The following is a 246,166-nucleotide window of genomic DNA, read 5'->3' as shown; positions in this document are numbered from 1 at the left end:
GATACTGTATGTTCTGTTTACAGAGAGGAGAGTGAAAGCTTGAGGTTAAAGCCACTTAGTGAGGAGGACCACCCTGGTGTGTGTGTAGGTGTGTGTGTAAAGAGAGAGTAAAGCTGCCTGCATAACCTCCCCCCACCTCGCAACCCAGACCCCAGGGGAGCACGTTGATACCCTGCAGGGGTCACTTGGACAAACATAACAGACACACTGACCACTAAAGTATATCTAACGAGATAGAGTTTTGTTTTGAAGCCCTGATCTGGAGTCTGTTTCTGCCCACTGGCAGTCTGTAGGCCCAAAGGTTGCTGGTTAGAATCCCCAAGCCGACGTGGTGAAAAATCTGTCAATGTGCCCTTGAGCAAGGCACTCAACCCTTATTGCTCCTAAATTGCTCTGGATAAGAGTGTCTGCTAAATGACTCAAATGTAAATGTACAGTAGACAGTAAGACTGTAGGGAGAAAAATGTTGTTGGGGATGTTATCAAAACATTTGCTTAAAGTATTGTGCCCTGTACTAACCTTACATGCCTCATATGATAGGAAGGGAAGGTGAGTTGTTAACGTGCCGTATGACCTGAGAGAACTAATGCTAAAACGGACTGTGGCAAGCCCCTGTGCTGTGAGTGAGTGCTCTTCTAGCCTAGTCTAGTGGCCTTTGAGATCTATGCTAGCCTATACTGCTCTGTGATGTCAGTGCTAACAGGCTGTTTGGACTGAGTGAGGGGAGGTGATGACTTTACCACCCAGACCAGACTGATTTATGTGGGAAAAGCCCTCAGAGCGCCTGTTGAGTGTGGAGAGGATTAGAGCCCTCTCCACACAACCCCGTCACGGCCAATCAGCAACTCTGACCCCCTACAGACAGACGTCACGGCCAATCAAAACGCAACATTCAGGTCTGCTGTCTTTATTAACTACTTATAGCTCCTCCCAGTTCCTTTATGATCTTATGATCTCTCTATCATCAGGCTTTGTAGGTTGAATCCATTTGTATGCTTTACGTGTCGGCCATGGAATTGTAATTAAGTACATATACGATAGATCCCTCTGTTGATTAAGTGTGTGTTATGTCCAGGTGGAGAAACAAAAAGCGGCTTACAGGCCCAAGGGTCAAGGGTCTTGTAAAATGGACAACTTTGACTGTTAAAATAATGTTTGGGGTTCGGAGGGGAATGTGATCTATTCCAACCATATCTATTGTTGACACATTTACTTATTATTGTGGTGTTGTGTTCTTAACATTAAGTGAAATATGTTCTACACATAGTGCAAGAACACACACTCTCACACACTCTCTCTCACACACTCTCTCACACACACTCCTTTTCTCGGGATGATAAGACATCACCTCGCTTGCTCTGCTCTGAATGGAAAGTTGGGATCATCTCTGAGGGTGGGAATGGGAACACCTCTGCTTTTCCCAGGATGATAAGTAAATGGAGAGGGAAAAAAAAGATTTTTCCTTTCTTCCTATCTGAGTGCGGTTTGTTCATTTCCTGTTACCTAATGTATCAAGAAAATCCTGCAGAGCAAACATAGCGACTAGAAGGCTACCTACCAACCACACAGGGAAACTGAGGCTTGTTACCTAAAGTAAACAATTGTGAGTGATGGATCTTTTTACGGATTGTGGGAAAAGGTGTTTGACTTTCACACAAGTCCTCTAAACGGGCTATTAAATCTTGCATGTGTGTACATCTCCCTCAGGGTGGAAGTGTGTGTGTGTGTGAGAGAGGGGAACGGTTAGATTATTTTTTTCACTCTCCACCCTCCCTTTTCTCATTGACTCTTTTCTCCTGGTTAGTGATTGTTGCCCCTGGTGTTTCTGTTGGAGTGTTAGATGCCCCGAGGGCAGAGGCACCTAAAGACAACCCCTGTAGTAGACCTGTGCTACAGTGGACCTTTTATCCTCCCAACCTCCAGTCCCATGGAGAACACAACAGAATCACTCCGCACAAAACAGACCTCGACTCTGATATTCCTGCTATGCAAGAAGTAGCCCCCCACCTATGGGGGTTGACACCCCCCACATGAGAGGAACACCCCAGAGCTCCTGTAAAAGAACCCGGTGGTCCACTCGCCCCTCAGTAGTCAGTCAGTCCATCCCCAGCAGAGCAAGGAGGCCGCAGAGTACAGCAGGGCAGAGTGGATGGTCTGTGTGAGGGAATGTGTTTCAGATCAGGGCTGGAGACGAGCCAGCTGGAGGAATCCAGAGTGCCATGGCTCTGTTTCCGTGTGAAATAGCTTCTTAAGACCACTGTGAACAGCTGCCGGACAGTGTCCCCTCCCTCCCTTCTCTCTCCCCCTTCCCCCTCTCCCCAGGGCTATAAATCTCAGCGGAGGAACGGGAGGTGCTGGCGACTTGTTGAAAGGGCTCTAGAGGGGTTCCTGGGGTTTAGTGTGTGGGGTCAGGTCTGTGTTAGCAGGGTCCCGGTGCCGAGGCTCATGGCCTGATAGCCACAGATAACCCAGCACAGTGAGCACACGCCTAAAGGCCAGGGAGCTGCTCCTCACTGCAGCCCTGGAGCACCATGATCCACCACACCTCTCCACCCGGCCCCGCCCTGCCTGCCTGCCTGCTGGGTTTATAGATGTGAGCGCCCCCCAAAACAAGATGGCTTATCTGAAGGAATGTTGAGGGTCATTTAAACCAGTCGTCAAAAACCAAGTCCTGATTCCACGTAATCTGACAAATAATCACAAAACAAATAAGTTGGGGAATGTATTATTCTCGGACACTGTTTTGAACTTTGAACCTTGGTTTAGAGAAGCATATGTTCCACAAAATATGTCAAAATAAGAAAAATGACTGAATTACAACTGCAATTGATCCTGCATTTGCCTCTGAAAAAAAGAGAGGAGAAAAGAGTTGGAGGGGACCCCGTCTGTGTTGGTCCTCTGTCCCTCCTGAGTCAATTGTTCTGGAGGCATGGTGTCAACCCTGCGCCATCAATCACCCCCTTTCAGAGGAGGGCAGACAGGCCGGGGACCCGCCCCCCAGGACAGGGGGGTGGTGGTTCTCATGCCCTCCCCGCCTCCTGCAGCCCCGCGCCCCTACAGACACAACTCTGACAGCTGGTCTGGCCATTAGGGATAGGCCGAGACCTGAGGGCCCCCTCACAGCACAGCGGCAACAGCTGCCAGCCCACTGCACTGCCCCTCCCTGCACCTCCACTCTGCTCTGCTCCTCTCTGCTGGCCCAGACCCACCCAGCCCCATAGCTCCACAGACCCACCCAGCCCCATAGCTCCACAGACCCACCCAACCCCATAGCTCCACAGACCCACCCAGCCCCATAGCTCCACAGACCCACCCAGCCCAATAGCTCCACAGACCCACCCAGCCCCATAGCTCCACAGACCCACCCAGCCCAATAGCTCCACAGACCCACCCAGCCCAATAGCTCCACAGACCCACCCAGCCCCATAGCTCCACAGACCCACCCAGCCCCATAGCTCCACAGACCCACCCAGGCCCATAGCTCCACAGACCCACCTAGCCCCATAGCTCCACAGACCCACCCAGCCCCATAGCTCCACAGACCCACCCAGCCCCATAGCTCCACAGACCCACCCAGCCCCATAGCTCCACAGACCCACCCAACCCCATAGCTCCACAGACCCACCCAGCCCCATATCTCCACAGACCCACCCAGCCCAATAGCTCCACAGACCCACCCAGCCCCATAGCTCCACAGACCCACCCAGCCCAATAGCTCCACAGACCCACCCAGCCCAATAGCTCCACAGACCCACCCAGCCCCATAGCTCCACAGACCCACCCAGCCCCATAGCTCCACAGACCCACCCAGGCCCATAGCTCCACAGACCCACCTAGCCCCATAGCTCCACAGACCCACCCAGCCCCATAGCTCCACAGACCCACCCAGCCCCATAGCTCCACAGACCCACCCAGCCCCATAGCTCCACAGACCCACCCAGCCCCATAGCTCCACAGACCCACCCAGCCCCATAGCTCCACAGACCCACCCAGGCCCATAGCTCCACAGACCCACCTAGCCCCATAGCTCCACAGACCCACCCAGCCCCATAGCTCCACAGACCCACCCAGCCCCATAGCTCCACAGACCCACCCAGCCCCATAGCTCCACAGACCCACCCAGCCCCATAGCTCCGCAGACCCACCCAGCCCCATAGCTCCACAGACCCACCCAGCCCCATAGCTCCACAGACCCACCCAGCCCCATAGCTCCACAGACCCACCCAGCCCAATAGCTCCACAGACCCACCCAGCCCCATAGCTCCACAGACCCACCCAGCCCCATAGCTCCACAGACCCACCCAGGCCCATAGCTCCACAGACCCACCCAGGCCCATAGCTCCACAGACCCACCCAGCCCCATAGCTCCACAGACCCACCCAGCCCCATAGCTCCACAGACCCACCCAACCCCATAGCTCCACAGACCCACCCAGCCCCATAGCTCCACAGACCCACCCAGCCCAATAGCTCCACAGACCCACCCAGGCCCATAGCTCCACAGACCCACCCAGGCCCATAGCTCCACAGACCCACCCAGGCCCATAGCTCCACAGACCCACCCAGCCCCATAGCTCCACAGACCCACCCAGCCCCATAGCTCCCCCCCCCCCACCCATATAACATCTGTATTACACCACCCCTCCCCACCCATGCAGAAGTCCTGATTGTTACATCTTACACGTTTAGTTATGTACACTTGGTTCTGTTTGTGCGTATGTAATTGAGGTGTGGCTGAGCGGGTGGGTGTGTGACCGTGCGTGTGTGTGGCTGAGCGGGTGGGTGTGTGACCGCGCGCGTGTGTGGCTGAGCGGGTGGGTGTGTGACCATGCGCGTGTGTGGCTGAGCGGGTGGGTGTGTGACCGTGCGTGTTTGTGGCTGAGCGGGTGGGTGTGTGACCGTGCGTGTTTGTGGCTGAGCGGGTGGGTGTGTGACCGTGCGTGTGTGTGGCTGAGCGGGTGGGTGTGTGACCGTGCGTGTGTGTGGCTGAGCGGGTGGGTGTGTGACCGTGCGTGTGTGTGGCTGAGCGGGTGGGTGTGTGACCGTGCGTGTGTGTGGCTGAGCGGGTGGGTGTGTGACCGTGCGTGTGTGTGGCTGAGCGGGTGGGTGTGTGACCGTGCGTGTGTGTGGCTGAGCGGGTGGGTGTGTGACCGTGCGTGTGTGTGGCTGAGCGGGTGGGTGTGTGACCGTGCGTGTGTGTGGCTGAGCGGGTGGGTGTGTGACCGTGCGTGTGTGTGGCTGAGCGGGTGGGTGTGTGACCGTGTGCGGGTCTGTGGAGTATAACTACAGTGTTGTCACAGAGGATGTGAGATCATCTTTTATTTCACCATCACGCAAAGCTGAACAATGTCTCTATTGATACAACAGAGAAAGTAGATATGTGTTGTGTACATGTTATTTACTGGGTAGAGCGTTCCAGTTTTGTCATAGCACTTGACTAGCAATTATCAAGTTTTACACACCGTGGGTGGTTTGACTGCAGTTGACTTATTACAATTCCCTTATTCACTAGCTTCACTAGAATGCACATGAATATAACATTACAACAGTAGACTGGGTTAGACTCTGTTGTGTTGAAGTTGATGGACGTGACTAGAAAATATTAATGACATTTTTCCTATTACACACATGTTGCATACTAAAAGCTCTGTATGGACGCTCAACCAGCCCTGTCTTGTTGTTTCATATCCAGGTGTGATGCAATTGCGCACCAGTTGATTTGGCTATTTCTTTTTGTAAATGGTTATTACTCATCTATTCACTAATTTACTTTATTGTGTTTGAGATTATATAGACCTGTATTTGCAATATCACATACTTACCATACATTGTGTTTATGTGATTATAGAGCGTGTGTATTCATTTGCAGACTAATGTTTGTGAATGTACACTGATTGAGATGAACGTGTTTGCGTGAGGTTACCTGTTTATTGGAGTGAGTGTGGATGTCTGTGTGTGTGTTCCTCTGAGAGCCGGTTGGGAGAAACAGAGAGAAAAGAAAAGCGTTGGAGGAGATTACGCCACTCTCCCTCAGGGGTCTTGTTTCTCATGCACTACTGATGGCTGAGTGGTTCCCACACCTCCACGCTGAGGTGAGAGGGAGGCCCCACAGCCCACAGCCCCACCTGTACGGGTAGACTGCCTGTCCCAGCAGAGCCCCACAGCCCACAGCCCCACCTGTACAGGTAGCCTGCCTGTCCCAGCAGAGCCCCACAGATCCCTGCTCTTCCCCAAGATAAGAAACAGGGAAAACAGGATCAATCTGACCATGCTACAATAACAACATCAGCCAGGGAGACACAATGCCACAACACCACTCAGGTATAATTATAACAAACACTACCCAATAGAAGGATAATTACCCTAGTAGTTACCACACACACACAGACATAGGCTACACACACTTACATACTGGCACAGACACACCCCCACACACAGACCTCCATGGCTCATAGCAGAGACATCACCGCAAGAGAGAGTCTTAAAGACAGGGAGTGTCATTCAGTGCACCAAGCCATCAGACTGGAAGTGGAGGGAAGTCATGCGTTGGATGCTTTCACTAGTACTTCCTGCTCTGATGTAGTCAGACTTTGATCCTTTGGTCCCATGTTGATTGAACTGACTCAAACCTTCGGGCCAGTGGCACCACACTTTCAGTTTGCTTTTTGAAGTATAGTTTTTATGGCGTTATGACTTTGTACTGTGGAGAGGCAGTGCAGTGGTTGCTGTGTCGGTGTGTCAGTAGTAACTGGTCTGGTGTGAACCCTGCCAAGGCTGGTGAATCCTCTGGCTGTCCTCCTGCTGCCAAAATCAACAGGCCTGTTTGTTCTGAGGGCCAATCCGTCTCTGATCTCTAGGATCCTTTACGGGGGCCCCTTGCCTTTTGTCCCAGCCCAGTGAAGCGGTGTCAGATGACATCTCCTGTTATTACCACAGTCTTCCTCTCGTCCTCTTCCTCAGTCAGTCAGGCCAGGGCTGTGGAGGGAGAGAGGGAGGGAGAAGCTATAGCGCCAGCCTCCGTTAAAGATGTTATCACGCACCACATTGCAGCAGCTGTTCCAGTTCATTACAAAGGATTCCATGACATGCTCTGTGTCAGGCTTAGGGAGAGAAAGTGAGGATCATCAAGTCCAGAAAATGAGGGTGAATTTGAGGAGTGGTGAGCTTTACTGTTACTGGTCTCAGATTCCACAGCGTGCTGCGCTGCACATCACATTGTTGAGACAGACTGACTAGGCATGGCAGGTCTGGAGTGGAGGGACATAGGGAGAGGGTAGTGATGGAATGAGAAGGGGGGAAATAAGGAAGAAGATGGGGGGTTGGTTGACATGGTTGGAATACTTTATGTCTGAAGGCTAACTCACTTTGACAAAGGCAACTTGGACAGGAACTTTGACCCAGCTCCTCTGTGGGTTATTCGCGCACGCACGCACACACGCACACACACATACACACACAAACGCACCCACACACACATACTTTCACCAGAGTACACATCACTCCCACATGAACACCTCTGTACAGACAGTGTGTGAAGATAAGGATTTCCTTAGCCTGCGTCATTGGCTATGGGCTGGACACAACATGACTGTTTATGTTTAGACCAAACTTCTGGCTCTGAGCTTTACTTCTAAGTCGTAGTTCAGTTGAATCAGAAGGCGTGGGAATGGTTACTCCAAGAGCTAAATATGACAAATTATTTGTCTTTCTCCATATCTGGGTCTCGTGGGTCAAAGTGTGTGATTGGAGTTGTTGAATGCTGTGCTGTGTTGTCTTCCTCTGAGGGGCTGGGGGGGGGGGGGGGGGGGGGCGACAGGAGCAGACATTCCAGGGGGGAGGGGGGAGGGGGGGGGTGAGTAATACCACTTTTATTAAAATATATTGAAGAAAAACAGCAAGCTGCGCTGTTGCAGGAGAGGTGGAAGTCAACATGACAGATCCCCCTTCTCTCTCTCTTCCTCCCTCACTGGAGGCTTGTGCCTCTGCTCTGGCGATGAACCTTCTTCTTCTGTTCAGCCCTCCCTCTCTCCCTTTCTCTTCCTTTATCTTCCTCTGTCCGGTTCCAAACAGCTGTCCGGCCATCTCTTCTCCTTTAATTAATCTCTCTTCTTCCTCCGTTCAACATGCCACGCCCTCTTTCTCGCCCCCTCCTTTTTTCAGTCCTTCACTACTCCACTTCCTCTCTCATGGCAGCCTCTCTGTATCACCATGTGAGTAGTTCCCAGTAGTAAACACATGCTCTGTGTAAGTAGCCTCGTGGTGCTCCTCCTTCCATGCTTGTCTACCCTCTGTTAGCATGGTGTCCTGTGGCTTTCAGTAGGTTGTGGTGCTGTTGGTGGGGTGGTGGGGGGGGGGGTTTGCCCTGTTGGCCTAATCTCCTGTGAATGAATACTACACTGTTATTGAGGCGGACGTTATTGTCTGGTGGATTTTACAACCATGCTCCTGGTCCCATTGACCCCGGCGACCCTGGTCACTGTTTCCCCGGTAACTAATGAAGGAACTGTGATAATGCCGCTCGGACAGAGAGGAGCTCCTCCTCTCCTCGCAGACTGGACGACCCATGGGACTCACAGTGGCTGGCTCTCTAACCTCACATAGCAACAGCAAACATGCCATGGTCACTTGTCTTAGACATTAGGCATGGCGGGAATGTCGTCTGCTATTTCCTGTTATATCAATCTCAAAATGATGCCTTTGTGTTGCATTTCACAGTTATTAGCCACTAATTCTATTCAGGCCATCTGGGCAATCCAATGTGTGTTTGGAATACGATTATTAGCCTATAGGAACATACATGACGGGCTGGATTATCCTGCATCCTGGTAGATCTTCTGCTGCAGTTGCAGCCGTCTTCCCAGGGAGCTTCTGCAGGAGAGAGAGAGAGAGGGGGCTGCTGGGACAATCCTGGCATTCCAGGGCTCTGTCGTGTTGTCTTCTGCTCTCTAATTTGGGAGCAGCTGTCGCTCTGCAAACCCTCAACCATCAAAGCTCCTGACTGGAGGAGGGTGGGGGTAGGGGGGCACACATAGAGAAGCAGGGGTCTGAGAGGTGAGGAGTTATACTCAGCACACGTTCCTTTTAACTGTGTGCCAGGGCATCTCCGGACCACAACACCTGCGAAAGGTAAGAGGGAGGATAAATGACAGGATGGAAATAGATCGTCACTGGAGGCCCCGGCAGTAAAAGCACAAAGGTCAGTTATTTTACAGATGGCCATTGATAGAAGTGCCCATCTCTGCCCTCCATCTCTGTACTGTACATTCAGAAAGTATTCAGACCTCTTGACTTTTTCCACATTTTGTTAAGTTACAGCCTTATTCTAAAGTGGATATATATTCTCAACAATCTACACACAGTACCCCATAATGACAAAATGAAAACAGTTTTAAAGAAATGTTATGCAGCATGTCTGCAGCATTGATGGTCCCCAAGAGCACAGTGACCTCCATCATTATTTTATGGAAGAAGTTTGGAACCACCAAGACTCTTCTTAGAGCTGGCTGCCAAGCCAAACTGAGTAATCGGTGGAGAAGGGCCTTGGTCAGGGAAGTGAACAAGAACCAGAGTTCCTCTATGAGTTCCAGAGTTCCTCTGTGGAGATGGGAGAACCTTCCAAAAGGGCAACCATCTCTGCAGCACTACACCAATCAGGTATTTATGGTAGAGGGGCCAGACAGAAGCCACTCCTCAGTAAAAGGCACATGACAGCCCGCTTGGAGTTTGCCAAAAGGCACCTAAAGGACTCATGCCATGAAAAACAAGATTCTCTGATCTGATGAAACCAAGACTGAACCTTTTGGCCTGAATGTCAAGCGTCACGTCTGGAGGAAACCTGCTATAGGAAGTCTTGGTGGTTCCAAACTTCTTCCATTTAAGAATAATGGTGACCACTGTGTTCTTGGGGATCTTCAATGCTGCAGATCATTTTTGGTACCCTTCCCCGGATCTGTGGCTAGATTACAATCCTGTCTCGGAGGTCTACAGACAATTCCTTCGACCTCATGGCTAGGTTTTTGTTCATACACTGTCAACTGTGGGACCTTATATAGACAGGTGTGTGCCTTTCTAAATCATGTCCAATCAATTGAATTTACCACAGGTGGACTCCAATCAAGTTGTAGAAACATCTCACGGATGATCAATGGAAACAGGATGCAGCTGAGTTAAATTTGGAGTCTCATAGCAAAGGGTCTGAATACTGATGTAAATATGGTATTTCTGCTTAATATTTTTAATACATTTTAAAATATTTTGCGCTTTGTTATTATGGAGTGTTGTGTGTAGATTGAGGAAAAGAAAGATGTAATTAATTTTAGAATAAGGCTGAAATGTAACCAAATGTGGAAAAAGTCTGAATTCTTTCTGAATGCACTGTAAGCTACGGACAACGAACAGTATTGCATTTTATCGATGGCAATTTGAATGCACAGAAATACCGTGATGAGATCCTGTGGCCCATTCCATTTCTTTTAAGGTATCTGTGACCAACAGATGCATGTCTGTATTCCCAGTCATGTGAAATCCATAGATTAAGGGCCTAATGAATGTATTTCCTCATATGAACTGTAACTCAGTCAAATCTTTGAAATTATTGCATGTTGCGTTTATATTTTTGTTCACTATTTCTCGCTCGCTCTCTCTGCACTCTCTTCTCCAAAGGGGCTGGTCTCAGTGGAACAGCACCTGAAGGCCCCTGCTGGGTTGGCACCTGCTGCTGCTGTGGGTACTGTGGGCTGTTAGCCTCTCTCTCAGTGAAGAGGGAAACAGATCTACAATCACCTGTTGCTTTATCCGTTCACCAGATCCAGCATTAGTCATTGCAGAGAGGGGAGTGATTTGAGCAGCAGCAGCACATGAGATCCTGAGTTGTGGAGGCTTCTCACAGCACACGTTCCCTTTATAGAAAAGCCCCAAACAGAATATACAGCCTGCAGGAGGAGCGAATAACACTCACAGACCAAACCAGTAATGAGAGGAAATTAAAGGTTTTCAGGAATTTCAAAAACATTTGCAGGAAACAACAACACCCGAGAGAAGTCGAAAATAAGTTGTAAATAAGCTAAACTATCACTTAAATGCTCAACACCCACCCAAACGTATACTTTCATATTCAGAGTGATTTTAATGTCATATTGTAGATGTGTGGTAGATAGATCCAATTGCCAATGGAGATAGGTGTCTCCCCAGGTCGAGGAGGCCGGTTCTCACACTCGGCTGAGCTGCATGTTGGGGCTGGGAGACCCTGGGGGATCCCAGATGTGATCTGCTTTCTGTTCCAGTGTGCTTTCTGTGCTTTCTAACCCCTAATTACCTTATTGGCTCCATTAGGAGACATAATTAGTACTGGGAATTTAAAGCTCTGGGATTCAGGCAAGTGCTGTACCATTCATTTATCTCCCTTTTTCCTCATTTCTCTTGTGCACATACATACATACATACATACATATTATATGTGCACACATACTGTCAATACACGCACATTACTCAAACACACACAGGTCAAAGAATAGCTCACTGGTGAAATGCCCTCCACAGGTGCAGAAAGTTCAAACTTTTTGGCTTACTCAGAATAAACCAATCAATATAGGCCCTTACTGAGAATACAAGACTAAATAAACTGGCATGCAGTTTTACATAAAATGTGCCTTTTCATTCTCAATTTTCTCTCCTTCCTGCTGTCTAACATTGCTCCGGCATCTCTCTCTAGCAGTTGTTTCCTTAAGCTTTACGTTGAATGTGGATTGCGCAGGCTCCTTCCTGACCCCAGAGCTCTGAGTTCGTCAACACAACACATGCATGAGAACAGACCAGGAGATCCAGGGGGTTTCTCCACGCTGCTCTCCCATGAAGGTGCTGTTTCAACAGCTTGTTCCAATTCCTCCCTCTCCCCTTAGCCCTTCTCCCGTTGGACAAACACAGGAGGAAGTCTTGAAAGCCCAACAAGTCCACAATAAGAGCAGCCTCATGCCTGGGGGCGACAGCAGGAAGAGGGTTAACACAATCACAGTGGGGCTCGGGGCAAGGGAGGGGAGGGGGTCGCAAATATGGGAATAGGATAGGGGCGTATCCCACTACCCTACTCCCTCATATTGGGGAATTTCTCTTCTTTCCAAGGGGTCCTCTGGTTTTTAGTGGTTTTACAAAGGCTGGTATAGAATAGCCTAAACCCGGCTGGCTCAGACTGTTTGAAGTCCCCATCTGAAACCCGAGTCTGTGTTAAGGATCCTATTCCTCCTCACTCTGTTTTTCCCTTAAACTTTAAAGGCCTCTCTCTGAAGGGAGAGGTGATCCCTCCACCACAGTATTTTAAGAGTGGTTGGTGGACTGGCTGGCCGAGGCAGTAAGAGTTACAGTTTAAACCCAGCTGGTGGACTGGCTGGCCGAGGCAGTAAGAGTTACAGTTTAAACCCAGCTGGTGGACTGGCTGGCCGAGGCAGTAAGAGTTACAGTTTAAACCCAGCTGGTGGACTGGCTGGCCGAGGCAGTAAGAGTTACAGTTTAAACCCAGCTGGTGGACTGGCTGGCCGAGGCAGTAAGAGTTACAGTTTAAACCCAGCTGGTGGACTGGCTGGCCGAGGCAGTAAGAGTTACAGTTTAAACCCAGCTGGTGGACTGGCTGGCCGAGGCAGTAAGAGTTACAGTTTAAACCCAGCTGGTGGACTGGCTGGCCGAGGCAGTAAGAGTTACAGTTTAAACCCAGCTGGTGGACTGGCTGGCCGAGGCAGTAAGAGTTACAGTTTAAACCCAGCTGGTGGACTGGCTGGCCGAGGCAGTAAGAGTTACAGTTTAAACCCAGCTGGTGGACTGGCTGGCCGAGGCAGTAAGAGTTACAGTTTAAACCCAGCTGGTGGACTGGCTGGCCGAGGCAGTAAGAGTTACAGTTTAAACCCAGCTGGTGGACTGGCTGGCCGAGGCAGTAAGAGTTACAGTTTAAACCCAGCTGGTGGACTGGCTGGCCGAGGCAGTAAGAGTTACAGTTTAAACCCAGCTGGTGGACTGGCTGGCCGAGGCAGTAAGAGTTACAGTTTAAACCCAGCTGGGGGGAAGGAGCTGCAGTGGAAACGGGGATCTGAGCTCCGGATCCCCTTCGGGTGAAACTTTGAAACAGAAAACACATCTCTCACACCACAAGTATGTACAGGCACTCGGACGGTCGGTGAAATCAAGGCTTAATAATCGGTGTAAATAACGATCGGTTGTGACACATTGGAATGAGAGAGAGGGAGGGGAGAGGGAAAGAACAGTATTATAGTCTCCACCAGTTGTTTATTCACCTCATATGATGAAGTGACTTTTTCAGATTGCTCTGGTTCAGGAACTATTAATATACTGACTGAATTTACCTCTCAGCCCCGTTTCCTCAGACAGCACATTTCCATCAGGTCATTTGTTGGAGAGGAGTGCAGAGTGGAAAGGTGAATGAGGGGGTGATTCTGAGTATTCAGTATATATGGGGTGATTGACATCAGACCGTCAGACCCTCAGATCTCTCAGAATTTGTCCTTCTAGATTTCTCTGTTCTGAAAAGCTATTACAATTGAGTGAAGCCATATACAAGACTGAAGAGACGATGGTAGAACTGGTATTGTCATAAAGTGAGGTAAAGTTGGTCTATTCAAGTCAAGGGCAGGGCTCTTTTGAAAAGGTGAAAGCTGAGTAGTAGGATATTGGAGTGGCTTTAGGTTGAGTGAAGCTTTAGAGCAGGTGAACTTTCGCTGCGGCCCAAAACGTGACACGATATTGAGGTATTTGTGGTGCTCTGTCTGTGTGTACCAGTCATTGGTCTGTAAACTCTCTTGGAACGTTTGGTGAACATATGAACTCTTTCCTCTCCTTTTAACCTGACTCATCGACCATCCTCGCCCTTTTCTACAACCCGATTGGCTGATGGATCCTTCAGTCTGCGCTCTCTGCCTCCTTCCAGAGGCTCCAGCTCTTAAACAGGTCCAGCCACCAACCCTGAGAGGGAGCCTCTGCCAGGGCATCTGATCCTCCTGATGACAGAAACATATGGTCTGTTGTGAACACGGCTGGCTGGCTTTACTACCCTGGCTAAACGCTAAACCCAGCCTGGCAACTAGTACATTACACCACCCTGCTCTGCCCTGGCTGGAACAATGTTGCTTCTGTCTCCCAAACTCAATAATATCCAGCTCCTCCTTTCCAAATCATCCCTGTTCTTCTCTTCTCAGGCGGCTGCATGGCCACTGATACCAGCCAGATACCAGCCCTCTCATCCTTGTCTCATCTGCTTCCCCTGCCACTCCTTCTGCCTCACCTCCATCACCAGACACTAATGCCCTTTTCAACTATTGCTTCTAGCTTGAATCATACTGTTCTTGCAAGGATATTTCCTTTTTTACGCGGGTCTTTTCCAGCATGGCTCCAGCAACCACGGTGGATGCAGAACCTTGGCCAGCGCAGCTTGGCTGGACTCAGTAGTGTAAAAAGGATACCTGAAGTGCCCTGCCACTCTGCCACCCACCCTCCTGTGACCCAGTAGAGCTGCTCCTGGTGCTGAACACAGGGCGGTGAGCACCGAGCAGTATGTCTGTCCCAGACAGGGTCTCTCCCAGGCCAGACCTTCGGTTAGGGGAGTGTGAGCCGCAGATAGCAGTCGTCTAATTGTTTACACTGCCGGGGAGTGTGTGTGGGAACCGTGTGCTCCCCAGTGGGGATCGATGTGGGACAGATAAGGGCCGGCGGAGTGGCCTTGGTCGGGCATGGACTAGAACCGTTTTGCTGTGAGAACTTCATCCGCCCCATGCTGTCATTTCAACATAACATGGAACAGCAGGAAGGTCGCCCTGAGAAATCTCTCTCTCTCTCACATTCTCTTTTTCATTTTTTCTCTGTATGTGACAGGGCAGGGATAGTTTTTGTACACACCGCAAGCATTCTGGGACTTAATAGTGTGTTTGTCCTTCTATTCTGGAATGTTCCCATCAGACCTGTTGCTTTAGCTTTAGCGTGGGAATCAAGGGCAGAGATATGATATGGGAGAATAAGAACTGTCAATCAGTCATGTGCAGTACGATGAGAAAAACAAAGCACCTCTGGGGATCTAGAACATACTAGCCCCTGTAGGCATAGCTATAGTCATAACTCTCCCATCCTCAGCCAGCTGTACTCTACATGTGTCTGCTAGGAGAGTGCTGTCAACAGAACTGGTGATGGGCACCAACCTGGAGATGGGAGGATAACAGAGACCTGTCTCTACCTGATCTCCTCCCATCAACACTTATCAGTGCCATCATCATTATAGTCCCCCCACATTTCACACTCACTCTCTCCAAACACAGATCAGAGTACACACACACACACACACACACACACACACACACACACACACACACACACACACACACACACACACACACACACACACACACACACACACACGCACGCACGCACGCACGCACGCACACGCACACACACACACATGAGCACACACGTACATGAGCACACACACACACGCACGCACACACACACACACACACACACACACACACACACACACACACACACACACACACACACACACACACGTACACGTACACACGCACATGAGCACACACACACACACATACTTGCTCAGAACTCATTGACTGCTGCTATCATGTTCAAATCAAATGTATTTAAATAGCCCTTCGTACATCAGCTGATATCTCAAAGTGCTGTACAGAAACCCAGCCTAAAACCCCAAACAGCAAGCAATGCAGGTGTAGAAGCACGGTGGCTAGGAAAAACTCCCTAGAAAGGCCAACACCTAGGAAGAAACCTAGAGAAGAACGAGGCTATGAGGGGTGGCCAGTCCTCTTCTGGCTGTGCCGGGTGGAGATTATAACAGAACATGGCCAAGATGTTCAAATGTTCATAAATGACCAGCATGGTCAAATAATAATAATCACAGTAGTTGTCGAGGGTGCAGCAAGTCAGCACCTCAGGAGTAAATGTCAGTTGGCTTTTCATAGCCGATCATTAAGAGTATCTCTACCGCTCCTGCTGTATCTAGAGAGTTGAAAACAGCAGGTCTGGGACAGGTAGCACGTCTGGTGAACAGGTCAGGGTTCCATAGCCGCAGGCAGAACAGTTGAAACTGGAGCAGCAGCACGGCCAGGTGGACTGGGGACAACAAGGAGTCATCATGTCAGGTAGTTCTGAGGCATGGTCCTAGGGCTCAGGTCCTCAGAGAGAAAGAAAGAGAGAAAGAGAGAATTAGAGAGAGCATACGTATATTCATACAGGACACCGGATAAGACAGGAGAAGTAGATCTCTCCTCTGTGTGCTGTGTGTGTGCATGCTGGGTGTGTGCTGTGTGTGCTGTGTGTGTGCCCACAGTGAAGGCCGTTGAGTAATGACTGAATGCTTTTGGGACTTCTTACTTAACTCTGTTTTCCCTGTATCTGTATCCGACTGTAATGAAGTTCTCTCCGCCTGACGATGCATATATCACCTTTAACAAGAACACATTCCTATAGCGGCACCATGGGAAAAAGACACAGGGGCAACAGAGGCCGCAGGGCATTACTGCAGCAGTAAGAGTAAGTGATGTGGAGAGAGAGAGGGGGAGAGTGTGTGTCTCTCCGTGTGTGTGTGAGTGTGTGTGTGAGAGAGAGAGAGAGAGAGAGAGAGGAAAACTAAGACCCCTATGCTAAGAGTGAAGTTGAGAGAGATACTAGAAGAAGAGAGAGAGAGAGAGAGAGAGAGGGCCAGGCAAAGGGAGAATGGGAACATATTTACTGTGTGCCTATAAGCTGAGCGACAGTCCCCCTTTGTGGTGGTGTTGAACACCCTGTGTGGTCTCTCTGGTTCCAGTCTCGCCGTGTGTGTGTGTGTGTGAGTTTGTGTGTGTGCGTGTGTGTGTGTGTGCGTGCGTGCGTGCGTGTGAGAGAGAGAGAGTGGCGCTCTCAGACACTTCAGACTGCAGTCTGATACACAGCTCCTAGATGAGAGGGGAGAAGGGCAGGAGACGTCCAATAAACAGAGTCTGTTTGATCCAGCCGCAGCCCCAGCAGCCTGCCAAATTCCCCCTTTGTCTTTGTCTCAACTAGGGCCGACAGCGCAGCCATAGCCACAGTCACAGCCGTCACGCAGCCACTCGTCTTCCCACTGCTAGCTGCTGTGAAGGGCATCATTCAGTCTGGGGTGGTCAATGGCTAAGGGGGTGGAGAGGGAGATAAAGAGAGAGGGGGCAGGGAACGAGAGTGAGAAGCAGGGACACAGGGCACGGCAAAGAGAACATGGCAATGAGCAATCATGTCAATCATAGATGGATCATTAAATCTAGAACATGACCTCACTCTGTCCTCATGTCTAAAATTAGCTTCTCTCTTTTCTTTCCCTGTTTGTTTACCCAATCATCTCCCCCCAAAACCACATCCCATAACATCGCCACAACATTCCCTAATGAAGCTGGGAGGCCTTCCCTCTGCAGGTGATTAAAAGTGATGCCTCCAGACAGCCCACATGCTACTCATCATTCCCTGGCTGACTGGTTGGGAAAGATTGGAAGATTGAGTTCACAATCACTCAAAAATGTCCAACGGGAACATGAAGCCAAACCCAGTAAAAGTGATAGAGTAGATAAGTAGGAACAGATTAAAGGTTGTTATTACGTTCACAGGCAATGATTTGCTCCCAACTGTTGAGTTGCTTGAGTGTGTCTTTACAACATACACAGTTAAGGAGAATTATATATCGCCTGCTTAAGAAGGAATGGTGTATTGGAAGGCTGTTTTTCCAAGTGCTGCTCCACTTGTCGAAAGCTTATGGGCAAAGGAAGACAGGCATATTTTAGGAGCATTGGCTTGCCTGTAAGTGTGTGGTGTGCTCCAAAAGAAAAAAATAGGATTCCACATTAAAAGATACAACTTTCATGTTGAGGTATACCATAAATCCTGTTTGAGCAGCGTATGAACTATAAAGTTATACAACTGTGTCCCAAGTACACAACCTGGCTCTTATTTCCCATTAAACACAATTTAGACCCTATATGAATCTCTAATAGATACTACCAGGTCTCCTCCAGTCTCTTCCACAGGCCGGGCTAGAGAATGTCCTATTGGTAGAGAATGGCCTGTTGGTAATAGGATTTGGCCGGTTGAGAGTGGAGGAGATCTGATCTGGGGAATGTTTTGTTCTTGGCCTCCTGGCATACAGAAGAGGGTTGGCCAAGCTCCAGCTGTCAGGGGAACTGTGATTATCCCAATCAGATGCCATTTTAGTTGAGTTTTTATTCTAAGCCAGGTTTAGTCTTCTCTCCCGGATCTCACTGTTCTTCTTCATGTGACGTGCCAGTTGAGGAGAAACTCTAAACTGAGCTCTGGATCAGGTACAACCAGCACCGCCTGTTTCCCACAGTCAGGCCCAGGTGGCACAGGCCAGATATCTGACACTAATCAGTTATTAAATGTCTAACCCTACCACTCCAGTATCCATGCCCATTGTAAATATGGTTTTGGCACAGACCCAGGAACTGACCCTGTATATAGCCTACTTACTTTATTGTTTTCTAATTATTATAATTTTTTGTGTGTTTTTATTCCACTTTACTTTAGTTTATAGTATAATAGTTTTACTACTGATATTTATTACTGCATTGTTGGGAAAGAGCTTGCAAGAAAGGCATTTCACGGTACTAGTGCATGTGACTAAAATGTGAAACAAATTCTGCTCTGCCCTTGGCCAGACCAGGCGAGACCGGGTCAGACCGGGCCAGACCGGGTCAGACCGGGTCAGACTGGGTCAGACCGGGCCAGACCGGGCCAGACTGGGCCAGACAGCTGACACTGTGACAGTGAAAACTGCTGTTATGTCTTATGGAGGGATTCCAGGAACACACAAACACTAGAGAGGAGAAACAACAGAGGATTGTAAATGTCCCTTTTTCAATTTCCAGATCTTTCTCTGTGCTTTATTGTTTCAGGAGGGGGGTAAAAGGAAATGAATAGGTAAGAGACATTTTTGAGGGGTCAGATTTGAAGATGTTGGGTGATTTGAGTGAGGTAAATGATGTAGAGCCTGACTAGGTCATGGAGAGAGGAGAGACCTGGGAAAGGTGATTGACGCTCAAATCAAAGCTATAACACCCCCAAAAAATATAGTTATTTTCTTTCTCTGTCTCTTTCTATCTCTTCCCACCTTCATCCTCTACTCTATGAACCTTATCTTTTTCCTGCTCATTCCAACCTTTCTCCCACTGCCTCTCTCTCTCTCTCTCTCTCTCTCTCTCTGTCTCTTTCGCTCTCTCCATCTTTCCTCCTCCATCCTCTTCCTTGTCTTTCCCCTGACCTATACTATTTCCTGCCTTTTCACGTCTCTCTCTCGCACTCTCATTCTCTCTCTGTCCCTCTGTCCTCTCCCCCTCTTCCTCCTCTACAGTAATCCCCTTCAGAGGTCCAGCAGTGTTGTGATGTTCCAGGCTTTAGTCTTCATTGGTCTTTGGCCTGTGGTAGAACAGCGTGCATCGTACCCAGGGTAAGAAAAGTACCGTCACCCGGGCGTCTGCATGTGGAGATCAGCTTTAATCCAGGGAGAGGGGTTCAGAGGGTCCGTCTTCAGCAGCACCTGTCATGGCTCAGCTCAGAACCTCAGGCCCATGACCCAGGAGTCTGGATCCAGTGTGGATGTAGGGATGTATGTATGCAGCTGTGCTGTTGTGGCTGAGTCATCTGAAACACAGCCGTCAGCAGCACACACAGGGCATTTGGCCTCTGATCTGACACACCATGATAACAACGAGCCTTCTCTGTGAGGGACAGAATATAGGGAGGCTTGTAAATCTTATGATCCAGAATTATGCGGGTGATCTAGTGGCTCCAGGAATGCAGTTTGCGTAACGATGGTTAATTTCAACACTGAAGCGTTGAACGTTGAGACAATCAACAGGAGACAATCAACACACACATACACACAGTCACACACACACACACACACACACACACACACACACACACACACACACACACACACACACACACACACACACACACACACACACACACACACACACACACACACACACACACACACACACACACACACAGAGAGAGAGACACGCTCACACACGCACGCACACACACGCACACGCACACGCACACGTACACACACACACACATACACATACACATACACACAGTCCCAGAGAACTTAATATTTCAGACTAACTTTCTCACAGTCTAAACTGCTATTGTAAACATTGGGGGTTAAATGTCGACCCGAAACATGGCAGTGTTTTTTCTGTCTATCTTGAATGGAAAAATGCATGGCCCCCAGCACCTCTCCCTCAGAGCTCTGGCCTCTTGAGATAGCCAGGGATATACAAGAGGCTGATCTGACTGGCTGATCGGTCCTGTGCTCTGGGGCCTGCAGGCCTCGAAGGGCTGTGAAAGTCCATTTATAAACCGATTGGTCCAAATAAGCAGAGGAAGCGGGAGGCCGGGAGCTGCACTTTCCCACAGTTCTCCAGGAGGCCGACGTGACGCTCCTCCTGCTCCTCTGAGCTCTGCTCCATGACTGCATGGAAACTTTCAGCATTCCCACCATTACAGGCAGCAGGACCACTGGACCATGTCAACCCCAGGCAGGGCAGGCATGCAGACCAACCTGACCACTCCTGTTTACCCTGCACCAAATCACCACTCACTCATATAGTACAATGGGAAAGCTATGGGGCATGGCCATGGAGAGGCTCTCACGGTGTTACATAGATCAGGATCTTATCATATGTACATATAAACATTGTAAGCATCCCGAACAGTCACAGTTCTGATTAGCTGTGGTTAAGGAAGCTATCGTCCTCTCCAGGGATAAGGAAGTAATATTACATTATTTTAGATTGGAGGTGGTGGCTCTGCAAATACATTATCATATGGTAATTCATCCCTGCTCATTGTGTGCATTTTCAATCCCACTGGACTTTGAAATCATAAGGTCTCTTCATCTCTGTCAGGTAACTCCAGCCTCCAGTCAGATCCTAGCAGGTCCACTCTGAACAACAACGCCTGCTTGACCAACATCAGTCCATTAGTCCAACCCAAAGCCCCAAAGCCCCTAGTCAACAAGAAACCTCTGAAAATGTCCTCAAAAATACACCTGCCATTTTTTCATTCGGGTTCCAGTCCATTGAGTCCATATCCAATTTCCCTGTGTAGCATCTTGAGGCTTCAGTGTGACATTCTGTGTTCTGGCTCTTTTAATGTGGGTTAGCTTTCGCTCAAAGAAAGAGCCTGACTGAACACCAATGCACTCACTCCTTGAATGAATTATTATTATTTATTTATCGTCATGTGGTTCTGGTTTCTCTGAGGGCTCTGGAGGTCGTTGACCCTGGACGTGTGAGTGACATGAAGGAACAGTCTCCCTCTAAGAGGATTTACTGTGAATTAACGCGCTGATTTGATACTCTGTTTCATCTGCCATGTTCTGGCCTGGGCCAGCAGCACACGCTGGACTCGATGGACCTAGAGCATGGTCCTGTCCTGTACAGATGGTGGATTGCAGATTGGATTTCAGTTGGCTTTCAAAAGGCTGTGCGCTTGCAGGATATATTTCAGCGACGTCATTGGTCAACAGTCACATCTGCCAAAGATGGGCTTTTGAAGAATGCAGCTGAATCGGCCCCAACGTCATCTCACGGCACCACTCTGGTTTTATACTTGACCTCTGTTCGGTTTATTAACCCATGGTTGTCATCCAACCTTCCAGGCAGCATTTACTCAACACTGTCTGGTAGACAGACATAAGATAGTTATAATAGATGTTCTTTGAGTAAAAATATCTTAAGATAAATGCACTAACTGTAGGTTGCTCTGGATAAGAGCGTCTACTAAATGACTTAACTGTATATATAAATAGAAAATATCATGAAATGTCTTGATGTTCAGACTGAGTATTAGAACATGATGGTGACCACTGCAGAGTGCCAGCAAGCTCAAATCAGTTAGCTGTGCTGCTAGGAGGCCATATCCAGCTGGCCTGGGCTCTGGGAACCAGAGACGGAGCAAGACTCAATTTCTGCACCAACACATACACACAGGCACATGCACACACATGCGGTCGCATGTACTACCTCAAGCACACACACACTTGCACGTGTATACACACACACACACACACACACACACACAAACACACTGAATTTCTCAAACTTCCAACTAACTCTTACCCCCTGGTTAAACTGTAATCTGTAGTTCTGTTCCAGGCCTTGCTCCAGCTTTTACAGCGTCATGTGGTTCTGGATTCCCACATTACAGAGCCACTGCATGTGGTGTGGCTTGCCTGTTCCGTTTCCTGGAGATTAACTCTGTGTGGCTCTTTCTTTACTCTGACAGAATGAATCAATCTAATGTAAATAAGCATTCCCTCCCAACTTTCAACAAACCTATGGCCTCCCCAAAACCATAGCAGACCCCCCCCCCCCCGCCCCTCCTCCGCTGAAAGTGAGAACATTTCACCAGGAGATCTAAACTTCCCCCTCTCTCTCTTCCAACAGATGCCCCTGGCTCAATGACTTTGACTTCCCACATAAGAGTGACTAAAAAAAGCATCTGCAAATTGCAACCATACGTGTTTCTGTTCCCCTGTCCTCCCCCTTCCCTCCCACACACACACACACACACACACACACACACACACACACACACACACACACACACACACACACACACACACACACACACACACACACACACACACTTATAAGTCTAATAGGGGCTGTAAACTCTGGGAACTGGTACAAACCCTCCACAGCCCCCTCTTTTCCCCTGGAACTCAGAGCCCTCTTGTGAAAGAGCAATTCCTACTCATTTCAGAGTTCACCTACCATTTACCTCTTATAACCATACAGTATTACTAGGAGAGTGAGCAGACATTTCTCTGTTTGAGAACGGGGACACTGCACAGAGTTGAAGTTCTCAGTAAGAAAACAAACATTTTGGGCAGAGAGGAGAGAAGACAGGGCGGGGGGGGGGGGGGGGGGGGGACAGAGAGAAAGGGGAAAGAGAGAGGAAGAGAGTTAAGAGAGAGAGCAGAACTGGTCTGATGCAGTCGACTGAGGGAGAGCAGTACAGGCAGGCAGAGAGGAGACAGAGTCCTGGCTGGCAGGGTTCAAGGGCCTCGTCCCTCAGGAAATTTGAGCTTCTCTTCAACCCCAGAATGAAATAGATCTGCTTAGTGAGATCACTTCCTGTGGAAGCTCTGAGTGGTGAGAACTCCAGGAACGATGTGGTGCAACACAGTTCAGGCAGCAGAGAATGGAGTGAAGTGGAATCCGTTTACTGTATAAAGAGCGGTTTTGTGTGTTGAGTAAAACTGGATGCTGCATTTAGTGGTAGCTGGGGGATAGACTGGCGAAATATGGGTTATTACTCTAAGTTGTGTAAGTCGTAATTGATTTGGGAGTGTGGCTGTGGTTAGGTTTTGTAATGTAACATATCACATGTAGTTTTACTATGTGCTGTTACTTGATGGATCAACAGTGCGTATCCCATCTTGCCCCTAAGAGCTTTTTTGTTGCCTCTACAAGGTTTTTTCTCATGTCTCCATCCTCTCCCTCATCAAATAGTGCTCTGGGGAACTTGATCTCTGTGAGACACTCTAACAGATTCTCCCTCATACTCATCCCAGGCCCAGAGAGGGGAACGAGGCGGGAGATGTGTTATTGTTTCACTCCCACAGAAGCCATGCAGGCAGGCAGGCCCATTCACAGAGGCCTGTGTGATAAAAGCTATAGTCCAGTGAGATGAGAGGATGCTGCTCCAGTCTAATGACTCTTATCTCTGCTAGCGTGTTCAGGACCCTCATCAGGGGCCTGGAAGGCGTGTGGGCAGCTCCCTGCTTCCTGCTCTGGACTTTCATGTACAGAGGGAAAGCAGGCGACACAGCTGCCAAAGGTTTAGTTTCAGACACTACAGATCCACTGAAAGAGCAGGGCTCCATGGTCTTTTGACAACAACAAAGAGCAGCTGTTCAGTGTGTCTGTAAAGCTATGTACCTCTGCAAACTTAGCCTAATCAACAATGTAACTCAATAGTACCCCAAATGACAAATGACTTGGGGAAGGAGTTCCTGACAACGAAACCTGCGTGATTTTAGGGCCAGTGTGTGTCTACCACTCTGCAGGCCGAGTGTGTGTGTCGGACTCACTAGAGTATTGGAAGGCTAGACCTCAGAGTGAACCACAGAGAGAGGCCATCTAGTCACCAGCATCGGCCATGATGTCTGTCACACCCCAGCGCCGCTGAAAGCCACTGTCTCGTTCGGCTGGACCTTAAAAGAACACACAATAGTTGAGCGTCGTGCTGAAACAGAAATATTTAATCATGTATGTCATGGTCCATAAGTCATTTTCGTCAGGCCATCCGTGACCCATTCATCTTTCTGCGCCCAAGTTGTCCACGCACGCAACAATAACACACGCTACATCAACATGACATCTGAGTCCGTAAGAGGAGAGAAATGATGGCCTATTCAAGTATAAAAAACGAGGTGAGTGGGGCTGTGGTGTTTTAGACGTCGAGTCCAGTCAAATAAGAATCAGAAGTATTTCTTTTTAAGAGCTTTCTGGGCATGGTTCCATTTGATTTTGAGAGGTGCAGTGAATGTGGCTGACATGTACACATGGAATTGAACCGTACTGTTTTATTGTTGTACAGTTCAGTATCTAAGAGATGAGATTAGCTAATACTCATAAGTACCTTCGGTTTCCCCACTGGAGAAGTCGGTTGACTTGTGCAATAGTCAGGACAGCCGACTAGGAAAACACTGACAGCACCATCGTGGTATAAAGACTAACTGTCTCGGGACCACAGATAAATACAACATCATGCATTGTGAAACGTGGCCTGGAAGAAATAGAAGAACATGGAAACGGGCTTTCACCCGACCAATGACAGAATGAATCACAGCTTTCATTGTATTTTCATGGGGAGAAGTATCAGCTACAGCATGTCAAACCATTGAGCTTTTTCTCCCGTCTCCCAGATCAAGGTTGTCCTCCTAGCTAATTCATGTTAACAGACATCATTTACAGTAATACATGAAGTCTGTTCTCTCACCAAATACAAGAGCCAGTGTGATGCTGTGTGTGTGTGTCTCAGTGTGTGTGTCTGTGTGTGCGTGCGTGCCCGTACTGTTCTATGTGAGGGTGCACGTATAAAGAGTCAGACCACTTCACCCTGTTGGCCCTGCTGTGCTCCAGAGGCTGGGAGAGCGCTGGCTGTCTCTCTCCCCAGGGTCTCTCCCACGCTGCCTGGCCTGGCCTCCCATTCCCCTGTCTGTTATTCCCCTGCTATTCCTCTGAGCGCATGAACAGAGACATAAATCACACAGCCAGGGTAGAAGGGTGGGCCAGCTTGAACAGGCAGGGACAGGTCATGCTCCCATCAGACACCCTGCTGTCTCACTGAGAGAGGTAGGGCCGATACCGACACACCTTCCCCTGGAACAGCCAGGCACAGGGACATAGGGATGACTGGGGTGCGGTCATACCCAGGATGGTCACATTAGCAATAGCAAAGGGCCTTGCAGTGATTGACATATGCAGTGACTGTTCAGGCTGCCGACACACACACACACACACACACACACACACACACACACACACACACACACACACACACACACACACACACACACACACACACACACACACACACACACACACACACACACACACACACACACACACACACACACACACACACACCCCTCCCTCCTATTCTCATCTGCCTAGAGGGCCAAGAACAACTCCACACGTCCCTCTGGGGCTTCATTAGACGGAAAAACATCAAAAGATAATAAATGAACTAACCCCAACATTTTGGTGCCTGCGTGGGAGAGTTCAGAATGCCTCAAAAATAACCTTTAGTAAGGCTGGAGGAATGAGAGGGGATGTCTTTGTCCTTTCACCATACAAGGTCTGTCCCTGATACCCCCATCTCCTCTACACCACACCCACCAAAGGGACCACTTCACTGTGGCTTCTGGACATTTTCTGTCTTGCTTTTGTGTTTCATCTTAGTGCCGTTCTGTCACACACACACAGTCTTGTACAGCTAACCTTGTGGGAACCCGTACTCTTCCCCTAACCCTAACATTAATCTTAACCCAAAAACCTAACCTTAACCCTAAACCTAACCTTAGTTACTAACCTTAACCTAACCCCAGCTCCTAACCTTAACCCTTAACGTAATTCTACGCTTAACACTAATTATAACCTTACTTAACCCTAAACCAACTAGAAATAGCATTTGACCTTGTGGGAACTAAAAACATGTCCCCAGTTGCTAATAAAAAAAATAAGGACTTCTGGTCCCCACATGAATAGCTAAACACGTCCACACACACACACACACACACACACACACACACACACACACACACACACACACACACACACACACACACACACACACACACACACACACTGAGAGGCAGGGAGTTGTGGTGCAGTGCATTAGGGCTGTAGCATAACAGAGACTGTGTGGTGATCATGCTTTTTTTGGGCTCTTTGTTCTGGGTCTCTGTGGATGAAGTGGCTCCTGGTAGTCTGATCATCAGATGGAGCATGGCCCTGCTTCCACATGTTCACAACGTATGACTAACACACGCTTGCATGCAGGGACACAGGCACAGACACACAGGCAGACAATCAGTGAGACAGAAGGACAGTCACAGATTATAACCAACAATTAAAACCAGTTTGTCTTAATAGTAGGTGTATAGTAGCTTTTTTATGCCCCTGGAAATAACTTGGAGGCATGAAGACAGCATTATCCTCTTAGTAAAGCAGAATGACATCTATACTCACTGGTTAATGGCCAGTGGTAAGGCAGCACCCAACATTTCCCACTGACCCCCTTCAAACAGAAGAGAGACACGGACACGGAAACACGGTCACACACAGGGACAAGCATCAGACAACCTTGCTTTCATCAGTCAGTGCATAATGTACTTCACTGTAGCCTGGTTAGCACCCCCAACAACATTAAGTAGTGTTTTTGTGCACACAGACACAACACAGAGACTAACAAGGCTGTCTGCAGCAGGCCTAGCCTAGTGTGTGTGTGTGTGTGTGTGTGTGTGTGTGTGTGTGTGTGTGTGTGTGGACAACGCCCACCCAGTCACCCGCCCTGCTCTCTGTGATTCAGTCAAGACCTAGTATGCTGTGTGTCTGACGTCAGCACTACCACAACCATTACCAGCCTCGCTTAATTCATCTGTTTGTTTGTCACTGCCAAAGCCTGCTAGATACAGGAGACGACGTGAAGAAAAGGAAAGCCAACAGAGAGAGAGTGTTGAGCACCAACTGAATGAGTTCCCTGGCTGTTGAAGAGAGTCAGGCAGGATAATCCTGTGTTGCTGGCTTTGTGGACCCCTGGACATTTGGAAGTGCTGGCACGTAGCACCAGCTGTCAATCTGCAAATCTATGGGAGATCTGTGTTGAATTTGCGTGAGGCGACTCTGCCAGACCAGAAAGAGGGAGAGAAAAATAGAGGGAAGTGAAGAAATGGAGAGAAAGGGAGGTGAAGCCGGTACTTTTGTCTGTGTGTTTGAGCAGTGAGGAGCGGGGCCTGTGTTTCTGGCCTCTGGTGTGAATGAGGAGGTTGTTTTTGATGTCATGAGATCTCCATGTCCCAGAGTATCAAAGATTCTGTGAGCCAAAACTGTGACAGTAGATAGAGAGAGTGTATCTGTCTGTCTGTATGAGTCAACACTGTGAGAGTAGAGAGAGAGAGTGTGTATCTGTCTGTCTGTGTGAGCCAACACTGTGACAGTAGAGAGAGAGAGTGTGTATCTGTCTGTCTGTGTGAGCCAACAATGTGACAGTAGAGAGAGAGAGTGTGTATCTGTCTGTCTGTGTGAGCCAACAATGTGACAGTAGAGAGAGAGAGTGTGTATCTGTCTGTCTGTGTGAGCCAACAATGTGACAGTAGAGAGAGAGAGAGTGTATCTGTTTGTCCTTCTGTCTGTCTGTCTGTCTGTCTGTCTGTCTGTCTGTCTGTCTGTCTGTCTGTCTGTCTGTCTGTCTGTCTGTCTGTCTGTCTGTCTGTCTGTCTGTCTGTCTGTCTGTCTGTCTGTCTGTCTGTCTGTCTGTCTGTCTGTCTCTGTGTGTGTGTGTGTGTGTGTGTGTGTGTGTGTGTGTGTGTGTGTGTGTGTGAATGAGCATACAGTGCATCTAGATCTAATTTTACATCACCCAGAAGCCTAGTAGATGTTACAGGGTGATGACAGTGATAGTGCATTCAGAGAGTATTCAGACCATTTTAAAATGTTGTTACGTTGCAGCCTTATTCTAAAATTGATAAAATATCCCCCCCCCCCCCCCCCCCCCCCCACATCAATCTAAACACAATACCCCATACTGACAAAGTGAAAACAGATTTTTAGAAATTTTTGCAAATGTATTAGTTTTTTACAATCACTTTGGCACTAATTTCGGAACCTTGATGTCATTTTTCAAAACTCTAGACACAAAACTCACAACCAATGATCAAAATGTACATTTTTCAAAACTTTAACACTTTTTCCAATTGCTTGGATACAATACACATAAAGCTAAGATCATTTGTTCATTGAACTAAAATCACCTGTTCAAAACGACACAATTTAACATCAAATTATTACCATTTCAAAATGCAATTCACACATTACATCTGAGATGACTGTCTATTCATTTCATTACAATGATCTAACTATCAATTGATACAACTGATCAAAATGATAAGTAACTGTTGCATTACTCTTAATGCATAGTTTTATGGAAACTGACAAACAATATTCCATGTTTTAGATCATGAAAGTTTCAGGATAAAGAGATCCATTGACACCAATTACCGTGGAACATGAACCAATTGGACTTCATTATCTATGGATGTAATATTTCATCATCATTCTTTATCAGGCACTCTCTATGGTCCCATGTACCACTTTTCCAGACCATATTTTCAGATTTGACATTACTGTACACTCACTGGCCATTTTATTAGGTACACCTATCTAGTACTGGGTAGGACCCCCTTTTGCCTCCACAACAGCCTGAATTATTCACGGTGTTGTACTTTAAGAGATGCCCTTCTGCACACCACTGTTTTAAACAGCTGTTATTTGAGCATTTGTGGCCTTTCTGTTAGCTTGAATGAGTCTGGACATTCTCCTCTGACCTCTCTCATTAACAAGGTGTTTTTGCCCACAGAACTGCCCCTCACTGAATGTGTTTTGTTTATCGCACCATTCTCTGTAAACTCTAGAGACTGTAGTGCATAAAAATCCCAGGAAGGCAGCTGTTGCTGAGATGCTGGAATCACCATGTGTGGCATCAACAATCATACCACGGTCAAAGTTGCTTAGATTACGCATCTTGCCCGTTCTAATGTTAGGTCGAACAACAACTAAAGCTCTCTACTCTATATACTCTATATATTGAGTTGCAGGCAGCCACATGATTCGCTGTTCAAATGTAACCTTCCTTGATGAGCTAAATCAGGTCTGTAGAGCTGATGGCATGACCATTGTGTGGGATAATGTCAGGTTCCACCATGCTCAAATGGTGCAAGCATAGTTTCAGGCCCATCCACAATTTACCCTCCTGTACTTACCCCCATACTCTCCTTTCCTAAAAACCCGATTGAGGAAGTTTTCTCCACATGGAGGTGGAAGGTATATGATAGGCGCCCTCACGAACAAGCCACCCTTCTCCAGGCCATGGATAACGCATGCAATGACATCACGGCAGACCAGTGTCAGGCCTGGATTCGCCCAAAGATTCTTCCCAAGATGTTTGGCTAATGAAAACATCCATTGTGATGTGGATGAGAACCTGTGGCCAAATCCACAAGACAGGGTTGAGGGATATATAGAAGTACAGTAATCAATCCTTTGTTTTGCTTTTTACAGTAAGCCAGGTGAGGAACACTGCAGTTGAGGTTGCTGTAGTTTTTTTCTTTTTTCGTAGCTAATTATTTTAGCTTTTGATTCAAAGAAACCTATGAGTGATTTTATTGTATTTCATCAATACATTTCAGATTTTGTTCAATGATTCCGCTGTGTCTGTAGTATTCTCTTTACTAGTCCTTTTACATTGATGTTGTCACGCCCTGACCTTAGAGAGCTTTTTATGTCTCTTTTTTGGTTTGGTCAGGGTGTGATTTGGGTGGGCATTCTATGTTCTTTTTTCTATGTGTTGTATTTCTTTGTTTTGGCCGGGTATGGTTCACAATCAGGGACAGCTGTCTATCGTTGTCTCTGATTGGGAACCATACTGAGGTAACTTTTTCCCCACCTATGTTTTGTGGGTAGTTGTTTTCTGTTTAGTGTTCTGCACCTGACAGGACTGTTTCGGTTTCGTTTCTCACTTTGTTATTTTGTTCAGTGTTCAGTTTTAAATCAAATCATAATCACTTACCACGCTGCGCTTTGGTTCGATCCTTCATGCAACGACGACCGTTACAGATGTATTTACGTGTAGAACCATAATCAAAAATGTATCACATATTTTGTACTACAATATTTAAACCATGCCCCAGGACTACCTGACATGATGACTCCTTGCTGTCCCCAGTCCACCTGGCCGTGCTGCTGCTCCAGTTTCAACTGTTCTGCCTTATTATTATTCGAACATGCTGGTCATTTATGAACATTTGAACATTTTGGCCATGTTCTGTTATAATCTCCACCTGGCACAGCCAGAAGAGGACTGGCCACCCCACATATGCTCTCTCTAATTCTCTCTTTTCTTTCTCTCTCTCGGAGGACCTGAGCCCTAGGACCATGCCCCAGGACTACCTGACATGATGACTCCTTGCTGTCCCCAGTCCATCTGACCGTGCTGCTGCTCCAGTTTCAACTGTTCTGCCTTATTATTATACGACCATGCTGGTCATTTATGAACATTTGAACATCTTGGCCATGTTCTGTTATGATCTCCACCCGGCACAGCCAGAAGAGGACTGGCCAACCCACATAGCCTGGTTCCTCTCTAGGTTTCTTCCTAGATTTTGGCCTTTCTAGGGAGTTTTTCCTAGCCACCGTGCTTTTACACCTGCATTGCTTGCTGTTTGGGGTTTTAGGCTCGGTTTCTGTACAGCACTTTGAGATATCAGCTGATGTACGAAGGGCTATATAAATACATTTGATTTGATTTTGAATATTTAATGATTGTACAAACAACTACACAGTGAAACTATCGGTATCTTGTGTGTGGGTGATCTAAATGAACGTTCCTATGGTATTTCATGATAAATGAGTTATTTGAACCAATGATTCTGCAAGTGCAAGGTTTCTTTAAAGATATGAATGCACAATGCTATGTTTTGAACATTGGACAGCCTGTATTACAAGTGATGACCGTTTTGAGTTGTGTGTCTAGAGTTTTGAAAAATGACCACAAGGTTCTGAAATTAGTGCCAAATGAATTGTAAAAAACTGTACAAATACAAAACATATTTATATTATCATTCAGGCCCTTTGCTATGAGACTTGAAAATGAGCTCGGGTGTATCTTGTTTCAATTTATCATACTTGAGATTTTTCCACAACTTCATTGGAGTCCACCTGTGGTAAATTCATTTGATTGTGTCAAGGCACAGATCTGGGGAAGAGTACCAAAGCAATTCTGCAGCATTGATGGTCCCCAAGAACAGGTTGGCCTCCATCATTCTTAAATGGAAGAAGTTTGAAACCACCAAGACTCTTCCAAGAGCTGGCCGCCCGGCCAAACTGAGCAATGAGGGGAGAAGGGCCTTAGTCAGGGAGGTAACCAAGAACCCGATGGTCACTCTGATAGAGCTCCACAGTTCCTCTGTGGAGATGGGAGAACCTTCCAGAAGGACAATCATCTCTGCAGCACTCTACCAATCAGGCTTTTATGGTAGAGTGGCCAGACAGAAGCCACTCCTCACTAAAAGGCACATGACAGCCTGCTTGGAGTTTGCCAAAAGGCACCTAAAGGACTCAGACCATGAGAAACAAGATTCTCTGGTCTGATAAAACCAAAATTGAACTCTTTGGCCTGAATGCCAAGCGTCATGTCTGGAGGAAGCATGGCACCATCCCTACGGTGAAGCATGGTGGTGCAGCATCATGCTGTAAGGATGTTCTTCAGTGGCAGGGACTGGGAGACTAGTCAGGATCGAGGGAAAGGTGAACAGAGCAAAGTACAGAGAGATCCTTGATGAAAACCTGCTCCAGAGCATTCAGGACCTCAGACTGGGGCGAAGGTTCACCTTCCAACAGGACAATGACCTGAAGCACACAGCCAAGACAACACAGAAGTGGCTTCGGGACATGTCTCTGAATGTCCTTGAGTGGTCCAGCCAGAGCCTGGATTTGAACCCGATTGAACATCTCTGGAGAGACCTGAAAATAGCTGTGCAGCGACGCTCCCATCCAACTTGACAGAGCTTGAGAGGATCTGCAGAGAAGAATGGGAGAAACTTCCCAAATACAGGTGTGCCAAGCTTGTAGCGTCATACCCAAGAAGACTCAAGGCTGCCAATCAACAAAGTACTGAGTAAAGGGTCTGAATACTTATGTAAATGCGATATTTGCATTTATTTATTTTTTTACATTTGCAAAAGGTTATAGCCGGTTTTTGCTTTGTCATTATAGGGTACTGTGTGTAGATTGATGAGAAAATTATTTTTTATTTAATACATTTTAGAATAAGGTTGTAACGTAACAAAATGTGTAAACAGTCAAAGGGTCTGAATACTTTCCGAATGCACTGTATGTGTTCACACGTTTGGATGTGTGTGTGCGCTGTGTGCGTCAGTGTTCGTGCATGTCTCCCGAATCATTTATGCCAGCGTGACAACAGGTTAAAGAAGTTTTTTTAAAGCATTGAGACAATTTAGACATGAATTGTGTATGTGTGTCATTCAGAGGGTGAATGAATGGGCAAGACAAAATATTTAAGTGCCTTTGAACGGGGTATTGTAGTAAATGTTTAAAAAATATATATATTTAACTAGGCAAGTCAGTTAAGAACAAATTCTTATTTACAATGGCGGCCTACACCGGCCAAACCCGGATGACGCTGGGCCAATTGTGCGCTGCCCTACGGGACTCCCAATCATGGCCAGTTGTGATGCAGCCTGGAATTGAATCAGGATGTCTGTAGTGATGCCTTGAGCACTGAGATGCAGTGCCTTAGACCACTGTGCCACTTGGGAGCCCTAGTAGGTGGTGCCAGGCAATCTCCGGTTTGAGTTTGTCAAGAACTTCAATGCTGCTGGCTTTTTCACGCTTAACAGTTTCCTGTGTGTATCAAGAATGGTTCACCACCCAAAGGACATCCAGCCAACTTGACACAACTGTGGGAAGCATTGGCGTCAACATGGGCCAGCATACCTTGTTGACTTTCGACACCTTGTAGAGTCAATGCCCCGACGAATTCAGGCTGTTCTGAGGGAAAAGGGGGATTCAACTATTAGGAAGGTGTTCCTAACGTTTGGTATAGAGGGACATTGAACGGGGGATACCTAGTCAGTTGTACAACTGAATGCATTCACCTGAAATGCGTTTTCTGCATTTAGCCCAACCCCTCTGAATCAGAGAGGTGCGGAGGGCTGCCTTACACACATACACTGAGAAGTGGATGTCGATTATGTGTACATGTATGTGGGTGTAAAAGTGTGGTTAATTGTCTGTGTTCACCTGCAGATTATTCTGGCCCAGGTCTGAGCCCACAAGCCTGGGAGAATCCAGCGCTTTCCAAGTTGGGTAACTGTGCCAGAGTGCATCCAAGCACAAACAGCTATAGTACTGACCCACAAAAGGGCGTGTTGCACAAGAAAACATAGCTACATTACACACGGCAGCAATATGACTACCTTATTAAAACTGAATGAAAGCTGTGTGTATGAATATATGACCTTATGTCTATTTGCATTTACAGCATACAACTGTACATCATAACGGGACAACGGAGTATGTGTGGGCTTGTCTTGCGTTTAGGGTGTGTGTTTGCACGTGTGTATGAATGACAGGTAACGAACGGTGTGTGCCGGCAGGTTTTTCTGGTTCTGCTGTTGTGGGATTGACTGAGTGTGTGTAGTCAGGCTAGGGCTTGCCCTGTCTCCCTGCTCTTCCCGTTCCAGAGAGAGAGCCTGGGAACCAGAACAGGAATGGGTCTTTCTCTCTCTACCTTGCTGCTGCTGCCTGACACTGGGGCTTGGAGCCTTTCCCATACCGTCCAACCTCATCTGTTTATTATTTTCCTGTGTGGGCTTGTGTTGCATGGGGAGAGGGAGAGGGAGGGAGGGGAGTGTGGAGGTCAAGATAGATGATTTCATAAACAGTACCTTGAGAGACTCAAGGTATTGTGGGGGACTGGATTGCTGTGCGTACAGTGTTTAGTCTTTGATTCCAACAGTCATGCTGTAGGTTCTCATAAAAGGAAAGTACTCTTGTCCATGTTGATTTTGAAATGGAATAAAGGCAAAAATGAGTTGTTTGATCTGCCCTGGCTGGTTCAGTGGGTTTTTGGCTTCATGCGAGGTACAAAACGCTGGACTAACAGATACTAACCTCAGGAAACAAGAGACAGAACTGTAAGACAAAAGAAAAGGACATAAAAGAGAACATACGTAACAGGACAAGACACATGATAGCTGCTTACATCACATCCTGTGGCCATACATTATCACACTATAGGCAGCGTTGTTTTGTTTACATGTTCCTACAAATAGTTTCAGGTGACAGGAAATTGCCATTATAGTCGTCAGGTGTCACACTTCCAAGCAAGATGAATGTAAACATGTCTGAACAATAAAAGTGTGATGACAGATGTCACATGGCCAGATGGACAGACAGAGGCGAGTCCTTGTCACAGCTCAGGATGGAATGCATAGGAACAGTGTTTTGGTGGGGAAGGGGCCGTGAGAGGCTTGTTTAGTAGCAGCCTGCCATGTGTAGCTTCTGTGTCCAGTAGTGGCCTGAGGCCTCTCTTTCTGCTTCCATCAGCTGTGGGTTTTGTTAGACGCAGAGAGAAATAGAGAGTGGGTACTGTTGCAGCTCTGACCCTTGACCTTTGGCAGTCTCAAGAGGAGAGCACTTTTGTTGAGAAAACCGAGGACCCCATCCCTCTCAAAGTCACATTCCGAGGGATGCTTTTCCCACCGTAGCTAAACTCCAAATACAACTCGATCTATTCTCTCCCTGGCGGATGTCAAGGGAAGTGGGCTGGTCACATGAGTGGTGAGGTCCTGCCCGGTACTTAGGGCACTGCTGACTGCTGACCTCCCTCTCAGGGCACAGCCCAGTCTTTCTACTGCAGCCCAGAGAACAAACCTGGCACAGGGGGAAAGGTCTAGGCTCTCTCATAATACAGCACACACAGAAACAAGTGACTCTGGCTCGCAGATTCCTCAGCACACATACTGTAGGGGCTATTCTCACGGGCTATCCAACACAATCTGAGTCTCTTGTATGTTTTTGTCTTTCTCTGCCATCCCCCCCCCCCCCCCCCCCCCCTCTCTCTCTCTCTCTCTCTCTCTCTCTTTCTCTCTCACACACACACTCACTCACCCTGTCCACAACACACACCCTTCCACCAAAGTCCATACATGTTCCCTGGGTATTGTGCATCTGTTGTCAGAAGTGAGGGGATTGATGAGCAGGGTGTGAACACCTCTTATTCAGAGAGAAACTCTGGTCCCACAGGGATTGGCTTTGCTTATTCCCAGCTATAGCTATTCTCTCCAGCAACTGAAATCAGCCTGCTGCCTGCCTGCCCTGTGTGCAGTACAGAGAGAGAGAAGCACAGCTAATGTATACCAGCCCTTATGTTGCTGCCCTGGGGAGAGACAGAGACATTCTAAGACTAGATGAGATAGAGAAGGACAGAGGGAAGAAAAGGAAACAGAAGAAGAAATGTGGAAAAGAGAAGAGAATAGGAAAGGATAACCAACTGTATGTTATGACATAATAGAGATGAATGGAGGACAAGGAATGCTGAGGCCGACAGAGAAGAGAAGAAAGTGATAGAAGAGAGAATAAACGAGAGGAGAGGGGGAAAGGAAAATGTGGTGACGAGAGGAGAGAAAGCTGTTCCCGTTATGTTTCACTGTGTGAGTGAGTGTGAGTGTGTGTGTGTGTGTGTGTGTCAGAGAGGGTGAGGGCTGAGAGCCAGATGACAGAGGCGTGTTTGTGTTCTGATTAGGCTGAGCCAAACGGAGGCGTTTCTCCAGTGGAGATAACCAACAAAGACATCTCTCTCTCTCTTCACAGCGGACCAAATCTGCGTGCATCTTTTCATGGTCAATAGACGTAGGCATTCTTTTTGTTTTGTGGAAAATGTCTGGGTGAATACATGAATACTACGTGTTATCTGGGGGTGGAGGGTTGCATGTGGCGATGTATGTGTTTGTCTTTGCATGTGTCTGTGTGCTTCTATTTATGTCAATGTCATGATTATACATTTATGAAATAACACTGTGAATGGTATTCCTCTTCATCCGGCCGCCAAAACGTGATTGCGCCCAAGCTGAATAAACAATGCTGTGAGCTCTGAGGTCTGAGAGTGGCTCTGCTGGCATCACCAGAGCAGCACCCCCACCCTCTCCATGGGGATAGGATCAGATGCATTGCAGCACTGAGAGACAGGAAGCCGTGTGTGTGTCCCGTCCAGAGACTCATGGCAGATCCAGTGTATTGGAGGAGCTGGGACATGGCCAGCGTTGCCAGGCAATGATGGAGCTCAATGTTCGTACTGATATACAGACTTACATGAGGTCTCTGTCTCTTACACAAGTCCAGTCTCTCTCTTTGTCTATGTATCTGTCTGTCTATCTTTCTCTTTCCCCCCTCCTTCCCTCTCCACTCCCTCTATCACCTCCCTCACCCCTCCTGCCTCTCCTTCGCTCTCCCTCTCCCCCCCCCCCCCCCCATCTCTCTCCAACGTACTTGAGTCATCCTGCCTGTGTCTGTGAGTGATGACATCATTGCGACTGGCTCATGCTGAGGTGGTGGTAAAATGGTCTTTAATGATGGCCTCGGACAGACAGCAGACGCACCACACACTGGCAGGGGATTCACAATCTGCTAACTCAATTAAAGACAAACACTGAGTAATCCTGGGAAATTAGCAAAGAGGATAATCATCACTGGGGCATTGTTTTGACTAAAATCAAACAAAAAACCAAAGCATTCCATCTAATCTGTATATTTGAAATATTATCTGTAAATTAGAAATATAATCTATAAAATATAAATATAAACACTTCCTATCTTGGAATTCTAGAAATGTAATTAAAGCATAGACTGAAAAAACTGTATTCAGGACATCCAGGAAGGATGGAGGAAGCCTGTAGATATCATAGATTTTTAGGGCGGCAGGCAGCCTAGTGTTTATAGTGTTGGACTAGTAACCGAAATGTTGCAAATTCAAATCCCCCAGTTGACAAGGTAAAAATCTGTCATTCTGCCCCTGAACAAGGCAGTTAACCCACTGTTCCTAGGTTGTCATTGAAAATAAGAATTTGTTCTTAACTGACTTGCCTAGTTAGATAAAGATAAAATAAAATAAATCAGTGAAAACCGAGTGAGGAGATGGAGAGTATGATGCTGTGTGGATTACTGTTAGACAGGGATAGGGTGGGTGTTAGGGTTGAATATTTTCAGTTATTTTACAAATGTTCCATCCCGAGAATAAATAATTTTTCTCCCGCGTAACCCGGTATTTCCCGGCAAAACCGGAAGTGTAATTCAAAAGCATTATAAAGCATATAAATAGGCCTGTGTCTGGATTTGATTAGAGCTTTGATCGAAAATTCAAGCCTGATGCTACCTGAGCCTGATGAGCCAGACATTAAATACATTTTATGAGTGCTACATGAACAACATGTAATGAGCCCAAGCACCCCAAAAAATCTAATGATTGTGTCATTATCCAATAACCTATATGATATAGGCTACTGCACATTACGCACAACAGCAAATAATAAAAGCCCATAGCTAGCTATATGCTCTCTTTGGTAAATACATTAAACTAACTCCAGTAGCTAATCTTTTTTTAAGTGTGAACTGTATTACTGTATTGTATTATACTGTATTATATGGATTGGAATTGCGCACATCATTCAAACCATGATAAAGCAGGGAGAGAACATGCAATTCCGGTGCAGCACATCTGACCTATAAAGTTACAAGTACAGGCTAGCAAATTTGAATAGGACTAGAATTTAATTAATCAAATCAATGTTTATTAGTCACATGCTAGACTAACAGCCTAGCTAGACTAACAGTGAAATGTTTACTTACTGACATTGCAGAGAGAAAAAAGAGAAATAATAAATAAAAAAATTAGCATCCATCTGTGAATGTTAACCTGCTGAAAGGTCTTATTCACATCGCCTACAGAGAGCAAGATCACTCAGTCGTCCGGAACAGCAGGTGCTCTCATACATTGTACAGTGTTGCTTGCCTCGAGCATAAAAGGAATTTAGTTCAGAAGGAATTTAGCTCAACTGGTAGGCTCGCGTCAGTGCGCAGCTCACGGCTGGGAATCCCTTTGTAATCTGTGATAGTTTGCAAATCCTGCCACATCCAACCCACATCAGAGCTGACGTAGTAAGATTCAATCTTAGTCCTGTATTGAAGTTTTGACTGTTTGATGGCTAGTTGGAGGTCATAGCAGGATTTCTTATAAGCATCCGGATTAGTGTCCTGCTCCTTGAAAGTGGCAGCTCTAGCCTTTAGCTCAGTGCAGATGTTGCCTGTAATCCCTGGCTTCTGGTTGGGATCTGTACGTATGATCACTGTGGGGACGACATCGCCTATTCACTTATTAATGAAGCCGATGAGTGATGTGGTAAACTCCTCAATGTTTTCGGATGAATGCCGGAGCATATTCCAGTCTGTGCTAGTGAAACAGTCCTGTGTCCTACCATCCGCTTCATCGAACCACTTCCTTATTGAGCACACTGGTACTTCCTGTTTGAGTTATTGCTTGTAAGCAGGATTCAGGAGGATAGAGTTATGTTCAGATTTGCCAAATGGAGGGAGAGTTTTGAATGCATCTCTGTGTGTGGAGTAAAGGTGGTCTAGACTTTTTTTGGCCTGCAGTTGCACAGGTGAAATGCTGGTAAAATTGAGGTAAGATGGATTTCAGTTTCCCTGCATTAAAATCACTGGCCACTAGGAGAGACACCTTTGGATGTGCATTTTCTTGTTTGCTTATGGCCCTATACAGCTCGCTGAGTGAGGTAAATAGTATGGTCTGCAGTTTATCATGAAGTATTCTACCTCAGGCGAGCAAAACCTTGAGACTTCCTTAAAATGAAAGATTGCACACCAGCTAACATAGAGACACACACCTTCCCCCTTAACCTTACCCGAAGCTAAAGGGGTGGGAGTTAGGGAGTGGAGAACTTCTAAAGAACTTTAGGAAATGATTAAGGAGGGTGAAACTTGGCAGGTGAAATGGGTGTGTTTTTGGCTCTCAGTCAGAGAGAGTAAGGCAGGTAGTATGTGTGTGTGTGTACCTGTTTGATTATCTACACTTGTCTCCGCTTGTTGGCGCTCTGCTTTTCACAGATATCTGAGTTTCGGTGTCTAGCAGCAAAAACCAATAGCATGGGGAATGCTTCAGTTCAGGGTAGGGGGAGGATGCAATTTAGCCCCAGTGTGTCCTTAAGAAAAACAAGTGGATCATGTGTTACCAGTAGGGCGGCGCCAACAGGTCGGGTTACCCCCTCCCAGTCTGGTACAATAAGAAATCTGCCTCTATCTCTATGAGCAGAGTGATAATTGTAGAACAGAGACTGGGCCCTCTAATCACAATCACACATTTCACAGTGACTGGTAGTGGACATGGGGCTTTGGAGAAAGGGAAGGAGCGGAACAGAGCGATATGGTGGTTGGCTCAGTTTGTCCTCTGTCTGGAAATTCCTACTAAATTGTTTATGTTCCTCGTGAGGTTAGAGAGGGGCAGAGCGGCCTACAACAACCATGTTGTCATAATGACAATACCTTTTCTGTCTCTGTTAAACAACTTTTGTTTGTCGTCACATGTTGAACAGGCTGACCATAATGGGCCAGAATTCCTTTTGTGTTTCCTGGACCCGAATAATTTGATGATTCTGGCTCTGAACAGACCTCCTGCTCAACGGTTTAGGGAATGAGGGATGACCTATTCGCCATGTCTCATTGAATGGGTGACCCTCAAGAGTTTGTATGAGATTAGAGCACAGTGGAGTGGTGTAGATGAACAGAACTGCATGTACGTGCATGTGTGTGTTTGCATATCTTGCATTACTCATCTCATGTATGTATTATCTCTTATTATCTTCTTCTTCTTATTATTATTATTATTATCGCCTTATCTCTGTTCGTTGGTCACAATAGCTGCACCCACCCGTAGCACGCGATCCAGCAGGTATATCTCACTTGTCACCCCCAAAGCCAATTCCTCCTTTGGCCGCCTCTCCTTCCAGTTCTCTGCTGCCAATGACTGGAACGAACTACAAAAAATCTCTGAAACTGGAAACACTTATCTCCCTCACTAGCTTTAAGCACCAGCTGTCAGAGCAGCTCGCAGATCACTGCACCTGTACATAGCCCATCTATAAATAGCCCAAACAACTACCTCTTCCCCATACTGTATTTATTTATTTTGCTCCTTTGCACCCCAGTATTTCTACTTTGCACACTCGTCTACTGTCAAATCTACCATTCCAGTGTTTTAATTGCTATATTGTATCTACAATATAGGCCACCATGGCCTATTTATTGCCTTTACCTCCCTTATCTCACCTTACTTGCTCACATTGTTTATAGACTTATTTTTCTACTGTATTATTGATTGTATGTTTGTTTTACTCCATGTATAACTCTGTGTTGTTATATGTGTCGAACTGCTTTGCTTTATCTTGGCCAGGTCGCAATTGTAAATGAGAACTATTTCTCAACTTGCCTACCTGGTTAAATAATGGTGAAAAAATAAATTTAAAATACATGTATATACTGTTTTCTATACTATTCTACTGTATCTTAGTCTGTTCCACTCTGACATCGCTCGTCCATATGTATATAGTCTTATATATAGTGTAGTGGGTATATGTTGTGTAATTTGTTAGACATTACTGCACTGTCGGAGCTAGAAGCACCCGCAATGACATCTGCTAATCACGTGTCTGTGACAAATAACATTTGATTTGATTTGATGTGTGTGTGTGTGTGTGTGTTTGTGTGTGATAGATAATGGGCCTCAGAGTGACTCTTTGTGTTTGTCCTCATGGCCCAGTGGCCTCTCCTGCCCTACCATGGCCAGAGGCAGCCTGGGAGAACTACAGGCCTCTCCTGCCCTACCATGGCCAGAGGCAGCCGGGGAGAACTACAGGCCTCTCCTGCCCTACCATGGCCAGAGGCAGCCGGGGAGAACTACAGGCCTCTCCTGCCCTACCATGGCCAGAGGCAGCCGGGGAGAACTACAGGCCTCTCCTGCCCTACCATGGCCAGAGGCAGCCTGGGAGAACTACAGGCCTCTCCTGCCCTACCATGGCCAGAGGCAGCCGGGGAGAACTACAGGCCTCTCCTGCCCTACCATGGCCAGAGGCAGCCGGGGAGAACTACAGGCCTCTCCTGCCCTACCATGGCCAGAGGCAGCCAGGGAGAACTACAGCCCTCTCCTGCCCTACCATGGCCAGAGGCAGCCGGGGAGAACTACAGGCCTCTCCTGCCCTACCATGGCCAGAGGCAGCCGGGGAGAACTACAGGGCTCTCCTGCCCTACCATGGCCAGAGGCAGCCGGGGAGAACTACAGGCCTCTCCTGCCCTACCATGGCCAGAGGCAGCCGGGGAGAACTACAGGCCTCTCCTGCCCTACCATGGCCAGAGGCAGCCGGGGAGAACTACAGGCCTCTCCTGCCCTACCATGGCCAGAGGCAGCCGGGGAGAACTACAGGCCTCTCCTGCCCTACCATGGCCAGAGGCAGCCGGGGAGAACTACAGGCCTCTCCTGCCCTACCATGGCCAGAGGCAGCCTGGGAGAACTACAGGCCTCTCCTGCCCTACCATGGCCAGAGGCAGCCGGGGAGAACTACAGGCCTCTCCTGCCCTACCATGGCCAGAGGCAGCCGGGGAGAACTACAGGCCTCTCCTGCCCTACCATGGCCAGAGGCAGCCGGGGAGAACTACAGGCCTCTCCTGCCCTACCATGGCCAGAGGCAGCCAGGGAGAACTACAGCCCTCTCCTGCCCTACCATGGCCAGAGGCAGCCGGGGAGAACTACAGGCCTCTCCTGCCCTACCATGGCCAGAGGCAGCCGGGGAGAACTACAGGGCTCTCCTGCCCTACCATGGCCAGAGGCAGCCGGGGAGAACTACAGGCCTCTCCTGCCCTACCATGGCCAGAGGCAGCCGGGGAGAACTACAGGCCTCTCCTGCCCTACCATGGCCAGAGGCAGCCGGGGAGAACTACAGGCCTCTCCTGCCCTACCATGGCCAGAGGCAGCCGGGGAGAACTACAGGCCTCTCCTGCCCTACCATGGCCAGAGGCAGCCGGGGAGAACTACAGGCCTCTCCTGCCCTACCATGGCCAGAGGCAGCCTGGGAGAACTACAGGCCTCTCCTGCCCTACCATGGCCAGAGGCAGCCGGGGAGAACTACAGGCCTCTCCTGCCCTACCATGGCCAGAGGCAGCCGGGGAGAACTACAGGCCTCTCCTGCCCTACCATGGCCAGAGGCAGCCGGGGAGAACTACAGGCCTCTCCTGCCCTACCATGGCCAGAGGCAGCCGGGGAGAACTACAGGCCTCTCCTGCCCTACCATGGCCAGAGGCAGCCGGGGAGAACTACAGGCCTCTCCTGCCCTACCATGGCCAGAGGCAGCCGGGGAGAACTACAGGGCTCTCCTGCCCTACCATGGCCAGAGGCAGCCGGGGAGAACTACAGGGCTCTCCAGGGCTTTATGTTGACTGTTAGGATTCCTAGTTCCCATCTGTGCCAAGAATGGATTTTTCCCACATGTGTAATATCTTTTCTGTTACAATTTTATAACATATCATGCTTGTGCTGAACTTGTGAGATGGTACTTGTGAAGGGAGAAAACCTGATCCCGTATCTATCAACCTGTTTTAATCATGGTAAATCCATGATGTCCTAAAGGAGAGGTGATCATAGCATCAGAACTGATTGATTCTAATTCTATGGAATATAACTTGTTTACAGTCTTCTGTGACTACCATGACAACTTGTTCAAAAAATCTATACAGTTACATATCGGAATATAATATTGTACCATATACGGTATCGTATCATTTTGAAGTATCGCAATGTTATTTTTGCGCTAGTTGGCTGTACCAGCAACAAAACTACATTTTTCCATCATAGGTATTTCTCCATCTTCTTTTTAAATAGGGAGCCAATTTGTTTTCAGCCCTTTTATTTCCATGACTGATCAAAACGTATTTTCTCATGACTCTGGCCCATGTTGACTCTAATGCTTCCCACAGTTGTGTCAAGTTGGCTGGATGTCCTTTGGGTGGTGGACCATTCTCGATACACACAGGAAACCGTTGAGCATGAAAAACCCAGCAGCGTTACAGTTCTTGACACAAACCGGTGCCTGGCACCTATTACCATACTCTGTTCAAAGGGACTTAAATCTTTTGTCTTTCCCATTCACCCTCTGAATGGCACATACACAATCCATGTCTCAATTGTCTCAAGGCTTAAAAATGATTCTTTAACCTGTCTCCTCCCCTTCATCTACACTGATTGAAGTGGATTTAACAAGTGACATCAATAAGGGATCATAGCTTTCTGGTCAGTCTATGTGTTACGCGGAGTGGAACAAGGGAACCCAAGAGCAGACTTAGACGAGGAGAAGTAACCAAGAAGTAACCAAGGTATTTATTGAAACACAGGGGGAGATGGAGTGCAGGTCAGGGGAAGCTCGGGCGGGTTTCTGGAAACCAGGTGCCGAGACTGAGGCTGCAGCGAGAGGGGTTGAGACAGGGTAAGCAGGTCTGGAGGGGAATCCAGGACAGATTAGCAGCATGAAGAGACGTGGGACTGGAGACAGGGACCAGAGTCAGAGCGGGGAGAATGAGCAGAGATTACAATCTGGCAGCGTGGAAGTGGCAGGGCTGACTATATGTAGAGGTCTTGATTATGGAACAGGTTGCAGCTGGTGGGGATCTGCTCTGACTCCAGCACACCTGTCTCTGCCCACACAATCACACAGAGAGAGAGAGAGAGAGGGAGAGGGAGAGAGTTCTGGGGGAGTGGCGGCAGGTCAAGGAGACACAGGATGAGCAGTAGAGGGCGTTGCAGGAGCAGATGTGACACTATGTCATGGTAAGAGTAGCTGTTCATAATGTTTTGTACACTCAGTGTATGGTGAGCAATATGTTAGGAATATCGAATCGCAATACATATAGAATCGGTACCTAAGTATAGTGATAATATCGTATCGTGAGGTTCCTGGCAATTCCCAGCTCTAATGAGAACCTAATTCCGACAATCACATCAAACATTCTGAACTTAATAACTCATCTTTCTTACTAGAGAGTGGCTGATTTTGACATTTTCTCAGAGTTTACACTGTGTATTTGCGATGACTTTGAAGTGTAGTACTGCAGGTGATCTTGTCTGGAGGAGGCTGGTTCGATGAGACTGAAGACAAAAAGCTGGAGACAGCAGGTTCTGTGATGTTGGGTCTCTTACAAACATGATAATAATAGGCCTGCATTACGATAGGCAGCTAATTGTTAAATGACATTTACGCTCCTTGCGTCTTTCTTTTCCCCAACGCAGTTAAGCCAAAACCTTTCCATCCTAAAAGTGTTAAAAAAATTCTAAAAATCATTCATTGCCTTATTTTCAAACATAAAGTTTAGGAGTCAGGATTTGGGACAGCCAGCTCACAATATAAATAGGTGTATAAACAATGACTTTGTACTACACAGAACAAAAATATAAACACAACATGTAAAGTGTTTCATTAGCTGAAATAAAAGATCGCAGAAATGTTCCATATGCACAAAAAGCTTATTTCTCTCAAATTTTGTGTACAAATTTGTTTACATCCCTGTTAGTGAGCATTTGCTGGGGACAATAAAAGGCCACTCTAAAATGTTCAGTTTTGTCACACAACACAATGCGACAGATGTCTCAAGTTTTGAGGGAGTGTGAAATTGGCATACTGACTGCAGGAATGTCCATCAGACCTGTTGCCAGAGAATTTAATGTTAATTTCTCTACCTTAAGCCGCCTCCAAAATAATTTGAGAGAACTTGGCAGTACGTCCAACCAGCCTCACAAAAACAGACCACGTGTATGGTGTAGTGTGGGCGAGTGGTTTGCTGATGTCTACGTTGTGAACAGAGTGCCCTTTGGTGGCGGTGGGGTTATGGTATGGGCAGGCATATGGACAATGTACTCAATTACATTTTATCAATGGCAATTTGAACCCACAAAAATACCATGATGAGATTCTGAGGCCCATTGTAAGGCACTTTTTTAAAAGGTATCTGTGACAAACAGATGCATATTGTAAGGGATTTCCTCCTCTTCTTCCGAAGAGGAGAGGCGAGAAGGATCGGAGGACCAATATGCGGCGTGGTAAGTGTCCACGGTTCTTTTAATAAGAAATACTTAACATGAACACAACTGAATACAAAAACAATAAACGTGGAACGAACAAAACCCAAAACAGTACCGTATGGTGAAAAACACAGACACGGAAACAAACACCCACAAACAAACAGTGAAACCCAGGCTACCTAAGTATGATTCTCTATCAGAGACAACTAATGACACCTGCCTCTGATTGAGAACCATACTAGGCCAAAACATAGAAATCCCCAAATCATAGAAAACCAAACATAGACTGCCCAACCCAACTCACGCCCTGACCATACTAACTAATGACAAAACAAAGGAAATAAAGGTCAGAACGTGACACATATCTGTATTTCCAGTCATGTGAAATCCATAGATTACGGCCTAATGAATTTATTTCCATTGACTGATTTCCTTATATGAACTGTAACTCAGTGAAATCAATGAAATTGTTGCATGTTGCGTTTATATTTTAGTTCAGTATATATGAACAATATGTTTGTTATTGCATTGGATTGAATTAGAACATATCATGATGTCAATGAATGTCCTAAGTTTGGAGACAACTGATTTTTATATTGTTTTTGGGGGGTGGGACAGAATTTACACCACTTCTGTAGAATCACCCAGGTAACAAAACATCTTTAAACAATTCACAAGTAATAACATATCACAGATGTTAAGTTGAATCAAACATGGAAGTAGAAAGGTTAAAAGGAGTCCTGCATCTCTCTCTTTAGCCAGACAGTCTAGTCAATTTTAGTCATGACTGTTTTACATTGATGACCTCAACCTCTGTGCCAAAAATAGATTTTTTCCACCTTTCTAATATCTTTGTGTTTAAGTTTAAATTATATAAAAAATCTTTGCACATCAGTTGGCAGCTAATAGATATGTCCTGTCATGCTTTCAGCTGAACTCACTATATTGATGATACTTGTGTACTGTGAATGAGAAATTATCCCACATAGACATCTAAACCAATCATCAACTTGACCATATTAGTAGGGATTTCATAAAGGAGGGTTGTATATAATTTAAATTAATTATATTCTATTGACAGAACTTGTTGGCAGTCTTCTGTGACATCATAATCCACTGTATGGCACTACCATGACAACGTAATTCCAATTCTGAACCTCATAACTCATCTTTCCTTCTAGAGAGTGGTTGATTTTGACATTTTTGCTGAGTTTACTCCTTGCACTTGCGATGGCTTTGAAGTGTAGTACTGTTGTTTTGTCGGTGACTCTTTACATGGTGGCGTTACACGCTGGACTCCCTGACAGACTCCCAGATGGCGAGGTGCTTCAAGACACCCTGTTACCCCCCATGATCCCTAAGGAGTGGGCCGCGACCCCTAAACTCCAGACCGACACTTACACCATTCTAAATATCCTGTATAAACGACACTTGGCAACTGAAGAAAACACGACCACCACCAAGACCGGACAGACCTTGACTCAGACAACCCAAAATGATGCTGTGCCTAGCTTTGAATTCCTGCGGACCCGTGTGGCTGACCTCCAGACTTTGGAGAATGCTGGAGTGAGTGAGATTGTATGGAGGAGGCCGGTTCGATTGATTAATGAGACTGAAGACCAACATTTGGAGACAGCAGGTTCTGTGATGTTGGGTCTCTCCTGTGTGTTGGGAGGACTGGGCCTGCTACTGAAGATCAGTTTGAAAGGCCTTCTACAGGTAAAGTGATGTGAAGGGACACTGGGGCTAGGAGGGGGTCTGAGAAAGGCTTTGGGAAACACCACAATGTTATACTTGTATTTTACCTGAAATATGATTCTGTTGTCCTACAGAGACTAATGGCCTAAACTCATCAAAGGTGAGTGTGCGAGTCATGTGTGATTTATTTCAGAATGCATTGTTTAGAATTATAATGACCCAACTGAAGCCGGGCGGGTGTGTGGGTTGCCCGCTTTGATGCCTCGCTTAATGAGAACTTGTCTCTATTTTTGTATCGCTGGCGCTGTAGTCACACAAAACCATACTTAAAAAATGTTCAAACTAATTTGAATTGGAAGAGGTAGCTAAGGGTTGAGGCTTTACAATACTAAATTAAACCAATTCATCCACTTATGGAAACACAACATCGCTATCAACAAAGATGATTGGAGATCTGGACTATCCTGCTAGCATTCAGTCACTGCTCTGCCTGTCCTTTCCACCCGCCTTGCTCTGCCTGTCCTCTCCACCCGCCTTGCTCTGCCTGTCCTTTCCACCCGCCTTGCTCTGCCTGTCCTTACCACCCGCCTTGCTCTGCCTGTTCTTTCCACCCGCCTTGCTCTGCCTGTCCTTTCCACCCGCCTTGCTCTGCCTGTCCTTTCACCCACCTTGCTCTGCCTGTCCTTTCCACCCACCTTGCTCTGCCTGTCCTTTCCACCCGCCTTGCTCTGCCTGTCCTTTCCACCCGCCTTGCTCTGCCTGTCCTTTCCACCCGCCTTGCTCTGCCTGTCCTTTCCACCCGCCTTGCTCTGCCTGTCCTTTCCACCCGCCTTGCTCTGCCTGTCCTTTCCACCCGCCTTGCTCTGCCTGTCCTTTCCACCCGCCTTGCTCTGCCTGTCCTTTCCACCCGCCTTGCTCTGCCTGTCCTTTCCACCCACCTTGCTCTGCCTGTCCTCTCCACCCGCCTTGCTCTGCCTGTCCTTTCCACCCACCTTGCTCTGCCTGTCCTCTCCACCCGCCTTGCTCTGCCTGTCCTTTCCACCCGCCTTGCTCTGCCTGTCCTTTCCACCCGCCTTGCTCTGCCTGTCCTTTCCACCCACCTTGCTCTGCCTGTCCTTTCCACCCACCTTGCTCTGCCTGTCCTTTCCACCCACCTTGCTCTGCCTGTCCTTTCCACCCACCTTGCTCTGCCTGTCCTTTCCACCCACCTTGCTCTGCCTGTCCTTTCCACCCACCTTGCTCTGCCTGTCCTTTCCACCCACCTTGCTCTGCCTGTCCTTTCCACCCTCCTTGCTCTGCCTGTCCTTTCCACCCGCCTTGCTCTGCCTGTCCTTTCCACCCGCCTTGCTCTGCCTGTCCTTTCCACCCGCCTTGCTCTGCCTGTCCTTTCCACCCGCCTTGCTCTGCCTGTCCTTTCCACCCACCTTGCTCTGCCTGTCCTTTCCACCCGCCTTGCTCTGCCTGTCCTTTCCACCTGCCTTGCTCTGCCTGTCCTTTCCACCCGCCTTGCTCTGCCTGTCCTTTCCACCCGCCTTGCTCTGCCTGTCCTTTCCACCCGCCTTGCTCTGCCTGTCCTTTCCACCCGCCTTGCTCTGCCTGTCCTTTCCACCCACCTTGCTCTGCCTGTCCTTTCCACCCACCTTGCTCTGCCTGTCCTTTCCACCCGCCTTGCTCTGCCTGTCCTTTCCACCCACCTTGCTCTGCCTGTCCTTTCCACCCACCTTGCTCTGCCTGTCCTTTCCACCCACCTTGCTCTGCCTGTCCTTTCCACCCACCTTGCTCTGCCTGTCCTTTCCACCCACCTTGCTCTGCCTGTCCTTTCCACCCACCTTGCTCTGCCTGTCCTTTCCACCCACCTTGCTCTGCCTGTCCTTTCCACCCACCTTGCTCTGCCTGTCCTCTCCATCCACCTTGCTCTGCCTGTCCTTTCCACCCACCTTGCTCTGCTTGCTCCGCCGCCTGCTTCTGGTTTTTCACTTAAGAGCCATGTTTCTTTTTCCTCAGGCCACGGTTGCTTTGGAGCTTGATGTTGACCAGGCCAAGATGAAGGGAGCTGGTCAGACAGACTCCTGTATTGATGCTGCAACTATTCCAGTGTTGACTTCCAAGAACAGTGGCTCTAACAAGAAGAGAGGCCGACTCTCCAAGAGGAGACACCACTGAACACCCTGCTGCAAATATGGGCCATTGTTTTTTTGGCACTTGAAAGATTTTGATAAATATTTAGCTTATTACTATACTTGCTGTTTCCGTTTCATTATTTCGCTCAATTGATATTTTTTGTAGAAGTTTCAATAGTTTTCAAAATGATCTCATTCAGCTGGGCACAAAAACAAGACAAGAGGTTGCTTTACAGTGAAGCATTAAGGAGAGTGGACCCACATATTAAAGACAGTGGTAGGTAACAAAAACTGACACTGTGTATCCGCCCAAAAGGACATCTACTTGTATAGTGCACATTTTCAAATAGACCTTGGTCAGGCATTATCTAAGTGATATTGAGAATGAGGATGCAGAGGAGGTAGCCTACACAGCAGCCTGGCTTTGTGGTTATCTGTCATCATGCCCTGAGTTCATAGTGAAGCACTCGACTAGACCTCAACTCCACTCACCCTCTCTCTCCCTCTTCCTTTAGTCTCGCTCACCTCTTTCTCCTTCTCTTTCGCTCCTTCTCTCTGAGGACATAAGGATTAGCATGACGTATTGGTCCTGATGGAACAGAGAAGGGGCCTGAACTGAACCAGAATTGACCTGGTGACAACCAAGACTAAACACTTTGGGAATGTGTCTGACGATGAGAATGCCAAAGAAAATGTTTTAGCTACTCCCTGTGTGTGTGTGTGTGTGTTTTTGTATGCGTGTGTGCCTGTGTGTGCGTGTGCATGCGGGCTTGAGTGTTCTTTCATAAGTGAAGGTTATATAAGTCTACACATTTGGAGTGTGCATGTGGAGGCTGTGTGTTTGTGCATCAGTGTGAGTTATGTGTATTTAGTGGCTTAGTAATTGCGACAGGGTCAAGACCAAGCCACATCATGTTGCCCCTGATTATATCGCAATTATGTTCTTGATTCTGAAACAAAAGTGCCCAACAATGGTTTGATAAGAATAATACCTTTTGTTTAATGAGACTTGCTGTAACTCCTGTGTTCATTCAATTAGTTAACAGGTCTTCTATTCAGCCTGGGGCACCCCATCCCTAATTTTCCTAAATCAGACACACCCCCGCCCCTCACTGCCCCCACCCCCACCCTGCAGCGTCCCACATCGGGACCTCGGCAACATTCAGAACACAGGCTCCACCCCCCTCCCCCCCGGACTGACCCCCCACCCATTTGATTGTGATTGACAGCGTCTTTGTTCCATTGTGCGTAGCTGTCGCCTCTGATGAAGACACACACACACACACACACACACACACACACACACACACACACACATACACACAGACCTATGTAGCTCCCCTTACTGCACAGTGCACAGAAAGACCTGGCTGCTACCTCTGTTGCAATACGTAGCTCTACACAGCCAGGATCCTCTGGTTACCAGCTCTACAGACAGGGACTCTACAGACAGGGACTCTACAGACAGACCTGGGCTCCCTCTCTGTAGGTTTCTCTGTCTCTCTCTCTTTCCCTTTCTCTCACTCTTTCTCCCTCTCTTGGTTTCTGTGTGTGTCACTCTTTCTCTCAGTGGACTTGGGATCCAGGGCTGAGGGTCCGAGGCTGAGGGTGTGGGTGTGGGGGAAGCAGCTGGTGAGGGAGGCTCTGGGGTGCAGTGGGGCCGTTTCTGAGGAGGAGGCCGTCATTAACAGGGCTCACCCCTCCTCAGGGATGGGAACCAGGTCATATTCTCTCACATGGCACAAAGCAGGGTGTGTGTGTGAGGGGGTGAGAGGGCTGGATGGGGAGCAGGCCATGACCTCTTTATATCCATCAACAGATCACCGGCTTGGTCCACACACACACTGCACACAAGCAGATGCAAAAGAACGCAGGCTCACACACACACACACGGATACTTAACAGCAGGACTAGACCTATTGGCTATGAGTGTAAGGAGACAGATCTCAGATTAGTTTACATTTCCATGGTCATTTGCAAACCAACTTTCTCTCACACACTATCATTCACTGGCTCTCCAGTCGAACCACACACAGAACAACTTTCAACACCAGTGGTTGGAAACATCCACTCAGACCCTAGTCTGAGTCATTATCCAGTCCCAACTCACAGAGATCAGTAACTTCAAAGAACAATAACCTTAATCAAGACTTACAACACCCCTCCCCCCACCCCCCGGAAAACAAACCAATATCATATGGCTACAATGATCTCCATCCCTAGACAACAGTATAATACTCTCAACAGGTCTCCTGCTCATTGAGCTGTGTGTGCTGTGGCGTCTGTAGTGGAATCGCCACCCCAAGCTGATGGTACAGCTAGAGAGAACACACAGTGATCTAGTGCCCCCAACTGGTTCACATAGAGTCCTGCAGGCACAATGGAAACCAGGCTCTCTGGAAACGCCACCAAAGACATTGAGCTAAATGCCTCATCATTACAGCGTCATTAAGAAAAAGGCTGTCTCTTTCAGAGTAAACCAAGAAGTTTATTTCTAAATCAATTAATTACTTTCAAAAATAAGATATTAACAATCTATCAATTCATACACTTTTAAAAACCACACATTCAGCTTATAAAAAGATGCAGAAATAATATGATTAAACAGCAAAACAACAATACTACTATAAAGACATACATCAAATCAAATGTACAATGAAGGAATCTAGTTTATTCTTCGTAACTCAGAGCTAAATACTGCATTGTACTAAGAGTTTAGCAAGGCCTGAGTCTTAAGTTCATTGGGTGCTACGTTACGCTTTCACTGTGATTGCAATGCTGTTGTTTTTTGTTATTCTTTGTAACTGGTTATGTGTGCTTTGTTTTTCAGACAGACAGACAAAGACGGACGGACAGACAGACAGACAGACGGACAGAGACGGACAGACGGATGGACAGACAGACAGACAGAGACGGACGGACAGACGGACAGACGGACAGATGGACAGACAGTGTCATTGCCCCAACAGTACCTCAAAAGACCAGGACGGAGGAGATGCCTGGCTGTGTTTGTGGGTAAGTTGTTTGTGTGTGATCATGTGTATGTATGAGGAGGGCCAGGAGTTTTTCCCGATCACATGATCTGACCAGAAAAAACTTCTAGCCCCATGCATGAGGTCACACTGTACTGTCTGTGTTTGTGCAATTGTGCGTGTTGCCTGGCCAAAGCTTATCCTGGTTCTCTCACGGCCTCTCTCGCCGAGAACTACATGCCCTCCTTCCCCCAGGTGGTCCAGGTTTGGGTGTCAATGAGCTACACCACTGTATATTTTTCACAGGGTATGTCCAAAATGGCACCCTATCCCTATATAATGCACTACTTTTCACCCTGGTAGTGCACAATATAGGGAATAGGGTTACATTTCATACCAAGACCGGTCTCTCTCAGTTCGGTGAGATGGTGCGTCGGCGCAGGCAGCTGCAGGTCAGGCACTTAAGGATGCTCATGGTGATGTGCATGAGGGGGCCGAAGTTGAACAGCAGGTTGTAGAAGGTATTGACCGACAGGCCGCCTGTCTCGTCGGCATACTTCATGGCCACGATGGGCGTGTACAGGCTGTTGGTCAGGTTCCTGAAGCGAGGGTTCCTTGACTCAATCACCTTCTTAGTACACTACATGGGAGAGGGAGAGAGAGAGAGAGAGAGAGAGAGAGAGAGAGAGAGAGAGAGAGAGAGAGAGAGAGAGAGAGAGAGAGAGAGAGAGAGAGAGAGAGAGAGAGAGGGAGAGAGGGAGAGGGAGAGAGGGAGAGAGGGAGAGGGAGAGGGAGAGGGAGAGAGGGAGAGGGAGAGGGAGAGGGAGAGGGAGAGGGAGAGAGAGAGAGAGAGAGAGAGAGAGAGAGAGAGAGAGAGAGAGAGAACGAACATCTGAGTGTTTATAGTACACCTGAGTTTCTTTCAAATACTTTGTGTTTGTTGGTCTGGAGTCCCAGATTGGATTGGATTTGTACTTTTGGGACTATTCCATTGGTTCCATTACACTAGGCAAACTCAAAATCCCATGAACCAAAGGGTGACACAGGGAGCGGAGCGTGTTCACTAACCTTGGCGATGTCCTCTGGGGTCTGACCCATGGCCTCAAAGATATCCTTGGAGGAGGGCAGGTAAACATCTTTAAAGTAGCGCACTGTGTCTGCATCAGCTCCTGGGTACTCCATCTTGGCCACGTCCTCCATCATCTTCGTCTCAAACTCAGTGTGCACCGGCCCTGGCTCAATCATAGACAAACTGACCGGAGAGAACAGAATAGATCTTTATTAATCTATTACACAGTAACGGCAATTCTTTATTTTTGCTGACACAGTAACCAGGTATTGAGTCACTGGCTGTAATTGAATGCCCACTGTGAAAGATACCAAGAGATGTAATGACAGAAACCCAATAGGAGTACAAGACTGACTGAGAGGAACTCACTGGACGTTGAACTTGAGCAGTTGGACAGCCATACTCTCACAGAAGCCCTCCATGGCGAACTTGGAGGCAGTGTAGACATCATTGAACACCACACCTACAGGCAGAGCAGACTCAGGGTCAGGAGGAATGGTAGTCAGAGAGCAGGACCGGAATCTACAGCTTTTACAGTTCGCCTGCTAGTCCAGATCTGTAAGTGCGCTAGACAACCCCTCAATCATTGTCATGCCAGTCTTACCCTGTAGACCCATTACACTGCTCATGACCACGATGTGTCCCGCCCGCCTCTTCTTCATGTCAGGCATGACCTCTTTAATCATCCTCACCACGCCAAAGAAGTTGGTCTCAAACACCCTCTTCATGTCCTCGATACTGATGCTTTCCACGGGTCCCAACAAGCCCACACCTGCATTGTTGACTGAGGGGAGACTCACAGATAGAGACAAGGGTTACAGACCTGTAGTTACACTACCGATACTATACAGATACTACACTGTAGCCTTCTGTACAGACAACTATAGTTATGGTTTAGAGCTGAGGCTCTAAAGCTTTAGTCACAACTGATGTTTTGTAGGCCGTCATTGTTTTATTTAACCGTTATTATAACTAGGCAAGTCAGTTAAGAACAAATTCTTATTTACAATGACGGCCTACCTGAAGGCAAAAAGCCTCCTGCAGGGACGGGGGCCTGGGATTAAAATGTTTAAATAAATTAAATACAAATATAGGACAAAACACACATCACGACAAGAGAGAAAACACAACACTACATAAGAGAGACCTAAGACAACAACATAGCAAGGCAGCAACATATGACAACACAGCATGGCAGCAACACAACATGACAACAACATGGTAGCAACACATCATGGCAGCAGCACAACATGGTAGCTGCACAAAACAGGGTACAAACATTGGGCACAGAAAACAGCACAGAGGGCAAGAGACAACAATACATCACACAAAGCAGCCACAACTGTCAGTAAGAGTGTCCATGATTGAGTCTTTGAATGAATACATTGAGATAAAACTGTCCAGTTTAAGTTTTTGTTGCAGCTCGTTCCAGTCGCTAGCTGCAGTGAACTGAAAAGAGGAGCGACCCAGGGATGTGTGTGCTTTGGGGACCTTTAACAGAATGTGACTGGCAGACGGGTGTTGTATATGGAGGATGAGGGCTGCAGTAGATATCTCAGGTAGGGGGGAGTGAAGTCTAAGATGGTTTTATAAATAAGCATCAACCAGTGGGTCTTGCAACGGGTATACAGAGATGACCAGTTTACAGAGGAGTATAGAGTGCAGTTTACAGAGGAGTATAGAGTGCAGTTTACAGAGGTGTATAGAGTGCAGTGATGTGTCCTATAAGGAGCATTGGTGGCAAATCTGATGTCCGAATGGTAAAGGAGTTCTAGCCGCTCGAGAGCACCTTTACCTGCTGATCTATAAATGATGTCTCCGCTCTGAATCAGGGTTAGTTTGGCAGCTGGGCTGAAAGACATTACGATAGAGGAAACCAAGTCTAGATTGAACTTTAGCCTGCAGCTTTTTTTTTTGTTTTGTTTTTTGTTGTTGAATTTTACCTCTTTTTCTCCCCAATTTCGTGGTATCCAATTGTTAGTAGCTACTATCTTGTCTCATCGCTACAACTCCCGTACGGGCTCGGGAGAGACGAAGGTTGAAAGTCACGCGTCCTCCGATACACAACCCAACCAAGCCACACTGCTTCTTAACACAGCACGCATCCAACCCGGAAGCCAGCCGCACCAATGTGTCGGAGGAAACACCGTGCACCTGGCAACCTTGGTTAGTGCGCACTGCGCCCGGCCCGCCACAGGAGTCGCTGGTGCGCGATGAGACAAGGATATCCCTACCGGCCAATCCCTCCTTAACCCGGACGACGTAGCCTGCAGATTTGATATGTGCTGAGAGAAGGACAGTGTACCGTCTAGCCGTACTCCCATGTACTTCAAGCTCTAAACCCTCAGAGGTAGTAATCACACCAGTGGGGTGAGGGGCATTCTTCTTATCAAACCACATGACCTTTGTTTTGGAGGTGTTCAGAACAAGGTTTAGGATAGAGAAAGCTTGCTGGACACTAAGAAAGCTTTGTTGTAGAGCATTTAACACAAAATCAGGTGAGGGGCCAGCTGAGTATAAGACTGTATCATCTGCATATAAATGGATGAGAGAGCTTTCTACTGCCTGAGCTATGTTGTTGATGTAAATTGAGAAGAGCGTGGGGCCTAGGATTGAGCCTTAGAGTACTCCCTTGGTGACAAGCAGTGGCTGAGACAGCAGATGTTCTGACTTTATACACTGCACTCTTTGTGAGAGGTAGTTAGAAAACCAGGCCAAAGACCCCTCAGAGACACCAATACTCCTTAGCCGGCCCACAAGAATGGAATGGTCTACCGTATCAAAATTACATAAATAAAGGTTAAAAATTTAAAAAAATAAAAAAGCTTTGGCCAAGTCAATAAAAATGCCAGCATTGCTTAGAATCAGGGGCAATGGTGACATCATTGAGGACTTTTAAGGTTGCAGTGACACATTCATAACCTAAGTGGAAACCAGATTTCATACCAGAGAGAATACTATAGACATCAAGAAAGCCCGAATTTGTTCTTAATTGACTTGCCTAGTTATATAAAGGTTTGAATTGTATGAACACTAGTTTTGTGTCTTGAAATACTTTTGGGAAGAATGTATGATTTTTTTCTCTGTGGGCTCCCGAGTGGCACAGCGGTATAAGGCACTGCATCTCAGTGCAAGAGGTGTCACTACAGTCCCTGATTTGAATCCAGGCTGTATCACATCCGGCTGTGATTGGGAGTCCCATAGGGCGGTGCACAATTGGCCCAGCATCGTCCGGGTTTGGCCGGGGTAGGCCGTCATTGGGAGTCCCATAGGGCGGTGCACAATTGGCCCAGCATCGTCCGGGTTTGGCCGGGGTAGGTCGTCATTGTAAATAAGAATTTGTTCTTAACTGACTTGCCTAGTTAAATTTAAAAACTAAAAAACATTAACTCCATTGGTCAGACAGTTGCACAATTCACTGTCACCACTAGGTGTCAGCACATGAATGAAATAAATAGAGAGGTGTGATGTAACAGTCTGCTGGGCTGTTTTTGTTGTATTAAGGGTAGAGGGGGTAGTGTCGGGGAGTGGAGGGTCAGGAGTGAACCTATGAATAGAAACAGTTTTCCTGGAAAAGTCCAGCAGTTGAAACAGAGGTTATAGTTTTAAGGCGTACATATACACATAGGCCTAGACCCTTCAAATTGAACTCTGGACATCGAAGCCAATTCCACTGCAGTTTTTCATTGTTCCTCCAGGGACTGATTTAGACCTGGGACACCAATTATTAAACAAGTAGAAAATAAAACCAACAGGCTTTGAACCTCGTAGGGTAAGAGTTGAATATCCCTGGCCTATACGAATGCAGGATGAACGCATGCCCTGGAACACACACATTCACAAACCCACACACACGAAAAAGGCGAGGCTATTTGTCCCAGGGCTAGAGATCAGGTCATTGCCACACAAAAGGCCAGGGCAGGAGGTTTAGCTCGTTAGTTCCAGCCCTGTTAACTCACTGAGGATATCAATATGGCGGTCCTTGACACTGTTGATGCACTGCTTGACTGACTCATCACTGCACACGTCCAGAGGCAGCAGCATGAGGGTCTTCCCATACGCATCACCTGCTGCCTCCACCAGCTTATCCTTCTTCTTCAGGTCCCGCATGGTGGCAATGACTGGGAGAGAGAGAAAGAGAGGGGATGGAGAGAGAGAGAGGCAGAGAGAGAGACACTGTTGATGAACTGCTTGACTGACTCATCACTGCACACGTCCAGAGGAAGCAGCATGAGGGTCTTCCCATACGTGTGACCTGTTGCCACAAGAAAAGGGCAACCACTGAAGAACAAACACCATTGTAAATGAAACCCATATTACTTTAACTATTTGTACATCCTTACAACACTGTACATAGCCATAGTCTCTAATGCTTTAAAACTTGTGATTTAATGTTTACTGTTCATTTTTGATAGTTTATTTCACTTTTGTTTATTGTCTATTTCACTTGCTTTGGCAATGTAAACATACACTACATGGACAAAAGTGTGTGGATTTGGCTATTTCAGCCACACCCGTTGATGACAGGTGTTTAAAATCAAGCACGCCGCCATGCAATCTCCATAGACAAACATTGGCAGTAGAATGGCCTTACTGAAGAGCTCAGTGAATTTCAAAGTGATACCGTCATAGGATGCCACCTTTCCAACAAATCAGTTCATCAAATGTCTGCCATGCTAGAGGTGCCCCAGTCAACTGTAAGTGCTGTTATTGTGAAGTGGAAACGTCTAGGAGCAAAAAAGTCTCAGCCACAAAATAATAGGCCAAACAAGCTTGCAGAACAGGACAGACGAGTGCTGAAGCGCATAGCGAGTAAAGATTGACTGTCCTCAGTTGCACTCACGGCCGAGTTCCAAACTGACTCTGGAAGCAATGTCAGCACAAGAATTGTTCATGGGGAGCTTCATGAAATGGGTTTCCATGACCAAGCAGCCGCAGACAAGCCTAAGATCACCATGCACAATGCCAAGCGTCAGCTGGAGAGGTGTAAAGCTCGCCGCCATTCGACTCTGGAAATGCGTTCTCTGGAGTGATGAATAACTCTGCACCATCTGGCAGTCCAACGGACTAATCTGGTTTTGGCAAATGCTAAAAGAACGCTCCCTGCCCGAATGCACAGTGCAAACTGGAAAGTTTGGTGGAGGAGGAATAATGGTCTGGGCTGTTTTTCATGGTTCAGGCTAGGCCCCTTAGTTCCAGTGAAGGGAAATCTTAACGCTACACCATACAATGATATTCTAGATGATTCTGTGCTTCCAACTTTGTGGCAACAGTTTGGAGAAGGCCCTTTCCTGCACAAAGCACAAAGCGAGGACCATACAGACTGTGAGCCAGGCCTAATCGCCCAACATCAGTGCCCGACCTCACTAATGCTCTTGTGGCTGAATGGAAGCCCCCGTAGCAATGTTCCAACATCTAGTGGAAAGCCTTCCCAGAAGAGTGGATGATGTTATAGCAGGGACCAACTCCATATTAATGCCCATGATGTTGGAATGAGATGTTTGACGAGCAGGTGTCCACATACTTTTAGCCATGCAGTGTATGTTTCCCATGCCAATAAAGCCCTTTGAATTGAATTGAATTGAGAGAAAGAGAGAGAGAGAGAGAGAGAGAAAGAGAGAGAGAGAGACATTTAGAGAGAGAGAGAGAGAGAGAGAGAGAGAGAGAGACATTTAGAGAGAGAGAGAGAGAGAGAGAGAGAGAGAGAGAGAGAGAGAGAGAGAGAGAGAGAGAGAGAGAGAGAGAGAGAGAGAGAGAGAGAGAGAAACTTCTGTATGTGTAATGTGTAAAACTCTAGGGAGTTTTTCCTAGCCACCGTGCTTCTACACCTGCATTGCTTGCTGTTTGGGGTTTTAGGCTGGGTTTCTGTACAGCACTTTGAGATATCAGCTGATGTACGAAGGGCTATATAAATACATTTGATTTGATTTGATTTAATGTTTACTGTTAATTTTTGTTGTTTTTCACTTTATATATTCACTTTGTATGTTGTCTACCTCACTTGCTTTGGCAATGTTAACACATGTTTCCCATGCCAATAAAGCCCTTGAATTGAATTGAATTGAATTGAATTGAATTGAATTGAGAGAGAGAGAGAGTAATATATCTGAGATATATGAGACTACATGGAACAGACTGATGACTGACCCACTGACACATAGATAAGCATATATAGTAGACTTGCACACAGGTTTATATGTAGACAGACAGACAGACAGACAGACAGACAGACAGACAGACAGACAGACAGACAGACAGACAGACAGACAGACAGACAGACAGACAGACAGACAGACAGACAGACAGACAGACAGACAGACAGACAGACAGACAGACAGACAGACAGACAGACAGACACAGACAGACAACAGCCATGCAGGTCAGTGGGTCTATTCCACGTCCATCCGCTTGTGTAACACCACTATTGATTCCCTTTGAACTCTGGACCTGGGAGACATGAACCTACATAGAGTAACAAACAGTATCTACCATCTACAGTATGTACAGAAAGGTTTTCCACATGTTTGCATCTTGCGACTTGACATTCTCCATTCCAAGTTTACAGTGAGGTCAACCACGTCTGTGTTTATTGATGAGCTCTAACACGGAAATAGAGAGACAACAGTATTACACAATAGAGATCAATGGTGGAAATCAACAGCTCGAATCAGGCACTGATCTGAAGACCTGCTGTCCTTGACAAATTAAAACATCCTCTTATCTCATCTGGTTCTGTAACCTCTGACCCAAAACCCCCAATGACAATCCAGTATCTATGGAGTGAGTGGAAGATCATGGAATAATGGTGTGTGACTAGAATAAGCACTGCTCATATCTGCTTTACTAGTGAGGGTGTGGAAGTGCTAGTGGAGAACTATGACAGACAGTGCCAGCTTCGACTGCATACTGTCTGTCGAAGGGCACGTGTTGTACACCTATGAGTAAGATCTTCATGATGAGAGAATTGGGTGTCTGTCAAGCAACAGAGAGATGTATGAGTTTCAACAGAACAACAGTTGCATTGTTCTTTCAGTTGTTGTTGGAATTATTCTTGGGCAACAGCTTAGTAAACATTCTTGAATGGAACCACACTGCCCTGAACTGGGATTGTTGAGGTTTATCTGTAGTTGGCAAATGTCACTGCTACCAATTAATACTCAGAATAACAGCGCAATATTTAATCTGGATTTTCATGATCCTTCAGAGAGAACAGATCATGTTATTTTCTGCAATGTGGTCTCTCTCTTTCTTGGAAGCAGGTCACAGTTCAACGAGAATGATTCAACCCTGAGTACTGTTGAGGGAGCTGTTAATCGCTTCTGTTGCGCTCCTCTATTTCACGGCAATAAATCCCAAGACCCCACTACCCTCAAAGAAAGAACAATTCTACGTAACCCTAGACTGACATTAATGATGGGATGTCTGTGGCTGGAAAGTGGATGACAAACGTACAAGGTCCGCGACCTTCCCCGAGCTCCGCTGAGCCTCGGTGAAGACTTCAAACAAGCCTTGCTAGTGAACCTTCGCTTGTACAGGTCTCAAACTTTGTCCCTCTTTCAACACTCGCTCCAGAGAAGGGACTATAGGCGCATTAGACACGGCACTAAACCGGGGCAGCGGTCTACAATTCAGTGCGATAAAGAGGGCTTTGTACGAGAGAAGTCACTTGAAAGAGAACTGGCAGTCTCTTTTATGATCCCCGCCTGGCAAGCGGCATCCTCGCGGAGCCGTACCCCGGAAACTTAGCTTTCAGATGATAATAGATGAATCAAGGGGGATAGAGAACCAGAGGGCTCACGATAGGAAATATATATATATATATTTTTTTTACACTAGCAATAGGAGATTACACTCGCAACACTAGCAATCGGAGATTTAGTCTAAAAGTAAAACACGTAGGCTACAAGTTATGGGCGCAAAGGTCAAACCTGCGCGTAAAAGTTGTTTTGGATAGATAGACTAATGATGACCCTATTTGTACACATAACATATTCCACAAGGGTTCAAACAGAGATCAGATGGATTTTAGTAGCATGTCGGATCAAGCTTCTGACGTTAAAGGCAGATAAACAATGTAAAGAAAGCGCATTTACCATGGTAACGCTTCTTTTCATCTTTGGCCAGCAGGACGGCGATTCGTAACCCGATGCCGGAGGAGCAACCGGTGATCAGAACTACTTTTTGTCCACTGCTCGCCATGGCTTGTCCGGTTAGGTCGTGCGTTTTAGTGGTCTTCGGCTCCGGATGGTTGTTGCAGAGCGAGCTCGAGCACTGGACTTTAAAAACTAAAGCGGATCATGCAAACACAGCGGCCATGTGAGCGGGTAATTTAGTCACATGTCCTATAAAATCGTTTACTAAAAAAGACGAGGCACCTCGCAAACTCGACTGCCAGCAGAATTTTAAATCTGATAAATGCTGCTTGCCCTGAATTGATTTAAAAAAAAGAACCTAAATGAATGCCTGTTTTACTGTGTATGGCAGCCCAACATATGGGTAGGGGTTACATTGATAAGCATTTTTCATGCAATTTTGAACAATAGCCTCAATAAATATTTATTTCCCAGTAGTGCCTATGTTTAATATTGCTGTGTTTGGATGCATTCACATCTGTCAGACATCTGTCAGGCCTACCTATTGCTGCAACCTGGTCTCAGAGTATTTCGTATTATTCTGTACGCTACATAAACCTGAGTTACTTCATTTAGTACATACTATGTTTTGTATGGTATTAATTTGTGGATGTCTATCATCCATTTCGTATGATAAGCTATGTTACGAATTACAATTCATATTATATGTTACAAATTGAATTCATACAATATGTTACGAATTAGAATAATGTACACTATTCTACGGATTTTCTAAATGTATGATATGTAACAAATTCCAATTTGTTGTGGCTAACGTTAGCTAGGTGTCAAGGTGGCTAAAGCTAACGTTATGTAACCATACCAAATTTAACATAGCATACTAATTTGACCACCCGGATTGACATTTACTATGTTATGTCTAGTCTATGAGACCTGGCTGATTTATGCCTAGTCATAAAACCCCGAAATGTAAGCCTACTTTTGGTTTATGTAAACAAATATTTGATAGAGTATTATTCTTACTAAAATAAATAAATATTAATGAAGAAACGTTTAAGATTGTAGAAACCTATATCAGAATTGTGTGCTGCTATTAGACCATTCAAATTAAATTTGACCACACAATGTTAAAATAATGAGAACCCTATAGATTAAAGTGTGAAAACAATTGAAGGTCAAGCGCAAAGTTCAATATTGTGGCGTTTAGTCCTACGTCACGTCACTATATTCAAATTTCACACTGGCGTGGTTTAAGCTCTCCTTCAGTAACGTTGTGTAATCTAGATGCGCTACAAGCGCTGGAGCTCTCCTGCCATCTCCTGGCAGAATGAACAATTACACAAATACAGAATGAATGGGTTTGGAACAGACAAGGCTTATCCCATGTAGTCCCAAATGCAGTTATTATTCCTATTCCTGTGTCGCATCCAATGCTGAAGAAAAGTAATTGATGGTAATTCTGTCATGCTGTTTTAAGGGCAGTATTTTAAGTCTATATAGGTAGAAGAAGCAGAATGTGTTTGTAGTCAGTGCAATAGTGGTCTGTCAGTTTGGAGTTATAGTTATGTGTTGCTTTGGCTTGGAGACAGAGAGACGTTGCCTTGTTTGAACATGGGAATTCTGCTCAAGGTGGGCGTAGCAAGGTGTAAAGGTGCATATGATAAGATTGTAAAACCAGGCTGGTTTCCGTAGCGATGGTGATTGGGTCAGAGTACAAAGGTCACACCCATGCTAGGGCTTGTTGGACACTCAATATCTCAATATGTTATTGCCACAGCTGCATGGCCAGAGAGCTGAGCTGAAACCATCTCTCTTCCTGTCTCTTCCTGTCTCTCTCTCAGCATATCCATCCATCTCCTGTGCTTTGCATTTAACCTCAAACAAACCTGTGATGTACGGTATTCATGAACCCCCCTCCATCTTTACAGTCCACACAACATAACATAGGCTACAGAGATCACTATTCTTACCACAGGATAGGTATAGAGGACACACACACACACACACACACACACACACACACACACACACACACACACACACACACACACAACAAGCCTTGTTGTGAAAAATGTGACTGCAAGCACATGACATACACGACATGGGAGAAAATAGACAGCAGTAAAGCAGTGCAGAGAAACAGAATGGGAAGATTTTTTCTACTACTGTCGACACAGAGCATTACGTAATGTAATCCCTACCCCCCAAAAAGCCAATGTTCCAACTTTTAATCTCTGAAAAATCGGGGGGGGTAAACCAGAGAACAACTTTTATTAGATGTTGACTGATAATGGTTAAGGTAAAATAGTTTTAAAGGGTTTATATGATAATAATGAACTGTTTACAAACTATCGATACACTCTTTATAATATCCACATGGTGCTCCCCATCTTCACAATGGATCAAAGAACAAACATTTCTAAGAATTGTACCGGTACTGTAGATCTACTTTTCAGACTCAAGATGAGAAAACACAAACCGTCAATGACACTTTACAGCCATCCTGTAACATTTGGGTGTGTGAATGTTTGATTTGTGTTTGTGTTGCTCCAGAGACTCTGTCCATGGTGGTGGGCTGAGGCTGGGGAGCCAGTTGAGGTGAGAAGGGAAGGGACGCAGGAGCAGGCGGGAGTTCTTGACATGCCTTTCCCCCTGCCTGGGGAGACTGTGGAAAGGTGTGTGTGGTGGTAGACACATTAGAAGAGCTGAAGGGGAGGGAATGTTGTCAGCAGCCTTCTAGCTATCACTCTGGTATTTGAAGACAGAGAGAGAGAGAGAAAGACAGAGAGAGAGACAGAGAGAGGGAGGGAGGGAGGTAGAAAAGGACAGAGAGAGAGGAGGAGAGGGAATGGTGCAGGCTCGTACACGTTGTTTTCCCCTGCCACGCGTACTCCTCCCTCAGAACCATATATAAATTCTCCTCTTTTATGGCTCTCCACTTTCTCCAACTACACCTCGTTCATCCTCCAAGTTGCCTCCATCTTTTAGTCCTCCTTTACCTTCCTACCACTTCTCCCCTGTAACTTTCTTCTCTTCAGATGCAGACAGCTGAGATAAAGCACCATAAGGAAACGTGTTGCCAAAAGATCGCTCCCCAATCGTCTCTCTGACCTCTGACCTTTTCTCTCTGACATCTCATTGTACCCCAGGTGGGACCTGCGCCACATAAGACCCTCATCCTATTCATGGGAGTTCAGTCACAGTTCTGACAGGAGACTAGAGAGAGGCAACACATGTTCTCTCTTTTCCATAAGAGGCTAATAGTCCATTTCCTGTTTGCTGAGTTGAAGGATACTTGAACGTATGCCTTTTGGATGGAACCATCAGTTCTATCCCTCAGTTCAGATTTATCTCTGACTCACTGTCAATGCTGTTTCTACTCATTTCAGTGAAAATGAGAGATGATTTGGTCTTTGAAGTGGAATCAATATATGATTGAGTTACTTTTAGTTTTTCTTGGTTATAATGATTTAGTTCAGGGAATAAATCCAAACATCAAGTTTCAATGTTTGACTGAATACTCACACTATTTTAGTGCACAAATTGTGATAATGCACGTGAGAAAAATACTTCTCCGTGTAACCTTAACTTTGCAATGAAACATAGGATTGCTTGTCCATGTCTAAATGTGTTAGTCCAGCCTGCTCTATCCCCCTTGCCTGTAACAGTGGCCTGGCCACCAGACTGGCTGAGCTGAATGAGTTTGGAGGGGACAAATGGGACTGGCTCTGAAAGCACAAACAGTGGCTGTGTGAAAGAGCCCAGTGGACTGGAATGTTTGCTACAGGTCAGGAGTGGTGCTTTCTGCTCTTTTGTGTGCAGTCTGCTGAGGAGGTGTGGAATGCAAACTTCCCAGAGGAGAACAGAGGAGGGGAAAAGTAAATGAAAGGAAAAAAGGGAAAGAGAGTGGTAGGGGGAGAGGGCGAGAGAACAAAAGCTTTTTAAGTAACAGAGTGGATCCAGAGAGTGAGAAGGGAGTGAGAGACAGGGATGAGACATTTGAGAGGGTTCTGAGGCTGACAGAACCAAAGAGAAGGAGAGAGAGAAGGGACAGAGAGAGGAGGAGGAACAGAGTGAAAGATAGAGAGTAGGGACATAGAGAGTGAGAGAGCGGTGAATGAGAGTGGTGGCGATTGTTTGAGCAGATTATTAATGAGACTTAATCCTTAATGTTAATTAGCTGAATCATCCCCCATCAGTAATTATTTTCATTAACACCCCCTACAAACCCCAATCTGACCTGGTGTTTTATATGAGCTATCAGAATGGGTTTAATAGTCCAGTAACTCTTCTCTTTCTCTCATTTCTCTCCTGCTCATGTGCACTGTGTCATTTCCTGTTGAACTAAGAAAAATAAACGAATTCTTATTTACAATGACAGCCTAAGAACAGTGGGTTAACTGCCTTGTTCAGAGGCAGAACAACATATTTATACCTTGTCAGCTCAGGGATTCAATCTAGCAACCTTTCGGTTACTGGCCCAACGCTCTAACCACTAGGCTACCTGCCGCTGTTTACCTTGGTTTCACAGTGACTTTATGCAGTTACTGCTAACATGACCCCCATTTTATCCAAAACACAATACAATAGAGGCAGGATAATTGTCCACACGATTAAGCATATATTTAATGTAGCAAAAATTACATTAACTTATTTTCGACCTAATGGGCAGTTACTGCCTTTTTGCTTGTTAGGGCAGCCTAGCTCTATTACAATGGACCTAAAGTGAACTAGGAAAAAGTCACAATTAGTCACTCCCCTGTTGAGACAGTATGTGAGTCACATCCTGACCTGATCTCATTTAGGGAGGCACAGAAGTCTTGTGTTTTTTCCCATGATATAAATACAGTATCCAGTCACTGGTCCCACTAACCCCTGTAAACATTTAGTCCTTAGTAACACAGACCTCCATCCTCCACAGTGTGGTTTACGCAGTCATGAGTTCACTAGGCGGGGACTTTCTAATGACATGTTATATGGATGTGAACAGGATGGATGCAAAGGCTAAAACTGCCAACAGATCTGATCTATAGTCTCAGATGACAAGGGTTTTATAGAGGATTCTTGTTGGTAGGGAATTGGTCAGTGAAATATCCCCATTGACCACATGACCAAGAGTACACACTTTGACCAACTTCGAACATGACAGAACCATCCAGATGTGTGTAGGTGCCTAAGATGGAACGAGGCAATGATATATTATGATATAAGTGGTGGAACGTGATGAGTTCATTCACTGTGCCCCCGGCCAGCTACTTTAGATATGAGGTGCTTTGATTTATTTCAGCAGGTGTGGTGTGAAGATTGTGTAGCACTGTGATCATATATAAACCTCAGCTTCCACTGTGACATATGGAACTAAATGTAGAAATATACCTACTTAATCTGGTCTGTATATCCAGCAGTCAGAGAGCTCTGTACCAAGATGGAGACATACAGTGCCTTCGGAAAGTATTTCAGACCTCTTGACTTTTTCCACATTTTGTTACGTTACAGCCTTATTCTAATCTACACACAATTCCCCACAATGACAAAGCAAAAACAGGTTTTTAGAAATGTTTGCAAATGTATGAACATGTAAAACTGAAATATTATATTGAAATAAGTATTCAGACACTTTACTCAGTACTTTGGTACTTTCACCTTTAGCAGAGTTTACAGCGTCAATTCTTCTTGGGCATGACACTGCAAACTTGGCAGAGTTTCTCCCATTCTTCTCTGCAGATCCTCTCAAGCTCTGTCAGATTGGATGGGGAGTGTTGCTGCACAGCAAAAGTTGAAGTCGGAAGTTTACATACACTTTAGCCGAATACATTTAAACTCAGTTTTTCACAATTCCTGACATTATAGGTCAGTTAGGATCACCACTTAATTTTAAGAATGTGAAATGTCAGAATAACAGTAGAGAGAATGATTTATTTAAGCTTTTATTTCTTTCATCACATTACCAATGGGTCAGAAGTTTACATACACTTAATTACTATTTGGTAGCATTGCCCTTAAATTGTTTAACTTGGGTCAAACGTTTCGGATAGCCTTCCACAAGCTTCCCACAATAAGTTAATTTTGTCCCATTCCTCCTGACAGAGCTGGTGTAATTGAGTCAGGTTTGTAGGCCTCCTTGCTCGCACACGCTTTTTCAGTTCTGCCCACAAATTTTCTATGGGATTGAGGTCAGGGCTTTGTGATGGTCACTCCAATACCTTGACTTTGTTGTCCTTATGTTGCTTCAATATATCCACCTAATTTCCCTGCCTCATGATGCCATCTGTTTTGTGAAGTGCACCAGTCCCTCCTGCAGCAAAGCACCCCCACAACATGATGCTGCCACCCCTGTGCTTTACGGTTGGGATGGTGTTCTTCGGCTTGCAAGCCTCCCCTTTTTCCTCCAAACATAACGATGGTCATTATGGCCAAACAGTTCTATTTTCGTTTCATCAGACCAGAGGATATTTCTCCAAAAAGTATGATCTTTGTCCCCACTGTCATGACTGTCCTGATCAGGTCAGGTTACAGGAGACCTCAGAACATTAAACATTAAATAAAGGGACTTTCGAACAATGGTTTCCGTCAGCCACAATGGTGGTCATGACAATAGATGGAATATGAAAATGTATTCTTGTTTTGTTATTAAAGGTTAATAGATGACGTTATTACGAAAACATTGTAACGTCAACAGTTTACCTAGTATATGTTTGATGTTTATACATTGTACGTTGAATGGAAAATGTCAAAATCAAAGAGAAAGTTTTGGTAAAGATGAGATGTGAAGTTAGTTGTCTAAAATTGGATTTGAATCAAATCTAGACCTTGCCCATAACTTGGTACGCCCAGAGAAGGGCCCACTTTTGACACGAGGCTATAAAACCTGTGAGTAAAGAATTTACAGAGGAGACTACGTGACCCAAGCTGCAGCCGAAGTCTAAAAAGTCAACAAACTCAAAACGCAACACAAGTTTGAAGACAAAGAAATATTTTTCTACCCAAACTACGGATGAGTAGCTGTGTCTAAGGGGGTGAATTCAAGCCGGACCACCTAGCATCCAATCCCAGCGAATCGTGGTATCTAAACGGTTTCATTCCTATGCTGTGAGCTCTGAGCTGCAGAGCTGTCTGTCCTCAGAAGACACCTTCCAGAGCAATGGTGAGGGAACAGACTCCTAAGCGAAAAGGACACTGACATCGTGAGGACGACCAGAAAGGTGCGCCGGAGAAGTGCGTCATGGAGCAGCCTGAACGGTCCCCTGAACGGTCCACGTAGAGAATCCTCGGAGACCTTCCCCACGTAATTACAACATTATATTCTGACCCATAAGAGCGGCAGTTTGGGGCAAGGCTAGAGTTAGAATAGCATAGCTGACAAGTTCACTCAAATGTATATTTCTCTTGTGTACTTTTTTTGGGTAACATGCGCCATAGTGTGTTGGCCTGTTATACTAAGTTCTAATCAATAGCCTATAAAATGTTTTGTCTATGTGTACCTTTTATCAACATTTTAGCTTTCTAGTAAATAAATATTCAACTAAGATTGGTGTGATACGAACTCATTGGTGAGACCCGGGTCCGTACAGATTCACGGACTACACGACGTTCAGAACAAGATTGTAGAGGTAACTGGTCAATTGGCGGCTGTTGTAAAATCGATATTCTGATATTCTTTGAGTTAATTTGGGAAATAGAAACTCAATAAAAACTAGTTTTCCCATGGTGCCCCAGGTTAATGAGTTAATAATTGCTTGATTCAGTTAATCACGCAATTAGAAACATTTAATCATTCGATGAGCAACAGTCTAATTAATTACAGTCTAATTAATAACAGTCTAATTAATTAACTAATACAACATCACGACACCACGTTTAGTTGCAAACCATAGTCTGGCATTTTTATGGCAGTTTTGGAGCAGTGGCTTCTTCCTTGCTGAGTGGCATTTCAGGTTATGTCGATATAGGACTTGTTTTACTGTGGATATAGATACTTTTGTACCTGTTTCCTTCAGCATCTTCACAAGGTCCTTTGCTGTTGTTCTGGGATTGATTTGCAATTTTCGCACCAAAGCACGTTTATCTCTCGGAGACAGAAAGTGTCTCCTTCCTGAGCGGAATGACGGCTGCGTGGTCCCATGGTGTTTATACTTGCGTACTATTGTTTGTACAGATGAACGTGGTACCTTCAGGCGTTTGGAAATTTCTCCCAAGGATGAACCAGACTTGTGGAGGTCTACAATTGTTTTCTGAGGTCTTGGCTGATATCTTTTGATTTTCCCATGATGTCAAGCAAAGAGGCACTGAGTTTGAAGGTAGGCCTTGAAATACATCCACAGGTACACCTCCAATTGACTCAAATGATGTCAATTAGCCTATCAGAAGCTTCTAAAGCCATGACATCATTTTCTGGAATTTTCCAAGCTGTTTAAAGGCACAGTCAACTTAGTGTATGTAAACTTCTGACCCACTGGAATTGTGATACAGTGAATTATAAGTGATACAGTGATACAGTGAATCTGTCTGTAAACAATTGCTGGAAAAATGTCTTGTGTCATGCACAAAGTAGATGTCCTAACTGACATGCCAAAACTACAGTTTGTTTACAAGTAATTTGTGGAGTGGTTGAAAAATGAGTTTTAATGACTCCAACCTAAGTGTATGTAAACTTCCGACTCCAACTGTATTTTCAGGTCTCTCCAGAGATGTTTGATTGGGTTGTTGTCCTGTTGGAAGGTGAACATTCGCCCCAGTCTGAGGTCCTGTGCACCCTGGAGTAGGTTTTCATCAAGGATCTCTCTGTACCTTTCTCCGTTCACCTCGATCCTGACTCCCAGTCCATGCTGCTGAAAAACATTCTCACAGCATGATGCTGCCACCACCATGCTTCACTGTAGGGATGTTGCTCGGTTTCTTCCAGACGTGCTTGGCATTCAGGCCAAAGAGTTCAATCTTGGTTTCATCAGACAAGAGAATCTTGTTTCTCATGGTCTGAGAGTCTTTAAGTGCCATTTGGCAAACTCCAAGCGGGCTGTCATGTGCCTTTTACTGAGGAGTGACTTCCCCCTGGCCATTCTACCATAAAAGTCTGATTGGTGGAGTGCTGCAGAGATTGTTGTCCTTCTGGAAGGTTCTCCCATCTCCACAGAGGAACTGTGGAGCTCTGTCAGAGTGACCATCGGGTTATTGGTTACCTCCCTGACCAAGGCCCTTCTCCCCCAATTGCTCAGTTTGGCCGGGCGGACAGTTCTAGGAAGACACTTGGTGGTTCCAAACTTCTTCCATTAAATAATGATGGAGGCCACTGTGTTCTTGGGGACCTTCAATGCTGCAGAAATATTTTGGTACCTTTCCCCAGATTTGTGTCTCAACCCAATGCTATCTCAGAGCTCTACGGACAATTCCTTCGACCTCATGGCTTGGTTTTTGCTCTGACATACACTGTCAACTGTGGGACCTTATATACACAGGTGTGTGACTTTCCAAATCATGTCCAATCAATTGAATATACCACAAGTGGACTCCAATCAAGTTGTAGAAACATCTCAAGGGCTCCCGGGTGGCGCAGCTGTCTAAGGCACTGCATCTCAGTGCTTGAGGTGTCACTACAGACACCCTAGTTTGATTCCAGGCTGTATCACAATCGGCTGTGATTAGGAGTCCCATAGGGCGACGCACAATTGGCCCAGCATCATCGGGGTTTGGCCGGTGTAGGCACGTCATTGTAAACAAAAATTTGTTCTTAACTGACTTGCCATTTAAATTAAGGGTAACACAATTGTTTTAAGGATGATCAATGGATGCAGGATGCACAGGAGCTCAATTTCAATCACCATGCAAGGGTCTGAATACTTATGTAAGTAAGGTTTTATATTTTATACATTTGCAAAAAATTCTAAAAACCTGTTTTCGCTTTGTCATTATGGTGTATTGTGTGTAGATTGCTAAGGATTTGTTTTTGTAATCAATTTTAGAATAAGGCTGTAACTTAGCAAAATGTGGAAAAGGTCAAGGGATCTGAATACTTTCTGAGTGTAGAAGCAATGTTGAGTGTTTGGTAGTGGGGGGGTTCACATATATAGTAGTAGATCGCTGTGTGTGGGGGGGGCTTGACATATGTAGGATGGTGTGTGTGGACATGTGTGTGAGGGGCTTGACATGTAGGACGGTGTGTGTATATGTGTGTGGGCAGTTACCTTCATACATCCATCAGGCCAAGGGTACCAGAGTCTGACAGATGAAACTACATTTTCTCTCCAGAGCCAAACAATCTGATCTCACTCCGAACCTTTCTTTGTTTTCTCAAATACCTTTCGCTCAGTTAGTTATGAACGTCAGTTTTCTCTCTGTTCTGTACTGACTAAAGGCATTTTTAGAACTGTACGTTTTGGGGAATTTGATATTTGAGGTTGGACCACATATTAGCTTTGGTCTCATCCGTCTCATGTATTGTCTACAGATGTTAGTAATGCTCTCCTCATGGGGGGAAGGTTCTCTTAGCTGTTCCTGACATCTCCATGTATAACCCACTTTAAATGGACCATCATATAGCAACCAATTTTCAAATATCAACCAATCTGTCACACTTTCAACATTTTTCAAATATACAATAATAACCATCATCATGAACCACGTAATCTTCGTCATCATCATTACTACACATCTTCCACATTACTGTACCTCTCAATGGGCCTTCAGTGTAAGCAGATGATAACAGGGTCTGGATCCCTTAGCTTTAGTGTATCATACTGTCGAAGTATCTAATGATGAAATGCAAACCGATGACATCATAGGTGTATCACTGGTGAGATAATATAAGTGTTATATAAGAAGACAAAATGTCAAATAAATCATTCAAAATGCAAATTCCCTTTCAAATGTCAATAAATCAAGAGTCTGGCAAGCAGAGACTCAGTTGCATCCTAACTCTGAGATTTCACATGCATAATTCCTTCAACCGGATGGCTGTCCTGTCCTGGCATGTTCTGCTACTGAATGGAGAGAAAGGAAATGGAGGCAGTCAGTTTAAAAGCCCTTTCTAGGGTTTATACAGATGTAGGATCTTAATTTGATCTGGTTTGCTACAGCAGGAAAATAATCCTGCAGCAACAGGAAATGTGAATTATTATGTAGATTATAATTAATGGACATTTCTGTAGGGTTTGATACATTTTTCATTCAGGGCAAATCAAGTCTGAAATTTCAAAGTGGAAATGAATAACTTTAGAATACTTTTTAAAACTCAAATACACAACACGTTCGCATTTCCTCCTCTGCTGGAAAATTCTCAGCAACAAAAGAGTGATCAAATTAAGATCCTACATCTGTAGTTCCAAACTCCAAAAACTCAGACTTTACGATGAATGTAAAGGTAAACTGTCACCACGTTGCTGTTATCTCTGCTATGGGATGATGACAGAATAAAGCTCTTCTCACATTCTCCTCTTACACCTTCCACCGCCTCAATGATTAAATGACAAGATGCCTCCATCATCACTGACTTACAGGAGTGAGAGGGAGGGAGCAAGAGAGATGATTCATACCAATTAGCTTATATACCACTTAAGTACCGCTTTCATATTGTATCAACGAAAAACTTCCAAATGATATGAGTTACAGCAACAACAAAAAATCTCAAAGTACAGTATATATATCCTGTTAGATTTATGATAGAGAAAAAGGCCAGGTAGATCCATTACCCATCTCTCTGTACGTGGGACAGATATTTTGTTTCCTTTAATATTCAGTAAAGTCTGGGATAGATTCATCCCATGCCAGGCTTGATCTCTGGTGGTTCTTTTCTCATCTCACCAAACAATAAATACTGTGTCAAAACACACACATATATATATATATATATATATACAGTATATATAAGCTTTAATGTAGTGTCTTGGTGCTCCACTTGTTTAGTAAAGGCTGCCAGAGTGTTGAGAACAGAAAGGTTACGCTGTCACATTCTGGTGATTTGCTAACAGTTCAACCAGAAAAATGTATATTTGCAATAATTAAGGTTTGTTGTTGAACAATGTTCTTACGCTAGAGTTTGTGTTCTCTTTACAATTACAATCTTTAGAATTTTCATTATTAAATCATGATCCGCCTATTTTTGTAGCACTATTGAATGAATGACTGTTGTCACACCACTGGCCTACGGTAACAGGGTAGACGCTCCTCTTAATACATAATACATTTTCCCACCATATACAGTATACAGTATGTGGCATGAACTAGAACTTTAAGTATGTGTTATAGTCCCTTTGCGAGTTGGTATGTAGAAGTGTATTCCCACTGGGCGCAAACTGGTTGAATCAACATTGTTTGAACGTCATTTTGACGTGAAATTTATGTGGAAAATACATTGGATTTGAAAAAAATCGAAAGTAAACTGTTGTTTTGAGGCTGAAATTTCAACCACAGGATTATTTCATCATGTTAACAGATTGCAATACAGACCAACCTTGTAAAAAACACAGCACTTTGTGACTTCAGCTGATGTAAGAAGGGCTTCATAAATACATTTGATTGAAATTTGATTGATCAGAGCCACTGGCTTAATCCCATTTTTTCCACATCTCCATCTCAATCAAAAATCCAGGTTATAGAATAGGACTAAGTCAAATCAAACTTTATTTAAATTGCATTTAAAATTGGATTTGATTTAGTCCTATTCTTTTACTTAGATTTTTGGTTGAGATGGAGATGTGGAAAAAATGGGATTAAGCCAGTGGCTCTGATCAATCAAATTTCAATCAAATTTATTTATGAAGCCCTTCTTACATCAGCTGAAGTCACAAAGTGCTGTACAGAAACCCAGCCTAAAACCCCAAACAGCAAGCAATGCAGGTGTAGAAGCACGGTGGCTAGGAAAAACTCCCTAATAAGGCCAGAACCTAGGAAGAAACCTAGAGAGGAACCAGGGTATAAGGGGTGGCCAGTCCTCTTCTGGCTGTGCCGGGTGGAGATTATAACAGAACATGGCCAGGAAGTTCAAATGTTCATAAATGACCAGCAGGGTCAAATAATAATAATCACAGTGGTTGTAGAGAGTGCAACAGGTCAGCACCTCAGGAGTAAATGTCAGTTGGCTTTTCATAGCCAATCATTGAGAGTATCTCTACCGCTCCTGCTGTCTCTAGAGAGTTGAACACAGCAGGTCTGGGACAGGTAGCATGTCCGGTGAACAGGTCAGGGTTCCATAGCCGCAGGCACAACAGTTGAAACTGGAGCAGCAGCACGACCAGGTGGACTGGGGACAGCAAGGAGTCATCAGGCCAGGTAGTCCTGAGGCATGGACCTAGGGCTCAGGTCCTCAGAAAGAAAGAAAGAAAGAAATAGAGAGAGCATACTGAACTTCCAAGCAGTAGATACATCTCCTTTAAATGTTGATATTTGGTTGCATTGTCAACTCATCACAATTCAATATTACTTTTTTAATACAGTAAATAGACTGTAAGTTCAGCCTGTCTTAAAAACTAATGTAACATTCAACCTTAAAATGAGTAACACATACATGGCCACACTTTGAGGTTTCTGTAACTATACATTTCTTCTGATGTAATCATGTAAATGTTCAATATAGCATGCATAGGTCTTTGCAGGTCAGTGGAGATCTTCACAATTTCTGCACAGAATACTGAATGGTTTTGATCACTTGCACCATATACTTTTACTGTAATCTCAACTGTCATCCGGGTCATTTGGTTTTGCTATTAGATGCTATTAGATGAACATGTGAAACACATGAATCTGTTGTATGTCAACTGTGCTCCCTCTCCGGCCTCTAGGTCACCAGACTGCTCGTTAGGGCGCACAGCTGACACAGACCTGAACTCCATCACCTCCTTGATTAAATTGGGTACCAAGAGCGAGCCTTAGTTAGGACTCTGGGTAGAGTCAGCCTTAGCACATCACAGAGAAGTGAGCTGTAATGTACAGTAGACAGAAGGTCAAAGAAACGCTTATCCCTAAGTATCCATTTCCTGTCATCCATGCTATTTTGGGGTTCAGAAATATAACTAGGCTGTTCAAGAGTTCAAGAGGGGTTCAAGGGATTTGAAGAGAAGTCTTCTTCAATTGGACCTTATCTTCTTGCAAATACAATAAATAAAACCCATGTAATCTGTACATTTTTGGTCTTTTTGGGGTTTTACCCCAGTGCTTTGAGGAATCACCAGTACTCTGAATCACTAGTCATCCGTGAAGCTTTTCTCCCGCAGACTCCTGTAACAGAGATTTCCTTTCTATATTCATATTGATTTCCCCATGAATGAAGTTATACAGGAAGTATTTGATAGAAGTGTAGTTACAGTAAGTCACACTGGGGGAATGCAGCCATGTGTTGATTCCTTCCTCTTAATGGTCAATACCACAGTGGGCTGAGAAAGAAGGAGAGAAAGACAAAGAGAGGAACCATTCAACTACTTGGTGTTTATTGATGTGTGGTGTTGGACTTTAGAGAGGGACTGAGCTAGTCTGGACTCTAGTGGACTGAGGAGAGGTCAGGACTTGGTCTGATCTGTTTTGGTCTCTAGCAGTGCAGAGTGCAGTACAGTCCTAGGAGGACTGTTGGTACACAGCACATGGCTCTCGAAGTATTTCTCACAGTGCTCAGACTAACCACTGCACTCTTAGTAACTATCTGCTAAAACCTGCCAGGAATGTGGTTCTGACTCAGGGGAGCTAAGCCTTGTGCTAGGGCATGATGTGCAGGAGGTATCTGCATGTTTCTGGGCCTCATTATTCCACCCTTCACTACCAGGCCCCGTTCTGTAGTACATCTAGATATCACTCTCCCTCATGTGTTTTTGCCATTCTTCATGGCTTTACAAGATATTATCACTGAAATGCACTGTCATGCCCTCATTGACTGGATACCCAATTTTTTATCATTTTATAGGCAAGTCAGTTAAGAACAAATTCTTATTTACAATGACAGCCGCTGAACAGTGGGTTAACTGCCTTGTTCAGGGTCAGAACAACAGGTTTTTACCTTGGCAGTTTGGGGATTCAATCTAGCAACCTTTCGGTTACTGGCCCAACGCTCTAACCACTAGGCTACCTGCCTATTGTCTGGCATGCAAACCTTATGGAGTGTTAACAAATGTTGCTAAAAGTTTACTTGTGTTTTATAAATGGAACAACAAGGATGCAACAGGTTGCTTGTTTTCACCAAGCTATTTCCTCTAAAGCGAGGCTGTAGCATTTGAAACAGTTTCATATTTAGCTAGGGTCCTAAATGAAAAGCAGCATTACTGAATAAAATGGGGGATTGTGAAATTGGATGGGGTATCCCCCCTTTCCCTCTCATTGTGGTTAGAGACTTGTCTTCTCTCGGCTCCCCTTTGAAGGGAAGCAGGGTTGCGCTCGGCTCATCCACATTCTCTCTGGTTTTAAATATGAAGAGCTGGAACTGTCTTCTTTACTCCTGGCCCCCATACAGAGGGCCTGTTGTGGCCTGGGCCTGTGGTGCTGTCAATTCTGTTCATTCTCCAATTAGACAAGCTCTTCATAAGGCTTATTCTGAAGAGCAGCATGTCTAAGCCAAACCCTCAAGACATGGGTTTCTGGGCATTTGGCATGACGCTTTGCACTGTATAAATGCTCACAACAGGTTCCCCATTGTTAGCATACCACGGTCTGTGAGGACAAAGCATATAGGGATATCCCTGTAAAAACATGTTCCTTTGAAAATGGTGGCACCATAAAAATAAGTATCTTCAATATTCCACGAAGAGTTGACAAGTCGTATATAAGACTGCTTTTTTCCTGCTTTGTGGAATCTGAATCTTTTCACAAATAGGGATACCTTCTCTTTCAAGGTGACGAGACCAACATGATCAAACACATGGAGACCACAATTAGAGGACCATGCCATGATCAATCGTCAGACCTTAAATTGGGGTTGAGGAGTCGGCAGGGTATCTGGGTATGAACAAGTAGCACTGGGCCCAGACATTTCTGACAAGTCAGCCTCCATGGCCTCTCACCTCTTAGAGCTGGAGCATATAGGTGAGATGGCCCCCATGGCCCCCAGACGTAGCACAGTCAGGCTGCTGCTTGAAGGAGCGTTGGAGAGATTGCAACAATGCGGGAATGAGATTGCTGATGGGAGAGATGACCTCCCCTGTTCTAGAGTCTACCTGGGATCGTACTCCTTGAACTGGCCAGGGGTGTCGAGACGTGACTCCCTCCCCTTCTTTGATTAATTTCTGTGAAGTTCAAAGCTTGGACGGATGCGTCCTCTGGCTGTGTTGTGTGAGCCAAGGCTCTAACCTGCTTAAAGAAACACTTTCTGGTGTATGAGGACGTTTATGGCTATACAGTGCCTTCGGAAAGTATTCAGACCCCTTGACTTTTTCCACATTTCGTTACGTTACAGACTTATTCTAAAATGTATTAAATAAATCAGCAATCTACAAACAATACCCCATAATGACAAACCCGAAAACAGGTTTTTACACATTTTTGCAAATGTGTTAAAAATAAAAAACTGAAATACTTTACTTACATAGGTATTGAGACCCTTTGATATGAGGCTCGAAATTGTTTCCATTAAGCATCATTGGGATGTTTCTACAACTTGATTGGAGTTCACCTGTGGTAAATTCAATTGATTGGACATGATTGGGAAAGGCACACACCTGTTTATATAAGGTCCCACAGTTGACAGTGAATGTCAGAGCAAAAACCAAGCCATGAGGTCAAAGGAATTGTCCGTAGAGCTCCGAGACAGGGTTGTACCGAGGCACAGATCTGGGGAAGAGTATCAAAACATTTCTGCAGCATTGAAGGTCCCCAAGAACAAAGTGGCCTCCATCATTCTTAAATGGAAGAGGTTTGAACCACCAAGACTCTTCCTAGAGCTGGCCGCCCAGCCAAACTGAGCAATTGGCGGAGAAGGGCCTCTGACAGAGCTCTAGAGTTCCTCTGTGGAGATGGAAGAACTTTCCAGAAGGACAACCATCTCATGAGAATCATGAGAAACAAGATTATCTGGTTTGATGAAACCAAGATTGAGCTCTTTGGCCTGAATGCCAAGCATCACGTCTGGAGGAAACCTGGCACCGTCTCTACGGTGAAGCATGGTGGTGGCAAAATCATGCTGTGGGGATGTTTTTCAGCGGCAAGGACTTGGAGACTAGTCAGGATCGAGGGAAAGATGAACGGAGCAAAGTACAGAGAGATCCTTGATGAAAACCTATTCCAGAGCGCTCAGGACCTCAGACTGTTATCCAATAGGATAACGACCCTAAGCACACAGCCAAGACAACACAAGAGTGGCTTCGGGACAAGTCTCTGAATGTACTTGAGTGGCCCAGCCAGAGCCCAGACATGAATCCAATTGAACATCTCTGAAGAGATAGCCGTTCAGCGACGCTCCCCATTCAACTTGACAGAGCTTGAGTAGATCTGCAGAGAAGAATGGGAGAAACTCCCCAAATACAGGTGAGCCAAGCTTGCAGCGTTATACCCAAGAAGACTCGAGGCTGTAATCGCTGCCAAAGGTGCTTCAACAAAGTACTAAGTAAAGGGTCGGAAAACTTATGTAAATGTGTGTCTCTGATTGGGAACCAATTCAGGCCACCATAGACCTACATTACCTAGACATACACCAACCCCATAGATATACAAGGTTGGGGACACGCACCTCAGGGCGAGTGCGAGGACAGGGAACAGGGCGTACTGGACTGCCGAGGCACACTGTAGGCCTGCTGCATGGTGCCGGAACTGGTGGTACTGGGCTGGGGACCGTCGCTGGAGACCCCGGGCTGGGGACCGTCGCTGGAGGCCCCAGGCTGCGGACCGTCGCTGGAGGCCCCGTGCTACAGACCGTCGCTGGAGACCCCGGGCTGGGGACCGTTGCTGGAGACCCCAGGCTGCGGACCGTCGCTGGAGACCCTGGGTTGGGGACCGTCGTTTGAGGCTCCGGACTGTGGCCCGTCGTTGGATGTTCCGGACTGTGGCCCGTTGCCGGAGGTTCCGGACTGTGGCCCGTCGCCGGAGGTTCCGGACTGTGGCCCGTCGCCGGACGCTCCGGACGGGGTACTGTCGCCGGACGCTCCGGACTGGGTACTGTCGCCGGACGCTCCGGACTGGGTACTGTCGCCGGACGCTCCGGACTGGGTACTGTCGCCGGACGCTCCGGACTGGGTACTGTCGCCGGACGCTCCGGACTGGGTACTGTCGCCGGACGCGCTGGACTGGGTACTGTCGCCGGGTGCTCTGGACTGCCGAGGCGCACTGTAGGCCTGGTGCATGGTGCCGGAACTGGTGGTACAGGGCTGGGGACCGTCGCTGGAGACCCCGGGCTGGGGACCGTCGCTGGAGGCCCCAGGCTGCGGACCGTCGCTGGAGACCCTGGGTTGGGGACTGTCGTTTGAGGCTCCGGACTGTGGCCCGTCGTTGGATGTTCCGGACTGTGGCCCGTCGCCGGAGGTTCCGGACTGTGGCCCGTCGCCGGAGGTTCCGGACTGTGGCCCGTCGCCGGAGGTTCCGGACTGTGGCCCGTCGCCGGAGGTTCCGGACTGTGGCCCGTAGCCGGAGGTTCCGGACTGTGGCCCGTCACCGGACGCTCCGGACGGGGTACTGTCGCCGGGCGCTCCGGACTGGGTACTGTCGCCGGACGCTCCGGACGGGGTACTGTCGCCGGACGCTCCGGACTGGGTACTGTCGCCGGACGCGCTGGACTGGGTACTGTCGCCGGACGCTCTGGACTGCCGAGGCACACTGTAGGCCTGGTGCGTGGTGCCGGCACTGGTGCTACCGGGCTGGGGACAACGGACCTCAGGGCGAGTGCGAGGACAGGGAACAGGGCGTACTGGACTGCCGAGGCACACTGTAGGCCTGCTGCATGGTGACGGAACTGGTGGTACCGGGCTGGGGACCGTCGCTGGAGACCCCGGGCTGGGGACCGTCGCTGGAGACCCCAGGCTGGGGACCGTCGCTGGAGGCCCCGGGCTGGGGACTGTCGCTGGAGACCCCAGGCTGCGGACCGTCGCTGGAGACCCTGGGTTGGGGACTGTCGTTTGAGGCTCCGGACTGTGGCCCGTCGTTGGATGTTCCGGACTGTGGCCCGTCACCGGAGGTTCCGGACTGTGGCCCGTCGCCGGAGGTTCCGGACTGTGGCCCGTCACCGGACGCTCCGGACGGGGTACTGTCGCCGGGCGCTCCGGACTGGGTACTGTCGCCGAACGCTCCGGACTGGGTACTGTCGCCGGACGCTCCGGACTGGGTACTGTCGCCGGACGCTCCGGACTGAGTACTGTCGCCGGACGCTCCGGACTGGGCACTGTCGCCGGACGCTCCGGACTGGGTACTGTCGCCGGACGCTCTGGACTGCCGAGGCGCACTGTAGGCCTGCTGCATGGTGCCGGAACTGGTGGTACCGGGCTGGTGACACGCACCTCAGGGCATGTGCGGGGAGCAGGCACAGGACGTACTGGCTGGATGTTTATTTTCACCCTGCAAATTTGTAGGGCGCTGGCACAGGACACACTGGGCTGTGCAGACTCACTGGAGACACAGTACGCAGAGCCGGAGCAGAATATCCTGGTTCAAAAGAGGTATACTGGAGACCAGGAGCGCTGAGCCGGCATCCTCCTTCCTGGCTGGATGCCCATTCTAGCCCGGCCAATGCGAGGAGCTGGAATAGAGCGCACGGGGCTAGAATAGCACACTGGAGACACCGTGCGCTCCACCACATAACATGGTGCCTGACCAGTAACACACTCCCCACAGTAAGCACGAGGAGTTGGCTCAGGTCTCCAACCTGACTCATGCAATCTCCTTGTGTACCCCCCCACAAAAAAATGATTGGGGCTGCCTCTCGGGCTTCCGTGCTAGCCGTGTACCTTCATATCGTCGCCGTTCCTCTATTCTCCGGTATTTCTCCTCGTAGTATCGCTGTTCGGCTTTCGCTACCTCTATCTCCTCCTTAGGACGGCGATGCTCCCCCGGCTGTGTCCAGGGCCCTGCTCCATCTAATATCTCCTCCCAAGTCCATTTCCTCATTAAGCGCTGTTCCTCCTTTTCACGCTACTTGGTCCTGGTTTGGTGGGTTATTCTGTCACGGTTGTCGCATAGAGGAGACCAAGGCGCAGCGTGATATGAATACATTCCTCTTTTAATAAAGAAAGAACACTAAACAAACTAACAAAACGACCGTGACGCTATATAGAATGAGTGCTGACATGCAACTACACATAGGCAATAACCCACAAAACCAAAATGGAAAATGGCAACCTAAATAGGATCCCCAATCAGAGACAACGATAAACAGCTGCCTCTGATTGGGAACCAATTCAGGCCACCATAGACCTAGATATACAAAAACCCTAGAAAGGACGAAAACACACATACCCACCCTAGTCACACCCTGACCTGACCAAAATAATACATAAAACATAGATCACTAATATCAGGGCGTGACAATGTGATATTTCTGATGTTTTTTATATTTTAATACATTTGCTAACATTTGTGGTATTGTGTGTAGATTGATGAGGAAAAAAACAATTGAATCAATTTTAGAATATGGCTGTGACTTAATTAACATAATGTGGAAAAAGTCAAGGAGTCTGAATACTTTCCGAATGCACTGTACATTGTGTAGAGTGTACAATTGTACACATTTAGAATGTTCATTTCAACATCATAATCAAAGTGGATTTGTCTCTTTTTCTGACGAACATCAAAATGAATCACAATCATCATCAAATTACAACAGTTTTGTTATAGGCCTACACTAAAACCTGGCTTCAGCCTGCTCAAAGATCCGCAGGTTTGACAATTGAGCAAATCGATACCCAGTAACACAGGGATCTTCAAACTTTTCTTGCCCAGGGACTGCCGCCCTGGCAAACCGGCGACCCAGGGACCCCTGGCGACCCAGGGACCCCAGAGACTGCCGCCCAGGCAAACCGGCGACCCAGGGACCCCTGGCGACCCAGGGACCCCAGGGACTGCCGCCCAGGCAAACCAGCGACCCAGGGACCCCTGGCGACCCAGGGACCCCAGGGACTGCCGCCCAGGCAAACCGGCAACCCAGGGACCCCTATCATGATTTTTTTTAAATCATCAGGTGAATGATAATGGCAAGGAGAAATCTACATTTAAAATGAATAGTACAGTGGAAGTTGGAAGTTTACATACACTTAGGTTGGGGTCATTAATACTCGTTTTTCTACCACTCAACAACTTTCTTGTTAACAAACTATAGTTTTGGCAAGTTGATTAGGACATTTACTTTGTGCATGACTCAAGTAATTTTTCAAACAATTGTTTACAGACAGATTATTTCACTTATAATTCACTGTATCACAATCCCAGTTGGTCAGAAGTTTACATACACTAAGTTGACTGTGCCTTTAAACAGCTTGGAAAGTTCCAGAAAATTATGTCATGGCTTTAGAAGCTTCTGATAGGCTAATTGACATCATTTGAGTCAATTGATGGTGTACCTGTAAATGTATTTCAAGGCCTATCTTCAAACTCACTGCCTCTTTACTTGACATCATGGTAAAATCCAAATAAATCAGCCAAGACCTCAGAAAACAATTGTAGACCTCCTCAATGCCTGAAGATACCATGTTCCTCTGTACAAACAATAGTTTGCAAGTATAAACACCATGGGACCACGCAGCCGTCATACCACTCAGGAAGGAGATACCTTCTGTCTCCTAGAGATGAACGTACTTTGGTGCGAAAATTACAAATCAATCTCAGAACAACAGCAAAGGACCTTGTGAAGATCCTGGAGGAAACAGGTACAAATGTATCTATATCCACTGTAAAACAAGTTCTATTTCGACATAACTGGAAAGGCCACTCAGCAAGGAAGAAGCAACTGCTCCAAAACTGCCATAAAAAAGCCAGACTACATTTTGCAACTGCACATGGGAACAAAGATCATACTTTTTGGAGAAATGTCCTCTGGTCTGATGAAACGAAAATAGAACTGTTTGGCCATAATGACCATCGTTATGTTTGGAGGAAAAAGGGAAGCCTTGCAAGCCGAAGAACACCATCCCAACCGTGAAGCACGGGGGTGACAGCATCATGTTGTAGGGGTGTTTTGCTGCAGTAGGGAGTGGTGCACTTCACAAAATAGATGGCATCATGAGGCAGGGAAATTAGGTGGATATATTGAAGCAACATCTCAAAACATCAGTCAGGAAGTTAAAGCTTGGTTGAAAATGGGTCTTCCAAATGGACAATGACCCCAAGCATACTTCCAAAGTTGTGGCGAAATGGCTTAAGGACAACAAAGTCAAGGTATTGGAGTGACCATCACAAAGCCCTGACCTCAATCCCATAGAAAATTTGTGGGCAGAACTGAAAAAGCGTGTGCGAGCAAGGAGGCCTACAAACCTGACTCAGTTACACCAGTTCTGTCAGGAGGAATGGGACAAAATTCACTTATTGTGGGAAGCTTGTGGAAGGCTACCCAGAACGTTTGACGCAAGTTAAACAATTTAAGGGCAATGCTACCAAATAGTAATTGAGTGTATGTAAACTTCTGACCCGCTGGGAATGTGATGAAAGAAATAAAAGCTGAAATAAATCATTCTCTCTGCTATTATTCTGACATTTCACATTCTTAAAATAAAGTGGTGATCCTAACTGACCTAAAACAGGGAATTTTTACTAGGATTAAATGTCAGGAATTGTGAAAAACTGAGTTTAAAATGATTTGGCTAAGGTGTATTTAAACTTCCCGACTTCAACTGTAGATAGCAGCTGTTTAGTTGGTTAAACAAAGGTTATCTATGTGTTGGCAAAAATGAATGACCAAGTCAAGAAAGTTTATCAGCAGCCAGTGGTACTTGCCGCAACTGGTACTTGCGGGTGGTTTATAAAAAATAAAATAAATGTTTATTTTACCACTTTTAGAAAATATATCTACTGTATATTACCGCAGACACCCTGCAGTAACTCTGCGGACCCTTTGAATACCCTGCAGTAACAGACAGAACGTTTTTAACATCTTGCAGCATGACAAGTAACACAGAGCATTAGTGGTGAAAGGAAGTGCTGAGTCTGACTGGATCACTGATCATCAGTAATACAGTCGCGACATGGCAAATTACCAGCAGTAGCCTCATAAACGTGCGTCCACCAGACCTTTGAAAGCATAATTTTTCATCCTTTCCCGTTAGAGTCGCGAGACACTGTCCTATGTGGGGAAAGGAGGAGAAGGGGGGGGGGGCGAGAAAGAGGGAGGATGAGAGGGAGAAATTGAATGAGGGACAGAGAGTGAAGAGAGGAGAGGATCCTCCAAAAAAACAAAGCAAGCGAAACTGCAGAGCGAATGTGCACTGTTCGAGCGCCGCACTGGTTTCTTTCCATTCACTACGCATGGCTGCGTAGCTCCTTTCTCATCTAGTTTTGTTTCATAAAGTTCTGTGGCGGAGGCAAGGGGGTCTCTGCTGTGAAAGATGGACCATTTAAAGAGGACGGCGGCGTGCAGGAGAATACAGCTATTTCTTATAATAATGTTCCACGCAACTACGGCACAAGCTGGTAAAGTATATGTTGGAATGCACCTGCTAATAAACAAAGTGATCGTTTCATTGTATGGATTGACATGGGTAGTGGACCCTTTTATTCATTTTCTTTGTTGATAATAGGCTACAAAATGTCATGTTCGGTTAACTTGCTACCGCATTTCTTTATAGAAAGTTCTGGACACTTCAACAGAAACCAAACAAAAGTATATAAGGTGTGAATTTGGTCGCAACTGTTAGCCGCATAATAATGTAATTGTAAAAGGCTCCGTCTGATCCCATTGGATATTTGACGATTCTGGATTGAACTTGTCCACTGGGTTGCTCGGGCTCGGGATTAATTTCGAAAGCAGTATTTAATGATTTGTTAAACCCCTTAAAATAATACAAATGGTAACTCTTCCCCTCGCTGTAATTTTGGCATTTTAAAGTTTAAAAAAAATGTAAAGCAAAAAATGTATAAATCAAGAAGTCTAAGTTTTATAAATCAAGCATGATTCATAATGTATTGCCTATTCTGTGCGTCACTGAGCATTGGCGGTGTGTGATGGATGGTTACCTCAGTTTGTCAAATTCCTCTCATTGCAAGTTAATCATAATAATTTAGCATCGTTTTGTTTTTGCATATTAATGTGTCCTCTAACCCATGTCCATTCTTGTATGCTTCATCCATTTGGATGTTGGGCTCAGTTTTCTCTGTGAGTGAGGAGGGAAGCGATTACCCCTGGAACACTGTCATGTTTGCGTTTGCTCGTGACTGGTGTCGGTTTACTGTGAAACGGTTTAATGTTGGTTTTAGAAGGAGGTGAATGACAGAACACTGACCGACCTGAGTAGATTAAAATTCTTGTCATGGAGCTGTTTTAAAAGGTGCTCACATAGGCTTCACGAAAAGGAGCTTGGTGTGACTATTCATCGTAAAAAAAAAACTGTCTTCGAGCCATTTGCTAAACATGTATTAATTCATAACACATTTTGTTGTTTGTCACAGTGTTGTTCTTGTGTAATTGGTATGGTATGATGGAGATGGAGCATTTCAGTTTCCTTATGAACCTTTATGCCTAACTTTATTCCTTTGATATTCTAGATCCAGCTCATTAATATAACATATTTTAATAGGATTAGATACTATGGAGGAAATAAGGTATTATCGAGAATTTGGGTTTTGGGTTTAGACCAGCTGCGAAATTAGTGTACGGAAGGAGCTGATTTCTGTTGCTTTTAGTTCTGGAGCCATGACAACATGCCTCCATGTTCTACCTACATAACAAAGATATGGTGAGGCCTGTCTATGTTTGTGGCCTGATTACAGGCTTATGGGCATGCTCAGCTGCCACTGCAGGTATGAAGCCATTATACATTGCCTTCGGAAAGTATTCAGACCCCTAGACTTTTTCCACATTTTAATAAGTTACAGCCTTATTCTAATATTGGAGAAAATAAAATCCACAACAATCTACACACCATACCCCATAATGACAAACCCGAAAACAGGTTTTTAGAAATGTTTGCTAATTTATTAAAAATAAAAAACAGAAATACCTTATTTAAATAAGTATTCAGACCCTTTGCTATAAGACTCGAAATTGAGCTCAGGTGCAACCTGTTTCCATTGATCATCCTTGAGATGTTTCTACAACTTGATTGGAGTCCACCTGTGGTAAATTCAATTGTATAGACATGATTTGAAAAGGCACACACTTGTGTATACAAGGTCCCACAGTTGACAGTGCATGTCAGAGTAAAAACCAAGCCATGAAGTTGGAGGAATTGTCCGTAGAGCTCAGCGACAGGGTTGTGTCAAGGCACAGATCTGGGGAAGGGTACCAAAACATTTCTGCAGCATTGAAGGTCCCCAAGAACACAGTGGCCTCCATCATTCTTAAATGGAAGAAGTTTGGAACCACCAAGACTCTTCCTAGAGCTGGCCGCCCAGCCAAACTGAGCAATCGGGGGAGAAGGGCCTTGGTCAGAGAGGTAACCAGGAACCCGATGGTCACTCTAACAGAGCTCCAGAGTTCCTCTGTGGAGATGGGAGAACCTTCCAGAAGGACAACCATCTCTGCAGCACTCCACCAATCAGGGCTTTATGGTAGAGTGGCCAGACGGAAGCCACTCCTCAGTAAAAGGCACATGACAGCCCACTTGGAGTTTGCCAAAAGTTACCGAAAGACTCTCAGACCATGAGAAACAAGATTCTCTGGTCTGATGAAACCAAGATTGAAATCTTTGGCCTAAATGCCAAGCATTACATCTGGAGGAAATATGCTGGTGGCGGAATCATGCTGTGGGTATGTTTTTCAGCAGCTGGGACTGGGAGACTAGTCAGGATCGAGGGAAAGATGAACGGAGCAAAGTACAGGGAGATCCTTGATGAAAACCTGCTCCAGAGCGCTCAGCACCTCAGAATGGGGAGAAGGTTCAGCTTCCAACAGGACAACGACCCTAAGCACACAGCCAAGACAACACAGGAGTGGCTTCGGGACAAGTGTCTGAAGGTCCTTGAGTGGCCCAGCCAGAACCCGGATTTAAACCTGATTGAACATCTCTGGAGAGACCTGAAAATAGCTGTGAAGCAACTCTCCCCGTCCAACCTTACAGAGCTTGAGAGGATCTGCAGAGGAGAATGGGAGAAATTCCCCAAATACAGGTTTGCCAAGCTTGTAGCGTCATACCCAAGAAGACTCGAGACTGTAATCGCTGCCAAAGGTGCTTCAACAAAGTACTGAGTAAAGGGTCTGAATACTTATGTAAATTTAATATTTCAGTTTTTTATTTTTAACAAATTTGCCAACATTTCTAAAAACCTGTTTTTGCTTTGTCATTATGAGGTATTGTGTGTAGATTGATGAGGGGAAAAAAAACGATTTAATAAATTTTAGAATAAGGCTGTAACGTAACAAAATGTGAAAAAGTCAAGGGATCTGAATACTTTCTGAAGGCACTGTATAATACTACCAATAAAAACTTCAGATGACAGTTTGAACTGAGAGTCTGAACTCAACTAGACGTCTGACACACTTGGGCTATTAGGCCTGCCATGAGCAGCAATAAAGCTACGCCCTCTGGTAGTGTTTTTTTCAGTGTCTTAGACCCGCAGCATTTGACTGTTTCCTTGCAGGTGCTCCATTATAGAGGCTAGACTTTACCGCCAAATGCTTACTTATTTGAGACCCTGTTGTTTGTGTTGGTGTGGTTGGGTTGTCTGTAATGAGGGGTGATATTGTGAGTCAGAGAATAGTCTGATGGCTTGAACGTGTTGGAGCTGTGGGGAATTGTATGGTCTTGCTCTACTGTGCTGATATGACAGTACAGGATAAGTGATGGTGTTTGATAATGTGTGGACTGGGCCAGTGTGAGTGGGAGAATGTTTTCACATGTGCCTGGGAGCGCATCAAGACTGTGCTTTGTAGTCATGTTTGACGACAGGAAGAGAGACATTCTTGCACACGTCCACAGTTTGTGACTCCTCTGTTCCTCGGCCCCTTCACATTTTTTCAATCTCTCCTTTCTTTTCTCTTCTTTTTCTTTTGCTGTTAAAAGACACAGGAAAGAGGGGGTTTGTTTAGATTTCATATGCTGCATCTCCTCCTCATCTACATTCTCCTCCCTCCCTGTGTCCCCCCCTGCCTCCCCCCACCTTCCCCATCCTGGCAGTATGACAGAGGGGAATTCACGCGTGCAGTCCCCTCTCTGAATCCCATTTGATCCTGCCGCCTTGCTGTTCCTGCACCAGACTCCCAGAGGAGAGGACAAGTCATGTTCCTCTTTGATCACGCTACAAATGAGCCTGGGAAATAGAAACCAATGAAAAAAAAGAGGACCATTTTAGAAAGGAACTAAAAAGAGGAGAGGAAAGTTTGATGCCTGTTAGTGCTATCAGCATCCGCTGTCACAGGAATCGTGTTCCTAATGGAAAGATGTGAAACATGAAAAGATGCTGAAGTGCTTGTTATTATCTCCACCTGAAACAAAGACATGTGTCCCCTGTTCTGTTGGTGTGGATCTTGGCTGGCATTTAGCCTTTTTTCTGCAAAACTGTTAGAAATAGGAATCCCCTGTCATCCAATATGTGTAAATAATATCAAACGTCTCTGTCAAAAATCTATGCTAAGCAATAAACATCTGGCTCCCAGAAACAGAACAAGAAGAAGCACTCCTCCCCCAGCCCAGCTACGGGTCTCTATGTTTCAGAGCTGTAGACGGCTCATTCCTCTCTTAGAAGAATGGGGATTGAGGCCCTTTCTGCACAAAGAGACCCATACGGAACAGTCCCCTCTCTCTGTGGTGTCCTCCAGCCTGTCATACAGGCCTTTATTCCAGGTCGAGCCTTATCAGAGCCATACATCATATCTTAACCTCCTAGGGAATCTTGACAGTTAGTTAGCTATCTGACCAGAACCATCTGCAGTCTTATCTTAACAATATACAAGTCAAATTATACGGATGGCCTGGCTGTTTTAACTTGGATACAACGTCCTCTTCATACGGCCCAGTCAGTGTCCATTACTGTAAGCACTGACACCAGGTAGTAAACTTTAACAGGGTATAGTGCAACGTGAACCACAGTAAATCAGCTTTACAATAGCAAGAAATGCATCAAGTTATCGTCAACAACTGAGTGGAGTGAACAAAGAGAAACTGCCTGTACAACAGTGGAGGCTGCTGATTGGAGGACGGCTCATAATAAAGGTTGGAACGGAGTAAAAGGAATGGTATCAAACACATGGACACCATGCATTTGATGTATTTGATACTTTCCACCTACTCCCCTGCAGCCATTACCACGAGCCCATCCTCCCTAATTAAGTTGCCACCAACCTCCTGTGCTGTACAAGTACACATGTGCAATGCATGTAGCATGTTTGTGAAGGGTGGGAGTGGCATGTTTTGGTTGCGGGAGCTCTGGTATTGCACACCATGCTAACTCAATGTTAGGATGTTTGAGAGAGTGATTGATTGTAAGAATTGACTGGAATTTGTTGTATTTGTGTGTGTGTGTGGTGTGTGTGTGTGCGTGCAAGTGTCTCTGTGTGTGTCCCCGTGCATGCGTGCAAGTGTCTCTCTCTCTCTCTGTGTGTGTGTCCGTGTGTGTGTGTATGTATGTCCGTGTGTGTGTGCGGTGAGTGTATAGTGGACAGAGAGCCCCGGGGCAGGTGTTTCCTCTATGGGGCCAGCAGCAGTAGGCCAGTCTGGCCCTCATCTCATGCAGTGAGTAAACATCAGCAGAACAAACTGTGGAGCTAGAAGAATGTCAGGGTGACGTGCGAGGAAGGGAGATGTGGAACCAAACTCAAATCTGTCCAGACAACACACACTCTCCACTCACACACTCCTCCACGCACATACTGACCCTTAGCCTTGCCACTGAGATTAGCTATTGACCCACATTCACAACTCACAGAGTAATCACTGTTACAAATATGCAAAGAGGTGGCAATGTAGAGACAAAATCGACCTGAATGAGACTGTTATTATGAGTGAGCTTGTACTCTACAGAACAGAATGGACTGATAGCATATCAGTGAAAGAACCCACATGCTCAGATCCGTCAGGCTCACACATGTTCTGTCCGTGTTCCTGAGCTGTTGGAGCGTGGAGGAGTGTGTGTGTGTATTTTGTGTGTGTGTTGGAGCATGTAGGAGAGAGGAGAGCTAGGATTCAGCAGCATAGCAGCAGGCGGAGGATTCCACGTCGGTCTCCCACACAACCAACGGTTTGAATGGCTCCCAAGCTCCCCAGTGATAACTCAAAGCAGACCCAGTGCTAGCCCCTGTCCCACAGTTGTGTTGGAAGAATTCTTCGAACACAACACATTCCTCTGTCTCTCTATGTAAATCTTTTAACAAACCCCGTTTGCTTGATAGTGGACATATCATATTCTCCGTTCCTCCGTTCCTCTAGCCTATCTCTCCTTCTCTGTTTGAAAGTGAGTGAAGAGTGGGTTTCCCAGACAGGCCGATGATAGACAGACAAACGGACAGACAAGGATGGAGCAGCAGATTGAGTAGTCGACACAGACTGAGAGGCAGAAAACAAACCACAATGTTTAATGACCTGATTTTATAGCGTGGGTTGTTTGCTATTATGTTTTTGTATTGTTACGAAGTGTGTTTTTGTGTGTACTGTGTGTGTATGTGTGTGAGTAGGACTATGTGTGTGAGTAGGCATGTGTGTGTGAGTAGGACTATGTGTGTGAGTAGACATGTGTGTGTGAGTAGGACTATGTGTGTGTGAGTAGGACTATGTGTGTGAGTAGGCATGTGTGTGTGAGTAGGACTATGTGTGTGAGTAGGCATGTGTGTGTGAGTAGGACTATGTGTGTGTGAGTAGGACTATGTGTGTGAGTAGGCTTGTGTGTGTGAGTAGGACTATGTGTGTGAGTAGAACTACAGTATGTATGTGAGTAGGACTATGTGTGTGAGTAGGACTATGTGTGTGAGTAGGCATGTGTGTGTGAGTAGGACTATGTGTGTGAGTAGAACTACAGTATGTATGTGAGAAGGACCTTGTGTGTGAGGACTATGTGTGTGAGTAGGACTATGTGTGTGAGTAGGACTATGTGTGTGAGAAGGACTATGTGTGTGAGAAGGACTATGTGTGTGAGTAGGACTATGTGTGTGAGTAGGACTATGTCTGTGAGAAGGACTATGTGTGTGAGGACTATGTGTGTGAGAAGGACTATGTGTGTGAGGACTATGTGTGTGAGTAGGACTATGTGTGTGAGTAGATGCGCGTGGACAGCAGTGGACCCAATTCAGGCTACAAGTTCATCCCTAATGACAATCTCAGTCATCTCAGATGCAATAAATCCAACTACTAACAGATTAGATTTGTTTAGAAAAATGTATGCTATTTATGTTTGTGTAGCATAATATTAATCAACAAATCAATGTACATGCAAAAACAGGTATTGAAACAAACAATTCTGAAAATCAACCAACAAATATGATAATAATAGTTAGTAATAACAGTAATTTTACTCAACAAGATTGTTTAAGTTCAGCTCACTTCAAGCAGAATTTGTTGAGTAAACAAACTTTAACACATGAGCTCAAATCCGTGACCTTTTGAAGTCCACTCAACTCACAGAGTAACGCTGATAACACAATTGGTTAAATGGGCTTTTAAACAGTACGGCCCTGATGCTCAGATGGAGAAATCCCTCGTTCATAGGCGTGATTGTGTTTAAACTATGTTAGAATTGTTGCCTTTTTTTTTCAGGAGTGGAAATGGTGTGTGACTCATATCAGAGGGAAAGGAATGTCTTCAGAGAAGAGGTTGAATAGAGACCACTCTGATTACATGTATGTTCATGCATGATGCATGGTAGAGGTTGTGGTGCTCAGTTGTATGCAGAGAAAGAGAGGGAGGTTTAGTAGCACACTATGAAGCTGCTGGGAGTGTCTACAGAAAAGCCGTCAAGGACAGAGAACAAATGATGCCAATGTGTGATAGATACAGTGCCTTGCGAAAGTATTCGGCCCCCTTGAACTTTGCGACCTTTTGCCACATTTCAGTGAGGATCTCTGAATGATCCAATGTTGACCTAAATGACTAATGATGATAAATACAATCCACCTGTGTGTTATCCAGTCTCCGTATAAATGCACCTGCACTGTGATAGTCTCAGAGGTCCGTTAAAAGCGCAGAGAGCATCATGAAGAACAAGGAACACACCAGGCAGGTCCGAGATACTGTTGTGAAGAAGTTTAAAGCCGGATTTGGATACAAAAAGATTTCCCAAGCTTTAAACATCCCAAGGAGCACTGTGCAAGCGATAATATTGAAATGGAAGGAGTATCAGGCCACTGCAAATCTACCAAGACCTGGCCGTCCCTCTAAACTTTCAGCTCATACAAGGAGAAGACTGATCAGAGATGCAGCCAAGAGGCCCATGATCACTCTGGATGAACTGCAGAGATCTACAGCTGAGGTGGGAGACTCTGTCCATAGGACAACAATCAGTCGTATATTGCACAAATCTGGCCTTTATGGAAGAGTGGCAAGAAGAAAGCCATTTCTTAAAGATATCCATAAAAAGTGTTGTTTAAAGTTTGCCACATGCCACCTGGGAGACACACCAAACATGTGGAAGAAGGCAACAATGCAAAACGTTATGTTTGGCGTAAAAGCAACACAGCTCATCACCCTGAACACACATCCCCACTGTCAAACATGGTGGTGGCAGCATCATGGTTTGGGCCTGCTTTTCTTCAGCAGGGACAGGGAAGATGGTTAAAATTGATGGGAAGATGGATGGAGCCAAATACAGGACCATTCTGGAAGAAAACCTGATGGAGTCTGCAAAAGACCTGAGACTGGGACGGAGATTTGTCTTCCAACAAGACAATGATCCAAAACATAAAGCAAAATCTACAATGGAATGGTTCAAAAATAAACATATCCAGGTGTTAGAATGGCCAAGTCAAAGTCCAGACCTGAATCCAATCGAGAATCTGTGGAAAGAACTGAAAACTGCTGTTCACAAATGCTCTCCATCCAACCTCACTGAGCTTGAGCTGTTTTGCAAGGAGGAATGGGAAAAAATTTCAGTCTCTCGATGTGCAAAACTGATAGAGACATACCCCAAGCGACTTACAGCTGTAATCGCAGCAAAAGATGGCGCTACAAAGTATTAACTTAAGGGGGCTGAATAATTTTGCACGCCCAATTTTTCAGGTTTTGATTTGTTAAAAAAGTTTGAAATATCCAATAAATGTCGTTCCACTTCATGATTGTGTCCCACTTGTTGTTGATTCTTCACAAAAAAATACAGTTTTATATCTTTAGGTCTGAAGCCTGAAATGTGGCAAAAGGTCGCAAAGTTCAAGGGGGCCGAATACTTTCGCAAGGCACTGTATGTGGCCAATCTTCCTGCCTGCAGGACATATATGAAGGGTGTTCAGTACATGTAGCATCGCGCTATCACACTATTGTTGTGTAACATTAGCAGTGGACAGAGGGAGCTCTGTGAGCGAGGCTGTGTTAAGTGGGGCCTACCGAGGCCTGTTCTGTCTGTCAGCCAGGGCCGAGGAGAGGAGGACTAGAGAGGACAGTACTGACTGCCGTAGGGGAGACATGTTGTCCTCAGACACACACTGGCTGAGTGATTCATGGTCTTTGAGAGGAGGGGAACAGCAGGGAGGACCAGAAGAGGAGACACACAGACGGGAGATGGAAGACCCAAATGTCACACGTGGGATGTGTGCTGTACACTCAGTGCCATGCTCGCTAGATGAGTGCTGGAATTTGGTGAGAGTGGAAAATATGTACAGTATGGCTGAACTCTGACCTTATGCGGCACTGGAAAACATATTGTTCTAACAAAGCACTCCTTTATCTCTATTTCTGCATGGCCACAACCACACATACAGTAGAATTCACGTCACTCCAGTGTAATGTAGGCAGATGTGGTATGTATATCACTGACTCAGTCCAAGCTAGGGAGATCAAACACACTCTACATACACGTAATGACTCCAACAGGTAAAGTGAGGTAAGGATTATTAGGAGGTCTAAGGAGATTCAGACAGGTGATGCTGGCGAAGCAAGCATCGCTGCAGGACAGACAGGTAGATGACAGACAGGCCCAGTCCTGAGGAGTCAATCACTGTTGATGTTGGGGCGGCTCCAGACCTCACATGGCCTCCTGCCAACAGCTCTGCTCGCCCAGGGATGCTTTACGACACCAGGCCAGGGGAAAGGAGAGGAGGAGAAGGAACATTCCCCAGGTCTGTGTAAATTCCCCCATGGAGCAACTGTAGCTGCTGTACTGTGGGAACAATGGTGGCTCTGGGACAGTAGGGTAGGAGGTAGGGAGGGGTAGGGTAGTGGGGGTGAGAGGTTAGCACTCAGCCGTCCAGCAGTGTCACTGCTGTGTTTGATTAGCCTCTGTCTGTTTGTGGTCGTTGGGATGAAATATCCCTTTTATCCCCTCACTGGTGAATTCCTTCCTTCTTGTTCCCAGAATGCTAGAGATTATCTGGTCTAAAAGATTCCATCTCTTGCATTTGTATTGATTGCCGTCCAAAATAGTTGGATGTTTCATATTCATTTGAATATTTCTGAGTCTTTGGCTATAGTTTGTCCGGTGTAGGCCGTCATTGTAAATAATAATTTGTTATTAACTGACTTGCCTAGTTAAATAAAGGTTCAATAAAAAAAAATATATATATATAGTATTGTTCTTTGTGTAACAAAGTTCTGTGGAGTATCTTTGTGTGTGTGTGTGTGTGTGTGTGTGTGTGTGTGTGTGTGTGTGTGTGTGTGTGTGTGTGTGTGTGTGTGTGTGTCTGGCACCTCATTGTGAAGATTGTTTCTTTCAGAATAGGAATTTCTCCTGCTCTTCTCATTGTTTTCCCACATGGCATTGCACATTTGGACTACTGTCTGAGGTCAAAGGTCAGATAGAAGGCTCTCTGTACATTAGTCATGTGGATGTTATGTTTGGTTATGTATGCTGTGTTGTGTTATACATTAGTTATACTTTACATAATATTTTTATGCCAAACAACTCTATGCACAAGGACTGCATTTAACAATTCCCAGCAAAAAAGACCCATTTAGTGGAAGAACTGTACAGATCTATTACAATGTGACCACGTTTTCCAAAAAGATCTGCTCCAAATGAAGATTCAAAGATGTTTGCAGAAAGAATGGGATGTCAACTATGACATGGCACCTTAAGTTTGAAAACATCTATTTTGGTTATTGAACTATAGTTCGTGAAGTGGATGCAAATACGGTAACATCATGGGTCCCTGATCTATACTACACAGAAATGGAGAATTATGAATATGAATGTCATTCTCCTTACATTCTCCTGGACATCACAGCGCAGCACAGCACAGCACAGTCGAATAGAGTTCAGTACAGTGCAGTAGAGTAGAGTACAGTAGAGTAGCATACAGTACAATATACTGTACTCTACTGTACTATACTCTACTTTTCTTTACTGTACTGTATTGTACTATACTACTGTATTGTATTGTAGTGTACTCTACTGTGCTCTACTCACTGTACTGTAATGTACTGTACTGTGCTATCTTAAAGATATGTGGGTTCTTGGTAATGGAACCAAGACAAAATATTGATATTAGTTGGAAGTGGTCTTTACTGACTATTGCATTTGAATGTATTTCTAATACATTTTAAGACTTTTTCCCTAGATGTTTCCGAAGACATCTTTTCCATCTGTTTGACAAGAAATCAAAGTCTTTACTTATGCCTCATTTTTAGGATGAAAACGATTGAAAAATGTATATATGCCTTAATTTCCCCAAAATATAGACTCTTAGCTTTCATTTGACACCCAATTTGATATGCTCCTATGAACTTCATGTTGATGCTCATGGGTCCTTTTACATGGAAATGCTCCTTTTGGACAAGAGCCTTGAGGATTGGATAGTTTGGACAAGAGAGACCATGCGATTGAAGAATTTGATCTAGAGAGCCTTTGGGATTGGATAGTTTGGACAAGAGAGCCCAGGGGATTGAAGAATTTGGACTAGAGAGCCTTTGGGATTGGATAGTTTGGACAAGACAGCCCATAGGATTGAAGAATTTGGACTAAAGAGCCTTTGGGATTGGATAGTTTAGACAAGACTGAGTGATTGAGTTATTGTTGTTTTGAGTCCAGTTGTCAGGTGTTTTGAGTCTGTCTGTAACACAGCACTCCAAAGGCCTGTCATAATTAGACCCTTTAGACCATGCTGCTGCAGATTAAAATGCTGTTTTGGCTGTTCCAAACATCATTGCCTTATGACCTGTGTGTGTGTGTGTGTGTGTGTGTGTGTGTGTGTGTGTGTGTGTGTGTGTGTGTGTGTGTGTGTGTGTGTGTGTGTGTGTGTGTGTGTGTGTGTGTGTGTGTGTGTGTGTGTGTGTTTGTGTGTGTGTGTGTGTGTGCGCACCGTATGTGTGTGACCAGCTTGACCTGATAAATTATTCACTGGTATTTACTTCTTGGTTCATGGCAGGGCAATTAGGCTGGATTTGAAAAGACATCATAAATGTCTATGTGGGGGCGAGGGCAGGCGAGGACTGTGGGAATGAGCATCAGCATGAGTAAGGCTGTAAGGCTGTCACTGTGTGCGTACGCTCAGACAGTTGTGTTTGTTAGGACCAAGCAGCAACTCCTGTAATTAAATCATTTATAGGGATTGTTTATGACTCCCATATCAAAGTAGAATTTAAGCTGCTCTGTCTTATGGACCTTTAAATCAGTACCTGATGTTTTCCATTGTGTTTCAGACTCAGTCTGGATTTAATTCACAGCTTAACCTATTTACAGTGCAGCTTGTTACCATTCTATGGGTGCTCTGTGGGTGAGATCTGAGCTGCTGTGAATAAAAGGTCTCTGAAATGGAAATAAATAATGCCATAAAAGCTAACAGGGTGTTTTTCTGCAAGCAGCGAGTGGGCACTGGTTAAATTCTCACCACATGTTTAATTAACAGAGAGAAGAAAAGTAGAAAGTGTAGCATGGAGAGAGGAGGGGAGAGAAAGAGCTGCAGGGGGCAACTTCAATTTAGGATCCTCCTTTTAAATGGCTGGAATGCTCAATTCTGCGTTGGCAGCGTTGCCAGTCTCCCCATAAGCTGTGTGTGTGTGTCTGTGTTAGGGCTGGAAATGGCCAGGGACCTCACAAGACGATATTATAACAATACTTAGGTATCGATTCAAATTATTTGCGATTTTCACAACTCTATATGTATTGCGATTCGATACTGCGATTTTATTGCGATTCGATGTTCCAACATATTGCTTTTTATATGTCTGCTGCAGAGGAACGAGAGAGAGCATGAGAAAATGCGTTTTGATCAGTTAGGAAAGTAAAGTGTTGAAAACATGTTGGCTCACTGTTTAAAAAGAACAAGCTGTAGGAAGAAAAATAGTGGAGTTTTGGCACAGGTACAGCCAGCTGACAAGAGGCTAAGGCTACCTAGCAAAACCTAAATAAATGACTAATTGACTGCCAACTGTAAATAAACTACAGGCATGTTTTAATTATCACCGAAGGGGTGAACACACAGCAGTGTGAACTAGTACATACTCCTACATCTTTTATTCCCATGTTACTTCTGAAAGAGTTATCTGTGTGTTTATTCCTGATAAACACATTGTAACTGGAGAAATGTGTATTGCACATGCCAGTGAAACGTTGTGAATGGGAGAGATGGTGAGAGAGGTGTCTTGCTGTGGGATGCTGGCTCTAGGCAGGTGTCAGCTGTCAGGTGTGTTCCAGTGTGTAGTGTACAGCAGGATTATACAGTAGGCGGAGTCATGGCTGGATTCCATAAAAATAGCTCCAGAGCAGAAGGCCACCTGCAGGACTGCTGCTTTCAGCACTGAGTGGGCCTGTCTCTGTCTCCTCACACACACACACACACACACACACACACACACACACACACACACACACACACACACACACACACACACACACACACACACACACACACACACACACACACACACACACACACAGGTTCCCACCAGCTCCCCCGAACTGGCAGTTCTCTCTGCTGTAAAGAACACAGCCTTCTACCACTAAGTGTAGCCAGACAGCCAAATATCATATCGGTGACTGTACTGGTTGAAAACAACATGCTTACAGCTGCTGTGAGAATCCTAAGGTCCAAAATTATGATGATTTAGTTTTCCCCTCAAATGTCTGAATATCATTAGCGGAACTGAAATTTGGACAGATAGCTTATAAAAATCTGTTCGCTTGGCTTTAGTTTCAGTACAAGGTGTGAAGACATCATATTTCTCATGTGAAGTATGTGTTATTGTATCACTGTGTACTGACGTGTCTCCTTCTCTCTCGTGTGCAGCTGATCCCATCGATGTGCTGCAGGTGCTGGAGCTGTCGGACCACATGGAGGGGGTGTCCATGGAGGCTGGCCTCTGCACCAGCAGGAAGGACATGGAGGAGACAGACATGGCCTATAGAATAGACAAGAAGATCCAGCTCAGTGCACCCACCAAACAGCTCTTCCCAGGTAACAACAATCTGTAGAGATGTAGTACACATCCAATGAGTCTGAGTCATGGTGTATGTGTGGTAATTGCAGTGAATCCTAAACAACGGACCTGACTTTGTTCTCCCTCTTCTCCATGGGCGTAGTTCTTAGGGTGTAGTAGCACAGGCCATTATTATTATTCATTGAAGTTCAGATGTGTGATATTGTTATTTTGGGAGGGGCAGTGGGTCTTGCCAGTGTGGGAGTCCCCAGGGTGGTGTGTCAGCCATACAGTCAGTCAACACCTACTGTGTTCTCCACTGTATGACTGACTGTATGACTGACTGTATGACTAAGTGTATGACTGGCTAATTTACTGACTGTATGACTGACTGTATGACTAACTGTATGACTGTCTGTATGACTTACTGTATGACTAACTGTGTGAATGGCTGTATGGCTGACTGTATGGCTAACTGTATGACTGACTAAATGACTATATGACTAACTGTATGACTGACTGTATGACTGACTGTATGACTGACTAAATTACTGACTGTATGACTGGCTGTATGACTAACTGTATGACTGAGTGTATGACTGACTAAATGACTATATGACTAACTGTATAAATAGCTGTATGGCTGTCTATATGGCTGGCTGTATGACTGACTAAATGACTGTATGACTGGCTGTATGACTGACTGTATGACTGACTGTATGGCTGGCTGTATGACTGACTAAATTACTAACTGTATGACTGACTGTATGGCTGACTGTATGACTGACTGTATGACTGACTGTATGACTAACTGTATGACTGACTGTATGACTGACTGTATGACTATATGACTAACTGTACAAATGGCTGTATGGCTGACTGTATGGCTGGCTGTATGACTGACTAAACGACTGTATGACTAACTGTATGCCTGACTGTATGGCTGACTGTATGACTGACTAAATCACTGTATGACTGGCTGTATGACTGACTGTATGACTGTATGGCTGACTGTATGGCTGACTGTATGACTGACTAAATGACTGTATGACTGACTGTATGACTGTATGGCTGACTGTATGGCTGACTGTATGGCTGACTGTATGACTGACTAAATGACTGTATGACTGACTGTATGACTGTATGGCTGTTCGACTGTATTACTGACTTTATGGCTGACAATTTGACTGACTGTATGACTGATTGTATGGCTGACTGTATGACTGACTGTATCACTGACTGTATGACTGACTGTATGACTGTATGACTGACTTGAATATTATTTAATTGGATACAGAAATTGCATCCTGCCAGCAGGACACCTGTCGACAACTTCCAGTGAAATTGGAGGACGCGCAATTCAAATAAATAATCATAACAATTATGGATATTAAACATTTAGGTACATACAAGTGTCTTATATCGGTTAAAAGCTTAAAGTCTTGTTCATCTAACTGCATTGTCCGATTTACAATAGGCTTTACAGCGAAAGCATGCCATGCGATTGTTTGAGGACGGCTCCCCACATCAACATATTTTTCCACCGGCACAGGCTTCATAAAATCGCAAATAGCGATTAAATTATCACTTACTTTTTGAAAATCTACCTCTGATTTGCAATCCAAAGGGTCCCAGCTACAACATGTATGGTAATTTTGTTAGATAAAACCCTTCTTTATATTCCAAGTTGGCGCCGAGTAATCTACTCGTTTAACATGCAGAGAAAGGAATACAAAAAGCTACCGCTAAACTTTGTTAAAACAAGTCAAGATACGTTTCTATTTAATCCTCAGGTACCCTAAAAGGTAATTAAACTATAATATTTCATACGGAAAGAAGTATGTTCACTAGGAAAGCAAAATTATCAGGTGCGCATCCTCTTCATCGCACGCGTACAGACTGATTTCCAACTCTGGCTCCTAGTACTAAAACTCAAAGTTCTTCCTCGATTTGGGAAGAAACAAGCCTGAGACCTTGAACAAAGACTTTTGAAATCTAGTGGAAGCCATAGGAATTGCAATCTGGGAACTGGAATTGCATATGCCCCTATGCTTTCCATTGTAAGAGCATGGGCTCTCCCCAAAAAAATTCTGGTTGGTTTTTCTTTGTATTTTTTCCTACCATATCAATTGTGTTATAGTCTCATACAATATTTTAAAGTTTCTAAAAACTTCAAAGTGTTTTCCATCCAATGGTACCAATTATATGCATTTCCTGGCTTCTGGGCCTGAGTAACAGGCAGTTTACTTTGGACACATCAGTCAGACGGGAAGTGGAGAAAAATAGACCCTAGCCTGAAGAAGTTATGTATTTTTACAAAAATAAACTGTGTCGGGGGCAACATTATTTTAACACATCAGAGAACAACAGAGTAGAAAAGGTCAACCATATCATCCACAACAATTGTTCCTCCTTCCCCCCCAGACTCGTTGTTCCCTGTGGACTTCTCCCTGATGACAACAGTGAGGGCAAAGAAGGACACCCAGTTCTTCCTGCTGTCTGTGTATGATGAGCAGGGTGTACAGCAGCTGGGGCTAGAGGTGGGCCGCTCGCCTGTCTTCCTGTATGAAGACCACCAGGGACAGCCCTCCCCGGAGCTCTACCCCATCTTCAAGAAGATCAACTTGGCTGATGGAAAGTGGGTACTACCCCTGGCCTGATGTCCTTGGCTCTTGACTGGGACTTCTTCTCAAAACCCAAACTCTGTAGCCCCTGATTTATGATTGACACATATTGTCATGATTGGGTGAGATTCACCTGCATCGTGTCATTTGGTTGGCCATTGGGTATCACCGTTACCTGACCCAAAATATGCAGTTTCCTCAGTATGTGATTTCACTTGGCCATACTTGAACGTGGCACACATATCTCACACAATGTGCTTGACCCTAAGTGTTCTGGAGCCATAGAGGACACACATAGATCACGCTAGTACCATAGAGTTCTTGGCTCACAATACAAGGTCAATAGCTTGACTTGACCCTGTAAAATACTACAATGTGATTCAATGCATTTGACCTTAGAAAACCCTTCCTCAGAATACTGCATACAGGTGGTGCCTCCTTCTAACTGAACCCAAGTGACCTACATTCAACCTGACACTTTATATTGCTACTTCTGCGTTATAAAGATATCACTACACTGTACTAATCCATCTCTACCTCTCTGTCTGTCCAGGTGGCACAGAATAGCCTACAGTGTGGAGGGCAAGTCAGTCACCCTGTACCTGGACTGTGAGAAGGTGCAGACTCTGGAGTTGCTGAGAGGGGACAATCCCCTGGTCAGCACGGAGGGGGTGATCGTGTTTGGAACACGACTACTGGACGAGGAGGTGTTTGAGGTAGGACACCAGGGCGATGGAGTCAGGGTTGGGTGTGAATGAAGTAGTGTCATGGACTGTATGTAGGATTTGGTATGTATGTACTGTAGTCCCATCAGTAGCAGAACACAAGCTGGTTCATTCTGGCATTGGATCTGAGAAACATCAATATTATTTGTTGCAACTTGTTTTAACTGGATTCTTGGCATAATGTAATATTCACTCACTCCTCGGAGCATAGCGCCTCGACAAATGGATCTCCACACCTTCTTATTCTAGGCCAGGTCCCAGGCTGATGTGGTGTTGAGTCCCAGGTTGTGTATGTCGTTGTCCAACTGGTTGGACGACCTGGTTCTCGGTCTTCCTCTTGGGCCTGGCCAGTTGGGGGATGATTCTTTCAGGATAAGGGCAAGCTCCAGATGTGGGATTGTTCTGACCAGGTGGCCGAACAGTCGGAGTCACGAGACTCTGACCAGGGAGGAGACGGGGTTGGTCCATCTTTTGACGTATTGTGGAGTTCTTGATTTTTTTAATATATATTTTTTATTTCACCTTTATTTAACCAGGTAAGCCAGTTGAAAACAAGTTCTCATTTACAACTGCGACCTGGCCAAGATAAAGCAAAGCAGTGCGACACAAACAACTACACAGAGTTGCACATGGGATAATCAAACGTACAGTCAATAACACAACAGAAAAATCCATATACAGTGTGTGCAAATGTAGTAAGATTAGGGAGGTAAGGGAATAAATAGGCCATAGTGGCAAAATAATACAAATGTAGCATTAACCCCCTGAGTGATTGATGTACAGATGATGAATTGCAAGTAGAGATACTGGGGTGCAAAAGAGCAAAAACAATAATAATATGGGGATGAGCTAGTTGGATGGGCTATTTACAGATGGACTGTGTACAGTTACAGTGATCGGTAAGCTGCTCTGACAGCTGATGCTTAAAGTTAGTGAGGGAGATATAAGTCTCCAGCTTCAGTGATTTTTGCAATTCGTTCCAGTCATTTGGCAGCAGAGAACTGGAAGGAAAAGCAGCCAAATGAGATGTTGCCTTTCGGGGTGACCAGTGAAACATACCTGCTGGAGCGTGTGCTACGGATGGGTGTTGCTATGGCAACCAGTGAGCTGAGATAAGGCGGGGCTTTACCTAGCAAAGACTTATAGATGGAGCCAGTGGGTTTGGCGACGAATATGTAGCGAGGGCCAGCCAACGAGAGCATACAGGACGCAGTGGTGGGTAGTATATGAGGCTTTGGTGACAAAACGGATGGCACTGTGATAGACTACATCCAATTTGCCGAGTAGAGTGTTTAAGGAGGCTATTTCGCCCAAGTCAACGATCGGTAGGATAGTCAGTTTTACGAGGGTATGTTTGGCAGCATGAGTGAAGGATGCTTTGTTGCCAAATAGGAAGACGATTCTAGATTTAATTTTGGATTGGAGATGCTTAATGTGAGTCTGGACGGAGAGTTTACAGTCTAACCAGACACATAGGTATTTGTAGTTGACCACATATTCTAAGTCCCGAGAACCGTCCAGAGTAGTGATGCTAGTCGGACGGGCAGGTGCGGGCAGCGATCGGTTGAAGAGCATGCATGTAGTTTTACTAGCATTTAAGAGCAGTTGGAGGCCATGGAAGAAGTGCGGATGTGGTCCCGCCATGCGATGCCTAGTATGCGGCAGAGGCACTCAGAGTCAAAGGTGTCCAGGCAACATGTGAGGTCCAGGGTGAGTGTCCATGATGTGCGAGGTCCAGGATGAGGGTCCTCACGCTGTGGGGGGGTGTAGTCTTCCCCAGTGATAGTCCACCTTAGAGGTTGCCTACCTTAGAGGCAGCCTTGGCTTCATTAGCAAGGGTGTCATGCCACTTCTGTTTGTCCCTTATTCTTATCTCGTAGTTTTCAAGATGGTCCAGGGTCAAGTCAACCTGGTCCGTCTGAGTAGAATATAATTTTTGTTGAGGTTTCGCGGCAGTAGTTCTCCGGTAGCTTGCTCTGGTGTGGTATCAAATACTGGGATCATCTACACTGAGTGTACAAAACATTAGGAACACATGCTCTTTTCATGACATAGACTGACCAGGTGAATCCAGGTGAATGCTATGATCCCTTATTGATGTCACTTGTTAAATTCACTTCAATCAGTGTAGATGAAAGGGAGGAGACAGGTTATGTGTATGTGTGCCATTCAGAGGGTGAATAGGCAATACAAAATATTTAAGCACGCTTTTGAACTCGGGATGTGGTAGTAGGTGCCAGGCACACCGGTGTCAGTGTGTCAAGAACTTCAACGCTGCTGGGTTTTTCACTCTCAACAGTTTCCTGTGTGTATCAAGAATGGTCTATCACCCAATGGACATCCAGCCAACTTGACACAACTGTGGGAAACATTGGCGTCAACATGGGCCAACATCCCTGTGGAACGCTTTTGACACCTTGTAGAGTCCATGGCCCGACGAATTGAGGCTGTTCTGAGGGCAAAGGGGGGTGCAACTCAATATTAGGGAGGTCTTCCTTATGTTTTGTACACTCAGCGTATATGAGCCGTTGCCTGGACAATACCGGGAGTAGGTTAGCACTCTGACTTAAACCCTAATGCAATATCCCTACTATAAATTCTACTTGTCGCCCTGAAGAAATTATTTTATTGAGGCATGAATGAGATCCTCTAAAGCCACAACGGACAAGATTAAAATAACCATTATTTCCATGTGAGCTTAATTCATCAAATATGCCTGTTATACCAGTGGAGATATTTACTCGCTTCATATATTAGCTGAATATTCTGACATGAACCCGCAGGGGATCCCGATCCCACGAACCTTGTTTTAACTCGGATGACTTTCTCTTCTCATAACCTCATTTCTGTCCCGGCCCATGCAAATGAAAGAGATGGCACATTCCATCACATACTCCACTAATTGTGTTCAGTTTTGAACATGCAGGCTAGAGCAGTATGTATTGTTGCTGTAAGCTTTAATGGGGTGTGAAGGGGAGGGGCGGAGAACGGTTGAGAGTGGAGCAGCAGGTAGGGGAGGACTAGGTTGTTTGCGGAAGGCAGTGGGGGGTGGGGGGGGGGGGGGGCAGGTACTGTTCAGACATGATCTGCTCTGCCCACATCTTTTCTACTGTGATCAAATACCTGGAAATGAAACTCAACATTTGTATTTGTATGAGTTAGTTTGGATGTTTTGGGGAGTGTGTGGTGCTAGATGTGTTGACATTTGAACAGACAGCTCTATATTTTGACGTTTCAGAGTGTGTGTGAGAGTGAACATGTGTCAATGAATGTATGAGTGTTGTTCATGCCTGCTGATTGGGAGGATTGATCTTGTGGGAAGAGGAATTTCCCAGTCGTCAGTGTTTATCCCTACAGCGACACTCGTCAGGGCTGCTGTCCTCATCATTATCCCTGAGTAGCTGTGGAGGGCAAAGGTCACATATTTAATGATGGCTTGGGTTGTTTGAGCTAGGTGAAAGTGTTTGGGGAAATGACCACGTCATTATGGAACCTTAAAATTGAAATGGACACTGAACAGTGAGTTATGCTGTGTAGTTAAATATGTGAATCATATAATATGTGTGTGTGTGTGTGTGTGTGTGTGTGTGTGTGTGTGTGTGCCGTACATATGTGCTTTCAAATCAAACAATAAAAAGATAAATGAATTCCAAGTGAAGCTCATATTCTTTTATTTTCATTTCCCTAACCCTGTTCTATAAGTCATTCCCAATGTCTCTCCCAGGATAGTGTGCAGGCCTAGTCCATTGTAATTCCAATGCAGCTCCGCTCTTAATTCAGTAGCCTCCAGCATAAAGAGAGCCGAGTAGAGCAGCAGTCCTATCTCTGCTCATGTCCGCAGACCCTGAGACACAGAGGGGGAGAGTAGGAGGGGGTCACAGAGCACACACCCTCCCATCTCTCAGGCCCCTCAGGGTACCATCCCAACACAGACTTTGCATACTTGAGACATTGGAAAAGTACAGAGGAAGGGTTATTATCTGGTCCTAATGGGTTAATGTATACAAACTTCAGTCTTCTTCAGTCTTCCACCCTCTCAGAACCAGGTGTCCCCTGATGTTCTCACGTAGACAATAACTATACAATCTCCCTCCAGCCACGCCCCCAAACAATAACCTCCCCTTCCACTGATGGCTTAACTTTACCTCAACTGCTTCTCCTACTCCATAAGTAAAACTTAATAGCCTCCAATGCAATTAGGTTCCTCCTCCCGCTCTTACTTTAACAGACAACCCTCTATCTCCCAAATAAAACAGTCTTCTTTCTCCAATTAAGCAATGCTTACCCTGAACATTCCTTACATAAAACAACTGTAAAGATCCATTTTCACCCCAACCCCATCTTTCAAAACATCCCATTTATCATTCCTCAGGCTGCAAAAAAAACATCCCTTTGACGTCCTTATGACTAATACCCGTCAATTATCAACATTCTCTTTAGCATTCTCTCTGCTCTGCTCTCTCTGAATAGCCTAAGTGAGTGAGAGGCCAGCTCATGTGTCCCATGTTGAATGGCTGTGGGTCAGGGTTGTGTTGACCTGGATGAGGCTGGTGCTGGGGGAGAGGTTAGAGGTTGGCCTTGTTCGCAGGCCCGTTCTGTTCCCAGGACCTGGTTCTGTTCCAGGAGGGATCCAGAGGGCCAGTGTTCCGGCCCAGTTCCCCCAGCGTGGGAGAACATAGCGTGGGAGCTTGGGGACGGTGGTCAGCCCCTAATGCCTCTATTGCTTCCAGATTGCCTTCAAATTACTGTTGGTGTTGTTTACACACATGCAGAGCCACGGACACAAGAATGTACACGTAAATACTGTACGCACACACACACATACTAAAGCAATCATTTAACTGTCCACAAGTCTGAATGGATTATCTGGGCTCTCTGTGGGCTGTTTGTGTGTTTTTGCCACGTCTAACGCTTAGATATGATCCAGCCCAGTGTTTATGTGTGAACAACATCTGACTGTGTCTGTCTGTCTGTCTGTCTGTATTAGTCATTGTATTATTGAGTAATCAGGCCTCTTTAGAAAACATTCAGAGTTTTGGTGTTGGCTTGGCTTGATGTTGGGTTGTTATCAAGCGTGTCTTAAAAGGGCAGATTTGATATTGATAGAGGAATCTCATGGATAGCTGGAGAGATTGGAAATGCTGCATTAATTAGTCAAGGTCTGTCTGTTGTAGATGCATTTCTTCCTTTCTAAGGATTGTATTCAGATGTTTTGACATCTGTTGCCCTGCAGGCTAGTAAGGAGCTAAGTCTTTCTTCTTGTTTACTGTAGTGAGATGAGGTGTAGTCGTATTCAGTGCAGTATGTGTTGTTGTTGATGTTGTTGTTGTTAGGGGTTCAAGCAGCGAAGCTGGTAATACCTATTGTATTTCTTCTGGTTCATTATTATTATACTGGATTCTTCCCCCAAGGAAAATAACATGCAAATTCCCCTGAGATGGTAAGTCTAGGAGGGCACAACTTGGCATGATGGTAACGGCCCATGTGTCACACCCTTTCATGCAATCCCATGCAAATTTGCCACATTGTGGCACTATAACAAGTGTTTGAAAATGCTACATTTTAAAGCTCATGCTACTCACCCTGTGTGACGGAGGGTCATGAAATTTGGTACATAGGTCCCACTCCTCACAAGGAACAAATTTGCCTCTTGAACCTATAAGGTCCGCCATGATGCATTTTCCGACATTTAGAATCATGTGAAAAATACTTAAAACACTACTCCTCTGTCACCGAATGACCGATCTGCAGAAATGGATATATGGCATCTATGGAACAAGCTCTATCAATGCACTATTTTTCAATCTAGTATGTTAAACAACATGGCAACTACTGATCAATAAACATTCACATGGACCTGATCTGGCACATAAATACATATAAATCAGACACAGATAATCGTATTGTAATACAACTTGGTACATATGTTCCAAACATGGTTTAGACTCAACATATGAAAGCAGATTTAGATCAACCGCTATAACGGGCACATATTTATATGTCTTGATCTGTTTGACTCAGAGTGATGAAATTTGGCACACATGCTCAGGGATATTAGTCTAGCTAACGTGTAAAGTATGGTACATTTTGGCACTGTTGGACAGAAAAAAATCATTAATGCAAGCTCATTGGCTCATAGCAGCCATATTGTTTGAGCAAGAGTCCTGCAAAATAGAAGAAGCCACTTAAAGTGGTCAATATCATAAAAAAAATTTCAAAATACATTAAACTCATATAGCATGAGATCTGATTTATTTTTCGTTCAGATATTTACGAAGCGTGGTAAGGAGTAGAGTACAACTCATCCTTGGGCAATGTGTCCAATTTGTCTTGATGGTGGCACAGTGGGCCCACAGCTTGAACCCCGGCATTGCTGCTTGCAGCTATATTCATTGTTGTTGTTGTGTATAAACCTGTTGGTCCTATTAGCCCAGAGAGACTGTATAACAGTGCTACAAAGGAGTGTTTGATGAGTCCTAGTTCAGGCCAGTTCTAGACAGTGTTTATGGAGTGAGAGCTCATTAGTGGAGAAGAGATGAAGTCCGTTCACTGTGGCTTTAACAAGGTCTTAATAAGGCCTTAATTGGCTGCTATGAAAGGGAAAAGGGAAAAGAGAATTCCACAACTGAATGTATTCAACTGAAATGTACCTTCCGCATTTAACCTAACCCCTCTGAATCAATACCAGCTAACTACCACCACAGTGCTGGCCTGGGCACCATAAAGCAAGCCCACACTTCCAACCACTCTAGTCCTATGTTAGTCAATGGAGCAGTTCTATTGGCTGAAACGTTGGTATCAAAGATCCATTACATTGTATACAGAGTATCCAATAGTACGAGCCTGCTGGAGATTCTTCTTTCTTCAGTGGAGCTGAGCCAGCCTGTGTGTCGCTATGGGAACTAGACAGCACTGTGTGACTGTGACCTGATGCTGTTTGTTGGTTTTTGTCATCAGCACTTCAGAGGAGAAACTGTATTTTTTATTGAACCTTTATTTAACTAGGTAAGTCAGTTAAGAACCAATTCTTATTTACAATGACAGCCTACTGGGGAACAGTGGGTTAACTGCCTTGTTCAGGGGCAGAACGACAGATCTTTACCTTGTCAGCTCAGGGATTCCATACAGCAACCTTTCAGTTACTGGCCCAACGCTCTAACCTCTAGGCTACCTGCCGCCTCGCTCCCAGACTGTGGTCTAAGTCATCTACTCACATATTCTCCTGAGATATTTGCAGCCACTGTAATGTGCTGATAGAGGGATAAGGATGACTCCATGTCTAGAGATGTGCTCTGTGGCTCTGTGGCTCTGTACTGTAATGCTGTACATCTGCTGTGCAGGGACAAAGTAGTCACGAAGCTGACCAGCCGGCCGGCGCCAGCTAGGGGGGGCGGGGGGGGGGGGATACAGTACAAAAGGTGGAACAGGGCCTTTGATCTTTGGCTGAGAATCTCTCTCTCTCTCACACTCTCTCTCTCTCTCTCTCTCTGAAAAGGTGTGGTAGAATTTGATGTTAATTGGGTTTTCATCTCTGGAATATTAACTGTAACCTAGTAGTTTATGTTGGCTAAATACTGGCCTGAGATCTGTGCTCGGTGAGATCTGAGTGAAGCACTAATGAAAAGTGTGTGTGTGTGTGTGTGTGGGGGGGGGGGGGGGGGGGGTGGCGAGGTCTGTCTGTGTGTTTATGTGTACACACACTGTGGCCCTCCGGGGCAGGCTGGGGATGTAAAGGGTTGTTTGAAATGGGAGTGTGACAGAAGTATTTGACTGTTATGTGTACACTCAGCACCCTGCTTAGAAGCCTGGGAACAGAGGGGTTGTGGGAGCAACAGTGACAGTAGTACTGGCCATTTTATACACACAGGATATTCACATGTGAAATGGCTTCAGCTCTATGAAACACATTCTCTTAGCGGTATGGCAACATCCTACAGAGCATTCTGTTTCCCAGCCATTTTCATCCTGGTCCTCAGAGGCCGTCGCAGTGCTTCTCATAGACTGTCAGAGTGATGTGCTGATCCTTTCTGTCCCTGTATGTTTGTCTGTGAGGTTAACATGTGTGTGTGTGTGTGTGTGTGTGTGTGTGTGTGTGTGTGTGTGTGTGTGTGTGTGTGTGTGTTTTCCAGGGAGAGATCCAGCAGTTGTTGATTCTGGAGGACGCCCAGGCGGCGGCTGACTATTGCCTGCACTACATCCCTGACTGTGACTCTCCCCTGTCCTACAACAGACAGGCCCAGGACCCTGAGCAGGTCAGTACTCCAGCCACCAGGGGGAGACACCCTCTGATATACACACATACTCACACAGTACACACACACTATTCCACTCCCCCTTCACCTGTCTTGTTTTATTATCAGTGATTCATCAGACAGGCCCAGGACCCTGAGCAGGTCAGTACTCCAGCCACCAGGGGGAGACACCCTCTGATATACACACATACTCACACAGTACACACACACTATTCCACTCCCCCTTCACCTGTCTTGTTTTATTATCAGTGATTCATCAGACAGGCCCAGGACCCTGAGCAGGTCAGTACTCCAGCCACCAGGGGGAGACACCCTCTGATATACACACATACTCACACAGTACACACACACTATTCCACTCCCCCTTCACCTGTCTTGTTTTATTATCAGTGATTCATCAGACAGGCCCAGGACCCTGAGCAGGTCAGTACTCCAGCCACCAGGGGGAGACACCCTCTGATATACACACATACTCACACAGTACACACACACTATTCCACTCCCCCTTCACCTGTCTTGTTTTATTATCAGTGATTCATCCACCCAAAATATCCTCTTCAAACTGTAACAGTATTTCTTTATTTCGGTCCTCTTTTCTCTCGATGTATTTCTCTCTCTTTCTCCTTTCTCTCTCTCTCTCTCTTTTCTCTCTCTCTCTCTCTCTCTCTCTCTCTCTCTCTCTCTCTCTCTCTCTCTCTCTCTCTCTCTCTCTACTTCTCTCTCTCTCTTCTTTCATATATGTATGCAATGAAATCATCTGTTCTACAGTAGTTGATGATGTGGGTTTCTGGCTGCTAGCAAAGAAACCAGGTTGGAATTCCATCTGTAGTTAGTGAATAGGGATGCAAACATGACACACACAACCTTACAACCTCAGTAAAACTGCAAATGAACACGAAGACATGGATTACATTCCACACCTTCAATAAAACCCCCCAGATGGTCCCTGATCATAATTTCATTATGGAACAGAGAGTGTATTTGTCTGGACTGCTTCAGGGTGCTTTAGAACTCACATAGCGATATTTCCAGTTTGAGTTCTCTCGATGCTGGCTCAGTCAGGGCTCAACATTTCAGAGATACAGTTTCATGTTGAGGCTTTGTGCAGGTCCTGACTACACAGGACTGTGCTGGCTGCTACAGCTGCTTCCTCAGCCCCTTGTTTCTTAGCCAACAGATAAAACGATGAACAAGCAGCAAGCATATCAATAGAGTCTGCCATAGACCTGCCCAGCCCGCCCTCTGTAGCCCAGACAATCCCAGCCTTGGCCATGTACTGATTCACTACCCAGTCTTCTCGGCCTAGGGGCCCGGAACACACCACTTAAACACAGGGAGGCCAGGCCAGAGAAGAATGAGACATCAGTCAGTCAGCATCAGAAGAAGCTCCTCTCCTTGTCTTTGATAGTGAGCCAGCAGCAGAGTGGTGCATCTCTCCCTTGGCAGTGTTGAGCTGCTTCAGCTTGAACACACACAGCCAGGAGCCCCGTAAATCTCACTCTGGCTCTTCGATCTTCACCGGGCCTGCTTGGGCAATGGGATACACTTGGGAGAGATGAGTTATATTATGATGTATGTGTGTGTCTTTATGTTGGAGAAAAGTGTTTTGGGGAGAGGGAGAGAGGAAAAGTAAGAGATATTGATTCATGCTGCCCGCAGGGAGATGCTGTCAGGGTCTGTGAGAACAGTGTTCTATGTGTAGCCTCCTACGCCTGGCTGTGTGTCTGGGTCTGGGTGTGTCCAATTCCTGGCGCTGCTCCTGGGACTGTCCATCAGTGTCTCTCAGACGTAGAGCGTGTTGGCTATTCTAGATCTACAGCTGAGAAACCTGCTCTGTGTGCAAGACCTTGTCAGCATCACTCAATCTACTCACTTTATATCCTCCTCACACTGACCCTGTTTACAAACCATCACAATCTTCTCATCAACGTATTTTACAGACCAGATCTTCAACAACGTTCTCACATAAAGGTCTTCAATAATAGTGACAGATATGGATATGAGTTAAAATATTTTAACAGCCCAACAGGGTCATAAACACACTGACCCCTGACCTCATGAGAAAGTATGTCCTCTCTGTTGACAGGCCAGTGGTAAACAGTGATAAATAAACAGTAGTCTCATGTGTGTGTGTGTGTGTGTGGGGGGGGGGGGGGGGGGGGGTCATGATCTATGCCTGGCCCTATTGGATGTGTGCATAGTGTCTCTCTTCTCCTGGCTTGTTATGTTTCAGGTATTTCACCATGTTGTTGTTTCTCTTGTTCGTGCCCCACCTCCTCCCTTGCCCCCCCCCCCCTTTCATAAAAGACCTCTCAACTTAAACCTGATCCCATGATACCAAGCAACGAGCCGGAGGAGCCAAAGAAACACTCTAAGAAAGACAGGAAAGGCAAAAAGGACAAAAAGAAGCGTGGCAAGAAGGGGAGGGGCAAGAAGGAGTCGAGGAAGAAGAGAAAAGAAGGAGAGGCGGGTCCAGAGGAGGAGGGTTTCATCCAGGTGTCCACTGTTTTGCCTGAAAACCAATCCCAAGAAACCTACTATCCCACTGAAAAGCCATCTACGATGGAACTGTTCACTCCTGAAGCTGTCACCCCATCTGCAGCCCCTGACCAGACCACCATGATCCCAGAGAGGCCCACACACAGGCCTGACTCTGACATTGAGGACACCTCCGTGGTGCCCAGTGCACTGCCTGAGTCAAAGGTCACTGAGGAGGTAGACTGAACAGTTACAATGCAGCTCCCCACCCCATCCATCCCATCCCTAACAGAGCACTGACCCACTCTCCCAGAATGCCTCATCTACACCCTCTGTCAACCTGCTCCTCTCCTCACTATGACCTCTAACCTAACCAGCACTACCCTAATCACCTCCTCCTCTTCCAGGACTCACAATGGAACACAGAGAATCCCTGCATCCCTCTAGATCTAGATTAAGTAGAGTATGCAGACAATCTAGAATTTAGACTATGTTTTACACTGTGTTTTAACACATAGACAACTGTGACTCAATTGTCACAATAGTTGTTCATTGAGTTGTGTGGATAACACTAGTTCTGTCCTGAGTAGTACCTGTAGTTGAACATACATATCTGAGTAAGTGGTATGTATGAGGTGTTGTGTGTTGTAGTTTTTCTATGACGTCTCCTTGACCTGAGAGTTTATGTCCTTACACAAACCCAGTCCAAACCGTTGGTTTTAAAGCTATACATGTATCCACAACGGTTTGCCTCCTGTGTCGCATTGTCTTTCAAAAGTTGTTTTGTCAACAAATTTGTAGGTTAACAAAAGTCCCCATGATTGAAATCTCTAAAGGTTATCGTTTGCTACTTTTGCTAATTTGCTGAATTTGCTTATTTTCATACTCTGGCTGTTATGGCTGTCATAACCCATGTCATGCTGCCATCACTTCCTGGTTGTGAAATATTCCATCACCATAGAATGATTAATAACACACACTGAGGCTTGCTACATGTATGACCTGCCTATTCCCATAACCAACACCTGTGCTGCTAACTAGCTTAGCAAACTGTACGCTGTGATAGGCTGTGTAAAATGGAAGCGCTGGGCAAACTCAGTGGAATGGGAAGACAGAAAGACAGACCATAATGTTGCCCAGTGTCTCCATGGTTTCTGTTACCATGGTTCTGACCTTAAACGCACTGGCCTTGTGCAGGAGGAGAGGCTGGACCAAAAGTCCCAGGTGGAGGAGCTCGACGACAACTTCTACGGCGACCTGTACGATGACCTTGCTGTCTCCATGGTAACAGTGGGTCCCAATATCAGCGAGTACGAGGTCAGTTGAATTGAGATTTTTATACACTGTATGTTCATACGGTGAAGCTGGGTTTTAGTACCACTGTCATGTTCAGTAGCAGCTCAGTTATTAATGTGGTCATTGGATCATGTGATTTACCTGCATGTTGTGTGGACTCGTAGGCTGTAGAGTACGAGGACATAAGTAACGAGACAGAGAACCAGGAGTATGAAGAGTATGAGATGTACGAGGACGGATATGGCTTTGCAGAGAGAGAGGGGGCTGATACCTGGGATGGAGAGGTAGGCCTCATCAATCAGTCAGTTCAACTGTATTCACTCAGAGACTGCTGAGACTGCTGTACATGACCTACAACTGCTGTACACACAGTAGGTCATCAATCACCTAACACGTCTGTTCATGTGTCTGTCCGTCTGTGTCTGTCTGTGTCCGTCTGTGTCCGTCTGTGTCTGTCTGTGTCTGTCTCTGCCTCAGGCCAGTGGTAGAGCACTGAAAGGAGAGAAGGGAGAGCCTGCCATCTTTGAACCGGTGAGCTTGAGTATTCAGACAGAATATTGGTCATGGAAATCAATTTTAGGCCCTTAAGATTTTAGGATTTGTCGGTGTTTTGTTCATGTAATCTTTATGACTCTATAAAGACTATATGGAGTATTTATGTTGAAATATCTCTGGTATGTACTGAATGTGTTTATATGTCATTGTCATATCTCTGTGATGTTGTGAAGGGTACACTGGTGGAGGGAGCAGTCGGCCCCCCAGGACCAGAGGTAAGACCCCTGCTCATTACCACTACATCACATTACATTGATACTACATTGATACTACATTGAAACTACATTGATACTACATTGATACTACATTGAAACTACATTGATACTGCATTGAAACTACGTTGAAACTACATTGAAACTACATTGATACTACATTGAAACTACATTGATACTACATTGAAACTACATTGAAACTACATTGATACTACATTGGAACTACATTGATACTACATTGAAACTACGTTGAAACTACATTGATACTACATTGAAACTACATTGATACTACATTGATACTACATTGAAACTACAGTGATACTACATTGGAACTACATTGATATTACATTGAAACTACATTTAAACTACATTGATACTACATTGAAACTACATTGATACTACATTGATACTACATTGAAACTACAGTGATACTACATTGGAACTACATTGATATTACATTTAAACTACATTGATACTACATTGATGCTACGTTGATACTACATTGCTCTTTTACTCCATTGTTTTGCCCATATTGATACTATGGACCAGTGCTGATTGACTGTGTGTTTATTTTCCAGGGTATTCCAGGTGGACAAGGACCAATGGGCCCCCGAGGACCCAGTGGAGACCCAGGTGATTTGGTGAGTATCCTCCCAGTGGAGTATTGACCCATAGTGGACTGTCCTCTGGGACAGTGTGACCACAGTCAGGGTCCACAGGGACTGTCCTCTGGGACAGTGTGACCACAGTCAGGGTCCACAGAGACTGTCCTCTGGGACAGTGTGACCATAGTCAGGGTCCACAGGGACTGTCCTCTGGGACAGTGTGACCATAGTCAGGGTCCACAGGGACTGTCCTCTGGGACAGTGTGACCATAGTCAGGGTCCACAGGGACTGTCCTCTGGGACTTTGTGACCACAGTCAGGGTTCACAGGGACTGTCCTCTGGGACAGTATGACCACAGTCAGGGTCCACAGGGACTGTCCTCTGGGACAGTGTGACCATAGTCAGGGTCCACAGGGACTGTTCTCTGGGACAGTGTGACCATAGTCAGGGTCCACAGGGACTGTCCTCTGGAACAGTGTGACCATAGTCAGGGTCCACAGGGACTGTCCTCTGGGACAGTATGAACACAGTCAGGGTCCACAGGGACTGTCCTCTGGGACTTTGGGACCACAGTCAGGGTTCACAGGGACTGTCCTCTGGGACAGTATGACCACAGTCAGGGTTCACAGGGACTGTCCTCTGGGACAGTATGACCACAGTCAGGGTCCACAGGGACTGTCCTCTGGGACAGTATGACCACAGTCAGGGTCCACAGGGACTGTCCTCTGGGACAGTATGACCACAGTCAGGGTCCACAGGGACTGTTCTCTGTGACAGTATTTTTTATTTATTTCACCTTTATTTAACCAGGTAGGCTAGTTGAGAACAAGTTCTCATTTGCAACTGCGACCTGGCCAAGATAAAGCATAGCAGTGTGAACAGACAACACAGAGTTACACATGGAGTAAACAATTAACAAGTCAATAACACAGTAGAAAAAAAGGGGGTGTCTATATGTGTGCAAAAGGCATGAGGAGGTAGGCGAATAATTACAATTTTGCAGATTAACACTGGAGTGATAAATGATCAGATGGTCATGTACAGGTAGAGATATTGGTGTGCAAAAGAGCAGAAAAGTAAATAAATAAAAACAGTATGGGGATGAGATAGGTGAAAATGGGTGGGCTATTTACCAATAGACTATGTACAGCTGCAGCGATCGGTTAGCTGCTCAGATAGCTGATGTTTGAAGTTGGTGAGGGAGATAAAAGTCTCCAACTTCAGCGATTTTTGCAATTAGTTCCAGTCACAGGCAGCAGAGTACTGGAACGAAAGGCGGCCAAATGAGGTGTTGGCTTTAGGGATGATCAGTGAGATACACCTGCTGGAGCGCGTGCTACGGATGGGTGTTGCCATCGTGACCAGTGAACTGAGATAAGGCGGAGCTTTACCTAGCATGGACTTGTAGATGACCTGGAGCCAGTGGGTCTGGCGACGAATATGTAGCGAGGGCCAGCCGACTAGAGCATACAAGTCGCAGTGGTGGGTGGTATAAGGTGCTTTAGTGACAAAACGGATGGCACTGTGATAGACTGCATCCAGTTTGCTGAGTAGAGTGTTGGAAGCCATTTTGTAGATGACATCGCCGAAGTCGAGGATCGGTAGGATAGTCAGTTTTACTAGGGTAAGCTTGGCGGCGTGAGTGAAGGAGGCTTTGTTGCGGAATAGAAAGCCGACTCTTGATTTGATTTTCGATTGGAGATGTTTGATATGAGTCTGGAAGGAGAGTTTGCAGTCTAGCCAGACAACTAGGTACTTATAGATGTCCACATATTCAAGGTCGGAACCATTCAGGGTGGTGATGCTAGTCGGGCATGCGGGTGCAGGCAGCGATCGGTTGAAAAGCATGCATTTGGTTTTACTAGCATTTAAGAGCAGTTGGAGGCCACGGAAGGAGTGTTGTATGGCATTGAAGCTCGTTTGGAGGTTAGATAGCACAGTGTCCAATGACGGGCCGAAAGTATATAGAATGGTGTCGTCTGCGTAGAGGTGGATCAGGGAATCGCCCGCAGCAAGAGCAACATCATTGATATATACAGAGAAAAGAGTCGGCCCGAGAATTGAACCCTGTGGCACCCCCATAGAGACTGCCAGAGGACCGGACAGCATGCCCTCCGATTTGACACACTGAACTCTGTCTGCAAAGTAATTGGTGAACCAGGCAAGGCAGTCATCCGAAAAACCGAGGCTACTGAGTCTGCCGATAAGAATATGGTGATTGACAGAGTCGAAAGCCTTGGCAAGGTCGATGAAGACGGCTGCACAGTACTGTCTTTTATCGATGGCGGTTATGATATCATTTAGTACCTTGAGTGTGGCTGAGGTGCACCCGTGACCGGCTCGGAAACCAGATTGCACAGCGGAGAAGGTACGGTGGGATTCGAGATGGTCAGTGACCTGTTTGTTGACTTGGCTTTCGAAGACCTTAGATAGGCAGGTCAGGATGGATATAGGTCTGTAACAGTTTGGGTCCAGGGTGTCTCCCCCTTTGAAGAGGGGGAAGACTGCGGCAGCTTTCCAATCCTTGGGGATCTCAGACGATATGAAAGAGAGGTTGAACAGGCTGGTAATAGGGGTTGCGACAATGGCGGCGGATAGTTTCAGAAATAGAGGGCCCAGATTGTCAAGCCCAGCTGATTTGTACGGGTCCAGGTTTTGCAGCTCTTTCAGAACATCTGCTATCTAGATTTGGGTAAAGGAGAACCTGGAGAGGCTTGGGCGAGGAGCTGCGGGGGTGGCGGAGCTGTTGGCCGAGGTTGGAGTAGCCAGGCGGAAGGCATGGCCAGCCGTTGAGAAATGCTTATTGAAGTTTTCGATAATCATGGATTTATCGGTGGTGACCGTGTTACCTAGCCTCAGTGCAGTGGGCAGCTGGGAGGAGGTGCTCTTGTTCTCCATGGAGACAGTGTGACCATAGTCAGGGTCCACAGGGACTGTCCTCTGGGACAGTGTGACCATAGTGTGACCATAGTCAGGGTCCACAGGGACTGTCCTCTGGGACAGTGTGACCATAGTCAGGGTCCACAGGGACTGTCCTCTGGGACAGTGTGGCCATAGTCAGGGTCCACAGGGACTGTCCTCTGGGACAGTGTGACCATAGTCAGGGTCCACAGGGACTGTCCTCTGGGACAGTGTGACCATAGTCAGGGTCCACAGGGACTGTCCTCTGGGACAGTGTGACCATAGTCAGGGTCCACAGGGACTGTCCTCTGGGACAGTGTGACCATAGTCAGGGTCCACAGGGACTGTCCTCTGGGACAGTGTGACCATAGTCAGGGTCCACAGGGACTGTCCTCTGAGACAGTGTGACCACAGTCAGGGTCCACAGGGACTGTCCTCTGGGACAGTGTGACCATAGTCAGGGTCCACAGGGACTGTCCTCTGGGACAGTGTGACCACAGTCAGGGTCCACAGAGACTGTCCTCTGGGACAGTGTGACCATAGTCAGGGTCCACAGGGACTGTCCTCTGGGACAGTGTGACCATAGTCAGGGTCCACAGGGACTGTCCTCTGAGACAGTGTGACCACAGTCAGGGTCCACAGGGACTGTCCTCTGGGACAGTGTGACCATAGTCAGGGTCCACAGGGACTGTCCTCTGGGACAGTGTGACCACAGTCAGGGTCCACAGAGACTGTCCTCTGGGACAGTGTGACCATAGTCAGGGTCCACAGGGACTGTCCTCTGGGACAGTGTGACCCTAGTCAGGGTCCACAGGGACTGTCCTCTGGGACAGTGTGACCACAGTCAGGGTCCACAGGGACTGTCCTCTGGGACAGTGTGACCATAGTCAGGGTCCACAGGGACTGTCCTCTGGGACAGTGTGACCATAGTCAGGGTCCACAGGGACTGTCCTCTGGGACAGTGTGACCATAGTCAGGGTTCACAGGGATTGTCCTCTGGGACAGTGTGACCACAGTCAGGGTCCACAGGGACTGTCCTCTGGGACAGTGTGACCATAGTCAGGGTCCACAGGGACTGTCCTCTGGGTTTGACCGAAACCACAGGTTGACCACAGCCTACATAACAGGTCGGGGATGCTGTGACCTCACTGTGGTCTTGACCGTAACCTTACTGGGCTTAAGGGACTAAAGAACTGGTGATGACTCATGTGTGGGTTTGACCTAATTCTCTCTGTTGGACTGTGTGTGTGTGAGCGTGCCTTTGTGTTTTTGTGTTCCCTCCTTGAAAACCGCCTCAGTCCCACAGACACAAACCAACAGATGCTCAGTCGTCTCTAGTGATCTAAAGGATCTTTAACCATGTTGTTGTAGTAGAAAAACATGGAGGTCTTCTCACCTCAAATCAAACACATCAAATCAGATCATCAAACAAACTCTTTCTTCTTTCAAAGCAGATCAGAAACAAATGTATAAACAGTGTTCCATAATCCTGCCTGTCTACAGTATTTCATCTTCATTGTTTGTTATGCCTTACAGTATACAACAGTATTCTCAGTGTGACAGATACTGCAATAAAGGTTCCTATTGAGACAAAGGCCTTTGTCTCTGCTGCAGAGAGACTCGGTGATTGACAGTTTGGGATTAGCTCATACCTCTAATTCTTTATGAGGTGCTTATGGGTACATTAGGCTTCTGATAGGGGCATCAAGCAGAAAATCATAAGCTGTTTCCCCTCCTCTCTAGAGACAAGCTAATTGATATGAACCTAAGAGTGAGTGACATGCCCTCTGGAACTGAAGCAGAAGATGTTTTAACGGAGATTGGATTTCAGGGATCATTCTCATGTGTTTAGCCATACGTCCACATTGGAACACTCCCACTTACAGGCCTATACTGTACATACTTGTGTTTATAGACCTATAATGTACATACTTGTGTTTACAGGTCTATAATGTACATACTTGTGTTTATAGGCCTATAATGTACATACTTGTGTTTACAGGCCTATAATGTACATACTTGTGTTTACAGGCCTGTACTGTACATAGTTGTGTTTATAGGCCTATAATGTACATACTTGTGTTTACAGGCCTGTACTGTACATACTTGTGTTTACAGGCCTATACTGTACATACTTGTGTTTACAGGCCTGTACTGTACATACTTGTGTTTACAGGCCTGTACTGTACATACTTGTGTTTACAGGCCTGTACTGTACATACTTGTGTTTACAGGCCTGTACTGTACATACTTGTGTTTATAGGCCTATAATGTACATACTTGTGTTTACAGGCCTGTACTGTACATACTTGTGTTTATAGACCTATAATGTACATACTTGTGTTTACAGGTCTATAATGTACATACTTGTGTTTATAGGCCTATAATGTACATACTTGTGTTTACAGGCCTATAATGTACATACTTGTGTTTACAGGCCTGTACTGTACATACTTGTGTTTATAGGCCTATAATGTACATACTTGTGTTTACAGGCCTGTACTGTACATACTTGTGTTTACAGGCCTATACTGTACATACTTGTGTTTACAGGCCTGTACTGTACATACTTGTGTTTACAGGCCTGTACTGTACATACTTGTGTTTACAGGCCTGTACTGTACATACTTGTGTTTACAGGCCTGTACTGTACATACTTGTGTTTATAGGCCTATAATGTACATACTTGTGTTTACAGGCCTGTACTGTACATACTTGTGTTTACAGGCCTATACTGTACATACTTGTGTTTACAGGCCTGTACTGTACATACTTGTGTTTACAGGCCTATAATGTACATACTTGTGTTTACAGGTCTATAATGTACATACTTGTGTTTATAGACCTATAATGTACATACTTGTGTTTACAGGCCTATAATGTACATACTTGTGTTTACAGGCCTATAATGTACATACTTGTGTTTACAGGCCTATAATGTACATACTTGTGTTTACAGGCCTGTACTGTACATACTTGTGTTTACAGGCCTATAATGTACATACTTGTGTTTACAGGCCTATAATGTACATACTTGTGTTTACAGGCATGTACTGTACATACTTGTGTTTATAGGCCTATAATTTACATACTTGTGTTTACAGGCCTATAATGTACATACTTGTGTTTACAGGCCTATAATGTACATACTTGTGTTTACAGGCCTATAATGTACATACTTGTGTTTACAGGCCTATAATGTACATACTTGTGTTTACAGGCCTGTATTGTACATACTTGTGTTTATAGACCTATAATGTACATACTTGTGTTTACAGGCCTGTACTGTACATACTTGTGTTTATAGACCTATAATGTACATACTTGTGTTTACAGGTCTATAATGTACATACTTGTGTTTATAGACCTATAATGTACATACTTGTGTTTATAGACCTATAATGTACATACTTGTGTTTACAGGCCTATAATGTACATACTTGTGTTTACAGGCCTGTATTGTACATACTTGTGTTTATAGACCTATAATGTACATACTTGTGTTTACAGGCCTGTACTGTACATACTTGTGTTTATAGACCTATAATGTACATACTTGTGTTTACAGGTCTATAATGTACATACTTGTGTTTATAGACCTATAATGTACATACTTGTGTTTATAGACCTATAATGTACATACTTGTGTTTACAGGCCTGTACTGTACATACTTGTGTTTATAGACCTATAATGTACATACTTGTGTTTACAGGCCTATAATGTACATACTTGTGTTTACAGGCCTGTACTGTACATACTTGTGTTTACAGGCCTATAATGTACATACTTGTGTTTACAGGCCTGTATTGTACATACTTGTGTTTACAGGCCTGTATTGTACATACTTGTGTTGTTTACTGTATAAGCCCTCATACAGTCATGACTAAAATCCTCCTCCCTCGCTCTCTCTCTCCCTCTCTCTCTCCCTCCCTCTCTCTCTCCCTCTGTCTCTCTCAGGGTCCTCCAGGACGTCCTGGTTTAGCTGGGGTTGATGGGATACCTGGTCCTCCAGGAACCATGCTGATGTTACCAGTAAGAATTAGATAAAACTCTCTTTATTTAAACTTCCCTCAGCTGAACACACACTCATGTTCAGTTCCCATTGACTCTGGCTGAATCCCAAATCCCTCCCTTCCCCTCTGCCCTTTCAATTTGAGCGTTCACGAGCGCCTCCCCCATTTGCACAAGTGTCCAAACGCTGAGGGAGAGAACAGTATGGTGCAGGGGATAATTATGGAGAGGCGTACCTGTTTGCATTTGTTTATGTCTGATTTTGAGACTTGACACAAATTCCTCCAAATTAAATATTTAACTCTTACTGAGGTTTATATGTTGTAAAACGACAGGAGGGATTTGTTCATTTGACTTTCATGCTTGTTTTATTATTTAAATGTGGAACATGAACTGCATCATTCAAGTCAGGAGTGTGTCCAGAAGTTGATGGGTTTATTGATCTCCTCGCCACTCTCAGAAAGTCACCCACAGAGTTTCATCAGCAACAAGTGACAACGGAGGTTTGGGATTCCCCATATGTGAAGCTGTCCTGAGGGAGGGCAGTAACTGCTCTCAGCCACTAGATGGAGCTGTGAGATTGAATGCTGATGAGGCCAGATGAAATCTACATCGTGTATATCCATAGACTTATACTGCGTGTATTTAGGTTGATCACTCTACCCCTTTCTCGTGTAGTTCCAACATGGTGGTGATTCTCAGAAGGGGCCTGTGGTGTCGGCCCAGGAGGCCCAGGCTCAGGCCATCCTGCAGCAGACCAAGGTAACGTCCACCTGTCCATTACAACTATAACCTGGAACATCATTACTCCTTTTACATTAGAAATGAGCCTTAACTTATCTAACCATGTCCTTCTTACCCTTGTTTATTCCAGATGTCGTTGAAGGGGCCCCCAGGTCCACTGGGTCTTACAGGGCGACCCGGCCCACTGGTAGGATACCCACCTAGTTCAAACCAAAGGCCACAATCTTCAATTCTACCTTATTCTCTATCTACACCTGGCAGATACTCCCCTGTCTACAGTCCACCACAACCACGTTGACCACAGCCCCTTTTGTCTCCATGCACATACAAACACTCAGAAATCTGATCATCACTAATGTGACTTAACAGGCTATTCTTTATATGTCCTTGTTTGGTTTGACTGTCTTTCCTCTCGGTGTTTAGGGTCTTACTGGTCCCTCTGGACTTAAAGGTGACGCTGGAGAACATGGCCCCAGGGTAAGAGGATATTCTATTTTGACTTGCTACCACAGAGCAGTCAAGGTCCATTTGGATTTTGATGTATCCTGCTGGTCTCACTCTCTCTCTCTGTCCCTCTCTCTGTCCTACGCCCTCTCTCTTCATCTCTCTCCTCCTTCTCTCCCCCTCTGTCTATTCTTTCTTTCTCTCTCCTCCTCCTCCCCCTCTCTATGTCTATTCTCTCCCTCTCCTCCTCCTCCTCCACTCTCTGTCTATTCACTCTCCTCCTCCTCCTCCTCCTCCCCTCTCTGTCTATTCTCTCTCTCCTCCTCCCCCTCTTTCTGTCTATTCTCCCTCCTCCTCCTCCTCCTCCTCCTCCTCCTCCTCCTCCTCCTCCTCCTCCTCCTCCTCCTCCTCCTCCTCCACCAACTCCTCCTCCTCCCCTTCTCTCTGTCTATTCTCTCTCTCTCTCTCCCTCCTCCTCCTCCTCCTCCTCCTCCTCCTCCTCCTCCTCCTCCTCCTCCTCCTCCTCCTCCTCCTCCTCCTCCTCCTCCTCCTCCTCCTCCTCTCTCTGTCTATTCTCTCGCCTCCTTCTCTCCCCCTCTGTCTATTCTTTCTCTCTCCTCCTCCTCCCCCTCTCTGTCTATTCTCTCCATCTCCTCCTCCTCCTCCCCTCTCTGTCTATTCTCTCTCCTCCTCCTCCTCCCCCCTCTCTGTCTATTCTCTCTCTCTCCTCCTCCTCCCCTCTCTGTCTATTCTCTCTCCTCCTCCTCCTCCTCCTCCTCCTCCTGCTCCTGCTCCTCCTCCTCCTCCTCCTCCTCCTCCTCCTCCTCCTCTCTCTGTCTATTCTCTCTCTCTTTCCTCCTCTTCCCCCTTTCACTGTCTATTCGCTCTCCTCCTCCTCCTCCTCCTCCTCCTCCTCCTCCTCCTCCTCCTCCTCCCTCTCTCTGTCTATTCTCTCTCTCTTCCTCCTCTCTGTCTATTCTCTCTTCTCCTCCTCCCCCTCTCTCTCTGTCTATTCTCTCTCTCCTCTTCCTACCCCTCTCTCTGTCTATTCTCTCTCTCTTCTTCCTCTCTCTCTCTCTCTGTCTATTCTTTCTCCTCCTCCTCCCCATCTCTCTCTGTTTATTCTCTCTCTCCTCCTCCTCCTCCCCCTCTCTCTCCCTGTTTATTCTCTCTCCTCCTCCTCCTCCTCCTCCTCCTCCTCCTCCTCCTCCTCCTCCTCCTCCTCCTCCTCCTCCTCCTCCTCCTCCTCCCCTTCTCTCTGTCTATTCTCTCTCTCCTCCTCCTCCTCCTCCTCCTCCTCCTCCTCCTCCTCCTCCTCCTCCTCCTCCTCCTCCTCCTCCTCCTCCTCCTCCTCCTCCCTCCTCCCCCTCTGTCTATTCTTTCTCTCTCCTCCTCCTCCCCCTCTCTATGTCTATTCTCTCCCTCTCCTCCTCCTCCTCCACTCTCTGTCTATTCACTCTCCTCCTCCTCCTCCTCCCCCCCTCTCTGTCTATTCTCTCTCTCCTCCTCCTCCCCTCTCTGTCTATTCTCTCTCTCCTCCTCCCCCTCTTTCTGTCTATTCTCCCTCCTCCTCCTCCTCCTCCTCCTCCTCCTCCTCCTCCTCCTCCTCCTCCTCCTCCTCCTCCTCCTCCTCCTCCTCCTCCTCCTCCTCCTCCTCCTCCCCTTCTCTCTGTCTATTCTCTCTCTCTCTCTCTCCCTCCTCCTCCTCCTCCTCCTCCTCCTCCTCCTCCTCCTCCTCCTCCTCCTCCTCCTCCTCCTCCTCCTCCTCCTCCTCTCTCTGTCTATTCTCTTGCCTCCTTCTCTCCCCCTCTGTCTATTCTTTCTCTCTCTCCTCCTCCTCCTCCCCTCTCTGTCTATTCTCTCTCCTCCTCCTCCTCCCCCCTCTCTGTCTATTCTCTCTCTCCTCCTCCTCCCCTCTCTGTCTATTCTCTCTCCTCCTCCTCCTCCTCCTCCTCCTCCTCCTCCTCCTCCTCCTCCTCCTCCTCCTCCTCCTCCTCCTCCTCCTCCTCCTCCTCCTCCTCCTCTCTCTGTCTATTCTCTCTCTCTTTCCTCCTCTTCCCCCTTTCACTGTCTATTCGCTCTCCTCCTCCTCCTCCTCCTCCTCCTCCTCCTCCTCCTCCTCCTCCTCCTCCTCCTCCTCCTCCTCCTCCTCCTCCCTCTCTCTGTCTATTCTCTCTTCTCCTCCTCCCCCTCTCTCTCTGTCTATTCTCTCTCTCCTCTTCCTACCCCTCTCTCTGTCTATTCTCTCTCTCTTCTTCCTCTCTCTCTCTCTGTCTATTCTTTCTCCTCCTCCTCCCCATCTCTCTCTGTTTATTCTCTCTCTCTTCCTCCTCCCCCTCTCTCTCCCTGTTTATCTCTCCTCCTCCTCCTCCTCCTCCTCCTCCTCCTCCTCCTCCTCCTCCTCCTCCTCCTCCTCCTCCTCCTCCACCAACTCCTCCTCCTCCCCTTCTCTCTGTCTATTCTCTCTCTCCTCCTCCTCCTCCTCCTCCTCCTCCTCCTCCTCCTCCTCCTCCTCCTCCTCCTCCTCCTCCTCCTCCTCCTCCTCCTCCTCCTCCTCCTCCTCTCTCTGTCTATTCTCTCGCCTCCTTCTCTCCCCCTCTGTCTATTCTCTCCATCTCCTCCTCCTCCTCCCCTCTCTGTCTATTCTCCTCTCCTCCTCCTCCTCCCCCCTCTCTGTCTATTCTCTCTCTCCTCCTCCTCCCCTCTCTGTCTATTCTCTCTCCTCCTCCTCCTCCTCCTCCTCTCTCTGTCTATTCTCTCTCCTCCTCCTCTTCTCCCCCTTTCACTGTCTATTCGCTCTCCTCCTCCTCCTCCTCCTCCTCCTCCTCCTCCTCCTCCTCCTCCTCCTCCTCCTCCTCCTCCTCCTCCTCCTCCCTCTCTCTGTCTATTCTCTCTCTCTTCCTCCTCTCTGTCTATTCTCTCTTCTCCTCCTCCCCCTCTCTCTCTGTCTATTCTCTCTCTCCTCTTCCTACCCCTCTCTCTGTCTATTCTCTCTCTCTTCTTCCTCTCTCTCTCTGTCTATTCTTTCTCCTCCTCCTCCCCATCTCTCTCTGTTTATTCTCTCTCTCCTCCTCCTCCTCCCCTCTCTCTCCCTGTTTATTCTCTCCTCCTCCTCCTCCTCCTCCTCCTCCTCCTCCTCCTCCTCCTCCTCCTCCTCCTCCTCCTCCTCCTCCTCCTCCTCCTCCTCCTCCTCCTCCTCCTCTTTCTGTCTATTCCTCCTCCTCCTCCTCCTCCTCCTCCTCCTCCTCCTCCTCCTCCTCCTCCTCCTCCTCCTCCTCCTCCTCCTCCTCCTCTCTCTGTCTATTCTCTCTCCTCCTCCTCCTCCTCCTCCTCCTCCTCCTCCTCCTCCTCCTCCTCCTCCTCCTCCTCCTCCCCTCTCTCTGTCTATTCTCTCTCTCTCTCCTCCCCCCTCTCTCTGTTCTATTCTCTCTCTCTCCTCCTCCTCCCCCTCTCTCTCTGTTTATTCTCTCTCTCCTCCTCCCCCTCTCTCTCTGTCTATTTTCTCTCTCCTCTTCCTACACCTCTCTCTGTCTATTCTCTCTCTCCTCTTCCTACACCTCTCTCTGTCTATTCTCTCTCTCTTCCCCCTCTCTCTCTCTGTCTATTCTCTCTCCTCCTCCCCCTCTCTCTCTGTCTATTCTCTCTCTCCTTTTCCTACCCCTCTCTCTCTCTGTTTATGCTCTCTCTCCTCCTCCCCCTCTCTGTCTATTCTCTCTCTGTCCTCCTCCTCCCCCTCTCTCTCTCTCTCTCTCTCTCTCTCTCTCTCCCTCCTCCTCCTCCTCCTCCTCCTCCTCCTCCTCCTCCTCCTCCTCCTCCTCCTCCTCCTCCTCCTCCTCCTCCTCCTCCTCCTCCCCCTCTCTCTCTGTCTATTCTCTCTCTCCTCTTCCTACCCCTCTCTCTGTCTATTCTCTCTCTTCCTCCTCTCTCTCTGTCTATTCTCTCTCCTCCTCCTCCTCCTCCCCCTCTCTCTCTGTCTATTCTCTCTCTCCTCCTCCTCCCCCCCCCTCTCTGTCTATTCTCTCTCTCCTCCTTCTCCTCCCCCTCTCTCTCTGTTTATTCTCTCTCTCCTCCTCCTCCCCTCTCTCTCTCTGTTTATTCTCTCTCTCTCTTCCTACACCTCCTCCTCCTCTCTCTCTCTGTTTATTCTCTCTCTCCTCCTCCTCCCCCTCTCTCTCTGTTTATTCTTTCTCAGGGTCCCCGTGGTACCCCAGGTCCTGCAGGACTCAACGGGAAGTTAGGAAAGAGGGTGAGACTTAGTGAGCTGTGTGACATTGTCGTCATGCTCCACAAACTCTATACAGATGTTCTGAACTGTTGTTGGACTCCTTGATCAGATACAACCAACTGTTACTACAACATATATTTTCTCTCTCGCCTGGCCTGTCCCTTCATTGACAGTAGTGTCAGTGGTAGTGTGTAGGTTATGAGTGTTAGGGTATGCTGTGTCCCTGGCACATTACTCTGTATGTGTCCTCTCCTAGGGCCGGGCCGGAACGGATGGAGGGCGTGGAGCACCGGGGGAGACAGGGGGAAAAGTAAGCTCCCTAAAATCACATCTCATCACATTGCAGTGGGTGAAAATCAGAGTAAATTGTGTAGGCAGAACCTCCGCTGTTCAAGTTTGTTTGTGTGTAGTGTACTGTACCTGCATGGTGGATAGTTTGTTTTGGAATGATCAGAACTATTGTTGTGTCGGGCAGTTAATCTGACTGATCCAATTAACTATGTGTTCTATCGAGGTAGCAACAGGATTGTAAACTAATTAATGTTTCCACGGGAATTGTCGAATGAAGTCTTCATTTTCACTTGCTAAATAACCATAGAGCTATCAAAGGTTTTAATACGGAGTTTATTAGTCATAGACCACGCCAGCGATTCAATAGTTTACAGCTGCAGGAAGAGCTTGGTAAATAGGACAGCAGTGTCTTTATCGGTCAGAATAGTGTTCCAGAACAGAACAGCTAACACTCTGGGCTCGCAGTCCCAGCCAGAGACACTACACACACACACACACACACACACACACACACACACACACACACCACACACACACACACACACACACACACACACACACACACACACACACACACACACACACACACACACATACACATACACACACACACACACATATACACACACACATACACACACACACACGCACACACACACGCTCACACACACACGCACGCTCACACGCTGTTCCCAGTCAGAGCTAATAACACACTGCCAGATGGGAGAGTCCATAGGGAAGGTATCTCAATCTATTGTGTGTGTGTGTGTCTGTGTTGTAACTATGTTTCGATCTCATGCTCTTGGGTCTATTTATCCTCAGGGGGACAGAGGCTTCGACGGACTGCCAGGTCTCCCAGGAAACAAGGGCCACAGAGTGAGTGAGGTCTAGCAACCCAAGTCTCTACTGTCTGTCTTTCTCTCCTCCTGAGACTGTGTGCATGTTTTGGCATTTATGTTTGGGAAGAATTTGTGACTGCTGATGTGTTTAACGGCATTGAACATCAAGTCTACATATGCCTTACACAGTATATCATGTATGTTCTCCTAGGGGGAGAGAGGGAAGCCTGGACCACATGGGCCTGATGGAGAGTCAGGAGAAAAGGTGAGGACAAAAACAACCATAAATGTACTATAGGGTCCTGCGGAGTAACCATACTCAACATCCCCTTCAGCAAAGTAACCATACCAAGCATCCCCTTTAGCAAAGTAACCATACACAGCATCCCCTTCAGCAAAGCTAACCACACCCAACATCCCCTTCAGCAAAATATACCCAACATCCCCTTCAGCAAAGTAACCATACCCAACATCCCCTTCAGCAAAATATACCCAACATCCCCTTCAGCAAAGTAACCATACCCAGCATCCCCTTCAGCAAAATATATCCAGCATCCCCTTCAGCAAAGTAACCATACCCAACCATACCAGTAACCATAACCCGCAATCCCCTTCAGCAAAGTAACCATACCCAACAACCCCTTCAGCAAAGTAACCATACCTAACATCCCCTTCAGCAAAGTAACCATACCCAGCATCCCCTTCAGCAAAGTAACCATATCCAACATCCCCTTCAGCAAAGTAACCATACTCAACATCCCCTTCAGCAAAGTAACCATACCCAACATCCCCTTCAGCAAAGTAACCATACCCAACATCCCGTTCAGCAAAGTAGCCACACCCAGCATCCCCTTCAGCAAAGTAACCATACAGCAAAGTAACCATACCCGTAACCATACCCAGCATCCCCTTCAGCAAAGTAACCATACCCAACAACCCCTTCAGCAAAGTAACCATACCTAACATCCCCTTCAGCAAAGTAACCATACCCAACATCCCCTTCACCAAAGTAACCATACCCAGCATCCCCTTCAGCAAAGTAACCATATCCAACATCCCCTTCAGCAAAGTAACCATACCAAACATCCCCTTCAGCAAAGTAACCATACCCAACATCCCCTTCAGCAAAGTAACCATACCCAACATCCCCTTCAGCAAAGTAACCATACCCAGCATCACCTTCAGCAAAGTAACCATACCCAACATCCCCTTCAGCAAAGTAACCATACCCAACATCCCCTTCAGCAAAGTAACCATACCAAACATCCCCTTCAGCAAAGTAACCATACCCAACATCCCCTTCAGCAAAGTAACCATACCCAACATCCCCTTCAGCAAAGTAACCATACCAAACATCCCCTTACAAAGTAACCATACCCAACATCCCCTTCAGCAAAGTAACCATACCCAACATCCCCTTCAGCAAAATATACCCAACATCCCCTTCAGCAAAGTAACCATACCCAGCATCCCCTTCAGCAAAATATATCCAGCATCCCCTTCAGCAAAGTAACCATACCCAACATCCCCTTCAGCAAAGTAACCATACCCAACATCCCCTTCAGCAAAGTAACCCTACCCAACATCCCCTTCAGCAAAGTAACCCTACCCAGCATCCCCTTCAGCAAAATATATCCAGCATCCCCTTCAGCAAAGTAACCATACCCAGCATCCCCTTCAGCAAAGTAGCCACACCCAGCATCCCCTTCAGCAAAGTAACCATACAGCAAAAGTAACCATAACCGTAACCATACCCAGCATCCCCTTCAGCAAAGTAACCATACCCAACATCCCCTTCAGCAAAGTAACCATACCCAGCATCCCCTTCAGCAAAGTAACCACACCCAGCATCCCCTTCAGCAAAGTAACCATACCCAGCAATCCCTTCAGCAAAGTAACCACACCCAGCATCCCCTTCAGCAAAGTAACCATACCCAACATCCCCTTCTGCAAAGTAACCACACCCAGCATCACCTTCAGCAAAGTAACCATACACAACAACCCCTTCAGCAAAGTAGCCACACCCAGCATCCCCTTCAGCAAAGTAACCATACCCAACATCCCCTTCAGCAAAGTAACCAGACCCAGCATCCCCTTCAGCAAAGTAACCATACCCAACATCCCCTTCAGCAAAGTAACCATACCCAACATCCCCTTCAGCAAAATATACCCAACATCCCCTTCAGCAAAGTAACCATACCCAGCATCCCCTTCAGCAAAGTAACCATACCCAACATCCCCTTCAGCAAAGTAACCATACCCAACATCCCCTTCAGCAAAGTAACCATACCCAGCATCCCCTTCAGCAAAGTAGCCACACCCAGCATCCCCTTCAGCAAAGTAACCATACAGCAAAGTAACCATACCCGTAACCATACACAGCATCCCCTTCAGCAAAGTAACCATACCCAACATCCCCTTCAGCAAAGTAACCATACCCAGCATCCCCTTCAGCAAGTAACCACACCCAGCATCCCCTTCAGCAAAGTAACCATACCCAGCATCCCCTTCAGCAAAGTAACCATATCCAACATCCCCTTCAGCAAAGTAACCATACCCAACATCCCCTTCTGCAAAGTAACCACACCCAGCATCCCCTTCAGCAAAGTAACCATACCCAACAACCCCTTCAGCAAAGTAACCACACCCAGCATCCCCTTCAGCAAAGTAACCACACCCAGCATCCCCTTCAGCAAAGTAACCATACCCAACAACCCCTTCAGCAAAGTAACCACACCCAGCATCCCCTTCAGCAAAGTAACCATACCCAGCATCCCCTTCAGCAAAGTAACCATACAGCAAAGTAACCATACCCGTAACCATACACAGCATCCCCTTCAGCAAAGTAACCATACCCAACATCCCCTTCAGCAAAGTAACCATACCCAGCATCCCCTTCAGCAAAGTAACCACACCCAGCATCCCCTTCAGCAAAGTAACCATACCCAACAACCCCTTCAGCAAAGTAACCACACCCAGCATCCCCTTCAGCAAAGTAACCATACCCAGCATCCCCTTCAGCAAAGTAACCATACAGCAAAGTAACCATACCCGTAACCATACACAGCATCCCCTTCAGCAAAGTAACCATACCCAACATCCCCTTCAGCAAAGTAACCATACCCAGCATCCCCTTCAGCAAAGTAACCACACCCAGCATCCCCTTCAGCAAAGTAACCATACCCAGCATCCCCTTCAGCAAAGTAACCATATCCAACATCCCCTTCAGCAAAGTAACCATACCCAACATCCCCTTCTGCAAAGTAACCACACCCAGCATCCCCTTCAGCAAAGTAACCATACCCAACAACCCCTTCAGCAAAGTAACCACACCCAGCATCCCCTTCAGCAAAGTAACCATACCCAACATCCCCTTCAGCAAAGTAACCATACCCAGCATCCCCTTCAGCAAAGTAACCATATCCAACATCCCCTTCAGCAAAGTAACCATACCAAACATCCCCTTCAGCAAAGTAACCATACCCAACATCCCCTTCAGCAAAGTAACCATACCCAACATCCCCTTCAGCAAAGTAACCATACCCAGCATCACCTTCAGCAAAGTAACCATACCCAACATCCCCTTCAGCAAAGTAACCATACCCAACATCCCCTTCAGCAAAGTAACCATACCAAACATCCCCTTCAGCAAAGTAACCATACCCAACATCCCCTTCAGCAAAGTAACCATACCCAACATCCCCTTCAGCAAAGTAACCATACCAAACATCCCCTTCAGCAAAGTAACCATACCCAACATCCCCTTCAGCAAAGTAACCATACCCAACATCCCCTTCAGCCAAATATACCCAACATCCCCTTCAGCAAAGTAACCATACCCAGCATCCCCTTCAGCAAAGTAGCCACACCCAGCATCCCCTTCAGCAAAGTAACCATACAGCAAAGTAACCATACCCGTAACAATACACAGCATCCCCTTCAGCAAAGTAACCATACCCAACATCCCCTTCAGCAAAGTAACCACACCCAGCATCCCCTTCAGCAAAGTAACCATACCCAGCATCCCCTTCAGCAAAGTAACCATACCCAGCATCCCCTTCAGCAAAGTAACCATATCCAGCATCCCCTTCAGCAAAGTAACCACACCCAGCATCCCCTTCAGCAAAGTAACCAAACCCAGCATCCCCTTGAGCAAAGTAACCATATCCAACATCACCTTCAGCAAAGTAACCATACCCAACATCCCCTTCTGCAAAGTAACCACACCCAGCATCCCCTTCAGCAAAGTAACCATACCCAACAACCCCTTCAGCAAAGTAACCACACCCAGCATCCCCTTCAGCAAAGTAACCATACCCAACATCCCCTTCAGCAAAGTAACCATACCCAACATCCCCTTCAGCAAAGTAACCATACCCAACATCCCCTTCAGCAAAGTAACCCCACCCAGCATCACCTTCAGCAAAGTAACCATACCCAACATCCCCTTCAGCAAAGTAACCATACCCAGCATCCCCTTCATCAAAGTAACCATACCCAACATCCCCTTCAGCAAAGTAACCATACCCAACATCCCCTTCAGCAAAGTAACCCTACCCAGCATCCCCTTCAGCAAAGTAACCATACCCAACATCCCCTTCAGCAAAGTAACCGTACCCAACATCCCCTTCAGCAAAGTAACCATACCCAACATCCCCTTCAGCAAAGTAACCATACCCAACATCCCCTTCAGCAAAGTAACCATACCCAACATCCCCTTCAGCAAAGTAACCATACCCAACATCCCCTTCAGCAAAGTAACCATACCCAACATCCCCTTCAGCAAAGTAACCATACCCAACATCCCCTTCAGCAAAGTAACCATACCCAGCATCCCCTTCAGAAAAGTAGCCATACCCAACATCCCCTTCAGCAAAGTAACCATACCCAACATCCCCTTCAGCAAAGTAACCATACCCAACATCCCCTTCAGCAAAGTAACCATACCCAGCATCCCCTTCAGCAAAGTAACCATACCCAGCATCCCCTTCAGCAAAGTAACCATACCCAACATCCCCTTCAGCAAAGTACCATACCCAACATCCCCCTCAGCAAAGTAACCATACTCAACATCCCCTTCAGCAAAGTAACCATACCCAACATCCCCTTCAGCAAAGTAACCATACCCAACAACCCCTTCAGCAAAGTAGCCACACCCAGCATCCCCTTCAGCAAAGTAACCATACCCAACATCCCCTTCAGCAAAGTAACCATACCCAACATCCCCTTCAGCAAAGTAGCCATACCCAGCATCCCCTTCAGCAAAGTAACCATACCCAACATCCCCTTCAGCAAAGTAACCACACCCAGCATCCCCTTCAGCAAAATATATCCAGCATCCCCTTCAGCAAAGTAACCATACCCAACATCCCCTTCAGCAAAGTAACCACACCCAGCATCCCCTTCAGCAGTGTAACCATACAGCAAAGTAACCATACCCGTAACCATACCCAGCATCCCCTTCAGCAAAGTAACCATACCCAACATCCCCTTCAGCAAAGTAACCATACCCAGCATCCCCTTCTGCAAAGTAACCACACCCAGCATCCCCTTCAGCAAGGTAACCATACCCAACAACCCCTTCAGCAAAGTAGCCACACCCAGCATCCCCTTCAGCAAAGTAACCACACCCAGCATCCCCTTCAGCAAAGTAACCATACCCAGCATCCCCTTCAGCAAAGTAACCATATCCAACATCCCCTTCAGCAAAGTAACCATACCCAACATCCCCTTCTGCAAAGTAACCACACCCAGCATCCCCTTCAGCAAAGTAACCATACCCAACAACCCCTTCAGCAAAGTAACCACACCCAGCATCCCCTTCAGCAAAGTAACCATACCCAACATCCCCTTCAGCAAAGTAACCATACCCAGCATCCCCTTCAGCAAAGTAACCATATCCAACATCCCCTTCAGCAATGTAACCATACCAAACATCCCCTTCAGCAAAGTAACCATACCCAACATCCCCTTCAGCAAAGTAACCATACCCAACATCCCCTTCAGCAAAGTAACCATACCCAGCATCACCTTCAGCAAAGTAACCATACCCAACATCCCCTTCAGCAAAGTAACCATACCCAACATCCCCTTCAGCAAAGTAACCATACCAAACATCCCCTTCAGCAAAGTAACCCTACCCAGCATCCCCTTCAGCAAAGTAACCATACCCAACATCCCCTTCAGCAAAGTAACCATACCAAACATCCCCTTCAGCAAAGTAACCATACCCAACATCCCCTTCAGCAAAGTAACCATACCCAACATCCCCTTCAGCAAAGTAACCATACCCAACATCCCCTTCAGCAAAGTAACCATACCCAACATCCCCTTCAGCAAAATATACCCAACATCCCCTTCAGCAAAGTAACCATACCCAGCATCCCCTTCAGCAAAATATATCCAGCATCCCCTTCAGCAAAGTAACCATACCCAACATCCCCTTCAGCAAAGTAACCATACCCAACATCCCCTTCAGCAAAGTAACCCTACCCAACATCCCCTTCAGCAAAGTAACCATACCCAGCATCCCCTTCAGCAAAATATATCCAGCATCCCCTTCAGCAAAGTAACCCTACCCAGCATCCCCTTCAGCAAAGTAGCCACACCCAGCATCCCCTTCAGCAAAGTAACCATACAGCAAAGTAACCATACCCGTAACCACACCCAGCATCCCCTTCAGCAAAGTAACCATACCCAACATCCCCTTCAGCAAAGTAACCATACCCAACATCCCCTTCAGCAAAGTAACCCTACCCAACATCCCCTTCAGCAAATTAACCATACCCAGCATCCCCTTCAGTAAAGTAACCATACCCAACAACCCCTTCAGCAAAGTAGCCACACCCAGCATCCCCTTCAGCAAAGTAACCATACCCAACATCCCCTTCAGCAAAGTAACCATACCCAACATCCCCTTCAGCAAAGTAACCATACCCAACATCCCCTTCAGCAAAATATACCCAACATCCCCTTCAGCAAAGTAACCCCACCCAGCATCCCCTTCAGCAAAGTAACCATACCCAACATCCCCTTCAGCAAAGTAACCATACCCAGCATCCCCTTCAGCAAAGTTGCCACACCCAGCATCCCCTTCAGCAAAGTAACCATACAGCAAAGTAACCATACCCGTAACAATACACAGCATCCCCTTCAGCAAAGTAACCATACCCAACATCCCCTTCAGCAAAGTAACCATACCCAGCATCCCCTTCAGCAAAGTAACCATACCCAGCATCCCCTTCAGCAAAGTAACCATATCCAACATCCCCTTCAGCAAAGTAACCATACCCAACATCCCCTTCTGCAAAGTAACCACACCCAGCATCCCCTTCAGCAAAGTAACCATACCCAACAACCCCTTCAGCAAAGTAACCACACCCAGCATCCCCTTCAGCAAAGTAACCATACCCAACATCCCCTTCAGCAAAGTAACCATACCCAACATCCCGTTCAGCAAAGTAACCATACCCAACAACCCCTTCAGCAAAGTAACCCCACCCAGCATCACCTTCAGCAAAGTAACCATACCCAACATCCCCTTCAGCAAAGTAACCATACCCAGCATCCCCTTCATCAAAGTAACCATACCCAACATCCCCTTCAGCAAAGTAACCATACCCAACATCCCCTTCAGCAAAGTAACCCTACCCAGCATCCCCTTCAGCAAAGTAACCATACCCAACATCCCCTTCAGCAAAGTAACCGTACCCAACATCCCCTTCAGCAAAGTAACCATACCCAACATCCCCTTCAGCAAAGTAACCATACCCAACATCCCCTTCAGCAAAGTAACCATACCCAACATCCCCTTCAGCAAAGTAACCATACCCGACATCCCCTTCGGCAAAGTAACCATACCCAACATCCCCTTCAGCAAAGTAACCATACCCAACATCCCCTTCAGCAAAGTAACCCTACCCAGCATCCCCTTCAGCAAAGTAACCCCACCCAGCATCCCCTTCAGCAAATTAACCATACCCAACATCCCCTTCAGCAAAGTAACCATACCCAACATCCCCCTCAGCAAAGTAACCATACTCAACATCCCCTTCAGCAAAGTAACCATACCCAACATCCCCTTCAGCAAAGTAACCATACCCAACAACCCCTTCAGCAAAGTAACCACACCCAACATCCCCTTCAGCAAAGTAACCATACCCAGCATCCCCTTCAGAAAAGTAACCATACCCAACATCCCCTTCAGCAAAGTAACCATACCCAACATCCCTTCAGCAAAGTAACCATACCCAACATCCCCTTCAGCAAAGTAACCATACCCAGCATCCCCTTCAGAAAAGTAGCCATACCCAACATCCCCTTCAGCAAAGTAACCATACCCAACATCCCCTTCAGCAAAGTAACCATACCCAACATCCCCTTCAGCAAAGTAACCATACCCAGCATCCCCTTCAGCAAAGTAACCATACCCAGCATCCCCTTCAGCAAAGTAACCATACCCAACATCCCCTTCAGCAAAGTAACCATACCCAACATCCCCCTCAGCAAAGTAACCATACTCAGCATCCCCTTCAGCAAAGTAACGATACCCAACATCCCCTTCAGCAAAGTAACCATACCCAGCATCCCCTTCAGAAAAGTAACCATACCCAACATCCCCTTCAGCAAAGTAACCATACCCAGCATCCCCTTCAGCAAAGTAACCATACCCAGCATCCCCTTCAGCAAAGTAACCATACCCAGCATCCCCTTCAGCAAAGTAACCATACCCAACATCCCCTTCAGCAAAGTAACCACACCCAGCATCCCCTTCAGCAAAGTAACCATACCCAGCATCCCCTTCAGCAAAGTCCAGGAAACATGGACCCCATGGGCAGACACAGAATTTTAATTCCATTTCTATGTGTACTGTATGTTGAAACCAGAGTCACATACCATTCTGTATAATATACGTACATACATATTATACGAAAAGTACAAAAATTTCAAAATGTATTATGTTAAACATGTGGATCCAGTTGAAACCCCTTTTCCACGAGGCAAGGTAAAAGTGAAGGACACCATCACCATGATCGGTAGAGGACATCTTCCGACAGTACCACAGTTGAGCAAAGCACCCAGATCAAAGCACTTGTAACAGTATAACTTTAGTCCGTCCCCGAACCAGGGACCCTCTGCACACATCAACAACTGACACCCACGAAGCATCGTTACCCATCGCTCCACAAGAGCCGCGGCCCTTGCAGAGCAAGGGGAACAACTACTTCAAGGTCTCAAAGCGAGTGACACCACCAACTGAAACACGATTAGCGCGCACCATCGCTAACTAGCTAGCCATTTCACATCGGTTACACTCACCCCCCTTTTGACCTCCTTTTCCGCAGCAACCAGTGATCTGGGTCAACAGCATCAGTGTAACAGTGTAACTTTAGTCCCTCCGCTCGCCGGGCTCGAACCAGGGACCCTCTGCACACATCAATGTAACTGACACCCACAAAGGATCGTTACCCATCGCTCCACAAAAGCCACGGCCCTTGCAGAGCAAGGGGAACCACTACTTCAAGGTCTCAAAGCGAGTGACGTCACCGATTGAAACGCTATTAGCGCTCACAACCGCTAACTAGCTAGCCATTTCACATCGGTTACACACTCACCATTGAGATGAAAATGAAAAACGTTGAATTTTTGAGACATCTCTGTCGTTCTGGCTTTTGTTCACTCAACAACAAGCAATGCAAATATCAATGATTAAAATCCAGTGAAGATTTTAAATTAATTTCAGACTATTGATTTTCGGCTATTGATACATTTTATATTCTATACATTTTCAGCTATTGATGATGAATTGTGGTCAGGGCAAGGTATGTTAGTTATGTGAAAGGGGGATAGAGGACGGGTGTGATGTATTACATAGACATATCTGTCAGTCAACTGATTTCTTTAATAGGACAGATAGGCACATGAAGAGAGGACAGTATTCTCTCTCTGTTGACTCTTTCTCATGTCATTTTTTAGGGTTTAGATGGACCCGTAGGGCCGAGTGGACAGCCCGGTGAACCTGTGAGTAACCACGTCACACACACACACACACACACACAGACACACACACACACACACACACACACACACACACACACACACACACACACACACACACACACACACACACACACAGACACACACACACGTTCCTCCTCCCCACAGGCGGCTCTATGACCGCAGTATGCCCAGGCTGATTCACACTCCATCTTTATCCCAGCAGGTGAGGAGGAAGTCCAGTGGGGCTCTGCCTCTCTAAATGGATCACCCAGCAACCAAAGAAATAGAGGACTGCATTAGACATGTTAGGAGGGCTGTGTTAAGGCTCACGCTGAATGTGGATCTATGTGGATGTGGATCATGCTGTTGAGGCCGTCCGAGTCAGAATCATGCGAAAATGTCATTTTCCGTGATTCTACATGTAAAATCGGTTTGCAATCGGTTCGCAACTACAGTACACCCTGCAGGCAAACGCTATTGGTGTATCCGAGCCCTTAACTACAGAGACTCAGGGAAATAGAGGAGCTGGGGGTTTGGATGAGAGAGAGAGGGGAAGTGAGGAGGGAAGGGGGAGAGAGGGAGGGAGATAAATGTGAGAGAGGAATTCAGTGGGTGGTGAATGAGATAAGAGCGAGTTAGAGAGTGAGGGAAAGGGAGAGTGAGATGGTAGAGATGAAATCCTGGCCTGAATGATTATATTTCCATATCAATCACTTCAAGGGAGATCACAGATGTGGCTTTGGAACAGGTGGCTTGGCCGAGGTACAAAGAGCGATGCTGACAAAAACAACACACGCAGAAACACCCCCCAACCCGCTTCATCTCTCCTCACAGACACACACAATCACTCTCACACAAATACACACTTGCCCATATGCGCACAGGCTCATTAACTCGCTCTTCCTCAGACACTCACACACACATACACACACAGACACACACACTCAAACATACTTACAATATTTCTCAAACACACACACACAAATGCATGATGAGCACACAGAAACACACACCAACACGCACACAGACACACACACATATATACTGTATATACAGTATTAGTCAAAAGTTTGGACACAGCTACTCATTCAAGGGTTTTTCTTTATTTTTCAAATGTTTTACATTGTAGAATAATAGTGAAGACATCAAAACTATGAAATAGCACATAAGGAATCATGTAGTAACCAAAAAATGTTGAACAAATCAAAATATATTTGATATTTGAGATTCTTTAAAGTAACCACCCTTTGCCTTGATGACAGCTTTGCACACTCTCAACCAGCTTTATGATGTAGTCACCTGGAATGCATTTCAATTAACATGTGTGCCTTGTTAAAAGTTCATTTGTGGAATTTCTTTCCTTCTTAATGCATTTGAGCCAATCAGTTGTGTTGTGACAAGGTAGGGTTGGTATACATAAGACAGCCCTATTTGGTAAAAGACCAAGGCCATATTCTGGCAAGAACAGCTTAAATAAGCAAAGAGAAATGACAGTCCATCATTACCTTAAGACATGAAGGTCAGTCAATCCTGAACATTTCAATAACTTTGAAAGTTTCTTCAAGTGCAGTCACATAAATCATCAAGCGCTATGATGAAACTAGATCTCATGAGGACTGCCACAGGAAAGGAAGACCCAGAGTTACCTCTGCTGCAGAGGATAAGTTCATTAGAGTTAACAGCCTCAGAAATTTGCAGCCCAAATAAATGCTTCACAGAGTTCAAGTAACAAACACATCTCAACATCAACTGTTCAGAGGAGACCTCCATGGTTGAATTGCTGCAAAGAAACCACTACTAAAGGACACCAATAATAAGAAGAGACTTGCTTGGGCCAAGAAACACGAGCAATGAACAAGACCGGTGGAAACCTGTTTTTTGGTCTGATGAGCCCAAATTTGAGATTTTTGGTTACAACCGCCGTGTCTTTGTGAGATGCAGAGTAGGTGAACAGATTATCTCTGCATGTGTGGTTCCCACCATGAAGTGTGGTGGTGTGGGAGTGCTTTGCTGGTGACACTGTTTGTGATTTATTTAGAATTCAGGGCACACAACCAACATGGCTACCACAGCATTCTGCAGTGACACGCCATCCCATCTGGTTTGCGCTTAGTGGGACTATCATTTGTTTTTCAACAGGACAATGACCCAACACACCTTCAGGCTGTGTCACCTGCCTAAATGACTTCCGACCCGTAACACTCACATCTGTAGGCATGACATGCTTTGAAAGGCTGGTCATGGCTCACATCAACACCATTATCCCAGAAACCCTAGACCCACTCCAATTTGCATACCACACCAACAGATCCACAGATGATGCAGTCTCTATTGCACTCCACACTGCCCTTTCACACCTGGACAAACGGAACACCTACGTGAGAATGCTATTCATTGACTACAGCTCTGCGTTCAACACCATAGTGCCCTCAATGTTCATCTCTAAGCTAAGGACCCTGGGAGTAAACACCTCCCTCTGCAACTGGATCCTGGACTTCCTGACGGGCCGCCCCCAGATGGTGAGTGTAGGTAACAACACATCCGCCACGCTGATCCTCAACACTCTGATCCTCAATCCTCAACATGCTCAGTCCCCTCCTGTGCTCCCTGTTCATTCATGACTGCACGTCCAGTCACGACTCCAACACCATCATTAAGTTTGCTGATGACACAACAGGGGTAGGCCTGATCACCAACAACGATGAGACAGCTTATAGGGAGGAGGTCAGAGACCTGACCATGTGGTGCAAGGACAACAACCTCTCCCTCAACGTAATCAAGACAAAGGAGATTATTGTGGACTTCAGGAAAAGGAGGACCGAGCACGCCCCCATTCTCATCAATGGGGCTGTACTGGAGCAGGTTGAGAGCTTCAAGTTCCTTCGCATCCAAATTCCCAACAAACTAACATGGGCCAAGCACACCAAGACAGTCGTGAAGAGGGCATGACAAAACCTATTCCCTCTCAGGAGACTAAAAAGATTTGGCATGGGTCCTCAGATCCTCAAAATGTTTTACAGCTGCACTATCGAGAGCATCCTGACAGGTTGCATCACTGCCTGGTATGGCAACTTCTCGGCCTCTGACCGCAAGACACTACAGAGGGTAGTGCGTACGGCCTAGTACATCACTGGGGCCAAGCTTCCTGCCTTCCAGGACTTCTATACCAGGCGATATCAGAGGAAGGCCCTATGAATTGTCGAAGACTCCAGCCACCCTAGTCATAGACTGATATCTCTGCTACCGCACGACAAGCGGTACCGGAGCGCCAAGTCTAGGACCAAGAGGCTTCTAAACAGCTTCTATCCCCAGGCCATAAGACTCCTGAACAGTTAATCATATGGCTACCCCCCCCCCCCCCCCCCCCCCCCCCCCATATTCTATGCTGCTGCTACTCTCTGTTATTATCTATGCACTTTAATAACTCTGCCTACATGTGCATATTACCTCAGTTACCTCGTCACCGGTGCCCCCGCACATCGACTCTGTACCGGTACCCCCTGTATATAGCCCCGCTATCGTTATATACTGCTGATCTTTAATTATTTGTTATTCTTATCTCTTACTTAAACATTTATTTTTTTCTTAAAACTGCATTTTTGGTAATTAAGGACTTGTAAGTAAGCATTTCACTGTAAGGTCTACCTGTTGTATTCGGCGCATGTGACAAATAAAATTGGATTTGATTTGATAAAGGCTATTTGACAAAGAAGGAGAGTGATGGAGTGCTTCATCAGATGACCTGGCCTCCACAATTGATTTATTTATTGGATTTTATTTAACCTCTATTGAACTGGGCAAGTCAGTTAGTTAAGAACAAATTCTTATTTACAATGACTGAAGACCAAAAGGCAAAATTCCTGCTGTGGGGATGGGGGCTGGGATTTAAAAATATATATATAAATATAGGACAAAACACATATCACAACAAGAGAGACAACACAACACTGACAACAACATGGTAGCAACACAACATGGTAGCAGTCACCTGACCTCAACCCAATTGAGATGGTTTGGGTGAAGTGAAGGAAAAGTGAGTGAAGGAAAAGCAGCCAAGAAGTGCATAGAATATTTGGGAACTCCTTCAAGACTGTTGGAAAAGCATTCCAGGTGAAGCTGGTTGAGAGAATACCAAGAGTGTGCAAAGCTGTCATCAAGGCGAAGGGTGGCTCAAATATCAAACTTATTTTTATTTGTTTAAACACTTTTTTGGTTACTACATGATTCCATCTGTGCTATTTCATAGTGTTGATGTCTTCACTATTATTCTACAATGTAGAATATAGTAAAAACAATGAAAACCCCTTGAATGTGTAGGTGTGCCCAAGCTTTTGACTGGTACTGTATACTGTACCTGTATTTGTCATAATTTGAGGATGCATATAAATATACATGAGCTTATATGAACCTGATACAGTATTGATCAGTGTGCTGTGTTTGACTCTAGGGTACCAGAGGACTTGTCGGACCCAGAGGGTCACCTGGGCCACCTGGGCAGCCAGTAAGTCAACATCCAACCTTCAACTTAATGCTGTTCAATGGGCAATTTACCACCCTTCAAACCAGTCTGATATTAATAGATAACATTGAATACAGTTAAATCTGATTAGCTGTCTTTCTCTATCAGGGTATTACGGGTGTGGATGGAGTTCAAGGGTCAAAGGGCAACCTGGTCAGTATTTTAAACTTAACTTTGGACTCAAAATGACAACAGTTGATCCATGATGACTATAATGGGTGAATAAAAGCTTTCTAAAGATGGTGTTTAGAAACACAATCAGACCTGTGGAATGTGAGTGACTTTCGTTCATTAAAGTAAACACAGCTAAAAAAGCATTGACAACAGTGGAGTAGCAGTCCCATGACCCTGTTTAGGATACCTAGCATGTGGGGCTCTGACCATGTGACCAGGGTTGTGTGAAGACAAAGTGTGTGTGACGCTTCTTGTTGTTTTGTCTCAGGGGCCACCTGGAGAGACAGGGCCCAGCGGTCAACAAGGAAATCCTGGATTACAGGTAACCCACAACCTCACACAATGTCAACACACAACAACATGTTGTCAAAAACATCATCCATAAAAAACACAGTCTCAACACTCCCTTATGTCTCTCTCTTTCTACTCTCTCTTTATCTTCTCTCTCTCTCTCTCTCTCTCTCTCTCTCTCTCTCTCTCTCTCTCTCTCTCCCTCACACACACATGCACACACACATTAACCTGATTAATGCTTTGTTCTGGTCCAGGGCCTTCCTGGTTCTCAGGGTCCCATCGGCCTGCCAGGAGAGAAGGTAGGCACTGTGCATCTCTCTTCCTATCAGATTTAAAGACCTGATCTTGTGACTGCTATCAGCTCCGCCCCCAGGGGAGGCTGGCCATGAACGTTGTGACTCTGTACCAGCCACTCCTGACTCCCATTCAGATTACAGAGGACACATGACAGGAAATTAATATCCAGGAAACACAAACTGGAACACACACACACACTGGCAGGCAGGGAGTCAGTGCTGTGCTATCACACACCACAGCCTCCTCACACTATAGCAGGGCTACTCAACTACTATTTCCTAGGTGGTAAAGGATGGATATTGTCTTCATCGGCGTAGTAACAAACCCCCACCTCGTGACCCACATGACCCCAGACTGTTCACTCCCCTCTTGTTGGCAGAAAGAACATTTAGCCGTTTTTAACTAAATTTCCCTACAATTCTTCTACACATTTTGTCATGGAGCGGAGAGAAAATTGTGCAGTTTTAAGCTCATTTCCTTCAATTTTGTGTCAACAAAATCATTGAGTCAACAAAATCAATGGGGGTCCCCATGGGCATATAATCTGTCCATGATGTCCATGATAACTACAAGATTTAGATAGCGGGTTAGCCTAACATACCTACCTAGCTAACATGGGCTAGTTGATCAACTATACATTACTGATATGTTAGAAATAGCTCTCTAATGTCTGTCAGTGAATGACATAACAAGAGGACAACTTCCCATACTCTACCACATGTAGAAAATGCACCTTGTGCATTCTACTGTTTCAACTCTCAACCACATTAATAAATTGAAAGCCCAAGTTTTTTAAATTATTTATTTTTAAAGTCGGTAGCCGCCGGTTGAGTATGGCTGCACTAGAGGCTAATCATTGTCAAAAACACATATACCCTGTATCACATTGTTGTAGTCTGGTTGTTACCCTTCAGATTGATTTGTATATACAGTAAGTTTCACCACTCAGGATCAGTCTCTGTCCCCCACAGGGTCCCCAGGGGTACGGTGGGCTGCAGGGACTCTCTGGTATCGATGGCCCTACTGTAAGTACATCCATCTGATTCTTCAGCAGCACCGATAGTGCTGACCTTACCAGGGTGCAATAACTCTTCTCCACCAGCAGGGGAGAACAGAAGGCTTTAGGAAAGTTGTCCAACGCAGCATTTCAATTAGCTCTGTCGAATGAAGGCTGTGTTTACAAAAGGGCTTAGCTAAACGTCCATCCACATGGCTTAACGTAACAGGAAACAGGGTTTATGTTTCGTGTGTACTGTCGTGTTCTGCAGACACAGCACCCTCCAAGTCCCCCTATACGTTGTGCTGTATTCCCTTTGCTTTGCACCCTCCAAGTCCCCCTATACGTTGTGCTGTATTCCCTTTGCTTTGCACCCTCCATGTCCCCCTATACGTTGTGCTGTATTCCCTTTGCTTTGCACCCTCCATGTCCCCCTATACGTTGTGCTGTATTCCCTTTGCTTTGCACCCTCCAAGTCCCCCTATACGTTGTGCTGTATTCCCTTTGCTTTGCAACCTCCAAGTCCCCCTATACGTTGTGTTGTATTCCCTTTGCTTTGCACCCTCCATGTCCCCCTATACGTTGTGCTGTATTCCCTTTGCTTTGCACCCTCCAAGTCCCCCTATACGTTGTGCTGTATTCCCTTTGCTTTGCACCCTCCAAGTCCCCCTATACGTTGTGCTGTATTCCCTTTGCTTTGCACCCTCCATGTCCCCCTATACGTTGTGCTGTATTCCCTTTGCTTTGCACCCTCCAAGTCCCCCTATACGTTGTGCTGTATTCCCTTTGCTTTGCACCCTCCAAGTCCCCCTATACGTTGTGCTGTATTCCCTTTGCTTTGCACCCTCCATGTCCCCCTATACGTTGTGCTGTATTCCCTTTGCTTTGCACCCTCCAAGTCCCCCTATACGTTGTGCTGTGTTCCCTTTGCTTTTTCACCCTCCATGTCCCCCTATACGTTGTGCTGTATTCCCTTTGCTTTGCACCCTCCAAGTCCCCCTATACGTTGTGCTGTATTCCCTTTGCTTTGCACCCTCCATGTCCCCCTATACGTTGTGCTGTATTCCCTTTGCTTTGCACCCTCCATGTCCCCCTATACGTTGTGCTGTATTCCCTTTGCTTTGCACCCTCCAAGTCCCCCTATACGTTGTGCTGTATTCCCTTTGCTTTGCACCCTCCAAGTCCCCCTATACGTTGTGCTGTATTCCCTTTGCTTTGCACCCTCCAAGTCCCCCTATACGTTGTGCTGTATTCCCTTTGCTTTGCACCCTCCATGTCCCCCTATACGTTGTGCTGTATTCCCTTTGCTTTGCACCCTCCAAGTCCCCCTATACGTTGTGCTGTATTCCCTTTGCTTTGCACCCTCCATGTCCCCCTATACGTTGTGCTGTATTCCCTTTGCTTTGCACCCTCCATGTCCCCCTATACGTTGTGCTGTATTCCCTTTGCTTTGCACCCTCCAAGTCCCCCTATACGTTGTGCTGTATTCCCTTTGCTTTGCACCCTCCAAGTCCCCCTATACGTTGTGCTGTATTCCCTTTGCTTTGCACCCTCCATGTCCCCCTATACGTTGTGCTGTATTCCCTTTGCTTTGCACCCTCCAAGTCCCCCTATACGTTGTGCTGTATTCCCTTTGCTTTGCACCCTCCAAGTCCCCCTATACGTTGTGCTGTATTCCCTTTGCTTTGCACCCTCCAAGTCCCCCTATACGTTGTGCTGTATTCCCTTTGCTTTGCATTGTCCATCAAGCTCCATTGATTGGTTCTAAAAACAGACTTGGAGATCTGTGGATAGTTATAATAGTAAGGTACCACCGGATGGTACAATGCTGTATTACTTGTTATAAACACGTGTGAGCCTTTATAATGTCTTACAATAAGACTTCTAATATGCTATGTCTGTTCAATGTGTGCAGGGCCATCCAGGAAGAGAAGGCCCTCCAGGAGAGAAGGGGCTCAATGTGAGTTACAGTACAGCCCGTTAGACCTGCCTGGGTCATTATGCCACTGTGCTGTCATATAAACGTCCATATTATCCAATCACGTTCACTCATCACAATTCTCAACTCACATTCGTTTAATGCGTTGCCATCGGACACTCCCTTCCACTCCAATCATGTTTGTCCACGTTAGCTCACTGTCATCATCATCATCATTGTACGCTCACTCCCGTTGACTCATCCTTTTCAACATTGTATTTTCACAATGTCATCGTCATTGCGCAGTCACATCAATCCACTCCGCTCATCAGCGGTATGGTATTGATCATAAAGTACACTCATCGTCATTGTCCAGTCAAAAGCACTCATTGCCATTGTGTGATTTGACTCCATTAGCCCAACACAATTGCTCACTAGCATCTGTATAATTGATAGTGCTCTTCAGACAGATGAATCCTGATGTTGTTTTGTCGTACAGGGTTTGCCTGGAACCCAAGGGCCTGTTGGTTATCCAGGGACTCGCGGTGTCAAGGTGAGTCAGATGCTATGTAATGGTCACGGTTGAAATGTCCTCAAAGGTACAATGGTGAGAGAGATAGCCATTCCCTCAGACATTTCAATCTCTCTACCTGTGATGGACATGTTGTGGAGTGTGTGTGAGTGTGTGATTGACAGTTGACAGGTTCAGAGAGAGCAGGTGTATTCCCCCGAAGGAGATCTAATGACAGTGGGAATAACGTTTGATGGACAGTAGAAATTACAATGTTGGATAAGAGAGGAAGGTGTTTATGTGTGTGGGGGGTGGGATGGTGGGCATGGGTGTTTTGTGTGTGTGAGCGTGTGGGTGTGTGTGTGTGTGTGTGTGTAATCGTGTATATGCGTGTGTGTGAATTTAGCGTATGCACATGGAATTCAAATTGTATCTTGCGAGGATAGGTTGGGGTGTTGCATCATGGCTGCTTGCTCACTCAAAGTAATATTCACACCACCAGTATTCCACCTCTAGGTCACTGTTGTTAAGGCGCAAGCTGACTTCGTCTGCAATCGTTAATAGATGGTCAATAACTGGTCAATAGCAGGGCAATGACAGGTTAAGAGCAAATCAATAGTCATTCATAAGTCCTTCTCCATTGTCAAATCACGGTGTTTCTTACAATAGTTGTGGCAGTAAAATACAATAAAAACATGGTTTAGTGACAGCCCATGCATGCTGTTGATAGTACTTTTATTTACTTCTGAATACGGTACTGTAGTACAGTATCGTCTTGAATGGTGATTATCAGTGATATTGTGGCCTGTTCTGATTCTATTTGTATTTGAATGTCTGTTTCACAGGGAGCTGATGGAGTGAGAGGTCTGAAGGGGAGTAAAGGAGAAAAGGTGAGAAAAGAGTAATTTTCACAGTAATTGTGCTGTAAAACTAGAAGAATAGGTGTGATTACTCACAGTCAAAGTACCAGTTGTCTCACTGTCAGATACTGTAAAGGCATCTCATTTCTACTTCATGGTTTATTATGACATCCCCCATAGAGATCTAATAGATCAGACACCTGCCAGATCTCGGTACTGTGATTCATGAATCACCATGAATCATTTGAAATCACTGTCTTCTTCTCCTCTTCACATTGCAGGGTGAAGATGGCTTCCCCGGGTTCAAAGGTGACATGGGCCTCAAGGGAGACGGGGTGAGAGTGTACCCACGCCAGACTAACACACGCTTCAGATCAGAGCTGTCTCTCATTATGAACAAATAAGGTATTTTATGTAGAATGAGATGAGATCTCAGTTAGTCTGACCTGCTTTTCTGTCTTCTGTCTTCTCTTTCTTTCTATCCATCCATCTCTCTCTCTCTCTCTCTCTCTCTCTCTCTCTCTCTCTTTCTCTCTTTCTCTCTCTCTCTGTCCCTCTCGCTCTCCCTATCTCTCTCTCTGTCTCTCTCTCTGTCTCTCTCTATCGCTCTCTCTTTTTGTCTCTGTCTCTCTCTCTCTTCCACTCTCCCTCTCTCCCTCTCTCGCTCTCTCTCTCTCTCTTTCTCTCTCTCTTTCTCTGTCTCTTTCTCTCTCTCTCTCTCTCTCTCTATCTCTGTGTGTGTGTGCGAGTGTAGGGTGAGAATGGGGTCACCGGAGGTCATGGAGAGGATGGGCCAGAGGGACCTAAGGGCCAGTCGGGACCCCTAGGAGAGGTTGGAGGTGCTGGCATAGCTGGAGAGAAGGTACAGGAACATTATTTCACTAGTAACATATACTGTATGTGTCTGGTTATGCAATATGTATGAGTTATTGGGATTATGCAGATGTATGGATATATGCGTGTTCAGTGTGTCGGCTACAGTACATGTAATCACATGAACACCCTGCTAAACCATGTCATACAGTATTTGCATACATTATGCACTTTGTTTTTGGCAATGTTGCCAAGTCAACCATAATGATTCCACTCCTCTTTTTCTGTTAATCTCTCTCTCTCTCTGTCTCTCTTTCGCTCTGTCTCTCCTTCCTCAGGGTAAACTGGGTGTCCCAGGGTTGCCAGGATACCCAGGAAGACAGGGGCCCAAGGTGAAATCCAATTAAGAGCTTTAAAAATTTGTTTTACGTTAAAACTTAGAAACACAAAGAAATGTGTATTTCTTTGGCTCAGCTCATTGCTGTCAAATAAAAAATAAAGCATGATAAATGGCTGATTTAAAAATAGGTATTTTATTAATAGTTCATTAGTGACAACAATTCATTAGCAGGTTGATTAATGGCGTATTTAAGGCAGTGTGTTTGACTTATGGATTAGATTTAGCTTAATTCGATACTGTGGTTAATTATTAGTTGATTAAATGTTGTGGTTGATGCATGATTAATGTAAGGCTGTAGATGGTTAACCTCTGTGTGTGTTCTCCAGGGATCTGTGGGGTTCCCTGGTTCTGCCGGGGTTCTGGGAGATAAAGGAAGACGGGTGAGAACCATAGGACCTGTATTGAACCATACTGAACTGTATTGAACCATATTGAACCGCATTTTACCCTCTACTGTAATTCTCCTCTAACCATCCAAAGATTGGTGAACTTGCCTGTACTGTTTTCACTGATAGACAACTGAAGTGATCGTAATAATGCTGGATTTCTCTTCTGCAGGGTCCATCTGGTCAAGCAGGAACTGGGGGTCAGAGAGGTCCTAATGTGAGTTAGATTTCTCCTCGGGTCTTACAGCATCTAAGTCTGTTGATCTCTATTGCATTGGGCCTATGGTGAGGTGTGAGTCACGGTTTCTCACCAACTGACATTGCACACCATTCATTTACAATCAGTCGTCATCAACCTTTTCTGAGTCAAGATCACTTTCTTAGTCAAAATGCAAGCCGAGATCTACCGCTCAGATAACAAAATAAACCTGACTTTAAAAAAAGCCTATGCAACATTAACCAATTAAACAGTTCTGTAGCAATGAGGTTTGTGCAGTAGGCTATAGGCCCAATATCTTATCACTATGCTTGAATTGCCCTGCCAATGTTGTTCTTCTCAGACTATTTAGAAATGATATTTCTAAATTGTAGGTATATGATCACATTGGCAGTAGATCATTTGTCATATTACTTGTGAGGCACAGCTGAGTGAGCATAATCATTTCATCATTTATAATCATTTATTTTACTGGACTCATGGCCTGCATCTGATGGTTAGCTTTTTAATGGCTTATAAACGTGTTGAAAGTCCTGAATAACAACTTAAACAGCAGCCCTTTGCTGTATTCGTTGAGTCGCTCTCTAGTCATGGTTTTAAAAGTTTAGAAATCCCACATTATCAACTGTGCTGCTTCTTTTGACAGCCTATGCCGCGAGGAAACTGTGCAGACACAGTGATTTGAGCGATCTGATTGGCCAGCGCTAGGCCTATTAGTGCACTTGATTTGCTCTCTGGGCCTGCCGGGTAGGTGGAGTTCTACCTTCAGACATGGTTCAAAATCGAAACACTTTGCCTTTCCTGCACCAGGGCTGCTGAATCAAGTGCACCTACCACCAGCACTAAACTAATTTTAAGAAATAGGAACGTGATAAAATAATTTAAATGTTGAAAGATAATGATTAAATAATTCCGCTCTGAAACCTTATAATTGTATGAAAATTATTAGAATCATAAAATTCTAATCTGATGATGTGTGTAGTTTTAGTCTGAATTAGATTAAACAATTTATCTGTATAGTGGAAAAACACAGACTGTCTGAGCAAGGCGTAGTTTAGGATTTGAACTTGTATGTGTGTGCCGAAGAAAAAAAACGTGATCAATTGAACTGGGTTTGGACCGACCTGGCTAGGCCTCTGAGACTTCTCAAGGTTTCCCTAATCTCGGGGGAATGGAACTGTCGGCTAGGTAGTGATACACAGGGGTGAGAACTATGGAGAAGGATAAAACTCACCTACTGTTTATGTGTATGTATGTGCGTAGGATACCTACTGTTTGTGTGGAAGTATGTGCGCAGCTATAATATTGATGTCTTTGTATAATGGACTTTGGAATGTTCTCTGAATAAACTGTACTATCTTTTTGCATAAGCTGAGTCTTTGACTAATTACTATTAAACCCATGGTCTTACAGATCTCGGGGATTGGTCAGAGCTATTGATTGATAGTTATTATCATTGGGATTGAAAATTCTCATGACAGAACGCGAGGCTTTATCGTTGTTATTTTTTTTACATTAAACCAGACCAGTTGGCGACCACTGATTTACGTCATAGGAACTCTCATTCACCCCTTGTCATTTATCCTTCTCCTATGGATGAGTTCTGTTGTCATAAGAAGGATTATGTTGATGTTGTTTTTTTTCATAGGGTGCCAGAGGGGGTAGAGGAGCAAGAGGACCAACAGGAAAGTCAGGAGACAAGGTGGGTTTAGGCCAGTGCACAGCTGTCTCATAACGAGAGAAGGAACAGGCGCTGTTGTGTTACTGTTCAGCACAGAATGCCATGCCATCTGGTGCAAAGAGATAATACTTACAATCTGCAGCTACATGTTTGAAACTGAAATCAGTTATTTCAGGAGTCCTTTCAAAAGACCACCAACGAAATGATTAACAATGATTAAAAATATATATTTTCATAAAATGAATGAATAGACCAACAGACTCAATAACTGTTTATCTCTATCCCAATCCTCCACCTTCTACATGATCCACCAATCAGGGTACCTCTGGACACGAAGGCCCACCAGGATCCACAGGAGACCAGGTAAGCTCCAGTCTGACACACATTAACACCAGAGTTGAGCTATAATATAACACAGCTAATAATAGCATATCTAATAATAGCATATCTAATAATAGCATATCTAATAATTCCATGTCTAATAATGCCATATCAAATATACCATATCCAATAATAGCTGGCATAGGGTGATAATATTTCAATGATACACCCTGATAGGAAAAAGCATCATTATGCTTCACAGATACATAACAGGGTATGATACCTACTGGTAAAGATAAACTGGATTGAGTCTTTGTGTTGTCTGGTTGATCGTACAGGGACCCCAAGGACCACAGGGAAGGAATGGTGAGGCAGGACCTAAGGGACCTAATGTAAGTGTGATGTGTCAAATGACAAGCAGCTTTTATGTATTTTATTTACATTTTTTATTTAACCTTTATTTAACTAGGCAAGTCAGTTAACTCTTGGAACTACCGCTCCCGGATCCGGGAGAATTGTCATCAACTGACACTAATTAGCATAACGCAACGGACAAAAAATATTACTAGAAAATATTCATCTTCATGAAATCACAATTGAAATATATTGAAACACAGTTTAGCCTTTTGTTAATCCCCCTGTCATCTCAGATTTTGAAATTATGCTTTACAGCCAAAGCAAGACAAGCATTTGTGTAAGTTTATTGATAGCCTAGCATAGCATTATGCCTAGCTAGCAGCAGGCAACCTGGTCACGAAAATCAGAAAAGCAATTCAATTAAATCGTTTACCTTTGATGAGCTTCGGATGTTGTCACTCACGAGACTCCTTTTTTCCATAAAGATGATTTTTTTAGCCGAAATAGCTCCGTAAGTTCTTCACGTTTGGCTGAGAATTCGACCGGAAATTGCGGTCACGACAACGGCGAAAAATATTCCAAATTAGCTCCATAATATCGACAGAAACATGGCAAACGTTGTTATAATCAATCCTCAAGGTGTTTTTCAAATATCTATTCGATAATATATCAACCGGGACAGCTGTATTTTCAGTAAGACCGGGAGGAAAAATAGTCGGCCACTTACGCAATGTAGTCGTTTACGCTCATTCTTCAATATAAAGGCATGAAACTACGTCAACATGCTGTAGACACCTTGGGGAATACGTAGAAAAAGGAATCTGGTTGATATCCCATTCACTGCTCAATAGGGACGCATCGGAACGCAGAGCTTTCAAAACATGAGTCACTTCCTGATTAGATTTTTCTCAGGCTTTCGCCTGCAATATAAGTTCTGTTAGACTCACAGACAATATTTTTACAGTTTTGGAAACGTTAGACTGTTTTCTATCCAAAGCTGTTAATTATATGCATATTCTATCATCTTGTCCTGACATAATAGCCCGTTTACTTTGGGAACATTATTTTTCCAAAAATGAAAATAGTGCCGCCTAGTTTCAAGAGGTTTTAACAACAAATTCTTCTTTACAATGACTACTGTCAATCCCTAACCTGGACGACGCTGGGCCAATTGTGCGCCGCCCTATGGGAATCCCAATCACGGCCGGTTGTGATACAGGCTAGAAACGAACCAGGGTCTGTAGTGATAGGAGCCACTTGGGAGCCCCTGCGTTGTTTAACATGTCTCTGTTTTTCTTTCCAGTCTTATGTTGTGTCTGTCTGTACTGTTTTATCTCTATCTAGTGTGTATGTGTGTCTATGCTAATAAAAGTGCAATTATTTTTCAGGGAGCGGCAGGAAAAGACGGACTACCAGGTCATCCAGGACAGCGAGGGGAGCCAGTGAGTTAAACTGGGATTCTATGATGACCCAGGAATTACGTGGTTGTTAGTTACTTTTTCGCCATTGTCCAAATATGGACATAGATTTCAACACTCATCAAGACCCCGAAGAACACCACAACAACAAGCAAGAGCTGTGGCTTGGATGCTGAATTACTGAAGTGCTAGAGTGGAATACATACTGAAGACTACTAATCCTATCCATAACTCTCTTTCTCTTTCTCTTGCTCATTGTGTCCTTTTCTCTCTCTCTCTCTCTCTCTCTCTCTCTCTCTCTCTGTCAGGCTGGCTCTTTCTCTCTCAGCTCTTAGCTTTGGGTCACGGCTTCACTTGCTATTTCCTCACTTGTCATCTCTCCTCTCTTAGGGCTTCCAAGGCAAGACTGGTCCACATGGGCCAATGGGTGTGATCGGACCACAGGTGATTAGAACTACATTTGTAGTTATTTTGTGACACAATGAGAATCAAACCAATAAATGAGAGCTGTGAGGTAATGAGAACTCCTGTCTTGTTTTGTCTCTGTGGTTGTCGTTAGGGTAAATCTGGTGAGACTGGGCCTAATGGCGACAGAGGACACCCTGGGTCACCAGGACCCCCTGGAGAGACGGGTTTACCCGGAGCGGCAGGCAAGGAGGGACCCAAGGTGAGTCCGTTGTGTTCATCTTCAGTGAATTAACTTCACCACCACCATCATCATCTTCAACACTATCATTATTATCATCATAAAAGCAATCTATAGAAGATCATACATGTCTCCTCCAGGACCCTCTCAGAAACGAGATATGTCACCTCACCTCAAGGGATTTATCCTTCCCACACATTTCCAAACTGATAAAGGGGAGAAAAAAATTCCTCATTCCATACCTCACTGTGCTCCGTACATTACTGCTCATAAAATATGGATGTTCCTCTCAGTTGATGTGGCTGTTGCACTGGTCTCTGTGATTTATCACCTCATAAGAGGCCTGCTGTGAAATAGCAGGTTACAAATAGAAATCAAACTGGATCAGAAATAGAGGAAGTACTAAAAACAAACAAAATATAACTATTGTAAAATAGATTGTGTCTGTAAAATGTGTATAAGCTGGAAGTAGAAGACTAATTGTTATTGTTTATTAGTTTACTCCAATCAGGGGAGGGGTGGTAGGGTTTGCGGGGAATAACAAAGGTATATTCTAAAAAAAAGTGTGTATATGTATGTATGCATATACAGTATGTATGTGTATTTTTGTGCATATATGAATCTGCCGTTTCCAGCTACAATAGTCATTTACAACATTAACCATGTCTAGACATTAACCATGTCTAAACGGTATTTCTGATCAATTTGATGTTATATTAATGGACATTATTACATTTTTTTCAAAAACAAGGACATTTCTAAGTGACCCCAACCCTTTGAACGATAGTGTATATATATGGGTATGTATGTGTATGTATGTTTGTATAGGGATATATATATTTACCCCCAAAATATATGGGGAATTGGAAATGATGCAGACAATTACATTGATGGAAGCAACAATCTGTCCGCAATATTAAAGCTGATCAACCCCTTAAAAAAATAAAAAGAGGCCTGTTGTCAGCTCACTGGTAGACTCAGACCTAATCCTCCATGTCTGTCTGTCTGTCTGTCTGTCTGTCTGTCTGTCTGTCTGTCTGTCTGTCTGTCTGTCTGTCTGTCTGTCTGTCTGTCTGTCTGTCTGTCTGTCTGTCTGTCTGTCTGTCTGTCTGTCTGCCTGCCTGCCTGCCTGCCTGCCTGCCTGCCTGCCTGCCTGTCTGTCTGTCTGTCTGTCTGCCTGCCTGTCTGTCTGTCTGTCTGTCTGTCTGTCTGTCTGTTTTGGTTTCCAGGGAGACGCGGGTCCGTCTGGAGCTCCAGGAAAGAGTGGCCCTGCTGGGCTCCGAGGCTTCAGAGGGAGCAGGGGCAGCCCTGGAGCCATGGTAACACACCCACCTCACATCTCCTGACCTTCATCTTACTGACATTTTACATTCTACACTGATGTAAAGTACTACTGTGTTGTATAGCACCCAGTGTTATATGTGAAAATCACTGAAGGCCAGTTTCCTGGCTTTTTAATGGAAATTCTCCATTGACCATGCTGCTTTTTAGTCCAAGAGTGGGCTTCATCTGGGTCTGGGAAACTGACCCTAAGTCTTTTACTTGAATTAACTGATGGTGGACCATCTGATAACTGTATACTCTGACAGTGGGATGGAAACTGATTAGTTGGAATTCCTGTGATGAAGGCTCTGATTGGTTCACCTCTGTATGCTTGCCTCTCTCTAGGGCTCTGCTGGACTGAAAGGAGGAGAAGGACCCACCGGTCTGTCAGGAGCAGTGGTAAATTGGATTTCATCATGTAACAATTGTTTCATTCCCATTTTCCCCATGCTACACCCCTAATCTCCACCTCCATCCCCCATCCTGGTCCGTATGTGGTCTATAGCCAACAAGGACATGTAGAGTGGGAGGCTGTTACCATGGAGATCATAACCAGTGTACTAAATGAAAGAGTGAATCATGTGACGTTGTCCTCTTACCTCTCTGTTCCCCCGTCGTGTCATTACCCAGGGTGCCACTGGGGAGAAAGGGCCTTCTGGAGCGGCTGGTGCTATTGGTCAGCCCGGACGCTCTGGTGGGGTCGGCCCTGGAGGACCAATGGGAGAAAAGGGCGAGCCAGTAAGAACCTTTGATCATTTCCTTATTCGTTTTTTTTCTTACGCAACGCTAGTGTCTATTTCTAAATGGACATATGTACATCACTGCTCATTACTGAGAAATAAACAGCATGTGTGGGTTCCTCTGTACTATATGTGTAATAATCAATGTTTACGCGCGGGTGTGTGTGTGTGTGTGTGCATGTTCCACTCTCTCTGTGTTATCTATTAATCAATATGTCATGGTGCAATATGAGACTAGAATAGTGGCGGTGGTTCATCATCCATTTGTTCCCCAGGGAGAGAAGGGGCCCATCGGGCCGGCTGGACAGGACGGGGCGCTGGGGCCTGTGGGGCTGCCCGGGGCTGCTGGCCCCGCTGGGCCTCCAGGAGAGGACGGAGACAAGGTACTTACACCTGTACACAGTTACAGCACAGTAGGTACCATACCACTGTAGAGGGACAACTTAGGAGAATCCAACTACTGGCCCTCAAGGCCTGAAGCACTGTTGGGGTGTTTTATTGCTAGTCAATTGATCTATTGTCCTTATTAGCCATGGAGTCCACTCACCTACTCGCCTTGATGTTGTGTGGGTGGGAGGTGTATGGGTTGCTGTGTGTGTCTCTATATCTCTGCAACGTGTGTGTGTGTGTGTGTGTGTGTGTGTGTGTATGTGTGTGTGTGTGTGTGTGTGTGTGTGTGTGTGTGTGTGTGTGTGTGTGTGTGTGTGTGTGTGTGTGTGTGTGTGTTTGTGTGTGTGTGTGTGTGTGTGTGTGTGTGTGTGTGTGTGTGTGTGTGTGTGTGTGTGTGTGTGTGTGTGTGTGTGTGTGTGTGTGTGTGTTTGTGTGTGTGTGTGTGTGTGTGTGTGTGTTGTCTACAGGGCGAGACAGGAGGACCAGGCCAGAAGGGCAGTAAAGGAGACAAAGGAGAATCTGTGAGTCTTCATCTGGAGAGATTTCAACCACAACACTCTCTTTCAGCCTTACAAGCCACAGTATTACACACCTGACAGGATATCACCAGACACAGTACTACCAGAGAGAGGGAGGGGAAGATCCTATTTCTGACACAAAACTGCCCATGTTCAGCAGATCCTTAATTATTAAGTAGGTGAAGAGTTTTTGTGTGGGGGGCAATGAAAGATAAATTGCTATTTTGATACATGAGATTTATTTGATCTAATAGAAGTTTCATAATGCTTAGGTTGTTACAAGTGTGTTGTTATAAGTGTGATGCACTTTTTAAAATGTAATATTTATTGAATATTAAATCATAAAATCTACCTGCAGTGAAGCCGCTCAACATTTACATTACATTCAGTCATCTAACCATCTCCCGTCTAGAGTGACCCACAGGAGAAACCAGGGCCCCGCCCAAGGGCACGTCGGCAGATCTCCCACCAAGTCAAACTAGCTTTATTTTTGACTTTTATCTTTGACCATCATTCTATCCCCCACCCAGCAACTCCACTCCCACTTGTCTCCAGTTCCACATCCCAAACCTCAGTTTCAAACAAGTATTCAGTTAACAAGATGTATCCACCAATCCAAAGAGAGGAATAGTTGGGAGCTTGACAGCCCGTCGTTCCGCTCTGGGGACAACGAATCCCATTGTTAGAGCGAAGACACAAGCATCTCATCGTTATATCCAGTATCTCTGGTACTACTCACCTGGCAGGATATGACATCACAAACCATAGTACTACACACCTGACAGGATATGACATCACCAGCCACAGTACTACCAATATTAACAATATAACCGAGTGACCACTCTAACAATACGTCCTCAATGATTGAAGGAAGGCGATATCAGGTGGGACCATTCTAGCCAATGAGAGGGCAGATACGAGTGTGAACAACAGCCACAACTAAGTTGTTTTTCTCAAAGTTGCCGAAATGCCAAATGCATCCACTTATATCAGTACATTTGTAACAGCCTAAACATTACGAAACTTCTATTCGATCAAATAAGCCTCACAGGTCATAAAGTTTCAGACTTGGAAATACGACTTGGATGACCGTTCAAAATGATTTCTCCCAGTCAGAGCTAGTTCTTTCCCAGAGTTCCCAGTTGTCTTGAACGCACTGAAATCAGAGGTTTCCCAGTTCCCAGTTGTTTTGAATGCGGCATACACACCTGACAGGATATGACATCACCAGTCAAAGTATTACACACCTGACAGGATATGCCATCACCAATCACAGTATTAAGCACCGGCCAGTATCCTCCTGTCACCAGCTGCTATCACTAGGATAATTCAAATGAATGACTCAATAAATGAGAAAGGGTTTATAATTGAGCGTTGAGGTAATTATGTGCAGTTATAATTAACTGTACAGTATATTAATGTATGTGAGCTTTTATACTCAGCTTTAGGCATTATAAGCCTTTCTTCATGGTCTAGTTAGCATGCACTGTGCATCTTCATGCACTACATCTTATCCTAGCCCTGGCAGCTCTATCAAACTATTCAAAATACTGTCTAACACTTTCAGAAGCCAAGCAATCACAAACAGCTACCATCAACAGCTGCAATTTCACAGTAGTTGTGTTTTTTGAGCTCCCGACACAGCAGTGTTTTCCTGCAGTGTATGATTGATATGCAGTATACTGTCAACAGCATCTCTGTTTCTCGGTCTCTTCTCCAGGGCCCTTCAGGACCTATTGGAATCCAGGGACCTGTCGGCCATCCGGGGTTACCGGTACGTCTATTCAATGTATCTGTCTTTATTGTGTGTTTGTGTGTACTGTATGTGTGTACAGCACTGACCTCTGTGTGTGTTTCAGGGTGTGGACGGGGAGCCGGGGCCGAGGGGCCAGCAGGGGATGTACGGCCCGAAGGGAGACGAGGGAGCGAGAGGCCACAAGGGGGCCACAGGACCCACTGGACTACAGGTGAGGAGACGAGACACCCCTCTGTTGGACTGTACCATCCATCTCTCTACTCCAGCATATAGCTGACAGGTGGACTGTACCATCCATCTCTCTACTCCAGCATATAGCTGACAGGTGGACTGTATAATCTCTCATCAACAGCACCTACTACTGCACCTCTAACCATACTCTGTCTTTACAGGGCATGCCAGGACTCCCAGGAGAGAAGGGAGACAGTGGACACGTGGGCACGATGGTGAGTACTGGACATACCATTGGACAATGACATATTTTCCCTATATCCTATTGTTGACCTGGCAGCCTCACTGTACTCTCCCACCAAAGGTCATTCCTTAAGCATGTCTCTCATCTTCATTGTGGTATAAAGCCTAACTAAAGTAAAACCCTTCTTGGAGGCAGTGTCTGACAGTCAGTCAGTCCAGTGAAGGAGGGAGAGAGAGTCAGCCAGTCCAGTGAAGGAGGGAGAGAGAGAGTCAGTCAGTCGAGTGAAGGAGGGAGAGAATCAGTCAGTCAGTCGAGTGAAGGAGGGAGAGAGAGAGTCAGTCAGTCGAGTGAAGGAGGGAGAGAATCAGTCAGTCAGTCGAGTGAAGGAGGGAGAGAGAGAGTCAGTCAGTCCAGTGAAGGAGGGAGAGAATCAGTCCGTCAGTCGAGTGAAGGAGGGAGAGAGAGAGAGTCAGTCAGTCGAGTGAAGGAGGGAGAGAATCAGTCACTGAGTCGAGTGAAGGAGGGAGAGAGAGTCAGTCAGTCCAGTGAAGGAGGGAGAGAATCAGTCAGTCAGTCGAGTGAAGGAGGGAGAGAATCAGTCAGTCAGTCAGTTGAGTGAAGGAGGGAGAGAGAGTCAGTCAGTCCAGTGAAGGAGGGAGAGAATCAGTCAGTCAGTCAAGTGAAGGAGGGAGAGAATCAGTCAGTCAGTCAGTTGAGTGAAGGAGGGAGAGAGAGTCAGAGAAAGAGAGGGCGGTGGTTTGAGGTTGAAGACGGCAGCGTGACAGCTTCTAATCAGATTAGCTTGAGCCGGGCCTGTCTAATGAGCATCTTCCTACTATTGTGACAGTCATTTCAGAATGCCACAGACCGTGAACACATGCTAAATAAGATTCTACACACACAGCTAGCGCCACAGCACACTCACAGCACACAGCCTGATTAGGGAGAGGGGAAGGAGGCGTCAAAACGGAAACAAAAAACAAAAGAGGGAGAAGAGAGAGAGTATGAGAGGGAAGGAACGATATGGGGGGATGGGGAGAGGGATGTGAGAGAGACAGGGCAAGGAGGAAAGAGATCTCACTGGGAAAGCCTCATCCATGTGAATGCTGTGGTTCACAGGATTGCAGCTTCTAATGCCCGCGTAGCTCCCCAGTAGCAGGATTATAGGATATGTGCTTACTGTAGTGGATGTAGTAGTGTCTGGAGTATGTCTGTCTGTCTTAGTGCTGTGTGTACAGTCTCTCACTGTGTTGGGATTTCAGCGTTTGTGAAGCACAGCTAACCATTAACTCTGGGCTGGAAGGGAGCAGTCAGTGCAGTTAGGATGAATAGCTTGTTGTCCATGTTGAGGTGCACAGAGGGGTGGAATCCCATCACACTGACTGGCTAGAGCGCTCTCATTTCCCCTGTAGCCTGATAATGTGTTCTTGTAGAGAACTAGAGGTTCCTCATTATAGAGAGAGAGAAGGAGTCGATAGAGGGAGGGAGAGAGAGATAAAGGGAGAGAAAGAGAGGGAGATACTGTACAGAAAGAGGGGGTGAAAGACAGGAAGAGAGAGAGGGAGAAGGAAAGAGAGAGTACCTTTCCGTGTGTCATTGAGGGTAATGGCTTGTCCTCGTGGTGTCTGCATCATGTCAGTGAGGTAATGATCATAGAGACTGGTTATGTTCTGGGGATATGTTGCACCAGCCACCAGGCCCTCAGCCACCAGGCCCTCAGCCACCAGGCCCTCACTGAATGACTAGCATGCACAGTCACTGTACCCAGGGAGGAGCTGCCTGGTGGGTCACACAATCTACTTCCTTTGGGATAGAGGTGTGTGTGTGTGTTTGTGTCTGCGTGTGCGTCTGCGTGTACCTGTGCACGTGTGTACTGTTTCAAGCCAATGGCTAATGATTTATTTTCTCCTCAGGGCCCTCCAGGACAACATGGCCCCAGAGGCCCCCAGGGGTCCATCGGTGGAGAGGTATATTTCTGACCTTATCTGACCATCCTTCTATGCACTGGGTTTGCTTCAGTATTGGATTGGTTTATGTTGCAAGACGGTATACAATTTTGCGCAGCTCTTACTTCTACTCAAATCTACACTACCGACTATCAGAACACACCCACCAATAGGGTTGTTGCTTCACACACGGCACACACACTTCTCTACCCTCTACCCCTCTCCCTCTCCCAGACCCTCTGCCGGTTTGGAGCTGTGAATTATTAAGTGGTATTAGAATGTAATCCTTCAGAGGGAGTTATATTTACCGCTCTATAAATCATTAAGGAGTATTAGACAATCATCCCTGAGAGGAAGTTATATTTACCTCTAGTAATGGCCAACCTCTCAACATCTCACACCAATCAATTATTCACGAGAGAGAGAGATGGGAAGAAGCCACGCCACACACACACATAGTCAAAAATCAAGTCAAATCAAATTGTATTGGTCACATAGACGTATTTAGCAGATGTTATTGTGGGTGTAGTGAAATGCTTGTATGGATTCAGTGGTACGGATTCAGATCCTCACATCAGACCTGGGTACAAATTATAATTTGATAGACCACATACTTTATTTGAGCATTTGCCTGGAGTGCTAGATGGTTTGTACTTTTGGGACTATCCCATTGGTTCTAGTTTTCTATCCAAGCTCAATCAGGCACCATTTGAAAGATGTTGAATACCATTTGAACCCAAGTCGGATTCATATGGTGCCATGGAAAAAGAAGGGTGTAGAGATGGAGCGTACCATAAATGGATTGATGCAGGTGATGTTGTGAGAGAGAAATGGATAAAGAGAAGCTTTGAGTCTGTGGGAAATAGAAGTGCTGGCTTGCACTGCAGGCAGGAGAGTCTTCCACTCACTCACACGTTCCAATTTGTGCACTCTACCAAAGTGAGAGATGCCTTCACTGTTTTTCTGTCGCGACAGCCAGCAGACACTTCCACAATGACACACACCGACACAGAGATACAGAGAGACTGACTCCACACTCTGTTACTCAGATCGCATCGTGTGAGGAGACTCACACACACAGACAACAGTCAATATTTTCTCCAAGTGATGATGGTGCAGCTGCTGTCTCAGCACCCTGACAGAGAACAGCAGACACACAAAACAACCTCAACACAAGAAACCTGTAGATGAAATATTTATTATTTCAGTCCTCCTGTCAGTGTGTTGGTTCAAGTGGTTCTGTTGTGTTGTAACAGGGCACTGCTGGCCAGCCTGGTGGAGTGGGCCAGCCTGGGATCGTTGGAGAGAAGGGGGAGGATGGAGAGGCTGGGGACCCGGGACCAGTTGGAGACACTGGTGCCGCTGTAAGTCATTCTCTCTCTCTCTCCCTCCCTCTCTCTCTCTCTCTCTCTCTCTCTCTCTTTGTGTCTCTGTCTCTGACTCTCTCTCTCTGTCTGTCTCTGTCTCTCTCTCCCCCCCCCCCCCCCCTCTCTCTCTCTCTCTCTCTCTCTCTCTCTTTGTGTCTCTGTCTCTGACTCTCTCTCTATATCTCTCTCTCTGTCTCTGTCTTTTTCTGTCTCTCTCTCTCTGTCTCTCTCTCTACCTCTCTCTCTCTCAATTCAATTCAATTCAATTCAATAGGCTTTATTGGCATGGGAAACATGTGTTAACATTGCCAAAGCAAGTGAGGTAGATAATATACAAAAGTGAAATAAACAATACAAATTATCAGTAAACATTACACAGACAGAAGTTTCAAAACAATAAAGACATTACAAATGTCATATTACGTATATATACAGTGTTGCAACAATGTACAAAGGGTTAAGGGTACACAAGGGAAAATAAATAAGCATAAATATAGGTTGTAAATACAATGGTGTTTGTTCTTCATTGGTTGCCCTTTTCTTGTGGCAACAGGTCACAAATATTGCTGCTGTGATGGCACACTGTGGTATTTCACCCAGTAGATATGGGAGTTTATCAAAATTGGGTTTGTTTTCGAATTCTTTGTGGATCTGTGTAATCTGGGGGAAATATGTGTCTCTAATATGGTCATACATTGGACAGGAGGTTAGGAAGTGCAGCTCAGTTTCCACCTCATTTTGTGGGCAGTGAGCACATAGACTGTCTTCTCTTGAGAGCCATGTCTGCCTACGGCGGCCTTTCTCAATGGCAAGGCTATGCTCACTGTCTGTACATAGTCAAAGATTTCCTTAAGTTTAGGTCAGGTATTCTGCCACTGTGTACTCTCTGTTTAGGGCCAAATTGCATTCTAGTTTGCTCTGTTTTTTTGTTAATTCTTTCCAATGTGTCAAGTAATTATCTTTTTGTTTTCTCATGATTTGATTGGGTCTAATTGCGCTGCTGTCCCGGGGCTCTGTGGGGTGTGTTTGTATTTGTGAACAGAGCCCCAGGACCATCTTGCTTAGGGAACTCTTCTCCAGGTTCATCTCTCTGTAGGTGATGGCTTTGTTATGGAAGGTTTGGGAATCGCTTCCTTTTAGGTGATTGTAGAATTTAATGGCTCTTTTCTGGATTTTGATCATTAGTGGGTATCGGCCTAATTCTGCTCTGCATGCATTATTTGGTGTTCTACGTTGTACACAGAGGATATTTTTGCAGAATTCTGCATGCAGAGTCTCAATTTGGTGTTTGTCCCATTTTGTGAAGTCTTGGTTGGTGAGCGGACCCCAGACCTCACAACCATAAAGGGCAATGGGCTCTATGACTGATTCAAGTATTTTTTGCCAGATCCTAATTGGTATTGATAGGGAAGCTGAGAGGTCAAATATACTGTTAAGATTTTCAACTGCCAAGTTTACACCTTCATTATTACAGTGGAACGTTTTACCCAGGAAATTGTCTAAAAGGGATTGAATTTGTTGTTGCCTAATTGTTTTTTGGTAGGTTTCCAAACGGCATTCCTTTCATCTATAGTATTTCTTAATATTACTCAGGTCCTTTGGCTTTGATGCTTCATGATTGAGTATTGCTCTGTTCAAGTAGACTGTGATTTTGCTGTGGTCTGATGGGGGCTGACTGTGAACGCTCTGAGGGACTCTGGGTTGAGGTCAGTGATAAAGTAGTCTACAGTACTACTGCCAAGAGATGAGCTATAGGTGTACCTACCATAGGAGTCTCCTCTAAGCCTTCCATTGACTATGTACATACCCAGCGTGCGACAGAGCTATAGGTGTACCTACCATAGGAGTCCCCTCTAAGCCTACCATTGACTATGTACATACCCAGCGTGCGACAGAGCTATAGGTGTACCTACCATAGGAGTCTCCTCTAAGCCTTCCATTGACTATGTACATACCCAGCGTGCGACAGAGCTGCAGGAGTTGTGACCCGTTTTTGTTTGTTATGTTGTCATAGTTGTGCCTAGCGGGGCATATGTGGGATGGAATGCTGTCACCTGCAGGCAGGTGTTTGTCCCCCTGTGTGCTGAGGGTGTCAGGTTCTTGTCCGGTTCTGGCATTTAGGTCGCCACAGACTAGTACATGTCCCTGGGCCTGGAAATGATTGATTTCCCCCTCCAGGATGGAGAAGCTGTCTTCATTAAAGTAATGGGATTCTAGTGGGGGGATATAGGATATCTCTCTCTCTCTCTCTCTGTCTCTCTCTCTCTCTCTCTCTCTGTCTCTCTCTCTCTCTCTCTGTCTCTCTCTCTGTCTCTTTCTCTCTCTGTCTCTGTCTCTTTCTGTCTCTTTCTGTCTCTCTCTCTCTCCCCCTCTCTCTCTCTCTCTCTCTCTCTCTCTCTCTCTCTCTCTCTCTCTCTCTCTCTCTTTCTGTCTCTCTCTCTGTCTCTCTCTCTCTGTCTCAACCACTAATTGTATGATTGTATGGTGTCCCCAGGGTGGTAAAGGGGAGCTGGGGGAGAAGGGTGACTCTGGCCCCTCCGGAGCAGCAGGACCTGCAGGAGTCAGAGGCACGCCAGGGGAGGACGGACCTAAAGGAAACCCTGTGAGTAGATCTCTATTTAGGCCACTTATCTGCTAGTCACTAGTCCTTTAGGCCACTCATGACCACTCCTCTGTAGGGGCCCATTGGATTCCCGGGAGATTCTGGACCCCCTGGAGAAGCAGGGATCAATGTGAGTACAGCACCTGTAGAACCAAGTAATACAAAACCCCTTGTACTGTTTTTGAATTGCATTTCAAATGTTGACAGCAGTAGATGACTGATTCTTCTGTTCCTCCTCTAAATGTGTGTTTCCGGTTGGAACAGGGAGTTGATGGTGGACCGGGAGCAAAGGGAGACAACGGTGATCCTGGGAAAGCCGTAAGTACAGTACAGCATTTACATCACACAGGAATTCATACGAACAGCATAAACATGTGTAACTGTGTATGTTCTCTGCGCTCATTCAACAGTATCACATACATAAAGTGCATGCATACCAAAGATATAGTATCGCCTTTGTACTTTGTCACATACAGAGAGGCTTGACTTATTCATGGATATGCTGGGGTTTCTTCCCTGTGTCTTTTAGACTGTGTGTGGTTGTGTTTCAACTCTGACCCTTTGTTCTGCTGTCCTCAGGGACCCCCAGGAGCCTCTGGAGAACCGGGCCCTTCAGGGCCCCCCGGGAGAAGGGTGAGTGTTGATGTGTGTGAGAGAGAGAGAGTGTGTTTGTGGGGCTTGCGTGCATGCCTTTATTGTTGTATATTTCTACAGACTCATATCTTCAGGGATTTTATTGACCTCTATCCGTTTTAGGGGAACAAAAGCAGTGTAAGGCTTTTAAGCACTCACTCGGGTATTGTCCCCAGCAGCTGAAACTCTGTCCTCACGTTCCCCCACCTCTCTCTCTCTCGCTCTCTCTCTCTCTCTCTCTCTCTCTCGCTCTCTCTCTAGGGCCACTTGGGAGCTGCTGGAAAAGAAGGGAAACAAGGAATGAAGGGAGCAAAGGTAAGGATGTTTGGAACATTCAACTCATTAATGAAATATGAAGAAAATAATTCCCCCAAAAGAAAAGGCTACTGCATTGTACACCACACATGTCAGTTTTACTCACCACCCTGTCACTCTGTTCCTCTCTCTCATTCCTTTAGGGGACCAATGGGGTTGAGGGTCTGGTGGGGAAGAAAGGGCCAGTGGGGCCCCAGGGACATTCAGGGAAGCCTGGCCCAGAGGGCCTCCGAGGGATCCCAGGCCCCGGGGTGAGTCCCTCTCTCCTCTCCTCTCCTTACTCTAACTCAAACAGACATCTCCCTCTACTGTAGCCTGTGGCTCTGCTGCTCCCCTCATCATGTCTCCCTAATTAGTTTAGTATAAACTGTCATTGGTTTACTATCAACATGCATGGTGCATCTCAGTACAACCAGCAACAAGGCTTGGGGACATGTCGTATGACCTTCAGTAACCCCAGTCAATGCTGGAGCCCTTCACTAATTGATTAACCCCTATTTGTGTTTTCATTTGCAGGGTGAGCAAGGGTTAAACGGCCCCCCAGGCCAGACGGGACCCCCTGGACCCATGGTAAGATCTCCATGCATATTACATGTTCATATGTCAACCTACTGTACTGTTATTGCCTCTCTTCCACATAACATATGGTAGGTAGCCTTGATAGGGTCAATTCCAGTGATATGTCCATTATATTTTTTCACCCATGTGTAACCATGTAGTGTAAATGTGATCCTGTGTTGTTACCAGGGACCCCCAGGACTGCCAGGTTTGAAAGGAGACCTGGGCAGGAAGGGAGATAAAGGTCACGATGGTCTGATCGGTCTGATCGGACCTCCAGGAGAGCTGGGAGAGAAGGGAGACAGAGGCCTGCCCGGAAATCAGGGCACACAAGGAACCAAAGGAGACGGGGGTAAGGGTGGCCTCCCTGGCCCCACCGGCCCCCCAGGGCCCCCGGGACTTTCTGTAAGTGCCCCCTCCTCCTCAGTCCCCCCACCCCACTCAACTCTTCATAGTTGGCTTTGTTTTACTCTGATATGACTTTTCCTATTTCAAAATGATCTCTCTTCCCCTGTTAGGGTGCAGTTGGTGAGAGAGGATCCAAAGGAGAACTGGTGAGTCCAGTCATCTGACTGTATCTCCACATTGTCATTCCTCTCCGTACACACCAGCCTATAGCTAGCAGCTGCCAGGAGCATATGCTGCCAGACAAGCCGTTATCTTGCCTTGCCAAATGAACCATCGTTCAGCTTAATTTTATACATTGTGCTTTTTAAATGTATTTTGGCCTTAAAATTGAGCCCATACAGTGATGTGTTGTTCCTGTGGGTAGAGTGTATTTTAATAGGATATAGTGGTGCGGTGTGATGTTGTGAAAAGTACCACAGTGTGTCATGTAGAGAGCAGGGGCTTTGGCCACAGACTGCTGATGCACAGAGCTGGATAATCCTATAAACCCTTGAACCATATCTGCCAGGATCAAAGAGGGATTTGGCAAACCAGTGTGAGAATCGCTCCAGGTGACCGGAGGATTGATGCAGGATTTTGTTCCACTCTTTTCTTCAGGGCGCCATCGGACCCCAAGGAGACACTGGCCCCGCCGGATCCCCCGGACTCCCTGTAAGTCCTCCCCCCCCCCCCCCCCCACCTCCACACTTCTCATACACCCCACCTTTCTCTTTCTGTTTCTCTCCTTCCCCTTTTTTCCATCCCATCACCTGTTGTTGTCAACCACACACACCTCCACGCCTCTCCTTCCCCCCCATCTTTGGCTCTTTTGTTCTGCCTTTCCCAGTCACTGTTATTTCTTGTCATCTGTCTTCCACTTGTGTTCCTTCCCTCCAGGGTCCGCCTGCCACCATGGTCCAGCCGCTGCCTATCAGAGACCACGAGGGCCGGAGGAAGAGGAAGAGGCACTCTAGGATGGTGCAAGGAGGCGCAGCTCCCTACGAGGAGGCAGAGATGAAGATGGATCTGGAGCAGAAGGTGTTCCTGCAGGCAGACCAGCCCATGCTGGAGGAGGCAGAGGGCATGGAGGAGGTGTTTGCCTCCCTCACCTCCATGAAGACAGAGGTGGAGCTGATGAGGAAGCCCCTGGGGACCTTTGAGAGCCCCGCCCGCACCTGCAAGGAGCTCATGATGATCCAGCATGGCTACAGAGATGGTCAGCACATCTCCTCATCACCCTCGTATCACACAGATCTCCCTTCATCACCCTGCATTGGCACTCTTATTGATGTGAACATGTACAGTGCCTATAGAAAATCTGAATTTGTTTCACATTTTGTTGCGTTACAAAGTGGGATTGAAATAGATTTAATTGTATTTTTTTGTCATTGATCTACACAAAATACTCAATATACTATTTTTTGTAGATAATTAAAAAAAAAATATTTTACCTTTATTTTACTAGGCAAGTCAGTTAAGAACAAATTCTTATTTTCAATGACAGCCTAGGAACAGTGGGTTAACTGCCTGTTCAGGGGCAGAACGACAGATTTGTACCTTGTCAGCTCAGGGATTTGAACTTGCAACCTTTCGGTTACTAGTCCAACGCTCTAACCACTAGGCTACCCTGCCACCCCAATTGATCATTTTTTATAACTAAAATATAGTCGTTGCGGAAGTATTCAGCTCCTTTGTTCAGGCAAGCCTAAATTAGCTCAGAAGTCATATTTGACTTAACAAATAATTAGTTATATGGACTCACTCTGTGTGAAATAATGTCTAACCCTTCTTCTGTCCCCCATACAAACAACATCTGTAAGGTCCCTCAGTCAGGTATTGAATTTCAGCCACAGATTTAACTACAAAGACCAGGGAGCTTTTCGAACACCTCATAAAGAAGGGCAGTGATTGGTAGATGGGTAACAACAACAAATCAGACATTGAATATCTCTTTAAGCATGAACAAGTTAATAATTATGCTGTGGATTATGTATTAAACCACTCAGACACATGAAAAAATACATTCTGTCTTCTGAACTGAGCTGCAAGACAGGAAGGAAACTGCTTAGGGATGTCACCATTAGGCCATTGGAGATTTTAAAACAGTTACAGAGTTCAATGGCTGTGAAGATGGATCAACAATATTGTAGTGACTTCACAATAATGAACTAAATGACAGAGTGAAAAGAAGAATACAAATATTCCAAAACATGCATATGTATGCAACAAAGCACTAAAGTAATACTGCAAAAAACACAGCAAAGGAATACACTTTTTTTGGCCTAAATGCAAAGCCTTATGTTTGGGGAAAATCCAACACAACTGAGTCACTGCCTCCGTATTTTCAAGCATGGTGGTGGCTGCATCATGGTATGGGTATGCTTGACATTGGCAAAGACTTGGGAGTTTTTCAGGATGAAAAGAAACAGGATGAAGCACAGGGAAAATCCTAGAGGAAAACCTGCTTCAGTCTGCTTTACACCAGACACTGGGAGAGCAACTCACCTTTCAGCAGAACAATAACCTATAACACAAGGCCAAATATACACTGGAGTTGATTACTAAGAAGACAGTGGCCAAGTTACAGTTTTGAGTTAAGTCTGCTTGAAAATCTATGGCAACACTTGAAAATGGCTTTCTAGCCATGATCCCCAACAGAGTTGACAGAGCTTGAAGCAGTTTGAAAAGAATAATAGGCAAATATTGCACAATCCAGGTGTGCAAAGCTTTTCTGAGACTTACCCAATAAGACCAAGAGCTGTAATCGCTGCCAAATGTGTTTATAATGTGTATTGATTCTGGGGGGTGAATATTTATCTAATCAAGTTATATTAGTGTTTTCTTTTTCATTATTCTTAAATATATATATAAATAATTGTTCTGTCACTTTGACATTACAGAGTATTTTGTGTAGATCTTTGACAAACAATGACAACAAAATCCATTTGAATCGCACTTTTTAACACAAATCAAATCAAATCAAATCAAATGTATTTATATAGCCCTTCGTACATCAGCTGATATCTCAAAGTGCTGTACAGAAACCCAGCCTAAAACCCCAAACAGCAAGCAATGCAGGTGTAGAAGCACGGATGAATGTGAAGAAATCCAAAGGAGGAGTAGACTGTCTATAGGCACTGTGTTTGATTGAGCAAATGAGCCACCAAATCCTCCAATAGCCAGTATAATTACCTGTTACATCATACATACTCTACGATTTCATGTCTTCCCCTTTCACTTGCCTGATCTGCTGTCCCGTATTGAAATGACACCGCTGTCTCTGTCTCCGTACCTGTCCCAGGTGACTACTGGATCGACCCCAACCAGGGATGTCACAGGGACTCCATCAAGGTCTTCTGTAACTTCACCGCTGAGGGAGAGACCTGCCTCTACCCCGACAAGAGGATTGAAACTGTGAGTCTCAAACTACCTTGATGTCTGCTCTCATCAACCTAACTCGAACATTGTAGCAGTGTACAGTACATATTCACTGGCTTCAGACCAAATGGTGTCTTACAGATGCCCTATCTTGATTTGACCCTGTTTTTCACAGCAGGAAAATAATCCAGCATCAATAGGATATGTGAATTATTATGTGGATTATAATAAATTTTTCAGGGGTTGATATATTGTCTGTTACATTTTCCATAATGGCAAATCAATTTTAAAGTGGAAATCACAAACTTTAGAAGCCTTTTAAAACTTTTAATACACTACCATTGATATTTCCCGCTGTGCAGGAACATTCTCCGCAACAACAGAGTGATCAAATTAAGATACCAGATCTGCACATCCTCAGAAGCCTGTGTTACAGAGGCTCCTTGTTTCCTTCTCTATTCCTGTGAACAGGTGAAGCTAGCAGCCTGGAACAAAGAGAAACCAGGGAGCTGGTTCAGCCAATACAGGAAAGGCAAACAGGTACTGACCACTTTCAACTGCTGCCGTTCATTTAAATGTTTCCAAACACCAGGTAGATTATATTCATTTAAAGGGAGTGCGTTTGAATAATAATCATGTGTATAATCGAGTAGATGTGCATGTGTGTGAGCATGTGCGTGATTGAACCTACTGTCCAATAGAGTGTTCATGTATGTGCCCATGTATGATACCTGTGTCTTCTGCCTGCAGTAGTGAGTGAGTCACGCAGAGCCTCTGGCAGCAGTGGGCTCTCATTGAAGAGCATTCAGAGCTTTGAGCACTGGTCTTTCATGTGCACCTGACCAGACATCTCTTAACACAGAAAGATAATCACTTCTCTCCCAGTCCAATCCCTTTCACTGACTCTTTCACACCCACGCCATTGTGTCCTTCTCTCTCTCTCTCTCTCTCTCTCTCTCTCTCTCTCTCTCTCTCTCTCTCTCTCTCTCTCTCTCGTTCTTTCTATCTCGTTCTTTCTCTCCCACTAACTCTCTATTTCTGTCCAACTCTCTTATTCTGACTGTCTAGGTGAATTACTGTGACCTTTGTCCCCTCCTCTCCTGTTACATTATTAATGAAACACGGGTTGTGAGATTTATAAGAGAGAGAGAAGGTTCATGGTAACACAATTGGTCCTAGCGTTCCTCTGTTCACCAGGGTGGATCAGTGCTTTGTCGCCAGCATTAACTGTGTCAGCTTGGTTTTGTGCCAGCATTAACTCTCTCCGTTTGGTTTTGTGCCAGCATTAACTTTGTCAGCTTGGTTTTGTGCCAGCATTAACTCTGTCAGTTTAGTTTTGTGCCAGCATTAACTCTGTCAGTTTGGTTTTGTGCCAGCATTAACTTTGTCAGCTTGGTTTTGTGCCAGCATTAACTCTCTCCGTTTGGTTTTGTGCCAGCATTAACTTTGTCAGCTTGGTTTTGTGCCAGCATTAACTTTGTCAGCTTGGTTTTGTGCCAGCATTAACTTTGTCAGCTTGGTTTTGTGCCAGCATTAACGTTGTCAGTTTGGTTTTGTGCCAGCATTAACTTTGTCAGCTTGGTTTTGTGCCAGCATTAACTCTCTCCGTTTGGTTTTGTGCCAGCATTAACTTTGTCAGCTTGGTTTTGTGCCAGCATTAACTCTGTCAGCTTGGTTTTGTGCCAGCATTAACTCTGTCAGCTTGGTTTTGTGCCAGCATTAACGTTGTCAGTTTGGTTTTGTGCCAGCATTAACTTTGTCAGCTTGGTTTTGTGCCAGCATTAACTCTCTCCGTTTGGTTTTGTGCCAGCATTAACTTTGTCAGCTTGGTTTTGTGCCAGCATTAACTCTATCAGTTTAGTTTTGTGCCAGCATTAACTTTGTCAGCTTGGTTTTGTGCCAGCATGAACTTTGTCAGCTTGGTTTTGTGCCAGCATTAACTCTGTCAGTTTAGTTTTCTGCCAGCATTAACTCTATCAGCTTGGTTTTGTGCCAGCATTAACTCTATCAGCTTGGTTTTGTGCCAGCATTAACTCTATCAGCTTGGTTTTGTGCCAGCATTAACTCTGTCAGCTTGGTTTTGTGCCAGCATTAACTCTGTCAGCTTGGTTTTGTGCCAGCATTAACTCTGTCAGCTTGGTTTTCCTGCCCAGGTTATTTGGTCATGAAAAACTCCTGGCCCTAGCCATTATAGATTGGATGTATATAGTGTTTTACCAGATGCTCTACTACAAATGCATTGGTACTGCTATTTGGTTTGGACATTCGATATGTGACTGAAATGGTCATTGAGAGTTGTTTCTTTCCTCTGGTCCAGTTCTCATGCAGTGACTCTGATGGGAGCCCGGTTGCTTCAAGTGGTCCATATTAATATGTGGTTCATATCTGGTCTAGTTCTCATTCAGTGACTCTGATATGTTGTGTGTCTCTGGTCCAGTTACAGTACAATGACTCTGATATGCTGTGTGTCTCTGGTCCAGTTACAGTACAGTGACTCTGATATGCTGTGTGTCTCTGGTCCAGTTACAGTACAGTGACTCTGATATGCTGTGTGTCTCTGGTCCAGTTACAGTACGGTGACTCTGATATGTTGTGTGTCTCTGGTCCAGTTACAGTACAGTGACTCTGATATGCTGTGTGTCTCTGGTCCAGTTACAGTACAGTGACTCTGATATGTTGTGTGTCTCTGGTCCAGTTCCAGTACAATGACTCTGATATGCTGTGTGTCTCTGGTCCAGTTACAGTACAGTGACTCTGATATGCTGTGTGTCTCTGGTCCAGTTCCAGTACAATGACTCTGATATGTTGTGTGTCTCGTGTCCAGTTACAGTACAATTACTCTGATATGCTGTGTGTCTCTGGTCCAGTTACAGTACAGTGACTCTGATATGTTGTGTGTCTCTGGTCCAGTTACAGTACGGTGACTCTGATATGTTGCGTGTCTCTGGTCCAGTTACAGTACAGTGACTCTGATATGCTGTGTGTCTCTGGTCCAGTTACAGTACAGTGACTCTGATATGTTGTGTGTCTCTGGTCCAGTTACAGTACAGTGACTCTGATATGTTGTGTGTCTCTGGTCCAGTTACAGTACAATGACTCTGATATGCTGTGTGTCTCTGGTCCAGTTCCAATACAATGACTCTGATATGCTGTGTGTCTCTGGTCCAGTTCCAATACAATGACTCTGATATGCTGTGTGTCTCTGGTCCAGTTCCAGTACAATGACTCTGAAATGCTGTGTGTCTCTGGTCCAGTTCCAGTACAGTGACTCTGATATGCTGTGTGTCTCTGGTCCAGTTCCAGTACAGTGACTCTGATATGTTGTGTGTCTCTGGTCCAGTTCCAGTACAGTGACTCTGATATGCTGTGTGTCTCTGGTCCAGTTCCAGTACAATAACTCTGATATGCTGTATGTCTCTGGTCCAGTTCCAGTACAATGACTCTGATATGCTGTGTGTCTCTGGTCCAGTTCCAATACAATGACTCTGATATGCTGTGTGTCTCTGGTCCAGTTACAGTACAATGACTCTGATATGTTGTGTGTCTCTGGTCCAGTTCCAATACAATGACTCTGATATGCTGTGTGTCTCTGGTCCAGTTACAGTACAGTGACTCTGATATGTTGTGTGTCTCTGGTCCAGTTACAGTACAGTGACTCTGATGGGAACCCGGTCCACGTGGTCCAGCTGACCTTCCTGAAACTGCTGAGTGCCACGGCCAGACAGACCTTCACCTACTCCTGCCAGAACTCTGCCGGCTGGTTCGACAGCACCACCCGCAGCCACCAACACGCCATACGCTTCCGGGGCAGCAACGACGAGGAGATGAGCCAGGCCAAGAACCCATTCATCCAGGCAACACACGACGGCTGCCAGGTAGGTGCCATGCAGAGACAAAGGAAAATGAATGAATGACTGAATTAATGTAATTGGTGCTAATGTTTTGACCAATGCTAATGTTATGACAAATGCTAATGTTTTGACCAATGGTAATATTTTGACAAATGCTAATGTTATGACAAATGCAAATGTTTTGACCAATGCTAATGTTTTGACCAATGCTAATTTTTTGACAAATGCTAATGTTTTGGCCAATGCTAATATTTTGACCAATGCTAATGTTTTGACCAATGCTAATGTTTTGACCAATGCTAATGTTTTGACCAATGCAAATTTTTTGACAAATGCTAATGTTTTGACCAATGCACATTTTTTGACAAATGCTAATGTTTTGACCAATACAAATTTTTGGACCAATGCTAATTTTTTGACAAATGCTAATGTTTTGGCCAATGCTAATATTTTGACCAATGCTAATGTTTTGACCAATGCTAATGTTTTGACCAATGCAAATTTTTTGACAAATGCTAATGTTTTGACCAATGCAAATTTTTTGACAAATGCTAATGTTTTGACCAATACAAATTTTTTGACCAATGCTAATGTTTTGACCAATACAAATTTTTTGACCAATGCTAATGTTTTGACCAATGTTTTGTCAGCTGCTGTTTGATTCGATAAGGCCATGCAGCTGGTCACGATCAGTTCATCATATTATATCTGAGTATGGCATAGATAGGATTGGAGTTGGAATTAAATCTAGCAGGTTAGCAGGCACAGTGTATCCTCAACTCTGCTGTCTTTTTCTTTGTCTCTGGTGTAGTTCCGTAAGGGACAGGAGCGGACAGTCCTGGAGATCGACTCCCCCAGAGCAGAGCTGCTGCCAGTCATAGACGTGGCCCCCTCAGACTTTGGAAGCAGCAACCAAAAGTTTGGCTTCCACGTGGGACCAGTATGTTACAACGGTTAACTAACGTTGTCTCAACCAACCAAGGAATGACCGGAACTGACCTGCACAACAACTTACCAATGAAAGAAACTGGACTTCACTGTTGTTTCCACACTCAATATTTATTATTATATGTCCGTATATGTGGTGGGTTTGTGGCATATGTTATATGACTTTCAACAACCAATGGGACACGAGGTTTCCTTGTTTCTGCCACAATAACAACCAATGGCGAGTAGATGAGCAAAGGCAAGGAGGAACAAAGCACATTTATCAAAGGGAATTCATGCAATTAGTTATATTTAATGTGTAGTGGTTTTTCTTTATCGTCATTCTTTTCATCGCTCACCTTTTGAGTGTGCTGTAATTAGATTCGCTAGAAGTAGTCTCTTGTTCCACTTGACAACAACCAATTTAAAAAGACAGGCAGATCCCTCCCATGTTGAGGCATGGGGTTAGCCTGTCATCTGTGGTATGGGTCAGTTGAGTGGCACTGTCTTTGTCAGGCCTGGGATGCAGATGAGACGAGTTGCTACCTGAGGGATTATGATGAAAGTGGAGTGGAATTGGCAGGAGACACTGTCTGGCATACTCATTAGCATGCCTGGATTGCAGTAGGATAATATCATATTGCAGTATAAGGACATCAGTTCTTGTTAGCTGGTGGTGTACCGCAGTATCGACGGTTGTAGGATCTTCATTTGAGCCAGTTTGCTACAGCAGGAAAATAATCCTGCAGCAACAGGAAATGTGAATTATTATGTGGATTATAATCAATGGACATTTTTGTTGGAGTTGCTACATTTTTCATAAGGGAAAATCAAGTCTGAAATTTCAAAGTAAAAATTACAAATACACCACAAGTTTTACATTTCAAATTAAGATCCTACATCGGTAGCATGTCAATTCCATACTAGTCTATTTCATCTGGCAACATTCCCTGTGTTAGTTAGAAGGTTGAACATACTGTATAATGGAAATGATATATTTGCTCAGTGCTTACCCTTCAACTGCAGATCACTCACTGAATGACCTTGAGAAGTGCACACAATACCATGTTACTAGTAGTCTATTGAGCCCAATGGTTACTTGAATGGAGAAGGTTGCTTTCCTTGTTGTACTGGTTTACTCTGCACGCCTGTTGATAATATGACTTTCCGGCCTTCCATGTTTTCATTTTCTATTTGTGTCAGTTTGGCGTCCATTTTGTTACGGAAAACTGTATTCCAGGCCTTAATGGTGGAGCTGGAGCTGTTTCAGCCCGAGAATGAGTTTCAGAGCATGTTGTTCTTCAAGAGGATATTAACAGTGTTTTCTCCAGTCCTCCGTTTGTCTGTTACATCAAGGAGCATTTCACATGTCGTTGTTTTCAAGCATCTTTTAAAAAGTGCCATTATTATCCACTGTCCTGTTCTCCACCTCAGTCATGTATTTGTTTATTTGTTTTCTATGTGAATTCATTTTGATGATGTATTTTGTTATGCTGTGTGGTGCTAAAGAAAATGGTTTTGTTTTGTGTCAACTACATTTGTGTTGTTGTGTGTCTTGAGGCAGGAGGAGGGAGAAAGGGTGCAAGTTATTGGTGCTGCAAAAGCCGTGCATGATGGGTAAGGAATGCTCTCTGAGCCAGGGAGTATCATATCGTACTGTAGGACTGGACACTACAGTACACACACTCTAACCTGCTGTATGGTAGTCAGGTTACAGTACCAGAGGTAGGTTAGGGGTAAGATCCACGTTTTCACTTTAAGAGTTAAAACTCCCAAGACAGCCGTTGTTACAACGTAGTGCCTTTACATCTCTCCAACATCTCTCCAACAACCTGCAGGCTGGTCTCCCAGCCTGTATACATAAACAGTACAGGCAGTTTATCAGCGTACTCCTCCTCACACTGTCTTTTAGTATTTAAACAATTCAGTACAATAAAATCCCCCGCCCCGTCCTGCCACACCCTGTGTATAGTATCTGTCCTACTCATTTTATATACTGTACAGTTATTCAAAGGACTTGAGTATGATTAATAATCTGTTGCCTGAATGAAAATGTGTTTGTGAAAAGTGATAAGTGAATAAAAAAAACTATTTTAAAAAGACTGGGCTGTATCTGGGAGAGGGAGAGAGAGAGAGAGAGAGAGTTGTTTGCATCGGCCTCTCACCACTCAGTGTAATAGACAAACAAGTCTCTTCATTACCGCCTAGTTCTGCAACATTCACTCAATGAGCCCGCAATCAACATCCCACCACAGCAGATGTAATCAACTCTGATTGGATTCCCAGTTCATTTATTTCAATTAGCTGGTGTTTCATTCCTCCAGAGGGAAACAGAGGAGAGACGCTAGCCAGGGAGGGAGGGAAGGAGGAGAGCGTTAATGAAACAGTTCTGGATAAGGACCACAGCTATTGAGATTTGCCCAGAACTGTCCAGTGTGTATGTGTGTGTGAGAGAGAGAGAGAGGGAGAGAGGGGGCAGAAAGGAGGATACGCAGAACAGACACAGACATAATACATGCTGTCTCTCTCTCTCTTTCTCTCTCTCTCTCTCTCTCTCTCTCTCTCTCCCTCTCTCTCTCTCTCTCTCTCTCTCTCTCTCTCTTTCTCTCACACACACACACACGTTCTATCACATAACCAAAGAGCAAGTCCACCAGTCCCCTATGGGGACTAGTCCTCAAGGTTAACGTCAATGCAGAATAAAGGTTACAGTACATTTCTCTCCTTTATGCTCTCTTCAACTCAATTGAATTTTAACCACAGTGTAAGTTCCTGGCTGGGAAAGGTCAGGCCTAGCTGCTTCCTCAGAATTATGATCAAGCAAAGTACATCATGCCCATCATGCCAATGCTCTCTCTCTCTCTCTCTCTCTCTCTCTCTAGAATGAATCACTATGCTATTGAATCTGGGTAGAATGAATCACTATGCTGTAGGATCTGGGTAGAATGAATCACTATGCTGTTGAATCTGGGTACAATGAATCACTATGCTGTAGGATATGGGTAGAATGAATCACTATTCTGTAGGATCTGGGTAGAATGAATCACTATGCTGTTGAATCTGGGTAGAATGAATCACTATGCTGTTGAATCTGGGTAGAATGAATCACTATGCTGTAGGATCTGGGTAGAATGAGTCACTATGCTGTTGAATCTGAGTAGAATGAATCACTATGTTGTAGGATATGGGTTGAATGAATCACAATGCTGTAGGATCTGGGTAGAATGAATCACTATGCTGTTGAATCTGAGTAGAATGAATCACTATGTTGTTGAATCTGGTGCTGCAGTTGGGTCTTTGTATCTCTGAGGTCCTCTATTCTCCCCAACCCATTATCCATGTTGCTTTGTTGAGCAGAGAAGATAGTAAGATAGTATCTCCTGTACTGTATCTCTTTATCCCCTGTATCTGTGTAGGACTATTTTGGTATGATACCCTCTGATCTCTGGGCTCGCTTTGCTGTCCTGCGATCTGTACGCGCGATACTGACCTATATCTACGTATAGATCTGATGTGCTGTGATCTTTAGGCTTTGTATTAATCTGGGTTTGTTCAACATTGTAAATCAGCCCAGCTCTGGGCCTGTGGAAGAGAGTTTAGTGCAGGGTTGATGAGCCATGTTTCTCCTCTTGTATTTAGGTCCTGGAGTAGACTAATTCTCCAGTCCCTATAGCACACAGAGAATTTGTTTCAGTGCTACAGTAACAACATATTCTTTCATTCATCTCTTTCATTCTCTCTCCATCTCTCTTTCCCTCCATCTCTCACTAGTCTCAGAACTCTGTAGCTGGAGCTCGACTTCTCCCTCACTCCCTTTAACCATCTTTCTTTCTCCCGCTCTTTCCTCTCTCTCTCTCCTCTCTTTCCCAGCCCCCAGGTTTCCTCTCCTATGCGTCCCAGTGACGTTGATTGTAACTGGGCTGAACATGTCGCCAAGTCAGTGTGAGAGATGAACATATTAAACAGGCATTTAGATTCATGAGAGAGTGAACACAGGGATATCTACATCTCCCGTAGACTCCTGGCTGTAACAGCTCTACCGATGCCACTACATCTTTCTGTTGTGTCACAATCCATAACTGTAAACATTATTTAGCCGCATCAGCGTTGTGTGAATATATGGATTGATTGGTTTCTTGTGAAAGCACTATGTTTTGCGATACATATTTACCTATGTATGACTCTCCCTGTATATTTATATGCAAGCTGTATGTCAATATATAGAGGACTAATGATATCTCCAGGAGTGATAATTATAAATGTTGCCTTTATCTGGTGTCTAGTACTGTCTTTTTGCTGGCTAGGGCCATGTACTTTAAGGGCTGCCTGTCTTCCCAGTGTCCTACTTGGTGTGTGAACTGCTGACTGCTCATAACTTGCAGCTGATTGTTGACACATCGACCTGGATTAAGGGGCAGGGCAATTTGTGATTGTTGTTGTTTTCGTAATCAGTGGCTGTATTGGAGGGGGAGTGGTTTCTCCTCTCCTAGGCAATTAGCAATTAGTGTTAGTACTTCAGTCTCCCCTGTTTTCTCAGTGGCAGCTGAAAACAGCGCTCGTGTCAGCGGTGGTCTCGTCATCAAAACTAAGATGGTTCTGACGAGTTGTTTTGTGGAGTTATTTAAGGAAGAAACGAGAGGAAGGCTCCACAACAATCTCTGACTTGAATATCTCACCTAGTTATTTCCATATGATCTCATTTGGCAACTATGTGTTTGTTTGCATACCTGTTCGCTCCTCTCCCTGTAGGCTTTTTATTTTAAATTTTTTATAGGCTTTACAGACACTCACCACCCCTTGGCTGCAACCCTTCTAATATAGTGAAACCCTTCTAATTTAGTGTACCCTGCGTGCACAACCCATGTGGAATTCCTGGTCTCCAGCAGCGTCTGGAACTGCTGATCTGCGGCCAAGATCACCAAGTTCTTCTCAGCCTATGCTGCCTTTCAGTCGGTAGACTTTTTGGCCCTGATAGAGAGACAAGGATCACCCCAGAGAACACTGCTACTACAGCTGCTCTCTCTTAATCTGAGTACGTGTTTTCTCATAGTCCGAGAGCATCTGGTCATCACGGGGGGTGGCACAGGGCTACTCACTTCTCCTAAGTGGAGATTTTATATTTTCTCCCTCACTCACCTGTCCACCTCCTCATTTGAATTCAATGTTGTCACTGTGTCTGCACCACGTATTCTCACTACTGGTGTCCCCTAGGGCTCGGTTCTAGGCCCTCTCTTCTTCTCTCTGTACCTTTGGCTCCATCATATCCTCACATGGTCTCTCCTATAATTGCTATGCGGATGACACTCGACTACTTTTCTCCTCCCCCCCCTTCTTACACCCAGGTGGAGACACCCATCTCTGCGTGCCTGGCAGATATCTCAACTTGGATGTCAGCACACCACCTCAAGCTCAACCTCGACAAGATGGAGCTGCTCTTCCTCCCGGGGAAGGCCGGCCCGCTCCAAGACCTCTCCATCATGGTTGACAACTCCACGGTGTTCCCCTCCCAGGGTGCAAAGAACCTTGGCGTGACCCTGGACAAGACCATCTGCAAACATCAAAGCAGTGACCCGCTCCTGCAGGTTAATGCTCTACAACATCCGTAGAGTACGACCCTACCTCACACAGGAAGCAGCACAGGTCCTAATCCAGGCACTTGTCCTCTCCCGTCTGGACTACTGCAACTTGTTGTTGGTTGATCTCCCCGCTTGTGCCATCAAACCCCTGCAATTTATCCAGAACGCTGCAGCCCGCCTGGTTTTTACCTTCCCAAGTTCTCTCATGTCACCCCACTCCTACGCACACTCCACTGGCTTCACATCCACTACAAGACCATGGTGCTTGCCTACAGAGCAGCAAGAGGAACTGGCCCTCCCTATCTTCAGGCTTTGCTCAAATCCTACACCCCACCCCATAACTCCGTTCTGCCACCTCTGGTCTCTTGGCCCCCCTTTATGAACTAACACTCGCACTTGACTTTTTCTGACTTGGCTGATAGCTACTTAGAGGAAAAATGTACTTACTATGACTGAATCTACTTACTATGACTGCAATAACGTGGTTGTCCCACCTAGTTATTTTAAGATGAACGCAATAACTGTCAGTCGCTCAGAGTCTGCTAAAATGTAATGTAGGTATCCAACACGTGTGTATGTATGCATGTGCGAATGTGACTGAGTGAACAAACGTGCACTCATTAGTGTGCATGTGAGCGTTTCTCCTCCTGCCGACACCCTTCCACAGCTTCTTTGTCTTCGGAAGAGGGGAGATTATTTCCGCAGATTCCCTTTTCCCATCAAAAGTGGTTATCGACAAAGCTAACATTAGTAAAGAATTGAAGGGAAGGTGGGAAGAGAAGGAGGGAGGGAAATATAATTATTCCCTAGGCGGAGGCGTCTGTAGAGCGGTGAGTAGCGGGGAGAGAGAGGCCCGGGTCCTGTGGCTGTCTGAAAGGGTGTCAGATGATTATCTGGGAGACAGAAGAGAGACCAGACACAGCCTTGGATCCCTCCACTATCCCCTCCCAACCCCCTCCCTCCCTTTGTCCTCCTTGCTGCATCACTCCTTCCACCACCCCCTGTCTCCTGTTTCAGCTCTCACCGCCCATCTCCACTGTGTCATTCTCACTTAGTTTAGTCCTCAGTGCGTAGGACAGCGTCAGTTGTCCCAGCAGCGCTTCGCTCCCTCCACGCACAGCCGAGGTAATCAGCAGACTCATATTACTACTAACCAGGGAGAGTGATGGGAGAATCACTCAGGCCAATTTAAGTGTGGACACAGCCTGTTCATAAAGGAGAAACATATTAATACACTGTAATGAACAAACCACACTCGTATCAGGAGCTGGAACAAATTGTCAGAATCGGTCACGGGGGATTGGTGTGTGAGAGTGTGTGTGTGTGTTAGAGAGACTCCATTGTCCATGAAGGACTCCACTGTTCAATAAATATGATTTGCACATAAATCATTGGCGGCAGGGAAGGAGAGAAGGGAGAGAAGGGCAGATTGAATGTTATAATGATGAGTGTATAGTGGGGTCGTAGTCCACTTGAGTGTTGAGTCGGGAAGTAATCCTTTCCCGTGCTGCTCCTACAGTATATGAGGCTGCGTGACTGCTTTCCTCTGTGGAACGTAGGATCCTCCTTTCTACCTCTCTCTCTCCTCTACCCCCTCTCTTCATTCTTCACCCTTGTCTTTCCATCCCCCCCTCTCTCTCTCCTCTGTACCCTCTCTTCATTCTTCACCCTTGTCTTTCCATCCCCCCCCCTCTCTCTCCTCTGCCCCCTCTCTTCATTCTTCACCCTTCTCTTTCCATCATCCCTCTCTCTCCCCCTCTCCTTCCCCCCTCTCCGCCTTACCCTCCTCTACCCACCTGTCTCTCTCCCTCTCTCCTCCCTCTCTCTTTCCCCTCCTTCTCTCCCAACTCTCTCTCAGGATGATCAACGCACCCTGTCCTGTAGTATCGGCTGCTCGACAAACGCTGACATGGTTGTTATTCTGTCAGGATGAATCCAACATGGCAGCATTTCATGAACGCCCTGGACACATTTCATAAATCTTAGCTGGCCTCGCTGCTGACTAGATGTGAACTGCAGAGGAAGCAGGACCATTGTGTGAGCAGAACAGGACTGCCTTTCTCTCTGTCTGACTGCTGTGAGCCTCACCTAGGCTGAGTACAAAATGTCACCCTATTCCCTTTAAAGTGCACTACCTTTGATGAGAGCCCTGGTCAAAAATAGTACGCTAAATAGGGAATAGGGTGCTATTTGGGACGCAACCCTAGCCTCCTGTCAGTGGGTACGGAGCTGGGTTAAAAGACACTGGGCTGCTGAGAGCCTGGCTGGTGTTTTACTGCTATAGATGAAATACATAGCTAGAGATAGCAGGGAGCTGAAGGTAATAATGAATGCTGTCAGTCAGACAGCCCTGGGCTGTTTGTCATTTGAACAGTGCAGTAAGTGCCACAGTGGTTTAATCAAAATGTTTATTCTGATAAATAGAAAAACTCCAGTGTCCCGTCTGTATTGCATATCTGGTTTGTTTGTGTACTAGATAGGGACTGGTTGTGGATTGATGTGTTCATTTGTTTCCCTCAGCTGCCTTTCAATAATTCAGCTCCAACCTAAGAAATAGAGCGGTGTAGTTTATCTGAATCTGCTGTAGGAATATACTCTGCACCACGAACTCTCGTCTTATTACCCAGATCCATGTTTCACATACACTACATGTATGTACATAGTAGCAGTAAAGACATTAGACACAGACACACTATACATACACATATTCTAAAAATATATATACATATATATGAAGAGGTAGTGTACACACACACACACACACACACACACACACACACACACACACACACACACACACACACACACACACACACACACACACACACACACACACACACACACACACACACACAAATCAAATCAAATCAAATCAAATTTATTTATATAGCCCTTCGTACATCAGCTGATATCTCAAAGTGCTGTACAGAAACCCAGCCTAAAACCCCAAACAGCAAGCAATGCAGGTGGAGAAGCACGGTGGCTAGGAAAAACTCCCTAGAAAGGCCAATACCTAGGAAGAAACCTAGAGAGGAACCAGGCTATGTGGGGTGGCCAGTCCTCTTCTGGCTGTGCCGGGTGGAGATTATAACAGAACATGGTCAAGATGTTCAATGTTCATAAATGACCAGCATGGTCGAATAATAATAAGGCAGAACAGTTGAAACTAGAGCAGCAGCACAGTCAGGTGGAAGTTGAAACTGGAGCAGCAGCACACACACACACACACACACACACACACTGTCAGAAACAGTGGTCCATTAATCCCACAGGGACGTCAGACACCCTCTACTCCCATGTGTCTGTTCCTTCAAAAGATGAAAGTGCTGTGAGGATGTTCATGTGGAATCGCTGATGGCTCTGCTAGCTGAATAAACTACAACCTGGGTCTGGCCTACTGGGGTGTTGAGTAAGTACTTGGCTGAAGGGTGTGTTGGGTGTGTTTTCTGGTTGTCGTCCGTAGTGTTTGAGCTGCTTGGTGAGATGCTGGAGAGTTAATGAGAAACTGGGGATTTCAGGTGCTGACTGGCCCTGTGAGAGAGGAGAGATAGGAGAGTAGAAGTGAGGAGAGGAGAAGTGAGGAGAGGAGACGTGAGGAGAGGAGAGGAGAAGTGAGGAGAGGAAAAGAGAAGTGAGGAGAGGAGAAGTGAGGCGAGGAGACGTGAGGAGAGGAGAGGAGAGTAGAGGAGAGGAAAAGAGAAGTGAGGAGAGGAGAAGTGAGGAGAGGAGAAGTGAGGAGAGGAGAGTAGAGGAGAGGAAAAGAGAAGTGAGGAGAGGAGAGTAGAGGAGAGGAAAAGAGAAGTGAGAAGAGGAAAAGAGAAGTGAGGAGAGGAGAAGTGAGGAGAGGAGAGGAGAAGTGAGGAGAGGAGAGTAGAGGAGAGGAAAAGAGAAGTGAGGAGAGGAGAAGTGAGGAGAGGAGAGGAGAAGTGAGGAGAGGAGAGTAGAGGAGAGGAAAAGAGAAGTGAGGAGAGGAGAAGTGAGGAGAGGAGAGGAGAAGTGAGGAGAGGAGAGTAGAGGAGAGGAAAAGAGAAGTGAGGAGAGGAGAAGTGAGGAGAGGAGAGGAGAAGTGAGGAGAGGAGAGTAGTGGAGAGGAAAAGAGAAGTGAGGAGAGGAAAAGAGAAGTGAGGAGAGGAGAAGTGAGGAGAGGAGAGGAGAAGTGAGGAGAGGAGAGTAGAGGAGAGGAAAAGAGAAGTGAGGAGAAGTGAGGAGAGGAGAGGAGAAGTGAGGAGAGGAGAGTAGAGGAGAGGAAAAGAGAAGTGAGAAGAGGAGAGGAGGGGTGACTGACAGGTCTCATGAATAGTGATGCTCAACAGCTGCTCATTAACTGCGAGACTGCCAGCTAGCAGACTGAAGGAGCACACAGATACACACACCTGTCCATAGTCCCTTCATCTCCATCCCCTGTGCCTGCTCCACATCCCAGGTAGAACCACACCTGTGTGCCCCCCCCCTCACACACCAGGGCAGCCCCTTCATTGAATATGGAACGGCCTATCATGCCAGCTGTAAATTCTTAATAAAACTCTCATTGCAATAGGTAAGGGTATGCCTGGAAACCATTCCACATTCCCCTGCTAAGAATACCAAGTTAGTGAGCTGCTAGGGGACCATGCCTTCAGAGAGTAGTCTCTCTTCTCTGGTTAACAGACTCTGATGGAAGGCACCTTTTGTTTGTAATCGATGTAGAAGCAGAGGCATCCACCATGTAATTAAAGGCACATTTGATCTCTAATAAAGCGTGCTGTCTGTCCCTCCCACCCAGGGGAGAGCAGAACCAGGGACAGGCATGCCTTCATTACTACACAGCATTCTCTGCCTTGACGTCTGCCTCCTACAAACACTCACAAACACACATACTCATGACCATTAACAGATACAGTACGTGCGGCACACACTGTGAATCACCAGATCTCCATATCGCACATCTTCTCCAAACACACACACACACACACACACACACACACACACACACACACACACACACACACACACACACACACACACACTGTGAATCACCAGATCTCCATGTCGCACATCTTCTCCAATCGTACACACACACATATACACACACACACACACACACTGTGAATCACCAGATCTCCATATCGCACATCTTCTCCAAACACACACACACACACACACACACACACACACACACACACACACACACACACACACACACACACACACACACACACACACACACACACACACACACACACACTGTGAATCACCAGATCTCCATATCTCACATCTTCTCCAATCGTACACACACACACATATACACACACACACACACACACACACACACACACACACACACACACACACACATACACATACACATTCACATGTGAACACACACTGTGAAAGAGAGAGAGAGAAAGTGACTCTCCTGCAATGAGGCTGGGATTGATTCTAGTCACACAGAGCTGTGGCGAGATGAGCAGTCACTCTCACTCTGAATAGGCCCGGCAGTCAAATAATACAGATACGAACATCAGAGGAATAATTGAAGAAAGTGTTTTATATGTAAAAGACAGAGAGGGATGAAGTGGAATTGAATCCCAGAGGAAATGAGGAGGGAGGTGTGTCCCAGGAGACAGACTCACAAAGGCTCCGGCATGTTTGAAGAAAATAGAGGATAATTAAAGTGGTCACTGCCTTCCACAGGCCAGGACAACACTCAATCTCTCTCTTTTTCTCTATCTACCTTTTTCTCTCTTTCTATTTTCTATCTGCCCCCCTCTCTCCCCCTATCTTTTCCTATTTCCCATATCTCTCCTTCTGTTTCTCAATCTCTCTCTCTGTGTCTCCCTCTATGTATGTCTCTCTCTCCCCTCTTACTCTCCCACACATCCTCTACACATGCACAGCTGGTCCTAGCTCCAATGTCAACCCAGACCTCCATCTCCCTCGTCGCACCCAGGATTTCACTCAGTCGTTCTACCACGTTCATCCTGATACGGCCCAATGCATGAATAGTAGCACTTCTCCTGACCCCTCTACCATCTGTCTCTGTGGCAACCGGTTTTGAAATGGGACTTGAACCCGCAGGCACTCCATTGAGTAAACAATGGAAAAAAGTTTTCTGACTGAATCTCCCTCTTTCGCTCTCTCTCTCTCTCTCCCTCCCTCTCTCTCTCTCGTTCTTTCTTTCTCTCTCGCTGCATTCTATCAAGCGTGTCGGCATGACAACAACATGTCTCCATGGAAACGGGGTGGACAGGCGATTCCTGTGCTGCTGGTCTGGTTATGTACCAGTGCTCCAGGCCTCCCCCGGATCCTCTGCCTGGTGGACTAGCCGCTCCAAATCAATCACTCACTCAAGGAACTCACTCAAGGCCAGAATAATTCATACATCACTCCTGTATGGCTCTGCTTTTTAAAGAACCCAACCCATATAACCCATATTGCAAACAACCATTAGTGTAAATGCATGATTGCAAAGTCCCAAAGACGTTTCAAACATAGAAAATAAATTACAATTTGAGTGTGGAGAAAACCCATGTGCAATCCCAATGGTAAACATTTCCTACTCTTTCACAGACCATCATTTAACCGAAACCCAATCCTCAACAAAAAACATTATCCCTGACTAATCCATATGACTAAATCAATGCCTTACAAAACCAATAATCATTACAAAATTCCTCCATGTGGTCCATTTAAACCCTTCAGATTCCCCAGCCTTCCATTACCATAGCATGGCCATTACTCTCCCCCGTGCCGTGTGTGGCCGACGCAGCCTGACAGGAGAGCACAAATAAATCCCATGTTCCTCTCTGTCCTTGTGCTCTGCTCTGCTCATTCGCCATAGATGATTTCTCCTGCGTCTTCCTCTCTCGCTCTCTCTCGTCCCCCTGTCTCTCTTGGTCCCAGTGTATTGATTGGTCTCTGAGTGTACGGAGCAGGGAGATAAGATAAATACTGAGTCAGTGGCCATGAACAGCTCTCTGTCACCCTGACATGAAGGGAAGGATAATCATCTGCCAGCCATGAGAAAGAGCCCATAGCAACTGGAGCAATGAATGTTGAATGGGGAGGAGTTGGCTGAAGTAGAAACAGATCTGCAACCAGTCTAAACCCCCCGACCCCCCGCATATTTTCTTGAACGTGACTATTATTTCTGAATTAAGCCAGTCTTATGCTGTCACTAACCCGTTAGGTTTGGTGTCTACACATCCTTGTATACAGTGATAATGTGCTTAAACAAGTGCTGTACTGTGTGCCCTCAGTTGGAGAATCACGAGCCATAATGTACTGTAGCACATCAACATTCACACCATACAGAATATAAATGCACACACAAACACACATTTGCCTGCCAATCCACATTCACAGGCACACATGCATGGCCACCATCACTCAACAAACAGTTGAGCACACACACTGGTGCTAAATGAGGGCTGCTGGTATCTCTTGCGGCGTTAGGAGCACTGGCGCGGCTCTTCCTCTCCGAAAGCCGTATCTGTATCAGGAACAGCAAACTGAAAAAGCAATTTGCTTTGTCACACAGAGACATGCCTGACTACACTGAATAATTGCACTGCAGCTCTGGAAAGAACAGTTCTCCTTTAATCTAATGAAGGCCTCAAGGGGAGGGTGTTTGTGTGTGTTTGTGTGTGTGTGTGTGTGTGTGTGTGTGTGTGTGTGTGTGTGTGTGTGTGTGTGTGTGTGTGAGTGAGTGAGTGAGTGAGTGAGTGAGTGAGTGAGTGAGTGAGTGAGTGAGTGAGTGCGTGCGTGCGTGCATGCGTTGGTGCAAGTTTGTGTGTATACCAGCGTGGGCCTGCATTTACAGCGACGGCAGGTAGCCTAGCGGTTAGCATGTTGGACCAGTAATAAAGGGAGATGCCTAGTCAGTTGCACAACTGATTGCATGCAACCGAAATGTGTCTTCCACATTTAATCCAACCCGTCCCTCTGAATCAGAGAGATGTGGGGGCTGCCTTAATCAGCATCCATGTGATTGGCGACTGGGGAGCAGTTGTTGTTGGGGGTTAAATTCCTTGCTCAAGGGTTGCCGAAAGGTTGCTGGTTCGAATCCCCGAGCCAACAAGGAGAAAAATCTGTCCATGTGCCCTTGATCAAGGTGCTTAACTCGAATTGCTCCAGTGTCGACTTCGATAATGGCTGACCCTGGCCATGACCCCACTCTCTGTCTCAGGGGGAGTTGGGATATGCAAAAAACACATTTCCATTTTACGTGTATAATTCACTCTTTTACATGTGTGAAATAGGACAAATATAAGCACTCACCTAATTATGATTTGTGTGTTTGTATTTGAGAATGGCGTGTGTGTGTGTGTCTGTGTGGGTGTGTGTCTGTGTGTGTTTGTATTTGTGAATGGCGTGTGTGTGTGTGTGTGTGTGTGTGTGTGTGTGTGTGTGTGTGTGTGTGTGTGTGTGTGTGTGTGTGTGTGTGTGTGTGTGTGTGTGTGTGTGTGTGTGTGTGTGTGTGTGTGTGTGTGTGTGTGTGTGTAGGATAAGGGTTAAGGAGCTGGTCCATATAATGTGTGTGTGTGTGTGTGAACATAATCAAGAAAGAAGTGTGTAAAGGCAGATAAGGAAGCGAGTGAAGCAGCTCCATTGTATCTGTTCCAATCACAACAATGTCCCTTGCTGCACCCTCTCCTCTCCACATGGTTGCATTGCAATATATTGATTCATCAAATCTGCATGTAGCCTCTGGGCCAGGGCTGTCCAGTCGCAGGTTTGGAGAAGGGCCCTGATTCAATAATGCAAAAGTAGGCAGAAGAATAAAAGCCCTGGTGCATGGCCTCAGACAGTAACTCCTGAGAAGTGCTGAGTCCACACTCCACACTCTGTGGTCTAGCTGCTCCCTGTGTGGAGGCAGCCAGACAGCCAGCCAGGCAGCCAGCCAGGCAGGCTCTGGAGCACCTGCAGACTGGGACAACACTTCAGAGGCCAGGGCAGAGATAGGAGACCCACAGAGGGCACCCACCCACGAGGGGCTGCAGGGAGAGGTTAAAGACACTGTAAGACTCTGGGTCACTCTCAGTTGTGGGGCCAGTGTTCCTCTCCTGGCTTCCAACAGGGGAGGCACATTTTGTTACTGTAATCACCAGCGTTTTAGCTCCAGGGCTGGAGACGAGGAGCATTTTGTTACTGTAATCACCAACGTTTTAGCTCCAGGGCTTGAGACGAGGGAAATTTTGTTACTGTTAATCACCAACGTTTTAGCTCCAGTGCTGGAGAGGAGGGACATTTTGTTACTGTAATCACCAGCGTTTTAGCTCCAGGGCTGGAGAGGAGGGACATTTTGTTACTGTAATCACCAGCATTTTAGCTCCAGGGCTGGAGAGGAGGGACATTTTGTTGCTGTAATCACAACGTTTTAGCTCCAGGGCTGGAGAGGATGGACATTTTGTTACTGTAATCACCAACGTTTTAGCTCCAGGACTGGAGAGGACATTTTGTTACTGTAATCACCAGCGTTTTAGCTCCAGGGCTGGAGAGGAGGGACATTTTGTTACTGTAATCACCAGCGTTTTAGCTCCAGGGCTGGAGAGGAGGGACATTTTGTTACTGTAATCACCAACGTTTTAGCTCCAGGACTGGAGAGGACATTTTGTTACTGTAATCACCAGCGTTTTAGCTCCAGGGCTGGAGAGGAGGGACATTTTGTTGCTGTAATCACAACGTTTTAGCTCCAGGGCTGGAGAGGATGGATATTTTGTTACTGTAATCACCAACGTTTTAGCTCCAGGACTGGAGAGGACATTTTGTTACTGTAATCACCAGCGTTTTAGCTCCAGGGCTGGAGAGGAGGGACATTTTGTTACTGTAATCACCAGCGTTTTAGCTCCAGGGCTGGAGAGGAGGGACATGTTGTTACTGTAATCACCAGCGTATTAGCTCCAGGGCTGGAGAGGAGGGACATTTTGTTACTGTAATCACCAGCATTTTAGCTCCAGGGCTGGAGAGGAGGGACATGTTGTTACCGTAATCACCAGCGTTTTAGCTCCAGGGCTGGAGAGGAGGGACATGTTGTTACCGTAATCACCAGCGTTTTAGCTCCAGGGCTGGAGAGGAGGGACATGTTGTTACCGTAATCACCAGCGTTTTAGCTCCAGGGCTGGAGAGGAGGGACATGTTGTTACCGTAATCACCAGCGTTTTAGCTCCAGGGCTGGAGAGGGGTAGACAGAAGGAGCAAAGGCAGTGTGTTCTCTTCTTATTCAGTAATGTCTGTGTGTTTAGGAGCAGGTTTGTGGATGGTGGCTGTAAAGCTGTAAATCGATTGTTCTGCGAGGAGCGTAAGTAAGCCGTCAGTGACAGTTTGGAGTATTTAACTTCATAATGAGGCTGAATGTGCAGCAGTTCACTGCTCCGCAGCTAAGCTGCTGTAATCGCTTCTATCTGCTTCATTATGTAAAAAACATTCCTTATCCTCCCAGTTTGTCGCTCCCTCTCTCTACTCCCTCCCCTCTCCTCTCTCTCTCTATAGGCCCCCTGCAATGTAACCGGCACGGTGCATGGAACTGCAGTGTAGAATGAGAAAATGAGAAGAGGAGACATGCTGGGAGGAACCAACCTGAAAGGCAGCTGCTGCTAGAGGGTTTCAGTCCAAATGGCTGAGAGAGGGAGAATCCTGAGAGACGGAGTACGTTAGAAGCAGGAACTCAGTGTTCTTGGTACTGTGTGCTCTAATGGTTCATGTTCTTACCTATGTATAGGCTGTGTGTGTGTGTGTGTGTGGGTGACATACATTATATGGACCAGCTCCTTAACCCTTATCATACACACACACACACACGCACGCACACACACACACACACACACACACACACACACACACACACACACACACACACACACACACACACACACACACACACACACACACGCACGCACGCACGCACGCACGCACGCACACACACACACACACACACACACACACACACACACACACACACACACACACACACACACACACACACACACACACACACACACACACACAGAAGGGTATGCATGCATGCGCTGGTTGTGAAACACACTGTCATGCGCAGGAACTCTGCTCTGAGCTGGGAGAGGAAAAAGCTTCAGATACATGACAAACCATGAAGCTACTGCTGTTTCAATGGAGCAGAAAAAAACAGGGGAGAAAAATGTCAACAACAAATAGCTGCTGGTTTCTGTTGCCGTGGGCGACATGGACTTTGGTTCCTACATGTTTCTCTCCTACTGCATTATGCATCATCTTTTCATCCAATTAAACACAAACACAGGCTACAGAGCACAACGCAGGGAGCATCTCCCAGCTCTGCATAATCTGCAAGAAATGGTGTGTGTGTGTGTGTGTGTGTGTGTGTGTGTGTGTGTGTGTGTGTGTGTGTGTGTGTGTGTGTGTGTGTGTGTGTGTGTGTGTGTGTGTGTGTGTGTGTGTGTGTGTGTGTGTGTGTGTGTGTGTGTGTGTGTGTGTGTGATGTTTGAACTTGAGATGATGGACTGTTTGGCAGTCCATCTCTCTGTGTCTGCCAGTCTGTGTCTCTCCTCATTTCTCCATGTGTCTGGAAGGTAGATGGTAGAGGTCAACGCTTTGTATTGTTCTGATCCACAGCAGCTTTGCTCTGACCAGAGTTCTGTGTGGTCTAAATGAAGATTGATTTGTGTGTCTAGACTGGTCTGGGCTGGACTCGGAGACAAAGCATTACAGCACCACTGTATAACACCTCCCTGTGAACCTGGCGTGTCCTTACCCCTGTTTCTGTGGTAACGTGCAGGTAGTGCATGCCAAACAGCCCAGGGGATGGTGTGAAACGCCATGTTTAATTCTCTCTTCAGCCGGCCAATGAGCAATCCGACTTTCACACCTTTCCCTTCCTGCCCCTTGCAGACAGCCATCACTATGGCAACCAAGCACTCTTTAACCTCCTGCCCCAGAAGATTTTGGAGAGACTTATGGACTCATTTCAGGTGCATTCAAGTTATATATCATACTCTGTATGTGAATATTATAATGGAACAACAGGGCTGATATGGCAGTATTCAGTATTTCAGCTGAGATACGAGCGGTGAGGAAAATAAATACACCCATTTCTCAATGGCTGAGTAGTAGGCACCCTAGAATGCCTGGAGAGATACAGACACAGATAGAGTGACCTTGTTCAGCTATTTACACTGCTGGATGAGTTTGACCTTGAAATAAAGGACACAACTCTGGAGCTGAAGAATATGGCCTCAAGAAAACAATTACTAGGTCTGTAAGGAAACAGTATACATCGACACCGGCAATTTGAACTCAGGGGAAAATAGTAGAAGGGAGGTTTTGAATTTCAATGTAACAGCGAACTGTTTTCATTCAGAAGGTGTGTGTCTGTGCGTGTGTGTGTGGCTGGAATCACGAGGGCATGTTATGTTGCATCCTGTTGGCAGCAGGGTGACAGTAAATCCATGCCAAAGATTTGAGTTCTCCATCAGATTATCTTTATCCGCTTCATACCCATTGGAAAACTTAATAACGTTGATGGAACACTGTGGAAACTTTTAGCAGGCATATGGTTCTCTAGCTCCCATTGCGTAATGACTCCACAGTAGCCACATCACAATAGTGATTTAATATCAAAGGACAGACAGACTGATTCAGGGTTGGGATCAGTTCAGTTTTCCATTCAGTCAATTCAGGAATTTTCTCTCTGACACAGAAAAGCACAAATAAACCCCATGTTCATGTCTGTCCTTGTGCTCTGCTCTCTCTCAATTTCTCTCTCTCTCTCTCTCTCTCTCTGTCTCTCTCAGTTTCTTCAGTTTCTTCACCTCCTTTCCAGGTTATAGTACAGTCCCTAACCCTTCATTCCCCTGCTCCAGTCATATCCTTCTCATCCTCATAAGAGATTTTAAATTCTCCTCACTTTCCCATTATTTAGAGAGAATCAACTCCTAAAAATTGAAAATCTATATAGTGATATGGTTGGCAGAGCTGGTTCAGTACAAATACGCCCACCTGGACCGCTGAGTATTAATGCTTGAGACCTATGGCTGTACACAGGCACACACACACACACACACACACACACACACACACACACACACACACACACACACACACACACACACACTCATAAACATGTTCACATACAAAATTGACTAAATAAACATGATTCAAAATGGACATCAGAGGGTGATGCTTTGGGTTAAAGTTATTTTAGACAAATGCAAAGAGCATGAACCTTCTGGCCAGAGGGAGAGAGTGAGAACAGAGGGAGAGAGTGCAAACAGGGGGAGAAAGGGAAAGGAGAAAATGCAGATTTCAGCTCCAATATCTACTTCACAGAGTGCAGCAGAGCATGAGAGGGAGAGAGGGATGGAAAAAGAGGGAGAGAGACACACACTGACCAACCAGCTCTATGCCTGAGAGGACTTCCGGTAACTGTTTTTTCCCTTCTCTTTTCTCTTGCCTTGCCTGGTCTGGTCTGGAGATAAAACACAAACACGCTGCCTCCTTGACAAATGGGTCATGTATTGTCTTCACCTACCTTTCTCAGTGAGTGGAGAGACGGAGAGACGTGGAGAGAGATGGAGAGAGAGAACAGAGCTTTAGATGAATGTCTTAATACAGTATATTTCCTCAGCATTGCCATTAGCCACTTTGCTGCTGCCACTATGACCACACACAATGACTCAACATCACTTTGACTCTTCCTTTCAGGCAGGAGCCTAAGCTAATATCCACAACCACATGCCATACTGTATGTATCCAGGGACAGGCTGGAAGGCGAACTGGACTGTACCCTGATGGTACTGTTACTTGGATACATACAGTATCCAAGTAACAGATGCAGTAACAATGACAGAGCTTCCTTGTGGTCTTTAATGCTCGGTTCTACTGTACGTTCTCTCTCTCTCTCTCTCTCTCTCTCTCTCTCTCTCTCTCTCTCTCTCTCTCTCTCTCTCTCTCTCTCTCTCTCTCTCTCTATCTCTCTTCCTCCTCTCTCTCTTTCTCTCTCTATCTCTCTTCCCTCTCTCTCTTCCTCCTCTCTCTCTCTCTTCCTCCTCTCTCTCTCTCTCTCTCTCTCTCTCTCTCTCTCTCTCTCTCTCTCTCTTCCTCCTCTCTCTCTCTCTCTCTCTCTCTCTCTATCTCACTTCCTCCTCTCTCTCTCTCTATCTCTCTTCCTCCTCTCTCTCTCTCTCTCTCTCTTCCTCCTCTCTCTTTCTCTCTCTCTCTATCTCTCTTCCTCCTCTCTCTCTTCCTCCTCTCTCTCTCTCTCTCTCTCTCTCTTCCTGCTGGGTAAATGGAGGGGTGTGCACTGTGCATCTGAGGGCAACAGCAGGAGGCTGGAACTTCAACTCTCCGCTTTGCTGTAGGAGGGATGTCTTACACTGGTTTTACCCTATACAGTAACCTACTGTACCCTGTACATGGCACTCATGATGATAGGTACAATGTTCCACACTCCGTGTCATGTAATTGAGATTGACGTAGCATAAACAATTAGTGTTAGTGAAGAGGATACAGGATGTGCCAAGTGCAGTAGACTGCCAAGGTTCCTCCTCTCCAGCCCTATCATATGTAGTTAAGTAACACTTGAGCCGTTCATAGGTAATTATAGGCAAAGACGTAAAGTGGTTTGTTGTTGGATGTAACTTTGGAAAGCGGTGAAATGGGAAAGTGAAGTTGAGCGCTATTACTGAGGAGGAAGAGCGGAGCGGGTAGCGCAGACCAGGGTGTTCTATTATTCATACCGTGTTCAGGATGGCCAGAGGCCACTAGCTCTGGCTGTCAAAAACTAGGATAATCAGAGGCCCACCAGAGACCTGATGCACACACACATATGCACACACTTAACAACATAATTAAAATATTTTTCGTGCTTATTTCTCTAAACCCCAATTCTGGGAAATCCCTTCGAATTATATTGGCACCTTAATTTACCAATTAGAAGCGGATGAGAGCTAAATTGATGGCATTATGTTGTTTTGACAATCACCATCCGGCTCTTACACAACGCCATATCAGCCCCAATCAGCGTTGGTGTGCAGATAACAAGGAAGTCGATTATGGCAATGCGTTCCGTTAAATGTCACCCCTCTCTCGCGTTCCGTGTATCTGTCATTCTACTGAAAATCCATACAGAGTAGCAAACACAGTCTAGTCAATGCAGCCCCCTCCCCCCCCCCCCCCCCCCCCCCCCCCTCTCTCTCTCTCTCTCTCTCTCTCTCTCTCTCTCTCTCTTTCTCTCTCTCTCTCTCTCTCTCTCTCTCTCTCTCTCTCTCTCTCTCTCCCTCACACTTTCTCTCTCTCGCGCACACATGCACGCACGCAAAGTGGTACTTGAATCAGTTGCCAAAGCATCGATGTGCTGCTCCTAGCGTCGTCACCTTGCAAGCACAGAAGTCACCTTCCAACCTCTGCGACTTTCTGCCCCTGTCATTAGCTACTATACAATTGAGTCCCGTGCTCATTTACAGGTTAAAGGCATTGCCTTATTCTAACAAACATATCGTGTGTGAAAGATTGTGTATTTGATTCAGCGTTCACTGTCAAAAATCTGCGGTCCACTGATCGGTGTTGGTCATAAGGGAGGAGGAGCAGGCGCGAGTCCACACCGCACATCGCTGATCATTGTAGCCTACGGAGCTATAGGTCTACTCTGCGTCGGTGTGTGGAATTAACCCAGCGCACAGACTGGCTGGTGATGAGGTTCGTCGTGTACACTCGACAGAGCATTGACAGAATCCCTCTCGAGCTGAAGAAACCGTCCCAATAAGGACACAGGCAAGAGGGGAAGAGCAACCGAAGAGCTGGTCTCGGCTGGAACGCTGTCATTTCGGCAAGAATGCATCTCTTCAGTGCCATGTTCCTACTAGTGATGTTAGCTGCCATGTCCAGTGAGGTAGGAACACGCGTACATCTCATATTTAAAATGCTCTTTATTTGTTAACGTTGCATAAATGCCGTCCATTGGGGGTACAGTATACATTATCGAGGACTTGCATGTGTCTATTAGACATATGCCAATGTGCTTAATTAAAACCAATACTTGAGTAAGTGTGAAGAAAAACACGTTTAGTGGAATGAGTGTGAAATACACAAATTTGTTAGTGCACACAATGACTCCAAATATGATTTTAGATGATTCCTCTGTTTTATTTTCCCCCAGTCGTAAGGAAAATGTGTAGGCTAGTCAAATCTCACATCTGCGGCCGTCTGGCCTGGAATACAGCAGCTTGGATTCAGAGGGGCAGGACAGAGAGAAAGTTGAGAGAGGAAGCGACAGAAAGGCTCTGGGGCTTCTCTGAGCAACAGAAGTCTGTCTATATTATGCCGGCCACTGTACACGCTACAGCGAGCTTGTGCACAATCTAGGTGTGATTTGCGAATGTGTGGACACACGTGTCAGGTTCAGTGTTAGTAAGATGATTGTAATTAGTGCTTTTCTAATGCCCCTTCAAACGTTAACCTATGTTCCGTGGTGAATGGACTTATCTGTAGGCCTATGTCTTGGAGTTATGTATTTGCGGCTACGTTGGACCAGAGAAGCACTAAGCACATACCTTTCCCTGAAACGATGAGCTTTGAAGTGACATTTGTAAATTGAAGTGAATGAAGGTAAATTATCTGTGCCAGAGAACATTTGAAAGTCCAAGAGATGTTAATCATTTGTAATTGCGGCTTCAGCTGTCAGACAAAATAAGTTCTAGAACATGTTAACATGCTTAATGCAACAGTCAAATATTTAAAAAGGTTACCATTTTAAAAAGATGTCTACACAAACTGATAATGTAGCTCATAACATTTCAAGTTGAAGTCTGAGGCCTGTTTCAGCACCATGGACAGCGCTTCAGAATGCCTTTGCCTAAAAACAGGGTCACACTTGATTACACCGCGCGAGCCGTTGCAAAATAAATGTATAAATCTATATTATTCAATTATTGCACCCACACTGCTCATGCGGCCAACGAGCGTCTGTGTTGCCAAGCGCTAAAAAGAACGCAGATCGCAGATCACGCATGCCAGGCCTGACCCCCAAGTGTATAATGTTTTGTGCATCATTTTGCTGAGTAGATATGCCCCCTGAGAGTATCCTGACCATCACTCATGTTTGGGCAGGCTTGATCAAATACCTTTTGAACTCCCAAGAATGTTCTGAGAATGATATGACTGTATTAACCATATAGATCAACAGCTGCAGATTTATACAGTATTCTGACTGTGTGCAAACCATGAAATGAAAATGTCTGCTGCAGTTCATTTCTAATACACAGTAGCACTGAGAGAACATCCTGCTCTCCAGAATGAGTATGTTGTCTACTACAGAAGTGTGCCATGTCAACTGCCATGTCTACTTGCTGTGTTGAGACTTGAGCTGACCTTTCCCAGAAATGGATCCGATGCTACCTGTCCTGAGGCCATGCTCCTTTCAAACGGTGGCGGTGACAATGAGACCCTACTGAGAGAAACAGGTGGTGCTGTCAGTGACAGGAAATGATGTGCAGAGCACAGCCAGTGGTATCTCAGTGTAACACAAGACTTCATCTTTGTCCATGTGCTCTCTCTCTCTCTCTCTCTCTCACTCTCTGTCTGTCTGTATGTCTGTCTGTCTGTCTGTCTGTGTGTGTGTGTGACCTACTGATGGAGAACTCGGTCCTGTTCAGTAGTGACAAAAAAATTGGAAACAGACTGAAATGGGGACCTACTACCTGGACCTGTCCTATTTTCCTTTGGGAAAATGTTTTGCTATGTTATGCCCCCCAGTACTTAGGAAAACCCTGGTTTGCATATCATATGAAACCACCTGCGGAGAGACTTCTTTAGCCGTCTGTTTCACCCACTCCAACATGGTCCGTCACAGTGGTGCCCTGTCTAGCGCTGACGCTCATTGGAGTCACAGGGCAGGAGACAGTAGGCAGGTGAGCACCCAACCATAAGGCATAAGGACCTGACGATGTGTGTGTCTCAGACTTACTCTCAGGAGATACAATCATCTCTTTATCAGTGGAACTGTTTCCCCGCCTCCAATGGCTCATAATTGGCCTTGGGGGACAATTTGTTGTAAGTGTTTACATGAAATATTAATCAACCCTACAGAGGAAAAAAAAAATATGGCGCCACACATTTCCCTAATGTAGCCTAGCTCTGCAGACATAAAGAATTTATTAACTCTTCTGGCCGCATCTTCCGACTGATAGGAAGTCTCTCTCCACTGGAGGAGTTTGGATATCTCACTCATATGTACACATCTTCCCACACACAGTCTCGGCACGGGCTCTACATTAAATATGCACTATGCTTTAATGAGACACATGCACTCGCTGGCTCTCTGCATGTGTTTGTTAAGTACCCACAATACCCCAGGAGTCCTGACAGCCAGTGATACAGACGGACACCTGCTCGACCTTGGCGCTGCCTCTGTATGTACGCCGTTGTTATGGGGTATGTTGCATCACAAGATGACTGACACCATGCATGCACTTAGTAAATGTACGTCTGTGTAACAGTTGATATTTATGCATGGTGATCTAAGAATTCTACTTGTGGTCTGAGCTGAGAATACATGTATATTTCAGCCGATAAAATGGACCGTAATCATTACGTTTGCAGCTAAAAGCTGAATTGCAGCATACATAGGCCTAGATAAGTAAATCAAACAAAACATGTGAGATGCACTATACAATATCACAGCTAAGGCACCACATCCTAATGGGGTCATGTTTTCCATTATTCATATCACAATGAACTTCTACTATTTAAATAAAAACATCAATATACACTGCTCAAAAAAATGAAGGGAACACTTAAACAACCCAATGTAACTCCAAGTCAATCACACTTCTGTGAAATCAAACTGTCCACTTAGGAAGCAACACTGATTGACAAGAAATTTCACATGCTGTTGTGCAAATGGAATAGACAACAGGTGGAAATTATAGGCAATTAGCAAGACACCCCCAATAAAGGTGTGGTTCTGCAGGTGGTGACCACAGACCACTTCTCAGTTCCTATGCTTCCTGGCTGATGTTTTGGTCACTTTTGAATGCTGGCGGTGCTTTCACTCTAGTGGTAGCATGAGACGGAGTCTACAACCCACACAAGTGGCTCAGGTAGTGCAGTTCATCCAGGATGGCACATCAATGCGAGCTGTGGCAAGAAGGTTTGCTGTGTCTGTCAGCGTAGTGTCCAGAGCATGGAGGCGCTACCAGGAGACAGGCCAGTACATCAGGAGACGTGGAGGAGGCCGTAGGAGGGCAACAACCCAGCAGCAGGACCGCTACCTCCGCCTTTGTGCAAGGAGGAGCAGGAGGAGCACTGCCAGAGCCCTGAAAAATGACCTCCAGTAGGCCACAAATGTGCATGTGACTGCTCAGATGGTCAGAAACAGACTCCATGAGGGTGGTATGAGGGCCCGACGTCCACAGGTGGGGGTTGTGCTTACAGCCCAACACCGTGCAGGACGTTTGGCATTTGCCAGAGAACACCAAGATTGGCAAATTCACCACTGGCGCCCTGTGCTCTTCACAGATGAAAGCAGGTTCACACCGAGCACATGTGACAGACGTGACAGAGTCTGGAGACGCCGTGGAGAACGTTCTGCTGCCTGCAACATCCTCCAGCATGACCGGTTTGGCGGTGGGTCAGTCATGGTGTGGGGTGGCATTTCTTTGGGGGGCCGCACAGCCCTCCATGTGCTCGCCAGAGGTAGCCTGACTGCCATTAGGTACCGAGATGAGATCCTCAGACCCCTTGTGAGACCATATGCTGGTGCGGTTGGCCCTGGGTTCCTCCTAATGCAAGACAATGCTAGACCTCATGAGGCTGGAGTGTGTCAGCAGTTCCTGCAAGAGGAAGGCATTGATGCTATAGACTGGCCCGCCCGTTCCCCAGACCTGAATCCAATTGAGCACATCTGGGACATGTCTCGCTCCATCCACCAACGCCACATTGCACCACAGACTGTCCAGGAGTTGGCGGATGCTTTAGTCCAGGTCTGGGAGGAGATCCCTCAGGAGATCATCCGCCACCTCATCAGGAGCATGCCCAGGCATTGTAGGGAGGTCATACAGGCACGTGGAGGCCACACACACTACATTTTGACTTGTTTTAAGGAAATTACATCAAAGTTGGATCAGCCTGTAGTGTGGTTTTCCACTTTAATTTTGAGTGTGACTCCAAATCCAGACCTCCATGGGTTGATAAATTTGATTTCCATTGATCATTTTGTGTGATTTTGTTGTCAGCACATTCAACTATGTAAAGAAAAAAGTATTTAATAAGCATATTTCATTCATTCAGATCTAGGATGTGTTATTTTAGTGTTCCCTTTATTTTTTGAGCAGTGTATATATTTTTTTGTTTCTGAAATTGTAACGGCTTTCTTGTGGTGAAGGAGAGTTGGACCAAAATGCAGCGTTGTGATGATTCATGTTATTTTAATGAAGGAAAAAACTATACATGAAGAAACTACAAAATAATGAAATGTGAAAACCGAAACAGCCCTATCTGGTGCAAACACAGAGACAGGAACAAGGACACTAAGGACAATCACCCACCAAACACTCAAAGAATATGGCTGCCTAAATATGGTTCCCAATCAGAGACAACGATAAACACCTGCCTCTGATTGAGAACCACTCCAGACAGCCATAGACTTTTCTAGATACCTCCACTAAGCCACACACCCAATAACTAACAAAACCTCAAGACAAAACACACCACAATAAACCCATGTCACACCCCGGCCTGACCAAATAAATAAAGACAAACACAATAATACTTCGACCAGGGCGTGACAGAAATATTGTATTAAAATATGCAAACTGAGGCAATATCTAATCAGATCTGCTCACATTTCCAGGACTGGACTTTGGGCAGATTGTGGATATATACTTTTTAAAAATCTTATCTGTAAATTACTTATCCATGTGGGTAAACAGCATTTTTGGTGCATATTTCCAAAGAAAATGTTATCCAAAATCTATATTTGACAACATATGAACAATTCCCTCTATACAAGTCTGGGGAATATATCTCAGTAATACCACACAACATTTGATGAATGCAGGTGCGTCTAAAACTGAGATGAATTAAAACTGAGATGAATTAAAACTGAGATGAATTACTTAGCGTGTAGGAAGTTAAAGAGAAGTACAAGGAATTTAGTCTACCAATCACCAAACACCTATTTAGAACTAATATGATCTCTTCAAAGTAAGTTACTACATGTAAAAAAAGTTTAGAACGTTCTCTATGAAATGGGCTTTTAAATGTCAAAATGTACACTACCGTTCAAAAGTTTGGGGTCACTTAGAAATGTCTTTGTTTTTGAAAGAAAAGCAAATGTTTCGTCCATTAAAATAACATCAAATTGACCAGAAATACAGTGTAGACATTGTTAGTGTTGTAAATGACTATTGTATCTGGAAACAGCTGATGTTTAATGGAATATCTACATAGGCATACAGAGGCCCATTATCAGCAACCATCACTCCTGTGTTCCAATGGCACGGTGTGTTAGCTAATCCAAGTTTATAATTTTAAAAGGCTAATTCATCATTATAAAACACTTTTGCAATTATGTTAGCACAGCTGAAAACTGTTATGATTAAAGAAGCAATAAAACTGGCCTTTAGACTAGTTGAGTATCTGCAGCATCGGCATTTGTGGGTTTGATTACAGGCTCAAAATGGCCAGAAACAAATACCTTACTTCTGAAACTCATCAGTCTATTCTTGTTCTGAGAAATGAAGGCTATTCCATGAGAGAAATTGCCAAGAAACTGAAGATCTCGTACAACGCTGTGTACTACTCCCTTCACAGAACAGGTCAAACTGGCCCTAACCAGAATAGAAAGAGGAGTGGGAGGCCCCGGTGCACAACTGAGCAAGAGGACAAGTACATTAGAGTGTGTAGTTTGAGAAACAGACGCCTCACAAGTCCTCAGCTGGCAGCTTCATTAAATAGTACCCGCAAAACACCAGTCTCAATGTCAACAGTGACGAGGTGACTCCGGGATGCTGGTCTTCTAAATCAAATCAAATGTATTTGTCACATACACATGGTTAGCAGATGTTAATTAATGCGAGAGAGTTCCTCTGTCCAGTGTCTGTTCTTTTCCCCATCTTAATATTTTATTTTTATTGGCCAGTCTGAGATATGGCTTTTTCTTTGCAACTCTGCCTAGAAGGCCAGCATCATGTTTCCATGTAAACATTTCAATTTATATAATAATTGGAATATTTTCTCAATTGTATTTAATATTATATAAATACTTTGTTCTAATTTGTATGGTTCTTTGATTTGCTAAATATCTAATGTGTTTTTAAAACACATAACTTTGATGACTAGTAGAATTACATTTCTGGAGACGTTTTTACATCAAAAGATAAAGGCTGATTCTTCAAAATGCCTCTTTAAGAGATGCCAATGTTAGCAGATATCTGCGCAGAGCTCACTATTCAACCTACTTTCATTATCTCCAGTACAATGCCAGTGTCTACATATGTGAAAACAGGGCGTTTTGAAGGAAAATATTTAAAGTTCTATTCGATAACATCATAAAAAAAAGTGATTTTCAAACAATATGAGATTCGTGGTGACGTGGGGAGCAAGAACATACAGTACCCTCCCTCGGCTAGAAACTCGTAGCATTTAAAAAAAATAAAAAATGAACAACTTTTAACTGTACCGTGATGTCACAGAGAAGCATTTTTTTTGTCACCTTATATTTTTATCCACAGACAATAGAAACACGCATGTAGAAATGTAGACGCTGGTTTGGTGCTGGAGGTAGTGAATATTGTAACGTGGATGCTGGGAGTCAAGAAGAAGGTGGTCAGTTTAATATAACAAGAAACATGGAACGATCCAACGTAGGAGTAGCATCTTGACGAACAAAACAATACTGCATGGGGAAAGAACCTAAGGGAGTGCCAGATAACTGGGAAGTAATGGAGTCCAGGTGTGCCTAATGAAGCGCAGGTGCGCGTGATGATGGTTCCCAGGACCGGTGGTTAGTAAACCGGCACATGCCGGAGGGGAGGAACAGGAGTAGACGTGACAACTATGAGGTTGAAAAGTGGCAGAAATCACTCTGACATTTCCTGGTTGCTAAAATTCTAATAGTTTGCCTAATTTCAGTTTATGTAACAAAACAAGCAATGGATAGTATCGAGAATCATTGTACAATCTAAACTGCTGGGAAATATATTTGAATTAAAACAAAAATATTGTATATTCAACTGTTTGAAACGTATGTACAAAATGTTAAGTAAAACTAAACTATTCTTAAGAACGGGAAGCATAGAAATAGAGTGCATATAACTTATATCACTATTTAGACTGGCTTTCAATGAGAATGACAGATCTATAAATCATAGAGGTATCACCTATAGGTAGTGTAGGTATAAGGATCATATGTTTCTAGAGGTAATGCAGGTTTAAGGATCCCTTCTATTCCTAGAGGTAATGCAGGTTTAGGGATAATTTCATTAGCTAGAGTTAATGCAGGTTTAAAGACCATTTCAGTAGCTAGATTTAATGCAGGTTTAAAGATAATTTCAGTAGCTAGAGGTAATGCAGGTTTAAATATAATTTCAGTAGCTAGAGGTAATGCAGGTTTAGGGATAATTTCAGTAGCTAGAATTAATGCAGGTTTAAAGATACTTTCAGTAGCTAGATGTAATGCATGTTTAAATATAATTTCAGTAGCTAGAGGTAATGCAGGTTTAGAGATCATTTCAGCAGCTAGAGTTAATGCAGGTTTAAAGATCATTTCAGTAGCTAGAGGTAATGCAGATTTATAGATAATTTCAGTAGCTAGAGGTAATGCAGGTTTAAATACCATTTCAGTAGCTAGAGGTAATGCAGAATTAAAGACCATTTCAGTAGCTATAGGTAATGCAGGTTTAGGGATAATTTCAGTAGCTAGAATTAATGCAGGTTTAAAGATAATTTCAGTAGCTAGAGGTAATGCAGGTTTATAGATAATTTCAGCAGCTAGAGGTAATGCAGTTTTAGGGATCATTTCAGTAGCTAGAGGTAATGCAGTTTTAGGGATCATTTCAGTAGCTAGATGTAATGTAGGTTTAGGGATCATTTCAGTAGCTAGAGTTAATGTAGGTTTTACAGATCATTTCAGTAGCTAGAGTTAATGCAGGTTTATAGATAATTTCTGTTCCTAGAGGTTATGCAGGTGTAAGGATAATTTATTTTCCTAGATGTAATGCAGGTTCTTAGCCAGTTCATGACACTTATCCAATTGAAACAATTAGGGGCTTGATTGGTGGACTGAGTGTGCTGCTAACATTGGGGTGAGGTCTCAGAAATAGAATTGCAGGGAAATGTACGACAACAGAAAGACAAAAAATACACTTAGTACAAAACATCGATCCCTTATTGTTGTCACTTGTTAAATCCACTTAAGTCAGTGTAGATGAAGGGGAGGAGACATGTTAAATAATGATTTTTTAAAGCCTTGAGACAATTGCGACATGATTTGTGTATGTGTGCCATTCAAATGAAAATGAAATTTTCAAGACTGGGCAAGACAAAAGTTGTAAGTGCCTTTGAACGGGGTATTGTAGTAGGTACCAGGCACCCTGGTTTGAGTGAGGCAAGAGCTGCAACGCTGCTGGGTTTTTCACGGTCAACAGTTTCCCGTGTGTATCAAGAATGGTCCACCACCCAAAGGACATCCAGCCAACTTGACACAACTGTGGGAAACAGATTCAACAGGGGCCAGCATCCCTGTGGAACGCTTTCAACACCTTGTAGAGCCCATGCCTCGACGAATTGAGGCTGTTCTGAGTGCAGCTCAATATTAGGAAGGTGTTCCTGATGTTTGGTATACTCAGCTCAGTGTATGTTCCTTCATTAAAATGTTTCATTTGAAATGTTATCAAAAACACAGTAAGCACTTAAAATGTTTCATTTGAAATGTTATCAAAAACACAGTAAGCACTTAGCAAGTCTTTGCAGATCTAAAATCCAGATCAGAGTCGTCAACACCACAATCAAATCTAATTATTAAACGACTTTGAACTAAACAGAGGGCTTGGGAAGTAGAGCTTTGGGGGGTCTTGAGAGACTTCAGTGTTTCTATAATTATTTTTGTTTAATCAGTGGCTGTTTGCTGAGGGCAGGACATCTTTACATGTACTTGAAACAACCTGTGAACACAACACTGCTTACTTACTGATATGAGAGCATGAGTGCAGTGTTCCCATAGGAAAGACTGGTGCAGACAGTGGGGTGTACTTACTGTTTGAAACAGTCTGGCCTTGGAGGCTGTGAGTGATGGAAGTTACCACTTGCTTTGGTGTTTTTCCCTGTTCAAACGCCGAGCGCAGTGGGCGAGAACGCCTAATTGGCTGTCATTCTCGAAGAGGAAGACAAAACTTCTGTAAATAATTCAAAAGCTTTATTTCCATCCGTAATTTGTTCTATCCCCTGGCACCAGGGAGGCCGATAATCAATTGACTAAAATAGACTGGCTCTTTAGGACTATTTAAAATGCTCCTCCTTGTTTGAGATGGAAATTATGTTTGCAACAGAAATTGTGCCCACAGTTGGAGTCATTTGATTGTTAACAGCTAGCTACACATTACAGCGAAGAAAGCAGTTCACAGAATTGTACAGTTTGTCTCACTTTACTTCACAAATAAGTTGAGTTGATTATATTTAAGAAGCCAATTTAAACTGAATTGAAATGCAGATTACGATGCAAAGGAGTAGAGAAGCAGAATAGAAAAGCATTGTTGATTTAGTGGAATTGTATGCATGCAGCCTTTGTCTGCAGGGTTTTCTCTGGCATTCTGAGCAGAGACAAAACTCACACAGAGCCAATCCTAGTTGTACATTACAATCATTTGGCTTTTAATTGGTCCAACACAGACATTGAGAGGACACGCAGGACAGAACTTGGCCCAATCCGAAGGCAGCAGGACAAACAGCTGGCATGGCTGTCATCCAATCCCGATCAGCTCCCAGCTGACCTGGTAGTGGGACCCAGTGCTGGGAAATCTCCTTTCTTGGTGCTCGTCCAATGAGAGGAAGCAGCATGACGACCATTTAAACCCCTCCCCGAGCTCTGCGGAGGCTGGTGTGATTGAACCACTCACAGGCTAAATTCCTGTCCTTGTCTCCCAGCCAGGAGGAGACTACACAATCATCTTACCAAAACAACACGGACACAAAACCTTATAAAAACACTCCTTTTCAACTTTCTCAGCAATGAAATGGTTTACAATCAGTGAACCTGGGCTATTAAAATTCCTATAAATTGCGGTGGAAGTGACAAGAGGGAGCAGTTGGATGGCATTCAAACAGAGGGAGAGAAAGTGAAGGGGCATTGAAGCAAGAGAGAGAGTCCTCCTTGCACTGCTCTGGGGACCCAAGGACGCTGGTAGGCAGGCCGCACAGGGCGGATGGACAGTGCGTGCTCTGCCTAGCAGCAGCCTAAACCTCCCAGCCAGCCACACAGGGAATTAGACAAATGAAAAGCTGCGGGAGAGAGGGGTGTAAATCTCCCACGGAGAGGAGAGGACACGCACAAGGCTTGCCCTGCATCATGGCTCCTCAACCTGGAGGAGACGACACCCCGGACACTGACACTGGATCCTCTCTCCATCCTCCATCCCCCTCTGTATGGGCTGTGCCAATGGAAGTGGATGGAGTGAATGAAGTGGGCTAGAAGGCACATACACTCAGACAATTAGAGAGATATACAGTACAGCTAACACACATACAGGCACAGGCCAGACATGCACACACACTCACTGATTGGTGAGATGTTGCCTCTTGTCCTGTGCAGTGGTACGTACACCTAATTATAATGTTGTGGTGGGTGACAGACAGAAACAATCATGTTGAGCAGCATGTGGGCGAACAAACAGGCAGTGATAGATTGATTAGTCTCATGCCCGCCACCACATTCACGTGCTCTCTCCATTTAGATTCATATATCGAAGTATACCGCTTCACAGTCTGTCACGGATAATGAGCTAGCATTGTGTTTGATTCAGGGCTGCTTGAGGAGATTGAATAGTGTGTGCTTTAGTGTCATAGCTGATTACTGTAGAGCTTGAAGCAGCGCCAGCTAATGAGACTGTATTGTGTGGGCCAGAATTGTTGTAGCGTAAGGAGGTTATGTCACAAGGAGAGTCTGTTCAAGGAGGGGTGGGAGGAGAAGGAGGTGTTGTGCTGGCTGCTCCTCCATTCCTCCTAATGTCTCAGGCTCTTTCATGTCTTCTTAACCACCCTGAGAGGTGTGTGTGTGTGTGTGTGTGTGTGTGTGTGTGTGTGTGTGTGTGTGTGTGTGTGTGTGTGTGTGTGTGTGTGTGTGTGTGTGTGTGTGTGTGTGTGTGTGTGTGTGTGTGTGTGTGTGTGTGTGTGTGTGTGTCTTCTACAAAGTAAGTCAGTAGACAGAATGGACACTACTGACCAGGGAGTGATATGAGTGTGACGCTGGGCTGAGTTACAGGAAGGGGAGTGATATGAGTGTGACGCTGGGCTGAGGTACAGGAAGGGGAGGAATATCAGTGTGACGCTGGGCTGAGTTACAGGAAGGGGAGGAATATCAGTGTGACGCTGGGCTGAGTTACAGGAAGGGGAGGAATATCAGTGTGACACTGGGCTGAGGTACAGGAAGGGGAGTGATATTAGTGTGACACTGGGCTGAGGTACAGGAAGGGGAGTGATATGAGTGTGACGCTGAGGTACAGGAAGGGGAGGAATATCAGTGTGACGCTGGGCTGAGTTAGAGGAAGGGGAGGAATATCAGTGTGACGCTGGGCTGAGGTATAGGAAGGGGAGTGATATTAGTGTGACGCTGGGCTAAGGTACAGGAAGGGGAGTGATATGAGTGTGACACTGGGCTGAGGTACAGGAAGGGGAGTGATATGAGTGTGACGCTGAGGTTCAGGAAGGGGAGGAATATCAGTGTGACGCTGGGCTGAGTTAGAGGAAGGGGAGGAATATCAGTGTGACGCTGGGCTGAGGTATAGGAAGGGGAGTGATATTAGTGTGACGCTGGGCTGAGGTACAGGAAGGGGAGTGATATGAGTGTGACACTGGGCTGAGGTACAGGAAGGGAAGTGATATCAGTGTGACGCTGGGCTGAGGTACAGGAAGGGGAGTGATATTAGTGTGACGCTGGGCTGAGGTACAAGAAGGGGAGTGATATCGCTGTGACGCTGGGCTGAGTTACAGGAAGGGGAGTGATATCAGTGTGACGCTGAGGTACAGGAAGGGGAGTGATATCAGTGTGACGCTGGGCTGAGTTACAGGAATGGGAGTGATATCAGTGTGACGCTGAGGTACAGGAAAGGGAGTGATATCAGTGTGACGCTGGGCTGAGTTACAGGAAGGGGAGTGATATCAGTGTGACGCTGAGGTACAGGAAGGTGAGTGGTATCAGTGTGACACTGGGCTGAGGTACAGGAAGGGGAGTGATATGTGTGACGCTAAGGTTCAGGAAGGGGAGGAATATCAGTGTGACGCTGGGCTGAGTTAGAGGAAGGGGAGGAATATCAGTGTGACGCTGGGCTGAGGTATAGGAAGGGGAGTGATATTAGTGTGACGCTGGGCTGAGGTACAGGAAGGGGAGTGATATGAGTGTGACACTGGGCTGAGGTACAGGAAGGGGAGTGATATGAGTGTGACACTGGGCTGAGGTATAGGAAGGGGAGTGATATTAGTGTGACGCTGGGCTGAGGTACAGGAAGGGGAGTGATATGAGTGTGACACTGGGCTGAGGTACAGGAAGGGAAGTGATATCAGTGTGACGCTGGGCTGAGGTACAGGAAGGGGAGTGATATTAGTGTGACGCTGGGCTGAGGTACAAGAAGGGGAGTGATATCAGTGTGACGCTGAGGTACAGGAAGGTGAGTGGTATCAGTGTGACGCTGGGCTGAGTTACAGGAAGGGGAGTGATATCAGTGTGACGCTGAGGTACAGGAAGGGGAGTGATATCAGTGTGACGCTGGGCTGAGTTACAGGAAGGGGAGTGATATCAGTGTGACGCTGAGGTACAGGAAGGGGAGTGGTATCAGTGTGACGCTGGACTGAGTTACAGGAAGGGGAGGGATGGGCACTGAGCAGCAACGGTCTGCGCTGTAACGGACCACCAGAACAGATGGAATGCTGGGTAGCGTGTGCATGAGGTCATAGGCCCCCTCGTGTCTGACACTGACACACTGTCCCTGTATGGTGCTCCGAGACGGGGTTGTCTCACAGTATCTCTGCCTTTCTAACTGGTGGTCCAGTGTGGCTCAGTTGGTAGAGCATAGTGCTTGAAATGCCAGGGTTGTGTCTTCAAAACCCACAGGGGACCAGTACCAAAAAAAAAGTATGGAAATGTATGCACTCACTACTGTTAGTCGCTCTGGATAAGAGTGTCTGCTAAATGACTTAAATGTAACTACCTGGAGAGAAGGTGTCCGAAACTGACTGTCACACTCACTATTCTAGATCCGTATCTATCTGGTCTACAGCAGCTCTGAGTTTTATATCATATTTCTTTCAAAAATGTCAGATATGCTTGATTGAACTTGCCTGGCCACAATTGAGCAAATGAAGTAGTCTCTTACAACACATACTGTATATTACAACACGTGCTGTATATTACAACACGTACTGTATATTACAACACGTGCTGTATATTACAACACATACTATATATTACAACGCGTACTGTATATTACAACACTTACAATATATTGCAGCACATACTGTCTCTTACAGCACGTACTGTATATTACAACACATACTGTATATTACAACACATACTGTATATTACAGCACCTACTGTCTCTTACAGCACCTACTGTCTCTTACAGCACCTACTGTATATTACAACACATACTATATATTACAACACATACTATATATTACAACACATACTGTCTATTACAACACATACTGTCTCTTTCAGCACCTACTGTATATTACAACACATACTGTCTATTACAACACATACTATATATTACAACACATACTGTCTCTTACAGCACCTACTGTATATTACAACACATACTGTTTATTACAACACATACTGTCTATTACAACACATACTGTCTCTTACAGCACCTACTGTATATTACAACACATACTGTTTATTACAACACATACTGTCTATTACAACACATACTGTCTCTTACAGCACCTACTGTATATTACAGCACCTACTGTATATTACAACACATACTGTTTATTACAACACATACTGTCTATTACAACACATACTGTCTCTTACAGCACCTACTGTATATTACAACACATACTGTTTATTACAACACATACTGTATATTACAACACATACTGTTTATTACAACACATACTGTCTATTACAACACATACTGTCTCTTACAGCACCTACTGTATATTACAGCACCTACTGTATATTACAACACATACTGTCTATTACAACACATACTGTCTCTTACAGCACCTACTGTATATTACAACGCATACTGTTTATTACAACACATACTGTTTATTACAACACATACTGTCTATTACAACACATACTGTCTCTTACAGCACCTACTGTATATTACAACGCATACTGTTTATTACAACACATACTGTCTATTACAACACATACTGTCTCTTACAGCACCTACTGTATATTACAACACATACTGTCTATTACAACACATACTGTCTCTTACAGCACCTACTGTATATTACAACACATACTGTCTATTACAACACATACTGTCTATTACAACACATACTGTCTCTTACAGCACCTACTGTCTCTTACAGCACCTTGTAACGGCGTTCTTCGTTTGTTGAAAGAGAGTCGGACCGAAATGCAGCGTAGTGGTTACTCATGACTTTAATGAAGGAAAACGGAACGATACATGAAATAACTGATAAATACAAAAAAACAACAAACGGAACGTGAAACCTAATACAGCCTATCTGGTGAAACTACACAGAGACAGGAACAATCACCCACGAAATACAAAGCGAACTCAGGCTACCTAAATACGGTTCCCAATCAGAGACACCGTGAATCACCTGACTCCTGATTGAGAACCGCCTCAGGCAGCCAAGCCTATACAACACCCCTAAGCAGCCGCGATCCCAAATACTACAAACCCCAATACGAAATACAATAACATAAACCCCTGTCACACCCTGGCCTGACCAAATATATAACGAAAACACAAAATACAATGACCAAGGCGTGACACACCTACTGTATATTACAACACATACAGTCTCTTACAGCACCTACTGTATATTACAGCACCTACTGTCTATTACAACACATACTGTCTATTACAACACATACTGTCTATTACAACACCTACTGTATATTACAACACATACTGTTTATTACAACACATACTGTCTATTACAACACATACTGTCTCTTACAGCACCTACTGTATATTACAACGCATACTGTTTATTACAACACATACTGTCTATTACAACACATACTGTCTCTTACAGCACCTACTGTATATTACAACACATACTGTCTATTACAACACATACTGTCTCTTACAGCACCTACTGTATATTACAACACATACTGTCTATTACAACACATACTGTCTATTACAACACATACTGTCTCTTACAGCACCTACTGTCTCTTACAGCACCTTGTAACGGCGTTCTTCGTTTGTTGAAAGAGAGTCGGACCGAAATGCAGCGTAGTGGTTACTCATGACTTTAATGAAGGAAAACGGAACGATACATGAAATAACTGATAAATACAAAAAAACAACAAACGGAACGTGAAACCTAATACAGCCTATCTGGTGAAACTACACAGAGACAGGAACAATCACCCACGAAATACAAAGCGAACTCAGGCTACCTAAATACGGTTCCCAATCAGAGACAACGTGAATCACCTGACTCCTGATTGAGAACCGCCTCAGGCAGCCAAGCCTATACAACACCCCTAAGCAGCCGCGATCCCAAATACTACAAACCCCAATACGAAATACAATAACATAAACCCCTGTCACACCCTGGCCTGACCAAATATATAACGAAAACACAAAATACAATGACCAAGGCGTGACACACCTACTGTATATTACAACACATACAGTCTCTTACAGCACCTACTGTATATTACAGCACCTACTGTCTATTACAACACATACTGTCTATTACAACACATACTGTCTATTACAACACATACTGTCTATTACAACACATACTGTCTCTTACAGCACCTACTGTATATTACAACACATACTGTTTATTACAACACATACTGTCTATTACAACACATACTGTTTATTACAACACATACTGTCTATTACAACACATACTGTCTATTACAACACATACTGTCTATTACAACACATACTATATATTACAACACATACTGTCTACTACAACACATACTGTCTATTACAGCACCTACTGTATATTACAACACATACTGTCTCTTACAGCACCTACTGTCTATTACAACACATACTGTCTATTACAACACATACTGTATATTACAACACATACTGTATATTACAACACATACTGCATATTACACTGGAAAGTATATGTACAGTGAGCTTTGGTGGTCCTTTTATTATTTTTAAAATTGTGCATTTTACACAGACACTTTTATAGCAGGCAATCCTTTTTACAGACAACCTTGCTTCTTGGACTACATTCAAATAACAAATGGTAAACTCTAGAAGTAATTCTGGCCAGTCCTGTATGGTTGGTGTCTACACAAAAACAACACCTAAAGAAGACTGTCATCATCATTCCATCATATATTACCTGTCATTGGCTTGTTTTTTCCAACCTGTGCAGTTACATAATGATTCTAGTCAGCGTAAGCTAATAACGTTTTTCATCTCAATTACATTGATTGAATATCGGGTTACAAAGGGAGGGTTGTGTCGTATCTTTATTCATATGCTCATGTCTCCTCTCCTTAGCTTAGCTGACCAGGCAGGTCAGGCAGGCTGGTGCTGGTGGGATGAATATCAGCCATACCAGATAGTCTCTCCCTCTGCGCTGCAGGCTGCACTGCTCTCAGAGGTCTGTGGAGGATGACTCTAACCCAATGTGACATCCCTCTGACAACACCCTTCCAGAGCTGGGCTGGGCCTCGGCTACACGCTATACACACTGTGTCCTCTGCTAGCTACTGCTATTACACAAATAGATCCGTGTGTATCTGGAGACGCAGAGGGGATTTAACATGAATAGATTAATAGAAACCAACATAAGAGAGGCGTGTGGTGTAAAAACAAGATGTTGTATTGTCAAGTATGCTAGATAGGTGCAGTTTTACCTGGTCTGCCATAGTAGTACAGAGCTCCTGGAGGAAATTAGGGTTAAGTGCCTTTCAGTTACTGGCCCGACTCTCTAAACACTAGGCTACTTGTACCTGTGTTGGGGTGAGAGTGACAGCTGATGGACAGACAGGCAGTCAGGGTGTGGAGTTGTGCGGTCAGCATCTTAGGACAGGCTGACGACCGTGAAAAGGGCAACGTGAGGAGTAACCGTAGTAACTGCAGCCATGGGGATCACACAGCCTTTTTGAAATGTTGCGGTAAGCAGTAAGCACCTCCTGACCAGTTTTCTGTACGACCTTGCTTTCCCCCTGCTCAATGAATCTTTTATGAGCTTGGCGATGTGGGTTTCTGTGAAGAAGATTGGAATATAAATATGGCAGTTGCGCCTAAAGCCCACAGCTTCTCTCTGTGATACAAAGCTTTCATACTCACTAGGAGACGGAGCAGATTGGGCTGCTGCTGTGTGTACCTGACTGCACTGCAGTGCTCTCCTACAGAACTCTCCTCTTTTATCACAGACCCAATCACAAGACACACAATTCCATATCAGAGTGCTCTCACCTTCCCAAACACAAGACAATATTCCATTTTAAAGTGGAAAGATGTCATCATTGGAATGGATAGTGGACACACATTTCATTCCAGACAGCTTTTCCACATTCAGAGTACACAGGTTCCATATCAGAATGTCAGAGAGAAGCTGCTTGATATCAGACCATTCGCACCCTGTACACTGGCCACCAGTCAGCTGAGGATGAGTTCTCTAGTGCTGTCTGATTCGGAATCAAAAGAAATCCAAACGGTACATCCAGACACAAGGAGGAAATCTAAACGGAAACCCCCTGTGAAAGCTACTGCCTCTCCTTTTCTTTCTCTCTCTCTCCCTCCATCCCTCCCTCCCTCCCATAGTACTTCTACCTTTCTTCCCTGGGATTTCTGTCTTGTTCACCTTCTATTGTGAGTGTGACAGTGCTTCCCCTCCTGCTGAAAGCTAACTGTCGGAGAGCTTTCATCTTGTGGATGACCGGCGAGTGCTGCATGGCGCTGCGGAGGCGAGCGGGTGGCGAGAGGAACCTTTTTATCAATGTGTTTCTGCAGTGAGCGCTCTGTCACAGCCACTCAGTAGGGTCATTGATGAGGGGAGCCTCCCTGACGGAGCAGGGGCCTGAAAGTCGCTAGTCAGGGGAGTCAGCGCCTGAGCTGTAGCCTGACAGCGCATATCAAGCAGCTCCTCCAGGCTCTTCTCTTCTCCTCTCTGTAGGCCCATGGTTGGGAAGGTAAAGAGGTAGCTATTAGCTATACAGTCGAAGCATATGTTTGATATAGGCATAGAGATAACAAGATGTAGCCAGCAGCGTAAACACACTAGCCTATTCTCTCTGATTTCAACTCTTTGGGACTTCCTCAACATGATAAAACACAGATATACCCATGTAGCAGTCACTGGCCATGCATACCATAACAGAGAATGCAGCAACGGCAGCAGACTTGAAATTATGAAGTGGGAACTATTTATCTGCACTGTGGTGTGTGTAGATAAAAGCTGGATGTTGGACCAAAACAAATACTGTACTAGACACATTCATCATACCTTAGAACTAGGGACTGCAAATATGAACAAAAGATGAACCAAGGAAATGTTGGCCCCAGTGGTGTATTTTCGTGGATGCCGAAGGAAGCCAGGCTTTCCCCAAACAATTATCAAGGAAAAAAAGAAAAAAACATAGACAATTATTTTTCTTTCATCTCTCTGTGTTTCATAAATGGCCCTCAGTTCACATGAGGCTGAATCTATCTCACCAGAGAAAGTATCAGAGCGAGTGAAACAGCGCCCCTCTGTATGTGTAGCCCGTCTATCTGATGCTGTGTGGTCAAAAAGAGTATGACATTGTTGCCGCCCATAGCATTGATTGCAAGGGAAGCAATGGAGCATTTGGCCTCCCTTGATAATTATTTTTCATAAAATAATAGCCAATCAGCTAAACTGAGAGTGCTCAGCTGTGAATGGTCCTGGCACACCAAAAGAAAAGCCAGTTTGAATTTGGCTTCATACCAATCACATCACATCAGAAGTCAAACGTCATTGACAGAGGTAAAATCCTCCCTTTCCAAAATGACTCAATTAACCATGGATAGAGATAGGGATTTGGCCTTGTGGTTTTATGTAATTCTACGTACTGGCCAATGATTTTGATGGCTATTCTGATCCAACCATAAATTCACACATTGTGCCCCTTGTCTGAGAGGATGGAAGTTCAACATTTCGTTACAGTAGATGTAGTAGGCTAATGTTAACTAGCTGGCCTGGTGCATCATTTCCCATGAAAAGAAGTTGGGCTAGCAAGCAAGCATTTGAGCCAGGTAGCCTAGGACAACAAAAACTAAAAGTGTGTAATGTATGACAGCGTCATAGACTGTTTCAACAACATGAAAGAGGAAGATGGTATTGGTGTTTCTCTACAAGTAGGGTGTGTTAACATGTTCTGTCTAATTGCACACACACACACAGAAATCAGTACCATGGACAGCCACATCATATTTAGCTTATATCGATTGGACTAAATAGGTTTTGGTATCTTTTAGTTGTTACTGTATTAGACTAAGCAGAGGTGATTTGATGATGTTGAAGTTGAAATGGTGCTGGAATAGTGGAGGCAGCTCCTGTTTTCTTTGTAACTTGCAGTAACTGCCTGTGGTTCTAAATCTATAGTTGTTTAGTGGTCCAAAAATGTCACAAACATTAACTTGCTTGACCATTCTGTAGGTCATGTAACTGTCTGTTACATGCAATATGCACCGTGGACTTCACCGGGCAGATGTTGCTCTCCGGCTTTGTGATGAATCAAAGGTGTGGTTGAATTTATTCTGCCTCTGTCTCTTCTTATTGTCTCAGTTTTAGGCCTATATATCACAGTGGCAAGGCATATGAACTAACTAACATGTTATAGAGAAAACATCACACTTATCACAACACAGAGGTTGTTATATGGCCTGTTTTTCCTGGCTTGGCTTCCCCGGGGATTTCACCCACACACCGCTACTGTTTGGCCCTGAGTTTAACCTGCCCCTCTAAAACCTCACCTCAGTTTCCTATTGACATTTCCATAGTCCTTGACCATGGAGTTATGAGGCCCAGCAAACCTCCAGGAAGAAACACTTAACCTGCTCCACTGAGGGCATGTTTGCTTCACTAACCCAGAGATAATACCTCACAGTTTGGGCATCATCTTTTTTTTAGGCACACTCTCTCTCTCTCTCTCTCTCTCTCTCTCCCTCACACACTCACTCACACACACAAACTCTCTCTCTCTCTCTCTCTCTCTCTCTCTCACTCACTCACTCACTCACTCACTCACTCACTCACTCACTCACTCACTCACTCACTCACTCACTCACTCACTCACTCACTCACTCACTCACTCTCTCTCTCTCTCTCTCTCTCTCTCTCTCTCTCTCTCTCTCTCTCTCTCACGCACTCACTCACTCACTCACTCACACACACAAACTCTCTCTCTCTCTCTCTCTCTCTCTCTCTCTCTCTCTCTCTCTCTCTCTCTCTCTCTCTCTCTCTCTCTCTCTCTCTCACTCACTCACTCACTCACTCACTCACTCACTCACTCACTCACTCACTCACTCACTCACTTACTCTCTCTCTCTCACACTCTCACTCTCTCTCTCTCTCTCTCTCACACTCACTCACTCACTCACTCACTCACTCACTCACACACTCTCACACTCACTCACACACAGGAACCAACACAATGAGAGGCATGTTGTGGTATGAATAGCAATGATCAGTGGTGGTGTGCAGGCAGGCAGGATGAGGCAGAGTTCGAGTACACAGTGGGCGGATGTGCAGTGGGTTTGAATCAATGCCCAGTGGACTACTACTGAGAGACAGGGAGCAACGGAGAGCAGAAGGAGAGGCAGAGAAGGAAATTGGAGAGGGTGGGGTGGAAAGAGTGTGAGGAAGATAGACGAGAGGGAGGGAGATATGTAAACTGCCTGGTGCTCTGCCTAAAGGGTTATTATATTCTCCATCCTAATGACAAAGAAAGGAATAATTACCCCTCTATCGCTCAGTCACTCTCATTCCATTCCCCTCATTCCCCTGACTGTCTGCCTGCCGCCTAGCTCACACTCCTCTCCTGACAGATTGGTTGTAATTAGGCCTCTATTGTTAAATCAATATGGCCACAAGTATGGCCAAACAATGGCGTGTGAATCTGCCACAAACTGTATACCTGGGCAAGAGGCACACTAGTGTAGGAAACACCATGCAGAGAGAAGGAAGTGGGAAAGATGTAGAGAGGGGAAGAGAACATGGGGCTTTTTCTCTGATTGCTTCACACACTGATCCATCCGGTGCTTTCAGTATAATTACAGCCCCCTCTCTTCTTCTCTCGTATGTGTGTGTGTGTGTGGAGTGTGGACAAGCCTCATGAGCGGCATGCAACTGTGCATGAGGAGAAGAATAAGGTGGAATTGGCTAATTGGATTAAGGACATAACATGCCTGCCAACACATCATCTGCTATGAGAGAGAGGCTAGTCTACCCATTACAGCATGGTCTGCCGCACGGACCATGACAGATCCTGATTAGTACAGTCACCAGCTAATAATGATTAGTTACAGTTTAGGATGCAATGGGACCTGGTGCAATAACCCGCACCTGTAGTTAAGCTGGGGACATAGAGGCTGACATGCTGACCAGACCGCCCGTGCGCGTGCGTCTGTGTGCGCCATAGCACGCATGTTGATTTTGACCAGATGCAATCAGGACACACAGGTTGAAATATCAAAATAAACTCTGAAGCAATTATATTAATCTGGGGACAGGTCAAAAAACATTAAACATTTATGTCAATTTAGCTAGCTAGCTTGCTGTTGCTAGCTAATTTAACCTGGGATTTAAACATTGGGTTGTTATTCTACCTGAAATGCACACAGTCCTCTACACTGACAATTAATCCACAGATAAACTGTCAACCGAGTTCGTTTCTAGTAATCTCTCCTCTTTCCTTAAGGCTTCTTCATCTTCTTTGGACTGTATATGACAGTTGGCAACCAACTATAAGGCGCATTACCACAACCGACTGGAGTGTTGACTTCAGTTAATCTTTTATCACCCACGTGGGTATATGCTCCTAAAAACCAATGACGAGATGGCACGTGGGTATATGCTCTTAAAAACTAATGAGGGAGAGGCAGGACTTGCAAGGGTGGTTGAGGGTAACAAATAGAACCATGTTATATTTTAGCGCCTGGCTACGCAGATGCTTTCTGACGCACACAAGCAGTGTGGGTGAACTGAGGTCCACACTCCAGTCAATCAAAATCAATAAAATATATTTATTAAACTCTGCTATACAGAAACCCAGCCTACAACCCCAAACAGCAAGCAATGCAGATGTAGAATGAATTGGATTAATTGTTGGAGTAGAGGACCTTGTGCATTTCAGGTAAAATAACAACCCAATGTTTATATCCCAGGTTAAATTAGCTAGCAACAGCAAGCTAGCTAGCTAAATTGCCATAAATGTTTAATACTTTCAACCTGTCCCCAAATTAATATAGTTGGTTCAGAGTTCATTTTGATATTTCAACCTGATCGCGTCCGGTGTGGACAAAATAAACATGCGCGCGATGGCAGACGCACGCACGTGTGCAGTCTGGTCAGCATGTAAAAGTCACTTACTGCCAATTGAATGAACAAATATTCAGGAAAGGTCCCTTTAAGCCACATTTCCCTAGGCTGCTTGTCTCGGTCTCTCCCTCTGACTCTCTCTCGGTTCCTCCCTCTGTCTGTCTCTGTCTGTCTCTCTCTCTCTCTCTCTCTGTCTCCCTCTGTCTCTCTCTCTCTCTCACTCCTTAGTGAGAGGTGGACTGGAAGAGACATAGCTGAGGGAAACTCTCTGGGAGAGGAGTGCTTCTCACTTGTCAGACACATTTTTCTACTTGGTTTGTTGGCGATCGATATTTGCAGCCAGCCTGAAATCTGTGTTGATCATAGTGAGACAGGGCTCTATTAACAATGACTAGACAGACCCAGCTAGTGGGGACTGCACCTTTCTGTGTGCCTGGTGTTGTAAGGATGGAGAGGTAGCTCTATATCAGATATGCTGGGGGGCTTTGGTATGTTGTCTAAGTATCAGAAATATCAGTCTTAAAAATCGAGACATTTCAATGCACTTGACATAAAGTAGATTGTGTACATTGTACAAACCGTTAATCCTATCCTGAATTGTTCACCAATCATAAATGATGCAGAATGGTATCCAAGTTGGATCACATCAATATCTACAAGATACAGTATATCTATATTTGATATTATTGCAGAGAAGGGCCCTGGCTGTCATCAAGGTTTGCATTGCTGTTTTGTATTGTTGGGGGGAAATTTCCACCAGCTTGTTGACTTTCCATTCATATTATTTATGATAAATATATGAAATACCCTTTATAATGTAATCTCTCCCCCATCCTTAGGGGGTGAAACTATTCTAATTGGTTCCTTCCTGCCTCATTGTAACCTCTGGCCGTCATGCTAAACACTCAACAGTGATATGACCCAGGAGGTGAAAACACTGCTGAGATGTCTTAGGGAGAGAAAATAGAGTGAATATTTATGTTAATGATTAGTATAGGAAGCATCTCCTTAAGGGACAAATCATTGTCCATTCCCGGCTCATGTATGAATGGAATATTCACTTGGAAGATGGTCTTTTCCGATTTCTCATGTCTTCAAGGCTCCTGCACAAATATCCTCATTAAGGACCGTCCTTTTCCTTCTTGACAGGACTGGATAACAGACACACATACTGTACCTACAGAACATGCCTATAAACATTACGCGCACACACATGCACATGCACAATCGCAGAGAGGGAGAGGAACGTGGGCAGCAGGTAGCCTAGTGCTTACGAGCATTGGGCCTGTAACTGAATGGTTGCTGGTTCGAATCCCTGGGCCTACTTAAGAAAAAGATCTGCCGATGTGCCCCTGAGCAAGGCGCTTAGCCCTAGTTGCTGTCAATAATGGCTGTGACCCCACTCTCAGGGGGAGTGGGATATGCAAAAAAAACTCATTCCCTATTCACGTGTGTTTAATACACACTTGTATGTGTCTGAAATAGGGCAAAAGGAAGCACTCTCCTAATTGTTATTACAGGTAATGTAAATATCATGGAATGCTTAATTCTGACAGCATTGTATTATTTTCGCGTCATATTGTTGCCTAATATCGATGTTCACAACCTATTGTATGTAGTACATAATACTTCAGTCATACATCAGCTCAACCTATTAGCTATACTGTATTATGTATCATTGAAAGGACAATGTGTGTCCTCTACCACACAACAGAGTTGATGATTCAAACAGATCCCCTGTTGTGTAAATGATAGAGTACACAGTGAGAGCCCAACCCCCTTCTCCTCTCACCGCCTGTAGCCCCCCCCCGTAGCACCCCCTGTAGCCCCCGTTGGAGCCCCCGCTCATCACACATGGCCAGCTCCCATTTCTACTGCTTAAAACTCATTTGATCCAGTTGGTGTGCTTGTTTTTCTCTGTGTGTTTGTGTAATAACTAAACGGCTCAATGACTCCACTCTGTTTCCATAAGTATAGTATTGCTGGCCCCAAACACAGCGGCTGTGAAGAGACTACCATGAGTCTATCCAGGAAACTACAGTAAGACTATGCTGTACAGTGTACTGCATATGAACCTGACTGGTGTGTGGTTCTAGGCCAGGCTATTCACCCAGCAGCCTTCCCAAGCCCCTCCACAGGCAAAAGAGTCAAGACGCTATTACCCGGAAAAACAAATACATTAGGCAGTTAGGGGATGTGTTGGGGCTGCTCTGCTCCACATTACAATAATAAACTCTAATTGAATGTAACAGCTTCCCTGTACACTAATGACCTGCAGCCGGAACACAACCACAGAGGCAGAGCTAGGAGACGGAACGCTCACTAGTATTCCTTAGTTAGAGCTACAGTACATAGCCCATAGTCACAGAGCTACATAGCCCAGAGTCACAGAGCTACATAGCCCATAGTCACAGAGCTACATAGCCCATAGTCACAGAGCTACATAGCCCATAGTCACAGAACTACATAGCCCTTAGTCACAGAGCTACATAGCCCATAGTCACAGAGCTACATAGCCCATAGTCACAGAGCTACATAGCCCATAGTCACAGAGCTACATAGCCCAGAGTCACAGAGCTACATAGCCCATAGTCACAGAACTACATAGCCCTTAGTCACAGAACTACATAGCCCAGAGTCCCAGAACTACATAGCCCAGAGTCACAGAACTACAGTGAGCTCCAAAAGTAATGGGACAGTGATCTTGGGGGTATGATATTTCTGCATCTGGAACTTTCTCACTCATCATTATTCACAATTCATTCAGGATTATCCATAATCATGGTAGTGTATATTTTTTTATTCTGCACCACACTGGGGTCTCCCGAGTGGTGCAGTCGTCTAAGGCACTGCATCTCAGTGCTAGAGGCATCACTACACACCCTGGTTCAATTTCAGGCTGTATCACAACCAGCTGTAATTGGGAGTCCCATAGGGTGTTAAATAGTTCAATAAATGTTGCCTAGTTAAATAAATGTTAATAAAATAAAAGTGACTCCACAATATGTTATTTATTTCTATTGGGCAAAAAATTATCTGAAACACAACCAAAACAGACAGAAAATGCACCCAACAGATTTGTTACAAGTTTGATGTTGCTCTATGAATATGGGACCAAATACTTTACTTTTGACTACTTTAATACACATATAAGTGCATTTGTTCCAATAGCTTTGGTCTCCTAAAATGGGGGACTATGTACAGTACAAGAAGTGCTGTAATTTCACCTGATATGGATGGAAAAACCCTTAAATGAAGCTGACAGTCTCCACTTTAATCTCATAGTCATTGTATCATTTTAAATCCAAAGTGCCAAAAAATGTGTCACTGTCCCAATACTTCTGGAGCTTACTGTACATAGCCTATAGTCACATAACTACATAGCCCATATTCACATAACTACATAGCCCATAGTCACAGAACCCCATAGCCTAGGGGTAGGCAACTAGAATAATCTGTAGGCCGATTTTGTCCGAATGGATGGTCGGGGAGCCAGAACATATTTAATCATTTGTACACTGCAATTTGACCACAACGAAGCCCAAAGAGAGATGGTATTTAAAAATAACATCCATTTCATATCTTGATTATATTGAGACACGATCAAGTCTCTTGTTTTATTTGTGGGAATACTTGGGAACAGATTTCCTCAATTAAACACATTTTTAGGGTGGCAGGGTAGCCTAGTGGTTAGAGTGTTGGACTAGTAACTGAAAGGTTGCAAGTTCAAATCCCCGAGCTGACAAGGTACAAATCTGTTGTTCTGCCCCTGAACAGGTAGTTAACCCACTGTTCCTAGGCTGTCATTGAAAATAAGAATTTGTTCTTAACTGACTTGCCTAGTAAAGTAAAGAAAAAAATTAGCTGAATTCCTGTTGATTTTAGTCTTTTTTTGTACCCCCAAAATAAATAAATGTTTTACAAAAAACTTTTGGGGGGCCAAAAAAATATGTTGCTGGCCGCTGATATAGCCCATAGTAACAGAACTAAACAGCCCATAGTCACAGAACTACAGTATATAGCATAGACAGTAGAAGTTTACATACATTTAGGTTGGGGTCATTAAAACTAGTTTTTCAACCGCACCACAAATTTCTTGTTAACAAACTGTAGTTTTGGAAAGTCGGTTAGGACATCTACTTTGTGCATGACACAAGTAATTTTTCCAACAATTGTTTACAGACAGATTATTTCACTTATAATTCACTGTATCACAATTCCAGTGGGTCAGAAGTTTACATACACTAAGTTGACTGTGCCTTTTAACAGCTTGGAAAATTCCAGAAAATTATGTCATGACTTTAGAAGCTTCTGATAGGTTAATTGACATCATTTGAGTCAATTGAAGTTGTCCCTGTGGATGTATTTCAAGGCCTACCTTCAAACTCAGTGCCTCTTTGCTTGAAATCATGGGGAAATCAAAATAAATCAGCCAAGACCTCAGAGAAAAATTGTAGATCTCCACAAGTCTGGTTCATCCATGGGAGCAATTTCCAATTTCATCTGTACAAACAATAGTACACAAGTATAAACACCATGGGACCACGCAGCCGTCATACCACTCAGGGAGGAGACGCGTTCTGTCTCCAAGAGATTAACGTACTTTGGTGCGAAAAGTGCAAATCAATCCCAGAACAACAGCAAAGGACCTTGTGAAGATGATGAAGGTAACAGGTACAAAGTATCTGTATCCACAGTAAAAAATGAGTCCTATATCGACATAACCTGAAAGGCCGCTCAGCAAGAAAGAAGCCACTGCTCCAAAACCGCCATAGAAAATCCAGACTACGGTTTGCAACTGAACATGGGGACAAAGATCGTACTTTTTGTAGAAATGTCCTCTGGACTGAAGAAACAAAAATAGAACTGTTTGGCCATAAGGACCATTGTTATGTTTGGAGGAAAAAGGGGGAGGCTTGCAAGCCGAAGAACACCATCCCAACCGTGAAGCACGGGGGTGGCAGCGTCATGTTGTGGAGGTGCTTTTGCTGCAGGAGGGACTGGTGCTCTTCACAAAACGTCAGTCAGGAAGTTAAAGCTTGGTTGCAAATGGGTCTTCCAAATAGACAATGACCCCAAGGATACTTCCAAAGTTGTGGCAAAATGTCTTAAGGACATCAAAGTCAAAGTATTGGAGTGGCCATCACAAGGTCCTGACCTCATTCCTATAGAACATTTGTGGGCAGAACTGAAAAAGTGTGTGTAAGCAAAGAGGCCTACAAACCTGACTCAGTTACACCAGCTCTGTCAGGAGGAATGGGCCAAAATTCACCCAACTTATTGTGGGAAGCTTGTGGAAGGCTACCCAAAACGTGACCCAAGTTTAACAATTTAAAGGCAATACTAATTGAGTGTATGTAAACTTCTGACCCACTGGGAATGTGATGAAAGAAATAAAAGCTGAAATAAACTCTCAACTATTATTCTGACATTTCACATTCTTAAAATAAAGTGGTGATCCTAACTGACCTAAGACAGGATTTTTTTACTAAGATTAAATGTCAGGAATGTATTTGGCTAAGGTGTATGTAAACTTCCGACTTCAACTGTAGTCACAGAACTACAAAGCCCATACAGTATATTACAGAACTACAGAACATAGCACATAGTCACATAACTACAAAGCCCATACAGTATGTCACAGAACTACAGTACATAACCCATAGTAACTGAACTACATAGCCCATAATAACAGAACTACAGTACATAGCCCATAGTAACTGAACTACATAGCCCATAGTAACAGAACTACAGTACATAGCCCATAGTAACAGAACTACAGTGCATAGCCCATAGTAACTGAACTACATAGCCCATAGTAACAGAACTACATAGCCCATAGTAACAGAACTACAGTACATAGCTCATAGTAACAGAACTACAGTACATAGCTCATAGTAACATAACTACATAGCCCATAGTAACTGAACTGCATATCCCATAATAACAGAACTACAGTACTTAGCCCATAGTAACTGAACTACATAGCCCATAATAACTGAACTACATAGCCCATAGTAACAGAACTACAGTACATAGCCCATAGTAACTGAACTACATAGCCCATAATAACAGAACTACAGTACATAGTCCATAGTAACTGAACTACATAGCCCATAGTAACTGAACTACATAGCCCATAGTAACAGAACTACAGTACATAGCCCATAGTAACAGAACTACAGTGCATAGCCCATAGTAACTGAACTACATAGCCCATAGTAACTGAACTACATAGCCCATAGTAACTGAACTGCATATCCCATAGTAACTGAACTATATAGCCCATAGTAACTGAACTACATAGCCCATAGTAACTGAACTACATAGCCCATAGTAACAGAACTACATAGCCCATAGTAACAGAACTACAGTACATAGCCCATAGTAACTGAACTACATAGCCCATAGTAACAGAACTACAGTACATAGCCCATAGTAACAGAACTGCAGTACATAGCCCATAGTAACTGAACTACATAGCCCATAGTAACAGAACTACAGTACATAGCCCATAGTAACAGAACTGCATAGCCCGTAGTAACAGAACTACAGTACATAGCCCATAGTAACAGAACTACAGTGCATAGCCCATAGTAACAGAACTACAGTGCATAGCCCATAGTAACAGAACTGCATAGCCCGTAGTAACATTTGTGTCTATTTATTTTTCCGTTATTTTACCAGGTAAGTTGACTGAAAACACGTTCCCATTTGCAGCAACGACCTGGGGAATAGTTACAGGGGAGAGGAGGGGGATTAATGAGCCAATTGTAAACTGGGGATTATTAGGTGACCATGATGGATTGAGGGCCAGATTGGGAATTTAGCCAGGACACCAGGGTTAACACCCCTACTCTTACGATAAGTGCCATGGGATCTTTAATGACCTCAGAGAGTCAGGACACACGTTTAACGTCCCATCCGAAAGATGGCACCCTACACAGGGCAGTGTCCCCAATCACTGCCCTGGGGCATTGGGATATTTTTTTAGACCAGAGGAAAGAGAGCCTCCTACTGGCCCTCCAACACCACTTCCAGCAGCATCTGGTCTCCCATCCAGGAACTGACCAGGACCAACCCTGCTTAGCATCAGAAGCAAGCCAGTAGTGGTATGCAGGGTGGTATGCTGCTGACATAACTACAGTACTTAGCCCATAGCCACAGAACTACATAGCCCATAGTCTCAGAACTACATAGCCCATAGTCACAGACCAAAGACAGAAGAGTATGGTTTAGAAACTCTGTAGTTAGACGGTTTAATTGAGCCGTACATTGAGAGACTGTACCGCAAGAGTTTAGACAAGAGTTTCTGTTTTCAAGCCAGAGGATGAGTCATATTTCACTTAGTTTTACAGCAAGTAATTTGATCTTTTCAGTTATAGAAATGATGATTGTTCATTTTTGATTAAAAGTATTGATGATGTTGCTTCATGGGTTGTATGTGTGTGCTTACTGTGACTATCACCCTGATATTGGCTACTAGGTAGCTACTTCCCATGCCGTTGCCAGACAGTAGTGCTTGTTAAGCAGGAGCGAAGGGCACTGTGTCCCGGTGTTGTTGCCGTATGGTTGCCGTTCATGCCCTCATTGAGTAGTAGGTGACATCTAGATGGTTATCAATATGAGTTATTTCTTGTTTAGGCTGCTATTGTAACGGATGTGAAACGGCTATCTAGTCAGCGGTGGTGCGCGCTAAATAGCGTTTCAATCGGTGACGTCACTTGCTCTGAGACCTTGAAGTAGTGGTTCCCCTTGCTCTGCAAGGGACGCCGCTTTTGTGGAGCGATGGGTAACGATGCTTGGTGGGTGACTGTTGTTGATGTGTGCAGAGTGTCCCTGGTTTGCGCCCGGGTATGGGCGAGGGGACGGTCTAAAGTTATACTGTTACACTATCCTACTTGAAATGAAGTCATGAGAGAGAAATAAATGTCCACGTAGCTCCCACTGGCATACTATTGACTTGTAGTGCAGCCCAATCAGCCACGCAAAAGTGAGTGGCATCAAATCTGCCCAATTCGCTGATTTGCTTTCCCATACACCCACTCCTTTCGACACAGCCACTCACCCATACTCTGGTTGCCATATTGGGTTGTAGATAACCATACTTGCACTCTCCCTCCCCGTCTTTCTCTTTTCTTTGCCTTCTCTGTGTAATGCCCCATAGTGATTAGCTAATCACTTCAATACCTTCACTTTGCTCTTGGTTGACATGTGTGAACATTGCCTCAGGTGGAGAGGGAATGAGGTACTACAGACAGACAGGAAACCGTTGGCCCACCAGCTGTCTGAGGAGATGCCTGACTGGCACGGTGGTAGGCTTTTGAAATAATCTCCAGGCTTTTATATTAAATGTTCTGAATATGAAAAGGTTGCTGAAAGAAAGCTTCTAGTCATTACAGTACAATCACCCTCCGTTATCAAGTTTTAGGGAAGACCCAGACAGTGTTTTAGGGAAGACCCAACAAGAGTTTATTACTAGAACAGGGGGCAGGCAAAACGACAGGTCAAGGGCAGGCAGAGGTCAGTAATCCTGATAGGATGCAAAAGGTCCAGAACTGCAGGCAGTCTCAGGGTCAGGGCAGGCAGAGGTCAATAATCCAGGGCCATGTGACAAGGTACAGAACGGCAGGCAGGCTCAGGGTCAGGACAGGCAGAATGGTTAAAAAAAATAAAAATAGGGAAAACCGGAAGTATAGAAAAAGACAGGAGCAAGGAGAAAAATGCTGGTAGGCTTGACGGACAAAACGAACTGGCAACAGACAAACAGAGAACACAGGTATAAATACACTGGGGATAATGAGGAAGATGGGCTACACCTGGAGGTGGGTGGAGACAAGACAGGTAAAACAGATCAGGGTGATTCCACCACAGTAATGAACAGATACTTTGAAGAGTCCTCTCTGTAACAACACAGGTGGGTTGAGAGTATCGAGAGAGTATTGTAGGCCTATAAACATTAGGAGACGATGCACTTCAGATCGCGGATTGTTTAAAAATGTCACACCATTTGGACTGGAGAAGCAAGCTGGGCCTCTCCTGAAAGAGGAAAGGAGTGATCTATCGTTGGGGCTTTGAATGGGGAAAGCCAATTATTCTGAGAGATAGCAGTGACAACGCCCGCGCCACAAGCGGTGAGCGGGAGTGAAGGGCGTTTTTGATGAGGCAGAGTGAGAGGCCATGGGGGGACAGCCTCAATTATCAGCTTTTCTTTTCAGCCTCAGCTACCTTTCAGTCAGTCAGGCTTAAGACTCCCAATTCGCTGCCAGTAATTACTACATTTACTAGAATAGCCCCCCCCCCACTCCCCAGACTGACCGCCAGAGAGTCAGTGTTTGATTGGCTGGATGCAGGGAAAGGTCAGCACATGGCACCGGCTTTTCTCCCTGTTCTGATGCGCCACAGCGTGTGTTCTGTGGTTCCGTGTCCCGGGCTGATGGCTGGATGGTAATTGGGTCATGGAGGTGCAGTGAATAGGGAGGTGATCCTGGTAATTGTGTGTGGGATGGATACATCCAGGCAGGGACATTAGCTGCTACAGTAAGTGGTTGCATTGAGCCCTGCTTGCTCCAATGGACACGGGGCATAAGTAGGTAGCTTATACAGGATGACGGGCAGTGCCACTGTAGCAAGTGAAGCAGGATACATGGCGGCTGATTTTCATGCAATGATTGCATCTCTTTTCATGACGTTTCGTCATAGCTTTTCTCTGGCTGATACTGATGCAGGGTTTGATGCGTGTGAGTTCCCTGCTGCTTGTCAGCCATTTAGCGCTTTAACAGTCAGCCAGACCCCCACTGAAAACTCCCACTAATAGTAACCACGGAGTTATGAGCCTATCATGTGAATCCTACCCCACACGGGTCAGTAGAAGCAGTCATCAACAAACAGCAATACAAATCTGTCATTGTCAATTAGAGGATTCAGACACATTTACTGATGACTTCAGTTCTCCCACAACCCACCTTAGTCTACTCTGTCTGCGGTAGGCCTATATACAGATACAGAGAATCTATTGTGGTGATGTATGCTTGTATTGGCCAGCTCTCTCCTTCACAATGATTACAGGATACATACTTCACAGCTCAGTGGAGAGGCACAGACACGCATGCATGTGCATCAGAGGAGGCTGGCGGGATGATCTATAGGAGGCCGGGCTCATTTTAATGGCTGGAATGGACTAAATGGAACATTATCACGCACATCAAAAATATGGAAACCACATTTGACTCTGTTCCATTTAGTCCGTTCCAGCCATTCTCCTATAGCTCCTCCTCTAGTGTGCAGACACACGGACACACAGACACATTCAGACTGTGGTCCCAGCTCTCTTCAGGTCATTGACCAGGTCCTGCCGTGTAGTTCTGGGCTGATCCCTCACCTTTCTCACCTCCCTCACCTTCCTCACACTTCCTCATAATCAGGGGAGGCAGGGTAGCCTAGTGGTTGGACTAGTAACCGGAAGGTTGCAAGTTCAAACCCCCGAGCTGACATGGTACAAATCTGTCGTTCTGCCCCTGAACAGGCAGTTAACCCACTGTTCCTAGGCCGTCATTGAAAATAAGAATTTGTTCTTAACAGACTTGCCTAGTTAAATAAAGTTCAAATGTAAAAAAAAATTGATGCCCCACGAGGTGCCGGAATTCTTACTGGTTGGTAGGTGATCAAATACTTATGTCATGCAATAAAATGCAAATTAATTACTTAAAAATCATACAATGTGATTTTCTGGATTTTTGTTTTAGATTCTGTCTCTCACAGTGGAAGTGTACCTATGATAAAAATTACAGACCTCTACATGCTTTGTAAGTAGGAAAACCTGCAAAATCGGCAGTGTATCAAATACTTGTTCTCCCCACTGTACGTACGTACATGCATACATACATACATACATACATACATACATACATACATGCATACATACATACATACACGTTAAATGTATGGTCTACATGGCAGCTGCATACAATGTCTTGTCATATCATATCAGTTGATGCTTTGCGGTCTACGTGTGACATGACTGCACTTCCTTTGCGGTGACACTTCGCTGCTCGCATTATTGAATGAGTTCAATATGATGTGGTTGCAGGGGTCAATGCATGATGCATGTAAGCATGGTCCCCTTCTGGTCCCTGTGTGGTTTTAAATGCCATGGTTGGGTTAACCCCATAGGGATAGTTCACTATCCACTCCGTCTTAACTCACCAAGCATGCCATCCTCTCTGAACTTTGGCTATATTCATTCCATTTGAAACCATTGCCATGGAAATGAGATCATGCTTAGTTTGGACTGATGTTGATCGTGATTTCCTAGGAAGGCAAGTGGACCTCCATGGCTGTGATCTCATCGAATGCATTATGACTCATAATAAATAGGCAGTATTCTTAGAATGAAACCATTCATATCTTACACTGTAGGACTAGCTCTTAGCTATACTGCAGCTGTTAGCTGTGGTAATGAGTCTTGGGATGTGGCCAAATGGCACCCTATTTTTTAAATAGTGCATTACTTTTGATCAGGGCCCATGGGGAATAGGATACCATTTTGGACAAGGCCTTGGTATCTAGTACTGTTGCTTGGATTGAGTTTGTTTCAACAAAAGTGTGAGGTGATATTCAAGCTATGACTGACAGAGAGTGGAGCTGGACAGAAGCTGTGTTCATGGTGCATGTGTCAATACGTGTGGTCGATGCAGTTGTCTGCAGTCTAATCCGCAGCGAGGCAGTATTGAGTGTTGTTGTCTCAGACAGTTTATAGCTCGCAGTATTGAGTGTTGTTGTCTCAGACAGTTTATAGCTCGGGCTCAGCAGTGCTTTGCTGCCCTCCATGGGCGATACACAGAGACTGACATTTCTTGTTGTTGGTGGGCATTCTCACAGTAGGAACTGATTAAAAATGCCCTTTATAGAAAATCGCCATGGGCAATGACTACAATGGAATTTTTCATTAGATGTGTATCATCCTATTTAGTCTTGTTGCATGTGGGAAGACATCAAAAGACGTGAGTTGGCTGTAGTGATATGTACAGTATGTATGCAGACATGTATTTGTGGATGTGAGAGAATATGGTTAATATCATTAATGAGAGTTTAAGAGCTCTGGACAGAAATAGAAGGAATGAGAGGCAGAGATGTGATGCCATTTCACCATGGCCACAGGGCAGAGAGAGACAGGAAGGGAGAGAGTGGGCGAGAGGGGGGATTGCCTGACGACTCAAATTGAGTTATTCCTCTGCTCTATGTTTGCTACATACTGTCCTTCAGTCTGAGACTGCCATAGTTGAAGCCGTTTGTGCTGACGTCAAAATCATGGGTGCTGTACAAACCAGTGTCATCTGCGATTGGATCATCTCTTACCAATCAGAGTATCAAAGCCAATGACATATTTTTCAAACATCGCTTTACCCATGTGTGTTCTGGCTCTGACCCAATCCATCGGTTTATGGGACCAATCAGAATGGTTAGAATGTGTTTGCGTTCTAGAAATTGTAAGGTAGGTACTCACATCCAGACTCATTGTGGAGAAGAAACTGTCAGTGGGCATGGCGTTTGGCCTAGCAAGAAGTTTGGGTAGCCAGGCAAGGGGGAGGGAACGAGAGAGCGAGAGCGAGAGCGAGAGCGAGAGAAGGTCAGTAGAGAAAAATAAAGTCTGGGAAAAATATAGAGAAAGATGAGAGATAGAGAGAAGGAGAGTAAAGAAATGGAGGAGAGTAGAGAAAGAGAGAAAAGGAGAAGGAGTGTAGAGAAATGGAGAGAAATGGAGGAGAGTAGAGAAAGAGAGAAAAGGAGAAGGAGCGTAGAGAAATGGAGAGAAATGGAGGAGAGTAGAGAAATAGATAAAAGGAGAAGGAGTGTAGAGAAATGGAGGAGAGTAGAGAAAGAGAGAAAAGAAGAAGGAGAGTAGAGAAAGAGAGAGAAAGGGAGGAGAGTAGAGAAATTGAGAGAAAAGGAGAAGGAGAGTAGAGAAATGGAGAGAAAGGGAGGAGAGTAGAGAAATGGAGAGAAAAGGAGAAGGAGAGTAGAGAAATGGAGAGAAAAGGAGAAGGAGAGTAGAGAAAGAGATAAAAGGAGAAGGAGAGTAGAGGAATGGAGAGAAAAGGAGAAGGAGAGTAGAGAAATGGAGAGAAAAGGAGAAGGAGAGTAGAGAAAGAGATAAAAGGAGAAGGAGAGTAGAGGAATGGAGAGAAAAGGAGAAGGAGAGTAGAGAAATGGAGAGAAAAGGAGAAGGAGAGTAGAGAAAGAGATAAAAGGAGAAGGAGAGTAGAGAAATTGAGAGAAAAGGAGAAGGAGAGTAGAGAAATGGAGAGAAATGGAGGAGAGTAGAGAAATGGAGAGAAAGGGAGAAGGAGGTAAATGTCAGAATGGCTTTACATTACATTTGACATTTTAGTCATTTAGCAGACTTTTTTATCCAGAGCAACTGACAATTAGTGGATTCATGTTAAGATACATTCTTGGTAATGTAACGGTATAGACTTTTACATCCGCCCCCTCGCCCGACCTGGGCGCAAACCAGGGACGCTCTGCACACGTCAACAATCACCCTCGAAGCCTCGTTACCCATTTCTCCACAAAAGCCCCTTGCAGAGCAAGGGGGACCGCTACTTCAATGTCTCAGAACAAGTGACGTCACCGATTGAAACGCCACTAGCGCGCACCACCGCTAACTAGCTAGCCATTTCACATCGGCTACACTAAGATACATTCATGTTAAGATACATTCATGTTAAGATACATTCATGTTAAGATACATTCATGTTAAGATACATTCATGTTAAGATACATTCATGTTAAGATACATTCATGTTAAGATACATTCATGTTAAGATAGCTTGGTGGGACAACCACATGTCACAGTCATAGTACATTTGTACTCAATCAAGTAGCTAACAGTAGAGATGGATGGGATGGGCTGTCGGGTGCAAGTGTTAGTTTACAAAAGGCATAGTTTTTTTTTTTTGGGGGGGGGGGGTTGTGGGATTGTTTAATATACTCTTTGAAGAGGTAGAGTATCAGATGTTTTATGTTTTTGAGAGATTGGCAGAGACTCTCAGGATGAAGCTGGTTCCACCATTGGGGTGCCAGGAAAGAGAAGAGCTTAGACTGGGCTGAGCGGGAACTGCCCAAGAGACAAGAGGTGGCAGAATCAGGGTACTCGGGTTGGGGTGTAGCATAGCCTGAAGGTAGGGAGGGGCAGTTCCTCTTGCTGCTCCGTAGGTAAGCACCATGGTCTCGTAGAGGATGCGAGCTTTGACTGGAATCCAGTGGAGTGTGTGGAGGAGTGGGGTGACATGGGAGAACATGGTAAGGTTGAACACCAGGCAGGCTGTGGAGTTCTATATAAGTCGCAAGGGTTCGATGGCACAAGTGGGCAGCCCAGCCAACAGCGAGTTGCAGTACTCCAGACGTGAGACAATATTTTCTTAAATCTTGTCGGATCATACTAGTGCAAACTTTAGTCTGACAGTGGGTTTACTGAAATGCATTGATTCTCCTCTAATAGATATGGCATATGTTATTATGTTCCCAGTAAATCTTGCTTCCCCCAAAACTGTGTCTAGTTCATCTTGCATATCTGTCTTACAAACTAGAGATCAGTAGTGATTCGGTAGATCCGTTCTGTAGAAACATGTACTAGTATCACAAGGTGAGATACTGTATTGTATGGTTGTCAGTGATACATTTGTCTTATTTATTTATTTAAATCATCTCTTTAAACCTTTTGCTGCCATCCGGTGGCCATGGATACTAACACATGTATGATGTGTTGCTTACACATGCTGTATTACACACAATACGTAACCCCAAAACTATTTTCAAATAGTGAGCCAACATGTTTTCAGCACTTTTATTTACGTTATTGATAAACTCATTTTATCATGCTCTCTCTTCTCTCTCTGCAGCCAGTGGAGGCTCCTCAGAGGAGGAAGGGGATGACCATCCTCCTCAGTGAATATCAGAAAAGTTTAACTTTTCCCCTTCCATAGACTTACACAGTAATTATGATAACTTCCGGAGGACATCCTTCAACCTATCAGAGCTCTTCAGCATGAACTGATATGTTGTCCACCTAATCAAAGGATCAGAGACTTAATCTAGTACTGAAAGCATAAGCTACAGCTAGCTAGCACTGCAATCCATAAAATGTAGTTCACTCAAAGACAGAGAAAGACAATAGTTGAACAGGAGAAGCAAGAGAGAGAGAGCCTTATTTCATAGTATATATTTTTTACTTTCACTTTCACTTACTTGGCTAGCGAATGTAACAATCTAGTTAAGCCTACTCAAACACACGTTTCAAACAGAGGGTTGCTTTGTTTGCTAGCTGGCTATGGCTTTCCAACAATGGAACTCTTCTAAGACCTGCCACCGGGGCCCACCAGTTTAACTGCTAAACTGCTTGCTGTACTGTATGATTGTAGCGGGTTTACTAATGTGTTAGTTCTAGTAGCTATGTTGACTATGACATTAATATGGTGGCAACGATGAAGGCTGTGTGTTGCGGTTATGATAGGAAAGTTTGGCTTGTCAAGGTGTTCACAAACAGCTGTTGTATTGTGCACTGAAGTCCACAAGCGAAGGGAAAAGGTGAGAGGAGGAGAGAAGGAATTATACTGAACAAAAATATAAACGCAACATGTAAAGCATTAGTCTCATGTTTCATGAGCTGAAATAAAAGATCCCCAAATTTTTAGACAAGCACAAAAAGCTTATTTCTCTCAAACTGTATGCACAAACTTGTTTACATCGCTGTTAGAGAACATTTCTCCTTTGCCAAGATGATCCAAAGGCACTCTAAAATGTGTAGTTCTGTCAGACAACACAATGCCTTAAGTTTTGAGGATGCATGCAATTGGCCTGCTGACTGCAGCAATGTCCACCAGAGCTGTTGCCAGATAATTGAAAGTTAATTTCTCTACAATAAGATGCCTCCAACGTTGTTTTAGAGAATTTGGCAGTACGTCCAACCAGCCTCACAACCTTAAGACCACATGTAACCAGTCCAGCCCAGGACCTCCACATCCGGTTTCTTCATCTGCGAGATCGTCTGTGACCAGCCACCCGGAGAGCTGATGAAACTGTGGTTGTGCACAAACAAAGAATTTCTGCACAAACTGTCAGAAACTGTATGCTTGCCATCCTCACCAGGGTCTTCCCCTGACTCTGCAGTTCAGCGTCGTAACCGACTGCAGTGGGCAAATGCTCACCTTCGCTGGCCACAGGCACGCTGGAGAAGGGTGCTCTACACGGATTAATCCTGGGTTTCAACTGTACCGGCCAGAAGACAGACAGCTTGTATGGCATCGTGTGGGCGAGCGGTTTGCTGATGTCAACGTTGTGAGCAGAGTGCCCCATGGTGGTGTTGGGGTAACGGTATAGGCAGGCATAAGCTGCGGACAATGAACACAATTGCATTTTATCGATTTGAATGCACAGAGATACCTCGACGAGATCCTGAGGCCAATTGTCGTGCCATTCATTCGCCGCCATCACCTCGTGTTTCAGCGTAATTATGCACGGCCCCATGTCGCAAGGATCTGTACACAATTCCTGGAAGCTGAAACATGTCCCAGTTTTTCCATGGTCTGCATACTCACCAGACATGTCATCCATTGAGCAGTTTGGGATGCTGTGGATTTATGTGTGCGATAGCCTGTTCCAGAAACTTCACACAGCCATTGAAGAGGAGTGGGAAAACATTCCTCAGGCCACAATCAACAGCTTGATCAATTCTATATGAAGGAGCTGTGTCGCGCTGCATGAGGGACATGGTGGTCACACCAGATACTGACTGGTTTTCTGATCCACAACCCTACCTTCTGATCCAGAACCCTACCTTTTTTTAAAGGTATCTGTGACCAACAGATGCACATCTGTATTCTCAGTCATGTGAAATCCATAGATTAGGGCCCAATTCAGTTATTTAAATTGACTGATTTCCTTTTCTTCTTGATGCACCCATCCCGTTAGCGGGATCATTTTCATCAACATCCGCTGAATTGCAGAGCGGCATATTCAAATTAAATTACTAAAAATGTTTCATTTTCATGAAATCACAAGTGCAATATAGCAAAACACAGTTTACCTTGTTGTTAATCCACCCGGAGTATCAGATTTCAAAAAAGCTTTTCGGAAAAAGCAAACCAAGCGTTTATGTAAGGACATCTCTCTCAGCAGACAAAACATTACAAACAGCTACCAGCAAAGTAGATTGGTCAAGAAAGTCAGAAAAGCAATAAAATGAATCGCTTACCTTTGATGATCTTCGGATGTTTGCACTCACGAGACTCCCCGTTACACAATAAATGTTCCTTTTGTTCCATAAAGATTATTTTTATATCCAAAATACCTCCATTTGGTTGGCGTGTTCAGAAATCCACAGGCTCGAGCAGTCACGAGGGGGCAGACGAAAATTCCAAATAGAATCCGTAAAGTTCGTAGAAATATGTCAAAGTTTTTAAAAATCAATCCTCAGGTTGTTTTTACAATATATAATCGATCATCTTTCAACCGGACCTTAGCTTTTTCAATAGGATTGAGAGAGAAAATGCCTGCTCCACTCTGTTGTAGCATGCAAAACGCTGCTGGCACCCAGCCATCCATTGACACGATGTTATCTTTCTCGCTAATTTTTCAGAATAAAAGCCTGAAACTATGTCTAAAGACTGTTCAGACCATGTGGAAGCCATAGGAAAAGGAATCTGGTTGATATCCCTTTAAATGGAGGGAAGGCATGCAATGGAACAGGGAGCTTTCAAAATAAGAGGCACTTCCTAGTTGGATTTTCCTCAGGTTTTCGCCTGCAATATCAGTTCTGTTATACTCACAGACAAAATTTTGCCCGTTTTTGAAACTTTAGAGTGTTTTCTATCCTAATCTGCATATATATGCATATTCTAGCTTCTGGGCCTGAGAAATAGGCAGTTTAATTTGGGTACGTTTTTCATCTAAACATCAAAATACTGCCCCCTACACTCAACAGGTTAAATAAACTGTAACTCAGTAAAATCTTTGAAATTGTTACGTGTTGCTTTTTATATGTTTGTTCAGAGTATATATAGGCTACATCGATCAGGGGTGTATTCATTCTGCCGATTCTGTTGAAAAGCCTTTCTTAAACGGAAGCAAACGGAACAAAACGGGAATAAACATACCTGAATATGTCCAATAGAAACTCTCATCTGCAACTGTTGGACTAATGATTACAACCTAGATCAGCTAGATGCAGGCAAGAGTGTGCAAGCCGGTATTGAATGTGTCACTGTCTGTCACCTTCATTACTCTGATTTCTCTGGACCTGTGCGCCTACATGTAGTAGCCTAAGCCTATCCATGTTACATTGAGCTGGGTGAAGTATGAATGACAGTTATCCAATATGCTGTAATAGAAATAAGGCCATGCTCATAAAAACATTTAAATTCGTCCTCCCTCATCATAAACGGCACCGACCGCCACTGTCTGCACATAGTGAGCAATATTTTTGGAACATCAAATCACAATAAAATCGCAGTATCGAATCACAAACATATCGTATTGGCACCTAAGTAATAACAATTTAATGGGTGCTTACATTAGTCCTGTTCCAACAAGTGTTTATTATACGCATGTATGAAATGGAAATGTGTTTTTTGAATATCCCTGAGACAGTGGGATCACAGCCAGCATGAACCATTATCAACAGCAACAATTAGGATTGAGTGCCTTTCTCAAGGGCACATAAACAGATTTTTGACCCTGTCTGCTCAAGGATTTGATCTAGCAACCGTTGGGGTCCTGGCCCAACACTCTAACCTCTAGGCTACCAGTCACCATATCAGGATAATATCGTATTGTGAGGTCCCTGGCAATTCCCAGCCCACTCATACTCAGGTTCAACTAGACTAGGGGTACTTCTGTCTGCTTTGCTGTGATCTTTTACTCTTTCATATCCAGGGTAAGGCAAGGATCCTGCAGGGATGTGTGTGTGTGGTGTGTGTGTGTGGTGTGTGTGTGTTGTGTGTGTGTGTGTGTGTGTGTGATCTGTGAATAATCTAGCTACATGTATAAATGCGTCATACGACAGCCTAGAAGGGAAAGCATAGTGAATATAGAACCATTACAACAGATGATTGTAAAGAGAGGATGTGTGACTCAATTATTCCTTGACATGCCATCATGATACTAAACTGTGACAATCGTGTGTCGCCACCATCGGGTTAACACCAGCAAGGCAGTAAATGTCAAAGGCTGATTGGCCTCAAGCAAAGGGCGTGAGCTGAACAGCTGTAATGCTACTACTGGCCACTTGAGGGCAGCCTTGTCACAGCAATAGGCTGGAGAGGCAGAGTGGGAGAGAGAGAGCAAGCAGGTGAGCTGAGGAGGCCTGACATGTCTTGGATGGAGCTCAGCAAGCTGTCTCCTCTCATAACATGTCAACCCATGGCCCTACACAGCAAACCCCATATCACTCACCATCCATCCAGCCCCAACCCAGCCCCTGCCCAGTGTCGGTATCTGGGTAAGAGAGGCTTGTCTGACAAGATCAATCAGTCACCATACACAAAGAGGAGAGGAGATGACATGGGCATACTGTCATACCCAGGCAGTCTGTCATCATTATGAGTGGCTGCTGTTTTAGAGGGTCATTTGATGCTGATGCATAATCCCTACAGGGTAAATTGACACCATCTTCTATGGGCAGAGTAAGCAGAAGTTCTGAAACATGACACTATTGCCTGGTTCAAGAAACACTTTCACAAGAACAAGAGAAAGTAATGATGATAACAACCACCACCTGATGACAATGACGATAATCAACTGCTTTGCATGGTTTCCACATACTCACTCTACCACCCCCACTCTGTAGCACCCACCTGGGTGATGCACGACATGGCAGCCATTTTGCTCCATGAAAAGCCTCTTAATTCCTACTTCATTTCACAGTCCGATCCATTAGGCTTCCAATTTTCTCCACTTCTATAATTACCTCCCTATTATTGATTAACTTTCTATTTCATCAACTCGTTTAGTTAGTTAGGTCCACACTGAATGCTCCTCGCATGGCCAGTACTTTGAGAGAGGGGGTTCATTCAGCTTGAGTTAAAAGATAGCAGTGTGTGTGTGTGTGTGTGTGTGTGTGTGTGTGTGTGTGTGTGTGTGTGTGTGTGTGTGTGTGTGTGTGTGTGTGTGTGTGTGTGTGTGTGTGTGTGTGTGTGTGTGTGTGTGTGTGTGCGCGTGTGCAGTGGCGAGCGGGGCTGTAGCGGTTGAGAGTGCATATTACAGGGTGATTAAGGAAGAGTCAGGAGGGGTAACTGATGGGCTGTCAGGAGAAGAGAAGAGGAGAGGAGGAGAAGAGCTGTGGGCTGGAACACCTCATTCCTCTTCCTCATTAATACCAATCCCACACATCCTGCCTACTCACTCCTCTTCCTCATTAATACCCTGCCAAGAATGCCTACTTACACCTCCTCTTCTCCCTAATTTTTCTCCTATTCCTCCTTATGTCCATCTCACCATGCAGCCTCTTCCACTTCCTTCCACATTAATACCCACCTCGTCATCCTTCTCTTCCTCCTCTCCCTCCTCTTCCTCATTAATACCCACCCTGCTTGCCTCTTCTTCCTCACCCTCATCCTCTTCTTCATTATACCCTCACCACGCAGCCTGCTCCTTCTCCTCCTCTCCCTGTTCTTCCTCTCTCTCATCTTCCTCATTAATACCCACCCTGCTAGTATCTTCCTCCTCCTCCTCCAGTCCATCTGAGTAGAGAGGGGGATGTATATGAGGTGATGCCTCTGAACAGGCTGCAGGCAAGCTGTGAGATGGACAGAGTAATGGAACCCAACATAGTCATGGTGTTGAACACTGAATGTCCTGTCCTGTCTTGTCTGCACTCATCTACATACCCTTGCAGCCTCCCTCCACAGTGTCATCGTCTCTCTCTGTGACTGTGTGCTTTTCAATGAACACGCTAAAGAGTCAGGAGAGAACTGCGATAGAAGGCGTGAAAGAGAGGGAGAGATTAAAAAGAAAGGAGGGAAAGCATATAAAAAAAGGCTGGAGTAAGGGACGGAACAAGAGAGAGGGAGGCAGCCAGGGAGGGAACGAGAGAGAGGGAGGCTGCCAGGTAGGGGACGAGAGAGAGGGAGGCAGCCAGGGAGGGGACGAGAGAGAGGGAGGCAGCCAGGGAGGGAACGAGAGAGAGGGAGGCAGCCAGGGAGTAGAGAGGAGGGTAGCCAGGGAGGGAACGAGAGAGAGGAAGGCAGCCAGGGAGGGGACGAGAGAGAGGGAGGCAGTCAGGGAGGGAATGAGAGAGAGGGAGGCAGCCAGGGAGGGAACAAGAGAGAGGGAGGCAGCCAGGGAGTAGGGAGGAAGGCAGCCTTGGAGGAGAGAGAGAGAGAGAGAGAGAGAGGCAGCCTTGGAGGAGAGAGAGAGAGAGAGAGTGAGAGAGAGAGAGAGAGAGAGAGAGAGAGGCAGCTAGGGAGGGGACAAGAGAGGGAGAGAGGCAGCTAGGGAGGGGACGAGAGAGGGAGGCAGCCAATGCGCAGCTCTGTATCTTGAGAGAGAGTGAGCGAGGGAGAGAGAGGCTCTGGCAGGCAGTTGCTCTCAGACAGATAAACCCAGTGTGATGCTGCTGCTGGATGTGAGCTCCTGTCCTCTGCCCCGCTCTTTGGTTCTACCGCTGGCTGACTGACTGACTAAGCCTGGGTCTGTGGTTATCAGTGCTGCTCTAGTTTTTTCCCTGGGCTGAAGAGAGAGCCACCGTGCTGGGGCTGTGTCTCTGGCTAACTGCCTGTCCGCCTGGTTCTCTGCTCCTGCCTGGCTGACTAACTGGTCCCGGTGCAGGCAGGCAGAGTGGGGTGGAAGAGTGCAGGGCAGAGGGACGGTAGGGGCTGAGGAGCACGGAGCGTTGTGGAGGTGGGGGGACAGGCAAAATGAGCGTGCCGCTGCTGAAGATCGGGGCGGTGCTCAGCACCATGGCCATGGTGACCAACTGGATGTCCCAGACACTGCCCTCTCTGGTGGGACTCAACGGGACCACTGTCTCCCGAGGGGGCACCTCCGAGAGGATCGTCAGCGTGCGTACAGTAGACGGCTCTTTTCCCATCCTTTCTATCTGTCTGCTGGTGGATGAGTTGGAGACCGGGAGAGGGGTCTCAGAGCGGTAGGGTGGTTGAAGTGGGGTTGGTGGGGGTGGAGACCGGGAGAGGGGTCCCAGAGCGGTAGGGTGGTTGAAGTGGGGTTGGGGGGGATGAAAGCGGTGCATGTGAGAGCGATGCTGCTGGGAGTCAGGCGAAGTGGGAATGATGTTCAGGGTCTCGTGTGAGTGATGCTCCCAGGGAACTGATCCAGAATGATTTTGCTGTGTTGATTGCTGGGAGGAGAAGGAGAATCAGGGGAGAGCTGCCCTGCTGGTGAATTCTCTGTGTGATGTGGGTGATCAGAGCTGGGATACTGCTGCTGTGGTGAGGGATGAGGATGTTGACTGATATGTCAGAGAGCTGGAGGGTGTAACTAATGGTATGCCAACTCTGAGGTGATGATGATGATGATGATGGGGGGGGGGAGATTTGGGCTCCAGCTCCTACACACCCTATTCCAGGTGGATGCGTACCTCGTTCCCCCATCTCTCTTTCCTTCGTCCCCTGTGTCGAAATGGACTGACTATGTATAGGTGTATGCGTTCAGAATCCAAGCCAGGGACCGTCATTTTCTCCTTGAAAGGTACATTATGTTGGGTCTCATCTGAGGAGCGTGTTGAAAGATTGAGATGTGAAGGTTTGTGGAGCTTGTTGTGGATGTACACCTGTGTACACTGTGATGCATGTGTGGTGTGACTGTGCATATGGGTGCTCCATATGGATGAGATGAGAGGTGTTGAGAAGTGTCAAGCAGAGGAATGCATCTGTCATGTTCAGGATCATTAGTAGCGAGTGATAGCCTTTGGTTCTTTCCTGGGTCTATTTTCATGGCATCTGCTCCCTTATTAAACGCCCAGCCCCGATGAAATGTGTGTGTCCTGCACTGTCCAGCTCTGTCCGTGTGTGTTTGTGTGCGTGCATGCCGCATGCCTGCCTCATTGCCTGCCTTCCTTAGTGTGTGTGTGTGTATGTGTGTGTGTGTGTGTGTGTGTGTGTGTGTGTGTGTGTGTGTGTGTGTGTGTGTGTGTGTGTGTGTGTGTGTGTGTGTGTGTGTGTGTGTGTGTGTGTGTGTGTGCACACTTACAGGTGTGTATTTATTGGTCAATTCTCCCTATGGTCTCAGGAGCTGGGTCCATCTGTTCAGAGAATTATGACTCTATCTTCCCAATCTATCCTCTATCACAGAGCCCTATCCTCAATCAGTCCAGTCTTATCATAAAAGCCTGCTGCACCAACAAATACCACTTTATTGCACCGAGGCACCCAGCTGTAATAACTGTCTCAGCGGCTCACTGGAGGAAACATTGTTGATGTTTTCACGGTTGAGGCTGAGGCTGAGCTCTATGAAGGTGTTGACCTTGTAGAGAGAGGTCCAGCAAAACATTCCCTGAGATGCATTTATCTATTCTACAAGCGCAGGTACTTCTCTTCAAGTTCAATATCAATTTAGCTTGTGTCTGATCTGTGTGTTTCTCAGAGCTTTAGCTTTTGAAGAACTAGGAAGGATGACATTCCCATAGTGTCCCTGAATGAGTGGTACAGGAGTGGTTCTACTTCCTGCCTGGGTGGGTGTGGTCTAAGTGGACTTCGTCTCCAGTGGACATGGACTGCAGGACCTGGCTGCTGAGGGGAGGACGGCTCATAATAATGGAAACCATGTGTTTGGTGTATTTGATACCATTCCACCTATTCCACTCCAGCCATTACCACAAGTCCATCCTACCCAATTAAGGTGTCACCAACCTCCTGTGGTCCCAATGTCCATACTAGCATCCCACTTAGAATTCATGGCCAATACATGACATAATTTGAAGTAGATGGTATAGTAGTGTTGATAGTAGTGTGGCTATTGAAACAGAGCCATGGTCTGCTATTTCAGGAGGGGCTTTGAGATCCGTTCTACTTCCTGCCTGGGTGGGTGTGGTCTAAGTGTTGTGTATAGTAGTGTTAATAGTAGTGTGGCTATTGAAACAGAGCCATGGTCTGCTACTTCAGGAGGGGCTTTGAGATCCGTTCTGCTTCCATGGTTGATGTGGTGAATCTGGACTTGATGTTGTGGTGATGGAGTCATCAGAGAGGAGGACTATTTCTCTTTTACCATTTCACATGTTCTGGTTCAACAAAGAGCCAATTAGTGTTGCTCCTTATTTTTTCTCACTCTCAAAGCAACATTGAAGACTTCCATTAACAACATTTTCATATTTTTGAAGTCTTAATGACAAATTCTATGAGACATGATAGATTGGGTGGAATCTAAAGACATTATAAAACGTGCCGATGAGCTGGAGGTTAAACCTATGGAAGAGCTGGAGGTTAAACCTGTGGAAGAGCTGGAGGTTAAACCTATGGATGAGCTGGAGGTTAAACCTATGGAAGAGCTGGAGGTTAAACCTATGGATGAGCTGGAGGTTAAACCTATGGAAGAGCTGGAGGTTAAACCTATGGAAGAGCTGGAGGTTAAACCTATGGAAGCCATTGGGGTTAAAGCATTAGAGGAACATTTGACTAACGTTGTTGTTAGGTTAGTTTCAAACCCACTAGTCCTTTTTTGGGTCGTCTTGTGATGTTGCTCCTCAACCTAGTGTCCCCATGATCAGTGTCCCGATGGCCATGTATGACTGTTCCTCACCCTAGTGTCCCCATGATCAGTGTCCCGATCAAATCAAATCAAATGTATTTATAGAGCCCTTCGTACATCAGCTGATATCTCAAAGTGCTGTACAGAAACCCAGCCTAAAACCCCAAACAGCAAGCAATGCAGGTGTAGAAGCACATTGGCTAGGAAAAACTCCCTAGAAAGGCCAAAACCTAGGAAGAAACCTAGAGAGGAACCAGGCTATGAGGGGTGGCCAGTCCTCTTCTGGCTGTGCCGGGTGGAGATTATAACAGAACATGGCCAAGATGTTCAAATGTTCATAAATGACCAGCATGGTCAAATAATAGGTCTGGGACAGGTAGCACGTCCGGTGAACAGGTCAGGATTCCATAGCCGCAGGCAGAACAGTTGAAACTGGAGCAGCAGCACGGCCAGGTGGACTGGGCACAGCAAGGATGGCCATGGCCCGATGGCCATGTACGACTGTTCCTCACCCTAGTGTCCCCATGATCAGTGTCCCGATGGCCATGTACGACTGTTCCTCACCCTAGTGTCCCCATGATCAGTGTCCCGATGGCCATGTACGACTGCTCCTCACCCTAGTGTCCCCATGATCAGTGTCCCGATGGCCATGTATGACTGTTCCTCACCCTAGTGTCCCCATGATCAGTGTCCCGATGGCCATGTATGACTGTTCCTCACCCTAGTGTCCCCATAATCAGTGTCCCGATGGCCATGTACGACTGTTCCTCACCCTAGTGTCCCCATGATCAGTGTCCCGATGGCCATGTATGACTGTTCCCCACCCTAGTGTCCCCATGATCAGTGTCCCGATGGCCATGTATGACTGTTCCTCACCCTAGTGTCCTCATGATCAGTGTCCCGATGGCCATGTACGAC

General features: G+C 45.6%; 3 protein-coding genes across 7 annotated transcripts in view; 2 read left to right on the top strand and 1 right to left on the bottom strand.

The window, feature by feature from the left end:
- Positions 1–52,020: 52,020 nt before the first annotated feature.
- On the bottom strand, positions 52,021–61,751 carry LOC109891972 (retinol dehydrogenase 8). Its single transcript, XM_031827510.1, has 6 exons — positions 61,504–61,751; positions 57,370–57,531; positions 54,015–54,194; positions 53,780–53,873; positions 53,410–53,593; positions 52,021–52,981 (listed from the first exon to the last, which is right to left on the bottom strand). The coding sequence occupies exons 1-6, from the start codon at positions 61,607–61,609 to the stop codon at positions 52,754–52,756; spliced, it is 954 nt and encodes a 317-aa protein (XP_031683370.1). The 5' UTR covers positions 61,610–61,751; the 3' UTR covers positions 52,021–52,753.
- A 22,982-nt stretch (positions 61,752–84,733) lies between these two features.
- Positions 84,734–178,178, top strand: LOC109891973 (collagen alpha-1(V) chain). Of its 4 annotated transcripts, XM_031827506.1 has the most exons (64): positions 84,737–85,008; positions 98,831–98,998; positions 101,385–101,598; positions 102,138–102,300; positions 110,439–110,561; positions 112,869–113,276; positions 114,237–114,356; positions 114,500–114,619; positions 114,813–114,866; positions 115,064–115,105; positions 115,681–115,743; positions 122,568–122,642; positions 123,300–123,383; positions 123,496–123,552; positions 123,789–123,842; positions 128,002–128,055; positions 128,291–128,344; positions 129,148–129,201; positions 129,376–129,429; positions 139,140–139,184; positions 143,611–143,664; positions 143,791–143,835; positions 144,125–144,178; positions 144,405–144,449; positions 145,419–145,472; positions 147,360–147,404; positions 147,862–147,915; positions 148,719–148,763; positions 149,015–149,068; positions 149,488–149,595; positions 149,885–149,938; positions 150,273–150,326; positions 150,505–150,549; positions 152,198–152,251; positions 152,549–152,593; positions 152,890–152,943; positions 154,297–154,350; positions 154,717–154,770; positions 154,886–154,993; positions 156,202–156,291; positions 156,641–156,694; positions 156,926–157,033; positions 157,311–157,418; positions 157,893–157,946; positions 159,664–159,717; positions 159,803–159,910; positions 160,092–160,145; positions 162,028–162,081; positions 163,317–163,424; positions 165,922–166,029; positions 166,106–166,159; positions 166,294–166,347; positions 166,609–166,662; positions 166,924–166,977; positions 167,121–167,228; positions 167,494–167,547; positions 167,725–167,940; positions 168,054–168,089; positions 168,541–168,594; positions 168,820–169,138; positions 171,224–171,336; positions 171,772–171,840; positions 174,942–175,175; positions 175,963–178,178. In XM_031827506.1, exons 1-64 carry the CDS (start codon positions 84,924–84,926, stop codon positions 176,107–176,109), a joined length of 5,637 nt encoding a protein of 1,878 aa, XP_031683366.1. In that variant the 5' UTR covers positions 84,737–84,923; the 3' UTR covers positions 176,110–178,178. The 4 variants fall into 4 exon arrangements, with proteins under 4 accessions (XP_031683367.1, XP_031683366.1, XP_031683368.1 ...); XM_031827507.1 differs by lacking the exons at positions 174,942–175,175; positions 175,963–178,178 and adding an exon at positions 173,781–174,935 and having other exon boundaries at positions 84,734–85,008; XM_031827508.1 differs by lacking the exon at positions 112,869–113,276.
- Positions 178,179–196,958: 18,780 nt separating this feature from the next.
- LOC109892268 (noelin-2) overlaps positions 196,959–246,166 on the top strand; it is a 96,827-nt gene continuing 47,619 nt past the window's right edge. The window contains exon 1 of one of the 2 annotated variants that reach the window (XM_031827505.1): positions 196,959–197,513. In XM_031827505.1, the coding sequence (XP_031683365.1) occupies positions 197,457–197,513 (57 nt within the window). In that variant the 5' untranslated portion in view covers positions 196,959–197,456. Of the gene's footprint in view, positions 197,514–242,084; positions 242,608–246,166 lie in introns of those variants that run through there. The other variant, XM_031827504.1, reaches the window with a different exon arrangement.

This window comes from Oncorhynchus kisutch, linkage group LG6, assembly GCF_002021735.2.
Source record: "Oncorhynchus kisutch isolate 150728-3 linkage group LG6, Okis_V2, whole genome shotgun sequence".
Taxonomy (NCBI): domain Eukaryota; kingdom Metazoa; phylum Chordata; class Actinopteri; order Salmoniformes; family Salmonidae; genus Oncorhynchus; species Oncorhynchus kisutch.
Note: the sequence above shows the minus strand (reverse complement) of the source record. Positions and strands in the feature narration are given on the sequence as shown.

What these genes read in the sequence shown, in the direction of transcription:
- LOC109891972 (XM_031827510.1), bottom strand. Translation starts at nt 61,609, where the DNA reads ATGGCGAGCAGTGGACAAAAAGTAGTTCTGATCACCGGTTGCTCCTCC. An exon ending in CAGTGTAATGGGTCTACAGG is followed by an intron (nt 53,874 to 54,014) that starts GTAAGACTGGCA and finishes CTCTGCCTGTAG; the next exon opens with GTGTGGTGTTCAATGATGTC. An exon ending in CTGCTCAAGTTCAACGTCCA is followed by an intron (nt 53,594 to 53,779) that starts GTGAGTTCCTCT and finishes CTCTCCGGTCAG; the next exon opens with TTTGTCTATGATTGAGCCAG.
- LOC109891973 (XM_031827506.1), top strand. Translation starts at nt 84,924, where the DNA reads ATGGACCATTTAAAGAGGACGGCGGCGTGCAGGAGAATACAGCTATTT. An exon ending in AAGGGTCAAAGGGCAACCTG is followed by an intron (nt 143,836 to 144,124) that starts GTCAGTATTTTA and finishes GTTTTGTCTCAG; the next exon opens with GGGCCACCTGGAGAGACAGG. An exon ending in AATACAGGAAAGGCAAACAG is followed by an intron (nt 171,841 to 174,941) that starts GTACTGACCACT and finishes TCTCTGGTCCAG; the next exon opens with TTACAGTACAGTGACTCTGA.